The 288,358-nt window shown below is 37.4% G+C and overlaps 5 protein-coding genes and 1 long non-coding RNA gene across 12 annotated transcripts; 3 read left to right on the plus strand and 3 right to left on the minus strand.

The window, feature by feature from the left end:
- The first annotated feature begins 45,909 nt into the window (after window positions 1–45,909).
- EYS (EGF-like photoreceptor maintenance factor) lies at window positions 45,910–104,688 on the plus strand. The gene is made up of 9 exons (XM_088052627.1): window positions 45,910–45,950; window positions 50,294–50,466; window positions 62,941–63,123; window positions 68,304–68,470; window positions 68,662–68,806; window positions 75,488–75,662; window positions 82,987–83,159; window positions 93,051–93,212; window positions 102,947–104,688. The coding sequence occupies exons 1-9, from the start codon at window positions 45,910–45,912 to the stop codon at window positions 104,143–104,145; spliced, it is 2,418 nt and encodes an 805-aa protein (XP_087908753.1). The 3' UTR covers window positions 104,146–104,688.
- A 1,343-nt stretch (window positions 104,689–106,031) lies between these two features.
- PHF3 (PHD finger protein 3) lies at window positions 106,032–158,035 on the minus strand. 6 transcript variants are annotated; one of them, XM_014263446.2, is made up of 16 exons: window positions 157,904–158,003; window positions 138,482–138,598; window positions 137,774–137,935; window positions 134,807–136,616; window positions 124,044–124,368; window positions 122,848–123,025; window positions 121,175–121,325; window positions 120,914–121,070; window positions 119,748–119,864; window positions 117,170–117,301; window positions 116,590–116,722; window positions 115,937–116,129; window positions 114,124–114,271; window positions 112,906–112,995; window positions 111,469–111,664; window positions 106,032–110,315 (listed from the first exon to the last, which is right to left on the minus strand). In XM_014263446.2, exons 3-16 carry the CDS (start codon window positions 137,913–137,915, stop codon window positions 108,151–108,153), a joined length of 5,937 nt encoding a protein of 1,978 aa, XP_014118921.2. In that variant the 5' UTR covers window positions 137,916–137,935; window positions 138,482–138,598; window positions 157,904–158,003; the 3' UTR covers window positions 106,032–108,150. The 6 variants fall into 6 exon arrangements, with proteins under 6 accessions (XP_014118921.2, XP_005518181.2, XP_014118920.2 ...); XM_005518124.3 differs by lacking the exon at window positions 138,482–138,598 and adding an exon at window positions 147,308–147,576 and having other exon boundaries at window positions 157,904–157,985; XM_014263445.2 differs by lacking the exon at window positions 157,904–158,003 and adding an exon at window positions 147,308–147,421.
- Window positions 158,036–166,903: 8,868 nt separating this feature from the next.
- Window positions 166,904–173,564, minus strand: PTP4A1 (protein tyrosine phosphatase 4A1). The gene is made up of 5 exons (XM_005518123.2): window positions 173,424–173,564; window positions 171,746–171,838; window positions 171,258–171,388; window positions 169,598–169,672; window positions 166,904–168,514 (listed from the first exon to the last, which is right to left on the minus strand). Exons 1-5 carry the CDS (start codon window positions 173,526–173,528, stop codon window positions 168,397–168,399), a joined length of 522 nt encoding a protein of 173 aa, XP_005518180.1. The 5' UTR covers window positions 173,529–173,564; the 3' UTR covers window positions 166,904–168,396.
- Window positions 173,565–173,830: 266 nt separating this feature from the next.
- LOC148184695 (uncharacterized) lies at window positions 173,831–180,803 on the minus strand. Its single transcript, XM_088053146.1, has 2 exons — window positions 180,559–180,803; window positions 173,831–173,970 (listed from the first exon to the last, which is right to left on the minus strand). The coding sequence occupies exons 1-2, from the start codon at window positions 180,595–180,597 to the stop codon at window positions 173,875–173,877; spliced, it is 135 nt and encodes a 44-aa protein (XP_087909272.1). The 5' UTR covers window positions 180,598–180,803; the 3' UTR covers window positions 173,831–173,874.
- Window positions 180,804–210,672: 29,869 nt separating this feature from the next.
- LOC148184696 (uncharacterized) lies at window positions 210,673–234,222 on the plus strand. Its single transcript, XR_015772093.1, has 3 exons — window positions 210,673–210,794; window positions 213,481–213,586; window positions 234,137–234,222. It is a non-coding gene; the product is annotated as an uncharacterized LOC148184696 (long non-coding RNA).
- A 17,581-nt stretch (window positions 234,223–251,803) lies between these two features.
- Window positions 251,804–272,736, plus strand: LGSN (lengsin, lens protein with glutamine synthetase domain). 2 transcript variants are annotated; one of them, XM_005518122.2, is made up of 4 exons: window positions 251,804–251,833; window positions 258,734–259,730; window positions 269,776–269,954; window positions 271,537–272,736. In XM_005518122.2, the coding sequence occupies exons 1-4, from the start codon at window positions 251,804–251,806 to the stop codon at window positions 272,734–272,736; spliced, it is 2,406 nt and encodes an 801-aa protein (XP_005518179.1). The 2 variants fall into 2 exon arrangements, with proteins under 2 accessions (XP_005518179.1, XP_087909854.1); XM_088053728.1 differs by lacking the exon at window positions 251,804–251,833 and having other exon boundaries at window positions 258,650–259,730.
- The last annotated feature ends 15,622 nt before the right edge of the window (window positions 272,737–288,358 follow it).

The raw sequence follows: 288,358 nt of genomic DNA on the forward strand, positions 1-288,358 counted from the left end.
GATGTTATACTTTATTTGCTTGCATGAAAAGTGATATAAAATATAATGGCATTTATATTTATATATCCACACTGAATATATATTTTGTTGAAGCCAGAATTCCTTTGCAACCAACCAGCTCAATACTGGTACAAGACTATATGTGAACCTTTGTACAGACAGTTTGGATAGAAGGCACATAAGATGTCATTCTTCTGCCTAACAACTCCATATCTTACTTAGTCATGTACCCTCACACATCTTCATGGTGTGTTCCTGGGTGCAAATGTTCATCATCATGCTATGGAAACACTAGCAAGTGACTTTCTGGTTCACCTTCAGTATATGTGAAAAGGCATTGTCAAAGAACCTTTGAAAGTTAAGGTGCATCATGCTGAAAGAGGAGTCTGAAAGAGACATGAGTTAAAAGAACAAAGGATGATGGTTCAGTTGAATGATGGTTCAGTAGGAGCACAGTAACTTTTTAAGCCATAGCAACTTGATCATTAACTTAGGAACTCAGCATTTGGAAATACATTTATGTTTAGAAATTATAGAATTTGTGAAGTAGATGCCAAATTTTTAAAAAATTGTAGTTCACTTCAAGACAAATGCTGAAAAGAACAGTCTAAGGTTCTTTTGATATTCTGGACCACTCTGTGTTTCTTAAAATAAGAAGATCTTGAAAAAAATTTTGAGGGACTTCTCTGCCTTTCTTGATTGATGCAAACACACAAACACCAAACAGGTCTTTAATCGATAGGTCCCGTGTGACTAGAGCACAAATGAAAGCAAAGCAGTTTTATGAAAACACAATTTTCCTACCAGTCTGGTGAAAATGAGTGTGTACTTTGGAGTAATGAACCTGTTTTTTCTCTCTTGGTCTTTACTGTATCTCGCATTCTACTGCTTGGCCTGTCAGCTGCCATTATGGAATGCTGTTTCATTTGAATTTGTGTCCTGAATAATTCATGAGGATTGGATTTGTTTCCTGCCTTTCTGCTTTCCAACTGCTGGCCTGGGCCCTTTTCAGAAATGCTTTTGTTTTGAAATAGGTCACTTCTTTTCTGTCCAGAGGCGTCATGGAAGTCTGGGCATGTGCAAACCAGGGATAAGTGGCTTTGCAGTAGCACTGTTTTCATGATTTTCTACAACAGCCAACTTATTTTCAGGGATCACCTCCTCCAAACCCAAGAATGATTCATCTTAATAAGCAGGAAATCAACTGTCAGCAAGCCAGAATAGATTAATAAAATACTTCTGACAAAACTCAAACATTAAAAGGAGGTATACAAGAGATAGAAGCATGGCCAGGTGATCTGAGCAGAGTACAGACAAAAAATCCAGCTACATAGATATGGAACAAGCCAAAGCCCATCTGGAGATTAATCTGGCAGGGACGTGCAGGGCAAAACCAGAAGCTTGTACAAGAATACCAGCAGCAAGAGGAAGACCTAGGAAAATGTAGGCTTGATGCTGAATGGGGAAAAACTGGTGACAAAGGATTCAGGAAAGACTGAATTGCCTTCTTTGCCTTTTCTTTATTGATAACTGGGCTCCAGGAATCCTATTCATGTCCTGTAGGAGAAAGTCTGAAGAAAGGCAGATGAGCATCAGATTAGGGAACTTTTAAATCAACTGGACATATATCCAGGGGACCTGATGGGATTCACACGAGTGATTAGGGGACAATTTAATGTCATAGCAAGATTTTTGCCAAGTGTTTTAATTGCACTGCTTAGTGGCAAAAAGAAAATAAATGTATTTTTCATTGCATTTTATTCTTCAGGTGTTTGGCAGCTGATTAGTGGGTTTGTACTGAAAGATCATGAAGTATTACAAAGCAAATATCTCTGCCATGTTTTTTAAGGAAGACTGGCGTTTATCAATGCATATTGCTGGTGCAGTTTTTAAGAACCGTTTTTTACAGTTGTTCTTAAAATAAATTTACTTGCCTTTTCTCATCATCAGAGTACAAAACTACTAGTGTAGACTTCAGCCTATTAATTACAATGATTATGCAAAAGAAATTTATTTGAAAGGAAAAGAAAATTTTGTAATTTCAATAGAAGGTGGGGATTAGAATGTACCTAGTTTGCAGACACAAAGCTTCAGGATGCAGCTGACCCTGTGTTCTGGCCATTGGTTATATCAGGTGCTCCCCTAGGGCTTGTCAGGACAGGGATTGGGAGCAGGTGGGGCATCAGGACAGACCCAGCCTTTGGGCATTGGGAATATCCCTGATTATAGTGACATGCTGAGGCAGGACTGGGACATCAGTCCACTGGTGGGAGTCCAGGATCAAGCTCAGATAGGAGAACAAGGGCCATACACAGCCCTAAATTGTCTAGGCAGGGCAATGGTGACAGAAAAACAGAGCTTCAGCATGTGTAGTGGTGACTTGGGAAGGGAGACAATGTAACCCAAAATGTGCCCCAGTTCCTCTTTCTTATCGCCTGTTTGATACACTGAGCATGATGCCCATGGTTTGGGATCTCACTGGGGTCAGCTGGGGTCAGCTGTCCTGACTGTGTCACCTTCCAACTCCTTGTGCTGCCCCAGCCTCTGCGCTGGTGTGATGGGTGAGGAGCAGAAAGGCCTTGACTGTGTTATCCAGCCAGTGTTCAGTGAAGATGTAAAACACAACCCCGTGCCAGACAGCTATTGTGTACAATATTAACTTTATCCCAGCCAAAGCCTGCACAATAGAACAAAAAATATTGGTTTCAAGAGTATTTAAACATATGTTGCATCCGATGAATGCTTCAGTAGAAACCTAAACTTTTAATTTATACAGTCATTATGTATTAGATTAAAAACCAAAACAGTCTTCTGTGTAAATACTCTACTCCTTTAAAAAGCACTTTTTCAAATTCCCTAGCTCTTTTACTGCACTTATACTAATGTAGAATTCCAGAGATTTGTTAATTTCAAAGGGGAAAAAAATGACAACTATTCAGTAAATTTAAGAGTTTGATGCCACATAGTTCTGCAGATTTCAAAGCTCAAATCACACAAATTTCCAACACAAATTGGATGTGTTTGAAATAGGCATGGAAAGATTAACCTAGGAAGCTCTTAATATTCTGTGTGGCCCCCTGATCTTATAAGCCAGATGTTGCAAACCAAGCCTAGTGTTAATTAAAAAGATACATCTGTGTGTGGGAAATAAACTCACAAAATTACCTCACCAATGATTTGACAATTATGTCAGCCACTACACTAGTAGCAGTTGATTAATGCATTTGTTTTAAATTGTATAAAGACTCAAAAAATGTAAACAGACACAAACTTAGCTTTTATAGTGTAGAGTACAATCTCAAAGTTAATTGCTCCCACAAACAATCATGTTTGCAGTGTCTCACACTATTCTCACAGTGCTTATTCTTGCTGTTGTTATTCCCCATGTATCGATGCAGCAGATGGGTCCATTAATGTTAATCAATTAAACAAGACTGAAAAATCAAACTCAATTAGCAATAAATTTCAATAGAGAGACACTTATCTTCAGATTTCGACTGCCATGTATGCTGTAATGAACAAAAATATATGAGGAACTTAAATTTTCAATTTTCCTCTCCTGACAATGTAAGAGATACATTCCTAGACATGTAGGTCTCATTCAAATAGTACCTTTTTAGCTATAAATAGAAAAACACTAATTTTAAAACATACTTCAGAAATTGTCTGTTTTCTGCATTCTGGGAAATCATGCAATTCCCCTTAAGCCACTAAGAACAGATCACTAAATGTGCATTTCTATCCAAACTCTTTTCTAAAGTTCATCTGATAACACTTTGAATGTCTTTTAGAAAAAAAAAGCTCACGAGTTCAAGGTTAGGTTAGTTTGTAAGTCCAAGATATTTTATAAATTGTGTTGAACTTGGTTAAGTGATAGACAATCTTCTGATGTAGATGCTGAGGAGACCAGGTGAAGTGAATTAATAAATTTTGCGGTGTCCTTTTAGTACATCTCCTGAATATTAATTAAACAGTAGAATGAGTAATTACAAATGTGTATTTTTAGGGGAAAAAATAAAGAGCTTAAACTGTAGACCTTGGAAACACTAAAATGTTATTTTCAACATTTTTTACATCTCATTTCAAAGGCTAGTCCTGGTGATCCATTCCCAGCCATGTTCCAACAATGCATTTACGCTTGCTTGTGCCCATAAGCCAAAACTACATGTTATGGCAGGTTTCAGCTGAAGGTATTAATCTAAAGATAGGCTTGCATGAGTTTATTAATTCTTTTCTCACATGTCTAACACAGAGCTGCAGTCTGCTTCCAGCTTGCGAAATCTGCTTTTGTGTGTTTCTTGACCTAAAGATAGAATGGTTACCCTAGAATAAGTGTCCATTTTCAAACTAAGGAACACTGAAGCATTTCTCCAAAATTAGCAAGAGCATTGCAGGCTAAATTTTTAGAATTGCTCATGGATTTTCTCTTACTGCTTTAGATGTAGGTGTTTCTGAATAAGAAAGGCACCAGCTAGTCAAAAATATCAGAATTGATCATATATCAAGAAACTTTTTATAGATGAGTTTTGTAGACTAAGGACTCAGACCAACCTGTTATCTAGAATATCACTTCATTGTTTTTTTACAAATCTAAATCCTAGTTAGCATCACTAACATCCATATTAAGTTTAGAACTAATATTTTATGTTCCACTGTATTCAAGTTTTGCCGAAAGATAAACTAAAGGGATTAGTTGATTTCCAAATGAAGAAAATTTTCAGATGGGAGTGTTTTATTCTCACACCTTTTCAGAATTTGCAACAAATGCCCTTACACAGTGCTGATTTTTATAAAGATAACCTCTTTCCTTTCAAAGGGAAAGGAATTTTCCTCTCAATACCAAAGGTTCTCACATTTTACAACTCCAGAAACTGATGTTGCTGTGATGATGATTGATGATTATGCTGATTTATGCTTACACACACCATTATTTAGGAAGAGTACTTCGGGGACTTGATTTTTTGGGGTCCTGTTCTTCTAATGAGATTAAATATTATAGTGGGAGTTTGGTACTTATGAAAGAGATTCACAATTGGGAACCTATTGTTTTTCCGTTGCTTGCTTCAAATTTGATTTTGGAGAAGAAAAAAATTAATTTAAATTTATTTCCAAGCTGTTTTCTTTTTCTGGAAGAGAGATTGTTCATCCTTTTAGATTCCTCATGATCTTTGGAAAACTTAATGCCATTCTTATTAAGAAAAAGAAATCATACTTGAGGAGGATGAAAGATGGTTCCATAGTGGCCAAAAATCCTGTTGGATGTGTGTTTGTTGCATCATATTCCCATAAGAAAGTCAAACAAGCAAAAGAGAAAATTTAATTTTAAATTTTCCTAGCACTAAGAATTAACAGATAGAGAATTCATTTACCTAGAATGACCTTTCTAGTAGAAGGAATTAGTTTGGCTTAAGTTCCATACAAAAAACTCTGCACAATTTTATTTTGAATAAAATCTGCATTTCTCCTACATTATTTTTACTTAAATCAGAACAGAAAACTAAAATGTAATGCCTTCTAGCCCTTGAAGATTAGACAGTAAATTGTTCTAATCTACAGTTTTGTTAGGGTATCTGTTTCAAGACTTTTTGAACAAGGTGTGTTTAACTCAGCATCAGAAACAGATTCCCGTTTTATCAGATTTAATTTATTGGGCATTGTATTGCTCAGATTATAGTAGTATGAAGGAGAGACAAAGAAATTAAAGCCATGTTCCATTCCACTGACAGCATTAAGTGATGATGTTTTAGATTTTAAACAAAACATCTGTATGACCTCAAGAAATTTTATGATGATAATATATAGGGACATAGCAAAATATAAAATCATTAATTTTATTGGATATACTAGCATTGAGCATTTGTTCTTTTTAAATAAGCATTTTTAAAATATGGAGCTTCTTTACTAATGATTAAAATGAGGTACTCTCTTCAGAATTTGTGTGCTTCAGAACAGAATTTTATCTTAGAAATATTGTTGCAATAACAAATTCTGGCAATTGAAAAATAATCAAAATAACCAAGTTAGAAAATTGATATTCAGACCATAAAGCATTCTGCTTTTAATTTAGGCAGTATTGTGGTGATTCTATTAAAAATGTTTGTGGGAAAATCAATTTTTTATGCTCTCAGATCCACAGATTTAGTATTCGATTTGTGTGAAAAGTGGCACACTAAAAACAGTGCATGTAAGAACATCAAGCATCTAAAAGAAATAGGGCTTCAAATTCCTGACTCTTTAGATAATGTGCAAGCTGTGCACAGAATTTTTTACACATCATGGTATATATCATTCCTATTGAATTTTACTTAAATCAGAGAAGCTACCATTGCTAAAATTTTAGTGTGAGTGTTGAAATACCGGTAAATACCATTATTATCCCAGTCATCTCAGAATGTTTTTGACTGAATGCCTAGAAATTCTATGTAGCACTATTTCTGCGAATTGCAGCACAACCTAATCAGAATTTCTGATAGCTTTAATTCCAGAAGGGGTATCTACTTTAAGCTTTAAAATACAATATAGCAGCAAAAGTAATTGAACAGTTTTTCCAAGGCAAGTGAGATGTTTAAGCATAAATAGAAATACTCAAAACACTATTCATACAAATTTCCCCATTTGGAGGAGTAGTGTGCAGGTTTTTAGCAAGAATTTCATTTCACTACGAATCCTGACAAATAGCAGAGCTCAGACTGGTTGCTACAAGATTTATCCTGTTGTACATGTATGAAAAACTAGTAGTGTGTCATATTCATTGTACCAATGGTTTTCCAAAATTCCACACAGATAATCCTTTCAGTATATGTTTTTCTGAGGACCCAAGCTCAGAGAGTGGTGGTGATTGGGGTTACACCCATTTGTCAGCTGGTCACTAGTGAGATTCCCCAAGACTCAGTGTTGGGCCCAGTTTAATATCTGTATTGATGATCTGGAGGAGGGGCTCATGAGTACCCTCAGTAGATTCAGACAGCTTCAAGCTGGGTGGGAGTGTTGATCTGCTGAAGTCAGGAAGTCTGTGTGAAGGCACCTGGACAGGCTGGATCCGTGGGCTGAGGCAAACTGTGTGAGGTTCAATAACACCAAGAGTCAGGTCCTGCACTTGGGTCACAACACCTCCATGCAGAGCTCCAGACTTGGAGCAGAGTGGCTGGAAAGCTGCCCAGCAGAAAAGCCCTGGGCATGCTGGTCAACAGCAGCTGAACATGAGCCAGCGTGTGCCCAGGTGGCCAGGAAGGCAGTGGCATCCTGGCCTGTGTCAGCAGTAGTGTGGCCAGCAGGAGCAGGACCAGTGATTGTCCCCCTGTACTGGGCACTGGTGAGGCCACACCTCAAATCCTCTGTTGAGTTTTGAGCCCTCATTATAAGAAACACTCTGAGGTGCTGAAGTGTGTGCAGAGAAGGGCAGTGGAGGTGGAGTTGTCCAGCCTGGAGAAAATTAGTCTCAGTGGAGACCTTATCACTCTGTATCTACAACAACCTGAAAGCAGGTCATGACAAGGTGAGTGTTTCCCTCTTCTCCCAAGTAATAAATGACATAACTAGAGAAAATGGCCTCAGGTTGCAGCAGGAAAGATTTAGATTGGATATTAAGGGGAAAAAAATTAACCAAAAAGTTTATATATTGGAACACGCTGTCCAGGGAAGTGGCCAAACCACCAGATAATCTGCAATATCTGTAATACATGTCAGAACATTTTTTCCTTTGCCACTGACCTAACATACAAACCTACTTACCAGTTACAGATACTTCAAGTACAGAAAATTTCATAACGGAGTACCACTAGTGTGGTTGATGGAGGTTTACTGGGTTAGAACTTCATTGTTCTGAAACCTTGTTTGGGAGCTTATCATTGAAAGAAAACAGTGAAGCTTATCAGAGGTCACATAACAGAACAGGTTTCAATTATGCTTTAGAGAAACTTTCTTTGCCTTTGGCATCTTGTTAGATTCGAGGCACATGCTTAGTATTCAAACAGAATTTGTGAAGTCTCTATATGAAGTATCATCTTGATATAGAAGGCTATCATGACACTAGATTTAGTTTTGTACTTTATTTCTTTCTCAGAAAGAACTTATTTAAGTTTACCTTTTAGAAATATAAAAAATGGGATTTTTCTTTTTACAGGAAACTGGTTTTTTTTATTTAATAAAACTGGACAACTTTGTGATCATCTGCAAAGATAAATACAAATAGTGGTACCACGATAGTCATGAGAATTTCGTGCTCCAGTTGTATACATATGATGAATTTAGATTAGGTGTCCTTTAAATACCAAGCCTAGCTAAAAGACAGCCTTTAGGAAGCAGAAAGGCAGAAATAGAGGAGACATTCTGCCAAAAGATCCATAAGTGTCCAGCTGACTATTCAAAGGCAAAGGTAACCTCACTAGTACCTCACTTTTTTCTCATTGCCCAATGGAATGGGCCAATACCCGAGGTGCTTATACTGTTTTCCTCACAACTGGCTCCAGCTATATAGGATTATATATTAGTCTTGCATGTTGTGGAGATGGGACCTTTCTTTTTTTTTTTTTTTTTTTCTTTTTTTTTTTTTTTTTTACTAGGGAAGACCAATATATTGTTTTATTCTCAAAGCATCAAGAGATTTAAGAATTACCTGCTATATGTCCTGCTAGAAAATTAGTACATCCCTCTTCAGGAAAGACTGTCTTGGGAAAAAAAAAAGTATAAAACAACTGCCATTGAAGACTGGTTTTCTGAAATTTATATCTGAATATGAAATATGAAGGTAAAAGGACCCTGGAACCACAAAAATCCTTTTGTTCTTTACCAGGAGAACCCTCCGGTTACTTCACAGTAGAAAAGGTCAGAATAAGGCCTGGGTCATTAGTTTCCTCCATAATTAGTGGAGACATCTAGAATTGTTGTAGACTAATTGTAGAACAATACAAATCACTACACCACTCTACCTTGAAAGCTGTGATGATAATATGGGATATATATTTCATATATATGATGTCATATGAGCTTTTGGACATCCTACTCATGTCTGTACCTAGAACACTTCAATATGTTAATTTGTATAGTACTTTAATGGATACTTTACCTTTCTGTGTACACAAAAGAACACATATGTGCTAGCAGGTTTTCACATTCATAAATAGGTTGAATGGGTTGCAATAGAAATCAGATCAAGTTCTAAAAAATTCCAGTGGGAATGAGCACCTTAGGAATCCCACAAGGTGAAAATCCCAGATGGAAAACCAGTTAGTCAGAAGTTTTGTTTTAAATTGAAGCTGCCAGTCATAAGGGCAAGCACCGGCAAGCTGGCCCAGTCCAATGGGGTGTGATGGTGAGTAATTGCTCTGGAGAGACAGAAAACTCCTTTCGTACTGATCTGGTAGTGGGTCTGCACTGGTCAGATGGTGCCCTGTGACCATCTGGTCATCTGGCCAAGTTCAACCAGCTGCTGGGAATTGAGGAGGAGCTCAGCAACAAGGCTTGATTTGTTGGGAGGAACATTCAGGAACCCTCAAGTGAGCAAAGTGCAGATGAGCCACCCCTGTTCTGGTCCAGCAGTAGTCATCGACTTAGATCACAATTGTCACTGATCACTTAGATCACTCTTACTTATATTAAAGTTACATTAAAGTTTCTACATTCCCCAGCAAATTTCCTCAAGATAGCAGAGGGATGTGTAATCCTTTGGTTTCAGAAGCTCTGCTCATGACATCACTTTTCTGTTTCCAAACAGCCTTTGAAGCTACTAATAGGATGTGAAGTTTCATTATTAACCATCACGTTATGAGCTTTGCTGTAATCATGGGGCATTTCTGAAGTGTAAGATAAATATCTGTGTGAAAGCACAGATACAAACACATGTTGCTACAAATGCATTCGGATAAATTATATGCTGACTATAGCTGTGCTGTATGCACTGTTCTTTTCTCCAAAATTATCCTGTCTTCATTATACTTTTGGGTTTTACAGTATATTTTTGGTGAGGGTGCTAAGGGCATTTTTTTTATTTTGTATCTCACCCCAATTGCAAAGACAAGGACACTGAGAAAATAGGTAAAATCCCAAAAAGACACATGAACTGGAGTACATTTGGAGTGAATTCTATTAATGAAATGTAAATGAACAACATTTTTTCAGGATGTGTGAGTGATGTCCTGTAAATAAAATAACATTTTTCTATATTTCTCACTGACAATCTTAGAAATTAGAATCATAGAATCATTAAGGTTGGGAAAGACCTCCAAAATCATCTAGTCCAGCCTTTGACCAATCTCCACCTTGTTAACTAGATCATAGACATAAGTGCCATCTCCAGTTATTTCCTGAATACTGCCTGGGGTGGTGACTCTACCATTTCCCTGGGCTGTCTGTTCCAGTGCTTAACCACCCATTCAGTGAAGAAATTCTTCCTGATGCCCAACTTGAACCTCTCCTAACATAGCTTCAGGCCATTCCTCTCATCCTGTCACTTGGTACCCATGGGATGAGTCCCTCCTGACTACAGCCTCCTTTCAGGGAGCTGTAGGGAGCGATAAGGTCTCCTGAGACTCCATTTCTCTTGGATGAGCCACCTCAGCTACCACAGCTGCTCTTCCTTTGATTTAATCTCTAGACCAACTCTTCACCAGCTCAGTTGTCCTTCTCTGGACACACTCCACCACCTCATTGTCCTTCTTGTTTTGGGGGAAGGGCCCAGACCTGGACACAGCACTTGAGCTGGATGCCATTGGCCTTTTTGGCCACCTGGGCACACTGCTGGCTCCTATTCACAACTTTAACTTAATTATTTTTCTTCTGGATTATTCACATCATGGGGTCTGGAAAAGACAAAGGAAAATACGTGGAAATATGTTAGAGAATGGTATATCATCAATAACAGAGATGTTCAATCTAAACAAATTCTTCACAGTGAGGGGATCTGAGTTACAAATGGTTAGCATTTTGAGCACAAGTCTTAAAACATGAAGACTAGTATCTGTAGCCTAGATAATATCCCATATTATTCTTTTTTGCGGTAGAACATAATATATTAATATAGCATGATTGTATTTCAGTTGTCAAATTTTCCCAATAATTCATCCATTTTTCCATTCTGTAAACCATTTCCAGAAATAGGACATTATATTTCTAGGTTGGAAACTAAGCATGGTAGTTCATTAACCCAGATTTAAACACTTTCCTGGATACCTTCAGGGATCAATTATGGACATCATACCTTACCAAAATATTCAGAGATTGATTTAAATCCCAAAATTCATGCTAAGCTCATTTTCATCATGTTATCATTTTATGTAAGCCAGATTTTTTTTTCTTTTCATTCATTAGTATTCAGGATATTGTTACATGGATCAGAGTCACTACCTGGAAAAAAATACTAATGTAGTGGAGAGAATAAACTGTTTAGAAAAACCTGGGGTAAATTGAACTGAAAATCATTTGCAGTTAAGAACCATTAACAAGTAAATTGTGTATTGTAAAGGTGATTACCTTTTTTAAACTATTTTTAGCTTTTCCTCAAGTAGATCTCATGGAGAAATTAAAGTGAAAATTTGCCAAATGTTTGGAATCTTCTGCTCCTTCAGGCACACAGTCCATAAGGTGGTTTTACTCCGAATTTTATGATACATTTAGAGCTGATGACTTCATTAATTCTTTCTCCCCCCAGGTCATGCCTAATGCAACCCTATTCTCCTATTACAAAAAAAAATTTAAAAAACCAAAACAAAAAAAAAGCACAAAAAGAAACAAACAAAAAACCTCCCTGGTGAATAATACCAAACCTGTAAATTAGACAACGGGTCTAAATGCCACCACTCCCCAGCTTGGAAAATACACAGAAAAAGAGTTACAAACCATTTCCTTTTCCTGATGCTTTCTCTAGGTTCTTGATTCAGTCCATACAATTCTTATACTCTCATCTTCCCCAGGGTGAAATTTGATTCACTTAAACCATGGAAGCACAGCTGAAGTGGGACACAGGACGCAGTAAACAGCTCACTGCTTTGTCACTGTTTCAGGGATGATAGAGCAAGAATGCAGTACATAAACATGCATTTGGTTTCACAGTAAATTACAAGTATTCACTCATGTTTAAAATATTTCTGCACTCCTTGAGCTTCCCTGCTTTAAAGAACAATGAGTTAGACAAACTGCTTCACAGATATCTATTTAATTGTTTGGCATTAAAATTCTTTGAGTGGACAAACATTTTTAACATTGAAATATAACTTTAGTATGTATGGTTAAACTGCAATGAAAAAGACAAAGCAATCAGGAGTATATTTTATTAGCTTTACAAGTGTTGAAACTCAGCATCCAGATTTATAAGGTGGTAGTTACGCCAGCTCAAAATTCAAGGCTGAATTCTAATGTTGGTTTTCAGCACCAGCAAATGCTCTTTGGGTCCTGCTGTGTTTCACTTAACAGCAAGGACAAGTGAATTCCATCTGTAGGAGAGCATGTTTTACATAGCAGCTACTGCAGGGCAAGAGTCAATACTGAGATGGAGCAGGATTCAATATCTGGACACTATTTATGGACATTTGCTTGTTTGTGTTCAATCAGGTTTTTAAAGGTAGGGTGATGATTTAAGAGCAGATGTGGAGATATAACACTTAGTTTTAAAATGAGAGGATATTTGTTCTGTACTGTGATGGTAAAATGCTGTGATTTAATATGAACAAGATGGCATTTGTGGTTAGGAACTAATCTTGCTAGGTGCAGAATATGTAAAAGATGGTATTTGAAATGAACATATCTTGTTTTTTTTTTTGTCTGCCTACTAAGATATTTAAACCTCAGTTTGGATCAATTTTTCATGAGTAAATATTTGAGTAGCAGCAAAACCAATTGGGTATTATTATATCTTTATAATATGTATATAGGAGAAAATGCATTTATAAGGTGTATTCATAGGTAAATTGGTATACATGCATATATATTGATTTGATTTATCAGTATGTTTTTGCCCATATTTTTGTGTGGATTTTTTTAGTATGAATTGGGCAGTTCCTATTTCCTGGATGCTTAAGTTGACAAGCATTTTCTGTAAGCTAGCCTTGATAATATGTGTTTTTAGTGTCTTGGGGCAATATACATGTATTTCTCATATCCTTGACACTGATTGCATATGTATTCTATCAGGTTACACTGCAAAGTCACGTACATATGCAATTAGTTTTCCTTAGACCAGAGCACTGCAACCTGAACCACAAACCCAAAAAAAACAGAGCATCCCAAGGCCACACACCACAGAATGCTCCAACTTACAAAACTGAAATTGAATACAAAATGAGAAACGTTTTTTTTTTTGTGTCAAATCTCATATTTATGCTCTGGAGACATTTGATTATACAATTATAAGCTGTCCAAGACCCTGTGTATGCAAAATAATGCTTTTCTCAGAAAAACAACAAAAAAGACCAAACAAAAAAACCAAACCCCAACAAACAAGTCAACAAACAAAATCTTAACTAAATGGGTGCTTCAGGAAATTGCTTTTCTATGCCAGGAACATCCTGCAATCCTTGGCTGTGAAAAATCCTTATTATCCATATTTTGTTCTGCCGCCTCTTGAGTAAAACACTGCTCTGTGTCTCTGCGCTGGTTTTAGGCTTCCACCAGGCTGTGAGAGAGAAGAGCTGTGGGCTGCTGCCACCTACAGCTGGAGCGCCACTGGCTCCCCACCGGAGGAACAGAGCTGGCACTAAAGCCCCTCTGGACAAAAAGCAGTAGATCACAGACATGAGCTGAAGGAGGACTCTGCAGAGCTGGTAGTAATTGGGTTTTTCCAGCTCTTTACGACACTTAAATAAAACTAGGGGTACAGGGAAAGTAAATCCCCAAGTAGCATATTCAAGCAATTTGCTTCTCATAAAAGCATCTTCCTACTGGCAGTGGCTTGCAGAAATAAATTTCATAGAGAGGGGGAAAAAACCTCATCTTCTGACAAACCTTGTGTCAGTTAACATTTGGAACTCTCTTTTTACCAGAGAAAAAAAAAAAAAAGAAGATTGCACTCTTTTGGGATATATTTATTAACTGTGATTTGGTGTTGCAGATATTTTAAGATGCTTAGAATGTTGTCCCCTACAACTTCCATCCCTTGTCCCCTTGCATTTATATATCTCCAGTTGTTAAAAAAAAAAAAAAAAAAGAACACTCTAGATTAAGACCTCAGGAGAGCAGGAATAATAATGCCCAGCAGTGGTGTGCCATTTTCTGCGGCTGTTCCAACACTTTTTTTTCTGAGCTTCATTGCAGTATTTTTTTCAATAAGGAAAATACAGGATTGCTTCCATCTAAAGATTGTTTTGTTCTGTTTAACCTAGTAAATATTGGCATGACAAACTCTGTGTGCATGGGAGGGATGGGAAATTGTTGTTTGTTTCCATTCAAGTATAATATTGAAATTAAGCTTGACACCTGGTTTTCATTTTTGACAGTGGAATCAACATAAGAATAAATTGCAGGAACACATTATGTTATTAAAAAAATAAAATCAACGTATTCCAGCCATGCTTCATCCTCCAGCCTGCCTTTTGTTTGAGCTAACTTATGCCTGCAATCAACATTTCTTGAGAAAACTTACCTTTCTTCTAATAGGAATTATGCACTGCTATCTGATACTGATATCTGAGTCACGGAGGCTGATACTCTTTCAGGCAGCATCTACAATTATCTTTCTTGACAGCAGATGTTAAGAGCATATTCGTCTCCATCTAAATACTCTATTAGTTAATTGTTAGTAATTGTACAATTCAGTGTTTACATGTAAAGGAGTTTAATCTTCTGATGCAGGATTGGGATGTAACACTGCCAGTGGAAGAAGTAGAAAAACAGAATTTGGTTCTGGTTTTATATCTGAGGTTACACCATTTGAGAGTACAGAAATTTCCTTGCCTTGTGTGGAGCTACTCTGATTTATACTATTGAAATGAAAATCTAATCAAGCCCCACAGCTGGATGCATTGAATAATTTTTGTTCACCCAGAATAACTTTGGATTGTATTGATCTGCGTTATAGAACTGAACAGAAAACAACAGGAGGGAAATCTGAAAAACAGTGTCTCAATTAGAACCTAGTAAAAGTTCTTATGGTGATTGTTGCATTGCCATACTTGGCTTGATCATTGTCAGAAATTAATGAAGAACCTGCAGTCAGAATCATGCATAAAAATGTCTTGAACTTTTAAAGTGTTTTTTTATGGATAGAAGGTAAAGAGTTGGGGTAGAGGGGGATATCACCAAAACCACTGAAGTCCTGTTGATTAAAAATTTGTGCAAATTTAATTATTACTTTCAGAGAAGTATAGCCAGATAGAAGGTGAGACACAGGCTCATAAAACAAGAGAAGGAAAACAGAGCAATAAAATATGATTTGACTGCTAGGTTAATTCTCTGTAGGTCAGAAATTGCTGTGGTGTCACTAGCTTGCTGCTACCTGTATATGTGTCATACCAGTGGATGTCAACATAAAGTGAAGCCAGGAAAAAGAGAAATCCACTTGCCTCCCACTTCTGGAACAAAGAAAAGGGCAAAACCTGTTCTACCACTAGTGATGGCAGTCACAGTAAAATGTATGTGTTGCTGAGAATTCATCCTTTGTGAAAAAAAAGTCTTTTCATCATGAGATGACAGTGCAACCCTTACTATAGAGTGGTTAAGAGATCCATGCAGGCCTGATGAATAACAGCAGAGATAGGCTGTAAGCTATAAAGAAATATAAAACCACTTCTGTCACATTTGTCTTTCAATATTTGAGGCATTAACATGTATTTAATGTAGCTGAAGTACAATGCTTTGATGTGATACTTAGAGCCCACCGTTAGCTGAATACATACTAGCTCATGATTAAGCAATCCAACATTTTTGTGGCTCCAGCTTAAAATGGCTTCTGAATAAGTGCAGTGCAAAGAGGGCAGTTGCAAACAAACATTCTCAGGTATCCCTACTTAAAAATGAACACATAGAGAAGTATAAAATTGGCCTGTTTTCCCAATCTGACTTAATTATTTAATAATGATGATTAAATCAATATTATGTCCCAGTACCACATCAGTATGTACAAGAATCCAGCACCTCAAGGATATGTTACAGAGAGGAGACTTACTTGATTCAATTATTTATAATGATAGTGTGTCAATAATCCTGATTTTTTCATGAATTATTAACATTTTCCCTCCTCACTATCTTTCTGCTTTCTGGAAGGAGTTAATTATTACAAAGCTTTCGGCTATTACAGTGATCTTTAGCACAGAGAGATGATATAATGATAGCATTCCTGAAGTGTTACAACACTATTGCTAGAACAATTTTCCAATTAAAGCATTGAACTATAGGAAGCTAATTTCCTTCCCAATCTCCTTACTTGGGTAAAGAAATATATATTAACAAATTAAATGGGGTTTTTTTGGCTCAGTTTTATCCTACAGAAGTGACAGGGTCTTTTCTTTCATCTGTGAACATTTTACCTTTTCCTACAAGCAGTCACCATAGCTACTGGCAAATAGCATTATGTTTGCCTGATTCTCTCTGGTTTGACTACAGCTCTTTTTCAAGGAAAAAAAAAAAATAAAAAAGAAAAAGAATGTGGCTTGATTGTTTTCAGAGAACAGAAATCTTACGTAGTAACCAATTAGTTCTGTCTGAAAAGTCAGAGTCTCTGAAAAGGGAGGGCTCTCCTTTATTCTACAGAGAACATCACTGTGAACCTTTGCATCTGGTTTTAGACACCTGAATGCTTCAAAGATTTTCTCCCATTAAGTGTTTTCATCTGTGTTTGACTCAGCTGGAAACAAATTTGCCACAGTACAATATTAATAATTATTCAGATGTCAAAATTTGCAATTTTTTCTGTCTCCACCTATTTTCTCAATTTAGACAAACTTTAAGTTGTCTCAAACAGTAATTCAGATTGCTTCTTTTCAACCACTTCCTAGCTCCAAGTGGTGTGTAAAATTAGCTGGTACCTTCATTTTGACATACAGATTTTCCTAAATGCATAAGCACAACAATCTGTACATGTTCAGAATTATGTGGTGTAAGCTAGATGCAGGCTATACCGACAGTTCTATCTCCAAATGTTTACAGGTATTTTTCACAAAGAAAAGCTGCTTAATTGATCAGGTTTAAATTGGAATAGTAGTATCTACAGATTTATTAATGGTGTGTAATTACTGATTTATTAATGAAGAGTGACAGTAAGTGAACTAAGAATTCAGGATCAGTATCAGCAATGCCACTGGTAAACCACAGTACCAATCACTGCAGAATGTTAATGCACAGGGTGTGCACACCCAGCCCCTCACAGCCAGTGTGGATTTTGCAAATACCAAAAAGCGTGGGTCCACCACATGCAGGTCCTCCTGTGGAGATGTGGATGCTGAGCATGTAGTGACAGGACAAAGGGGAATGGCCTTAATCCTTAGTAGAGTATGTTTAGATTAAATATTAACTAAAAATCCTTTACTGTGAGACTGGTGAGGCCCTGAAACAGAGAAGTTGTGGATGTCCCACCCCTGAAAGTATTCAAGGCCAGGCTGGATGGAGCTCTGAGCGAGAGGTCCCAGCCCATGGCAGGAGGGTTGGAACTAAAAGTTCTTTAAGGTTCCACCCAGGTCATTCTATGATTCTAAATCCTTCTCTGGAAGTACTTTTCTGCCTATTTGACTGTCCAACATAGGTGAATAATTGGCTTGGTCTAGCTCCATAACTTGCAGACCACTCAGGTTAAGAAAGAGAATTCCCACCCTTTTAGATGGTGTAGTGAAGGAATCAATGTCTTAGCAGGTCATATGAATCGTAAAAAACATTATAAGCAAGGCATTTTGGTAATATTTGATTCAGTTTTGAAGTACTGTCTTGCTGATTGGAGAACTATTAAAAAAAAAAAACAACAAAAGATTGCACTTAGCAATCAATAGAGGAGCTGAAAAAATTGTTTATGGGCATTAAAATGAGTATGTACCAGATCAAGTTTTATGAACAAATTGGATCATCAGAGTCCATTGTTTAAAAATAATTTTGAAGGAGATTTTAAAAAAAGAACTCTGGAGCATCAAATATAGTGTAACAGTGTAATAAACTACCACAAGAAAGACCAGAGAAACATAGTCTGACATATCAAATTATATATGTGTAGCTGCAGAAAGCACACAGAAAATGATAATTTACCATTTTTAAGACAAACTGTAGCCAAATACTCTTGCATAAGCATTATTTGGCTATTTAAGGTATCTGTCATATTTGTTTTCCCAATTAGATACACACATAGATTTCCAAAAGAAATGTGTCACATAAACTTGCCCTTGTCTGGTATAAATTTCCAGTTCTAGATGAACTCATTCAAAACTCTGACAAGTAATGCTGGCAGTGCCTGTTCAAGCTGTCTGTTCCACTTCTGTGTTGGATGAAGGAGTATATACCTGCATCTCATCCCCCAGTTTGGAGTTTTAGTGTGAGCCAGCTGGATTTGTATTAAAGTACTGAGCTGTGAAGAGAAGGAACCGAACCATGGTTACTGTTCTGCACTACAGATTGTCCTGGGGTGGTGATGCCTCCAAGAGAGGATGGTACTGACACTCTGGGGTTGAGACTCCTGGCCAATTTGACTGATAATGAAGTATACAAAGGCCTGAGATTAGAGAAGTAGGACAGTAATTTACCTTCCCTTGTAGTTGTTGGGGTTTTTTTTGCTAGATTTAGTGAAGTTTTTAGTTAGGTCTTTTATTATTATTATGTTTTGTATAGCTATAGTATATCCCTTAAAATGTCTTCAGTTCTTTTAACTGTTACAATATAATTTGTGCTTTCTGACACATTTGCAGCAAGGAGATAATATTGACTGGTAATATTTGCTGTTAGTGAAACTCACTAATGTACCTCTGTCTTTCCTGAGACAGAGCAGTTCTAGTCACTCTTCTCTTGAGGAAATTAGTATAGCCAAAGGTTTAACCTTCTGATGATGCATCACATTTAATTCTTCTTTCAGACTTCAATAAATACAGTTCAGCATTGCATTTAGAAGCTGAGGTTTTGTGTCTGCTAAGAAATACTTCATCTACTCTGCTGGTTTTTCTCCTTTCTGACAATAACTTTTAATTATTTTCACATAAAATGTGAAGAAGTCATTTGTCATATGTGTATGGTCTGCTATTGTTTTATATAATGTGAAAGATGGAAAGCAGTAGATATGAAATTAAACACTGTTCTAATCTACATGTCTGGGGTGCTCCACTCCTGAGAGGAAGGGAGCACCCAAGATTTGTGAATGACTATGGTTGAAAAGGAGCAACAAATGCCAGAGGGGAAAAAAAAACCTTACAAAGTTTTATTAGTAAATAATTCACATCATGGAAATAGGCATAAGTTAGTCCCTTATCTTCTAGCAGTAATAGAAATAATTTTTTTTTTTTTTAAAGGGGAAAGACAGATACAGAGATAGAGCAAAGGATATCACTTGTCCTGGGTTCGATATCAATGCGGCCAACAAGATGTCCTGGGTCCAGGGGGTGCCACCAGGGCTTTTTATAGCTAAGTTTTCCCCACCCTGAGGCTACATTTCTCACATTCCATGCAACTGACTTATCATGCACACATTCTTCTGCTCCTTCCTGGAAATGGGTCAGAGGGCTTCAGAGGTTTCTGGTGGTCTCATCCCCCATTGACCTGTCTTGCCCACTTTTTGACCTCATTCCTGTTCTTGATCTCTACTGTGCTGTGCTTTTCTCCAGGAGCCCAAACAAGGATGCATGTCCCAGAAAACTGCTGCCCTACCTCCATATGGCCCTTTTTTCCAGCTGCATCCTTGTTCTTTCTTGCCCATTTGCACAGTATGTTCTTGCACAGTGTGTTCTAATAAACTTTTTCATTCTGAGCTGGGGAACGAGACTGCCAGACCCACACTAACAGTGTTCTGTTTGATAGCTGCTCACTCTTTTGGCTCATAAATTAAAATTAATGAGTGTTCCATCTCCTAAGTATAGGAGAGCACTGGATTTCAGAGGTCAGTGTATAATTGAAGAGAGCAATTTTTTTCTTTATTAGGTTGAAGTCCTTTCTTTTGCCATCTTTGTATATTTTGAAATATTCTGAGATATTTCTGCTCTTTTCCTTAAACCTGCTAACTGGTCATGACAAGTTGCTGTTGCTAAGTGTTGGGTAAATTGGTGGCCCGACGAATTGCTCACAATTACATTTCTTAACATGCTGCAGAGCCACTTCTCTATCTTTATTGCTAAACCTTACTGTTTTGTTAAGCAAAACCTAAACTTACCTTCATGGATTTTGTGTTTTGCAGTTAAGTTTTAGTACTTGATAATGGCAACACAACTGGACATTTCCATATAATTTCTCAGGAGCTGGAAGAATTTATTTCTGCATCCTTGGACATCCTTTCATATTTACATCTTAGTGGAATAGATTTATGAAATCAATAAAAGGTTGGGTAATTAATTTTGATTTTCATTAGTACATACTGACATCCCTTCAGTGGTTTGTTTCTTTTCTCAATTATCAGAACCCAAGCTATTTATCACATAGGATTTGTGACTTATTTTCAGGTGGTTTTGGTCCAAGTACACATGTACAGTGCCACTGCAAGGCACACCGATAAGATGGCATATTTCAGAAAATAGCTTTCTGAAGCTGAACTCTAAGCTGTTGAAATTCTGTGTGCAAATGGAAATGTATAGCCTGGGAATCACAAGATCATACAATGGAAGAGACCTTAAAGATCATCTAGTTCCAACCCACTGGCATGGGCAGGAATGTTATTCACTAGACCAGGTTATTCAGGGCCCAATCCAGCCTGGCCTTAAACACTTCCAGGGATGGGGTAACCACAGCCTCACTGGGCAACCTGTCTTCATGCTTCACCATCCTCTGAGTAAGGAATTTCTTCTTAACGTCTAATCTAAGCCTTCCCTCTTTCAGTTTAGAACCATTGCCCCTTGTCCTTGTCACTATTTGTCCATATAAAAAGACCCTCTCCCTCCTTTTCATAGCCCCCTTAATGTATGGGAAGGCCTCAGTGAGGTCTCCCCAAAGCTTTTTCTTCTCTAGCCTGAACAATCTCAACTCTCTCAGCCCGCCTCCTTAGGAGAAGGATTCTCCTCTGGTCATCTTTGTGGCCTCCTCTGGATCCACTCTAACAGGTCATGCATTTCTTGTTTTGAGGACCCAATTACCTCAGTAATCCTGAGGACAGAGGGGAGGAGGAGAATCCCCTGCCTTAACCAGCTGGCAACTCCTCTTCTGAAGCAGCCCACGATGCAGTTGGCCTTCTGGGCTGTGACTGTACACTTTGGCCCATGTCCAGTTTTTCATCCACGAGAACCCCTTCTCCACTGCTCTGTTCTGCATGCAGTTCTTCCCCCAGGCTGTACTCACGTCTGGAATTACCCTGACCCAGGTGTAGCACCTTGCACATGGCCTTGTTGACCTTCATGAGGTTCCCAGTTGTCACTGTCTGTGTCACTGATGAAGACACTGAAGAGCACCGGTCCCAAGACAGAGCCCTGAGGGACACCACTCCTCACCAGCCTCCACCTTGACAGAGAGCCATTGACCACAGCTCTGATTGTGGTCATCCAGGTCATCCATAGACTCTGGTTACGTCTATCTAGCTAGTCCCTTCCCACTAAACAGTCCATGCATCAAATCCATGTCTCTCTGATTTGAAGATGAAGATCATCTCAAAGACCTTACAGAAGTCTAAATAGATGGCATCTGCCAGTCTTCCCTTATCACCATCACTCTGCCATAGAAGGTCACCCAATTGGTCAGGCACTATTTGCCCTTAGCAAAGCCATCCTGGCTGCCTTCAGTCACCTCCTTGTGACTTTTTTCCATGCCAGGACTATTCTAAGTATTCTTGGAAACTATGGATACAACGGCTATAATGTTAAATAATTTCTGTCATTGTTTTGAAACATTAATGAGATTTTTTTTTTATATATAGTCATCGAGGATTCGTGGCACTGCATATAGTATACATCTATAAATAAGTAGAACAAGGTCAAACTTTAGCTTGGGACCCAAGGACAATAAACCAGAAAAGAAATAATAAAGTAAAAATGAAGTTGGACATTCAAGTTTTAACTGGCACATCTGACTTTATAGAGAGAAGTGCCATACCCTTTCTTTAAAAGCAGCAATATGATAAGAATAGTAATTTTTTGGCAGTTGCAGCTATGCAGTAAATGTCTTCCTGAGCTTATTGTGGAGAATATTTTTCCTTAAAAAGCCCAGAGGGAAAGACATATCATATAGCAGAAATATGTCAAGGAAGAATTATCTGGAAACTATTAGAAAGACTGAGCTGCAGTGCTCAAAGAGCAATGTTACAGAAAGAATACTTTTTCAAGCATGTTGGAAAATTTAAAAAGCTGAAAATGCTTAAAAAAACTTAGAATCTAATTAGTGAGAGGTAAGATAGACATGGGTTGTTGTCATATGCATTTGCATAAAAATAATTGGAAGTCATGTTACCAGCTGCAACATTTAAAAGAGCGTAGTGCTAAAACATGAAGGTTGAATCAGTTTCTCTGGGGCTGATGGGAGAAGATGCTGAAATATGACTAGCCAGCATAACAGGTAAGAAGGAAAGATCTAAGACAAATTATGATTAATTAGTGTAAAATATAAACTGAAGCCCTTGGAAAACTGGGATTTTGTTTCCTTCATAATTTAGAAACATTCTGAATATACTTCCTAAGACTAGCCAAGGCATTAAATGTTGGATGTACCTATACTATTCACTCTTACTTTGCCTTTACCAACTACAGCAAGAAAGGTTTCAAAATTTAGAACTGGTAAATGAAATGTTGCAAGGAATTATGCCATCAGTATATGTGTTTCACCAGTCAAGGTCAACGATCAGTTCTAGCAAAATCTTTCTAGACTGCTCAGTCTATGAAGTCACTAGGTCAAGTAAAGTCAAAATATTCCTTTAGCTTGGCTGAAAGTAGTCAAATGTTAACCCGAGGCTGAAAACACATTTTATTTTGTAGATGCCAGTTTATTAGTCCCTGCATAATGTAGTTGCATTCTTGAGGCTATTTCTTCTTCATGGCAACTTGCTTGAAATGTCTGTGGAACTACTAACAGACCATAGGAAAAACAGATTTTGATTGATGCAGTTTTCTGAATCAACTGGCTACTGCAAAAATAAATCAATATTATTAATTCACGATCTTCCAGTGCCCCAGAGGATTGTGTTGCAGGAGAGAAGCAGGATTAGAGTCTGAAATGGTCTGGGGAGGGTTATATAGTGGAGCCTTTTTATTCCTCTCAAAGGACTTGGAGCCAGTGGAAACAATTTCACATCGTTACTTGCACCACTGATAGTTGTGGCATTTTACCTGGTGTTCTGCTTGTTAATTACAGAAGAGAAGTGCCATTTTTGAGGGAGTATTTGATGGTGAGAAGAAACAAATAATGTGTATTCCGCTTGAGAAATCCTAACTAGAGGTTAATTGTAAGAGTAATTCTTGACAGTTCTTGGTGGAGAAAAGTGGCTGTTTTTTATCAATAGCTAATTTGTCTTGGAAGTATAAGTGTTTTGGCAAGCTGGGAATCAACTAATAACAGAAAGTTATTGCTTGACTCTCGGTCCTGCAGATTGAATTTTTTTACACTCTGCTGATCACTGCTTATTTATTTTTCTTTATTTTTCATTGGCTTTATTGTCTCAGAGTAGGGCTAAGCTGATACAGTGAAAATCAGATTAGAAACAGTTCATTCACTTCATCTGATTCAGTTTTCATTAAAATCCTTTAAATAATACATTAGTACACATTACATCTGACATACTTAAAGTTGTGACACTGATCCTGTTCTGACCTGCTCAACTTATGTGGACACTTGGTAATTCCATCATGCTTTAACTGAATGTATATTGGACTTCTGCTGCAACAATCATAAGTATTCTTAACGCTTTCTTGAGTTTTTATGAAGCCTGCATGCTACCAGTTTTGCTCTAAATGGTTTCCGCCTCAAGGATGATTATAAAGTCATTCCCAACAGCTTCCTTACAATTTATTTTTTATATTAGTAAAATAATTTTTCTTCAATTCAAGTCTATATACTTTCTTTCCAAGGAAGCCTCTAAAATATATGGAAAAAACTGACATTGCATTTTTAAAACTGCATTTATAAATGTGTTTACCTGAGCAGACATTGTGGCTTGCAATGCTACATCAGTAAAGGATCCTAACAAGTTCCAATAACCAAAAAGAGGAAGCAGAGGAGCAGAAAAACAATTGCCTTTTAGAAAGAGAAGTTGTAGGATAGTATGAGAGGTGCAGGTATTCTGTGGTCATGTTGTGTTTTGCAGGGAAACTGTCAAAACTCTCAAGCTATGTGACGCTGGTTTAGTGCTCAAATATGAAACCTCTTCAGAAAACCCAGGTGGCAAAGAATCATCATTGTTGATTCATCAAGGAACACTCATCTTGTTAAATCACTTCTGATTAAATATCTTTATCTGATGCTAAGAGACATGGCAATTTTGTTAAGAATGAGACCTTGGGCATGAGTCTAAGTTGCCTTAGTTGCTAAACTTTTAGAAATTTGCTATAAATTTGCTAGATTCAAAAATGCGTACAGCAGATTTACCCATGAGTAACCTGTATGAAAAACAAGAGGTTGTTGCAGTTCTGCTTGCACACCCAAATAAATTATCATTTCCTGACCAAATGTTCAGTTCTCATTCAACCACTACTTTTCCTTCTTTAAAAAAGCCACCCTTCAGTGGTAGAGAAATGGATTCTTTAAGGATATTTTTCAATTTGATTTATTATCTTCAGGAATTGTACTTTGGCATTCCATAGCTTAAGTCATGATGAGCTTCATACATTAGTAAGGCACTCATTCACTGTATTATACAGAATACAGTCAGAATACAATTTACAACCAAATTCATATCCCTACCTTGAGTTCTTAAAAGTGAAGCCTTAGTTTGTTTATTCAGTTGGAGTTTTTGTTGGGTTTTTTTGTGAATTAAAGGTATTAATTAAAGGAGTTAAAATGGAACCTTTGAGAAGTGTCATTTTTTGTATTGGAGCATTTTTTCCAAATAGAGAAAAACCTCTTAGTTAGATAAAACTTGTTGAAATCCTCTCTGTTGACTGTGTTTGATGAGTCACTTCTCTTTAGAGGTAGTAGTAAATTTATTTTTTTCTTTTGTAACTGGCTGTGATCCTCTTCCTTTGAGTATCAGCTGAAGGAAATAATTTTTTCTTTTTTCAAAATCCACAAATAATTTTTTACTATCATCTGCTGTGTTTAGTGATTCTGAATTCATGGAAGCCTTTGGCAGAAAAGGTAATCTTCATCTCTCCAGAGGAGATAGCAACTTCATCCATATAGACATAACAATATAGATAGATAGATAGATAGATAGATAGATAGATAGATAGATAGATAGAACATAAGATAGATAAGATAGATATAACACTTCAAAATAGGAAAATTCCACATGGAATTCTCTGTAAAAACTTTTATAGATTTCAGCTCTCATTGAAAAAACTAGATTTTTTGGAAAGAGAATTAAATAATGCCAGTTTGCACTGCACAAAATTAATGAAAATGAATCTTAATTAGAAGCCATTTAGAAAAAACATGGATGTGGGTTTGTGTGAGTCCTTGTTTCGACAGAAGTATCCTTTCAAATTGTTGAATTCAGCAAAAATTGCATCAGCAAGAAACTCCTTCTGGGAAAATAGAGGGAAGGAGAAATCAAGAAGAGCAAGCTCTGTTCATGGAACAAGGTACAGAAACTTCAGGAAAGGAACAGAGAACATAGGTCTTTATCCATGTGCATGGAAACAGAGATGCCAGAAGCCATCTGATTCTGTTCAGATTAGAACAGTTTTGTCTATATTGTAGGAAAGTTTTATCAACCTTTCTGAAAACAAAAATGGATAATCACTGTATTAAGGGTCAGAATATGTTGCTGGAAGATGCTACAATAAATAAATACAGGTTAAATTCCTCTTTGGAAATGAAAATTTACCCTCATTAACTAGATGGAAGTTTCAAACTTATGTTCTTTAGTATTAAAGAGTATGTGTAAGATCAGTTATTAATTTATACACACACTTGGACTGAGTTTTTTTCTTATTGTGTTGTTACTTTTTGACAGAATAATCATCAGGCTCTGTAATTTGAATTTACAGGTTAATTCAGATTTTATATGGTGGCCAAAAGAGAACACTTCAACATTGTTCTTGTGTTTCCACACATGATGAATTTGCTAATTTATACAAATTTTCAGCAAAGATTTATCATCTCTGATCCTGAAGTATTCAATATATTATTTAATGCCTGTTACAGTATATACTGAAGAAACTGAAATTCAGTAAGTCCCTGTCATGATCTTTAAACAGAGCCTTCTATTCTGTTTTCCCTATTCCTCTGCTCCTAAACAAAGCAACCCCTGTGGGAGAAGGGTATTCAGGAGAGCAAGCTGGGATGTAAACTGTGAGCTACTGAAAATGGTTCATTGTCTGTAGTACCATGATAGAAGGGAAGATATGAAGAGATAAAAATATAAAAATCCATATAAATAGCAAGTTCTCTGGTTTACACATTTGCATTAGTATTGCTTCCTTCTTAACCTTTATACTGTTTGTACGTTTCCTGCTTCCTTTAGTAGAGAAACATTTTTAAGGGACTCCCTCTTGTGAAATGACAATAATTATATTACTTGTTTTTTAAATTGTTGTAACTTTTTGCATCTCTTGATTAGGCAAGCAAGAAGCTTAGTGTATGTAATTAGCCTTAAAGGGAACCATGGCAATACAACAATACAACAGCTTTGAAATGTTTTTCAGAGTTTAATGTCATTACAGTTGTCCTCTTTATTATACCCAATATTCTGGCAACCATTTTAGAAAAGGTTCAGGTGGTACAGCTTTATGTAGGATTTTTTTGTTTGTGCTTCTTTAGGGAAGAGACCCACTTTAAATCAGATTGTACTGGTCAATCTATAAATCTTCTGAGGATCTTCTGTACGGCTGCATTTTGAAATCCTAATTATAGAAGCTCAAGTATATTGAAGAGGAGGCAACAGTACAATTTGAAAAAGAAAATCTTGTATTGGAATATGTACTCGCCATTTTCCTGTATTTAAATACAGAGTATCATTTTAACTGAAATATTTGCCCTAAAATGTTGAGATGACACAGTCATTTGTGCACCTGCAAACACCCCTGAGTTTGTTGCCTACCTTCTTTGCACTGAGCCACTCATTGACTCTGCATTTCAGCCCCTTTGAAAGGCAATTTTGAACATCTCAGTTTTGACATAATGCAATGGACAACTGGTTTAGGCATTGCAATACTTAATGGAAAGCACGAGCGAAAGAATGAAGGATTGTGCACTGGAATCATTCAGGCTGTCTGTATCACATCTCTGTGTGCCTTTACACTATGGATTTGTTCTCTTACTTTTTGCTGCCATCTAGTGCATCTTCTAGCCTACAGCCAAGCTAAACTGGAAATGCTTGTAAAAGGGGACACAGCATTCAAGTGTTGAAAGTTATCATTAAAAATGGAGAAAAAATAGCATATATTTTTTGTTACTGTAAAGATTTTCACCTGTGTAACATAGTTCTTTCTATGTGCTGAATAATCTCCTGGGCATTTTTCAGTTCTTTTGACCCTACATCATTTGCCTCATCTAAAGAATTTTTCAGTTCTTTGCAGTTTAGATTAATCTGTGATCTGTGCAATCTTTCAGGTGTTAGGTATACATTGATGAATATTCTTTAAATCTTCCTGTAGAATATAAAATAATATAACTTGAAGTATTTGATAAACCTAAAATGCTGGGAAAATGGAACATTCTGAAATTACAAGCATTCAGTTCAATAGCTGGGTGTTCAAGATTCTGAAAAACATACCTTGCTTGGCATTTGTTTGTAAGGCACAGCAAGTCTGAAAATTTGATTATTAATGCCAGTTAACCAACTGACAAGTAAGCATTTTCAGCATTGGAAATGCTCAAAATGCAGAGAATATCCTTCACTGCCCATTTGGCCTGAGCTAATGTTATTTCACCTGTGTAAGCAACTTCCATTTGATTGACTGCTGTAATTATTAATAGCTGAAATCTTTCTTGAAATTAAAGTGATTGTCTGTCAGGTTGCCAACGTTCTTGATTTTTCCTTATAGCTATCTTACTAAGGAGAGAAAGGAACAATAAAATATACTCTGAAATTATAATTTGCTTTGTATCACATTATTAGCTAAGGTGCTCCTGGTGCCACATTGCCCATAGAGGTGTGGAGTGCCCATCCCTGGAGATTACACAAAAGCCTTCTGGACACAGTCCTGGGGAAATGGCTGTAGGGGACCCTGAGCACAGGGGTTGGACCATCTGACCTATGGAGATTCCTTCCAACCTCAACCAATCTCTGATTTTGAACCTTTGAACAAAATCTGCTTCTGGTACAATATTTGTTCCTCTATATTTTAAGGAAACTGAATCTGACACGTGCATTTGTTAAGTGTATTATTCCGGTTTAGTAGCAGTCTAATAAATTTAGATATTTGATAATGGCTGGTACTTTTATTAAAGGATTTCATTAAGGTGCCTTTTTCATACTTAGAAAAAAATAATTCTGGAGATAAGCTTACTATGACTTAGTCACAAATGCCTGTGGATATTTCAGAAAAGTAACAAGTGTGGGGCAAAGGAAAATAGGATGAAGAGAATTGATTTTAACCTTGTTTGCTTGATATTGCTAAGCAAAAGTATTGCACTGCTTTTGAGTCCCCTGGTGACAGAAATATGTTTTACTATTAAGACAATGCCTGACTACTCCAGGAGTTAAGAGTCCTTCCTGGCAAACTGTGTGAACACTGATGTCAGCAATATCTTTATGCTGACTGAAAAGCAGACCCCTAAACTTGCAGATAGTCTCTGATTTCTACAAACACAGCTTTTGACATCTAAGGGTGTCCAAAGGACAATAAAATGTATGAGATTAGCACCACCCCTAAATCTTTCCCTTGATTTTATAATGTCTGAAATAGCATTCAGTAAGATAAACATGGTGGCTACTCCAGCTTTTTCTGGATGTTTGCAAATGAAGCAAAGAAATTTGAGAAGTGGGGCAGCAGGAAGTCCTTTATTCTTTAACAGCTTCTTATAATGCATTACAGATTGGTAGGAAAAACATAACACTAGTATGCTGCAAAATTATACTTCTTTGCATTAAGATCAGAGAAGAAGAGTGAAGTACCACAGTGTAGAAGAGAACATCTGAACACTAAGATGAAGAAAAAACAGACAATTTAAAATACAAAAGTGGCATAATTTTAACATCTCATGCATTATTAAATAGCCTATGATTTTGGTGTTACATTATATCTCTGCTATTTTAGGAATTGCATAAAAAGCAGTATTATTTCAATAAAGCTTTTATGCAACTGTATAAAATTGCAGTATATTACTGCAAATGTACAGAGCCTTATTGCAGTGAAGTACATTAAGATAATGCCAAACCAAGGGCATCATAATATATATAATAAATTCTGTATAGTAGTTCTGCTTTATCATATTAGCATAAGAGTATTATTTTATTTATATGACCATGGAGTTTACATTACAGGCAGTTGCCAGAATCATAAACATTGTAAATTGTCATTACATGATCCTGAAACCTGACTGATGAAGGCTCTTAATTGTGCTGCTTTGTACTTTGGCCTACTGCTGTGGATACCAAAGTCAGAAGCAGTCAGTTACACTCTAATGACAAATTGCAAAAGCACAAAACATTTGTAACATGCTGGGCAGACTTTCAGTTGCTAAATTCATTTATTCCACATTTCTATCTACAATGGAATTACCAGACTTGTTTAACTTTTCAAGCATTTAAGCATCAGGAGTTAATGTTGCAGGTCATGGTCTAGAGGTACAAATCCTTTTGGGATGTGGAAAAGATGCAAAAAAATTGCTCAGCAGTATGAACTGTATACAGGAATGTGTGGGTGAGGTATGTCACTCCTGCTTACACACGGATTTGATGAGTGGGCCAGCAGCGAGATATGAATCCCTGCATCTTTCCAGCCTACAGAGAAAGAAGCACACAAACTGTAAAAGCTACCAAGCTATTGACATATTCAGGCTTCTTGTTTATGTCATTGAGATCCCCATAACTGGGCAACTGCTCACATAGATCCATTACCATGGTGTTCAGACATTATATTGCCCAATCTGAATCTTTCTGTGTGCTGAATACCTGTAATAACAGGACCCAGCCCTCAACGCTTTCACAAAGCATTGCCTGAGTGATTATTAACCCATAATATTAACACACTTTCATGGACACATCACTTCAGATTCAGTGGGAAAGAGCCATGTTTGTTTTTTTTAAATCTGAAGAAGGAGAAAGAAAATGAAGGCTTAAAGATAATTAACAATTTTAAGAGGCTGTTACAAGATAGAATTGCTATAATGGCACATACCATCTCGCAGTTTTCTCAGAAGGAATTAAATGGGCATGGTACCAATAGTCTTCATGTGGACTCAACAGAAAAACTGGAGTGAAGTAGATAGAAGTCTGACATTTCCACACAAACTGCAGTGATTTTAGTTGACTTTACAGTCTTTCACATCTAATTTTATGCCACTTTTCAGAGTCTGAAAACTGACTTGTTAAACCAGTTTCTTCCAGCAGCATTTTTACTTTGAATTTCCCCAACTAAGACTTTTGAAAGATGAACTCTGGTATCATTTCAGTGGGTGACCATTTTTATTCCACTGGCTGGGTGTCAATCATTACTTGCAAGTTATTTTTATAGAGTTTTTGCTATCATCTGCATTCAGGATTTATGGTATTTTTCAATCAACTACCCTTGTGGGTTGTTTTTATTTTAAGTGACTGACAGCAATTCAAAAAGTAGTGGAAGAGAATTTTTTCCTAAGTTGTTTCATGCAGTATATGATCATGTATAGTCTTATATTCACCTGCATAGTTATTTTATAAGCTTTCATGTCTGCTTGTAATAGTGATACCTTTTGACTACTTATTGTCCTTTTTGTCCTTTCTGATCTGACCTAGATATCAGCAGTGGCTTGAAGCTGAAAGTCTCAGACTATTGGAGAGTTGCATTTGATTTTTTTGTAAGCAGGACTACCTTTTCTGTACCAGATTATTATTTTTTTAAAAAAAAAAAATACTCATAATAACTTCAGTTCCTATTTTTTTAGGGAAAAAAATATGTTTCTTCTGAAACAAGAGTTTATTGTGGCAAAAGAAGTAGACACATGAAAACTAGAAAAGCTTGTGCATGAACTTCAATAAAGGGAATACAGTTTTAAGGAAAAGTTTTCTGGGAATGTGGGAACATACTTAGAACTCAGGCAGGCTTGTAGAGAATGTTCTGAAGCTGTTATCACACCACTGGTGTTTGGCTAGTTTGGCTGGCATTAAGGCCATTTTCAGCAAGCTAATGAAAGGAAGTCACACATCCACTTGCATGAAAATACCTTTAATAAGTTTCCCTTACAAAACTTTAGGAATGCTACAATATTACTGGTTTTGCTTCTGAAAGCTTGCATTTATGAGCCTGGCTTCAAACATAAATACAAAAGTAATCATAGTAATTTTCTTAATTCAAAATAAAAAGAGTAATTTTGCATTCAGCAGTTTTCAGCTTTCATTGCAAACAGAAATCCTTCCCTGTTGAAAGACAATAAAATAGTGTTTTTCTCCAGCCACTACACTAAGATTCTGAAACTATGGCCAAGAAGTAAATGTTACTAAATGGAAGAAAAAGTATTTGTTCATTCCACTGAATCACACATGTTGGATGGCCTGTGAGCAAACAACAAAGTTGTTAAAACGGAATTTGTTTTCAATATGCAGTAAGGGCTCATCTGGATCGTAGTTCCACAGTGCTTCATCTTCTTAATGCACCCAGAAAAATGAAATTATACTAGTTTCACAGCTGAAGAGCCTTAGCATTGAGAAAAACCCTGTCATCCCTTAGGTGAAAAATTATTCAGATGCAAAGTCGTGTTTAGCCTATAACTTGAATTCCTTTACTACCAAAAATTTTCATGTGGTGTTTTCTTAACTCAAGCTGGCAGCGATAGCAGAGGGATCTCATCAGGTTGCTCTGCAGGTGGCATGTTGTAGTGAAGCTATTGCTGTCTTAATTTTCTCTTTTGTGGAAACATCTAAGAGAATTGCCCAAGGTTTGAAAATCTGGGCAAGAGCAAGTATTTTTACCCATACAGCTTGTAGTACATTCTAATCCTACTTTATCTTCTGCATCAATACTGCAAGACTTACCAGAAAGTGAACATTAATGAGTCTCAGAAGCCTTTATTCAAAAGGCAGATGACCAGCAGTCTTCTGATTTTTGGTAGTTATCATTCTTTGCTTTCTTAGCAGTTTTAAAAAGTAATTTTCTTTGGCAACTGCCCACCATAACAAATGACACATATCACAGTAATCAGAACAAGAGACTCTTCTATCTATAGAAAATTTTTAATACTGAATATATTGCTACTGACACTTTGAGACTAGACAGCAAAAATTCTGTGTTAGATATTATCAATTTTGTCTGCCTTGGCAGCTCTATTAGCTGATTTCTAAAAAAACATGACATGATAGATGGAAATGTGCATATACAAAATTCCAGGTGAATGTCATGTTTTCTTATCATCATTTTCAAGCTTAACTGATAATAATGTCTTCCTTAATATTCCAGAAATAACCAATGGCCCTTTACCATTACAGTATGCTTGTAACCTCATCATCTCTGCTCAGCAGCTCTTGAGATAAATTACTTTAATCTGCCTTGAATGGAAACACAATCAGAAACAGATATAATATTATTTTATTCACTATTTACTTCAAAGCATCTTAGAATATACTTAGCAGCTTTGTAAAATAGGCAGTTGGTGTAAAACACCATGATTTGGTCATCTTGATCTCCTTTAACCTTGTAGCCAATCAGACATGATTCAGCACAGTTCCTGAACTGACTTTCCTTGTGCCCTGTAAATTCTGCAGTCTTTGTGTCCATTATCAGTGATAAATTCTTCTCACCCACCCTTGTTAACCTCTCCCTAGGTCTGAGATAGTACTCAAACAAAAGCACCTTTATCTTATCTCAAGTTCCCATTGTGGTATCTTAACTTGCAGTCCAAGTTCCAGGTATCCAAAGACACAGAGGTAGAGGATAAGAAATATTTCATATATAAGCAGTGGAGTAATGCAACACAATGTAAATGTAAATGTTGACATAGATTTATAAAGTGATCAGATGTTCACATAAGAAAAAATATCTCTTAAAGACTGTGAAACACATCTGTCTCAAGATGTCCTTTTTTGCAGGTTATGAGATGATGAATGTTGTATTAAAACTACTTTCTTGTGAGATGTCCACTGTCAGAGACAGGGTAATAGCATCCCTTGATAGCATGCAGCCTGCCTCTCTTGTGGTCCTTTTTGTTCCTGGATTTCAAGGACTACACCAGGAAAAACATAAAAGTCTCCAAATATTTCCAGCCCAGGAGGGCTGCTCAGACCACCTCAGTGTCACTTCTGAGGATGTATCCACATCTCTGTGGGAATGCTCCTGGGGTTTGTACAGAATACAGGGGAGAGGGTTTTCTGCATTTGCCATCACAGAACCTGGGCAAGGAGTCTGCTGTGGACCAGCAGGAATGGATTCAGAGTATGAAAGCCCTTAGGGAAATGCAGCATTTCTACTCTCTGTTTCTTGATTAAATGTGTTGCAGCCTGGTTGTCATACAAATCTTGACCTGCTACTGAACTCACTTTGACAAATGTCTGTTGTTATCAAAATGCAGAAGAATTGCCGGAAGTTAATGTCCCTTGCAAAGTCCAGATTTTCCAGTCTTTGGGCCAGATCATTTGTCCTTGAGTAGCTAGCCAAATGCAAACTTCTGCAGAGTGTCTGTATTGCAGTTCCTGACACAGCAGCTCCCAGACACATTTGGAATTTATCATTTACTCGGTCAGGTGGGTTCACCCTGGCCAGCAGGTAATTCCCAGACCTGTTACTCATTTATTCACATCCAGAATGATGGGGGTAAATGGAAAGACAAAACCAAGAAAACAGGTATGTTGAAATAAAGACAGTTTAATAAATGAAGAGAAACAAAAGAAAGAACCAAAAAAAGCAAATATTTACTCCCAGCAGACCAATGTCCAGCCAGTCTCCAAACAACAGCTACTCTGGAAAGAGGAGCTCCCAGGTTTCACTGCTGAGCACACTCCCCTAGATTATGGGATCCCTTTGGCCAGTTCAGGTCAGCTGTCCTGACTGAATCCCTTCCCAACTTCTTGTCCCTTCCCAGCCTGCTCAGGGTGAGAAAACATAGAATCTTATGCTGTGCAAGCACTGCTTGCAGTAGATAAACATTGACACCTTAGCACTGTTTCAGTCTCAAATCCACAATACAACACCACACTTTCTGCTTTGCAGAAAATACACTTTTTCCAGTACAGCTAGCTGGAATAAATGTCGAGAGCCTGATGCTCTGATCTGTTACACCTCTTTTCACCTCTTTTATCTCTGCTTCTCATAATAGTGCAAAATCAGAAACATTGTCAATGTAGTAAAAGAAAAAAATGGTATGTGCTTCTGCTACCCTGTACTGTTTCAGGGGGGAAGACAAAGCCTGGTGTCACTGTGCTTGGCCACAGGTCAGTTCTTTGAAAAAAAATATTCCCTTTCAAGAATGCATGTCACGTAAGCTAAAAGGGAGTATAGCTTTGCCTGCCTGAAGGAAGGGTTCTGAATTTCTCTGGTGAGTTGATAAGACATGTCAAAAATGGCTCAGATAGATCACCAGTTCTTTTTCATATCTCATAGAGCAAAGTGTGTGTGATACTGCCTCATCAGCCACAACTTTTGCTGGGAGATCACTGGTTTTAGTCATAGGTAAGAGCACACCTCTGCATCCTGTGGGCTTCTGTGAACATTGAGTTAATTTCTTCTGGGACAGTGGGAAGGGATTTTTTTTTCTTGTTTCAAAATGGCTGTAATAAATAGTGCTTGGGGGCTTTCTCACAGGGTCTCTGGCGTGCATTCTCAAAGCTCTGCGGCTGCACTAAGACAGGTGGTAGGAATATGCTGAGGTTATAGCATATGACCTTCTTGTCTTCAGATGGCTGCATTTCCTGGCAGGCTGGAGTGCACGGTGACTACAGAGCAAAGTATTTGTTGAAATTATGATGAATGAGGGATGAAGCTTTTTAATAGCTTGGGTAGTAAGAGGATGATGCCTTTTCTCCAGGATACTTAACCTTCATAAAATAGGACATAATACTATTTCAGGCACTACCTGCAACTGTTTAAGAGTGAGAGAGTGCACATTAGTGGCCATCCCTGGCAGGTGGTGACGTAGGAGGAAGGTGTGATTAATCTACCTTTTGTGATCCTGTGTGATTTATGCTCATGATTCATAGATGAATTCATGGTTCTAGTGCTCTTTGCATCTTACTGAATCACATTGGCTTAGCTATGTATACAAAAAGATATTTGATAAATAACAAATAGAGTGTGAAAGGAGCTTCATAAAATCTGGTTTTCTTGTCTTCCCTAAAATTTGAGATTTATAGAATCCTGTGTAAAACAGATTAGCTTGCCTGTTTGGGGCATAACCGGACTACTTTGGAGACAAAGGTGACCTTTAGATATAGTAGACAAGTATACCGATATCTCTCTTGCTGTTTCATATATTTTATATATATATATTATCTATATTATATATATTCATATATTTAAAGCCGTGTCAACCATTTTTTATGTATCTTTCACTTATAACTTCTATTAGTACATCTTCAAGTATCCTTTGTTTACTAAAATCACTTCATATCTATTTTTTTCTGGTTTTATCATGTATTACAGATAATTCCACTGTGCATGAGCTAGTCTTTTACAGTAACAGTGTGATTGATGCCATGTATAGACAGTGTGCCGTATAGTACTGCTTTTAGCAATGAAAAACTTAACCTTCCTTAAAACATCTGAAGCTGAAGGTTTTCTCTCTGCACAAGTGATGCTGCCATAGCTACCACCTGTGGAGCTGAACAATTACATCAGCAGAAAATCTTGCCATAGAAACCCACGAGCAATGAATCACTTCATTCCTCCAGTACTGCAATTTCCAGTCTAACAGAAAGTGCTGGAACACAGGAAGCACATAAATGATACCTTGGCACAAACACTGCTTTAGATAATACTAAAAGACTTAGAATTATATTACACACAGAAAATACACTTAAGGGCAGCCATATGAGTTACAGGAATTTCTGCCAGAAATGATTTTGTGCACTGTAAAATCTTGTAGGACTCAAACCAGCAACTGCAACAAAAACTGTTCTTACACTGCTTTCTCCACAATTATCGTGCCGATTCAGTCCCAATGGAAATATTCTCTGTTTGGCTGCATTAGCAGAAACCTCTGCCAGAGATCTCCATCCCACAAACATCACTGTGAGATACTTTTTACTGCAGCTTGACAAATGAAAATATTATGAATATTAACATGTTTTAGAATGGTTCAGTTACTCATCTCTTTAACACCTTTAAAAAGAAATCACAGCATACGTACAATAGGAAAGTGAGATTTTAAAGGAATTTTCCCATCATGTAATAGCATATACTAGTTAACTCCAGTGTTGATCTTATGTTTGAAAGAGTTCAGCAGAAAATAGTAAACACTAATAAGTGTTTATAATCAACCATGGTTTACATCAGTTTTAGTGAAAGATACCTTATCTCACAGATGATACAATGTCAAACTGACCTATTTATATCAGTGGTTATGATATTCCACTACTATGTTGATCACATAGAAAATTTTCTAAGTGAATATTAAGAAAGTTAGGACTTTACACATTTAATTTAAGACATTTTAAAAGGAAGCAAATGAAAAACTATATTTGTTTCTGATGATATTATTTCTTTTACTGCTTTTGTATCACTAAATGCCCATCAATTTAGTACAGAAGGTATATATGGCAGAGTACATGCTATCTATCAATGATAGCTGTGCTTCAGTAGGAATTGCCACCTTCTAGCACCCTTTTCTTCAATATCCAATACACAAAAAAATGTATTTATCAGCTCTGCTGACAAATCTAATATTTCTTATTTTGATTTTGGAGTAGTTGGATTTGCATCACATCCTGATTTGTCACACAACAGTATATTTTTAATATTAACTTTTCAGAATTACATGACCTTGAGTAAAACAAGAACATTTTTTGTCTTTTTTTTTTTTTCCCAAAGAGAAGCAGCACATGCAGCAAAAAACTCAGCTGTTTTACCAGCTTCTGTAGCTCCTAAGTGGTTTCATAGAGATCATTGTCTGCATTAAAGCATTTGCCACTGTGCTAAAGATTATGATCCTCATGAAACCAGTCATCTGGTTCAGACAAGCTGAACATGCACACCGTGGTCTGGCCCTTCCACAAGTTAAACACTGTTATGTTGGAAACTCAGTTACAGGTGGGAGTTTCAAGAGAAACATTCTTTGATGTGAAGGTTATTCAGATGTAGTCGGACCTTGACCCCAGGAAACTACCTTCCAGTTCTGAATGTGCTAAAAAGGCTGTAGAAAGCCTCTGCACATCAGAAAATGGAATCAGTTAACAAAGAAAATATCTTCATTTTTGAGTTGTGTGATTCATTTGGATGGCACAGATGACACTTGTATTTTTAAATTTTACACTTGTAAAATAAAAATGCTACATAACTTCTATCAAGTTCTCAGGATTCTAGGGAAATTTATGGTACAAGTCTGAATTAACTTTTGAACTGCAGGCCCTGTTTTAGGTTAGCCTTTAAGTACCCAAGTGTCTTGGAAGCTTTTTGGGAGTATTTTTCACCATCTTTTTAGAAATTAAGAATGCTGAAGCCAGCAGTGGAAGCATGAAAGAGTCTGTTGTTCTGAACCAGGAGTAATCAGTATAATCAGAATAACTGGTATAATCTGCCCCTTTGGAGGCATACCTTTGGAGAGACATATAGCAGAAATTGGGAGAACTGGTACTCCAGGATTAGTTTTTGTCAATAGATCTTTAATATTAATATTAAAGCAAAGCAGTAGAAGTACAGAATGTAGAGAATGTAATTCCAGTTCACCTTCTTTCAACTGAGAATTTAAATTAAAATTCTGGTTTTAATTATGCCTATTTGTGTTACAGTGTGTGAAAAGGTGTAATTTTCAAGATCACCTGTTTTCAGTAGTGTGATGAACCTGAAAGCCTGGGAAAACTCCAAGCACCTACTCCAATTACTAAATCGTTCTTCAACCACAAGCAGATTGTTTCTTTCACAGCCTAAATGTGGTGTTGCTGCCCTGACTAGCTCTAAATGTGCATTTCACTTATAAGGGCGTTGATATCAATGAATAGGAAAGAATGGAAGGAAGAAATTCCTTCATTAATATTGCAGCCAATATGTCTTTGTAACATATTTGTTAGAAATTGTCTAAAGGAAGTAAGCAGAAAGAGTTAAAATGTACTCTTTCCTCTTTCCTCTGTGTTAGAGCTCTGTCTTCTCTTTCTTTCTTTTTCTTTCTTTCTTTCTTTTCTTTCTTTCTTTCTTTCTTTCTTTCTTTCTTTCTTTCTTTCTTTCTTTCTTTCTTTCTTTCTTTCTTTCTTTCTTTCTTTCTTTCTTTCTTTCTTTCTTTCTTTCTTTCTTTCTTTCTTTCTTTCTTTCTTTCTTTCTTTCTTTCTTTCTTTCTTTCTTTCTTTCTTTCTTTCTTTCTTTCTTTCTTTCTTTCTTTCTTTCTTTCTTTCTTTCTTTCATAAGGCACTTTTACTTCCTTTATGTGGTAACTTCAAAACAAATGTGACCACAAGGTATCACAGTTCATTCTGTGCTTGTTTCTATGGATACATAGTGGACATCCCTATAAAGCAAAATAAAGAGATAATGGTTGCAGAAAAGACACAACTAAGGTAGCTTTCATGAAGATAGAATGAGTAGTAATATCAATACATGCTGGTAAACTGAAAAAAAGCATTGTTTTCCTTGAAGAATTAGCAGTCAGAATGAAACAACCCATCGTGTTTAGTGCAGGTGGTAGCAGTGCTAATTAAAATAAAGTCAAAAATGTCTAATTCCACTTCCATGATCTCTTCATTCTGCTATGCAGACACAGACACATTGAAACATTATGGCAAAAATATGGATACACTTTTCAAATCACCATCCTTGGTACTGAGTCAGAAGTGTTTTTGTCAGAAGAGTACAGCATGTATTAGAGATTGAAGACCCACTCACTCCACCCAGCAGTGAAGAGCAGTATCTGTAAAATATTCAGATATTAGAATGAGAGAGTGTAATATCAGATTGTTACTAGCAAGTGCTCCAGTACTTCCATTTTACATGGACAGACATCATACTGATGCTCATTGGAAAATAAAAGGTGTTCAGAAGGTGTAAAGAAACTCATTTACCTTCAAAAGTTAATATTGTCACTGGCACTGCCTTTCTAAATTTTAGTTATAGATACTCTATATCCAGAAAACAACATGAAATCTTTTGTCTGCTTTATTGACAAAACTACTCTAAAATCCTCTATGATTAAATGCAGATTGTTACAAATGCTTTTCTAATCTTAATTTAGGTTATTTTAGTTATTCATTTATCATTTCAACTGTCTTATTTAAAAGAACTGCTTATTTTCATTCCCCAAAATCTACAGGGTTGGATAGCCAATAGAGCCAGACTGACAGAATAGCTTCCTGTTATTCTTCTACATAATGTAAAGAAATGGGTCAGCATCATGATAGCAAGAAAAACTGAGGTGTTTCTCTGAAGGGAATCTAGAAGCAAGTAACTGTACTGCTAATGAGGTCATGATGCAACTGTTTCCCTCTATTGTATATTCTCATGTAATTTACTTTTTCAAGACAATGATTTAGCTTTTGCTGCAAATAAGTCAGATGACTTGACTCATCTGACCTCTTGAGTACAAGCTAGAGAGAGACTAATCTCATAGCACTTAAAGATAGGTCTGTTTGAGAAAATGATACACAAATGGCCTTTTGTACCATTTATAAAGATCAGCTGCAAATCAGACTTCTGTTGCACTTTGGAACAGTTTCTCTGGGTCTGTCACCAACTGTGCTAATTCTCAGCAATGGGACAACTGTAACAGCAGTTGAACACTTGAAAAATGCCAACACTCAGTTTTATAGTATTTGATTTTACAGTTTTTAGGGCATTTTATATCCTTCATAAGTCATAGCCATCATCCAGGAATGTGTGAAATTCAGAGCTGAGGCAGCAATCAAAGTAGAAGGTCAACCTTCAAGACAGAACAACTCAAGCTATTGATAAAGAGCATATTGTAACAAAATTGAAAGCACACAGTGATTGCTAACTTTTCACTCCAGACAACATTTTCAGTAGTTCTAATACTCAGTGCTTCTTTGTCCTTCTCATGTTCAATTAGTTGTGCAAGCTTAAGCAATTACTATCCATAAAAGCTTTCTACACTCTCTTAGACATTACCTTTCATTTTAGTAGGAGGAAATGTGACAGAGGTCAAGGTTTGGTCCTTCATACACCCTTACTTTTCTAGCTGCTTTTTGTTTTCAGTTTTTTATTTACCTACTTTTGATGTCATTTAAAGAAATAGCTTAGATTGAATTAATTGTAAAAAATTTGTTTAGAGCCGTGGACAAATGGAATCTATGAAGTTTTCCTTGACCTCCCACACTTCAGTTAAATTTTAAACAAAAATCCTATGATGCAGGAATTTCTTGCTCCTTCTGAGAGCTGGTGATACTCCAGAGAAAGGATGAACTAGAAAACAGTGTTGAGGCTCTTTTCCTCTTTTATTCCCAACAGCACAAGAAAATATCTGAACTACATGGGGAAGAAAGTGAATCTCAAAGAGATAAGAGAGACAGACAGGGCATAAACACCCAGAAGCTTTAAGAGATGTTTTTTTTGAAACTAAAGAAAAACGCAATTTTGTTTTTGTGGGAAGTCTTTATACTACATTCAGCACAGGTCGCAGTGCCTGATGGAAGCCAATTTTTACTTGTCTTGTTCTAAGAAACACAGAGGTCTAGGATGCTTAGATTTTTTTTCCCCCCTCTGGAATTTAGCATCACACATTCCATGCTTAGTGTAATTAGATACGTCTCCAGTGATGAAACACCTCTTTTGGGCTGAGATAAGATTTAACTCTAGACTTTATGTACCAGTATGAGTACTGGTGATTCCTGAAAACCAGTGCTCTTCAAACATGACCTACCAATTTAGTCACATCGTGTAACTGATTATGTGCTATCCTGAAGGATGTAAAATACTATTATTTGGGAAATTCCCAGAGTCTTATTTAAATCTCTAAGATTTATCTCTGTTAGAGTTAAAGCTCTGGACAATCAAAGAAACTACAGATTGAAAAGGCAGAGAGATTCAAATTACCTTCTGAGGCAAAGAAATCACCTTGGTCATTGGTAAGGAAACTTACATTACCTAGTTTGCACCATCCAAGGAATTTTTGCTAATCTACCACCTTTTGTAAGCAATAAATCTGTAGAATATATGGCAAATACAATTGCTTGTGTCATTCATATATCACCTCAAGCTTCATGGTATAATATAATAAGGTCTAGATACAAGTGTTAATAGAAATTAACTTAGCCTACAACATTCTTACAATTTGATGTTTTAGAGGCTATAGTCTGATATGCTATATATATATATAATATTAATAACTATATAGATAGCTATTCATTTCATTTGAGATCAAAAAAAAGAGGTTGAAAAATATTTTCTGCTGACAAATGACTTTTAGTAGCTGGAATACTCTTTCAAAAAATGTGTTAAAGTCTGGGCAGGGTTCTGCAGCGCTATTTTTACTGATTAGATTGGTGGTCCATTTTTAATATGTTAACTACCATGACATGATACAAGTACATTTTTTAATATACATTAGTATATTTAATATAGAATCATATTCTCTGTGATGCACGGTCAGAAGAAACAAGGGGTTACATTTCACCACTGTGCAAACACAGATGCTACTCTGCAAATGCTTACTGCTTTGAAGCATGATTTGTAAGCAGGAATATTATTATTATTATTATTATTATTATTATTATTATTATCTTTTCTTAACTTAAAGAGTCAGGTAAAAAAAAACCCAAAATGCTCCCAAGGCCCATGGGTAGACAAGTAATAGAATTCAAGTATTAGAAACTATTTACAAGATATACAGGCAAAGTGGAGAGATACAACTCTCTCATTAAGGCTAAAATATTGTGAAAGCATGGCTCATAGTTATTACCTGACATGGAAAAGCATTATCCACAGGGACTTGCTCTTTCTAAGTTGTCCACCTCATGGCTCTGTTAGATGTTCAGAGGAAAAGCAGAGCACATGCCTGTGCACCGAATTTTGTGTTTTCATTAAGAAATGAACAAGCAACGTACAAAGGTTCTTTTGGCAATCACTGAGAAAAATAAGTTGAAGATTTAATGTGGAAAGATGAACCATCAAAGAGAGATTCTATTCACGTTTTCCTCCATGAAGTTCGTTCCTTCAGAATTTCTCTCTTGTGGTGTTTTTAGGATAGCTAGAAAAAGGAATAGCCAAAGTGAACGGTAAATGTTTTGTCAGTTCAAAGCAGCTGTGGTTTACCTGGTCACTTGTGATGTTTTCAACTTTTCATGGAGCCTTTAGTAATTGCTATTTTCATTCATAGCTTAGAATTCATTTTATATGTTTATAAACATAAATCCTTATCTGTAAATATTACACTCTGTTAGGTGCATGTAGTAAAATTATCTCAATTTTGTTGAGCTAGAAACAGAAATCTCAGAGACTGAGCTGAAACTAGGACATGAGGAGGTACCTAGGATTGAAGAGAAAGCTCTACATTTGAATTACCAGGAGGTATAAGAAATTAGTTGAACAGGGAAAATCACCATAGGAAGGTGATGATGCCCTGCAAATTCAAAGCTTAACTTACTCTTTAATGTGATCTCTAAAGAGATTTGTGTCTTCCAGCCTTGCAAATAGACCAGGCTTAAAAGAAAGTAATGATGAGCAACCCCTTGTGATTCAGAACATTTTTAAAACAGGAAAGGTAACAGGTGCTAAATAGACATGAAAGAGGTGCTGAGCCTCTGATTGTTAGAGTGGCATATCGGTAGAACTAGTGACAACACCATCAAGAATTGGGTAGGGAAGCTTCTTCCTGTAAGTTGAATTCAGAATGGAATAGTTTGCATCTATGAAAGTTCAAAATAATAAATAAATAACCCAAATAAAAAGTCTCTTTTAGAAACAGGAAAATGAATTAGTAAGAAACTAATATGGAGAGAAAAGTATAATAACCACCTGGATTTGCACTTTATTTTTTTCCTTTTTCCATATTAGACAGTTCTGGATTTAGAATATAGCCATTGTAGTTCAAAGTTATTATGTTGTGTATTTAAAGTAAATGCTGCTATTTTACAAACTATTAAAGATTTTGCTCTGTAATTTTGTTACCTGCCTCCTCATGATTACTCTAGCAAAGTGCAGCTGCTCTGAAATGAGGCTGAAATCTTGGGAAATACTGTCGTGTAGTTCTGCAACCTATAAATTTGCCTAAAATTGAAGTATTTAATGTTCTTGTGCTTAAAGATAGTTTTAAATTTCTAATAGAAATTAGTAATAGAATACAATGCAAGTTTAATGAAAGCAGTTCAACAAGCAGTATGGTGCAGAGCAGTGTTCAATGTCCCTGCTTTGGGTATGGTACTTCCAAGTCCTACAGCAAGTAGTAGAGATATTGAAACAAAGGCTGTTTAGAGCCCTAGGGACTGCTGGGAGCAATTGGAAATTTCTGTCATAAGGAATTATGGTAGATTTTTGAAGGACAAATGGAATTTAGGCTGCATACAATTTCAGTAAGATGTGGAGATCTGCCTTCATTCCTTATGCTGCTGAACACATTTATATCCTTCTCTGGACATGTTTCACATAATGCTAATTTTTTATTATCAAAATCATAGCCTTTCAACTTTAAAAAAAATAATTTTTATAAATACATTTAGCATATGTCAACATCTATTGACTATTTTTTACAGACAACACAAAGAAGGACAAAATGTAGATTTAACTGAAAAGACCAAGATTGGGGAAAGGACTAAAGTCAGAGCTAATTATAGCCCTTGCACTGGAACCAGCCTGACAGATCATTATTTTTCTTCCTAGATGTGGCCAGGGAATGGATTCCTGCCCAGATAGATTGTTTTTACCAACCCTTACTTGCTGTACTTTATCTGAGGGATCCTTAACCATCTGACATTAAGTGCTACACGTCTAGAAGTGCTTGATACCACAACTGTGCATCCTCTTGTGACAGGAACGGTCATAACTGACATGGTACCAGGCAAAACCTTTTATGCATCATGCATTTTAATGGATATGCATCTTTCATGTGATGATTATGGAATCCTGCATGTTGACCAAGTGAGTGGAAAATGGAGTCTAAAGAATGCTTATAAAAGATCCCAGAATAGGCTCCATGATCCTGAAAAGTTAGTACTGTAAGTTCAATTAGTACAGTGCAAAATAAATTAAAACCATCCTGAACTCCTGAAAATAATGGCATTTTTGAAGGTCTGAAATAGATAATCGGCCAATAAACAAGAGTTTCTCTTCCTCCATTATTTCCATAAATCAAATTCTCTCCTTCATAAATCACAGCTAAATCAAACTCCAGGAAAATTTCTACTGTTGAAGTATTGTTTAAAGAGTGTATTCTTGGTCAAGAAAACTCATATGCATAATGGTAGGCTAGAGCAGATGCTCTTTGCTGTCTGATTGGGATGGATAAAGCTTTAGTTGGGTCCTATAGATTAATTTTCAGCTAGAACAACAGTCTTTTTCTCCTATGTTGTCAAGAGGGAAGCAAGGTGTTGGAACTTTCTTGTCCCTCATGTTCTCCTTTTGAAGTGGGATTGTAACCTTTCCACTCCAATATTTTAATCTAAATAGAATAATTCAGAAGCATAATTGAAAAGTGAGGGCCTATTTAGTCTGCAATAGAACCAATATAACTCTAAATCTGCCCCAAAGAAAATTTTTAAGCCAAATAGTTCCTTTATGAGTGTACCTAACCAATCTCAAAACATTTTCCCTATAGTTTTCTAAATCAACTTAATGCACAGGTGATTTGGTCTTGGTTTAAAGAGAGCCTTTATATAAAGAAAAGCAGTGTAGAAAATTTTGGTGTGTTGAGCCTGGCTGGGCACCAGGTGCCCACCAGAGGTGCTCTCTCCTCCTCAGCCGAACAAGGGAGAGAAAATATAATGAAAGGCTCATGGGTAAGGCTGTCGTGGGCAAAACAGGCTTAACCTGGGAAAAAAATAATTTATTACCAATCTAATCAGGGTAGGGTAAAGAGAAATAAAACCCAATCTTAAATCACCTTCCCTTCACCCCTTCTTCCTGGCCTCAGCTTCATTCCCGAGAATACCTCCACCCCCACAGTGGCACAGGGGAGTGGGGGATGTGTGTTGCAGTCATTTCATCACAAGTCTCTGATGCTGCTTCCTCCTCAAAGGGAGGGCTCCTCACTCTTCTCCCGTTCCAGTGTGAGATTCCTCTTACAGGAAACAGTCCTTCATGGACTTCTTCAACCCATGGGCTGCAGTACTTCAGGAACTGCTCCAGTGTGTGTCCCAAGGCACAGGGCCACAAGTCCTGCCAACAAACCTGCTTCAGCATGGCTCCTCACTCCACAGGGCTGTGGTCCTGCCAGGATCCTGCTCCATCATGGGCTGCTGCCAGGGCATTTTTTCTGCTTCTTAACTACATTATCCCAGAGGCTTTGCAAACACTGCTGATGGACTTGGCCTTGGCCGGTGGCAGGTCCATCTCACAGCCACGGGCATCGGCACTATCGGACATGGGGGAAGCTTCTGGCAGCTTCCCACAAAAACCACTTCTGTAGGTCCCCACCACTACCAAAACCTGATCACACAAACCAAATACAACAATGCTTTCAGTGAAAGGAAAAGCAAATTAAAGTGACCTGATAGAACTTGAAGAATAATGCTTCCAGACAGGGCAAAAAATGATTCAAAACAGTAAAGATAACAAAAGCATTCAGAGCTAGACAAGACACTGTAATTGAGGAAACCTGAGTGAAAAGTACTAAAGCAGCATGAAAGCTGAGTTGATTTGGGGAGCTGTATAATAGAAGGAAAGATTGGCAGATATGTTATATACTGAAAAGCACCTACTGTGCACAAGGAAGAAATGCCTCATTTATATATTGTCCTTTGATACTTTTAAGATTATTGATGAGATAAGGTTATCCTTCTGGCTGCAGTGAGTTTCTGTGAATTTGTCTGTTACACAAAGTTTTCAAATGAAGACTGTAATTGCCTTTACATTATGCTGGTGTTTTCTGGAAAGAAATTTAATTAATCTTTGCATGAAGCATAATTCAACTTAAAGCTTAAACTGAAAAAGTATGATGGTCCTTTCATTTTCCAGTAATTTAAAACAAAAGAGTGCTAGGAAAACATAATAGTAAGAACTTGAAAATAAATTGAATTACATCTACTACTTATTGGCTGAAGGAGCTGTTCCCTCCAACTTCCATAGCTTTGTTACAGATAATATAATAAAAAGAACGTATGTCATTAAATATTGAACCCATTATGACACACAGTGCAACCATGGAACCATAGAATCATAGAATGCTTTGTGTTGGAAGGGATCTTAAACATCATGATTAAAGGGTGTTGAGTGTGCTTCCTTCCTGGGAAGGCCTCTTGCATAAAAGTACAGAGAGGGCATGTATAGTGCTTCCTTTGTACTCCCACTTTAGAGATGGAAAAAGCACAGGAAGATAGAAAATTATACTCCGCTTTGGGCAAACACAACACTGTGTCAGTAGACTACAGATGATGTCTGTGACACTATGTAAGGTGTTTTCTTTCAAAAACAGAATTTATTTAAGTCAAAGGAAGGGTTTTACAGCTGGTTAAATACAGCTGTGACTGGATTAATAATGTATTGCAATCCAGTCTCCTCTGTATTGTGCAATATTCAAAATAAATGAGTTACCACAATCTGTGTTGGCATCCAAAAGCTGTCAATCTTACAGATTTCATTAAATCAGGTCACTGATGTAACATTGATTCAAGAAGAGAAATTGTATTACTGAATTACCAATACAGTGTCAATACCATACAAATATTACTTGGTGACTTTCTTTCCGACATAATATCTAAACCAAAGATCAAAGGAATATTTTAACATGGGAAATAGTAATACAAAATATGTCCCTTACCATTTCAGAGGATTATAAGAATGTCAGGGAAAAGTTCATTTTCCCTACACCTTTTTTCCTTGTAAGCTTGGAGACATGAGGTGATGGTGCTCTAGAAATAGTCTTGTCTCACTCCTTTTCTATATTATTTCTGTCTTTTCTCCCATTTTCTCTAACTGTTTGTGTCTTTCTTCCTTCATATGATTCTGAATAGTTAGGGTTGTTTGTTTTTTTTTTCTCTCTGTTTCCTCCTGGAGTTTTTCAGTTCTCTAGTATAAAATCTGGAGGTTTTTTTGGTATGTAATGTATACCATGGCTGCATGATTTTCTTTTGATGGCTTATAAAATTGCATCCATATTAGTAGGTTAAGTAGTTCAATAGGTATATATTTGCAGGTCACAGCAATTAGTGCTGAGGACCTCATTATTCATGTTTCAAGAAGCTTTGACACACACTAGACCTAGTCTGGGTCTGAATGCTGAGTCCATACAGCTGAAGCAACCTGAGGTGTAAGACAATCTTCTGGTGCAGGTTCCTCAGAAAGAAATTCAATTCATATACTCTAGAGACACAATGTGGAAAAAGGCATTTCAACAGAGGACAGCCAGGAGATTTTCTGCAGAAGCATGCTCTGGATCTGAACTCAAACACTAATATGGTCATATAACACATTTCAGCAAAACACTCCAAATTTATATCCTGTTCTTCAGCTTCAAAATTCTGGTATTTTCCTTATTTTTCACTTTCTTCAGCCCATGTATGTAATTACCCTCTATATGTAATGTATATGTATATGTAATATGTTTTAATTGGAGTCATTCACAGGTGTACAGCACAGGCAAAAGATATCACTGTTCTGATTTTCTGCCCCCTTTCATTTGCTTCTTGCATTTATAAAGGGTGTCAGGCCACCATGAAATTGTGAAACCTACCTGGGAGAAGTTCTTGGTCATTTGAGCATTATGTGTTTCTTGCATTTGAGATTAATCCAGTAGAATATGGAAGATCTTGTCCTTCTCTTAACCTAGTACAGTTGCAGTGTGCTTTGAAAGATTGGAGCTTTGTATACTAATTCTTGTGAAATGGATGTGATCATTTTCTTTCTCTGTGGTTAGCTGTTACATTTTCAAGTTTGATAATATTTTGTAGAACTTTTTAAAAACTGTTTTCTTTGCCTTATCAGGCATCACTCTTCTTTGTTATTAGAATGTTACAGTATCAACAGTGAAATGTCATTACATTGCTCATTTTGTTAACCACAAACTGCTAGAAATTTGTTATGAAATCTGCTATTTTTAATCTTCTCCACAATAGCAAAAGACTACAAAAAGTTGTCTTTGGCCAATGTTGGCATATAGAGGTCATTGAAAGAATGTATGAATTATTTTTATTTAAAGGTGAAGACTAAAGTCTGTCTTATGGCAGTCAGCAGCAATGATCTACCTTTTCTTCCATAAACAAACTGAAATACATTTGAGAACTAAAAACCATCACCAACAATTGTAGATTTCCAGGAATAATTCATTTTATTAATTTTTTTTTTTTGATTAGCTGAACTGTATAACTTTGATATTCAAACCTCTGAAAGGAGGATTCTCAACACTGCACAAATGAAAGCAATCCAGCAGCTCATTTAGATTCCTCTCCTGCTGTCTGCAGCAGATCTATAAATAGAATAGGCTACACACAGAAATTTATTATTGCAGCTGATAGCAATTTTCTTTTGCAAAGGTGTCTGGAGGCATTATTCATGAGATTCATTTCGGCAGACTCTCAAGCTGAGATCCTCACTCCCCAGCTCCATGGGTGGTCAGTTTAGGAACACACTAATCAACTGCTATGAGCAAGGACTGTCACAAGACTTACTTATTTCCCTCTTTTAAAAAATACAGGTGGTCTTTCAGCTCCAGATTGCTTTCTTTAACCCGATTGCATGGATACTATGAGCAGATAATGAATTTTCAGAAATCATATTTGAAATCTGAAATTTTATCAGTGCTCATCCTAATGATTATGCTATTATTAGAAAAACCACAACAAGTGTGATTTGATACAACATGCACCATGTCTTCTGCATTCATACCCAGGGGTATGTGTGACCTTTCTGAGTAAAAGGCAGACATGTTTCTCTTCAATACTGAGGATGTACATGAATACTGAGCCATCACATGAACTGACTTATCTAGCTGTCATCTATTTATAGCCATAATATAAGGGGAAAATCAAATAAGACCTTTTGTGAAATTGTATTTATAATATGTGATAGATGGGAACATCTTGCACTCTTTTGTTTTCCTATTTGTTTTTGGTTTTCCTATCATTGCTTTGAATGCTATTAAAAAAATTGGCACAACCAGGATATGTACATTTCTTAACGTCGGTTTTGTCAGCCCTCAGGACTGATTACAACTTATTTTTATCCTTGCCTATTCTAATATTCTTTCTGTTACTAAGAACATAAATTATATGATAGCAGAGATATTACCTGTTTATTCTGTTTCAGGTTCAATATAGTCAATACTGCAAGTGTTCATATTTCAGGATTTTTTGCATCCTACTGTATACATACAAGCTGTATGTGGTATCTGAATATACAAATGATGTTTCCATTTGCAAAATAAACTAGTAACTTTCATTTTTTGTTCTCACATATTTTCATTTTGTCAGACATAATAGAAGACCTGTTTTTCTGCAGCAGTTATTTTGACTATGCTATGAAAGCAGCAGCACAAGCAACTACTGAGACATTGGAAAAGTCACATATCTCACCAGCAGAAGAAAGAAAAAATTAAAATATCAAATTAAACCCAAAAGAAACTGTCATCTCAAGTCACCAATAAGACATTCTGGCATGTCTAATGCCAGGAACATTACTAAACACAAAGAGATCCATTACAACCATAAGGGAGATGCCACAGATTTTCTCTAAGTGTTATTATGATTGTTTTGAGTTCATTTTGGCACTTAGACTTTCTTGTTTGTTTGTTTTTTTTAATTTAAATTTGTCAGTGATGAAGAAAATTGGTATTGTGAATGCCCTACACTCTACACTGGAAAACTCTGCCAGTTTGCAACTTGTGATGAAAATCCGTGTGGAAACGGTGCTACATGTTTTCCAAAGTCCAGGCAAGATGTTGTTTGCTTGTGTCCATATGGAAGGTCTGGCATTGTCTGCAGTGATGGTAAGAAACATTTTCTTCATGCATTTGTTGTAGTTTCTATCATTCATAGAAGCTGTGGTAAGAAACATGTCAAAATGTTTGAAGGTAAAACACTGAAAGTCTCCACCTCCCCACCTAAAAACATAGCCCAAAATCTAATCACAGGCAAAGAATGGCTAAGTTGATCAGCCTTCCCATGTGTAGTTTCGTAAAAGTTCCAGCCAGAGAAAGGTAGACAGAGGGAGAGTTTACTCAGAGAAGCTGGGAAATACCAGGTGGCATCTGATGTTTTCATAAATCACTTGGAGAAAAACCGAGAGATTCAAGTGAGAGCTCCTTTGGAGAAATTGATTTCTCCTGTAGTTTGATTTTTCCTCTGCTTAGAGAAGCATTACTTTGTACATTTTGCATATTAAAGCAGTGTATAAAGAATACTTTCTGGATTGTAAAAATACCACCATGTACCATAATTTGATTATTTTTCAGGTCAAAGAGAAGGACAATTTAAAATTTGATAAGTGCTTTGCTGTGAAACAGGAGACAGGATGAAGTGAAAATAATAAAACAAAGGAAATAGGTCACTTTGAGTAACATTGTTAGATGAAGGACTTTTATTCCTTGAGCATTGATTATAATGATTGTTCTAGGCCAGAAATTCCTTTGTGTGAATATCCAAAGTATTCTTTCCCCTAACAGTGAATGCAGCAAGAAGTAACGATTGAAAAACCTACATATAGATAATAATCACTGGTTCTGAGCTTATTTAGTGGTGCACATGAAGTGCCTTTTCAAATAAATATTAAGCAATTATCAGGCTGGGTTTTGTCCTATCGTATATATATTTAAGTCATATTTAAAAACTTTATTTCCAAAATTTTCAGTAGATGAACATTTATGTTTTATCTTTTTTCATCTAACTATGATACTTGATAGCAAACAGAAGAGGTGAGTATATGAAATATGTATGTTGATTTCTTGGTAACCTTTATTAGTTTACAGCAGCAATACACTGGTACTTCATTTGCTGCATCTCAACTCATCCAAGCTGCATTTCTTTGTTCTTTCTCAGTTCCACTGCACACTCTTTAAAATGAGGCTCCAGAGCTGATTCAAGATACTATATTCAAGGTGTGATAATGCCACTGCTTTATACAGTGGCGTTTGACATTTTTCTGCTTTACTCTCTGCCCTTACTTAACCAATTCTTCCATTCTGTTTTCTTTTATTAGTGCTCTGACATATTCATGAAAGTGCTTATTAAAATTTCCAACCCCTTTTCCTTTGAAAGCTGATGGTGGGGTCAGAGCCCACTATTCTGTATTGAAGGCTAGGACTGTTTGTGAAATCTACCCCAATTTACATCTGTCAACACTGAGTATCATCTAATGGGTTTTTTTTCCCCTGAAGTTGTTCAATGAACAATTCTGCAACTCTGTATTTAATTCTCTAAATTAAGAGACTAAATTGAGAGACTACATAAAAATTGAGAGCCTAAATTGAGAGAAAGTACAGAAATTCATTAATTTGATTGGGCTACAGAACTGGAGTCTTTGAAAGCACAGAAAGAATTAATTTTGATGAGTGGAAAGGGAGAACTGTCTGGATCATCACTATAAGCAAGCAAAACAGGAAAGAACACTCAGCTTTGAAGGATAGATTATAAATCTAAGGTAATTGGCTGACAACATAAGAAACTATTATTGAAATATGAAAAATTGTTTCATTGAACTGTATCTTAAAAATTTAGAAGGAAAAGAAATAAACTGAGCACAGACAGGAGTCTTAAAATGAGTTGCAAGAGGTCCCTTTATCACATTTTCTGAAACAAAGAAGGGAGAAAGAGACCCATGATGCAGTGGAGGCTGGATGTATCCTTATGGATAGCCCTAGCAGCATCAAAGCCATACTTTCGGGAGATATTTGAAGATAATGATAGATTGCCTAATTAAAATGTTAGAGCAATTTAAATTATTTTAGAAGCAGAAGGCAAACTTAATTGTTTAGTATGACAAAATGTGTGTCCCAGATAATAAATTTAATAGAAAGAAATGGTCCATAAAAATTAAGGCATAGAAGCACACATTTTAAATGAATGATAGACAATAATATTGTCTCTACTATTCAAATTATAACCTAATGCTTGCTACTTTCTGTCTGAAACACTGAAGAAAAGCTGTTTATCAAAACGTTTATCAAATAATTGTTGTTCTTCATCAACACAGAACAAGTGAGATGTCACAGTGATTATTTGATAAAAGGAATATGACTAACGTACCAAATAGAATTGCAGCTTCATGCCAGCTTGGCTGCTCCTACCAATAGAGATTGTTTGCAAAAGACAAAGTAAGGATAAATAAAGATGTGGACAGAACCATAAATGAGCCCACAGATACAGATCTTCCCCACGTCAGAGCTCCAGTTGCCTTCTGTTAAGGTCTGGAAGTCATACTAAGAACAGCAATGTATGCAAGGAAAAGCTATAATAAAACTATTGCCACTATTAAATGAAAAAGAAAAAAATAGAAAAATAAAACTAAAGAAAAACCAAGTAAGTTGCTTTACATGAGAAGTTAAAAATACATCATTTTAGGTGAAATGCATGACAGTCAAAAAATGAAGAAAAATTATAGGATGATTGTAAATATGACAAATGAAGCAAAAATGTAAGGACAGATAGTAACCTGTTAGACAATCCTATATAAATGTGGAACAATAGATAAGGTCTGGGACTAGCAAGGACTTTTCTTACATTTCTGAATAAGATGGAGCATACTACAGTCTAAGCAGGCTGGTAACAATGTCTCTGAGTTTATTTGTTATGCTAAGCTCATTTCAAACACCAATAAAAGCTTCCAAAAGCATGTCCATTTTTCCAAATATACATAACAAGATGCATTACCTCTCACTACACCTTTTTCTTGCTTTTATCACTAGATGACCACGTTATTTTGACTGCAAGTTGACCATTATACATTGAAATGTCTGTCAAGAACCTACACAGCCACGGCACAATGGGCCAAGGGGAGGGGGGATGATAATACAAAACAGAGGAGAGTATAGGCCACGTTGATCAGGTGGAGGACATGGCCAGAAAAGCCTTCTGATCTATTTACGTGTGGCTGGCCCTTTTTGTCTCTGTATCCCTCTATTTTTCACACTTATTCCTCCCCAAATCAACTAATTTCCTCTTTTAGACACCCATAAATCCTGTGCTATTCCAAAGTGCTCTTCACCTACATCCCATAACATGTCCCATACCCTATGGCAGTTACACCCCTCTGTCCAAAAGGTGATCCAGTGTTGACTCATCATGGGGTGTCTCACACCTTGACACCAGGGCTGAATGTATCCTGACAGCCCTGGGAGGGGTCTGGACAGGGTGTTCCTTCCTCTGAATCCTTAATTTGGGTCCTGTCTGCTGTTGTGCTCTGTGCCCCTCTGGGATTGTAGAGATGGACCTGAGATGGGCTGGTGGCTCCTGGGATAGGGGTGGGACTTGACTGTGGATTTTCAGAGTTAAATGCCTGTGTGGCTTCCAACTTGGCTGGAGGGTGGGCTGGAGAGGAGAACACTATCAATATGCAACACTTTGGAAAAGAGACTATGTCTACATGGGCAGATCAACTAATTCCCCCAAGAGGCTTTGCTTCTTTAAGCTGCAGATAAAGGAATCCATATAATTTGAACTGAGTCCAGTTATTGAGCTCTGGTTTTTCAGTAGATTTGTGTTAAACCAGCCAGCATTCAAGCCCTCAGTTTGATAAATTTCCTTTCTCATTTAAATTAGTAAAAAGTTGCTTTCATTTTGTTTTTTGCAATCTATAAATCTCCTCCAGTGTTTAGTATCACAGAGTAGATTAGAGTTGTTAAATTTCTACCATCTCTGTCACCAGCCTTTTTTTATTTTTTATTTTTTTTCCTAGCCTTGTTTACACTTCTATCTAAGCACAGAATGGAAGCCTTTCCTGGTCTGTACAGGAGATTGATACAGTGTAAAATATAAGATCAGTGTGTTTGAAATATCTGAGTGTAAGAGATTTTGATATGTAAGAGGCAGAAACCTTAAATAGTAAATCTCAGCATATCATTGTACTGCAGAATTGTAATGGCCTCCTAAATGCAAGTGAAGCAGGAATTGTTCATTCACCAGCACTGGAAATGTACACCTGGTGCTGTTGGTAATTACATGTTACATGAGAAATGGGGCTCTACTGGGAAGCTGCTGGGCATAACATGAGGCTTTTGTTAAGCCAAGAATCAAGAGCAAGCACTTTGTAAGTACAGACACAAATTTAAAGGGAGAAGGATTTCAAAGGTGTGTTCATTGCTAAAATGAGTAATTGTGCCATTTGCAGTGTTTTAGACCAAACTTCAGTGGTTTAGTTTCACATATGTTCACATGTGACAACATGAAGCAGAGTCTTAACTGTGACACTGTATTTAGTAAACAGACCCTGAAGAGGGTCATTCACAGCACACATTCATAGCAATCTGTAAAGGTTCTTTCTTGAAACATTTCTGAGCAACACTTATGGTAATGTTTCACAGTTCAAAGAATTCCAGCAGGTTTTTTGTGGGATGTATTCCCCCATGTATAAAATTAATTTCAAAGTGTTGAAGTGGGAATAGTCACTTGCTTCAAGCTCTGTAGAGTGAGAATCAGTCTGTGAGTGAATTGTTTCTGTGCAACTATGTTTGGCACACAATGTCACCTTCAGAGTTGTTTGGGTCTGCAGACTGAGTTGTGCAGTTCGGTGACAGCAGACGCCCAAAGGGAATTTCCTCAGCTAAAAAAATCTGCATTGCAAGGTCCCTGGTCAGTGATAAAAGACCTCTGGGAATGCTGATCAGGGTTGCTTTTCTTACAGTTTAAGAGAATTTATTTTCTGGGTCATTTTTTTTTACTGGGCCTTTATTTCCCCCACTCGTCCAACGTGAGGAATGTCATAAAAATTGTAAAAAACATATAAGCACACACACACTATTAATGTCACTGCTGCACTAGCAGTTTTTTGAGAATCACATTTTCATCTCTGAGGAGTGAAATCACTTTTATTATCTCAAATTTCAGTTCCCAAAGTATAACTCTGATGACTCCATGATTACTGATGCCACAAGACAGATAAAAGGAATCCGTAAGTCCTGGAGGTGCGGAGGGAAAGTCATACACCTGAATGACCCATTAAGTGGACCACTAGCTACTGATACAACAGTCTTCCAGACATCAGGAGTATTTTTCTACCACCTTGAACCCTCAGCTGGCACTGTACCACCCTGCAGTCCTAGCACCTTTTATCTTTTCCTCCTTGGAATTCCCAGAGTTTCCAGTGAGAAAAGAGGGTTTGCATGGCAAAGCTACCCTGCAGCCCACGGTTAAGACCATGGTGAGGCAGCTGTCCCCCTCCAGCCCATGGAGGCCCACAGTGGAGAAGATGTCCAGCTGCAGGCCATGGAGGATGCCAGGCTGTGACCCCATGGGAAGCCTGAGCTGCAGCAGGGTCTGGCAGGAGCCATGAAGAGAAGAGCCCACTCTGGAGCAGTTTGATGGCAGAATTTGTGACCCTGTGGGAAACCCTGTGGGAAACCCTGTGGGAAAAGCTGGGGGAAAAGCTGTGAAGAACTGTAGCCCATGGAAAGAAGTCATGTTGGAAAAATTCCTGGAGGACTGTCTCCCATGGGAGGGACCCCACACTGGAATGGGGGAAGAGTATGAATAATTCTTTCACTGAGGAGAAGGGAGTGGCAGAGACCTCATCCACAACCCCTATGCCCCATCACCCTGTGCCAGTCATGGGGGAGAAGGTAGAGAATTCAGAAGTGAAGTTAGGCCCAGGAAGAAAGGAAGGGAAGGGGCAAATATTTTAAGACTGGTTTTATTTCTCATTACCCTACTCTCATTTGATTGATAATTTTTCCCCAAGTCAAGCCTGTTTTGTCCATGACAGTAACTGACTGTCATGGGATGAGCACAGACAAGCCCTGCCTTAACCTCAGAATTCAGCAGAAGCTTAAATTTAAGGAATTATTCTGGCCCACAGGTTCTAATGATGACAAAACAGATTTATAAAAATGGATTGTTTATTAAACAGAGAAAAGATATGAAAGATCTTAATCAGAATTATTTACTACACAATATAAAACTAAAGAACTATTAGTAGATTACAGTGTAACATAAAACAGTGCACTATATCACGGGATATATCTATATTAAAGCTAGCAAAAAAAATAATATCAATTAGGAGTCGAGTGTTACTTACCATTGAAATGATGATAATGTGCACAAATTCCTTCACTTAATCCCTGGGGAGTAATTGTGAAGCATCCTACTCATGGGAGAGCCTCCACAGGAAAATGTGCAGCAGATTTCTGCTTTGTGCAAATTTGGTGTGACTTAATTATAAAGTGGGGTGCCTGTCAGTCAGAAATCTGGCTTATCTTCCCAGACCTTGCTTCAACATTAAGATGTTCATTGGCAGCTGGGATATGCCATGCCAGGGTTAACCCCATGGCACCAAAATAACTCACTACCAGACAGCTTGTCCTGCTTGAGTTACCTGACAGGTTAAGTAACAACAGATAAATCTGGGGAGGGATGGGATGCCCTGCTACACTGGTAAGTTATCTTTCCCTGTCCTTATCGCAAGCCATGTAAATTCATTCTATTTTCTCTGTCCATCTGAGGAGGGGAGTGACTTTGCTGCTTTGGTGGTCAACCACAGCTTGGAAGACTGTAAAGTACAATACTTGGTAGTGATTTCCATTCTTTTTTCAATATTGTCTTTACAAATAATTTGTCTTTGCAACAGCCCTGTCTATCACAGGGAAGACTGGCTTGAGAGCTGCTCAGATTAAAGGAATTTGAGATTGCTGGTCAACAGCAGCTGAACATGAACCAAGTGTGCCCAGGTGGCCAAGAAGTCTAGTGGCATCCTGACTGTGTCAGCAGTAGTGTGGCCAGCAGGACCTGGGCAGGGATTGTCCCCCCTGTACTGGGCACTGGTGAAGCCACACCTGGAGTGCTGTGTTCAGTTCTGGGCCCCTCACCAAAGAAGACATTGAGGGTCTGGAGTGTGTCCAGAGAAGGACAATGAAGTTACTGAAGGGTCTGGTAAACAGGTCCTATGAGGAGCAGCTGAAGGAAATGTGGTTATTTAGTCTGGAAAAGACTCTGGGAGAACCTCACTGCTCTCTTCAGCTACCTGAGTGAGGTGGGGGTCAGGCTCTTCTGACGTGTCTCAGGGGGAAGGACAAGAGGAAATGGCCATAAATTGCACCATGAAGATTCAGATTAGATATTACCAAAAATATATAATTGAAAGAATGGTTAGGCATTGGAATACCCTGTCCAGGAAGGTGATGGAGTCACCATCTCCAGAAGAGTTTGAGAGACATCTGGATGTGATGCCTAGGGGGTATGGTGATTATGGTAGTGCTAGGTTTTTGGCTCAACTAGATGATTGTGAGGGTATCTTCAAACCCTGATGATTCTGTAATTCTGTGATTCTGTGAAAAACGAGCAGGTCTTTAGGAGAACTCTATACTATTCATCCCACACTGTATATGGCTGCTGATATTGGAGCCAGATACTGAACTGGTAAGTGTTCACAGTCAATGCTAATATTTTAAAAGTGTTTAATCTGATTGCAGTTCTGTGGATTGAAGTCTTCATCTCTTTCTATCCCTTTAATCTGTCTTGGTTTTTGCAATGTATTTTAAAACTGTGATCCAAAATGTATTACCAGTCAATGCTGGTAAGAAACATTAATTTTAACTCATAACAGAAAATTCAAAGATAACAAAACCATTATTCTCTTTTTTCTTTGTCACTTTATTCTCTTCACTTTGTTAAGATTTTTTTCAAACTATAGTTGATTTTTTTTAACTCCCATTTTTTGTGCTCAGCTCTGATGAGATATACAATGTTAGGGAAGTAAGTAGTCAACCATATTGATACATTTATATAATGGGATCATTTGTCATTATTTGTTTGTGAGTCAATGGGACATATCATGCGTTATTACTTGTTCAATACCCGGGAAGGCAGAAAAGCAGAATGATGAATGACATAGAACTGGCAGAGAGACACAGGACAAGATCAAGGACAAAAAGTTGATAAAAGACTTCAGTACTTTGTCAGAGCAATGTGTATTTTAGTCACAGTGTTAATTTGGAGTGTGTGAGGAAGGCTCATAATCAAAGATGTTGGGACACATCTCAGTTCTTTACCACTTCAGACTGCGTACTGAAAGAGCAAGAGTAGAAATCAGTTTAGATGATGTCCAGACTGGAAAAGAAAAACAACCCAATGAGGTTAGCTGTGCCCTCTGCTAATTAAACCTGCCTCAAACATTTTACAAATACTGTTTAGAAGGACAAAATTTCAAGGAAAAGATTATTAAGTCTTGTCTCCATAGCTGTATAATGAAAAGGCAGAGAGTAATTAGTTTCACACAATTTTGCCAAACACTGTATTTTTCATACTGGGTTATTACACTTTTTTTTTTCAATATCTAAATTAAAAATATGCACGAGTATGGCAAACTAGTCTGCATTAAAATCGAACTAATGGTGGTCATGGCATGAGATGAATCTCAAACACTGATGCACATTTACTGATGACCTTTCACTTTTTTATGTGATTGGATAAAGATCTCTTGACAAACAATACTTGGTGTAGAGAAGAAACATAATTAAAAATGTGGTTTAAAATCTATAAGTGGAAGTTCAGAGACAGATAAAATATGGAATAGCTGTCAAGCTAGATAGATTGAGTTAGCCAGAAATATAAGCTTTTGACTCAGTACTAATTAACATTTCTAATGGCATTTTGCTCTCCAGAGACCAGCATAGGGAGGACTATTTGCAAACACTTCCTGCATGTGCCTACCTGCTAAGGATAGGGTGGTTAATTAGATACCGTATCTGACTTTTACCGGGTGTGAGAAACTTCTTCAGTACAGTGGAGAAAACTGGGAATAAGTAAACCAAAATAGTGTATAATGGTTTCCTTTAGAAGTGCCCATGGGACTCCTATTGCCTTAAAAAGTGTTATTCCCCTTGAGGATTACATGCCTGATGGATGTATAGCTCCATATGGTGCTCTTTGGATCCAAACACCATGTATGCACAGGGAAGGACCAGCCTGGAGGGAAGCAGGGCAGGGATATGGCAGCTGGTCAACAAGTGCAGATAACTTTGCAAGTCAACAGTAAATAAAGGCAGTCCAACCAGAGAATTTGAAATTTCCTACATATGTTTGTGGGTCTGAATTGCTCCTGTGGTGGAATGTGCCCTGCTTCCTGCTGGCCTCCTGATAAGCTATTGTTATGTAAGTCTTTGTTTTCCCAGATAGTAAGTTTAGCCCACTGTTAGTGATGTACTGGATTTTTACTGGATTAGTCTTATTTTTACTTGGGTAATTATATCACCGACTGTGTTGCTATCCTTGGATAAGTTGTTAATCACAAAACCTATTGGATGGTGCTGTCCATTGCCACCTGTGGAACCTAAGGAAGGCAGAGACGTCTTAAGCCCCTATAATGCTGATAAATTATGGAATGTACTTCATTGTCCCAAGAAAATGCACAGTTAAAACTGGATGAAAATATTATAAAGAGCTGAGAGGAGATGCTCAAGTAGTCAAAGATGGACAGTACTCAGGAAAATTGGTTCTTGTCAGATGTTTTGAGAATGGCTGTGCTCAGATATCCAGGAGCAAAGAATGTTTAGTTTGCTGTGTTCTGATATGGAGTTCAGAGATCAGTCTTCTGTTCTTCCATACTCTCCAGACTGTGCTCAATTTTGTGCATATTATTTAGTTTCCAAGTGTCCTGGGGTTACTAGTCTTTAAAATCAGGAAAAAAAGTGCTTCCTAGATTTCACAGAGAATGAGTTCAGACTTTCACAACATTTTAGCTTTTATGGCAATGAAGACGAGGGACAAAGAACATGCAGAATGAGAAGGGGAGTCAAGATACAGAGCAGAAAGACTTCAGCCCACCTATCTTTAGAAGTCTGAAATACTTTACTCTGACTTACAACCCAATGCTACCTTTTTACTTGGTGGGGTGAAATAAGAATTTTAAAATACTCTTCACTTGTCCTGTATAAGGAAGGTGTTTTATATGAAAACATCTCCTAAATTTGCTTGGTTTTTCTACTGACGTAAAGTGCAACATTAGGTGGTCAGCTGCTACACAGACATCTCTGCTTCAGATCATAGAATCATAGAATTATAGAATGCTTTGGCTTGAAAGGGACCTTAAAGGTCATTCTGTTCCAGCCTCCTGCCATGGGCAGGGGCACCTTCCACTAGACCAGGTTACTCAGAGCCCCATCCAGCCTGAGGAATCCATAGCCTCTCTGGTCAACCTGTTGCAGGGCCTCAACAACTTCACAGTAAAAAATTTCTTCCTAATATCTAATCTAAACTAACCCACTTCATCTTAAGGCCACTCCCTTTTGTCCTTACATGCCCTTGTGAAAAGTCCCTCTCCAGCTTTCCTGTAAGCCCTCTTTATGTACTGGAAGGCTGCTACAAGGTGTCTCCAGAGCTGTCTCTTCTCAGACTCTCCCACGTCTTCATAGGAGAGGTGTGACAGTCGTGTGATCAACTAAGTGACCTCTGCTGGACTTGTTCCAACAGGTCTGTGGCTTTCTTGCGTTGGAAGCCCTTTGTCAATCTTTAATCCAGCTTGATGTGTAACACTGGAGGGAGCAAGTAGAAAGGCAAGAAAATAACTCCACACTTAGAATGCTCCAAAGAGCCAGCTGAGACAATGGCATATCTCATCCTGGGGATAAAGAGTCATTCCTTGTTGGGAATAACTTGTCAGGAATAAACTCTTCTGTGATCTCTGCCAGCTAACCAAATTACCTGGTTCTGTGAAGGTCCATGAGAAATTTTTTTTTTCTCATTATAAATTGAAGCAGGAGAAGAAAAGAAATATAAAGGATTCCTTTATTTTAAAATCTTCTTGTCTCTTAAATATTTTGTTGTTTATTAAATAAATGAAAAGACACAAACTAAAAGGGGAAAAAAGAAAGAAAAAAAAGGAAAAATACTTTGCATCAAAGGATCTGTCTGTGTGTCATATTTTCCTGAGTTAACAAAAATCAGTCATGTTCAAGTTATCTAAGGCAGAATGGGAGGATTTAAACTAACATTATTTAAACATGGAGGAGTTGCATTTTTCCTCCAATGTAGTCCATGACTCACAGAGGTCTGAGGCTTGAGGTTGTGTTCAGTCAGACTCATTTCCAGTGTCCTTCTAATTAGGACAAAACCACCATTTCATATGGAAATTTCCTGGCTCCCATTTAAGATCAAGAGTAAGGCATAATGTGCCACGTGTGTGGAGTAGTGCTTAATAAATGGGACAGCACACTCTGTACTGCTGAAAACTCCCAAGCCTGTGCTAGAAAAGGTTTGCCATGCCCGTGTCTGCACCTTTTCTCAGATGGAGGTACCAAGGCAATGTCTGCCACATCAGTGCCAATATGGCAGGTTTCCCAGGCTGCAAATTTAGAAGCAGATTCCACACTCTAGAGGTGGTGATGACATTTTCACAATTACATGTTATTATTTCTCCCACCCTGTAAGCATTTAGGTGCTCAGAAGTACTTAGGCTAATATAGATTTACTTGAGGAGTATTATAAATCTTTACCATCATTCCCCCATCTGGTTTGTATTCCTTCCTCCCCCAACCCCTCATACTGCCTTCATTAATAAAGCTGTATCTAGTCATGTTTGGTGCCCAGGCTGGAGGTAACTGCTCGAATCTTTTAAATCTAGTCCCATATCCAGTATTTCAGGATTAGGCTGTCATTCCTGTTTCTCCTGTTTTCACTGAACCATATTGTCAATACAAGCATTATGTTATCTCTGAGCATCAGCTCCAGGAACTGGCTACAGCACTCTGGCTACTGAGTGCCAGCCCTAGGGGCCATGTGGGTACCTAGCACCAGCACTCTATTTTCTGTACAGACATGTATAAACTTGATTTTATTTGTAATTCATGTATTATATTCACTGTGTTGCAAATTCATACTTTTATGATGCTTCTCTTTCTTATTTCTTCTACTTGTGAAGAATTATTATTCTCTAACCTTGTACTCACTTTCACTCAAATGCCTGTCAGAGATGGCATTTCTTTTAACAGGAAAATTTCTTTCTGTATGTTCTTTTGTGTGAGTCTTGAGGAAATATTAGTGTACTTTTATTTGTAGCAATGTTACCTAGAATCCAGGAGATGGCAGTAGTTGCCAATAATTCATTTTTAAAATATGCCTATTTACAAAAGCTGAAAAATAAAGATATTTGTCCTCAGAGGAAAGCCAAACTATATATGCATGAGTGTAAAATACTACAAAATATCAAATTATTAGTTTTATTTATAAGCTTTTAAGTTCTAAACCAGACTAGGAAATAGAACTTGTAAATACATATGTTGAACATTTTGCTCTAACACTGAATTTATTCTTTCTTAATCCAGCTATAAATATTACTCAACCAAGTTTCAGTGGCACAGATGTCTTTGGCTATACCTCATTCCTAGCTTATTCTACAATCCCAAATATCACCTTCTACTATGAATTTCACTTGAAATTTCAGTTGGCAAACCACCACTCAGCTTTACAAGATAACCTGATTTTTTTCACTGGACAGAAGGGCCAAGGTAAGCTTTATCTGTATCACTTATCCTTACAAGCTTTCAAATACTTATTGGACAAGTAGGATAAAAATATGCACAGGTCTTTCCAGATTCTATTTAAGATATAATGTCATTAATGGGAAAATAATCTCTTCAAAACTGTATTGTTTTGTAAAGACGGAGTAATCAGTCATGTTGTATAAATGTTTCTATTTATTAAGGAGAAATATAATTGCTTCCAGAATTAAAGTCAACAGTTAATCTGAGGTAGTATATTTCTGAACACAATAAATGGAAACTAGAAGGTCAAGGTTCCCTTTTTTCAGTTTTTAACATCAATTTCATTATGGATCATTGAACTCTGTGTTGTTTGCATATAATAGGAGAACCTCAACCCTGAGATCTCTCAATGAAAACCAACCCAAGCTAGCTACAAGAAAATTGAGATACAGTCTGTAGCAAAGCTTTCAACTTGGTCTGATTAACACAGCTGAGAAGCAGGTTATGTGGATCTACTTAGAGTATTTGTACTAAGATTTTAACAATACTTAAGGTATTTCTCCACAGCACCCCTCTGTGGCAGGCTGCCTGGCATCACCATGGCATGGGTAATAGTACTTGTGTTCTGTCCATCTCAGCATTACTCTAAACAGAAGCCATAATACTAATTACTAAGCTGAGAAAAAATTTATATAATTTGATGCAGACATAAAGAAGTCATAGATACTTCATAGAAGTATCTATGTATGTCTATGTAATAGGTTATAAATAAGATATTTATATCTAATAAAAATTATTTTTCTCTTAATTGATTCTGCAATTGGAGCATGATCTAACTTTTTGGGTTTGGAGCTGTCCTATGGGATTGTTGAAGGCTAGGAGGGAGGTTGGGTGATGTGTCTAAACCCAGCACAGTAGGAGAGTGATTTAGGTATGCTAATACAAGTCTCTACTACTGCAGTAGATGTTTTACCATATCTGAAACATCACATGAGTTTTGCAGAATGACCCTTGACCTACAGGAACCCTATACTTATGCTGAACAGTATCAGAAAATTAATGCTTCAGAAGGATGAAGGAGGGGAAAAATTACTATTTGCTGTTTTAAGATACTGAGCTCCCAAAATACATTATTAAAAATCAATTTTGGGGAGGCATTATGCAATTACATATACATCAAACAAAACAATTGCAGTATATCACATGGGTAGAATATAGGGGATCCCTCATTTGCTATGTTAATACATTTGATATTTTCTTTCTAATAGAAAGGTCTTCCTTTCTATTAAATTTCTTTACTTAAATTTCTATACCCTGTGAGGCTTCTTCCCCTTTCTCCCAGTGGCAGACTTCCCAGGAGTCAGATTGTTAGTGTATTGCAATGCAAACTAAAACATTAGTGTAGAACAGCTCAGCAGTTTATCTGTGATATAATTAAGTCTGCTACTTTTCATTTGCAAAGATCCTGTCAAATTTGGCTCATGTAGCTCAGCCGATAAACTCCACTTTAGTGTGCTGTGAGACCCTAGTACTTAATCTATTGGCTTGATTACCCAAATTAGCCTAACACAAATTGGTATTAACCACTCTGAATGGATTTAAACTCGAAACTTAGCTCTGCTCCTATCTGTGTGGAAATCAGAATTTGCTAAGTTTTTCCCAAACTTCAGCAAGACATGGTCAAACCTGGTTGATCCTGCTAACTGAACTACATTCACATTATTTTAACTACATCCAGGTAGAAATCTCATCATGCCACATTTTATTCTTGTGAATAAAATTGTTAAATTGCCATTCACTTGCAGGCAGCTTTTCCTTTCACTCACTAATTATTAATTTCTGTGGATGGACAAAAATTGTCTTTCTTTTTTTGAGTAGCTGAGCAGAAACGGTGCACGGAGTTGAAATTACCTAAAACCTTTCCATCTAATCATTCAGAAAACAGCATTCAAAAGACAAAGTCTGCATCATTTAAATTTTATAAGAAGCTCTATTGTAATATGAACACAATGAAATCATTAGAACATTCTTTTTAACGACAAGAATGAACCACTACATTCAGACATGTTTCTACAGCCTTGGGAACTGAGTTTCAAACACCTATTTGAAACATTTCCAATTTTAGAAAATGTAACCAAACAAAAATTATACCAATTAAATCACTGTCTTTATTCATGATGGTGTAAATGCAAATATGAAATGTAAAACATCAATAGTATGAAATAATCTGATTCTTTTTCAGTTAAAATAATCAAAAGATAACACAAAAAAAAATTTGCTTAAATATAGGAGACACATTGAACTAAAATTTGTCTCCAAAAGGCCTGCCTGCAGGGTGTACCCTGTACTGTTAGAACTCATTGTAGAATGTAAGTCTTGGAATTGTATTTGGCTGAACTGAGTTTTAAAATAAAGTCTTACTGGTGTAATTTTTTATTAGTGAGAATACTAGCAGTCTGGGCAGTTGCCAGGCAGAAACCTGGCTCTTTATTACTTTGCATATCATTTGTGAGTGTGTGTGAACACTGTGGTACAGCAGTCAGGCATTTCTGCATCCCCATGTCAAAACATGGGTGGGCAACAGCGCACCTGCCAAGGGCAAGACTCAGCAAACACAGAACAGTGAGGTGATGGCAAATTCTGTTGGTAGTTTGCAATTTTCTCCTTTAATGGCTTTAAATGGCTGGGGAGACTGAGCACCCCACATTTTAATTATCAGAAAGCAGTTTCTTACCAAATGAATGTCACTTACTTCACATAGATGCTCTTGTGTTAACAATTTACTGAGCATTGAACAATAGCGCTCTCAACAGGACAACTGTGAGGTTTTCACTGCCAGTGATCTTCCAGTAAGGAAGTATTTTTTAATACTTAATTTGCATTTTCCCCTTTCTCCATTTCATCCCATTTCTTGTAGTTAATATTCTCTTGCAGGACCCCACCTGATTCCCCCCAGCGCTGTCTCTGCCCATAGCTAACCTCTTGTGAGTTATCATGAAATTCTGTCCCAATACATAGCTAAAGTTAAAAGCTGTCTCATTTATTCAGACTATTAACATGATTTTATTCTGCCCCAGTCCTGACAGAGTCCAAGGCTAGGCTGGATAAGACCTTGAGCAGTTTGATCTAGTCGATGTCATCCCTGCCTATGGCAGTGGGTGTTGGGACTAGATAATCTCTAGGGTTCCTTCCAACCTTTCAGCAATCTATGATTCTATGATTATCTTCACTATCAAGTCAATTTTGTACAATTTTGTACAGTGCTGACACTGTTGCACTTCTTTAATACACTTTAATTCTGAAAAAGCAACTTTAAAAATCAGAAACCCTTTTAAATAACAGTTTGTCTTTAATGTGTTTCCCCTAGTTTTTCCAAATAACATAGGTACATTATAGAAACTGCTGAAAATAGAAACTTTAGTAAAGGTTTTTTAAAAAGAATTGTTGCTTTCAGTTTGGAAGTCCTTCACTGGTAATGTGCCAATGTAAGAGAAAGCAAGGGGATTCCATTCAGTTATGAATAAACCATTAAAAAATCATTGCAATAAAAAATGAATAGTGTTTGTGTTCTATACAACTGAATGTAGCTGCACACTTTCTACAGAGGCAGTGGATTTACATTCTTGGGAATAAGGATTAACTTTTCTTTTTCTATAGATTCCTATTGCATCAGAATAGTAACTCTATAGGAAAAGAAACTTTTGTATAGAAAAGGCACAGTATACCGCTGATTCATTTCCAGAATATGAGATACGGGGAACATGGCAGTTTTGGCAGTGAAGCAGCTGTGTGCAGAGCTTCAGTGGGAGGACAATATAAGCAGCATTGTTTCCTGGGGAAAAGCCTACTTTATCTTTTGCAAACGAAGAAAATTTCCCATGCATTTGAGACAGGGCCATCAAAACACGCATTTGAAATGAGGGCCATCATGTGACACTGGAGGAACAAATAGGAAGAGACCTTCCCTGAAACCAATATAAAACAAGACAGCCTTATGAAAATAGAAGAAAATATAAAATAAAATGCAGTGTACGGGCATGAAATTGAGCACTGAATCGCTTGAATTCACAGAAGAGTTGTAAAAAATAAGTGGATGGTTTTGAATTTCAATTCAGGACATCCTAAGGCACAAATGAGAACATTCTTCACTTTCACCATTGTTTGTATCCTGGTTCTTTTACCATACACAAAGAAAGGTTGGGGTTGATAAAAAGAAACAAGTTGATCAGGTTTTCTCCAAACAATGGTGGTTCCTCTCTCACCTGCATGAGAAGAGAGATTGAATGTTCTTTAAAGATGTCAGTGTAAAAATGTGTTTATTCGGATGACCAGGAATAGGCCCAGGAATTTAACTCTTACTCCTGGGCTTTATGTCAGACTTAAAATCCTTCAAATGAGATTTTACACTATAGTCACTAAAAACACAAACAACGCTTATACATGCAGGCCTAAATGTAAAGAAATTAAATTATTTACTGCAAACTGGCAAATCAATCAGTTCTAACCTGAAAGTTAAGAAGGCTTAATGAATTAAAGCGCTTGGCTGACCAAAGAAATTCCAGAAATGAACATCCTAGAGCTGTCTTTATATCAGGGGCAGTGCAATAAAGTCTCCAGGTGCTATTGAGTCAAGGGCAGCTGAAGGAGTTTGATAGAAGCTGCTAGAGCTTCTTGAGAGCCATGTCCCTGTTACTCCCCTTGCCTCAGAGCAGCAGGTGCCCTCTGGTTTTATTCTGAGGCTCTTGAGGTACCTATAATGAAAGCTGAAAGCATCCTGGAACAGGATTAAGTCGGGGCCTAGTCTCATATGCAACTTGAAATTTCAGCGTTTTGGTTTTTTTAGATTGTAGAGGAAATGGAAAATTTATTCATGTTCCAGGGGGAAGGAACAGCAATGACTGCTAAATCCATCAAGATTGACAGGTTTTGTGGATATCACTCATTTAACTGTAGTATGAAAAAATCTTCCATCAAAAATCCTATAGACCTTTAAAATCTCTGCAGTTTCTCTTTTAAATCCACAAGAATACTGGAAATAATCTTACAAGTTAAACAGAGAATATTAGAAATATACAGTAAACTCATAAGCTTCCTGGCTAAAATTTTGCTAAACTGCTAATTTCTCAGTGGATTTGGAGTATATTTTACACACTGGTGTTCACTAAATCCTGGGATATGTAGTTATCCTTTTTTGCTCTTTTCAGGTCTGAATGGAGATGATTTCTTGGAGTTAGGCCTCCGTAATGGGAGAGTGGTATATAGCTACAATCTAGGTTCTGGCACAGCAACAATCATTAGCAAACCACTTGATCTGACACTCAGTGTTCATGTCATCCATCTTGGCAGAAATCTCCAGAAAGGCTGGCTGAAGGTAAAAAAATGTAATTCTGATAGAAGGATAGATTTTAGATGAAAGTGTTTTCTGTGTTTTTCCACATTTTACATGGAAAATTTAATATTTTTTTGTGTTTCCCTATAAATCTGGGAAGATTTTCTTCACTAGGAGTTCCTAAATAAAGGCAAATCTCTTTGTTGTAACAAGTATTAATGTTTCATTGAAAGGTGGATGATCAGAAGAATAAAACTGTCACTTCTCCTGGAAGGCTGGTTGGACTCAACGTCTTCAGTCAGTTTTATTTAGGAGGCTATCGTGAGTATACTCCAGAACTCCTACCAAAGGGACCCAGATTCAAGAATGGCTTTCAAGGTAAAGATCACACCATTTTCAATTCCTTGTAATACATACATCATATTGTATTTCTTTCATAGGCAACTGAAACAACCTCTGTCTTATCAGGAAAAAAACCACACCATCTCCTGGCTGAATTTCCTGTGGCTTTTTCATTACTTCACTATGATAACTAAGAAACATGATGCAAAGAGAAGTTTTGCTAAATAATTTTAATGTTTTCTCTTTCTGCTAAGATGGAAGTTTGCCACTGGAATGTTTGTCATGTAATCTCTTCTTATGTGTCCCTGTTCTACAGTATCATTTCAAAAGGACTCCCTTTCTCTGAAGTAATTTATATTCTTCTTCCACTGTGACTGGCAGTGCTAGTTTGGGTAATAGCTTTCATGCTGAGAACTTCTTTCTGAAAGTAATTTGATTTTTTTTTTCCTGTTATTATCATCTAGGTCTCGAGACAGGATTTAGCTAATGCCTTTTGCAAATATTTATCTAGCAGATAGTAATTTTTTCTTCAAAACTGATACTGAAACTTTATTAATCTGTTTTCAACTACTACCAGATCAACAATGAAGCAAAGGACTTGTTCATAGAACTTAATTTTTGTTTTTTACTCCGAAGAAACAATGTTCTTGATATTTGAAAGGTAAAATTTCAATTCATTTTAAGAACTGGAAAGCCTTTCAAATGAAAAGAAAATATTTTGCAATAGTAAAATACAGTTTGAGCTCTCAATTATGAAATTGAGGTATGTTATGAAATGCAGGCATAGCAGTAAAACTCACTTTCATACACTAAAACATTGCATTTCCATTAAGACCATGTAACTGCTTTATTTCCAGCCATTACCTCACTTTTTGTTCTTACACTGAAATTTCCTCAAATTCAATTTCATATTGTATAGTCAACTTCTCACTCAGAATGTCTCACTCATCTGTCTGTCTGTTCAGGAAGTATGGATTGTATAGTTATAGCTTTCATAGCCTCTTAGCATCTTGCAAATTGGCATATCATAAAACATAATGGCTGTGTGACTTTTTTAATAGGGTCAATATCTGTGAAGTAGTTTTGGCTTTTTTTCTAGATATGCTAATGTTAAGGATTACCAACAGCAATCTCCAGTGCTTTACTTTAAACACAAATATTCTGAATTTTCCAGGTTCCTTATGTTCCAAATGTATTGTAATGACCAAATTTCTACAAATCCACTATGAATAATCTTTTAAAAACCCCAATATTAATGCACTTTTAGTTACCATACTTTTTACTGATTTTTCACACTCTTTAAAAATAAGTATTTATGAAAAATTTTGGGAAATATAAACATATAAACACATAAACATTTTTCTCTTTGTCCCTATCATTTACAGTTTTAAGTCTATTATATTTTCTAATTAATCCCATGCTCCTGTTCCCAGCAGCAGCTTGTCTCTGCTCTCCAGAGCATAGTGATTTTCAAGGAATCTACACTTTCCTATGACCAATTTCCTCCAATGTTTTCTTACATAATCAGCATCTGATTTGTTCTTCTAGCTCAGAAATCTCCCCAGTTTCAGTTCTCAGGATCTTCAGAATCAGAAATAAACCTCCATAGATTTTTTTCCAGTGTGGGAACTGCAATACCACTAACAGAGAAGAAAATTTTGTACTATTTTACTTCAGCCAATCTGCAGCTGTAGGGATCTCACAGAAACTCTGGAAGTGACAGCCAAGATAAATTTATCTAGGACATAGCTGATTAAACCACTCAGACTTTTGGAACCCTGCTGTTGGCTCCTTTTAAAGACATGATTTATTAAAACAATTTTGCTTCTAATACCAGAGTGTATTTTGTAAGAAATCACTACTAGATGAAGAAACATTGAGACCAGCCTTACTGCTGCAGACTAAATGTCCCCAGTGTCAGTGTGCAATAATTTAGGATTTTTACTCTGTACAAGTACAGTTTCACACCATTTCCTCCCTGACCTGCCTGCGTTTAGCACTTGTTCATGTAATTTCCACAGAGGAGGAGGAAACTGAAAACAAATGTTTTTAATAAATTGTCATTTAATAATCAAAAGTTGTGGAATTTTTAATTTAGGAAATGTGTGAATGAGCACCTAGAGACTATTTTGAAAGGCTGAAGGATGTTTGATGGTACTGTAAGAAATTTTCATTCATCCCTATGAGAAGCTGAAGAAACTGGTAAAGGTAGAGCTCAGATGAAGCAGCCAAGTTTATGTGGACTTCGAGGGTCTTTGCACTTCATCTGAATTTGAGGTTCCTCAGGGGCTTACAGGAGCTTTTTTGTAAATGGGATGGTTTACTTAAATGTTCAGCTTTTTTCATTTCCTATAACAGTGTAATTAAGGGACCTTGAGAGTTTTCTGAGCATACTGCAGATGCTCTCAAAAGTCAAATGTGAGGTTTAGGTAGCTGAAAGTCTTGTGGCCAAAAAGACTCAGCCTGGCCATTAATGGACAATCTGAAATGGGAGTATAAAACCAACTGACTCACGTTCAAAGGTCTGTACAACTCAGCACTATGACTCACCTACACAAAATGAGACAGAGAATTATTTGGAAAAATTATTTGGAAAAAGCTGGAAGTTACAGCTGAATTTCCAGCCCTTCCATCTCTGAAAGAGACTGAAAGAGAGAAATCTGGTGTCAGGGACAAAAGAGGGAGAGTTCTGATGTTTCATGCTCTGTACTACCATGACTGCAGGATGCAGCCTCTAGCCATCAATGCAATTGATGGAGAGCCAGGGCTTGCATCTAGAAATAAGTGAGGAGCAGAGAAAGAGGAACAACTGATTGCTCCTGTGGTCCTGTTCCTAAGCAGGATGAAGCATGGCTTTAGAAGTAATCTGTTAGTTGACAGCAAATACTATTAGAAGGTGGAGTAAACAGGCTAAAGAGACTCTGACCACAAGGCTGAACTGTTGGAGAACCTCTTTCATGCTGAAAGAGCCACCTCTTCACATAAATTATTTTGCAAAGTAAATAAAATTGCAGGTACTGAAGTCACTTTTTAAAAATAGAGTAAACCCAGAACACAATTGAGTTCCGAACAGATACAAATACAGCCTTTCAGTCAAAGTTTAAGTTCATAAAAAGCTGGAGTACATTACAAGCCTGCCAGGGTTACAACTACTTATCATTATGTTTCTGCACCACCGATGTCAAAGAAGGAAAGTGAGTTCTGAACTAGCTTTTAGTCAGGGCTGTAGGATTCATACAGGCCCTCTTGGTGTTTGGGCCACAGCTTCAAGAAGTCCTGAGTAGCCACTGTCAGGGCCATCTTTTAGACCAACACCCCAACACCCCATTAGTCACAGACAGCAAAGAAAAACAGGGGAAAAACAAAGCATTTAAGGATAGGTAGGATTTAAGAAATCTGTAAATTCAGTACTGCATTCAGATAGAAAATATCTTATCAGTGTATCTATTTCTGTAAGTTCTCTTGATGCATTTTTAGTACATCTTGAAAATGCCTGCTTTGTGTACTTTTTTAGTCAAATTAGCACCATGTGCTTACAAGTGGGTAAGGGATCCTAGCAAAAAATTATGGGAAAAAAATCTTTGTGTGAAAAGGATATATTAGAAAAAAATAAAGAAAAAGTAAAGCTGAGCAGTGAAGTCATATATTTTATGATAATCCCTCAAATTTAGTTAATCTATTGTTAGTGGCTTTTTAGTGATTTATGAACTCTCCTTGACTGGGGTGAAAGCTATAACATAAACTGATGGTAAAAAAGGTCAGTATTAGAAAGGCCTAGGTGTGGTCTAAGAAGTCACAATTCAAAAGATTGCAAACAAAAAGATAGTATACCATCTGTGAGTGTAGAGTCTTGGTGTCTGATTTCAGTTTACTTGCATAAAACACTGATGTCAGAATCACGCCAAGTTTAACTCACAAAATCAGGAACTTCGAGTTCCTCTTGCAAACTTGGCTGTGTCAGGAAACCTCTCCATTATTCAGAATAGTTGGCAGTCTCTCATTAAAAGGGGCCCAGAACTGGCAGAGCGAAGGAAATTCAGGTCAGAAAGAAGGCACATTCATCAGCTGATCCTTCTGCAGAAGGCTGTACAATGCTTGCAACAACAGGCTCACATTGCTGCTCTGACTCATTAAATAAAAGGTCCAGTTGAACTTAGAAAGCTTGGCCAAAACACTCTTGTACCTATTACATGCTTTGTTTACCAGTGCCCAAGAACTGTTCCTAACCTAGATGGCACAGTTAAACTGCGGCTGGTACACTTAAACTGGTCATCACCACAAATGCCTGCTTATTTTCCATGATGACCTCAAAGTCCTTGGGGACTCACTGTGCTTTCCATTGTTTACGCAGAGCTCTGGGCTGCTTTTTCTTAGCACTCCAGCAAGACCCAGGAGAACAGAACATGCTTTATCTGCCACTGGTAAACAGATGAAACATTAGTTAGGGTTTACCAAGCATAAGGTGGCCTAAAAAAAACAACCCTGTAAAAAGCAAAGAAGCAATTAATACAAAGATTGTAAATAATCATCAAAATAGGTTATTTTTAAATTACTTATTGTGAATTTCTGAATTAACAGGTATGTGTTGATGTTCAACAGGTATGCTACAAAATGTGTGAAATATGGTAATAGCCTTACAAAAAAACCTTCAATAACACCATGAAACTGCAGTTAAAATAGTTATCTTGCTGTAGATATTACTTTAATTTGGACAAAAAAAATTATGTAACTATAAAAAGATCACATTGTATATTCATTGGGTCTTTCAGATGCAAGTCTTCTACTTTTCTGATTTCAGTGAATCATGCAAAAACTCATATTAAGTGATACTTTTAAAATCAGTGTAATCATTATGTGCAATCTCCACATAATATCCTCTCCCTGCTTCTAATATTAATCAGAGAGCCTCTGGTATGCGCTGCTGAATACCAATTCTTCTTGTGATTTTAGGCACTGTGGGAATTAACTACATCTCAGCTAAATTTTATAAATCAGGTTTAGAAAGGTCTGAGCATTTTCAAATACATTTATGTACTAGCTTAACTAACGTGGTTTAAAACCTAAATTTTAGTTTGAAATTGTATATATATTTATGTATAGGTCTGGATGACATATCAGAAATGCTTAAGGCTACCTTTAAATGTGACTATACATCACTTGGATGCTGGGGTATAATTTGAAAAGTCACTTGTGGATTTGATCAAAAAAAAAAATATATGTCATCATCTTCAGTTTTGCAGTATAGAGATAAGCACATGGATCCATAAACATGATCCAGAAGTAGTGGTGGCTTCAGCCTGACCCATAAGGCTGACCATCCTGTGACAACACCAGGAAGAGCAAAGACTCTCCAAAGGGGCAGTCCCCAGAAAGTTCACAGGATAAGCAGGAGCTGCTGGGAAGTAGCAAGTAGGGAACACCTCTGCTTCACTCTGAAGCTTAGCTCCTCCTTTCACTTGGGATACCAGTGTATTACGAAATTAAAGAAAATCAGAGCATAGATCCATGCACTGATACTTGATCATCTTTACAAATAAATTATTACAATATTCCCTGACAAATATTTGATCTGTGACAATTATTGTTTTCCTAAACAATTCTTTGATGTATTTAGGGACCTAGAATAATCTTTGGATCACTTCCCAGTGGTCATCTGCATGCAGCTGTACTGTTCTGGAAAGTAATAAAAGTTTGATAATAAAATTGTGACCATGCCAGGTCACTTATTATATTTTCTGAGGTCACAAATTATTTTCTGAGACTAAAGGCCTGAAGGAGCAGTCTACATTGACCTAAAATGCCAAGTGTGACATGATCTGCATGTACCAAGGACTGAAGCATTCACTTGAGAAGCGAAAAATTTGAGTCACTACCTGGGGGGGTCCTTTTCAGCCTATGGAAATTCAAGTCCACACTTCTTGCTTGAATTATATTATTTGGTGCTGTCTGGCTTCTATTATATTTTATATTAAGCAGATTTCTTGTTGTCTTTTCTTGTCCTTTTTCCTTCAGTTTTGGGGCTTTATTTGGTTAGCTGGTTGGTTGGCTGGTTGGTTGGTTGACTGGTTGGTTGGTTGGTTGGTGGGTTGGTTGGCTGGTTGGTTGGTTGGTTGGTTGGTTGGTTGGTTGGTTGGTTGGTTGGTTGGTTGGCTGGTTGGTTGGTTGGTTGGTTGGTTGGCTGGTTGGTTGGCTGGTTGGTTGGCTGGTTGGTTGGTTGGTTGGCTGGTTGGTTGGTTGGTTGGTTGGTTGGTTGGTTGGTTGGTTGGCTGGTTGGTTGGTTGGTTGGCTGGTTGGTTGGCTGGTTGGTTGGTTGGTTGGCTGGTTGGTTGGCTGGTTGGTTGGTTGATTTTTTGGTGCTTTATATTTTTGGAGGGATTTGTGACTGTTTTTATCTGATATAGACGCATTCCTGTAGGAGCATGAGTTGTAAACACAAAATTTTACCTAGTCACTGACTTTATACTCTGTCTATTCCTAAAGAAATTATTTATTTTGTTTTACCCACCATTAAACTAAGGGCTTCTGATCTTCTACTCATTTGTCTGAACAGAAAGTAGCTGGCCCACCTTTTTTTCCTGTAGATGGTATGGTTGCCCATTCACTGAAGATATTCTGGAGGAACCCATTCAATGAGGGGTTTTTTGTTGTTTGGTTTGTTTTGACTTTTGCTATCTGTTTTAATCTTAATTTCTTTCTTTGTGTCTTTCTACTTTTTAGGTTGCATTTTTGATGTTCAAGTTCGCACCAGCCTTAATCAAGGGTTTAAATCACCAGGAACTCCAGAAGGACACCCCAATTCTGGCCGCAGTGTTGGACAATGCAAAGATTCCCCATGCAGTTTAATAAAATGCAGAAATGGTGGCAAGTGCATAGAAACTGGCTCTACTGTTTAGTAAGTCTATATGTGTATATATATTTTAGACACAGTGTAGACTGTCTCTATACTAATAACTATGGTAATTTATTGTGTTCATAACAGAAGGAGGCAGAAGGAAAGAGAAAGAGAGAAAGAGAGAAAAAGAGAGAGAAAGAGAGAAAGAGAGAAAGAGAGAAAGAGAGAGAGAAAGAGAGAAAGAGAGAAAGAAAGAGAGAAAGAGAGAAAGAGAGAAAGAGAGAGAGAGAAAGAGAAAGAGGAAGGAAGGCAGGAAGGCAGGAAGGCAGGAAGGAAGGCAGGAAGGCAGGCAGGCAGGCAGGCAGGCAGGCAGGAAGGCAGGAAGGCAGGAAGGCAGGAAGGAAGGAAGGAAGGAAGGAAGGAAGGAAGGAAGGAAGGAAGGAAGGAAGGAAGGAAGGAAGGTTGGTTCATTCAGTTTGATAAATACATTAATATTAAAATAATGTTAGAACCATATGTGGGGAAATTTTTTAAGAAATTCCATGGGCTGGTTCTGCTCCACTAAAGTCACTGGTATCCAGACTTACTAGGAAATGCATGCGAAGAATTAGATGTGTGACCTTTTTTAAAAAATAAAAAAAAAACTGGTGAGTATCTAGGATAGCAGAGAAGTAGTAGTAAAGAGGATAGCTTGACAGTGTTAATGTCCAAATGTGGCTGATGGGGCCAAAATAGGTGACTTCTGTTTCCTGGGAATTAATATTTTCCATTAAAAAACCCCGTGAGGAGTAACTCTGCACTGACTGCCCAACATTAGAAAGTGCTGAGCCAGTTTAAATCCATAGTAGCTCAAAACATTGTTTGGTGTCTGTCAGTTCATCTCCAAGCTGCTCACTTGGCTGATCTACGGGATGAGAGGGCGTAGCCATGAGAATCTGCCCAAAAGATGAGTCTCAGATCTCTCAGAGTAGATGGAGCTAAGTGCCCAGGCTGTATGCACAGAAGGAGGAAGTACATTTGCAGCTCCAAATTGCTGTTGAGTGTCAACACTTCCATTGTAATAAATTTTGTTTTCAAACACTTTGTAACCCAGCTGTAAAATCTTTGCTGACAAGCATTTTTTATTTTAAAAGTATCTGCCAAGATTAATTATGCTTTCTTCCCCTTATGTGCTTTTGCATGTGTTCATTTATTTCCATATATTTGCATAATTTTTTTAAAATAAGAAAAGTGCTGATTTAAAACTTAAGATACTGACTGAAAACATTGCAGACAGCAAGACAGATTCAAATGAGAAAAAAGGCTTTGCACTGTGGAGCCTCTGTATGATGCTTCTTAAAACAACAAAAATCTGTCCTTCTGTGTGCTACAAAGAAAAACATTTGCATATTTGTTAAACTGAAAACAATCTACTAACTCTGCACTGGAGAGAGAATTTTATGGTAATTAATTGGTTTTGTTGCCTGTGACACAAATTTTCACCTGTAAAAAACTTGATACAAAAAAACCTGCTTCTAAAGCTAGTAAACTGTACTGATGTTTGGGAAACTGACCCCAAGATTAGCACACAGATTACTCCCCATTCCCCTTATGAATGTATTTTATTCTCTTAAATACAGTAATGAATGGAACCCATTAAAAACATAATTTGGAATTGCTTTCTGTTTGTTCCATTGCTGCATGTCACAACTCTTGCACTTTGCAGGGCCCTCCCAGAGCTATTAAAACCTTGACATTTGATCTTTCTGAGGAGCAAGAAAGGATAATGGTCATCTTTTTTCTTATGAGCATATTAGATGTGATACAAAGCCAGAATTTCAAGACAAAAGATCATAAATGCAGGCTGAAACATCCCACTCCCATCCACCCACCTAAATCCTTGCTTCAGCAATTTACTCAGCTGTGCTGTCACCTTCATGTCTGTAAGGTGAACCACCAGCAGCAGCATCTAGAGCACATTTTGGGAAGCAGGTGGCAGGCTAGAATGGCAGCTGGTGACAGGAAAACACAGCAAGCTTGGTATTATAGGGGAAATTCTTTTTCATCATTACAATTTGTATTCCAGATTAGTTTAGGGATTATTCTAAAATTTCTGGGGCATTGGGGGAAGGGGGGGAAGGGGGTGTGTAATGTGGTTTTTCTGGGGTTTGTTTATTTCTTTGCATTTAATTTATAGTGACCTACTACTGAATTCTATTCCTGTCCCCATATTTCAGGAGAGCTAGTATTCACACTCTAGGTGTATGTGCATGCATGTACAAGTAATGGTCACTTTTTTCTTTTTTTTTAATGGTCTCACAGAAAAAGTGAAACATTGCCAAAGGGGCATGGATGTAGCTCACCTATAATTTCTGTCAAAGTACAGTAGCTGTCAATACTGGCTCAATATATTTCCTCAGAGGGACTTCTATTTTCAAATCATCTGTGTTCCTTTGAAGACCAGAGTCCTTGAGGGAACTGGATTTGTGTTCAAATATTTTCTCTGCTGAAATGAGATCTCTCCAGAGGTTTTGGTTGCTGTTTGGAGCTATTTTTATATCTTGCTTTCACCACTCTGCCAGAAAGTGTGCAGTGCTGTTAAGCTGTAGATTCAGTTGCTATAGGGATAATGCTTTGATTTAAATAGAAACAGAAATATGCAGCATTAATCTTTATATTCTGGCCAGCAACAGAGCACAACTGCTGTGTTTTAACAAAAAAAAGGGGAAGTACTTGAATAATAAAATGAAGGATATAATTTTCAAGGGACAATAATATCCCCTATTATTTTATTTATGACAAAAAATAATAGAAAATAGAAAATTACATATAACAGCATTTTCTGTGAGGTATTATGAATACTTCTTGTTGGTGAAGTAAGAAAAAAGTACATCTTGTGTGCTGTTTGAACAGAACATCAGACAAAATGGAGAGGATTCAGTCTGTTAAATGTGAGCATGTAGTGTTAGTTTAGACACCCCTGGGTAGACATTTGGCCATCAGCTGCTGCTTCAGAAGAGTTTGGGACTTTAATAAGTTTTCTGTAATATCTCCAAGCCTCATGTGGATTTCTCAGTACTGTATAGCTTTCAAGGAGCAACAGCCACTCAGGTTTAGAAAATAAATCATGCCCCATATGTGTGGGGTGGCTCATAAAAGGAGCTTCTGTAGTCTCATTATTAGGCCAGATTCAATTAAAATAAATTTGCAGTGCAAGGACAGAATCAATATGTAACAGAAGGACATACTTTAATACTCTGTAAGGGAAAAGACATTTATCTGTTTAATCATCATGGTTTAAAACAATACAAGTTTCTGTTTTGGGAGTGAATTTACTATCTAAATTTTTTCATTTAATTTGTCTTATTTAGTAGGAAATGTCTGCAGCATTCCATGGTTCTCTTTGTTTAAATTCTGATTTAAAAGGTGATTCTCTTCCTGTCTTGTTTTCTTCCCAGTCCATCTTTACCTTCCAGCCTTAAGAAGTCTGGGTTTTGTTAATGCTCTAGTTTTCCACTGCATGAATTTAAAACCGTTCTTATTTAGAAATTTCCTTCCTTGTCCAGCATCTTTCTACTGCAAAACAAATTCAAAAACTGTATCCAGAAATCTCCAGTGGATTGGGCAGCTTGATGGGGCCAATACATGCCAATATGAATTTGAGATGTCCTGCACAATCTGAGATACTTACAGGATGTTGAGAAATGTTTCAGTTCCTCCTGGAGAAACGTTTGGAGGACAGACAAGATACTCTAGGGAGTTTCAGATGTTGCTAAACATCTGCCTAATCCCAGATGGTCTAGCTAATTTGATAAATTAATTAAGCTTCTGATATCCATTGAGTATGTGCCCATCTTACATATAGAATCCTAAATTCAGATCTGAAAACCTCCTTTTCTGGTATAAGATTGCTTGTTTGATTTGACATTACATCTGAATAACTATGGGAAATTCCATTTTTGTTAGCATTGAGAACATTGTTTTAATAACATATTTTCTATATTTACTGGAAGAAAGTTTTTTGTTTAATTTCGGATCTAAGTAATCTTTCCAATTCTTCACAAATCCTTTAGGATCTTTAGTTATTTCCCTATAAAGTTCAGTAAAAGCTTCCAGTTTCATCAAGATTTTATGTAGTAACACACAGACACACTTCTTACATATTTTATGTGTAAGATTACTTTTCATTACTTTTTTTAATGTTGCCTGAATTTTGATTAAAAATTTTGGGTTTTGGTTCATAATCAACAGTGACATATACTTGTCATCCTTGCTTATGCAGAGACTGTGTTATTTGTTTCAGAGCTAATTTTGCCTTTGGTAAGGGACTTTGAACCTGGATAAACCATTCCATGAATACTGCATGACACTTTTAAGCATTTTACAAGAAGCAAAAAAGAAAAAGCCATTAAATTAAAGCACTCTTGAGCTTCCTAAATGCAAATATTTCAGAACTTGTAATGGTACTTGAATTTCCAAAATTTAAAGTAAGTTTCATTTGCTTCCTGAACTGGCTGACTTTGCCCTGTACTTACTCTGAAGTGCATCCTATTAAGAATCCTTTGCAAAATAGGGTGATTCAAGATCATACAGTTTGTTTTCAGACACACTATCAAAGCTGTATTTGAAAGCCTTTCCATCCTTCCACACTTAAAAATATGCTTTAAAAAAGGAGAAAAAAAAAAAAAAAAGGCATTTTGGCAGTTACTCTTGAGGTACTAGTATCTCAAGTATAGGAGAATTAATATAATCTGTGTTTTTCAAAAAGTCTGAAAATAGGAAAATGTCTTGCAGCAACATTGTCTCCTAAGACACATAAACTTAGAGTGTCTCCAGGTGAGCTAAATGTGTAGGATCCTATTAGAGTAAATGGAGACCCAGGCCTTTCCAGTTGTCTAAACACTGGCATTCTAATGGCACAGGTCCTGGGATACTTTTCTGGTCTCCATAGGAGCACAAAAAAGGAGCACTCCAGAGGAGCTCAAGTCTTCTGCAGCTCTTCTCTCTTACCTGCTGGCTCACACATCTCTCAGACACACCATGGATCAGAAGGAAAATATCATTAACCTGCATGGAGGCAAATGAGTGCAAGACTTTATCATCAGGGTCATGCATGTGTTGGTTTGTGGGATGCATAGTGCTCCAGTTCCCATGACTGTCCTCTGGATCACCACTGATTGATTAGTAGATGAGCTCAGGCAGTTACTCAAGGGTCCCATTGCCTAAACTTGAGCATTCTGTCAGGTCTCTGTCAGAAACTTGTCTCCTTGGCCAGCAGCTGCCTCTCTCATATACCGCTAGGGCAGCTGGAAGCAACTGGGCACCTGATGTAACATAAAATTAACTGTGTAGATCTCAGAATGAGTCTCACCCCTTATACCTAAAGAAATACAACATCTGGATGATGCTCTTAGTCATACAATTTACTTCTAGGTAGTTCTGCAGGGAGCAGGGATTTGGACACAAAGATCTCTAGGAGTTCCTTCCAACTTGAGGTATTTTGTGATTCTAAATGGGTCTTTAAATCCCTGAGAGTCAAGTCACTAGTGCAAGCTATTGCTGGAAAAACAAGCAACCAAAATCAGGAAGATGCAGAGGAAACTAGTCCAGCATGGCATGCCACATGACGGAAAATATTTGAAACACTGCCTCTTTCTTTATCTCTGTAAAGATTAGTGAATCTTGGATCTAAATTTCTCAACACGAGTCCAACTTGCTTAGGTGTGTTAAATAGGCTTCATTTGTTGATACACCATTGCCACATGTTCAGCTCTGTGCAAACAATTTTCAATTAATTTAAAAACTTGACTTCTGTTAGGTCATCAAAGATACTAATTAAAAGAAATTTAAACAGACATACACAGACACCAGCCAGGGAAAGGGGAAGAACCCTCATGTATGATGCCCAAGAGCAGCAGCATCAGCTCCAGCAGTACTCCCTCTCAGCACAAGGAAGGGGCTGCTGTTTGCACTCAGGGAGTTAAATCACTTCCCTTCTCAGTAGCTTTCATGCATCAAAGCATAACATTTATAGCTGAGACAGAAAGCATTCTGATGTTGATTTTGATGAATTGAGGTGCTCTTGCTTTTGCAAGGTCCTGTCCTCTTTTCCCCTTCATTCCAAACAGCTGTTTATCACTCTGAAGAGTTGGTTGCCTGTGCTTTGTTTACATGTTGTCTGATCTGAAGGTGTGGTGAAACAGCAGTTTCACAGGCTCCTCATTATGTTTTATACAAAAACATTGGCCTTGTTAATGGAGGATTTGCAGCTCAGTCAATGCAAAGAAAAAAATCAAGAGTTTGCACAAAACAAAAATCAAAACAAACATGGACCAATCAAAACCCAATCAAAATGTATGAGTTTTCATTCTTAGCCTTGAGAGGAAAAACTTACAGGGAAAAATCCATAAGTGTTTTTATTCAGGGGAATAATATTTTAATCATAAAGTGATACAAAATGCTAGAATACAAATAAATCTAATATATATATTAGTATATATTTTATATATACTAATATCTTTAATTTTAACTCTTTAGTAAGGAGGGAATTTTACACATCAGTGTCAGGTGTATTCTGTATTTAATAATTTCTACAGAATTCATGTTAATTTTAAATTTATAGATTAGTGTGTCTTTTTTCGGTTTGTTCCTCAGCCTGGATGAAAGAAAGTCATAAAATGAAGCAGACAGTAACAAGTTCAGTGATTCAGTTGGTTTAGAAAATTTACTTTTGGTATGGATTTACTATCATAGATATATGAAACCCAGACTGCCATCTCTTTAAGGACCATATCCACTATCCTCTTTTCTGTCAAGTGCTTCAAGAAAGCTAAATCTGATATGCCAGTTATAAGAATTTAGAAAATTAACAATGACTAAAGGAAAGGCAGTTGCTGACAGACTCCTGTTAGTAGCTAAAATTTCTAATTGTTAGCAATTCCCTTATGCTGGTATTATTTTTATGACTTTGTTGCTGCTTACCTTTCCCTTTTAATGTCTGCATTAACTCTTCCTAGTTTATGAAGGCAGGGCCTTCTGGAGTTATTTGTAGAGCAAAACAAACATGCAAAAGCTCTAAGCCTCTTTTTTCTTTTTTTCTTTTTTTCTTTTTTTTTTTTCTTTTTTTCTTTTTTCTTTTTTTTTTTAATACCAGATGTTATTATTTAAACATTAATATTCAAAAGAAAATACTTCCTATTTTGTACATTTTTCTTTTACAATAAAATGAACATACAAAGAAGTTTAATGAGGAACTACTTGGTTACTACCCTTTTCTGTTAGCCATTTTGGATCAGGTTTTTAAATATAGGTATCCAAACTTGAAAATCTTCATTAGATTGCTACTGACATGTTGATTTCTTTTGATAATACTGTTGCATTCTTTCCTTTCACTTACCCTCCATAGCTGTGACTGCCTCACTGGATGGAAAGGTGCATTTTGCACAGAAACTGTGTCAGTGTGTGAACCTGAGCATGATCCTCCACATCTGTGTCAGCAAGGCAGTACCTGTGTGCCACTGCCTAATGGCTACACATGCCACTGTCCTCTTGGAACAACTGGTACCTACTGTGAACAAGGTATGTCAAATGCACAGTACATTGTACACACAACTACGTGATGTAAAACTACAGCATTTTGCTATGCATCAGTTAAATGTGACATAGAGACACAAAGAACAAAATAGATTTGAGAAAGTGATGCTCCTTTCTGTTGGAAAACGTAATTAAAAACAATGAATTGTTAGATATTACTTACTCTGCCTATTTTTAATGCCATTTTTTCCTTCCATTTTTTCAAATCATCCAACCAGATTCACAAGCATGATTTGTCAGGCACCAAGGAGACAGAAAGCATTGCAGAGCAGTATTATAGTGCTTAGTACAATTCCCAAGCTCACCATAATGAAGTATGATGGGAAATACACCTGAGATCACAGTAGTGGCACAGAAGAGGGAAGCATCTGGGACCTTATCCAATTTCTGCTGATTCTAATGGAGAGGTTCCTGTTGACTTCCCAGACTATTGGGTAGGGATGCACTGATAACAATGACAAAAGATGCAAACATCACTGTAAAAATCCACAAGTGATTATTCTTCCTGGCTTTCTTTCAACATGTCACCCTCAAAATATGTCCTCAGTCTGCAGGTTTTGCATTTCTTACCTTCATTCAATGGAATCCTTTACCTGTTTTCTTCTCTGAGAGATTGTGCAAATGAATATTCAACAATGTGGATACACAGGTGCTACAAGCTCAGGGATTTTTCCTGCAAGTGCCCAAATTGCCTCTGTGTGTAAGGAGGTGTTGTACAGTCCACACCCTCTATTCCACAGCTCTTGGATTCATGTTAGTTTTGTACAAGCTTATGTATTCCTGTTGAGAAACTTTCTGTACAACTTTTGGAGAACTCCAGTTACTGTTAAATAGCTGTCTTTCCAATATGCCTGTCAAGGTCCAGCCTTCCTTCTTGTGTGATCTTGAAGCACAAAACTGACAAGCTGAACCACATTTGACCTGATTTGCAGTGCTCACCCTATAGATGGATAGTTTTTAAATCCCATTACATGTGGAATTGGTAGGCTCAAATGAAAAAGAATATAGCTTCTGGAAAGTTACTGTTTAATTCCTTATTCTGTGCTTGCTTTATTGCCACTGCTGCAACAGCTGTTCAAGGCTCTTTATATGAACTTTTCAATTTTGAATTCTCATTTCAAGTGAGGTTTTCAAAAGTAATGCCATCTGGATTCAGGATACTGATCATCAGGACATGTGCTGTACACAAAGCAGGTAATTAATCAGGTAAACACTCCTGTGTTCTGGTTCCAGAATACATTTGGGTCTTCTTATCATGGCCACATTAACAATACAAAACTTATATGGGAATAAGAGAAAATTGTATTTCCTGCAGATTGTCTTTCTTGTAGTAATTCTTCATCTGGTAAACACATTAGAGGGTTCCTCTCTGTTTTATTTAAAAGCTTTCCTTTTATGAATAGGTACTATGGATCCTGACCAAACTCTGTGCCCTGTATTTCACCTTACTCTGTGGCAGAATAATGAATTATCATGAGATTTTTCAAAGAGCAGTTTGCACTTTTAGTGGATGGCAAATTGCTAAAAAACAGCTGCTTATCAAGATTGAATATCTCATCCCTGGATTAATGGTGGTTATTGGAGCCAAAAGAAAAAGAGACAGAGAGCGATGAAAAGCCCAAGGGACTGGGAGAAAACAAAGGGTAATTAAAGGATGAAGACTAATAAATGTACCAGAAAGAAGGAAAAAATTGTGAGAAGACAGAAGAGATTTATGAGGTTAAAAAAAGCACAGAGTAGAATAACAAAGGTAAGAACAAACAGGGGTTTACCAGATAATAGCAACTGGTAAAGACAGTACAACAGTATGGATTGCACAGGAGCAGGTCAGGTGAAGAGAGCAAATAGGGGTAGAACCACAATAACAAACAAGAGTACTCTGAACACAATTATTAAGGGTGATTAGGCATAAATCATCAATAGACAAGCACTAATTTTTTGGCAAACACTAAAAATGTTTGAGGTTCTTTATTAACTATGTATATGAGAGATGAAAGCATGTGAGCAGATAAGGATGATGCTGTTCTTAACTGTGATGGTCCTGTGATGCTTAGAGCACCAAGCTCAAGCCACCAAGGATGCAATGACTGTCAGCACAGAGATAGGGTGCATTATAGTTAAGCTTTAGATGTCAGAGCTCCACTAGCAAACTTTCAGCGGTTGGAAAACTAAGTTAGAACAAGACTAAACACAGGGAGAGAAAGAATATAGTTTCCATAGCACTTATGGTCTGAGACTCACAGGGTTTATTCGAATATCTCACAATGGCCTTTGCCAATATGTAAATTGAGCAATATTCTCAGGAGGTTGCAGAAAGTTGTGTGTTATTTCGAGTGTTTTAGAGAAAATAGAAGAAACCAACCCACTTGACAAAGAGAGGCTAGCAGTTCCAATTTCTCTGTGTTTCCTATAGGCTGTGCACAACCAATTCACATTCAGGAAGTAGTGAAGTGATATTTTGTAGTCTGAAATGCTGAGAGCAAATATTTCATTGTATATTTCAACCTGACAAAGCAAGTACGAGCACTTGCTTTTCTCAGAGAAAGATCAAGAGGTTTAGCAGGGAGACATCACCCTTGTGACTGACAAAAAGGAAGATGCCTGTGAAATTTAAGACCAGTTTTGGGAAGGTAAGCATCCATAATGAGCACTAGGAAAGAAGGACAGGGTTGTAAATTAGATCAGAATGGGCCCAAGAAATAAAGCCTTGTCATGGAAGGCAGAGTAATACGCTTGTTCAAGAATTTAAAACTCCACTTCTTGGGGGCACTGTGTTGTCCAAACCCATTAATACTCTTAAAACAAGTGTTAGGTTTCAAAAGGTAACACTGATGTAAACAAACAAAAATATTATTAACTTAGACTTCCAGAAACAAAAGTGATTGTAATGAAATGGGAAGGAAATGGAAGATTTATGGAAGAGTTCTTTTTACTTGGTGTTAACATTGCCATTTGGACTCAAACCACTTCTAAGACTGTGACACATGAAGCAGCAAATAATGCTGTTCCACTGCTTTGAAAAGGTCACAGCTGTGACAGAAACACAGCAAAGCCAGCCCAGCTCCTGAGGTGCATAAATGGCAACCAAACATTGCCATGATCTGGGCCAGTGTTAATTCTTAGTTAGCACCCCATAACCATAAGGATTAGGAATACGGGGAAGCAGTTTATCCAGGTTTTTTTTTTAAAGTACTTGTTTTCCAACACCAAAACATGATGTTAATAAAATCTTTTGGTCATTTGACTTAAAGTTTGCAACTGAAGCACCAGACAATTAATTTTCTTCCAACTTTTCTTCTGATTAAGAAGTGAAGCTTCAGCCTGCAGCAGCATAATAATTTAGTTATTTCAATAACATACAATATTCAAAACCAACAAGAGTTTCTAGTAATTTGTCTGGGGAGTCTCTTGCATGGCTTTGCATGCCAAATTCCACCTTATTCCATATGTGCCAATGAATAACTTTGTAATTAGATCTCTCAAAGGGTTTCTGAAGGGGGAGAAGTCTCTAAGGACCTGTTTTTTCCAGTTCCCCTGCAAGGATATAGTAGACCTGTTGGTTTCACTGTGATTATTACTGTGAGAAACCATGGCCAAGATCAAATGTCAAGGATGATTCCCCCTGAGAAAGAAGAAACAGTCTAATACCCTTTTGCAGCAGGTAGTTTGATTATACAGCACATTGTTACATATGTGAACACAATATCTTTTTTCATAAATAGTAATTATTAAGACATGTGAACATTAAAATTACAGATATTATCCATATTTACAGTCTGCAATTACATTGTAATCTCTAATAAATTCTATTTTAGCAGTTTATTCCTCTCATAAGAACTGTATGCCTGTGTGAGGCCAGTAATCCTGTCTCCAGCAATGGCCAACAATGGAGGTTTAGAGAAAAAATTAACACAGCAGCTATATAGAACATCTCCCTGAACCACTCTTTTAGCATCTAAACACTTATAGCTTACCTTTTTTTTTTTCCTAGCCATTTATCTTAATGGATTAAATCAAGTCTCTAATCTTGTCATAAACAGTATCACCAAAGGCTATGAAAAACTTGAACAAAAATAAATTTTAAGTCAATAAAGTTCCTCTGACATTCAATTCCACATTGAGATATATTTACACATAAGATAGAGTTTCTATAGGTACTGAGCATATTTATTTCCCAGATAATTTTGTAAGGAGTGAAGACCTACAATTTCAGATTAGTTAATTGTGAGATAACAGAGGCTGATAATGTTATTTAAGGGGAGAGCAATGTAATATTTGAAAGATTCTATAGATGGCACTCTTGGAGAACACTTGCCAGTGCTGAAAATAAACATGGTTTTCACCACAGTATTTCTGTGAATTTTAAATTATTCAGCAGTTTTCTTTAGCAGGAGTAGTTTGTGCCACATACATTCATAAAATCTATTATGATTATTTTTCTTGACTTCAAGGCATAACAGAATGCTACTGCCTTTTTCACAAAGAAACAAGTTAATAAATAGGTTTCTTAAATTGTATATTAGCCTGAATTCCATAGCTACAAATACTGCCTGTCAATGTACAACTCTGGAAGACCTGAAAGAAAATGTAAAGAGTTTTCATTGTTCTGTCCTTGGTTTAATGAGATACTTCTCAAGCAACAAAGCCATTTCCTTGATGAACAAAGGGTGAGCAACTTCCTTGGGCCATGTTTATTCAGCTCAAGTCAATTTCCTATATATTACTTCAATGTCAAATTCCATTATTCTTATATAAAAGTACAACAAATTTTTGAACACACCTGATAAACTGACAGAAAAAAAAACAAAACTTGACTTTTGAAATAATTTTTAATATAAATATTTTTTACTTTCTGCATAGTATAGAATGTTGACAGATTTTGACTACTATTGTAAGGTAAATTAATTCACATTATGATTCAGCTCAACTTTTACATGACAAGACACCTTAAATACGCAGTCAAACACGCATACATATATTTTGGGTTTACCTGAAAATGCAGTTAGACTTGCACAGTATATTTCATAGTTATCATTTGGAAACTTATGTTTAACCACAAGGACAATTTGTTATTGAGTCACAGTGACTATTGTCACTATTGTCTTTAGTAATTTAAACAAGGCCAATCCCATCAAGCTTTGTTTTCAGTGACATTTTTTTGAAAACTTGTGGCAACATGAGAAAATCTTTAAATAGTAGCCACAGGATTCATATTGCATAAGGATAAAATGTTCTGCCTCAATTTTACCTGAAAAGCAGTCTAAGCTTTCAGGTTTATCATTAACAGTCCAGCAAACTTAATATTCGTGGCAGGCACAAGGGAATATGCATTTGTAGTATTTATCTGTATAATTTAAAATGCCAAGTAGAATAAAATGAGTTACCTACTCAAATACATCATATATAAACCCAAGTGGAAGTCATGTATGATAAAATGAAGGAGATGATAATACCCTCCACACCAAGTCAGCCATGTCATAATGGGATGTGATGTCCCAATAAAAATTCAATCATCTACTTACCATTCCCTCCAGTCACCCAAGTGAGTAAGGACAAAATCCAGACAGCTAACTAGCACTTAACAGGATGCTCTATGAGCATGTCTGATATGCTGGAAATGTCCTTGCCACCTTACTTTGTGAAGGTGTTCAGAGTTAGTTAGTCAGTTAGTTAGTTAGTCAGTTAGCTAATGGTGGGAACTGGTTTTACAGGCAATGCACCTAGATTTAAGCATCTAAATGTGAGTTCAATATAGAAGTTTCTATTATGAGTTTGAAGCTTTGAGAGCATTTCTCAGCCCATAGGGATGGAGTTGGCATCTGGTCTCAAAGATGGCTTTGCTGAGGAGCCCAAGCAGGAGTTTCCTCCTGCATTGCTTCAGGAATAGCTTTAAATACCCCATGATCCTGTGCTGAACTACACTGTAGCAGCATCAAGATCCATGATCTGGACCCTGACTCACAGACTGATTTGCAGGCTGGACCTTAACACCTGCCTCATCACTGTGGGACTGATGTTTCACTTGCCCTAGCTCAGCTGTCAGGCATGGGAAGGCTTGATCAGGTTTTACCAAGTGAAAAAATAAGTCAGACATGGCTTTTTCTTCGTCGTTTGTTATTAAGTCCTCACTCCTTTGAGGATTCACATTTCCTCTCCCCTCTTGCTGGAAGCTGGAACAGATTGCCCAGAGAGGCTGCAGAGTCTCCATCACTGGAGATACTCAAGAACTGCTGGGACACAATCCTGTGCAATGGGCTCTGGGGTGACCCTGCTTGAGCAGGGAGGTTGGACCAGGTGATCCACTATGGGCCCTTCCAGCCATGCTGTGGTTCTGTGTGGCATCACCAGAAACTAGAATTCAGCCTAGAAAATGGAGTCATTAATCAGATACAGCACAGAAGTATTTGTTTAAATGCCTGTTGTAGTTGCAGTGCATCCCACGGTGCTAAGCGTTCTAGTGAGTAATGCAGTAGTTACACAGCAAAAGTCCTACCAATTTAGCTTATAGGATCAGCAAAGGCATCCATTTACTTCATTTGTTTTAGTGAAGAGTTTCTCAGGAGTAAGCACATGTAACGCAGGTGCTGTCTTGTGCAAGTTTAGCTGAATTTCTTACTTTCTTAGCTCAGGTGAAAAATAAAGTTTCCTGCCAAGAAAACAGCATTAGAATACTTCAGCCTCTGATGTGTTAGTTTTGCATATGCCTGCCATAAAAGAAAATTGAAAAGTTTAAATTGTCATATTCTTCACCTTAAAAGTTTGTCTGTCTATAGAAGCAATTTTGCAAAAATGAAATTTCATACTGCTCACCTCTGTGCACTGTGGTAGACTTGAATGCATTCTGTTTTGGGATATGGGTGCACATATGGGTTCCACGCACCTGTAAAGTCAGATTTTTTCCATGTATATAATCCATACTTGCAGGATCTACAGGCCATTTACAAGAAAATTATAAGTCATTCTAGTACTTCCTATAGTTACTCCTGCTACATTGTGGCAAAATATGTTACTTTCTGACACTTGTAAGATACATTTATTTGGAATAAGCCTACTTTTTAAGATAATGAAAATAAAATATTTGCATCTTAGAAGTTCCAGAATGAAGTATATTAAATAGAGTATTGTATTTGATATCTATAAATCAGGATAATACCTCCTTACTAAAAAACTCTGACATCTGTTGCTGAAGCTGTGGGTCTTGTTTTTAATACTCTATCTGTAATATGAAACCATGGACTTAATGCTTTCTCTGAGTGATACTATAAAATCACTTTTTATCCTTGTTCTCTTTCTCTGCTTCAAGACGTTTTATCATAGCAATCTTCCTTTCATATCCCTCCCAATGACAAGCAATATAGCATTTCAATCCTGGTGATTTTGCTCTTACTAGTCATTGTCCAGGCTTCCTCCATAAGCAGCAAAGAATTAACTACATTGATAGAGTGAAACTGAATCTGCCACAGAGACTTTCAGATACCTCATTATACATTTTGCCTAAGGTGACCTTTTAAGCAGCAGCATATTTTCATGTAAGATTGACCACTGTGGCACAGTTCATCCACATGTAAATCTCACTGTGCAAAAATCTGCTAAGAGGAGAATGACTTACAAATGATGCATGAAGAAAAAATGTCTATGTACTAAATAAATTATTGATTGCTTTTTAAATATGAGGACATCAGTATAGTGATTTTATCTTTAACTACTAATGGAGAGCCTTGTCTTACCTACTGAAAAAAAAATCCATATGGAATAACAAGTATTACTCTGTCTTTTGTACCTGGTAGTGTTAGTAAGTTTTAGTGACGTAAAGTATAGCACCAAATCTGTTTAGCAAGTTTTATCATCCAGGTTAATTGCTATTCTAAATACTTTTATTTCTGTGAACTTTTAAGTATAGATGCCAGGAATTTCATACTTTTGTCATTATGTTAACATATGACTACAGACACTTCTTAGCCTTGATAGGAATCATAACAGCTATTATGATACTTAGGATGGGAGTGATTTGAGAATACATACATAGATTGAGCAACAGCTCATCAAAAGCCTGATTCTGATCACTCAAGCATTTAATTAATCTGTTATAATTGATATTGCGGTGATTAAAACTTACTTTGAGACTGAGATTTTGCGCCATCAAATCCATGTACCTTTCTCAGAAATATTATCTGTAATCTACCAGGGGGAATTAATAAAAAGGTCAGCTGTGCATTTACTGCCCATTCAAGAGGTATCCCCAGGCCAAGTTATGCTGATAACAGGTGAGAGATCTGGATCCTCTATAGTGATGCATCTGCCTGCTGGACACTGTCCCCCAAGGGACACCTGGAACCCTGTTCTGAGGGAGCTGGTGGGACAGACAGACAAGTCACAAGAGCTTGCAGCATGCTGCCTGTATTCCAGCCTGATAACTGAGGCTCATCTGTGATAGGCAGTGCAAGGTGCAGCTGGGTGGTGAGTGAGTTCACCAGCAGATGTTGTGCAGAAAACTTGAGTGTGGAAAGATAGCAAAAGATATCTCAGAATGCACCTTAAGGATACCCTGAAGGTATATTTGACTGAGAGCAAGTTACTATAAAACAATGCCATTTGGAGCACCAAAATGAGGAAAGATGATGGTCTCTTAGGAGGGAAACAGCACAGCTTCAGCTGGGAAATGCAAAAGTGAGAAGGGAATACTGACAACTCAGGCATTTAATACTGCTGTTTAAATAGTAAAAATGGTTTATCACACACAGGTCTAAATACACCCTGCACCCTGCAGCTTCATTTATTCCAGCGAGCCCACAAATACAGTAAACTAACATCTACATGATCATGAATTAACTAATACCTAACATGATTAGAGAGATTATTTACAAGACCAAGTAGTTTCAGGACAAGGAGGAATGGCTTCAAGCTGAAAGAGACTAGGTTGAGATTAGATATTAGGAAAAAAAAAGTCTTTGAGACTGGTGAGGCCCTGGAACAGGTTGCCCAGAGACGCTGTGGATGCCCCATCCCTGAAAGTTCCCAAGACCAGGTTGGATGGAGCCCTGAGCAAGCTGATCTAGTGGAAGATGTCCCTGGCCATAGGAGGGGAGTTGGACCTAGATGATCTTTAAGGTCCCTTCCAAGGGTCCTTCTTTGATTCTATGATAATTATATCTCAAATATGCAGTGCTGTTACAGTGGGAAAACCTGGAAATTGTTTCGAGTCACATAAATATTATAGAAAAGTATAATTATTCATCAGTTGGCTGAAGGCAGTTGAACCAGCCTGATTTTGTAGTGGTACATGAACAATCAGCACTGAGAGAAGAGGTAAAACAGAATGATTGTGTATAGCTCAAAAGTGTATATTGTATCCTACCTGCAATTGTATGAGTATTCTCTTTCACTACAAGACATCTCAGTATGATTATCCTGAAAACAAATTTCAGCAACAATTAATGAACACTTCCCACTTAAAAGGTACATTCTTATGACATACAAAGTAGCTCATTACAAATCCTCCACTAGGATTTTTATCGGTAGGGTGAGAAAATAAATGTTTTGTTTTGACTCCTGCAACAGTAGTTTGCATTTCAATTTTTAAACAATGTGAAATTTACACTTATATTTACTTGAAAATGAATGCTAACAAGATCACATTTACTTTGTATTAGAGCTGCAGTCTTGATTGTTGAGGAAAATAAGGCACACAGAAGACAATGGCATCAATTTGCTAATATCTAAGTTTTATTTTGTATGTAGGTTATTTTTATTCTGTGAAAAGGGAAGAATTTGAAGTATTACATACAGCATTTAAGTACTATACAAAATAACTGGTTCCATTATAATGCAGTCCTCTCCAAATATCTTTCAGAAGACATTTCCTCTTGTATTTTCCAGATATTTCCATTAGTGATGCATCCTTCAGAAATAATGAATCATCATGGATGTCATTTGCACCCTTTTATATCCGGCATAAGACCCATATTAAACTGCAGTTCCAGCCTCTCTCTCCAGATGGTATCCTGTTCTACACTGCACAGCACCTGGGCACTCAGTCAGGTAAGGGGATTCCAGCCTGCTGCTAACATACAGCCAGGTACTTTTGTGAAAAAGAAAGGGACTACATTGGGGTGATTCAGGCATTCAGTCTGGGTAACTCATTGCCCATGGAATCATAGAACGTTAGGGGATTGGAAGGGACCTCTAGTCCAAGTCCCCTGCCATGGGCAAGGACACTTTCCACTAGACCAGGTTGATCAAGGCCTTATCCAGCCTGGCTTTGAACATTGCCAGGGATGGGGCATTCACTGCCTCCCTGGCAACCTCTTCCAGTGTCTCATCATCCTCACAGTAAAATATGTCTTCCTAATATCTAAAATTTCCTCTCTTTCAGTTTGTACCCACTACTCATTGTGCTGTAGTTCCCGACAAAGTCCCTCTCTGGCTTCCCTGTAGCCCCCTCCAGATGCTGGAAGGTTGCTGTAAGGTTCCCATACAGCCTTCTTTTCTCCAGGCTGAACAGCCCCAACTTTCTCAGCCTGCCATTGTTGGGGAGGTTCTCCAGTCCTCTTATCAACATTATGGCCTTCCTCTGGACTAGCTCAAATAATTCCATGTCCTCCTCATGCTGGAGACACAGGAATTGTATTGTACAGTTGACTTGAACTGTAAATAATCAAGTTCATAGGTAAAAAAACATGCAAAACCAAAGTTTTAGATAGTCCAAAGCCAGCAAATACTTAATGAACTTATTTAATGGTTTGGGAAAGCACTCCAGCTTTTTAGAACTACACTAAGATTCTCACTTTGGGGAGCCGGCCCAGTGTTTTAAATGACCAAAACCAAAGCAATATAAAAACTGATCAAATAAGTGAAAATGAACAGAGTAAATGAGGCTTCTCAGAAGTGTAGCTTTTTATTATATAATGTTGAAAAGTGTGCCAGTGCAGCACGTAAAACATGCAAGTTCTGCATTTCCCAGATATGCAGAGTGACAAATAAATCTAAATAAAATATTTATAGAAGTATTTTAAACTTTTCTAAGTTAACATTCCTAAAACTTCGTGTCAAGTAGACATACTTTGATGGTGTAAGTACATTCTAAAATTTAGTCTTTAAGGTGTACATTTTTTGTAATTACTTTATTAACATATTAAATTGCATTTAAATGGTGACTGCAGCTTTCGAAACAGAAGCATTATGTGGCATCCATAACATCACCTTAGAGCAAATTTTTCACTTGTATTGAGCAGTAAGTTATGCAAAAATGATGATTTATAGGACAAAAAAAATATTGATCATGTAGTTTTACATTCCTTTGTTCAAAGTCTAAAGCTCTAAGATATTTCAATAAACATACTCAGCCACAAATTCATGTAAACACCCATATGCCCAATGTACCAACACCTTACTGTGTACACAGATGTTTCAACAGGTTGATAAAGCATCATACACTGCTGACACCTCCTGTTTGCCTTATTCTAACTGCAACCACATACAGAGAAGCTTCAAAGAGAAATATATGGAGCATCTGTAATAAAAACACATGTATTAGCAGAAAAGCTCTGTTTTCTATAATGAATCTTTAATAGTTCTATCACTTACAGGCCAAATTCTGAATTCTGAGGTGAATTGTTCTCTCCTGCATAAACTAGAGCATTACATGGGCCATGAAAAATAGGAGAAAAAAAGGATCTCTCTCAAAAAGAATAGTCAGAGGTCATGGAAGCAGCTAGGATATAATGAAATTAAATAACTCTTTGGAAGCATCAAAGAGAGTGCTAAGTATGTTTAACTTGGGCCAGGAGTGGTGTAGTCTGAGCATGCCCTCATACTCTTGCCATTCCTGAGTGTTTAGTTTGCACAGGAAAGGATTTTTTCTTTCAATCACTTCCTAGAATCATAGCAATTCCTTTTCAAAATAAAATTCCTCTTATATAGAGGGATTTCTTTACAAATTTCTTGCTTCCACTTTCACTGTCCTTAAGTTTTGAAAGATTCAGGAAAAGCTAATCGCCTGGCTTTTTATTTTTGCCTTCATATAATCCTGTCAAATCCAGGCCAGAATTAGACTGATGAAAAACTCAGAAGTATTCTTAGCAGCCAGGAGATGAGATAAAGCTTTCTGTTGGGGATTAGTTTAGAAAGCACTTCAAATAAAGCTTCTTCTTCTAGACAGTTATGTAAGATTTAATAAATTAATTGCTGAAATCACAGGATTTTGTTTCTAAAATTCCTTTTTAATAGGAAATAATTAGTAATGTTTTTCCTCACTAGGCAATGCTTGTTTTTTAAAAGAAATGAGCTGATTATATAGCTAATTTAGCAATGATACTGAGTAGCACAGTTATGTATCAGTTTGGTTTGTCCTCCACATAAACCCCACACTGGGACTTTTCCTTCAGGGACATGTCCCACCAAATAATCCTCCCAACATTAAAAATAAAATCTCATCTTTAGTAGGTAAGGAAAAGCCATGAGACTTCTGTTGAAACATTTTCTTCTGACTTTGTTCTTTTCAAAGAACATGACAGAACTTTCTAGAAAGGGCAAGTCTCTCCTTACTTTGATCAACTGGTTCCAGCTTCTATTCCTCTAAAAATATCACTACTTCACATAGTACATACATTTAAACACCTCACAAACTGGCATAAAATGGAAAACATCCTGGGACTCTATTTGCATAATTTCCTATAATTGTCAGTCATCTATTTTGTTGCTTTGTCAACTATTTATGAATGTGCATCATGACTTTGTGTATGGTACTAACGATTTCTGCAGGCCCTCAGAAAGTAATTTCCAAAGTTTGACAAGATTTATGTGGCTAGCAATATTAATAACAAGTTGGGGGGGATAAAACCCAATCCAACAAGTACATTGACTTCAGAAACTTGAAGACAGAATGACAAGATTTTCTTCCCCTCTGACTGCTTGCTCTATCCACTGCTTCTGGGCAAGGTCTCTGCAAACACTATGGAACTCATGTAGAATCTAGCACACTGTTTGTAGAAGGCCAGCTCACTTCACATTTTCTCAAGGGCAGTGTGTCCTGTTTTTACCGATGAAGGCATAAGTCTCCTAATGATTAAACAGCCTTTAATTCAGACAGGGCTTGATGGATGCCCACCAAGTACTTGAACAATGTATATAATTCAGTCTGTTTACACAGCAACCACTCTATATACTTGGAGGCCTTAACACTCTGGGTAAAAGACAGTTTAAAAGAAGCCTTGCTTTTTTGTTGAGTCATAGCATTACTGAAGCTTTACATTTGCTAGCAAAGGTGGAACATGCCATAGACTGCCTGCATTATTCCAGAGTTGAGGCCAGAGTGATGGAAAGGTTTGCTCCCCAAAGAGATGAGAACAGTCATGCTAGGTGACTGAAGTCAGGTCAATAAACAGAATGGGATGACTTGTGCAAAACTTAGCACTCAACATTTGCAACAGCAGTTCTCTGTCTCTCTCCAGCCAGATTACGTTACCTACCTGGTCTGAAAAACCTAAAAACTGTAACTTTTGATATTTAAGGCATTTCAGTTTATAAATCTATAATGTGAAAATAAGAGAATGCCAGTTCAAGTGTGTGATGTCTGCATGATTTTCTAAAACACTGCTTATGATGAAAACTGAATCATGGAACTGGACTAAAATCTTCTGGAAATATTCAGAATTTCTTCATACCTAAAAGGCAGGAGTAGTATTTTCCTAATCAGAAATAAACTGCTCATTCACTCTTAAAACAAGAATGTGAGTGGTTAAGCCTTTTCTCTTTGCAGCCATATTTCCTTAGCTGACAGGGACGTAATTTCTGCTTTGTTACTAGTTTTGTAACAATTTGTATGGACTAAATCAGCAGTGTAGGAAGAAGAACAGCCAGTCAGCTGTGCGACCAAACAGACAACCCCACTGCCTTGAAATGTGTTGCACATTAAGTGTTATTGTTACCCATTTGACAGTGGCAAGCAAACCAAAAAAGTTTGGCAAATTGAGGCTGCTCAAGGAAGGTGGCTCCTTCCAGCTGCCAAAATGTGCCAGGGTGACAGCAGTGACTAAAGGAAGCACAGTAAGGTTAAAGAAGAAACACATTTTGGAAAGGTGAGGCTGAACACTCTAACCTACAAATAGGTAAGTGCCCACCCCATGTAGAATGGGCATCACTGTCTGCAGGGTTGCTCTGGATCCCAGCTATGCCCTTCCTGCTATGGGATGTTGCTCCAAACTGAAGCTGGACTCTTACCTATTGACACACTGATTTTTAACATGATTTGGGAAATATACAAGCTTGACTTGCCACCAGTTTTCAGTCTTGCATGAGCTGTGACATGGAACTCCACACATAGAGAAGAATATATTATAATAATCCATGGGTAGCTCCTTTAAGTGCACATTAGGGTCACTGGCTATGGTCACCCCTAGGTAAAGATCAACAACAACAGCTTACAACAACTGCAGCGAGCTCCTTTACCTTGTCAGCCAGCTGGTACCTAACTGCATACACACACTCAGGCGAGGCAAGGTTAAAAAACTTCAAGGAAGACAGTTTCAACCATGTTGACATATTACCAGCTAGCAATTAACAGCAGAAATTGCAGAGGGCGGGGGAAATGCTCGTCTCTTCTCTGTTCTTTGTTCCCTCATTTACCCTCTTCTAGTCCTTCCTCTTCTCCCCTGTTTTCTCTCCTTGGTCTTGGGCCTTATTCTGGCTAGTGGATAAGCTCAGGATGCATGTGAAGGATAACTGCTGGTCAGTCAGGCTTCCTCTCAGGTAGACACCACAGTGCATCACCTTTCTTGGCCACAAATTGTAGCCATTCATCTGGAGGCTGATAGAGCTATTTCAACCCCTTCTAGACATAAAAAAGTTCTGTTCCTGGAAGAATATATAAGAGGTGACAAGTCAGAAAGGCAGGAAGGAGCAGTGAGCAGATACCTCTTGGAGCTGTGATGGTTACAGGATGCATCAGGCCAATACAAGGCAGTAATACTGCTCGAGACACAGGCACTTCATTATGGTGGCTTAGCAAGGTCAGTTTGGAGTGAAGATGAGCACATAGCAGAACCTAGAGTAAGAGGTTCCACTATCTGGGAATGATTCCCATGGATGTTACTGATTATGAGGATGAAGGGCTCAGATGTTTGCTCTACCACCAAGATGGTGCCAATGATCAGTAACAACTTCCGAAAGAAATGGTGAAAGGAGAGTGGAGGAAATATTACTCAATACCACAGTGACAGAAACTGGCACTCTGGGCTCAAGCTGGAGGACAGAAGGGTGAGGTAAAACCAACAGAAGGCACAGAGTGCAAACATACATCCAGAAGTGCTCTCAGGGCTCCGAAACAAGTAAAGGAACTAAGACTGTCGATGTTCAATAACCAGGAAATCAAAGTGTAGGGCTCCAGGAACACTAAAGCTGCAAGAAGCTGCTGAAGCACTGAGCTCATCAAAGCCTCTGTCCCCAGCTTAGCATAGAGGCTTCTGCTCAGTAACAGGATGAGACAAAAGACAAGAAACACATGACTTAAAGGAATCTAGATCTTCAGTAGTTCCAGGAACTAATCAGTGAATGTTGAGCACCTTCAGAGACACTTGCATCTCTGTATCACAGAGACTACAGTATTAGGTAGCAAAAAAGTGAACACCACTGACTACAAGATTGCATCCACTACTACAAAAGTCACTTAAAAGTGTGTTCTTCAAGTTCCTTTGGTCATGCAAACTAGTGGAAAATCCTTAATTTGCAGTGGAGTGTAAGAAAAACCTCAGGTACTCTTTTAACAGGTAAGAAAGGCCTTGCCTTACACACACACACCAGAGCACAAGGGTAGACTTAAGTCACTGTGGAGAAGAGACAGAAATATTAAAAATACCATCCAGGATGCTGTCCCAGCTCATAGTGTGTCAGACTGGGACACTCGGACACTATGTTCAGGCCTCCTAGGAAATACATCTGTATTAGGAATATTTAGTAGTGTGGGCAGTAAATGCAGAAGTCTTTGCCCAACACAGCTGTGTAAAGAGAATATTACTTTTTTTTTCCTCTGGTGATGCTTCTGGCCTGAATAGAACATCTCCAAAGAGAGTGCAATTTTCCTAGCATGCATTTCCAACTGTACCAAATTTTGACAAATTATGATGTACCTGAGTTTTCTATGGTAACATAGAAACATGGAGAGTTGACACTGCTTGAACATGATCCTCTCTTAGAATGGGGGTATACAGACAAATCTGCAGGTCCAGATAAAGACTGAACATGAAAAGGCACTGTCACTATTTGGAAGAATTTAAAATTTGACTATGAGGCTGTAGCAAATTTGTTGAAGAGACTTACATACATACTCATAGTAGTAACAAGCTGAAAAATTTTGTGATGCACCCAGAATTCATCATAAATCATGTAAGATACTATTACAGATAATCCAGAACTCACAGTAGCAGTTGGATGTACTGTTAGGAGACTTTTCATTATCTCCCAGTTTTAGGAACTGACTGCTCAAGACACAGGGCTGACTAGCCTTCTGGGAATTCTGACATCCAATATGGGAGCAGATGAGACTTGTACACATAAGAAAAACATGAAAATAAGGAAAATTCACCCCTGCTTTGGAGTTCTGGTTTCTAATACAGAATAGAGACAATCCACTCCGAGACAGAGCAACTTTGACCTTCAGTCACTTGGTGAAAACCCTGAACTAGGATTTGCAGGTAGAAGTGCTGTTTTATCTCCAGAACAGGTTCTTCCTTAAGGCAATACCTGCTAAAAAATTCCCTTCCCTTGAGAAGAAAACAGTCTTTTAGCATTTGGGCAATAAAAAAAAATCACTGTTTTACTGAAACAGGGAATATGACAGGAGGCAGGAAGGTGCAACAGAACAGAACTGAATGTTGTTAATTTTGTTCAACGCCCAGGGTCTTGACATGTTGCAGTTTCAAGGCCCAGCTAAGCTACAACAGCCTACTTCTAAAGATTCAACCCTGCTGACACAGATTGCCTTACAGTTCCTTGCATCCAACAGGTTGGGCAAAGACTTGTATGCACAACAAAAGAACAACTGTGTGAGCGCCTGTCTCCGGAGTCTCTCTGCTTTTTTTGTGACACCAGTGATGGAGATCAATATCCCATATTAGATGAGATGTTCATCTAAAAAACCAGAAGCAAAGTTGTGTGTCCTGTGCCTAGATTGTATTTTCAAGAAAGCAGGGATCAGCCATACAGTCCAGTGTTGGAAAAACTAAAGATGTCATCTCTTTCATGCTTAACAAAAGTGAACTTCCTCAGAAAGGTCTCTGGCCACAAACTAAATGAGACAGGTCTGATCAACAATCAAACTGAAATAGTGAAAAACCACACGGTCTCCTATATAGAGACTCCTGAGAAGAGAAAATCAATGACAAGAATGCCATTTGTTTAAACTGGTGATACAATTCCTGTGATGACATCAGCCTGCACAGGCTCCAGCTGTGCAATCGGGTCCTCAGACAGGGCAGATTGAGATCCCTTGTTGGAAATATTACTGGGTTGCTAAACTGAAAATGATCAAAGACAAGCCCAGCATTTGCCTTCACTTTAAGAGGAAGTTTCTTGGACAGTGAATGCGCAGCACTTGCTATGACAGTCCTAAGATATTTTTAGCCAGTTGTCCCTAGTAGTACCTAGGATACTATAAACTTCATGGAGAAATACTGACTGCACCCTAGGATCAACTTTCAGATCCTAAAATTTATCTCAACACTCTGTTGTTCTTAACAACTAAAATGGCAAGTCATCTTGAACAGAGAGGGTCTAACCAGAGGAGTAAGAAAGCACTTCAAAAGCCTCAGGGAGAGGTGAAATTGGAAAGTGTAATATTTCTGTTCAAAAGTAGAATTACTCCAATTTGAAGTGAGACTTCAAATTGTGCCAGAACAGAGTACCCAGTGATAACCTCTTTACACTGGAGACAGCAGATTCAGTAATACAGATTTGTTTTTGAGGCAAGACTAAGATTCCAAAACAGATCATTGTCAAACGTGCAAAGCCACCAAAACCCTCCCCTGCAGGCCAGGAAGTCTTGGAGAACTGCCAGTTTCTCTGGGTCTTGATAACAGGTCAGATGCAACAGCAACCCTGGTCAGATGTTTTCCTCCTTCCAAGACAGCAAAATATGAGTACTTGTGCCCTTACACAAGTCTGCCTTTACACATCCAGGTAGGAGAGGGGATCAAAGGCTGCAAAGAGCTAGTTCAGAAACTTTTCTTCATGTTCCTTTCTTACCCTAGGATTGAGGGCCTGATAAAAGAAAGTAGATAAGCAGGTTATGTACATTGCTGAAACAAAGCAAGATGAGTGCATTCAAACTATGCACTGAGAAATCAAGCACACTTAAAGCCACATCACTAAGCAGGAGAAATCCCAAGTGAAGGAAATGATACTAATTTTCTGGAAAAAAAAAAAAGAAACAAGCAAGGTCCTTGAAAAGAATACTAAATACAGGGAAGCAAACCAGATCATCACAACTAGAACTAGCAAGCTAAAAGGAAGTGCTCTCTGCCATTATCGGAGTTGGAAGAGCTTTCTTCTTGTTCTTTCCAAGGGTATCTGGAACAGGGAAGGCGAGGCATGAAGTATGCACTCTACAGCCACTAATGCAACTGAAACATCTTCATCCTGCCTTAATGACAACCTGAACATCTCTTGAATAGGGAGGTATAATTTTAGCAACTTTCACAAGCCTCCAGTAAATAAAACCATTCAATTTCACTACAGGTAATGTAATTCAAGGATTAGAAATAATCAAAAATTAAACACACATGAAAGCAAACTTCATCATTCTACTGATAGGCCCACCCTTAGGAATGTTGAATCTTAAAGGAAACTGGACTGGTAACTATTAGGAAAATTTGCATTCAAATTTAACAAACATATTTACCAGTTTAATTGATAACAATCTGATGGCTATTATTTCCAAAAGTAAGATACAGAAGTTAAATTGCACAGGCAAACCTCAAAAAATTTGAGAACTTTAATTTTCAGACTTTTCTGCTGTCCTCTTCTGCTTTCTTGTCACCTTCACCTATTAGGCTCTATTGGTGCTCCTACAAACTTCTCCAGCTCCCATTTCCTAACCTTTTTCAGCTTTCCTTCTTCACGCCTGAAAGTAATTTGAAGTGGTACTCTCTCTCCTTTTACACTGTCTGTAAGGCCAGAAACACTGATAGTCCAAGAAGAGAGAACTCCCTTCTAATACTTCCTGTCGTGAAGGCCTCTGGAAGAACAGTGCAATAAAATACATATCTGTTCCTACAGCTGCCAGATTATTAAACTCAAAACGTGCCTGTTGTGAAAAGGAACCTTCAGGGAAAGCAGAGTATGTCTGGTGCAGACATAACTGTTTACATTGTTCATTTAGCTGACAAATCCATCAAGCTTTTATTTAACATACTGAAACTGAGTATTTCTGCCTTTTTAACTTGGCCAAAACTTTATTCTTTTCCATGGGAACACTGATTCACATTTCCTGGATGCCAGTCATCCTGTTTCCTCTTACCACAGTTATCTAGTCTCTGCACAAAAGCAGATCTTTTCAGAAGGCTGGGCTTTTTACTTTGAGGCAAATATGAGCTCAGTTTCCAAGAATGAAAAAAAAAAAAAAAAAGCGAAGAGCAGCTCATCAGGGAACACTTCATTTTGTGTGATTTAGATATAATGATAGCACAAGAAAATGCAAGCATGAAAGCATCAGAATCATTAATATGTTGTTCTTCAGTGCACCCCCTCTAAAAATTAAAACTATTTTATACTGTTTTTTACAGGTGACTTTCTATGTATATCATTAGTAAATGGATTTACGCAGTTACGCTACAACCTTGGAGACAGAACAGTCATCCTACAGACCCTTCAGAAGGTTCATGCAAATGGAAATACATGGCATTCACTCAGTGCAGGAAGAGTCGGAAATGAAGGCTACCTGGACCTGGATGGCATCAACGTTACTCGAAAAGCTAGTCCTGGAATGAACGCACTAGACACACACACAGATTTTTTTGTTGGAGGGGTATCCTCCTTAAACCTTGTTAATCCAATGGCAATAGAAAATGAACCCACAGGTTTTACTGGTTGTATTCGAGAAATTGTTATAAACAACAAGGAACTGAATCTTACCGTGACTGACCCCAAAGGTGGAGCCAACATTGGTGACTGTGATGGAACAGATTGTGGTTACACTGTGTGCAAAAATAATGGAACATGTCAAGTTGAAAACACAGGCTTTTCTTGTTCTTGCCCACGAGAGTGGACAGGGACCATGTGTGAACAATCTATTCACTGTTCACAAAACCAGTGTGGGTCTCATGCACTCTGTATTCCTCAACCTTCTTCATTTTCATATACCTGTGCATGTGCACTAGGCTGGACAGGTAAATACTGCTATAACAAAATCGAATTTTATATAGCCGAGTTTGTCGGTAACTCCTACATTAAATACACAGATCCTCTGTATGGAAAAAGAGACCTCGAGTATAGCCGCCTTTCTTTAAATTTTACTACCAATCAAACTGAAGGCTTAATAGCATGGATGGGAAAAAGTGAAGATGAAGATAACGACTTCCTTGCCATTGGTCTTGCCAATGGAACTTTGAAAGTTGTGATTAATCTTGGAGAAAGAATCTCTGTTCCTCTAATGCATAGCAAATATTTCACCTGTTCTGATGGAAGATGGCATTTCGTTACTGTAGTTCAAAACCAAACTTGTATTAAGGTTTATCTTGATGAGGAACTAATCCTTTTTGAAGATATTGACCCACAAAGGAAATACACTGCTTTAAACTATGGTGGCATTTGTTACTTTGGTGGGTTTGAAATTGGCAGGGAAGTCAATATAGTCACTACAGGGCTTTTTCAGAAGGAATTCATTGGTAAAGTTAAAGATGTTGTGCTCTTCCAAGATTCTAAAAAGATTCAGCTAATGAAAGCAGAAGGATACAACATTCATGATGGAAATTCTGGAAATTAATTGAGATCACTGTCCAAGACTCTTTTAAAAAGGATAAAATTCCTTTTCCTCCTGCTTATTGTGTTAGCTGGCAGTGTATAACTCAGCAACCAACATAGGAAAGTGCTTAAAAAGTAGTACGGAACAAATCTATGTGAAGTACTAATAGCATATACATATAAAATATGATCAACTGTTTTCCTCCTAGAATTATTTATATATTCTCTTTAGAATTTACTTTAAAATAATGGGAAAGTCTGCAGGGATTTGTTTTTCTTTATTGCGCTGGAGATAGCTTTGTAAACAAAGAGGTAGTGATTAACTTATAAAGCCAACTATCATTCAAATGTTTGCTGCTTTATGAGAACAGACAACTATTACCGGTTTCTCCAACTCTTGAATTTTATTAGAATGTTTACTTATTAAGGTCAAATCTAAAAACTGAAATTGGTGGGGGAAGAAAAGGTGTTCTTGAGGCAAAAAAGCACATTTATTGTAATGAGAATTTTGAAAAATATAACAGTTATAATTATTTGTTAAGCCCACAAAGACTCTAATTAGGTAATGAAGTTGTTCTCTCTCCTGATTCTGAGACTGCATATATATATATATATATATATATATATATATATATATAAGAGGGTAGAATTCAAGCCTCTCTTAAGTCTGTTAAAATATTACACTTAAAGAATGATTTTAAGAGTAAAAGAACTATTTAGAGAGAGAAAACAGGCCTCCTGGTTTTCTCCAGCAGAGGTATCCCCTATGTGACTACATGAAAACTTTTGGCTTTAATGGTTTGTAACTGGAATGTGGCAGTCTGCCTACAAGTAACTTTTATTCTTAAGACCTTAGAATGTCCAAGAACTGCTCAACCTTACCTATACCTTTCTGGTTTATATGTCTTTAAATGACACTTCAAAATTTTATGAGAACAGAGGTACTGGTCATAGTAAACCAAATTTCTGCAAATATATTTTTCATTAATTGATAATCTCAAAAGTAAATAGAGCTGTTCATAAATAAATACAAAAAAATCAATTCCTTCTCATGAAGCTGTGTTATATTCTGCTTTAGGAAGCAATAAAAAAAATAATTCAAATGCTATTTAATATGCTTACACAGTGTATGATGGCATCTACATTTCTCATTTGATTGCTGGCTTACTATAGAAGTAAAATTATTAAATAAAAATAATAATGATTGATTCCTATATTTTCCTTTTTTACTTTAATATTGCTCAAAAGCACGCTACAAACCATCATCTCCTTACATGGAAATTCTCTGAATGCAAGTCTTCAGCAGGTATCTGTCAGAAACAAGTAACTATTTTGGGGCGGAGAGGGAAGTGAGGATGGGGCGTTTGTTATGGAGCAAAGGCCATAAGCACCTAAAACTAGGTGACACACATTTGCTTTCACATCACCATATTTAGCATGTAGCAATGAAAGCACTGTCAAGTCAGTTACAGGTGACTTAAAGGTAACTAAAGCACATGGGAGCTACCCCAAGATATTTTATTAAGCATCTGAAAACATCTTTGTGAGGTTCATTCTATCTTCTTCAGCTGCTCTGAGCCCTCAAGTGATCAGCCCGATGCAACAGAGCTTCTGCAACTCTTCCCAAAAGACAGCTCATGAAGCCCACCTGGCATTTGAGCTGTCCCCAAATTCTTCTCTTCCAGTTTCTCTAAGTAGGGCCTTTTATGGCCTTCATGAGATTTTGGAGAAGGGAGCATATTTAAGGTTTATCCTGTTCTCTCTGGGGCTTCTGGTGTACTGCCAGTTCCTCAGCAGTCCACACTGCCTTTTGTGATCTGAGCCGTGATTCAGTGTAAAACAAGGAACAAGTAATCCGAGCACTTCCAGCTAACACAAATGTTGGAAGGAGAGTGACTGAAGGCAATGGAGAAGTAAAATCCTTTATTCCTGTAGTAGCAGGATTTATTCCCATTACACTAACTCACATCCTAGGAACAAATCCTGGAGACTTTTGCTCTTTGTTAATTTAAACACTTAACAAAACTCTCCCTCTCAAGAGCTGTTTTACTGTGGCTCTCTTCAGGTTTTACATACACAAGGCAGGTGGCAAAGCACTCAGCAAACTTGAAAAATGTTTACATATTCATTTAAACAAATTATTTCTGGTAGTTCTGGCAGAAAGCATTCCCATCCCTTCTGTTCAGGCAGTTGCAATTTTCACTGCTTCCAGTTTATTTTCAAAGCAGAGATGGATGCACATGTGAGAGGCAGATCACCAGTGACCTTGGAGTAGACTGCTTTTGAATGGATCAAAAGAAAATCTTCATATGCAGAGCTGTCAATTTAAAACTTACTCCAAAAATGAGAACAATGCATTTCTGTGCCAACAGAACTCAGTGTAAATATTTAAACAACAAAATACATGTATAATACTACCAGATATAATACCAACAGCATTACTGCTATACAAACCATGGAATTAATTTGGAAAAGACTAGTTTTTTTTTAAAGATGTTTGAATATCGCTTTTAGTTACTGAGGATTTTTTTTTTTAATTTGTCTTCTCAACGATGAGCCTAAGAAACACCACTTAATAACTATTCAGTGCAAGATTTTTAATTTTAGCCAATTTGATCATGAAGTTACTTGCAAGGTATACAAGTAAAAATTTACCTTAAAATGTATTCATAATTAAAACTAACAATTAGGATGTGGTTAAATTGGGAAGACTTTTCTGGAAAGAAGAGGCTTTTCTACAGCAAAGTGCAAAATGCTCTGTCAGCAGCATAGTAAGGCTGTGTACTCAAAGTGGAAAAACAAAACACTGAAAACCAGAACAATAAACCTCAGTTTTTCTTTATATGGTGGAATATTTTTGTTGTTTCTGACAGACTCAACAAGATGCCCAGTGTATTTTAATAAGAGTACGTGATTTTGTTTTCACATTTTCATGTTGTTTGGCATTGGTGGATGGTAGACCACAAAATACCAAGTTATCAGAAGTCCCAAGGGTACAAACACTTCTGCCCTTCTCTCCCCTCTTTGCTCTCCAAATCTCAAAACAAACCGAGCTATGAAGTGTACAACAAATGTGGCATTCTGTGACTCAGCCTTCTATATTCATTTAGCCTACAGTTTCACAGCTATGAAATCAAACACACACAGTATGTGAGAAAGTTTTTCATTTTAGAATCAAAATATCCCTTAAAATATTTACATTTTACAGTAAAAAGGATAGCAAAACACAAAGTAATGTACAAGCTTAGGTATTCAAGTTTTTGAAGCATGGAAAATGGTGGGAGAAATGAATTTACTACTACAAATAATTTTTGACAATTTAGGTTAGAAATGCTTTCTTATTAAAACAAGTGCAGTTTAAAGCAGTAACATTCGAGCAGCTCAGCCTTCCAATTTCTGGTCACAGACTGCTTCAGATGCTTAGGAAAAACTTGAAATATATTATAATGAACTATATTTGAGCTTTTTATTGTACTACTGAATAATTTTATTTTAAAAAATCCAAACTCTTCACACCACCGAGCATATTACATTTTGTTGTAATATGTGGATTCTGAGGCTTTGCTGCAGTCTTTAAAAACAGTGCAATTTAAAAACAAGGTTATTGTATGAAAACCATCTTTAAAATTATCAGAGCATCTTAAAACAGAAGAGAGCACAAATTACCAAAGGCAGCAACTATATTGCAGACTTAACTAAAGCCAACTTCCTCAGCTAAGAAAATTCCTAAGCCTTTATTGCATTTTAATAAAAGAAATCTTTAAAATTTTGAATATACAGCAATGTAAAATTTTTAAAAATATTAAACTCCTACTTCTAGCGATAGTTGGTATAATGAAAAAAAGGATGAGTATTGGTACATTGAATGGTACCAAAACACAGACTTGTTTCTGCAAAACACCAACACAGAATAAAAAAACGATGGCACAATCCTAGCAGGCTCTCTTTTTTTTTTGTCATACAAAGTTTTACGACATTACTCTAACAGTTTATTTAAATAAGATTTGAAAAGACTGCCTGCATCTTTTTACCTTTTGCTTTTAGTTCTGTCACTGTGGTCCCTATGTCTCTCTCTGTTCTTTTCACTTTCTCGTTCTCTATGCTTGTCTTTGCTTTTCTCCCTCTCCTTATCTTTTTCATGAGCCTGTTCATCAATTTTAGGCTTCTCTGTCTTTTTTTCTGGATTTCTAGTCTCTCTGGGGCTTTTTCCATCAGCAGCTCTATCACTGTGTGGAGATCGCACTCTTTCTTTGTCTCTCTGTCCTTCCTCTCTACTCTTCCGCTCTCTCTCTTTTTCCTGGTTTCTGTCTCTGCGCCTGTTTCTTTCAGAATCTTGATCCCAGTATTTTTCACTGCTCCACTCTTTTTCATGTCTGTCTTTTTTTTGGTGATGGGTTTCACTGTAAAGTCTTTGACGATCATTTTTTCCTCTACTGAAGCCTCTCTCCAAATGCTGCTCTTCTCTGCCCCAAGGATCACTGTGGTGTCTTTCTGGTCTCCTACTGTCTTTACTCTGAAAAAAATTTTCTGGTCCCAAAAATCTTGATTGTTTGTGAGCCACTGGTAGCCCTTGTGCAATGGGTCCACCATACTGTGGTGGCTGACCTGATAAATGAGCTACTGGTGGCCATGGCATCATTGGGTTTTGAGGAAAACCAAAGCCAGGAGGAGGAAGAAGCGGAGGTGGTAAATGAGGAGGAAATCCAAACATAGGGTTGTTTTGTGGAGGGAAGTTATGAGGTGCGGGAGCCTGAAACTGAAATCCAGGTGGATTAGATTTAGAATGCTGAAAATTCTGTTGTGGAGATCCAACAGATGAGAAGCTGCCACTTGCAATAGGGCTTGGGACTTTAGAAATAAATTCAGAACGAGAAGAGTTTTCAGTTTCAAAATGAGATGAAGTTACAGCTGGTCCTCTTCTAAATGAGTTTACTGTTTCAATGTTTTGCATCAATGCATCTTCCTGTGAGTGTTTGGTATCTTCTGCTTGTGATGCAACTGTGTTATCTGCCTTAGCTGCAGCTGAACTGAACTGTGTCTCATTGGTTTGTGACTCACTTTTATATAGGTTTAAGCCACCTTCTCCAGAATGTTGTTTATTCTCTGGTTCTCCTTGATCATTTCCTGAAGCATTTTGCCGGTCTTCGTTTCTGCTAGCATCATCCTTGTTTTCTGAAATATTAGTCTGCTGGCTTCGTCCAGCTGCCTGTCGTGGGTCTCTTTTAAGATTAATAAATGGTGGTGATTTAGAGGTATTAGCAGTAGTACCTTCAGCAGAGCCTACATTAACATTGTTCTCATTGGGTTTTTTCCCTGAATTTGATGAGGAAGAAAAGCTGGAATTTGTGCTCCTTCTAACTTCCTGTGCAACACTATCCTTGTCCAGTAACTGTTGCTTTGGGTCATTTTCTTTACTTTCTTCAGTTTCCTTATTCTGTGACTGAGCAGATAAATTTGCTAAATATGCCTCTGTGGAAACATCTGGAGGTTTTCCCTTAAGACTCAGCCCTATCAAAGAACCAGCACTTCTTGCAGAACTTGAGGTCCCTGCTGCATCCACAGTTACAGCAGCATTAGCGGATTCTTGAGGATCATCTAAACCAGTCTTTGCTTCACTAACTTCAGCAGTTACATCAGCAACATCCATGGTTTCTTCTTTCAAGGTTGTCTGTTCATTTAATAATGGTATGCTTTCACTAGGACCTGCTTCTGACTTGCTGTGCTCATACACCTGCCCTGTCGTACCCAACAGGCTTTGAAGAATATCATCTACTGGCAATGGTTTATTTGCTAGCTCCAGAGTAGAAGGCTGATTTTCCCATCCAACCAGGACTCCAGGAAGAAACCTGAGTGGCTTTGGTGGTTCATGTTTGGTACTTTCCACCAATGGTTCAACAGCTGCTGGAGCATCATCTGTATTAGACTGCTGTGATTTATTTCTCTGCTTGTGTAGCACAGTTGTGAAGGAATTAAAAAAATTATTTTCCTCTTCTTCTTCTAGTGCCAAATCATGATGTGAGACTTCAGTTTTGCTTGGCTTGCTTTTCTTCTCTGGTGGCAAGCTACTCAAGGTACTTTCAGCAGCTTCATCTGCAAAACTACTGGTAACACTTGAAACAGCAGTAATCTGCCTCTTCATTTTCTGGCGAATTATCAATCCCAGTAATAAGTTTGGTCGATGTATTTCAATCCCTGTACAAAATTGCAACAGCAATTTATCATCTCTTTATATTTTGGTTAATGCAATAATTTATACAAAAATAACCCTCATATACTTACAAAGTACCAGCAAAAGTACTAATCTTACGATATTTAAAATTGTTCTGCTTGTCATGTTAAACATTGACTATACTTAAAATAATAAAAAAATATGTATTTCCAGTATTAAAATTATGACTTCAAGCACTGCAAACTGAAATTGTTTCAAGTACATTATAACTTCCAAAGAGATAATTTAAGACAATTATATACGACATCTAATCTCATTAGAAACAGCACAGACGTTAAAACATCATCTTAGTCTAACACAGCTACAACATAGTAGCAGTGGTAGCAAAGTATAATTGGGAAAAAAAAAAAAAAAAGTAAACAGAACACTTGCAAACAAAAAGTCTCCTCATCAATTCAAAGATTTACCAGAAGCAAATTTCAGAAATGTTTCCCTCTTTGCAGGAAAGGAACTGTGTTTCAAGGCATACTATTACCCACCTCTTCAATATCTATTTCGTTCTGTGTAACAGCAAAAAAATGAGTTGTAGCTCATTGTCTCTTCATTTTGGCCCTGCCTATCTCAAAAAGGAAGATTACCCACAAATTTTTATGACCAAGATAAATTGATGCAAAGTAACCCAGGTGTATACAGAACAACTGAGAGCCATTTCAATATCTTTTCTTCCTTGCCCAACTATGTTTTAAACTTTCAGTGAATTTTTTATAAGGAACTTTGGAATACTTGAGAAAAAATATTAGTCCATTTCAAATAATGAAAAATAGTATTTTAAATTGAGAGTATCAATTTGGAACTCATGCCTTCTACCATAGTCCACTTGTGTGACTCAGTTTACTGACACTGAAACCTACAAAGCCACCTGTGTTAGAGAAAGAAGGTAGCAGATATAAAATAAGGTTGTACACACTAATCTTTTCATCTTCGAAGTATCAGAATAATCTAGTAAGGGGAAATTAATGTATTTTCAAGGAAACTGATATAATAAAACTATGGAAAACTCATTACATATTTGAATAAAATAGCATTTTTAAATTTTATTTCCTCTTATATTTCTGTTGTCAACTTCTTGAAGTAGTGTTATGATAATAAAAATTCCAAATTCCAAGCTGTACTTACCAGGCCCATCAAAAGGCACAAGGTGATGAGGGACTTTATCTGAGGAACCTAAAGGGATGAGGTACAAGTCTTTCACTTGCTTCATATTATTGGCCGCTACACCGTAACGTTTTCTACTGCTGAAATAGGCAAACAACAGTGCATAGGAGATCTGATCCTCTTCAGTTACTGGGGTAAAGCGAACCACACAGATCTCCTGTTTACAAGAAGAGAGGGAAAATATGGTCAAGAATATTTTTCTGTGATGTTATTTTTTTTACTGACTGCTCTTTACTTAAAAGAACAGTGCTGAGGAGAAAAACCTACACCACAGTGGCAGAGAACAGAAGAGACAGAAGGAGCAGAAACATGGCCAAAAATAAATCAGAACTAGATAAAACAAATAGAAAGCATTTAGTATGAAAAAAATAATTGAAGTGCATGACAAAAACGCCAGTATTTTAACAGCCAGCTAAATATCAAGTTTTAGAGAAGCTTGCCAGCTTCCAATCAATTATTCCACTCCCTACCCTTAACATCACTAGAAGGCTGTATTTTGTAGTATGTTGTGTCCAAAATATCCATTAATAATCATGAAGACCAGTATTCAGATGCCAGAATTATGCCCAAAGCCCAGTTCAGGAGTTGATGCTGGAGCTGATGTTGTTTAATGGCTTAATGAACAGCCTGGAAGATTGGACAGAAGATCCTCTGCAAAACTGAGATGGCATCTAAACAGGGGCAGTGGTGGACATGCTGAAGCGTTGGTGGCCATTCAGAGGGACCTCACCAGGCTGAAATAACAGGCTGACCTTTGTCAATGCAAAATCTTGCCCTTTGAGCTGGTGTAACCCAGCACCAGGGTGGCTGGGGGACTGACTGGCTGGAAAACAGCCTGGCATAAAATGATGTGGGGATCCTGGTGGACAAGCCCAGCATGAACTGGTGATGCATCCATGCCAAGAAGGCCAACTGCAATCTGGATGTCAGAATTAAAGCAGTCAGCTCACCAAGGGAAATGGCTATTTCTTTCTATCCAGCACTTGTGAGACACCACCTGGAAAAGACTTTCAAGTTTTGGGCTCCCCAGCACAAGGACAAGAGGCACTCAGTGGGACAAGTCCAGCAAAGAGTCACTGAGATGGTTTTGCCCAATGTAACACTACTGAAAATGAAAGTGTAACACTTGAGAGGGGTACATTTGAGTGGTATCCAAACATTCTTGGTGAGTTACTGTGTCAAAGAAAGACAGGTATTCTCAAACAGCAGATGACAGTTTAAGGTTAGGTAGGAAGAAAATAAATGCCACCAGTTGCCACCCATCCCATTCAATATAACCATGAGATATTCCTAAAGTTCATAAATTTTGCAAATGTTTCAGAGAGAAAAAAAACTCGTATCTTTAGGATGACTAAGATGCATATTAAACAGCAAGTCTTTACTAGGTAGAGTTCTTACCTTGGTCCCTGAAGCTTTGATTTTTTCTACATAATCCCAGACAGTGTGGGGAGATATCCTGCCACCTACTTGAATACTATCAGGTAAATCCTATGAGAAAGGACAACAGAAATGTGAATCCAAATAAATCTTGTGGTATGTCCTTCATCCAGTACAATAAATTTGTATAATATTCTGTCATAAATTCATAAATTCAAAACATACTTAGTTCTTTTATTTTTTAAATTGTAATTTAAAAATATCAGTAGAAGTTACAACAGAAGAAAAAAATTACATTTTGTACATTTAAGATTTTGAGTGCAAAGTTAATGATACATACTAAATTAGTTATCATTCAATTCTGTTCATCTATACCTTGCCAAAACTATCCTTTCTGGTAACATTAACTGCAAACACCTGTACTGTGCTCTGGGAACACTCAAGCTATTTGTCAGATCACACCACAATGAGATGTCCACACCTAAGTTTCTAATCAAGTTTCAAAATCTTCACCATGAGGGAAAAACAACCTACATGTCCATGTATATACAGACGTAAAGATGATAGTATCTTCTTGGATACTGAGTTCACTGCTCCCAAACAAAATAAACAGACTTTCAGAATTTTATTTTTTTTTTAAAATAAAGCAGAAGAGTTTTGAAAACGGCATCAAACTCATATAACAATCCTTTAGTATTAAGAATTACTGCATGGCCTGCACTTCCCTGAAGATGTACAGCAAAGTAAAGACAATCTTATAAGACCTAAGTTCTTTTAATAACAAAGCTGATGCATCCTGTGTAGCTATCAAGAAGGAAAACTGAGCCTTATAAGCTCTCTGATCTTTATTTTGTCACATGAAGACAACTATTATAAGCAGTCACTTGCTCTTCCTGTCTCTCAGACACAGAACAGAATGTTATATGAACTTTTTTTTCAGGGACAATTTAGTCACTAGGCAAGGTTAGGACCAGAATTGCCATCAGATAGGCAAAAAACAAAAAAATAAACTCCATTATGCACGTTTCTGTTATAGACAGGAAGATGAACCAGAGGTTCATGTAATGAATAATGCCTTACAAATATAGACCTTAACCTACATCCTCCCACAAATACTTTATTCTTTACAAAGATCATACGTCACTGTTGTCCATCATTATACTAATATTATCCTACAAGGCAAGTAAGTTGGTAAAATTAATAAATGAATTGTTTATTCTTTTCAATAAATATAAATACCTCTGTTAAATACTCAAAGGAGCCAGAAACAGGATAAGCCTTAATAACAAATTTTGCTACTGAAGGCATATTGATAAAGCCCTTCCAGATGAAATTCAGGCGTGCCAGAAACAGACTTTCACATTCCACAGTACCGGGTGTTTCTGACCTAAAAAAAGGACAAACAAAAACCCACTTGGTTTACAACATGAGGTATCATGCAAGACAGTGTAAATAATGATTTTTGTTTATCACAGGAATGTAGATAAACCAAGAATTTTCTTTTTCAGTTAAGCATATTGGAGGGTCAACAAAAAAAAATACATGGTTGTCCGTCTTGCTGGCAGACAACCATGTTTCTCATCTTCTAGTGGAACAGCTCTATGGTACACAAAAGACAGTCAGATAACCAGCACATTAGTTCACCAGACAATATTTTTTAAAAACAGAGAAGTTGTTTAATCTGAGAATTATCAAATGCTACTACTGAAGAGGACACAAACACATACGGGTGCAGCAGAGTCAGAAAGATGTTCCCCTGCCACAGGTAAAAGATGACAACACACTGCCTGCTGGCTTATACTGCTTTCCTAATGCCTACATTTTGTGCCACCACTGTCTGTCCACTACCTGAATGCCTGTATCACCCTACTCTGTCCTTGTCCCACAAGCTGGCTCTTCATGTTTTCTCACCCATGCATAACTTCCACACCTTCTGTGAGTGCCTCCTCCCAATTCCACCTGTACAAAACTGGTTTTCCTCCCTTTGAAAAAAAGCCTCAGTTTTGTCAACGAAGAAGCTGAAAAAATTAATGGGATGACTTAAATAATTTCACAGGAGACTGTTTCTCAACCTGAGAGTTGCCTTATGAGAAGGATTACACATTTCAACTTTTCCCAATATGTTGCTATCAAAATACTCTAGGCGTGCTTATTAGCAGTTTTAAGCTGCCCCGTAGTACCAGATGTTATGCTATTACAGTATAATGTTTATTAATGTATATTACAGTATAATGTTTACTTCTGTCTACACTGGAAATTCCCTTGAACTGGCTGTAAGCTATTCAAAAACCAAAGTTCGCTATCCTTGGTAAAAGATCACACTGTCCTGATAAAGGCAAAATTTCAGCATGAATTCTGGTCAATTCTTAATAATTGGGAGCTGATGTTTTTCTAGAAAAGTCTCCCTCAAACCAGAAAGAAACAGCCTCATAAACTGCAATTTCCTTTTTAGTGAGTAGCAGAGTGTGGAAGAAAATGAAGAGAGAGCTGACAGCAAATACAGCAAAACATCAAACAAGCTGCTGTTACCAGCTGTTTCTAGAAAAACGCTACTTTGGAATTTTAAACTAGCCTGTTTTATCAGTGTAAATGCTCTGTTTAGAGCAATCTCAAATTCCCTGAATTTATATATACGCATATACGAAGACACACTCATTTAAATGCAGCACTATACATACTACATGCCTTAACAGCAAAAGACAATATGAAATTTATATACTGATTTTTTGTACTATGAACTCTTTTTAAACCTTGCTGCACCAGAAAACGTTGGCTTTTTGGGAAAAGTCAAAAGAAAAAAAAGTCAAAAAGAAAAAGTTTTCTTTTCAAAAGAAAACTATGTGGTAATTAGAAGTTTGCAATCACACCAATATATGTAGTATATTTATGTATATAAATGAACACAATTTACACCAGCAGAGAGCTCCATTCTAAAAACGTGTACCCAAATGGATTAATGAAACGCCATTAAAAAAGTAGCTTTAGATATAATAGCTTAACAAGATTAACAATCTCTTTCATTTAAAAATACTGTTTCTACAGCTTATATTACTTTGGGAGAGGAGTGAATGACTTGGATGAGTCTTGCTTATCATCTTCCAGTAATTCTGAAGCTAAAATACTTGACGTGGAGGAGAGTGCGTCCGCGATGCTCTCTGCTTCATTGTCTGACTGCTTCCGTGCAACCCCAACAGACACTTTCACCTTCTTCCCAGACAGATCATCAGTAGGTGGTGCCATTCGGCCTGCAGAAAAGGAAGCACAATGGGTTTCATCTTTTATTAAACAAAAAAAGGACTTCCTCTGAACACAAAGACGACACACCAAAAACACTACATATTGCCACTGAAGTGGGATAGATTATATGCTATATAAATTAATACATTGTATATGTTTATACAGTACTAAACATAAATATCCTATGCAGTGGCATAGGACAAAGAAATGAGGAACCAACAGTAGTATGTACATCCACCATAGGGATTTCACTCTCTGGAGCTGTTTTTTTAAAAGAACACAAGTTTATGCCAGTAGAGAATCTGTTTAATAGTCTCTTTTGTAAATTATGAAGTAAAACATTCCTTCCACAAACTAAGTAAAAACTCATATTTATTTAAATTCTAGAGGTATATTGACCTCAGTATATTTATGACTGAAAATTATAGAAGCGCAATCTATTTGTTTTCATGTGCTTTCCCAAATTACCTATGCAGATTTTGCAGTTTAGATCAAAGAGATGATTTTTATGTTGACTTGTGGTGTCCGGAGATGCAGACTCATTTATTTCTTTATCCTTTTCAGCTTCTTCTGACCTCTCAAACAACTTTGTATTAGGTTCCTAAGAAAAGTCAAACACATTTCAGTTACGCTTTTTTTATCCCTGTTAATATTCCTAATATGGATTAAAAGTTTTACAGTGTTTTCCTCCCTTCAGACATAAAGCTCTTCCTTCAGCTGCAAATTCTATCACAAAATCTTCAAATTCATTACAATAATTAATTCATATTCTCAAATATCTTCAGGTACCATTTATAATATTTTCTAATTTCTACTTTCTATTTTCTACTACTGCCAGAATTCATCATACAGTCGCAGACAGAACATAGAAGCAAAGAAACTAACAAAATTACCAGGCCAAGAGGTCAATAAAGATAAAAGAAAAATTAAACTCAAACCAGCCCTAACAGATAATTATAGACCTGAACAACAATACCATAAACTAAACACTTCACAACCATATTGCCTATGAACTAAATACACTGTAGTGTCATGCTTTCTTTTCTACCTGAATTTCCATTACTTCCTCTTGTTCTTTCATTGGTGTCTCACTTTCAATTTCTATTTCTCCTTTGTGAGTAATTTTTGTGATAGGTCTTCTTTCAACCTCCCTCTGCTCTTTCTCAATCATTTCAATTGTCTGTGAAAACAAGAAGTTATATGTAATTATTTCCATACAGTAAAATTTGGAAATCCAGAAATATACGAGGTAACGGTATTGCAATTAGGAAACGCTCTAGGAAGAAAAGTAATACATTCTTATTTTGGAAGTGTCAAGGAGTTCCATAAAGCAAACATGCAAGCAGCCTAACTTCTCCTACAATGTAGCAGCAAGTTACGAGGCATGCATTTAAATAAGTTATAGAGCAAACTTTCAACACTAAATTAAAACACCAGTAATTCCAATTTCCCAAGAGCTAAAGAAAACATATATCCCTTCTTTTCCCATAATAATAGGGATGATGTAGGATATAAATATATGCAAATTTGTATCATTTTTCAACAGTTGTTTTTAGTACACAAACTAATACTTCACCTCAAAAAAAAATTTGAAAGTATTTTTAAAAGTAATGGAGATGCTAAATTCCAATAGCACTGCTGCTTTGCTTTCTTGCAATAAAATATAAACCATTATTTCTAATACTGCCTCTTAAAGCACACCCCCATTTCTTACACCAGGAAGTGGCTGTGTTGGCTGTACCAAAGATCTCAAGCCTGATTTACTAAGGAAATAAGGATTCTGTGATTGCTTTATCTGTCTGAAAAATACTAACATACTTTCAAACATCCTGGGGAAATAAAAAAAAAATAAATTAGTAAGTAGCAGTCTCAATGCCTTGCTTAAATACTAACATGAAAAATACAGTCAAGTGATATATTGCTATTTATTTTACAAGTTTCTAGAAATTTTGAAGCATTTCTCTGAAATAATTAGGTCCCTTCAGCAATTTTTTAAGCAGCATACACTTTTTTGGGAAGATATTTCTCATAGCAATAGAATATTATTTTGCATCGTCTGTTTTCAGAATTTCACTGATGTTTATAAAAATATGTTGCATTCCACAGCCTCAGGATCACGTCCAGAGAAGCTACAGTTACCAGGAACCAGCATGGGACACCAACAAGACGGGTTTCTGCTCAGGAAACCATTTATTCAGCATGGGAACAAACTCAAATCCAGAGACAGAGAGCCCCAAACAGAGGCAGGGTGATGGCTTTTGAGGGACAGAACCAGGGTCAGGGACCACTAGGAACACAGCAAGGGAGAAACCCAAAGGGCTCAAACACAATCAGAACTCCTGGGCTGCCCCCCATGAGGGGTCTGGGTGGGGCAACTCCTCCAGGGCTCACAGGGCCCAGTCCCAAAGTAGAAGTTCAGAATTCACACTAGCTGGGCCTTACAGCCACACCTCCACTTCAACAATGCTTATCTGAAACTAAATCTTTGCCTCCCTGAGGCACCTCACAACAAAACACAGGAAAAAACTTCCACTACAAAAGATGGGTGTTGGGTACATACAGAATAAACTAACTTTTCATTCTTTACAGGCCCTTGAAGCAACTCAACATAATCAACAAGTGTTTTTCCACAGAAAGTAGCAAAAAGTTATCATGATTCATAAACAGGTCTAGCCACAACGTGCAATGACAAGGAAAAAACATAGGAATTATTACTACTGCAAAGCACATTGCAGTCTCCAAAACAGCATCCCATTCTACTAAATTAGGTATTACCAAATATTTGTTCTTAGCACACAGATGAATTTACACTACCCAAACATTGTGCTTTTAGGTTCCATGATGTGGAATATAAATACCAATTATCCTGTCAATGTAAATTCAGATTTTGTAAACTAGAAAATTTTTTATGGCCATTTCCAAGCAGTTGCAGTTATCATCAGACTAAATGCAGTCAGACTAATAAATGGAACAATGTCTAACAAAAAGGAATTTATTATAAAAATAATTCAGGTCCTCTTATTCCTGTTTCTCCTTCTAAACTGTCAGCACAGTATACAGAGTGACTCTGTTTTGAGAAGTCATGCTCAAATGAACCTATTAAACTTCCTACACTTTCATGGGTTTTTTTTTGCTGTTTCTTTTTTTTGTTGTTCCTTTAGGCTGCTTTTCCAACTGGCGTATCAGGTTTTCAGCTCTGGATTTACTTCTTGGGGACTGATTTGCAACACTTCAGCAGTAAGTTAGAAACAACACCAGTCTGCTCTGGTTTGGTTTGTCCAAATAGATCTCTCTCCCTCTTTAAAAACGTTGGTGTTTATAAAGCTCCAGCAACAGCTTTAAAATCTTGTGGAAAAACAAGGGCAAAGAAGCCTTCACTCTTGAGACGGGAAGAGCAAGCAGCAACAAAGTTGCAAGGCAAAGGAAAGTACATTGACTCCTCCCCTCAGAAACTGACTACACTCCTTTCACTTCTGTCCTAACAACATCTTCGGGTTTTGAGTACTCAATTAATTATAGACGTGCTCCTGCTTAGCCGCAGCATCTGTTCTGCATACACTTAACCTGCAAACAGAAGTTCACATGTTTAGGCTGTCAGATAAACAATGTAAACTGAAAAATCTCACATGTCTGTTTTCTCTCTGTCTCCATGCAGCCAGTTCTTTGGAAGCCAGCTCTTCTGGGCTCATTTTTATTAGATGATCTGGAGTAACCTCTCCTTTCAGTACTTTCTTAAATAATATCTAGAAGAAAGAAGAAAAGTAACTATTGCTATCAAGAAAAAAATAGCTTGCAGCAGGGAAAAAATCAGATAAGTAACATACAACATGCTCTGTACAGCTAAATGGAATATGTGGGTTTGTAACTATCCCCACTGCAGGAAGCATTACTAGATTTTGTAACATAAAAAGCTTAATTCCAGAGCTCCTTTTATTCTACATAACAATATATAACAATACATAACAATATATGATCAAACGTATAATTAACTGCTGTTTCAAAGGAGAAAGAGTTTATGTCCACTGCAGCAGTAACACAGTTTACTGTGTTAGTGTTCTTCTTTTTAAAGGTGTAAATCTGCTGCATCATACAACAAAGAGAAGAAAGTATCAGACAGGATAGCTGTGCTTTTGAATAATTAAGTCCTAGGCTAAAAAAAGACAACCAACTACCTTAGCAGGATGAGCAAAGAGAAAACAGAAGTTAACTCTTAGACAAAAGTTAAGATAGAAGTTCTTATAATTTACAGTTGGCTAACTGTAATGGCAAAATACTATAAACAAAGCAACTTGATCAGAATAAATGATAAAGAACAAAAGACAGAAGCTGAGGAGATAATGATGTTAAATAATGGGCTCATAGAAAGCAGAACTGAGAGTGAAGACCAAGCTTAAGAAATTTGGGTGTGAAAAAGCACAGTGAGGAGATCCTGAACAGATAAACAGTAGGCGTAGTAAACAGCGAAGAATTATGTGGAGGACAGGAATATCTAAATAACAAATCAGTGGTAAAGAGAAAGACAAACTAGGCAGGCCATATCTATTACAGTTTGAAACCAAAACAAAAAAACGGTACACTGGGAGCAAGGAGTTGGAGAATTAATGACAGGGAAGAAAACAGGACACTGAGTGCCCAAAGAACAAGAAATATCAAAAAAAAAAAGGAAAATGGAAAAAAACCCAAACAGGTTTTACTGCAGGAGGATTGATAATGTTTCTATATTGAAGACTGTTCCTTTAATCTACAGCAAATCAAGGATTTCTGCAAAGGACAACAGACAAATCCCACATACATTATTTTTAGGATCTTTCAGATTGAACATTAAACTTCTGTATTTGTTCTTATACTTCGCATCAGTGTCTCGAAAAAAAGAAAACAGCTCTCTTTCAATCCTTGTGGCAACTTTTGCTGCTCTCTCCTCTGGAATCTTTAAACTGGAGTCTGTCAATCTGTAAGAGAACACAATGGCAAAAATTACAAAATGCATCCAAATCATCAACAGTTTAAGTATTTATAAATACAAATTAATAATTTTTTTTTAATATATCTTTACCTTTTCATAAGAATTTCCTTAAGAGATTGCTTAACACTTTGTCTTATCTGATCAGCAGAAGGTTTGGAAGCTGTCACAGCTGGCAGGTGTGTTGCACTATTGGATCCTTTCTCATTTTTCTTTTTCTTAACTTCTTGTTTCTCGTGCATACCTATCAAAACTCACAGTTAAAAATTGTAAAATACTCAAGTAGGTATATTTATAAACTTTTGCTGCCGATGGAACTACTTTAATGAAATTTTATTTTTAAACTCCTAAGAGCTGATCCTCAAGAAGCAGGAGCTGACTCCCAGGATGGATGGTTTGTGTTTGGTTGGGTACTTTTATTTTTTTTTGGTTTGGATTTTATGTTACTTAGATTAATCCAGAATAAAAACTTCCTTAGCAGAAACAGGGGATTTGCCCCTTTATTTGAAGTATTTTCTTCTACACCAAATCAAGATAACCAGTGCTCATTAGCTTGATTTTAAGTATAATTTTTGACTCTGAATTTTTGGAACAGCGTAGATTCATTTTTCAATGAATAAACTGAGAAACAGAATACTATGAAGCACATATAAGCATAATAAGCTTCACTTTAAAATACCATTTTACATTCAACTTAGCACTTCTGCATCTGTTAGCCATCAAAATTACTTCAATCATAATAATCTCATCTTCTGATTCAGTTAACACTCAAGGTCATGATAAGGTTTGTGTCATAAATAATACAAATAATGAATAAGTCTAATCAAACAAAATTGATAAAGAAAAATTATTAATTTTCAGAAAGTCAACTGAAAGCTTATTTGTGTCAGCATGTGAACATGTCACTAATTTTGAGCAGAACCCTTCAATTTAGGAAAGCAATGGGAAATAAGTAATATTATTTTTTCCATTTTATACTCAGAAAAAAAGGAACAAATTGAAGACTGATAAAGATTTCTAGAATGTATCAGCATTGGCAAAAGACCAGAAGAGCTAATTTATATACTTTTAGACAAAAATTCAAAGCTTGAATTTCAGAGTAAAAGACTCACACAGCTCTCACACAGTATCTCACTAGCTTTGCTGCTGAGATTTCAGTTCCAAATGACAACTTCACATTACAATGAACTTAGAAGAAAAATGCTTCCTGGAAGGGAGCTGGGGAGAGGACAGAGATTGCTGGGAGGGTAAATAAGTCCCTTCAACCTTTCAAATGAAATTTAGATGAAAATCTGATGACTCAGCAAGCAATATAATGTTCCCCTTTGAAAAGAGTTGATAAAATTGTCAATTTGTCAATTATTATCAAAAAATATCAGTAAGTCAAAATGTAATTTATACAGCAATTAAACCAGTTTTATGTATATAAAGCATTTAATTGTATTTTATGAAAGAGTGTTTTAAAGTCTCATACAATGTTAAACGAAGTTTAATACAGAGATATGTACTTTTTCTCATACTTTTGATTATGTGAGCATCCTCTACTATTGAAACAGGAAACACACATCTACCTACTAAATAAAACTGAAAAAGAAAGGAGAAATAAAGACCATAAATGCTATGGGAACAAACAGCTTTTCAGATGATCATCATCACGTTCACTATGGAACGTGATTTGAAAAACTGATGCAGTAAAGAAAGGCCATCATCCTTCACTGTACATAGGTGTGAACTGCAGCATGGATGATATCTCCAAACCTTGGTACCTGATTTCGTGGACCTTTCCACTGTACTAAGGGATTCTTTACTTATTTTTTCATTTTTATCTTCAGGAGACCGCCGAGGAATTGCAGCAGTTTGCGATCCTTTCCGAGCAGGAACATGCTGCCCCTTTTTAGTATCTGAGTCTCTGGACTCTGGTAAATTCTTGCCATCCCCAGATTCCTGAAAACAACATTTACACATGTTAGCAGGCTACTGAATGCTACAATCAACCTCCACGTAATTACCACATATTTTTCCCATTTTTTCATTTTTACACTGTACAATGTATACCCTAGATGTACGTGCCACCATACAATTTTCTAAAGAATTACTGAACAATATCCCAAATTACTACCAAGCATTGTTTAACAATCTCTTTTAAATGCTGGCTCAAGATACAGCACAGACAAATACCATTTAAGCTCTGTGTTGACAACCACTAAGTTTGCAGTTATTTTAAAAAGTCAGGGATACCAATGAACATCCCTTAACCAGTTTTAGCCACAAAGGTCAAATGTTTAGAAAGCGCATGTAAACTAAAATTAAAAAGAACAGCTTACATTCCAGAATTTCAGTACTACTACTCAGAGATAAGACAGGATTACTGATGTTAATGAATACAACATTATATACTAACAGACTGCAGAACTGCCTCAATAATCTTTATAAATTGTGCTTTGTTAGTAAAATTAAATATAAAAATTAGGAAAGCCCCAAAGCAGTAGACATTTTTTCCTACATACAATCTGAAAAAAAACAAATCAAAACTAAAATACTTTCATTGTATTGTTTCAAACTGTTTTGAAGCTTATAATACATAGCAAATTGACAGATGTCCTTTAATATGTTTAGAAATCTGAAAGAAAAATACACTAGGTTCTTCACCATTTCTTTGCACAGCGGTATGTGAAGGTTTATATACACATAAAGGAGTAGGACTTGGATGATCTTTATATGTCCCTTCCAACTTGGGATGTTCTACATACATGACATGCACATATCCCTGCTCAATATAAGAACAGTTTAACTAGCAATACCCTCCTGAAAGAGTCAAGCCAGTTAGAAAATGAAGTAACTTCACAAATAATTTAAATTAGATTCAAAAAAATGTCTGAAACATGGTCTACTAACTGGCAACGGGACAGGCAGAAACCTTCTAACCCCAGTACTCAAGAGAACTTAAAACATTAGGACTCACTCGTCTGAAGATTTTGACTTTGTGCTTCCCAGTGTCCTCTGTTTGCTTTGCTTTTTCAGTCGTCGTATTTAGATTACAAGTAGGTGTTTGCTTTGATACCCCCAGTTTTTCACCCTCAATTGTTTTTTCTTCTTTATGCTCAACTTTCATTTGAGTATCTGGTACATTTTGATCAAAACACTCCATTTTTTTGTCCTCTTCAGCACAGCATTTCACACATACATACTCTTTATCTTCTTCACCCATCTGCTGTGCTTGAGAAAGGCTCAGTCCAACACAATCACCATGAAACCAATCATCACATCTACCACAACCTACCATAAACCTGAAAACAAAGCAAGATGTAAGTCAGTGAAAACCGTGAAAGACGACTATGAAAGAAGATACAGCACCTTCAGCAGGATATACCGTAATTGTTTTGATTTTTGCATCTCAGTCATTTGTTCTTACCTAGTGAGTGATATTTTCTGGTACTTTACATCCATCTCCAGCCTTACGACATGGTATGATATTCCTGAGAAGTATTTTTTTTGACTTTTTGCTTTTTAAAGTAGTCCAAGAGACTATCAAAACCTCACGGTGTTTGTGTAACTTGGTCCTAAATCCTACCAAACTTCTTTTGAGACTACTATCAATGTCCTTATGAATGTTAAAAAACAAAACCAAAAACCCAGCAACTCTCAGTAACAGTAAACTTGTTTGAAAAGACTTGAAAATTTTCTTCCAAGATTTTATCCTTACTTTTCTACAAATATAATTGTCATCATTCATCACAAACACATCAGCAGCTGAAATCTTCCACAGCAGCATGTCTTTAAATGTTTTGACAAACACAATGGGTATATCAACCTATTCTGAATTAGTTGGTATTTAACATGTCATTCCTTAGACCATTATTACTAATTTATTTATAGGAAATTGCTTTCCATTCTCTCTCAGGTGAGTATGGGGGCAGAAGCTTGGTTTCTGGAACCACCTGTTCAGCTTGCAGTGACTCTTTTAAATAAGGTATGCACTTTTGCACTACTCAGCTATTTTATTCAGAGCTAATAGTTATTTAAAGGCTGTTTCAAACACTAAAATTATTATCTTTTAAAGGACATCCTCCAACTCATGAGTCACTTAACTGCATCGTTTTAAAAGCAGAATCAACTTTAGCTACAAACAGTATTTTCAAGCATTGTAAAGACCACCTGGTCTTAAATAAAAACATAATTTCTCACTATTTTGTGGAAGGATCTTGAAAACTTCATCAGGTATCATGAATACCTAATTGCACTCAGAGGTACAATTTCCAGTGCAAGTATTTGGGAATGATATGGAATTTTGAAGTTCCACAGGCTAAAAACCAACTACTTCAGGAAACTTACATGGTAGGAATTACTTTTTACACATAATGAACCTGGCACCAAGGAATAGCTTTCAAATGATGTAGGATGATCTCTTGTAAAATCCACTTACATTCTCTTTCCCCTTTTATATTTTTCATGGGGGGAGGGGGGGGGAGGGGGTTGTCTGTTGGGTTTTGTGTGTTTTTTTTAGTCTGTTGGGGTTTTATTGTTCAATTTTTCTTTCTTTTCGTTTTGTTTTATTCTTACATAAACTGTATTCAAGATGTGTACTTTAACATATAGCTTGGACAAAGAAAATCCAGAAAGACTGCAAGTGTATTAAAGAAAGCAGAAATTCTTTGTTAATACTGAAAAATTACTTACTGAATTCCTAGGTTTTGAATTTCATAGAAGACGACAGACTTGCCTTCCAAAGTAATTCCTAACTTACATACGTCCCCACTCAGGCTAGGATCTGCTATATGCTGACTTACCTACCTGGCAGAACCATATAAACATTACAGATGTGCTTAGAGCAACCCTCATTCTCCAGAACTGTAAATAAGTGTTCCAGGTGGTTTGATGAAGGTATTGTATTCAAAAACTACTGTTACCTCAAAGAGATGAAAACTCTTAGTAACAGCAGACATTTGAAACAAGAGAAGAGAAGGAAAAACTACATCAGGATTACAATTCTGCTGAAGAAAATATTATTTTGATGCAAAATGAGTCTGAGAAGTTCTGGAGGTCCATCAGATTGAGAAAAAGCCTATGATGATGTTTGTTAGATTTGAATAAAGTGTTTTTTAAACTAGTTTGGGAACAAAAATATTTCCTCATTTTGAATTTTCTTTTTCTGAGCTGCAAGTACATTAATGGTGTTTGTTGTCACTAGCAAACAATATCTGCCCATCTACTTCTTAATTTTAATTAGGAAGGCAGAGGTTCCTTCATGGTTTGTCTGTATCTCAATCTTTTCAGATTCATGTTCCAGCAAATTCCAAAATCAAGCAAGGTAATGTTAGGGCACAATTACTTCTGATGGTCTCAGCAGAGTAATACCACAGCATTTATAAACACAACAGAAAAACAAGAAAGAAGTGACAGGACTACTACACAAAGCTCACTGCTCCATTCTGAGAGCCTAGAGCCAAACATGCACGGGCAGGAAATATAAGGTGAGTGCCTATTTCATAACTGCAAGGGTCCACAGCAAGTGCTATACAGAGAACACATCTTGTACCACTGTAAGAAAATACTACTATAGCTCTGGGAACACAAACTGGTTATAAAAATTCCCCATGTAAGATTTTCTGCAAAAGCTGAAATAAAGTAAAATCACACAGTCAAAGCATCATGCTTAAAGGGTGTTTTGGTGTCCTAAGGAATTAATGCCTGTTGTTAAAAAATAAACAGAAACCAAGAATACACCATCATGAAGCCACAATTGCTATTAATTGAATTTTTATTAAAATGTATGTATTTTTTTCCTCAGTTTGTAAATTCAGGCATTGGAGACTAATTTTTATAAGAGGAAGATGGATCACAGCATTCAGTGACCAAAACAAAATTCTGATTCATATTTAGAATGAAAAGATTAAACCAAAATACACAAGATGCTGCACACCTTTACTGACAGCACATGGAATTTTTCAGCTTAGCTCACACATATTAAGGGGAGTAATAGAGATGGTGTGTAAGTAAGGCACCAGGATATGTATCCAGTTTTAAATCTTTATTTTCAGGTCTATCAAATAAATAATAAATTTTTTAAAGTAAAAAAACCCTACAATGAATTCAGCTCAGAAAAGATCATTCTTCACTAAGACTACACACCGAGAGAGAGATGCCATTCAAGCAAACTGCTGAAGATGGAAGATTCATTTGGTTTCATTCCAGTCTTCACAACAAGGTTTCAGTTACACTATATTTTAACACACACAACAAAACTTCAAAATTCAGGATTCAGAACCCAAGACTACAAAAAGAATCAGGAAATGTCCATGATGCCTGTTCTATAAAACAGAATGTGTTGTTTACAATTGTTTCATTTGAACCTAGTTATACGACATGGTAATAAAAATACTGGTGCTGCCTAAAAAATTCACTGTTTCTACTAATTGTATTTTTTTCCACACTAGTCAAATGCAAGACTGCAACTTTTGAGGCTGGCAGAGAACATACTGATTTTGATACCAGTAATGTAGATATGCCTTTTTACCGTAAGGCCATTTCTACATCTGTTTCTCTTATCTGCACACAAAACAACTATGATTTGTAGCAGTTATGATTAGGTAATGGACAATGTCCAAACTAAATAGGGGAGTCAAGAAAAACTGAAGCCTTGTTTGAAGGCTCAAGGATGTCCTTTTGCACAGTTGTTATTTTTGACTGAAGCAGTTCTGGTATCTTGGACTAGTAAAACATCAAAATTTTCTGACTGCAGATTGCTTCAAATTTGAAGTGCAGGACTTTTACCCATGTTGTAAGGCTGGACTGGAAGATGTAAAGCTGAAAGAGAAAGAAAAATGTGTTTTAAAATATTAAATCATGCCACATTCAATGGAAGACTTGTTTTCACTGGACTTTAATATAAGAAAAATTTCTAGAAACTGACAGACAACAGCAGACAGTACTATAGCTCATTGGGACTTTTGCATAGAGCATGCTACTGTTTCATTCCTTTAAAGAATCTCTATGGTAGACCACATACCAGCATGAAAAGAGACACCTTAAAATCAGAAAGTAATAGATGAAAAAGAAACAGAATAATTAATGCAAACCTGCCACAATCTCTCTGATGATTGAAGACTTCCCTTGGTGTATTTATTTGTAGTAAATTAAATTAATTTTTTAGATGAAAAACTCAGGCTTGGACAATTTATTTTCTCAATATATGGACCATATTTTAAAATTACCTTCATATATTCAAGTTATGTAACAGCAGCAAGTTTCCAGAGAAAATAATTACTATAAAATGGGCAGAAGCCACCTTAGTCATAAAACAGCTTTTCATTGTAAAGCTATACTTGAGTAAAACAAAATAAAAATCAGCTGTCAAGTGTTATTCAGTGTGGGACATTAATTAATAATATAAGTTGTACTGCTACAGAAAATCATTTAATTTCAAAACAATTGCTTCTCTTTAATCTCTCATTTGTCATACACAGCAAATGGGAAAAATACCACAACAGGACGCAGATCTTAACCAAAAAAAATCTCAAACCAGCAAAAAACCCAAACCAAACTATTCAAAATAACACCCTAGCCCTGAACTCACCTAAGAGGAGTAAACCCACTGTTGACTTTATAGAGACTTCAGTATTTAAAGCAAGTCCCCCATCTGCACTTCATCCCTTAATGCACTGTTCACCAATCTACCACAGATCTGTTGTAAACTTGCACTAACATGTCACCTGTTCCTCTGCTGCACTGATGCTACAGTCCAGCCAATGTTAGAGCAGGGACAAGATATTCATGGCATGGCAGCTTTAGCAGAGAGTATGTTCTAGATCAGTTAAGTAGTATGGTTTGATACAAAGCTCAAACGAAATATGGCCTGTCCAAAATAAATCTGCACTACCTTGTAAGCACACAGAGAAAATAGCAGCTCCACTTGCTTCCTTTTTGACAAAGTCTAACACAAGTGGAATGATTTTTCAAGTTCTGATCTTCTAGAAAAAAAAAATCCACAAACCTATCTCAAAAAACACACAGCAAACTTATTCCCTAAGTACTAAATTTCAATAACCCATATTTTATTACATATGTTTCTTCTCTTTCTTAAAGACATAATTTTCTTTGCCATTCATATCACAGGAATCCCTCCAAAAAGGAAGCAGCAAGAAGACAAACAACCCTATGTCTTTTGAATTCAAGATAAATTCATGAAACATGCCAAACAGCAAAGCCAAAACCACTAAACTTCCCCACAACCCGGAAAAAAAAATGAATACATTTCCTAATATTAATTACAAATCTGCACTAAAAATTATGTGTATATATATACATATACATAATCATTAAGGAAAGCTCCATTAACACCGGATTCTACATATGCTGCAGGATAAGCATCACATGCTTTATAAATTGTATTTATAAGCACCTTGTATTTATGCTTATCTTTTATAAAACTATTTTAGACAACTTATGGTATCCATTTGCTTGATTCCTTAATGCCACTGGTATTAATAATAATCCTGCCAATACTGCAGCATAGTAACATAATCCATATAAAATCTACAAATACTATTACATAACCATAAATAAAAATCACAGTTGAGTCTTCTCATTCGCTAATTATACATTATAATGTTGTTTTGTTTATAGTGTCATTCAGTTCTTCTATAGCTGTGGGTGGAAAAGCACGATAGCTTTTCATGTTGCAAGGCTTTTCACAGAGGAAGAAAGCAGCAACAGAGGCAGAAAATTTAAAAGCATCATCCATTACTGCAAACTGATGACATCTTGCATAATCTGCTACTTAACATACTCATAGCATCTAATGAACGTTTACTAGGACTCAGGCACCATCATTATTTTAATTACTGTTCCTTATGAAGAATGTTCTCACAACAAATTGTTTGTTGTTTACTATCCACTGGTGCCAGGCATCACCACCCTAAAAAAAATACGCATGTGTAATTCAAGGATGGCTGTAAGCTTGGAGACTTAAAACTCCTTTCTCAAGCACTCTCTTTTGTATTGGCCGTGCAAATTGTATGATAACCTGGATCCACTACAATTTACTGACATTTAGCACTATTTTTAAAATACAAATCTTTACTATGGGTAAAAATGGTTTGCAGTTTGCATCCATCAGTCAAAGTACTTTCTGTACTACAGCTATAAAGGAACTTTTTAGAAATTATATGTAAGCAAGAGATCAATGTGCCTTTGGTAAATCAACCTCAGTACTTTCCATTTAATTACATTTTACAGCATTACTAACTTTTCCTCCATATTAAGGCATAGTTAATAAAACAGAAATGTTGAGAGAAAGGAATATCCTAAGTAAAATCTACTCCTGTATCACTTAATTTTTCTGTGAGGTCGGAGGTCAAGCTGGATTATCAAAGCCCAAGCAACAAAAAGAAAAACCAGAACCAAAGAAAAAAAAAAGTAGAAGAAAAAAGAAAAAAAAAACAACAAAAAAAACCACTAAACCACCACAAAACAGCACTAGAGAATCATCAAACTTCCACAGCCTACTATAAAAAAAAAAAATCTTACTTGGAACTGTTGAAATCAAGAGGAAGTCACCAAATTAAAGTTACAAACTTGCTCTGTGGTAATGCTTTCTAGAAAATTTGCTTAGAAACAGAGTATCTCAAGTTGCCTGCTATGAATTATTCATCCAAAATTAATCAAACTTCTTGTTAAAGAAAACAGACTACAGACAAGGGAGACAATCTAAAAAATGTCTGTTAGGTTTTATCTATTTGTACAAGCAAGGAACCAGTTCAGCCCTCCAGCCTGCAGAGAATTTGAACATCTACAGTGAAAATCAGAGAAATCTTACATTAGCAGATTTCTCAATGTCTCCAGAGCTACCATCTTCATTTAGCACTATGCCAAGAAATTACATATTATTTTTAAAATTCAACTATCTTTAACAACTTTTAATCTGTCTTCCAGAAGAGTAACTAGTATTTGTGACAAAGCATTTTCAGCATCATTTGGATATATTAGGAATTTGAGTAGTAACTTCAGTCTAACATTTTGAAAAAATATGGATATTTTTCATATCCATACACATACATACTTTTCATCTATAGATAGATAAATGAAAATTTTAGCATATGATTTATCTTATTAACTGATTAGAATACATCTGAGAGCAATATGGAAACAAGCTGGCAACATCAAACATATTCAAAGTAATTGTATACTATGAGTAGCAATTCAAACGTTGCAGTGACAAAACACCCTTTCAGAGGTGCTGAAAATTACAAAAAGTAAATTGTCATTTGACTTGTGCAGAAACACAAGGCTTAGTTTGCATAGGAATGAGCAATTCTTTTTAGTCATGTAGCAAAGATACATCACAATACGTCAAGTAAACAGGCTGAGTCCTATAGCCAAACACTGACAACCCATTGAGTAAAGAAAATATATATATAAAACAGCTATGATGGTTACAGCTTATAAACTTCAAGACACATGGAAAAGAGAGCATGAAGTCATTGTTCAAAGATCAGGTGCCCAATGATCTATTAAGAGAAAGCAAGCAAGCACTGTCTCTTACAAAGCAAGATGTTATCACTTGCAAGCTTTTTTGATCTTGCAGATCTCATGTTTATAAAACAGAATTGCTCCTCTTCCAGACAAACCCACTGTATCTGCAGTACAAAGTAAGCATACTTTGACTTTGCATGTGGCCAGCAAATTACTGCATGCAGCCCTAAAGATATAAATTTACTCCGTTTGTCACGTGCTGATCTGAAATAATACTGAAATAACATCCTTTTACTGTTGTTGTAGCAGGCAGAGCAAAATTACTCTGGATCTGTGTAAGGCCTATGTAAGCATTACCCTTTGGGAATTCTGTACACAAAGAAAGCTGATGCCACAATTTCCACACATTACCTTCAACCTGAATCAATTCTCCAAGCTTGGTATTACAATAACAACAAGTTAGTGGCTTTACATTTATTACAGGAAATACACAAACGTTCAAGTGACTACTACTCTGAATCTTGAATTTTAAATATGTTACTTTAACATGACATCCTGCAAAGTTCTTGGTAAATATTAAAAAATTATTTCCCAGTTTGGGGCTGCAACCTCATTTTAACTTCTTTTCCTACAAGCAATTTGTACCACAGCATTGAATAAAATTTGACAAAATTGAAATAACCACATAGCAAGATATAAACACAAACGTTTCAGATCTTAGCTTTGCCATTGACATTTCTTGAACACACAGTCTTTTGACAGTATTTGTGTCTTACACTTTCTCATTTTCTCTTATACAATGAACAGAGAAAAAAGGGTAAGAGTGACCACCTAGGTGGTTTCAGAAGGGAAACAAAAATTCCTTGAAAAGTAGTCCAAACAGTGAATTAAAATCCCCTTTTCATTACAGTAAATGTTGACTGTTTTGATGGGCTTCCAAGAGACATAATTTAAATTTATCATCTTATATTTCTTCTCTTTTGCACTGTACTAGAAGTATTTTCTTTTTCTTGCACTAATAATTAAATTAGGAAAAAATGCCAAGGCACTGGAGATACAAATTTTGCTTCCTCTTGTATCTTAATGATAGCAACTGAATCTGCAAGGTTTAAGTTATTTATAGTATAAAACTACAAAGTAAAATAATCTAAACAAATGAAAACTTTATTACTTAGACTAGTAACAATAAAAGCTCATGCACTGACATGCATGATCGAATTTTGTTAGGCATGAAGCTCAATACTGCAAGCTTCCTTATTCCACTTTGTGTCTTAGTCACATTCTAATTTTCTATAAAAATTCTGTGTTTATGTGCTAAGAATCTTTCTACATTTAGCAAATCTGACTATCTTCTGCTGAAAGTCTTGGTTGTAGCAACAGTTTTGCAATGCAGATGTAAAAAATAACACAATTCCAACACAAAAACCCTAAAACACTGAAGACTGACATTCCAAAACTGACGATACCCGTAATTACCATCTGTGGCAACTCATGGGTTGTCCCAGTCCAATCTCAGCTGGTGATTCACACACTATATTATTCTTCTGGCAGCAGTAAGAACAGGCAATGCAAAACTGGGTTTGTTGAACTTAATCCTGTATTGCTGTGTATCCCTGTATCTTCTGTAATGCTACTTGGACTTTATAAACTAAAATAATTAGATTTAACTGAGTAACTGCCACATCTTCCCACACTGGTTAGATCCATTTAGTAATAAAAGTCAAGACTTTCTGAACTCTAACAAGACATTAAAAAAAAAAAAAAAAAAAAAAAATAGAATGTTTAAAATACTAGCAAAAATATAAAGAATATAGCACAAGTTCAAGTCCAAGCTGCATTTTTAACAGCTGTCAAGTAGTTTAAATTCCAAATATCATATTTTGCTTAAAAATATCTATAGAACCACTTTTGTATCCAGAAAGCAGCCTTTTGGGATGTAAACAACTCACTGAAATACAGGCTACTCACAGTTCTACTGTCATGGTAATGCCTAAGATGACAAAAACTAAGGAAATGCAATCTGCTTAAAATTAAACACTCTTACAAAGACACAAATGATAAGCCTTAAAAATAAAAGGAATTTTTTTAAAAAATAAAACCACATGGAACTAAATTTGAGCACCCCTTCAATCAAGTAATCCTCAGCAACCAGGCAGAGCAAACCTCTTATTAATTCTTTTAGTAGGCCACAATGATGCGGTTACTATAGCTGTACAGTAAATGAATTTTCATGTATTTGTTTTTCAAATATGATACAATGACTCAATAAAGCTCAGAAGGTCTTCTTAGATACAAACGAAAGACAAAAAAAACCCCTCAGGTGCCAAAGGTAATTGTTCCATATTTCACTCTGATGTATGGAGTTGTAGAGCACAGGCACTAAAAATGACTATTAAAATTTTCTCTCACATAAGCTAATCACAAATATCTTCAATTTGACATTAAAAAACCAAAAAGTAGGCTAGCAAGTAGAGCAGCAACAAAAAATACTTCACTATTAAAACACAGTAAGTGTAATAAAAGAATTCTTAGTCTTGGACTGATAGATCATTAGTGAAACCCAATGGTCTTTTTCAGCTCACTGTGTAGAATAATGTTTTGCCACAAAGTGATATTATCAACTTCATATGCAACCTCATTATTAAGTTTAAAGGCAATTTCAGATATGCCCACATGGAAATTCTGTGGGGTTCTTTCATGTTCTTTCTCGCCTCCCCACCAACTACTTAATTACTATTACATGAAAGAAATCTCACTGCAGTGATTACACAAAGTGAAAAAAAAATCTCTGTATCTCTACTATTAGAATTGGACCTGTACCAGATGGAAGTCACATGTAAATAACTATTCGGTTTTTTTGGTTGATGGTGATCCTTCCACTTAAGAGGTCTCTGGAAAGAAGGAAATGACAACCTGGAACACAGATATCTAAATTCTGTCTATGAAAAAAAAGTCAAGTTTAAAGTGCATAATTAAACAGCATAGTAAGAATTACACATTAATCAAAATATGTACTCATAAAATAAAACATTTCTATTCTAACTTTTGGGCCAAACTAGTTTCTAATGCTCTGTTTAAATGACAAAAAAAAAAGTGTATGAGTGCAAAGGAAATTAACTGGATGTATAACATACAGACTTGTATTGCAAGACTAGGACCGTGTTTTGGCATGAGCAGCCTGAAACATTTGGTGGAAAGAAAAAAATTATCTTCCAAGACCGGTAATAAATTCCTAAGAAACACTGCCACACACACCTGTTGCCATGTGGCTTTTTGCAAAAGCCACACTGCTTGCTGGGCACCCAAATATGTTTGCTTTCGCTAGCAGAGGTATGTTCCAAGCCCTCTTTTTTAACAGTTGAAATGTTATCTGGAATGAACAAGGGAGGTTCATCAAGTGAAAGACTTTTGCTGCTTCTTCTCTGGCGAGGTTGGAGACTCTTATCATTTCTTTTTGACTTGTTTTTTTCTTTATCATCCTCCTTCAGATGTTCTACAACAGAGGGATCTTTAGTCTCTGCCTCTTCCTTTGTGGAGCTATTTGCTTTTAGCCCAGTTGCAAGTTGGTGTTTGCTGGATTGCTTTTGAGCAGGATGTGAAACATGGCCTGACAAGGAATGCACAGAGTGGTGGGTATCTTTAGAACAGCTTTGATGAGTAGGAGATTTCTCACTTGCTTTTTGAGCTGATGACTTCTGGGCTTGCCCAGAAGCCTGGACCCGGGGTATTTTCTTCAGCTTTGTGTTGGTCTGTTTTTTTACAGTCACTCCTGAAACACTACTTTTCACTTTCAAACCCAGATCACATTGTTTCTTCCTAATTTTAACTGGATTACTTGGATGCTGATGACTCTCTTGCTCATCTGCATTTCGCTTCAGACTTGCTGAAGAGGGACTGTGAAGGCTTGAAACAGCCACACCAGCTCTCGTTCTTGACCGTGTCATTTCTTGTTGTACTGTACCTGATTTCTGTCGAGTACCTGCAGCCAGATTTTGTTTATTCTGTACTACAGATTTACTATGCCGGGGCCTAATGTTCTTTTCACATTTTATTGAAATACCAATTTGTTTCTCATCATCCTGAAATTTTGATGCCTCTGGACCTTCTGCTTTTGTACTGCTGATCTGCTGCTGTACATTTTGGCTTGATTGGTCAACAACAGTGCTTTCTAAAATGCTGTTTCCTGGGTCAACAGAAGTAAACTCTTTGCTTTTCAAGTCTTTACTATCACAGTCTGTACTGTCCAATAGTTTCTCAGATGGAGTTTCAGTTTTCTCCATTTCCTTGTCATCACCTCCAGCTTCTGTTACACATTCCTTTACTGACGAAGTATTTTCATCAAGAGTTTCCACATTGTGGGAACCTGAACTGCAATCAACCCCCTCTTTCACAGAGCTGGACAAATTTGAATGGGTCTCACAAATTTCATCTGTATTCATGCAAGCACTAGATGAATCATTATCTTTTCCAGTTATTTCAATTTGATTATGTTCTTCTTTTTTCTCTGATTCCTCTGTTTTATTATCAGTTTTTTCTTCTGAAGAATTTTCTAAGCCCATTGAATCAATCACATCACTTGCTTGATTTTTAACTGGAATCATTTCAGTATCTGCAGATACTGAACAAACTGATTCAGCATTCTCAGAGTCAGTCTTCATTGCAACCTCTACTATTTCCTTTGTTTCCTCAGGAGAAGGGGAACAGGGTTCTGTTACATTAGCACAACTTAACTCTTGGGATGTCTCTTCAACTTTTGACTGCTCAGGGGTTTCAGATTTTATTTCTTTCACATCCTCAGGACCAGGCAGGCATTTTGTATTATTTTGGGATGCTGTTGCTGCTGTTCCTTCCACCTGTCCTGATCGCCTTGTACTACGTCTAACCTCCCTTGGCTGCTCTGTTTTCAAGTGTGCAGCAACATCCATCTCTTTAACTGGACTCCTCTCTTGTTTCTGTCCATTTTTTGGAGCAGATCCACTTTTTACAGATGATTTCTTGGTATTAGAAGGAGGAGCAACATTCGAACGCTTGGCTAGCGTGCTCTGCCGCAGACTCCGTACTGGTTCTAGGAAGGGAAAAAGAAATCTCTTAGCTAATCTGCTTCCCTCTTTTCGCAACTACAAGATTTACCTAGAATAAAAGTGACTTACCCCAATTTAGCTTACTGGATACAAAGAGAACTTAAGCTTAGTTGTTTACTAAACTTAAAAACTTCCCCAAAACCAAATTACTTGCGTTTCAATTTTACACTGACATAGTTTGGATGTAAAATCCCATTATTCTAAAGGCTATGGAATTTCTGAGTAGTACATACAGAACACAAGCGATGATAGAAACACAATCAAAACTAACTCCACTTTTTTACCTCTCAGCCTTTTCTCCTCAAACAAAAATTGCACAAGCTAAATTGTGATTAGAAATATAACTAAAGTTTAAAATCTTTTAGAGAACAATCTACAAATCTGAGATCCAGTCACATTCTCACCTGATGACAACTTTTGTATTTTCTAAACAAATAACCATTCCAGTGCCTTTCTAAACAGCATAATCACAAGCTTTGTGCCACAGGCTCTTATTTAAATTCTGATCTCCATATTAAGTAATTTTATCTTTTTAACTCAACCTGCTCTATAGGGGAAAAACGCAGAGCAGTAAATAACTACAGTTCAACATGTTAGAAACCCTGCACTATTATAGTTTATTATAAATTATAGTATATTATTATACTATTATATTTTATTATAAATTAGCTAACAAAGAATTTAAATATTTAAATAAAATATTAAGAAACTATAGATATTTTGATTAAACACTTTCTGACTGCAATTACTATAACCTAATTTAAAATAAAAAGAGAATATATAAATAAAAATAGAATCAAAACTTTAATTGGAAATAGAGACATGCTAACCTAATATTCCAATGCTGTTTTGCACCTCCATCATGCTTTTGTTGGTGAAGAACTACTTTATTAACCTTATGTAGGTAAAAGGATCAAAATCTCAAAAATTAGTTTAATGACCATAAGCAAGACACTAAATATTTATAAAAGAGGAATTCTAATTGACTCATACCCTATGGATGCCAGCTTCTAGCTGCAGTGTATAATAAAGGAAGCTTCTATATTGGAATTCACACAACCAAGTTGAATTTATAAATGTTGGAGGTGGGATTTTAAAGACTTGATTTACTTCAAATGTGCAAACACACAATTATGATCACCTTGTGCCATTAAACGTGGTGATTTCCTCGGTGATGTGACTGATGCTTCCTCAGCACGGCTTCTCAAATTCCTATTAGGTAAAGCAAGCTCATCGTCATCAATGGTGTCATTACCACTCTCTTTAACTCCTTCTTCATCCATAGTATCATCAAGACCAATAACTGGAAAAAACAAACAAGAAAGAGCCTAAAACTTAAAATGATCACCAACTGTTGCAGCTATAATGCTGAGCAAGATAGGGGAAGAGACATTAAAAAATAAATAAATTGGCCATCTAAAATCAAACAAAAGAGGAAAAATATGAAGAAATGAAGGACAGAAAATTCCCATGTGAGACAGTTTCAGTGCAGAAGAAGCTATCATCCACAGCTTAAAACTTCTGTAGATAGTCCCCATAGCGTTTTTGTGGAGTCACATTTTTATTGGGGTTTTTTGCCACAAAAAGGTCCCCAGTCTTAAGAGGATCAGCTGCCCCTCACTGTCCCTTCCCACCTAAGATAAAGGTAAACAGCAGAAAGAGCTGATCCAGAAGTGTAGAGTATAAAAATCACAGTTTTCTCACAGGACAGCATTTTAAAACTCTCAGCCCCACCCATATCACATATCTGCATCTGTAATGCCTTTCTGGAAGACCTTTAAGCACAGCAAGCACTTAACCTCCCAGGACAAGGAACACTGTCTTTGGTGAACTCCTCTCCTCCACTAACCTGAGAAAGATTCCAGAGGTCGCTCCTGAAAACAGGTTTCCTAAGAGGCAGTCAGGTCACTACACCAGCCATTCTCCTCAATTGCTCTAATTTTGGTTCTTGCAGTGGTAGTCTCTCCTATTTAAAGATCCTATGTGTGATTAATGAATTCCGGTCCCCATGGGATGCAAAATTTGTGACATCAAGCCAAACAGCCAAGTGACTTTACAAAATATGTAGGAAGGTCTAACAAATAAAAGAGAGGCTCCAAACAATCAAGTATGCCTGTTTTTCACTATTAAATACACCATCCTTGAAGCATTTTAAGATAAACTCACATGACATACATAAGGTATCTAAAAATTTCTATGAAATGCTTACTTAAAAATTATATAAATTAACTTATTATTGTGATATTGATCACAAAAGTCAAAAAAACAAGAAGTTAAATTAAAAATTGTTAGAATTTTTAGACCAGCTCAGAAAATCTCTCAACTCCTTGTCCTTCTCAAGTCTGAAATTACTGCAACTTAAAAAAACCAATGCCCTTGTGAAGACACTACAATAACAAGAATACTTTTAAAATAACAAAAATTGGAAATCGTAAAACAGTGCTGAATCCAAAGACAGATGGTAACCAAATCTATCAATCTGCAATCACCTGCCATGAAGAATTAAAAAAATAAAGTAACCAAGCAACACGTTAGAAGTTCAAATATTAGAATTTTTTTTTATCAGTCTCTTAAGGAAGGCTGATCATAGCACCAGGCAATCAGCATTCTGAACCTCTGTAATCAGACGGCTGCCAGGAGCTGAAAGCTATGACTTTGTTAAGCTAACAATTTATGGTCATTAATTTTATTTTAACCACAACTTTTAGTTACTGCATTGTACACATCAATTACAAGGAAAAGTGTTTGTGGAAATTCCTGTCCACCTCCACTCTCCAATCCACAGAGCCACCTTTACATCTGTGTATGTTTACAAACATACAGATATCACACACAAGGTGCACGAGGCTGATAAACTTGGTCTTACTCCACTCAAGTGTGTTCCTTAATCACTTATGTGCTACAAGCTACATACTGGGCACAATGGCAAAAAAATTACATTGTAACTGCCCTATTAGACATTATCTTCCCAGTCAATATTTAATACTGGCCATTGTCTAAGATGGAAACCTGAATGAGACGGACCCTCACCCTAACTCCAGCTGCCCATTCTCGTGTTCTCAAGGGTTATATCCTCCCAGCAGCTCTGCTTTGGTATTTGTGTTTTCATAGTGTTCCTGCAAAACACGAAACTGGCTTTTGGGAAGAGACTGTGACAAAACTTCTCCACTTCTGTTCCTTATGTACAGAACTAAATTACTAAGCTATTGAAGACAACATGAAAAATAAAGACTACTAGGACAGCTTCTGAAACAACTCTGGAGCACATTAAAGGGCTGACATTAGTCTTGGGCTTTACAATGTTCTTGGTCAAGTTAAGGAATTTATACACCCTCCTTTATTAATAACAAGAGACACATTCAGTCTATTATTGACAGTTTGAAATATTAGAATTACAGTATTTTCATACTTACAAGAAAGACTCTGTGCTGTAGGTTTAATTTTACAGAGGAACTGAAGCACAGAATCTTGCTAATTTCAAACCTGAGCTACAACTCAGCTAGTAAAGACAGCCTCATGAGGCCCCTGATGAGGAGCATCCACACAGACCCTGCTGGGAAGAGAAAAACTGACAGAACAGCAATAGATACAAAAAGGACTAGGAAAGTAAATTATGAAGGAGAAGTGGAGGTAAAGAAATAACCCTAGGAAAGGTAAACCAACAAAAGCAAAATAAAGAACAAAGAAGTAGAGATGATCTTAGTAACAAGTATCTAAAGATTATCTCAGCAATAAGTATAGAAATGAGAAAAATGAAATAGGGAAAAAAAAAAGGAATAAATAAAGAAAAAACTTCTCTGAATAGGAGGAGTTGCACACCAGTGTACAACTGAACAGACTGCAAATAAGAAAATTATGTGTCACATTCAACATATTCATACCAGAAAAGGCACTAGGGACCTTCATCTTTCTTCATCTTATTTTGAGTTTCTCCATTATTTGTAAAGTATCTAAATTTCCAAACTTCTGGACTATACTGCTGATTCACATTTATGTATGTTATACCATAATAGGACAACATAGAGTAAAAAACAGTCTATTTGCAAATTTAAAGCAACATTTTCCCAATGCTAAAACAAAAGCATGACTATTTTTTAATTCTTTAGCAATGCAAAACTGAAGAAAACAAGTCTTACTTTCTGGTGAAAGAGCAAGTAAAGAGAAGAAAACATCCCTAAATACATCAGCAAAAACTATGACATTTATAAATCTTTAATTTTATTAACATAAGACTTTCCTCAATTATTTTCAGCCAGAACTAAGACAGAAAGACTCAGGTTTTTGACACACTGACCAAGGTAAAAATACCAAGTTTATTTCTACCAAGTGTAGAAATAAATTTCTTTTCTGTAGATGTTAGCCCTGAATTTCTTTTGCTTAGGTAACCACACCAAACAGAACATCCCTGCTGTTCAGCTTTGCACTGCTGTAAAATGCTATGTCCAACTGAATCACATTAATGGCAGGAATGTGCAAATCCACAGCAGATTCCATATAAGCATCACAGATTATATGGAAATGGTTGAATATTTTAAAATTTCTATGTTATACATTAATAACTACATAAAGATGTAACATTATGCTTCAATGAAAATAGTTTAGTCTAAAGCAGTAACTACCATGTCTAGGTAAGCCTTCAGAAGAGCTAATAAACTCCAGTGAAGCAACCAAACATACAGAGATAGTAATATTTTGTCAGTAAGTCTCAAGATCAAAAATGAGGATGGTATACTTTCTATGAAAAACCTTTTTTCTACTGACATTTGTGATGCATATGTTAAAGAAACAAGATTAGAAATACTTTCTGTTAAAAGAAGATATATTTTCAAGAGAAATTACGTGACTGATGACGTAACTTACTTAAGGAAACATCAAACTCCAACTGTTTTACAAGTTCACCTGTAGCCCATTGAACTGAGAATTTGTCTGCAAGTTGGGTTGACTGACCGGTGCAAGAAAAGAATCACAGTAAGTAACATGAAATATTAACTGAACATTTGCTCCCATTCCCCATTAATATCTGTGTTGTAGAGAGGTAATTGTATAGTCTTTAGAATAAAGACATATGAAAATCAGCTAAGATTAATAAACTTAATACAGCATGTATCTTGACAGAGGACTGCATTCCCATATTATTAAAAAGATGGAGCTACATCACAAGCCTCCTGAATTGTAGTTCTTTAGTGACACAAGCCTCTTACATTGGAAATAAGAAACAGAAAAACACAAATTTCAACAAAGTAAAAACACCACACCAAACCAAGCCCTTTAATGTAAATTAATTGATTTTATTAAGAAGAGATTCTTCATGTATTTACCAATCAGAGAGCTAATCTAAATTGCTTTGCAAATCTTAGTACAGATACAACCTCTCTCTACCCATGAAACTGATGCAAAGGCATAAATAACTAAATACTTCAGAAGGACCTAAGCTGGCGAATACAGGGAGTTTGCCACCTACAAACAGAAAAAGGTGCAAAATAAATATTCTCCAGGTTCTCAACACCAATACAGTAAATTTAAATTTTATCCAGAAAAGTTACTACCTTGGTCATAAAATATTGTGTAGCTGTTCATATGGACAGCTTGGAAGAAGGAAGGCATAAAGAGGTAAGAAAACTGAGAGAAACAGCTGTAGACCAAATTTTGAAATCTCAAAGCTACATTCAAAATTACTTCATATGTAGGAGGAAAAATACTTGTACATTTGGCTTTAGTGAAAAGAGCCTGAAATGCCTAACACAGACAGATATCACACCAGCCAAAGAAAAGCATTATTTGTAGTTAGAAAAACTGGTTTGGCTTCAAAAATTCAGTAGGCGATCATGATTTTAGCAGAGGTAATGCTGCTTTTAACAATACTCATGAAAACACAGACTAAAACTAGAAAAAGCAGACTGCACTCAAGGGAAACATTTTCCCAGCAGCAATCCTGAGGGACAGGGGAAAAAAAGGCAATTAAAAAGATGTCCTCAACACATTTTGTACACTCTTACAGCATCAATCTTCTTCATCATTTATGCTAAGTACCCGATTCGATAAACATACCCATAAACTAAATTAGTTAAAAGCTTGATTTTAATATGAAATCTAAAAATGTCTCCAGATTATATGCAATTAAAATTCCATTCCCTGTATTATAACAAATCAAACTATCCCAGTAAATGACATTCTGAAAAGTTACATAGTTCGTGATAGCTAAAAATTACCAATTTAGTCCAAATGCTAAGTTATTTAGCTCACTGGCATTTGACCAGTATCACCTGGTATGCTCACAGGTGGATAAGTTTCCAGCATGTCTTCCAGCAAGAACAGAACAAAACATAAATCACTAGGGTACCATTCAAAGTTGAAATAAATGTGTTGCTCTTAAAAGAGTTGTCATATTCTAAACTTCAGTTTCCACTTCTTGTGAATGAATTGCTCAATAAGGTAAAAAAATCAACACAACCCCAAAAAGCATGCTTCCACACCCACTCACACCACTCAAACATTTAAGATGGCCAAGAGCTGTTCTACACAATATAATTTTTACATTGGTCATGCACAGCTTGTAAGAACAGCCACCTGATCAAATTGATGAAAAGAAGCAGAGAGGCACCTAAAACATGAATTGGGACACTTCTGACGGCTTCAAGAATTTGTATTTCATTTATTTCTCAAAAATTTAATTTTGTCAAATTCTGTCCTTTAACTGGCAAGGAGAGCAGTTATATCAATTTCTACTATCGACACATGGTCCTTCTGCTTATACCTACTTCAGGACAGGAAGAGCTCTCCATAACTGCTAAGCTCCTATGAGCTGCAGTGAATAAGATGTGGATAGTTTGTACCTTGATTCACAGAGTTAACAAAACTTCTAAACTGTGCTGTAGGACCAGCATTCTCCTCAGTCTAGCTCCATAAACCAGCAACCTAACTACATCTTTATAGTTTAGCAGTCACCCTTCACATACATATTCTAAAAGGATTTCAGCAAAATTTGACCTCTACCCTATCAAGTTTGTGAGAGTCATAGGCTTATGTTTACCTTTGCTCAAAGCCATAGCCAGGATCACCCACAAAGAATCTTGTTCTCTTCTCTAAATACGTAATTATTCAATCAAAGCTAAAAAGGTAACCCCATTCATTCTATTACTCTAACCTCGTTCTGTTACTCAGTGGCAATTATAGAGCAAGTTCAGCAAGTTTGGTCTGTTCTGTCTTTGGTCTCTGCTGGTCTTTGACCAACAGTGTCATCTAACTAAAGAAATTATCTAAATCCAGCAATCTGGATTGAGGCCAAGAGATAAACATAAATCTGCTTTATTGGTACTGATATAGTTCTGCCTGTCAATAGATAGGCAACAAACATCCATTGTCATAGTCCTTCTATTTGTCATGTACCAGTACTGCTGACTGAGACTCTTGGTACCAGAAAGACATGGACCTGGTGAAGTGAGTCCAGAGGAGGCCACAAAAATGACTGGCGGGCTGGAGCACATGTCTGTTGAAGAAAGCCTGGGAGAGCTGGGGTTGTTTGGTCTGGAAAAGAACCAGACACCTCATTGCAGCCTTTTAATACTTAAAAGGGGCTTATAAGAAAAATGTGAACAGACTTTTTAGTATGGCCTATAGCGACAGGAGACAAGGGTAATGATTTTAAACTGAGAGAGGGTAGCTTCAGATTGGATGTAAGGAAGAACTCTTTTATTATGAGAATGGTGAAACACTGGAAGAGGTTGCCCAGAGAGGTGGTAGATGCCCCATCCCTGAAAACCTTCAAGGTCAGGTTGAACATGTCCATTGCAGAGGGGCTGGACTAGATGACCTTTAGAGGTCATCCCTTGCATACCACATCATTCTCTGATTCTATGCTACTGTTCTCCCCAGGAGATGTTATAATTCAACTTACAAAACCTGTGTTTTCTGGATAGATGTCTCTATGTGTTTCTTATAGGCACGCACTAGAACTGTTTAAAAGACATACAATCAATTGCTACCAGTATCCATCACACACAGTCAGGTAACAGGTAACTCACTATAAAAAGAGCTTAGTATTGACAAAAAGCTTAGTTCTTGATGAATGACGTGCAATGTAAACCCTAAACCTCAGCAAAATATGTTGATGAGTAACAACTTTGGATCAGGCCAGTAAAAACTCCCAACAAAAACTGATGTCCAGGAAGCAGTAAGAAAAAGAGCAGAAAACAAACCCACACTCAAAACCAACTTAAGAGCAAGAGAGAATGGGGTTCTGAAAACAAAAACACATGATCTCCAAAATAAAGCAGAGAAAACGTCTCAATCTTGAGAAACAAGGCATGTGGGTAAGAAGCAGGCCTGAATCAAGCCCTTCTCATATACTCCTGTTCACGTAAGAAATTTCACACTTACACGGTTGGGTTGAAGGCATATAAAGATAGCATCTTGTTTGTGCATAGGTTTTCTACTCCTGAATTCAGTTCACATCTGCTTTCAAAGAAGTATTAGTGAACCATGCCTTCTGCTCCTCCATTTTATCTAGAAGATATGATTACTGTTTTAGCTACAACACCAGTCCTCAGTTTAAGTATTACTACCTTTATCTCTTCAGCTTGCTCACAGCAATCAAATAAGCTGTAGCACGAAATCTGCAGCACTTCTAAAGTTCTACAAAACAGAATACATTCCAGTTATTCAAGAAGCATCAAATATGATAAATCTGTCCTTTGCTGGTCCTGTGAATTAATTTCCATGAGCACTTTGCTCCTTTTCATAAACTGTTTAATAGTCTAGGCATGGGTTATGCAAAATACAGAATACATTTAAGCAAGTTTTGTCAGGAGAGTTATGCTTTTTTACCTTTCAGACAAATTGAAGTTGGTGAACAGATAAGCTTCCACCTAAACCAAGAAAAATAGCTTTTGCATGACTTAATTCCTATGAAGGGTATTACTATCTTCAATAACCACATTCTTACCAGCAGACTACATCAGCGGTGTTAGATCACCAACAGCATCAGACAAATAAAATAAATCACAACTATATGAACTTCCAAGGAAAAAAGACAAGCAAAGAAACTGTACTTCAAACTGATGCTCATTATTCTTAACTAAAAAATTGTAAACACATACTGCAGTCCTACCATGTCAGAATAAGGACAGTTCTTATCAAGACCTACAGAGAACAAGCAACAACAAGAACATTTCATGTTCCTTCAGACACCTACATTAACTCCAAATTACACATTTTAATTTCTTTACTGGAATGTAGCTCTATTGGTGCTTTCAGATTTAAAAACAAAACATTAAATTCATAAACTCAGCATAAATCAAATTAGCTTTGAATGCCTTAGTCTTCTGACAGCCTGAAATAGTAGCTGCCAAGTAAATGTATTTGCTCACTTATTTTTAAGGACCTTGAAACTAATTGTGATTATTTAAGTACTAATAGTATTAATTATTGCACTACTTTCAGGAGAAATATGTGCCAGGAAGCACCTGAAAGTTTCTTTGTACCTTCCAAAATATCCAGCTGTACCCTATGAGTCAATTAAAAAATTTTAAATGCAGTACAGGTTTACTGGAGGATGCACAGGATGCGATCTAACAAAAGAGTTTGCAAGAGAGGTGGAATGTGGTTTAGTTTTGTACATTTTAAGGCCTTATGCATATTAAGAGGGATACAATTTTTATTTGGCAGGTTACAGACAAAAATGCGTAAGAATACAGACTATTGCAAGAGGAAACAAAAGCATTAAGGATGGCCTCAAAAATGTTCTTCTGAAGCAGGAAAAAAGCACCAAATATCTTGTTTTGGCTTGATAGCTTTTTCATTGCCTTAATCAACATAAACTTTGATTTACAGTTTTCCATGATGTAATGCCACCTAATTTAGTGAAGGTGAAAATTTAGTCTGTTAATAACAGTAAAAGGTCCCCAGTTCTTTATGATTAGGAAATCATAAAGATTTTCAGAAACAGTTCATAAAACTTGCTCAAAAAAAAATTAAACATTGATATAATAATGCAACTGCATTAATCTATAACACTTCTCAATAATGAAGCTAAAAAATTATGTTTTTTAAACTTCCAGTCAAATAAAGAAACTGCTAAGAATAGAGTATATTTTTGTCTCTTGCATGAAATTCAGTGTAATAGTGCAATAATTTCTGAGATTATTTTTATTTAAAAGTTTGCTGTAAATTGTTTCCAAATCAAGTATTCCAAACAATAAAAAAAAATAATTTTATTATCATTCCAGGGTCTTGAAGCCAACCAAAGCAAAACATCCAGAATCAGCTCAGTACCAGACAACCTAGCACTAACAGAGTAACACTGAGGTCAGAGCTGTAATTTGTACAACTCTCCTGCTCCTACTGCTAATCCAGAAATACAGTATTTTTTTAAGCCAACCAGTGACTTCAGTGATCAGGCACAGTATCTACACTAAACAAATCTTGACTTTCATTCGGAGCAATTGACAGACAAAGCCTAGGCTATTTTTGATTCACAGAAGGAGCTATCCTCTATTGTTACACTACAAAATTAAGAAGACCTGCACATAGTTTACATGCCAGGCATGTATGAAGTGCATCGAAAAAGGGCAGCAAGGTGACAGAAATCCCAACTTATTATTTCTATGTTATGAAAAAGGGCTGGTACTAGAGTGAAATTGTATTTTAAACTGTAATCTTAAAAAATTGTAAGATTTACCTGTAGAACAAGGCATCTGGAAATTGGGGTCATTGCTATCCAAAACAGGCAAACAGAACTGGGCACTTGCAGATCCTAGCATAGGATCCTTATCGCTGAGCATGTTCTTCAGCGAATCCTCTAAGACATTTTGACTTGTACTAAAATCCTCACAGACTTCATTCTCCAGGTTGGATTCTAGAAATAGGGCATCATCTAAGTGTTCAGTAGGAATTAAATGGTTAAATGTATCAACTATATCCATGAAGACTCCTGTGTGTCTTTCAGCCCTATAGAAAGACAAGAAAAATACCATAAGAAAATAAGCTACAAATTGTAAAACACCTAAGACACCAGCAAACTTTTTAGCTGTTGTGTTTTATAAAGAATGCTTAAGGTACTTCAGAATTATAAAAAATAATTTAAAAGCTGATTATGGCTTAGTATGGCCCATTGCACAACTAAAAATCAATTCCCTAATTATTTTTAAAAGAAATTCCATGCTAATCTCCTCTATCAGCATCTGAGTGCTGACACTTCTACAGAGTGTCTATATAACAAAGATAACTAAACAACTCCTTTCTAAAATTTGTTTAAACCTTAACTAACCCAAGGGGGTAGGACACCAGAGGAGGAGGATATCAAGAACAAGTGCACCTGGAGATAGCAGCACTGTGATCATAACTCTTCTTTTTTTAAATGTAAAAATGTGAGGTCAGCTTCCACTAACATCAATGGAGCTGAGAAGGTTCCAGAGCCTGCCATACTAGTAATACGTACTACTGAGAAGAACTATATTTCTGTTCAAAGAGCAACTAATGAGTACTTCAAGGTTTTATTGCTATTATTTTTCACCAGTCAATACAATTACAGAAATTTTTTATGAAAATCTGACCTCAATGAAGTACATGAGAATTCTGAGCTGGCATCAAAAGGAGGAGCCTTTTAAAACTAGTTTTGAAGAATTTTAGGTGAACTTCTAGAAGTTTACCTAAGGAATTGTAAATAAAGATGGCAACTGCATCTTAGAAGGAATTCTTTATTTTCTAGGTCTTCTTTGCAATGCAGCAGAAGTATAACTAAGGAAACAAAGACTTAACTAATAAGTATGTATAACTAAATAACAAAATGGAAAAAAGTCAGCAACACACTTGTTCAGAAGTTTTGCTTTAGCATATACTCAAAGTGGAGAAAGATAACTATAATAATAAATATGATCAGACAGATAAGGAAAATGGAGCACTGCAGTACTGCCTGGCTTAATTAGGCACACAGGATAGTCTGAAAGGCCAGTTTTCGGCACACAAAGCTGTTAAAGCTTTTGGAAACAGCAAAAGGACACAAATATTTTCCTGCTCCTTCCTTCATCATCCTGCTCCCACATGAGACAATTATTTTTTTTAGAATGAACACACTAATTAAAGGAAAATGACAAATGAGAATTGGAGTTTGCAGTGCTTGAATTACTTTCTAGATGGCTATTCCAGCAACCTGCCACTAAATAAATCCAGTACTTACTCATGCTCAACAGAACATTAAGTGTGCTTCCTTAGACACATTAATGGGGCATTTCTGTTTTAGCAATCAACTGGGAATATCCTAGCCAGATATATGTAAGGGCTCTGCTATCATTTCAACCCTATTTATGCCATTATTTTCTTTCATAAATTTACAAAATCTACAGGTTTAAGACAGAGTTTCATTTTGTTTGGGTGGGGCTTCTTAGGGCCTTGTTTTTTGAGTTTCTTTTATTTTGTTGTTTTTCTTTTTTTGGTGTTTTTTTTTTTTGGTGGGTTTTTTTTGTTGTTGGTTTGGTTTTTTGGTGGCGTTTTGTTGGATTTTGGGTTGTTGGGGTTTCATTTTCAAACAGCAAGTCTTTCTTCCGTATCCCATAGGACAGCTCAGAAGAAAGAAATAGCCAGGGGTATGGCACTGTGCCTCTGCAGAGCATGATATCTTTCCAATTTCTACATTAACCACAAAAAGCAGTCTAATACACAAGATCCTACCGACCAAGCAGCCAGAAGAAAGGAAATCACCAAATCACGTGCATTTAGTAAAGAGGCATGAGACTTTAGCAGCAAGTCATAACTTGAAAGCTCACTCACCAAAAAAATGGACTGCTTTTATCAAGCAATGCAGTGCATCTACATATACATCATACCAACTAGCACCTATAGCAGCCAACATTGTTTCTGAAATTACAAATCTGGCAACAAATGAAGAAGCAAACTATTGGAATAAGTACTATGCTGCACTGTATAATCAGTTTTTATTACTGTACCAAGTAGTTACAACAGTCTGATACTACGTAGGATAAACTACCAGAGAGGCAGTGGCTCCAAGTAAGAAATTAAAAATGCCCCAATACATTACTTTAAAGCACCTTCCAGTAATGACAGGCTTTTTTCACGTCAGCATCACATGAGCACAAGAGTAATAGCCACAGGATAAAATTATGATGAACCTTGACATAAACAGGTGTCAATGACACTGCAATAGAACACCTATACATTGTGAGAATGCAAGAAATCTTCTGCATCCAACATCAGAAAGTGGCAGAGGCTTTGAAAACACTTACAATAACATATCCCAAGCTTTTTTCTGAATAGGAGAACATTTATATATTTGTTACTCAACTATTGTTGTGCCCAAAGCAGTGATGACCACTTCATAAAAAGTTAAGAAGAAAAGCTTGAGAAGAATATTAGCTCTTGCTACAAAAATCCCTGACAGAAATTAACTTTGTCTTTAGTGATGTGATGAAGAAAAATATTACCTACACTTTTGTAAGACTACCATACAGCCATTCAGAACACTAAAAGCACTGGGAACTGTTAAAGCAACTCTATATGCAGTGGCCACAGACTCCTTCAATGAGCCCTAAGTAGCTAGTAGAGAAAATTCAACAGGAATTTTACTGAAAGCTTTATTTCTGGAGCATAAGTCTATGATCAAGTATAATTTCTACCCAAATTCTGCATCAAAAAAGTCAGGGGCGTGCATAAAAATACTACTACCACAAAATCTAATCTTAAATAATTTGTTCTACCATTTTTAGAACAGAAAGTTTATGCCAGCAAAACAAATCAAAATTTTGCTTTACCTAGTTCAAAAAACTGCTCTGTGATTCTTTTTGTAATTTGTACAAGCTATTTAAAAATACTAACATTACTAGATTAACTATCATAAGAAGTGTAGAATCTGTGGGACTGAGGATGAAAGATAAACTTCTTTAGCTAGACAGCTGTTAGAAACAGTTGCTGCAAGAAAAAAAAAATCTTGCCCTGCACAATGCCTCAAGTGTATGAATTTTGAATGGCTTATTTTGCATTTGAAACACTTTGAACATCAGGAAAAATAGCCAGAGGTACAGGTAAAATCACAGTTAAGATTTTCATGCTCACTTACTTCCAAAGATAATCCTAACCCCTCAAAGGAAGAATGCATTACTCCACTGGAACACAGCTGTGTCCTCCACTTGAACCCTAGTGGCCAGTGCCTCAGCAAGGCTCTCAGCAGATGCGCACATACCAAGCGTACTCCCATCGCACAGTAATTCACAAGCGCTTTCCCAATGGGGAGCTAATCAGAAGCAACAGAATATGAAAAGTATTATGCAGGCAGAACCAGTGAGGAGTGCTCATAAATGAGGCAAAGGAGCAAGTCCCAGCCAGGCTCAGTGAAACTTCTCCCGCCCCACTGGCTCCTGGAGCATCAGGGCATGTACTGAGACTGTTACAGCACAGCAGCATACTGTGGGTGTGTCTAGATAAAAGAAGAGCTCACCATCAAGAAAATATTGAAATATAGAGAGCATTCTCCTCAGTTCACTAAATACATTTCTCTTACACTTTTGAAAATTTTGTTTTGATCAGCCTCTCCACTGCAAAAACAGAAGCAACAAACACAGAAGTAACATTGCAACAACTACAAAGTAACTCACCATCTATGTCATTAAGTGATCCAACACTATGAACAGCTCTGTTAAAAAGCACTACTGTCAAATATAACGCCCAGAATTTTCCCCACATTATGTTTACTGTAAAATTTCTTCATGCTCTCAACATCGTTTCCTTTCACAGTCTGTCTTTCAGTTTAAAAAAAGAAATTCTTCCACTGCTGAATTACTTTATTAAGCCAAGTATGCTATAATATTGCCTCCAATCCCAACAAATGTGGTATGAAATAAACATGCTGTAGGATCTGCCACAGCAGATTTTTATGTTCTCCCCATTTACCATATTTTCATTACATCTTCCACAGTTCTATATGACTTTCTAAAATTAAAAGGTAAATAGCCAGAATGATCACTTGCTGAGAAAAGAAACTGAGATCTCAAACAAGCGTATCCTTCCAAACTAATCTTGGAAGGGAAGAAAGACTAGAAACTGGACAAGAAATATAGTACATCTTTAAGCTTTTTCACTGCTTAGTTTGTCTATGAAAGAGGCAAAGAATTACTTCAGTTCCTGTTGTATTACTTTCTTAATCACAACAGAGAAAAGTAATTTAGTGGAGATACTCAACTTCATCTGCACGTTTCTACGATCTTATCTAAAATGCATCTCAGGCAGGGGCAATCACTATTTGTATTTACCACCAAGCACTCTGCATGTTTCTTAGCTGGTGGGCAGTCCAAGCACACTGTTGGTTGCATTTTAAATAGTCTCCCTTAAACATCAGCATGTGAAAGTGTTTCATTTTTCAACTACATACTTGGATATATGTTAGACACATTTGTCTTGGTATTTTTTTCTTTCTTTTCCTTTACATTCATTTTGTTAATTTCTTACACTACTCCCACATCATTTATTTTACTAACCAAATGTTAGGTTTCCCTGTAATTAGTCTCTTTCCTTCCCTCTCTGCCCAGGGGGTGAATTTAATAGATCAGTTTACCTTTCTAAGTTGACTTCCATACTTTAGCTTATATTTTAAAGTTAGTAATATAAGATAAAAACTTCTGTATGTTTAATGATTGTCAATTTAAAAATAAATCTGTTTTATGAAAGTCCTCAGCAGATGGACTTCAAAAAAATAAAACGTTTCTAGGAATGAATTTAACCTAAAAACAATTGTTTCCTAAAAGGAACAAAAAGAGGCAAAAATCTGAGGGAACATAACAAAGGAAAAAAATACCCAACCTAATGCTTATTTAGGATATTCAAAATCCTAGATGTTGAATAGCCTATCTACTTTACTGACCTGCCTGAATAAGTGACTCTGAAACTGCTGAAGATAACACAGCAATGCTACAATTCCTTCCATTTCACTGAAGTACCTTTCTGAATAGTGTCTGTCACTTCCAATTCACTGAATCTGTCTAGTGCTTTTAAAAGCTTTTGTACATCTAGTTATTGACTGGACTACATCGGAGACACTGCAATGTTCAAAATATAAGACTTGGTCTCTGGACCTTGTGTTTATGCACACCAAACAACCAACAGAAAGCACTTGTAACTGTAACAAACTCCATTAAAAAGATACATATTATATTTATTTCTTCAAGTAGTAAACTCTGGTAGGAGAATAAACAAAAGGAACAAGTTATTTGGATGACTATCACCTTAGATGTCAAAACAAATGGGAGAAGCTGACCCAGCGCTATTACAGGAGAATTAGTAAGTAACAATAACTGACAAAAACTCTTCATTAAAAGAGACAAACCGCATCTTAATTGGCATGCAATTAGGTAATAACACAAACAGCTTAAAAAATATAAATCCCCTGCTCATGCTGTGTGGCAACTACTGTCCCTAAAAGGGCCACTCAATGTATGAAATGTCTATCTTTTTTCATTGGAGCTGTGATGTCAGACCACCCCACAGGCTCATTTATACCTTGACATTTAAAACCCACCTACCAAACAATGTTACTTCAAAACCGTGATGAAGGTTTCACTGCCATTCTCTTCCTTCCTCCTACAAAAAACTTTAAAGTTTCAGCTTGCAAGTACCTGATTGAAAATTAACGCTAAGTTGCCATGTATCCATGTTGCCATGCTTTAAGCACTGGAAGCTGCATGCATTATGTTCATGGATATTACAGCACCAAAAGCCAGAAGAGAAACACACATCTTCTGTAGCTAGAGATTTTACCCACTAGTGTTCACAATCCAAATACATCATGGGATTAAAGAGAAAATCAATACCAGACAGTGCATCAGAGGCAGTGTCAGTAAGAAGACATCAACTTGACAACTTTTTGGTGAGTTTACAACTCTCACACCAATGCACCTTCTACTCTGGTTCATATTGGCTCAAATCCCATCATCTAGGGCAGTCTTCAAGAATTAAATTAACTCAAAAATATTTTTGTCAACAAGCAATGTGATTTACAAGCATATGAATGGACATCTAGCCACAAAAACGTGTTCAGAACTGTTAAAAGAAGATTCCAGTGTCCCTTCTCAAAAAATGCAGATACAACACTTGTATAGAATATGGTTTACTGAGCTTTAGTCTTTAAGCTTCATCAAATTTGACCTTCCTCCTTTACTTATCTCCCAAAAAGCAGGACACTGGCAAAAACCTGCCTAACAGGAACCAAATAAACTAAATAGGTTTATCTGAATCATCAATATTGCTGTAAAGGAGAGCCAGGTACACTCACTGACAAACTTGTATGCCGAAACATCAACCCATTAGGTATCCATACGCCACCTGTTCCCTTATGTAAATCCCCTACTTATTATTTACTAATTTAATACCTCATTTAAAATTTAAGATCCAGCTTTTAGTGGCATCAAAACAAAGCCCTGCTAAAGACCAAAAAACAAGAAATGTAAATCTGAGCATTTTGTTAATTGTTAAGAAGCTCTTCTATATTATTTCTGTGTTTACCTCACTCTGAAGTCTTCAGACACCAACTGACACAAACCCCTTGCTACTAAAATCTCTATAGACATGATAAAAAATAATCACCACCCAAAATCTATCTAGATTCTAAAGTTATGTGCAGCTCCCCTCAGTGACAGAGCAGATATCTTACTACTTGCTATCATGGTATTTAAGAGAGCATACAGCTCAAGATACTTGCTTTATTAAACCTTCAATATTCAAAACTCATTCACCAGCCATAACTGTACATCAGTGTGTACCTCAGTAAACAGAAAGGAAAAGTAAATTTAAAACAAAGGATTAGAAGACAAATAAATACAGAAATAACAGAGAAACATTTTCTTAATCATACAATATCAAACTGTATAATTTAAAATCATCTTAACAGTTATGTTCTGAGCTGTATAAGCTCTCCTAAAAAAATACCTCTCTCACCCTCACTTTATAACTCGAAGAGGCACATGGTGCTGCACTAAAACTGGCGTTATGTCAAAAAATATCTTCACCATGTGAAATGCGGAGTATGTAAATGTAAAATGCAAAGTTTTTATACTGTGAAACATTAAGTACTCTGTTTTTCTTTACTCGACTGTCATACTGTAAATGCACACACACACCTACAATGAATACTCCTGAATGCCACAAAAAATTAGGCATAACCAAAGATCACACATAATTTTATTAATCTCTCCATTGCTGTATATACTTTGGGAATTCATAAGCTCACTACCAAGAGACATTTCACTGAAAAGAAAAATATGAGGAGAGATAATTCCATCACTCCTGCTATTCTCTTGAACTCTTCCACCATCAGGTTTCTCAATACTTGTTTCAAGTATTTTCAGCTAGAACAGAGTATAAAATGCTAAACTGTGTAACAGGTTACCCTGATTATTTGTCAGTCACCCAAAAGAATATTTTCATTTGCAATACCTTTTGAATTTGTCAGTGTCTCTCTCATAATGATTCATTCGGAAACACCTATTAGAATTAGGGTTTGCTTGTTGAGATTTTTACTAGCAATAGTTAAAAGCTTAATGGCTAAGCCTTGTGAAGTTTTTCATAGAAATATGCCATCCATCATGTAGCTATATTGACACCACTCAGAAGGATGTGACAAGCTGCCTGTACTTTTCACTTTCTGCCTCTATAAAATGAACTCTCATACCCAAATTCAGTGAACTTTATCATTGCTACTTCATAGTATTACCTTCCAAATACGGCCTTACCATAAAAAAAAGCTTCTAATTTAATATGGCTCTCCCCTTAAAACTTGGATTTAACAATATTCAGGTTGACCAGAAAAAATTAATGGAAAAATTAGAATAACAACCAAAAAAATTAATCAGCTCAACTCTTAGTACAACACAAGTGATAGAGATCAAGCCTCTTTTTAAGAGAGAGGTTGCAGAAATACAGTAGGCAAGAATTTTTAGAGTTTCTGTTTTCCTTAAAGCACCTTACCACTGTGTTGAATTACTTCAGCTAACTGTGTTGAATTAAATCCAGCCAACATGGTTTGCAGTTTGTAGGTGCCCTTTCAGTTTGCAAATGTAAAACTCTCTTAGGTTGCAATGCAAGATGTAACCAAAAATGTAATCTATTACCAGCTGTTAAAACCAGATGTAGCAGTGCTCTTTATCTCTTCCATGACCCATCCTCCCTCCAGGGGGATATCTTCTTTTAATGGACCACAGAGTCCCAGTGCATGGCTGATAAAATTACATCATTCCATTGGGAGATGCTCCACCCAGGGGGAGGAGCCAAGCATTCCTACCTGGATACAATCTGATGCTTGGAACACTGCAGTCAACCTTCCTCCACTGTCCATTCCCAGAGGACAAACAGACTGTTCTACACCACCACAGAACCTGCAGAGGAAAACTACACCATTCTACTGGATCACTGCTTCAACAGAGCCACATCGGTCAATGCAGGACTGCAGTCACCACTTAATCAGACTGCTACAACACCCTGACCAACAGGGTGTCGGGTTATATTCTGTCAGTGGTTTTTGTACTACTGCATTTTATTTTAATTTTCCTATTAAGTTGTAGATTTTTTTTTTATTTACACATATTAGTAAAGAACTGTTATTCGTACTCCCACATCTTTGCCTAAGAGCCCCTTAATTTCAAAATTATAATAATTCAGAGAGGGGATTCACATTTTCCATTTCAAGGAAGCCTCCTGCCTTCCTCAGCAGACACCTTTCTTTTCAAACCAACACAAAAATGCACATAAAAACTGAATGATTAACAGGTAACAATAACTGAAAAAAAACGTTGGTGTTCAGAACTCCATATTTAGATTCAAAATCTTTAAAGATACTATAGAAATTAAAAGCAGAAAGTAGTTGATACAGAAAAAAGATGAGTTTCATTGCAAGATATGCACTAAGTAAACACCAGTGGAATTATTCCAAGAAATAAAACCCCACGTTTTCAAGGGCTCTCTTACATTGTGTCCCAAATCATAACAGATTAATTTATTAAGCAAAACCATGAATTAATGGTGTTAAAGAGATGCCATATGTTTACCAACATTACATTTAATCCTAAAATATTTCTGCTACTTAGTGATGCTAGCATCATTTTGATAAAAGCAAATGTACAAAAATTATATAATGAATTAACAACTACATAAAAGACACCACGACTACAATTTGTATGGTATAGCTTCTGTCATCCCCCATTCCTGTCTTTCCTCATCGGTTTTTTACCCTTCATTCTGTAGGCTATTTTTAGTAACTTAAAGTATGCCACAGAGTTCTTCATCCAAATACTCCCCACACGGCTCTAACAGGTCTCCCTTGTGCACACCAAACAGAAAGAACACTCGCATCACATGAACGACAGCTCTTCTAGAGCCTGAGAGTTGTTATTTGCATTCCGGTAGCAAGCAATAAACGCAGTCTCAGAAAGAGCACCTCATCCCAGATTAGGATCTGGAAATACCACCAGGCCACTGAATCCCACAGCGCTGCTGATGACATTTTCTCCCACACTTCCTACAGTGGGTACTATACACAGGATTTGAACACAGAAATTGTTGGTGATGCTAAGTTTAAGAGACGGGAGGAGGCGCCCAGAACAGGTCAGGCCAAGAGCAAGAACAGCAGGATCTAAACTGATAATTCTCTGGTTTGTATGGGACAACAAGGCATCGACGGCTCGAGGGGTGAGAAAAGAAACGTAGAAGGATCAAAATGTAGCAACTGCAGGGCAGGGGAGGCGGTGTGGGAGTGCTCTCAGAAGCAACACGACTCCGGGCAAGGAGTCTGCGGCAGGGTCCCGCACGGACACGGGGCGGGAGCGGCCGCCGCAGGCAGCGAGGCCGGGGCCGGAGCGCCATGTCAGGTGGCCGGGCGAGGAGCCCGGGCCCAGCCGGCCCGGGGCCCGCGGGTCGCAGCCTCCACAACAACCGCGCCGGCGCCGCGGGGCCGCACCCGGGCAGAGCGGGGCGGCCGGGGAGCGTCCCGGGGAGCGCCCCCGGGGCCCGCGGCCGCAGCGCAGGCCGCCTGCGCCCAAGAGCCGGTGGCGGCGCCGCCCCCGCGCACAGCCCGTGCTGCGGCCCCGCGGCGGAAGCAGCCGCGTCCCGCCGGGCCGTCCCTCGCCACCCGGCCAGGCCTGGCCAGCACAGGCCGCGGCTCTGCCGCCGCAGGCCCGGCCCGGCCCTGCCCGGCCCGGAGAAGGCTGGGGGACGCCGCGCAGCGCAGCGGGGTTCTCCACCCCCGCTCCTGCCCTGGTCGCTGCTGCCGCCCGCAGTAACTCACCCGCTCCGCCGCCCAGCGCTGCCCCGCGGCCGCGGGGGAAGAGACGCGGCGGCCGCACCAAAGGGAGGGAGGGAGGCGCGCGCAGCTCCGCGGGGGCGCGCGCGCACGGGCCGCCCCCGCCCAGGTGGTCGCGCCCGGCTCGGCCCGGCCCGGTGGCGGCCGCGTGCCCGCTGCCCCGCCGGTGCGCGCCCCCGCGGCGTCCGGCGCGCCGGGCCCGGCCGCTCACGTGACGGCGCAGTTGGAGGGACGGGATGGGGGGGGGGGGGGGCGCGCGCGCGGCGCAGGCGCCGGGCGGGAGGGGCCGGGGGCGGGGCAGAACGGCGGGACCCCGGGCCGGGCCGGGAGTGAAGTGTGCCGGCCGCCCCGGCCCGGAGAGGTCCCCTCAGCGGAACCAGCCCTCGTGGCTGAGCCGAGGTGTTCTGGGTACCCTCGCGGGGGCCGGAACACCGAGAGGCGCTCGGTAGCCACCGCGGGCCCGGCCGTGCGCCTGACGGGCCTGGCTGGGCCTACGGGAGGGTGGATGGAGGGCGGCCGGGAGGCTCCGCGGGTTTTTCCCGTAAGACCTTGGCTGAGGACACACGTGGTGTGACTGGTGCGTGTGTAATGATGTGGCCTTTTGTCTTCGGAGAGCAGCTGCCACCCCCCTCCTCGGTGCAGCCGGCGTTACACAACCTGCTCGTTAATCTCCTGTGCACCGGCGGCCCCGGGCAGATTCCTGCAGCTCTCGATGTGCCAGGCTCTTGGCTTCCTACATATTGGACAGAAAAGTCTCCGCAGTCGGTCGCTCCTGGGCAGACATGTCTTCATGCTGCCTGTTGGTGCAGGCGCGTGTTCGCCTTCTCTTTTCCTGGTAACATGTGCACTGCGGGACCTATGGCGCACATTCACACGAATCGACACCTAAGGGGCTGTCATCGTGACAGCCTAAATTGGTAATTGTTTCTCTGGTTTGTATGGGACACACGATGTGCGTTTGTCGGGACGTCAGAACCTGGAGTAATTTGGTCTTCACGTAATGTTATCAAAGAGCAGGACTGTCTTTCCTAATCTGTGTTACAGCATTAGCTGAATGCAGCATTTGTTACGCTGCTTTCAGTTATGACGGCTGGCATAAAGTGCAGTGCAGGCTGGTTCTTGCATACAACAAGTTTCAACACCTCTAAAAGAGAAACTGATTTTTAGAATTATAGATTTTTAGAATTTCTAAAAATAAAATTAGGAATTATATATTACTGTATTAACGCTGCCTTTACATACTCCTAGTATTTTGTAATGAAATACAAACATGATGTAACGACAAAAAATTTGATTGTGTTTCCTTTAGTTTCCTTTTTTTCAATTCTGTTTTGAGTCTTTGAGATTGTATTCTCCAGGGTTTTCTGTGGTGCCATGAAAGCTGCAATACATTAAATGCTTCTTTTGCTACCATCACACTAAGAGAGGAAGCATTAAACTGAAGGCATGGTAATACGGCAACATTACAGGCACTACACAAGGTATTTGCAACAAAACAGTTTTGAAGTGAAGCAGTTTTTAACCTATTCAACATTTTTTTCTCCCTGCCCTTCCAAAGTTACAGTTTTGCACATTACTGCAAGTTGGTTTTCTCCAGTTTTCTTCCTGTACTTTCCCAGTTTCAGAAGGTGTCTCTCATTTCCAAAGCAATCATCTTTAAAAAAAAAACAAACCCTGAATTCTTATGGCACAGAACTGAGCTACTGGGCTAGTTGCACTAATTTCTTCAAAGGCTTTTTAGGTACAGAACTTCCAACAAGGTGCTAACCCTCTGAAATACTGTTGATATTATACAAAGAAATGAAATTACTTTCTGAAGCAAAATTCAGTTAAACACAATTCGCATTGCACAAATTTTCCAACATTCAGCCTTTTTGATTTCATTTCTTTTGACACAAACAGCAAGCAAAGCATTGCTGGTAATCTGATCACTGTTCATTGCTCTATTCGTTTTTTTTGCTTTGCCCTGTCAAAAGTCATGTAACTCCAGTGACCCATCTCAGTTGAACAGAGTATGCGCAGTTTTCTTTTGCCATGGCCATACTGTGCCGCTCCCTTTATGTAATGAACTTGACCATCTGTAGCACCTGTGTTGCTGTTTAGCATAAAAAAAAAGAGCAATAGCAAATTTCAAAGGTATTACAGAGGCCTTTGTATACAGTGACACACCGGGTATACACAATTGCAACTGCACCATCTGGTATCTTTCCTAGCAATACTTTTGTCATGTTGTCCCTTTACACTTGAGCTACTTGGTAGTAGTTTAGATCTTGCAAGTTGCTTCCACTGGAAAGGAACCTATTTATTTTCAGTCTCCTAGTGCCCTGAACACTAGAAAAAACAACAGAAGGCAGTTTCTTTGCCTATAGTTCCAAGTCTCTCTTTAGCCACAATCCTTCCCAAGAGGTTCATGAATTATATTCCTTATAGTATCCATATTTTTTGTTCTAAATTGAATTTTTGAAAATACTCTATATGCACTCAGATTATGATCACACTGGTCTTAAACATGGCTTGCTTTTGAGTGTTAATTACTAGTTCTTTAGTTGTCAAAATGTGGAAAGGAGATAGATTGCTCCATATGCTTATCTGGATAAAGAATGTATTGGGTATGGTGGTGGACAAACAGGTTTTCTCCCGTGCTGTAGGGCAGTACTTGCTACTGTCTAAAAGCTGCAATATGTTACAGCAGTAGGCCATTAACTATTCAAACAATGTCTCACAGGAACATCTTTCTTTTGTCTGCAAGATATTTGATTTAAATTATTTTAAAACCCAAGTGCTGTATTTAACTTAAAATGTCATATAAAGCAGAGTTAGACTTCTGAAATAAATTGAAGTGTAAGTACTACAGCACCAGTTGCATTTATCTGCCAAATTTACAATATTGAACAAGCTCATTTTTTTCTGATTAATATTTTCTGAAAGAGTCAGAAATACTAACTACATTGGTACCCCTTCATAATTAGGTAACTGCTTTTCATCCCACACTTGCCACGATTTTTCCCAGGATGAACAGCAGACACTCTGGTCACAGTACCTGGGATTTGCCAATATTACTAGTTCAGAAGGCGCCATAGTTAGCTCATTTGAAGTCTTTTGTAATTTATTGTGAATTATATCTTTAGCAGAATTTAAAACTGTTAGTTCCTCAGATCTATTTCTTGTATAATAAGAACTGACTTTTTCAAATGCAGAACAGTAACAGCCAATAATCTAAATTTTCCTAGTCATATAATGGAAATCCACATATTTTGATTAAGAATATCTGATTTGACACTATTTCCCCATTAATTTCCCACCTTTCTTTGCTTTAATTAGTACAGAAACAGTAACGTGCCCCCTTACCCACTTTTCACCAAATTTATGACATGATCATTCTCTTTCCCCAGAAAAAGACTCACTAGCAGCTGCTGGTTGTTGCATCAAACAGAAATTACATGTCCTACTCTAGAAAGCAGCAGAAGAACATTCAGTTCCACAGGTGGAAGGGACTGAGGCTTTTAAAATTAACCATACAGCTGGATGGACAACAGCAGAACCTTGCTAGGTTCTGAAGACAAAGGATGTTTAGCCATTGATTTTATGACTATGGGTAGATTTTTGTAGAGAGGTAAAAGGTGTAGAAGCTACAAGCTATTAAGAATTATCCAATGGATTACACAGGTTCAAGACTAAAAAAAGGCATTTTATCTCCGAAAATGTCAGAATTGCATTTATATGCAGACATTGGTGTAAAAAAGGAAAAAAAAATGCTTAAATGAAGTTTTTTAGTGCTAGAGGAAAACAAACTTTGATAGCCAGCACAAAATATGCCTTTGAGATTTACATCCCAAACTAATTTGGGCGGTTGTCTATGGACCTGCTGCTGGTTACAAATTCGCTGAATACCTGAGATTTCACTACAGTACTATTTACCTTAATTTTTATCTACTGTAAAGGCAATCATATGGTAGTCTGTGTCCAGTTCCCCAGTACATGAAAATATTGACAGATTAGAATGAACCCTGGTGGAGGGTCACTGAGGTTATTAGAGGCTTGGAGCACAGAGTGTATTGTGCTTCGTCACCCTTGTGATGAGACTGAGGAGGGAAATTTCCTCTGTCTTAGTGACCTAGCAGATGAATGTAGAGAGGAAGAGACAGAGTGTCTTGGAGGTCACAGTGAAAAAATGTGAGAGACAGGGAAATTGTATCTGGCAAGATTCTGAATAGCTCCTAAAGGAAGAGTTTTCAGCTGGGGGGCAGATATTGGGAGAGAGCTGTTGTCTCTATTCTTGAACATACTAAAAGCTTGACTAGATAGGATCCTAAATAACCTGATTTAATTGTGAAGTTATGCCTGCTTTGAGAACAGGGTATAACAAGATCACTTTCTAATGTTTCATCCAATCTAAATTACTCTATATTCTAAAGGGCACAACTAGGGGATTTCCTTCAAAAATATCCCAATGCTTCAACCCAATAATACATGATAATTCTCTCAAATTCTCTTCCTGGACTTGGCTCAGAACCTTTTCCAAGGCAAAGGGGTTGCCATGTAATAGAACTTACTGAGACCCAACTTCAGAGTAGTATAAATACTCTAGTTGTGCTGAAAGACAATTGAGATAGGAATGTAAACATCAAATGGTGTTGAACTATACTTAATTTTTTTCCAGTGAAGAAAATCAGGTAGCAATTAACAAAGTCCAGAAAGGAGTTTTGATGAGAAGTAGACAAGTGAAATAGAAATGACCAAGAATTTCTGGACAGGGAAAACAGGAACAAAATAAGAAAGTCAAGAAATTGGGAGGTAAAGACTCCCAATGTATGAAATAAACCTTATGCAGCAAAGGGCTAACTCAAGATTAGGCAACTGAATGAAATCTGAGAATGGGAAAAGTAAAAGAGGTTGTGATTTAACACAAATATGAGGAAGTTTGCATGCTCTCTATAAGGATAACCTCCTTAACAACACAAAGTGATTGAGTATTATAAAATTGTCTCACTGATTATAGATTAAATAGGAAACAGCAAGTGTCTGCATAGAAAAGTCTGCCCATTAGCAAAAATAAAGTCATAGTGCAGAAATCCTCCATGTAGGGTGGCCTGAGGTAGCATCTGAGAGCATCAGAGATATATGGCTCCCATCAGGTACCTCCTCCATAGCATCCTGCAAGAACTCACAGCAGGCAGGGAGAAATAAGAATCTTGCTGTGTAAAACCATGGAGAGGAGAGTAGGGTAGCCCATCCCTGGGATAGACAGGGGATGTGTTTCTGTGGAAAACCTATATGAAGTGTAAAGGTATGAGTGTACTTGCAGTATGAGGGAACCCCATGGTTTTGCACATCTCCTATGCTCCTCCTGTCTTTATATGCTTTTACTATGATGAACTGAAAGTTGTCAAAAAGTTGAATTGAAATTTTAAAGGCAAGTTCAGGGTTTGCATGCCCTACCTAAAGACACAGATTTACTGGGAAATTGAAGAAAGCGAACTAAGATATGTGTAGCTTCCTACTAGCACTGTAGAAGTGCATGGCAATGCAGAGCAGCACTGTCCTGCTCAGATCCTATTGTAACTATGCTCCTATGAATGAGGAAAAGGAGTTCATCACCTTCAGCTCTTGCTCCTCTAAAGTCCAAACAATTCAAGTTCTGTCACCTTCAGAACAAGCATCAGTGAAGCCTGATGAATAAAGTATGTGCAAATTTTTAAGGATAAGAATCAGCTACTGCTGTTACTTCGCCAATAAAGTGAGATTAAGACTCCAGCCCACTAGAAAATACCCATTCCATACGTTTAGGTTTGGTTACAGACACAGGTTACATGTAGTATTGAGACTGAATGTCTTCTATTATATGAGTATTTCTGTCTTGAGTGTGCCTATGTATCTAAACAGTGGTATTTGATTTTCTTCAGCTATCTTTCTAAGAGTTCTCATTTGAATCAGAAATTGAAGCAGGCAACTTGATCTTTTGGCACTATCCCAATCGTTTCTTGTCAGACCACTATTTAAACACTATTACTTCACAAAGAGGCTTTCCACCGATAAGGAACTTGTGTTGTTATTGAGATAATCATCAATGCATTAGGACAGTATGTATCAAAATTAACGGCTGTCATGTGGGCGACCACCAAGACAAAAATAATGCCACTTGTTGTGGTTACGTGTAGCATAAACCCATATCAAAAAGAAAAAAATCGGGTTATAATTGTCAATGGTTTTTACACATTAAGAGCAGGGTATATGGAGAGAAATACTTTACCTGACACTTTGAACTATTGTACTTAAAGAAGTTAGGTGAAATTTAATCTACCTGTAGATACCAATACTGCAAACTGATTTTGCCATCCCATGCTCCCTTTACAGAATATGCTCTCTTCTGTAGAGAGCTCTTCATCTAACTTATTTTAGGTATCTCTTAGCATAAAGATCTGAGACATATGCAAAATTCCTTTCATCAAGAAATCTGTATTTCTTCAGTTAAGTTTCTCCCCACTATTAATAAACCCCACCAAATTTCAGCCTGATTTTAAGAGCTGAATTCAACTTGTGAAGTATAACTGAATTTTTTTTTTCCCAGTGGGATTACACAAATACATACAAAAAGATAATGGTAATGTTCTTGGAACAACAGTATCTCTGGTTTGATAACTTTCCCAATACTGACAGAAAGTGTTTACTTATTAATGACACAGCAAAATCCCAGTAAATCTAAGATAGTGTTTTGAGTACTATCACTCAGTAATTATTTAAATCATGCTGCACATAAAAAAAAATAAACAAAAACCAAAAGAAACACCAGTGTTATTATTGCTTCAATCAAGCACTCAGAAGCTTAAAAACAAAGTAAGGTCATCTATGAACCTTCAGTCTGGCCCTCTCAAATACATTTGTTTAATGACTGATGTTTTTCCCCTATCTCATTTGTAAGGATAAACAATGCTCTCACATAAATGAGCAGTGCTTTACTACTTTTCTTACTGCCAAAGATCTTAAATCTAACCGTGGATTCATCCTCAATACCAAATTACACATTTTCTCATTATTTCTTCTGCAATAATGCAGATGGGTCTGACTACTTCAGAAATTATTGCTTATCTCAGAACAGCCCCACTAATGTAAGGACTGGAATGGATTTTTATACACTGAGAACTGAAGACACAGAGATTAGAAGTATTAATTAGTTTTGAGTACAGTCTGAAGTGGTTCAAGACTGTTCAGAAACAGAGTTCTACATAATTTCATAAATATAAGTACAGTATTTACAGACTTAAGTTGAAACTGACCGCTCAGCACTTCTGAGAACCAGATTCAAGAAAACTACATTCAATTTTACACCTAATTTTATACCTAATAATCAGTAGCAAAGTATCTTGTTTGACTACCTGTCCTCCAAATTTTTAAGGGACCACATGACAGAACAAATACAGGGAATTCATCAGTTTTCTGCTGCACTAATTGCAAACTCTTGCCCCATTTCCTGTGAACATTTCTGCTACATGCTAAGGAATCCTGTAAATACTACCATCATTTACAAGCCATATTACATAAGCCATTAAGTCCACAGCCCAAACCAGTCTAGCAGGGTACAGCAATGTACTACATTCCTCTTGAGAGGGCAGTTACACACTCATTCTAAGCATCCAAAATTAAGTGTTACATTAAAGCCTGTCTTCCATGCCAGGCTTTAGCCTTAAGATACAGTAATCCTGTTTAAGCATTTCTTCACTTGAATTTGTAAATATGTGTATGTATATATCTATATATATACACACACATATTACATGGAATTTCATTCAACTTGTTTTATGAAGTTCCATCTACTATCTTCACAATTTAAGTATTGTTGAAAACTACCAGAATTGTTACTAGAGAGGAAGATTTTCTGTTCCTTAGTCATGTCTAAACAGGGAAAGAGTTCAGAAGTTGACTTTTTGCTTCCAACAGACACACATTCAGGCAAATTTTTTCTTGTTTAATGAAATCAACTGAAGTCAATCGCAGTCTTAAGTTTCTAGAGTTCCATGAACCAAGCTTCCATCACTAACATATTAGACCTCTTAACTGAAACACAACTTCCTTACCCATGATGAATTCTGTAAAGACAGAACAGAATCTGATCTACATACAGAAATTGCATTAATTTTAAGTAAAAAAATTCCAGGCATTTTACTTGTAGTTGTTTTACAGACTTCTCCTAATTTAATGGGCAATCAAATCAGGATTTTTAAGTTGAATTGGGTACTGATCTCTGATAAACCATCATTTACATCAATCAGCCCAGGATAATGAAGTTACAGAATTTATGAAGATTTTGTCTTTGTCATCGTTCCTATGATCTAGTCCATCTTGACAACAGAAATATCAGTGACTTTGGTTGTCATTCCACAAGATCTCATTTCTTCAGTCAAATGAAGCTGTATTCCATTAAACAGAATGCCTTTTAAACCATGTTCAGCTACCAAAGCAAAGATGATCCTACGTTTATTTTATTAAAGATTTTGCTATATTATTTTAGGAATTTTTAAATCATAGTGCTCTTTATAAATGAGGCTGTAACTTCTCCAAAGCAATCCTTCAGAAATCTCATTGACTGATACTACAATCCCTCCACACTGTTTAGAAGAGATGTATTAGCCAAAGTTTTACTGTACGCAGATATGAACATCAATCACCTCAGCTGGCTACTAAGAACATCTTCCAGTTCTCATCAGGAAATTTAGTCACAGCTCTGGAAACTCACATAACGGGTCTTTGTTCACACAATTTTTGGAACATCTTCTTTGTACATAGCTTCAGTCTTGACAATGAAGAACTCTATCATACTATTTTTACCTGAATTGGTGATGATTCAAGTGTTCTCGAATCTTTACTGATACATACCCTTTCTGCTTTAGCACAAAAACAGCTTCAAGAACACTACGTAAGTGACCTGTTTTAGTATGGGGGCAGCAAGTCACAAGTAAGCTACATGAAAAAATACTGTACTTTCTACCATTAATTTTTGTCCACATTTATTTATGATTAAAACAAACAGCAAACATTACAGCAAAGGGGACATTCAGGCCCAGATTTTTTAAAAAAAGAAGAAAACAGATGCCTGACTAGATTCTGAATTTAGGCACCTAGAGATTGCTGACAAAGTACACAAAAGTAAGTGAAAGTGATGAGCATTTCAGCAAACTTCGTAAGTGCATTTCAGTATTTATTTAGATGTTTTAAGCTCTCGCACTAGATTTTACAAGCTGGTGAACACTGGCAAAAGTATTTCTCCCACAGAACTATAACCACACATTCCCAAGACAGTATAAATATATGGTTGAACTAACATTAATACACATCACCATTTTATCAATTACATAATAAAACAAATTATCAAGTATCCAAATATTAAGTTACGCAGCTTTAAAGGCATACAAAATATTACAGAGGTCTGCCCAAGTCATAGCAGAAACTCAAGGAGGAAAAACGAAAAGAAAAGAAAAAGATCACACTTTCAACAAAGCAATAGTTGGTAAACAACTCTCAATAGGTACAGTAAAAGAAAACTACAAGATTTTTCAGAAATTTTCTGATTAAGAATTTTTAGCTACAATAACAAAGCATTTCTACCTTTTAAAAAAATATTTACTAAAGTAAAGGGCATATTCTATACTTCCTGCACAAGACAAAGGCAACATTTTACTAGAAATATTAAATAGCCCCTCCCAACCTTTTCAGGCCCTCTGTTAAGTTGCACATGAAGTGCCAACATTAATTTTACTGTAAGGCTTTTTGTCTGGAGACATTAAAGACTTGTGTGCTTCTGTACAATTTAAAAGATCTTCTACATGAATAACCAGAGTAATGACTTGCAATATGGAAAGGTTCAGGTAACAGAAAAGTACAGATGCAGGGGTAAAAAGTTGCTGTAATTCATAGTATTAAAAAGACAGACTGTGCAAATCCTGACAATTCTAGTGCGATTGTGGGAGACAAAACATACAGTGAGCAGGCAAGACTACTTTAGAGGCCATATTCTTCAATATTGAAATGACTGTAGAAAAAAAGATAGTAAGGTCCAGATAAGCTGGTAGTTCTCACATCATCAGAACTATGTTCATTTTAAGGAAAAACATGTAGCTGATATGCTGGGTATTTTGGCACCTAATCTCTCTACAGATTGATTTATTTTAGTACCCCAATTTTTAGTAGTTAAAACTAGGTCAGTAAGACTCAATGGCATGATTAAAGGATATTTGATCTGATAATTAATGAACAAGGAGACAGCTCAGAAACAGGGTACAGCAAAAACATTTACTGGGTCTCCAAATAGACATATTTAGCTAAACATACAAGTTGCATTTCTATTGAGCCTTTAGCCTAATAAATACTCCTAAGGAAGCTTCCTTTACTACTAAAAAATACCAGACTGATGTTCTTGGCATACAGTCCGCTTAATTCTAGTTTCCATCCTTTATTCCCAAAGAAGTACTATAGGCTGTTGAGCTTTACTGAATACAACAATTATTTCGGTGACCATTGGAGTCTTTAAAGCGCAGACGCATCTTGGGGCGGTATTTCTCCAAGTACAGAAGTTGCTTGCTGTTAAAAGCTCCACGCCGCTTCCTGGATGGAAAAAAACAGATTTGAAATGGAACATTAGTCTACTGCCCAGTGAAATAATATCACCAACTAGAGAAAAATATTTTTAGGTCACTTAAAAAAGCCACCTTCAAGTCAAGACAGTAACCAAAGTAGGGATAATCGCAAGTTAAGTGCCAGGAAAGAGGGTGGTAGCTTCCTTTCACAAATACATCACCGGACCACATGCTCAAAGGGGTACATAGCATTTTGGACAGTGTTCTAGCCTATGGCAAGCACAAGACAGAGATTTTACATTAAGCTCTTTAGAAGAAACTTCAAAAGGAAGCTATAGAGCAGATGAAAGATGGTCTTTTTAAGAGCTGAAGTTATTTATTCTCTTAAAATAATTATGAAGAATATGGTAATAATAAGAAAGTACATAAACATTTGAAGTCCCCATAATAAGATGCTGAACAGAAATTGAGCTTTGTTTTCTCAAACTGTATGTGAAATAAAATGTACATGTTGGCTGACTGTTTTGAGTATGTATCTGGCTTCCTATTCCTCATTTCATATACAACACTACAAGATGAATTTAATTCTTCAAAGGCCTGGCAATTATGCAAGAAGTATTTTGTCATTGTTTATAATGGATGCAGCTTCTTTTAACTATAGCTGAAACCTGAGACATTAAAACACTGAGGCTAAAACTGTGCTCATCCAACTAACATACATTGATTAAAAAATTCAAGGAAATATTTGCCTTCAGTAGACCATCAAAAAAGACAAAGGTATTCTGCCTTTCATATGTAAATAAATAAAGAGAACTCTGCAAATCTAACTGAAAGCTAGGGGCTTTGTTAATGGGTGTTCTGAGTTTTTCTTAAATCTCCCGAAGTAATTATGTACAGATTCTAGTTTCAACAGAAAAGCGCCAATTCCACTGGTCCAAGTCCTACAACACTGACTGTCTGCTGTACAATTTCAGGTGTACTAAATTAAATACCTTACAAAAAAAAAAAAAAGCATCCAAGACAAGAATAACATTGGGAATTTCCTTCAGTGCCCAAGGTTGTATCAACATACTGAATCTTGGGACCAGCTACATGTTAGCATCACACTTACTGTCTTATGAACTGCACTGCATCTTCATACTTCATTCCACATTCTATCAGTGCAAGAGCAACTAAGACTGGAGCTCTGGTTCAAAAAAAAAGTCAGTTTAGTTTGTGTCAAATCATACTCAGAAAAACAATTTACTTTGTTTATTGCATATATGATGTTTCTTCTCTGGGAAAGCAGAAAAGGCAGAAGGCATTTCTACATTCACCGAGACATAATATCACCTGGTTTTAAAGTAGCCATTCTCATTAAATAGGGGTTTAAATTAACTCTGGTCAACCTTAGCGTCATTCATCTGACTTGAGATACAGGAGAGGACAACAGAAATAAAATGCAAGTGATCTTTAACCATTTGTTTCAAATCAATTGATTCTGAGGAAGAGTTGCATATGGGTTTTTATTCTCCAAAATGAATCATCATTAGAAGCAGTCAGGATGTCAAAGCAGAAATCAGAAGAGGGGCTGAGTTCAGTAAGAACCGACAAATCCTAGAAATAGTGTCACAAGTTGTGGGAACAGATGCAATCCACAGACTGCTGCACTCCCCTGAGGATTTCCTCATTTGCCATGGTGTTCCTCCTCTGACAGAATCAATTTTCAGTTACAAAAGCTTGACTTAAATCAAACTCAAATACATTAGCAATTTATGACTCAAGAAAACAAACAAACACAAGACAAAACCTCACACCACACAGCAGCAGCAGATTTGCACATATAGTAGTAGCTTTAAGTGGTTTTGTATGTCCAGGGATTTAAAAGAAAACTTACAGGATAGAAAGCTAGGACTGTCTTTTCAACTAATTAACTGTCCTGTTTTGAGGAAAAACTAACCAGTATCATTCTAAGCAGCAGAAGAGGACTTGTTTTGGTAACATTCATCACTACAATGAACTTTGTTATGTGTGAAGCCATAATGCAATGGATAAGCCAGGCTTATGGACAACAAGGCCAAGAAACCTCCATTTTATATTGGACATGCTGAAATCCATGGCTAGAATATAGCAACTCCTTTTTGAACAGATCCAGTTCCCAGGTAGACTAGAATAGCAAAAAAAACATTTTCTCACAACTGTTGGAACTCTATTCAAGATCATAGCAGCAGACAGAAGGAACAGGGCTAAGAGAAGAGTATTTAGTATTATGCCTAAAAATTTTTGTGCCACTTAGAAATGAGACAGACAGCTTTGGGACTTTGGAAAACACTTTTCATCCCCCAGACAGGTGATGGATGAAAGCTGGTCTTCATGTGCCAGAACCACCCATTTGTTTGTGGTTAATAGTTACAATGTCCTTGGTTCAAGGAGACTGACAATACCGCTGAAACGGAGATGGAGAGAAAGCAGGCAAGTGCTAAAAACCCAAATCCATTAGGGAAAAACAGACAAAAAAATCTCAATGGAGCACTCATCAATATACTCGGTACAAGAATATACTTGTTAACTTAATTCTGTAGACTTTATGAGAGCTGTGACCAAAGCATCATTTCTTGACCTAAAGATCTTTAATAAATACATACAACAGTTTCCTGCCACCTTAACTACTTTTAAGCATAAGATCATCCCTGGGTACATGACTCTTTTACATTTGCCTCAAGCTTCTGCACTAGATCTTAACAAGTCTGACCAGGAATGACTGTTCAACAAACCTTTAAAACTTCACCCACCTTCCAAGACCAGCAACACAGTGTACAGCAATACAACAACCAGGTTCTTCACGAAATTTAACTTTAAGGAGGTTTAGCCAATCATCAACAATCTGGTTGGATGGTGGAGCACCGTCATCAAAGGGCCAGTCCTAGAACACAAGATGACAAACACAAAGACAATTCTTGTAAGCTGTATACATAGGCAAAAAAAGGAGGAGACACAATGGATAAAGAGCTGACAGCTGAGGAAACCACTCAAACCTACAATTTTCTAATAGTCTAATTTTAGCAGTATTACAAATACACTCCTCTCTATCAGAGTTTTCATTGATCACATGACTTAGCTCAAAACTGTCCTGACAAGAACAGATGTCTCCACATCTTTTTTCTCCGCCAGTTGCTAGAATACACTTGAAGTTAATAAGATGGTGTCAAATAATCTTCTTTTGGGGGAAGGAGGTAGAGGGAAATGCGTTAGTATTGAACTCTGTTTCTACACTACTTACCAAAACTTGAATGCCTTCTTTTTCCACCGGAGCAGTGTCATAAGTAGCTTCACACACTCTTACCACTGTGGTAACACCATATTTCTTAAGTTCCTAGAGAGTGAAAAAAAAAAAAAAAAAATGCTGAAAGAGTAAACTAACTTCACTTACCATTTAATTTTTTCAATAAGCTAACTTAGTAATTAATTCCAAAATTTTCAGTAGCAAAACTCATGCAAATGCTTGCCATCCTGCAAAGACACAGAAAGCTGAAATGACTGAAAAAGAACGAACTTCTTTTCAGCTGAAAGCTGAAAAGAAAACTTGTGTGCTAACACCAGATACTTTAGGCTTTTCTGCAAATATAGTATGTGCAGATTAAGTTTTGTTATGTTGGATCAGATTTTTTTCTTTTAAAATCAGATCCTGATAAATAATGATTAATCAAGTAGTCTATCTCCAAAAGATCACTCATTTTAAAGGAACAGGAAGCTTCCTGGTTTGCAAAGCTACATACCTCACTAAAAGTATTCTGAGCAAAGTTCAAATCTTCCCCCCCCCCACTTAAAACAACAGGGTTGTTAGACCATTTACTCTTAAGAGTTACAAGCACAGGCCAATAAATTATTCCAGTTCCAGAGTTGTCATGACTAGATTTAGCTTCCCATTTTGCTATTATACTACATAAAAAAAAAAAAAAAAAAAGCAATCCCTCTTCATTCTCCCTGCAACAAATATTATTCACACTGCAACTGTCATGGTAACAACTGAAGCATAACCTAAGCACACCTGATCTACTTGTGAGAGTATAAAGGCAAGCAAGAGTTATCTTGCTCTATTTCCTGTAAATAATCCTGCACTGAATGCAGAATTGAGCCATAGTGCACCTAAAATCTCACTAAGGAGGGACTTAGCAAACTTGGACCTTCCCACGAAGTAGCTCTGCAAGGAACTTATTAGCATACACACACACTTTATCCAACCATGCAATTCATAGTTCCAACATGGTTTAGATGATAAATTCAGTACTAGCAATATATTCCAAGCCACTGGCTTTAGTCGGTAGCATGTATCAAAGCACTTAAAAGTAGCTTCAGCAACTCTGGGTGCAGAGTAAGCCTCTTGCCACAAATTTCACTCAAGTAGACGCTATGACACAGAGGATCCTCTTAAGCTACACTAAAACCATGATCTGCTAATAGTGAAGGAAGCTAGACGGTGAAAGCGTATTGCAATCCTGTACTAGAACCTAAGGTTCTGACCCACAATATGTATCACCATGCAGGAAGTACAAGGAAATGTTACACCACTTCAGCCCAATCTGAACGTGAGCCCTGACCACTAAGAGATGTTTGTATTGTTCTACACATAACTCTGCTAGATAATTCCTGTTTTCAGACCTAAACAATGTACTTAATGTACCATGTAGTAGACAGTATAATTATTACTTCTCTCTCAGAATTACATTTGTGTAGGCCTGAGTATATGTGATTTGTCTGCAGATTTGCAGATATCTGCAGATTTGTCTGCAGATCTTCAAAGCACAGCACCAGTATTTGAAAAGAAAAATCAATATACAGTCTCAGTACCTCCTCATATGGCTTTTACAGCAGTTATCAGCTAGTAAAGGAAAAATAGCATGCTGTTCAGGGATTAAAAAATACATCAGTAAGAATTCTGTACCTCTATAGGTTCTTACCTCTATAAATTTGTTTAAGGTTGCATTGGTTGGATTATGTGTGATCAGGAATCTCATGTTCTTGTAGGTGATTTCCACAGGAGCTGGGCGGTTCATTCGGGCCATATTGATTTAGTTAAACATGCAACAAGATTATGAAAGGATTAAAAAAAATTCTAATACAGAAGTGATGTAGAGAAACCGAAGTCTACTTCACTATACTCCACGTGAAATTCTCAGTGCTTGGAAGAATGAAGTTGGGAGCAATGGGAAATGAAATGAACCTCCTAACAAGAAGCAGCAATTCTTCAATCCAGTAATACTGAGGCAAAAGAAAGGCAGTGCACTGAGGTTTACCCCATCCAGGTCTGAATTCCGTTGTTAAATGCTCTGCCAATTTCAATCAACTTCTTATCCTGGTCAACCACTCTTAGGGGGGCTTCTTGGTGGAGTAGTAATGGATTTCTACAGTTCACTTGTCTGCATAGAGGTCGTGCTGTGCCTGGCAGTAGTCTCCACTGCCCTTCAGAAACTCCATAAATGTGTGACCAAGAACACCACAGAACTGCTGTAAAGAGAGGGGGGACAAAAAGCATAATGAGTACAGGTGAAACAAGGTTATAAGACATCAAGCTTTATAAAATGAAAAAAATAAAAACACAGCAACTAAGCAGTTTCACAAGGTTTATTTTTTACCCCAAGAATTAGTTTTCTGTAACAATCCTGTTACCTTTCTTAGCATAAATTGCTAGAAAATAAATACTTTTTCTTATTACAAAGTTTCCATGTAGGGTTTTTGCAACACCAAATCAGGTAATGTATTAAAACACAGACTTCAGCTGTGCTAAACACGGCAACAAGTTGTAAGAACCCCAGCATTTATGAAGAGAATAGTTTTTCCAGGACACCCATACAACTGCCTTCTCCATTTTAAATTGAGAGACATCACAATATCTACTAAAGTTACAGAGAAAAATGAGTATAAATCCACCTGACTCAAACAGGAGGCCTTGAAAGCAAATCCAGTCTTTGTGGCCTAACAATACAATGGGAGCTTTTGAACAGAGGCTTTTGAGGCACAGATTTGTAACTAAGAAAGATTTCACATGCTAAAGGCTGAAGACCAATGGCAACCTTCATATGCTTTAACATAGAAGTCTTTTTACACCATGACTTCATTAATATACTGAGAAAGCAGTAATGGTCTAGGCTAAAACCTTACATAGGCAAGTTTATTGAACAGGTCATTCCTGTCCAGTGGTATGCTGCTTAGCTATAGTTAAATTTATATATATATATAATTGCAAGAAATGACCAGGAATTAAGATAGCAAATGAACCGCTCCAAGTTGTGTATTTATTTGTAGATGTTGCAAATGAACCACCCATACATGCTTTTGCACACCAGAAAACCCTTACAGCAGATGCGTTAAGTTTCCAGTGCCCAGATACTCTACCAGTATTACTGCTTGTACCTGTCTAGAGAACAGGAGGGAAGAAGAGGGGAGTTGTTTTCCAAAAGAGAGGTACAAGTTGAACCACATGTCCACTAAACATACTTAGGTATTAGAGAGAAACATAATCAATCCTACAAATACTTAGCAGAAAAAAGTAATTATGTTGATAAGTCAACCTATTTTCATGTTTTCAGACAGCTTCCTGGTAAGAGTTTTAACGTGCATGTTAAGACAGAGGTATGACTTGTAAAAAACAAACAAAACAAAGATACACACAATAAAACCCCAACCTGCTAACAAAAACGAGGTAAGTTAACAGAAAGAAACTGAGACGACAATTTCACATCCACTTTGCTGCCACTCCAGAGATACTACCACCACCTGGCAGCAATGCAGACCTATAGGATTAAGTTTGCCAGCTACTTGTAAAAAAACCTACTTCAGTATTTACCTTTAAGAACTTGAGAGAGAGCAAGAACTCTAAATATAATAGGCGTGGAAAAGGAGTAAGAAGGATCCTCTTAAGTCAAAGGTGTCAACAGAGTAACAGGAACCAGAAGAATTCAGACTCGGAAGAACTCCAAGAATCATCATCTGACTCACCACCCATGCCCTAGCAAGGTGGCAGGTGTGCACTTAAAGCCTCCTAGGACCACATCTAGGGAACAGCTAAAATAGCAACTGAAAAAAAGAACTGAAGGTAACTTATTTAAAGCCACTTTCAATTAGTTTAAGAAGCAGAAGAGCAAAAAGGGACAGGAGAGCTTTAAGCAGATATAGCTGCACAAGGTCTCATGCTGCTTTTTGCACTGCACCGGCAGATTTCATGTCTATCTCTTCTTGAGACTGCTAAGAATCACATACAGACCCATGCCCTGTTAAAGGATGAGGGAGTGAAGGCTGTCAGAAATACAAATGCATGCAAGTAAGGTTGAGCACACACAATGAAGTCACTAGGATGAAAACCTTTCAATTGGCAAAACAGAGATTTTAGGGAGAAAAGAACATTTAACATGTCGCGATACCAGGGCAGGTAGGAAGAAAGAAGTAACCAGGTTTCATCCAGTCTTCTAGGCAGGCTGTCCTTAGTCTGCAACTAGGGAGTTCTCAAGATACCAGACAAACCAGTAAACACTGAAAAGGGCAGGCAGCAAACAATTAGTTAAGTAAAAATCTTTCTTTTTTAGTGCAGATTGCTGATGACATTTTAGAAACTGGGTGCACACTTCAAATTCTTATACAAAGCAGAAGCAAGTATATTATGCAATGTTATGTTTGAGTTACATGTGTCATTAACCCTTACAAAGGAATTCACTTTGTTAATTACTGGTTTAACAGTCAGTATTAAACACATCAGAACCTTAGTAATTCACACATCTAAGGACTTAACCAAGCATGTATTTAAGCCTCACTGTTTGCTTTGGCAACTACAGAGAACCAAAGCTCACATTTCCTTTGATGTGAATGCCATCACTTCTCACCAATACTAGCAGGGAAGTTTCACAGACAGACCAACTCCTTTAGGCAGCAACACACTGTACTATCCCAAGACAGCTTTGCCAACCTAGCTTCATTCTGTTCTGGGAGTCAAGTAAAAATTAAAGGTAAGCAGTAAATGGACATGCTGTTTCTGTTTCTGCAGTTAAGCCAGAGTACAAGGCTTCACTCACTTTCAGCAAAAAGACCTGGAAGATGAGAAATCAGCTATGAAAATAGCGTTGTAGTAGCGATGACCTCAGGCTTTGAGGGAACTCAAATGGTGTAATGAGCTTTCAAACGGCCTGGAAATACATCTTTAAAAATAATTTATTTTGTCTCATATAGTTTTGGTAGGTAAGCTATCAAAACAGTCAATACAGTGCATGAAAGCAAGAAGTTGCATAACCGAAATTCAAACATGTAGTGTTGAAGGCAAAGGTTCTTTAACAGAGTAACAGCAACTCATCACTTGTACCATCAAGTTGCGTACCCCAGCATGTTCTTTTCAATTTACATATATATTTTCCTTGAGGAAATTTAACACTGAAGGATTTTTTGAAAAAGTAGCAATTTCCATCCCAACAGAAAGCCCAACATTTAGACCATAAGAGCCATCAAAATAAACTTGAAAAACAAAACTAGGGTTAATATGCCAGGACAACTTACTGAGAGAAGGTAACCTGTCCATTATAGCTGCATTAATTATGATTGTATGACCTACTACAATTCAAGCTAGGATAAGTTAGAGAATAGTCTGTTCAAGCAGAAGGAAGGCATCTTGAAAAGGAAGGCTTTGATTCATGCCCTTCTCAGGGACAGAAAGGTGAAGTACCTGTCATCACTGACAAGCAGATTCACGTGGCTGTTTATTTGGGGTTTGAAACAATCACTCATGTCTGACAAAAATGGTTTACGAAAGTAATCTATTAGTTCTTTAGTGACATGGGGAAAGCAGAGAGATGCACGGTTATTTCACACTGTTGACGGTCTGGTTCACAACTCAGTAACTTCTTGAAAAGCATGCAAACAAAAGCACTTGTAAGCACAGTTATATGACACTTTACATTCAGAAGATATGCAAGATGGTTCATGGTTGCTCAATCCACCTGCTCATAGACCAAAAATATATACCCAGATCCAATTATGTGGTCTCACATTCTCCTAAGTCAAGACCTGACACACAGTCACCTACTGAAACCACAGGACTAAAACTCGAAAACTAAAATAAACTAAGTTTCACAACTATATGAGAACACCTGCAAGGAAGTTCATTGTTCTAACTTACTACCCAACAAAAAGATACTGAATGACAAATACCTCCAACTTCCTCTTACAATTCAAGGCCTCAGTAGCAACTGCCAAAGCAGACAGGGAAGAGTGGAAGGGTAAGGGGTACAAACTGCAAAGCCATTACGCAAGGTAGAGGCACACCTTTATAAAGCTACTCTTGACAAGATGTACCTCCTATCTACTGGGCACATAAATGCCTGTCCCCATGATATCCACAGCTATAACACTGTCCATTTTAGACCATGGAAAGCAACCCATTGCCTATGAAAATACATTCATATCTCTCCAATGGGAAGGGAGAATCTAAAGGTTTATCATAAATTTGTTGTGACATGCTCTGTGCCAGAAGGATATTCTTGTGGTTCAAGTATGCAGTGAAGGGGGAAGAAAAAATTATCTCAAAACTTCCTGAATAACAAGTCAATGCAACTTTTAGAGATGATGAAACCAAGGCCATGTGATCGGGTTCTAAGTTCTGCTTGGACCACAAAAACAGCATGCAAAGAAACCTTAAGTGGTATTGGAAAAAACTAGACATCACAGAAACCAATCCATCCCCTTGTCTAGCACTTCCTCCTGAGTTTCTAAAAGGAATCTCCAAGTGACTGAACACTGTCACTTCAATAGCAAACTACATAAATCCTGTCATTTTATTAAATAACTATTCCATTATGTTTTAAGCAATAACATAAGAAACATAGCATGTACAGCAATAAATGTCTACATGTATTTCATCAAGTTCAATTAACCTATGAATGCCTAACAGAAAGTTGCAACTGAGAAGAAAGCAGTAAAGACTTTCATTTAACAGAAGTATTTCTTCCATTGATCCAGTAGAGTGAGTTTTAATTTTTAGAAGAAGGTGACAATCTGTTGCTTATTGTTCAGTAATACCCTTATCTGGGTCTTCTGGTTAATGTTTAAAACAAGTGATTGCTTACAGTCAGCCTACACACTGGGACAGATCCGGCATTCTTATGTGGTGTGTATTTTGTCAGAACATGAAACTTTCACTCAATAGAAGTTATTAGATAGGGCTAACTTCTATTTATTTACTGTCTTACTGACATTTAGTTTCAGTAAGACAATGACATCCTGTTGCCTTGGCTCTTACTATATCTGTCAAGCATTTTTATTTCTCATTCTCATATTTCCTCTCACGCCTGTGCAATTTTTGTATTACCTCTTCCACATTTTCCCCATGAAACAACTCTGTTTCTGTAAAACAATTTCAAAACCCTTTGCTGTTCCATTGCTGGAATAATATGATCTGACATTTAGGTGTAATCTTCAGGTTTCTTGATTTGGCAGTTTTATGAGATTAAAAAGAGACAGAATTCATACTTCTGAGTCACTGCTTCTGAAAGACTCACCAAATGCAGGGAGACATATTGGAAAGTTGTCTGTAGCAGAAATAAGAAACACCATATTACTGGACCTTCATGCCACCAAACCTGTACAATTGTCAGCTCATAATACTTGCGATGTGCATAGCTGGCTACCACTAAGCAAACAATCCTGCTTCTATGGTCATAGATGACTTGATTTTGTTAATTCTTTGTCATTCTTGCTTCCCTACTTTTGGAGAGCACACTACCACCAGCAAGCCGTGCATTGTTTGATTTTTTCCTGCTTAAATACACACTGTGCTCTGTAGTCACAGATGTTACACAGCACAAGGCACCGAGATTACTAGGTGAGTTAAAAAAGGAAAACGAAGCAAAAACTGGCAAGTGAAACCTTCTGAAGCTGAACTGTGATCCACCTCCAGAGGGAAGTGCCTTCCTTGAAAGGACAGATGGCAAGGTCTTGAAAGCAGTTTCGGACAAAATTAAGATACTTCACTGTATTCGTGAGCTTTTGAGGCTTAAGGCAGATTGTTACAGAAACATCCGCTTCAACATGAATTTAATGACTCGTCTGCGGACTTTTCCTGCCGAACAATGCCGACTACACACCCGAGTTCGGGCATACCCCACCTCTACTGCATAGAGCTCATTTTGGAAAGGACTCACGTCCTCGCTCGCAGCCGGCACTAACTCCCCGCCCGAGTACGGCGGAGACAAAGCAGCCGCCCGGCCGCCTTTGCCCCGGCCGCAGCCGCGCACGTGGGGCCGCGGCGGGGGGCGAGCGCTGGCCGCGGCAGCCAAGCCTGGGAGCCAAGCCTGACAACCAGCCGCCCACGGGCAAGTCCTGGCTTGCCCGGGCAGCCCCGGGCTACCGCCGCCCCGCAACCGCGGGGTGCCGCGCTCGCGGCCTGCCTGTCCCAATCTCTCCCCGGCACGGAGTCACTGTCCCGCCCGGGACAGCGCCCCGCGGGCCAGGCCGGGCCGTCGCCCCGACTGCGGCGGTCACGGGTTCGCATCACGCCTCGATCAGGCTCCCGACGCGGAGCCATCTTGTCCCCCGGAGCCGCCGCCCGGCTCGGCTTCCCCCCCGCAGGGGGCTCCCGGCACGGCCCAGGGCGCGGAGCCACGGCAGCGGAGGCGCTGCCCTTCCTGGCGGGCGGCCCGGCCTGGCCCGGCAGACTCCGCCGCAAAGAGCCTCGTAGGGAGAAGGCCAGGCCGGCGGGCGGGGCAAGCGGCAGCCGAGCTCACAAAGCGGCTTTGTGCCCGAGTCGGGCCGCCCAGGAACCGCGGAGAGGTCGCCACCTCCTCCTTTCTCGGTGAAGGGAAGAGGAGCGCCAGCAGGCGGGGGCAGGAGAGGAGCACCGGGGGGGAGGGAGGCCGAGCCGTGCCGCAGCCGAGCGGGCTCGGCTCCCCAGCGGCCCGCCCGACGGGAGCCGCAGCCCGGCGCTTCGAGAAGGCGCCCGCAGCCGGCGCGGCCCGGGCGACAGAACAAAGAGACAACATGGAGGAGACAGGGTAGAGGGCGAGGAGAGGCTCGGTAGCCGAGGGGCCAGGGCGGGGGGCGCGGGCGGGCGGCACTCACAGGAATATGGTTACTCATTGAAGACTGTAGCCTGATCATACAGCCGGGGTGCGGGCGCCACCGCCGGGGGCAGGAGGAGCAGAACCAGGAGGAGGAAGAGGAGGAGGCGCTGGAGGCCGCGGAGCTGCCGGCGGGGGTTCGGCGGCGGCGGCAGCGCGGGGAAGGACCATACAGCGGCTGCAGCGGGCGGGCGGCTCTGCGGGCGGCGCCGGGCGGACGCGGCTGCACCAGGAGCGACTCTCGGCGCCGCCTCCCGCACGAGCGTCCTGGGGCCCGCCCCTTACGCCACTGACGGGCGTCGCGTCCACTCAATCAACGGTGCCATCGACGAGTCCGGGGCGGGCGCGAGGCCTCGGGGGGCGGGGCGGAGGCGGGGCGGGCGGGCGCGAGAGGCGGGGGCGGCCGGCGGGAACCGGTTCGTGAATGGGGCCGGCGCGGGTAGCGCCCCTCGGGGCCGCGCCGGGACACCCCGCGCGCGCCCCGCCCGCCCGCCCGCGCCGGTGGCTTCGCCGGGAAGCGCCTGGCGCGAGCTCCGGCTCCCCCGGGACGGAGGGTTCCAGACTGTTCCCTGCGCCGCCGGTACGGGCCGGCCGGCTGGCGCTGCGCAGCCCTGTGCCCGCCGTGGTGGGGCGAGGCGGCAGAGCCGCTTCCACGCGGGTCGTAAGACACGGGATGGCGCAGCGGCGGCCCCGCGCGGGCTTAATCCGTCGGCCCCCTTCGCCCGCGGGCTGCAAAACCGCTCTGGCGACTTTAATTCCGACAGGAAGGTTTTAGGGCGTTCTGCCCGCAGATTACCCTGTGTCCTTTAAGTCGAGATGAAAACCATGATTCTGGTGTTGCAGATGGGAGCTCAGCCCAGTAGGCCAGAAGCGGTGCGAGAAACAACAGGGCTCGCTCAGCCTGGTGCTCCCTCCCGCTCCAGGGAAAGTCTCCCAGGGCACAGGGCTTGCCTGAGGAGCTGCAGCCGGCGGTGGGAAGCGCCCATGGTGCCTCAGGGATAGCGGCATGGCCGGCGATCCCTGGCTGGACACCGGCAACCGGGGAAACACCTCAATGTGGGTCACTGCCAGCTTTGTGAAATAACAGCCTATTTTTAGCTTGAAATCGTCTGGAATTGTTCTAGTTGTATTTAGCTAGTTAAGTCTTTCTGCGTGATATTTTATTACTGCTATACGGATTACAAGAGCTTGCAGAAGTTGGTTTTGATATAAAAAATAAACAGCCCCAATCTGAGTGTCTTCAAGTTAGTATCGCTCTATACAAAGGCATGGCTGGTTTGTGATTTCGCCCAAATGTCCTGGGTTTATAGAACCAGCCATGGTTTTGTCCAGACGGGGTTTTCATGGTATCTGACACATGAGAGATGTGCTATTCAGAACATGTCTAAACTATCTTTTGCTCCACGTGGCTTCAGGGGGCCATAAGCTAATTTCTAACCAGGAGCTATGTCTCTGCTAGGATAATGTACTTAGCTTCTCAGGGCTATAAATAGATCTGGGCTGTATTTATTTACATCGTGTTATGTATTTACTGACTTAGAGCACGTGTCTGGTCATCTCGCAGCTGTTTCCACTTCTCCATATAAAACTTCTTGGAAACGTGATCAGAATGCTATAAAATAAGATGATCCCAAGGTTGATGTCTGCTTGGAATATTGTTTACTTTTTGGTGGTTGTAATGATAGGAAGGTTTCGGGAAAAAAAGAAATAAAGTCAACGTAACTTCTATCAGTAGTAAAGTTTGATGAACTTGCTCTGATCACAGAGTTCTGTGATTAAACAGCCTTGCTTTAGTCCGTGCTATTTGGTTTTTGTGTTTGAGGTTTTTTCCTCCAACAGTGCAAGGTTTTGTTTACTGCTTCATTGCACAATAAACTGATCAGGATTTTAAAATCAAATTACTTTCTGCTGCAACATCTTTTGAGTGCTCTAGCACAGTAGTTTACACTGAAAGTAAGTCTGGCAGTTTCTCTGAAATTGTATACCCAAAGAAGAAAGGATTTAGCTCTGAAAACTTCTGGTCTAAAAGGTTTCTTTCTTTTTGAGTAAAGAATGCCTGGATCGTTTTAACGATATAATAATAATTTTTATTAGATTGACCCTATCTGGTCCCCCTAGTTGTGAATAGTTATATCATACTAGTTGTCACTTACTGTGCAGTTCCTGTATGTTATGGTCTGAGATGGCAAGAGATGCTTGGAGATTACAAGAGTCTCCTATTTCATATAATATAGGGCAGAATCAGACGTATGTGTACGGGAGAGGGAGACAAGTGGATAGTTACAAGGTGCCAGTTTGTGAACTGATGAAACAAAGTGATTTGAGGAAACAGAAAGAGATGAGACTCCAAAGGAACTTTAAATATAAGAAAGAAATAAATGCTTGAAAGGAGAAATATATGGGGTATTATCAGAAGAGATTGATACTACCAGTACAATGTGATCATCACCATTTTGTGGTATTAGGAAGAGTAATACAACTTTTATCATAAGAGGCTGTATAATATTATATATATATATATAAAATGGGAAAAAGCTTGAACACATTTTTCAAGCAGTGGGAATGAAAAACAAAATGTGGGCATGGACTCAATGTCCTTACCCAGCTGATTATTCTCAAGAGTTTTTGAAAGTCTTAATGGGCATTTGTGCAGTAAAACAGTCAATTTAAAGTATACCAAAGTTTCAGAAATCCAAATGGTGAGTTATGCCTTATGATTGGTTTATTTTCTTCTAAGAATAATGAAAAAAAAATCCCTATTGACACTCTTTATGTAAAAGTGTAAATATTTTATATGCTTTGCTTGCCATTTTTTTAAAGGGGAATCTTAACATAATTAGGGAAAAGTTTTTTAATTCTGATCATCTTTTTCTACCTTTCTGTACTTATAAAAGTCCCATTATATAATTTTTCAGTCAGAGGGACCAGAACAGGAAGTAGTTTTCAACACTAAGAGCATGTATCACTTTAAAGTAGTTCTAATTTATTGCTACTCTATATGTTCTTTTTTTGTGAATGCTACTTCTATGGATTCATGAAAGTTAAACTTTTAAATATTACCCTTATGTTTTAAATATGTGTCTTTATATAACAGCATATATGAATATTACTCAAAGACTAAATAAAAGTACTGGTTTATTAATATCCTTGTCTTTTGCAGACACTTAACTTCTTTAGCCCCTCTAGAAATCAGTACTAGTGTTTGTCTGGGTCTTCTGTAACAACATTAGGGCAAACAATTATATACTAGAAAGAAATGTGAGAATCTGAATTTGTTCATTTGGCCATAGTTTCATTGCTTCTATATGGACCGATCCTATTTTAAATTCTAGTGGAATTGGGGATTTCAGATAGGTCTCAATGTTATGTCTATTACTAGTCTATTTGTATAGAATTAATGTATACAATTAAGGTTCTACTGTTAGAGCTCTGACCTGCTGATATCTACTGTAGCCTTTTGTGTGGAGGTTTCTGAAGGCTGTGCTAATGCCACTGTGTAAAAAATCTGAAGTGAGTTGACTATCACTGGGTCAGACTGTCACCTAACAGAAAACTCATACATGACTAAGCAGATTAAAACAAAAAATAATTAAAGGGAAAGAATGTAATTAATGCAAATCAATGTAGTTCTAGGGAAAACAGCTATTGCCAAGAAAGCTGACTTAATGCTTTGATAAGATTACAAGATTGGCATAAAAGTAACTGCATAGCTGTAACACTAAATGTTCATGTTTTCAAACAGTTTTATCAAAGGAGTTTAATCAAAGATCAGTCTAAAAACAAGTGTGACTGATGCAAAGATTGATGAATACCAAGTAGCAATGATGCCAGCATAGTTCTTTAGAGTAATCTAGGCTTTTTTAGTAGCTTGTGTACGCTCAAAAATATGCTTTAGTATCAAAAAGTCATACATCTAGAATAAGGAACACAAGCAAGATTTTTAAGTTTTCAAGAACACTTTTGTTACTCTTAAGGCAGTATAGGGATTATAATGGACAAGTCCCAGGGCAGTGCTTTGGTAACAATAAAAACCATCATTCTGTGATCTTTAGATATCTAATGTAAAATTGTGAGGTGTAGAGGTTTTGTTTTTTTAATAGCATCAGTACTAACTACTGAATTACCATGTACAGATCTGTTGACCACAGACCTTTCCTGATTTTCTGATATATGTAAAACCCCAGCCAATTAATCTGGAGTCTGTGTGTGGCCTTTTTCATGTGCCCTGTTATCTACTCCTTTGTTGATACTTATTGCTCCACCTCTTAGCCCTTTTTTGCCTCCCTCTTTAGGTTAGGTTCAGTGCTGTGGGGTCTCTTGGATTCTGCAATCTTCTGGTGAACAGGGTAATGGAGTGGAAGGGACTGCAGGGCACTGTCAATGTTTTTGTGTTTTGTGTTTGAGAGTGGTAGGTCCACAGCCATGTCATGGAAGAGAAAGTGATTTATTTTTGAGAATGCAAATCTGCAGAAAATGTTCAAAGACTGGAAATAGTGAGACATATAAAGGACTCTTCCTTTAAACTCAAGGATATGAAGTGATATAAGGTGAAAATATAGGCCTCTAAAAGTATCTTAATTTGAAGAGTGTTATAAACAGGCAAAAACAATTAAAAAAGGAAATGAGGCAGGTGATTTAAAAGAAGATAAGCCCGTTTATTAAAACCACAGAAAAAGCTGAGGGTGAGGCCCCAGGGTAAGCCCAGAGCCTACTTGGCAAGTCAGAGAGTTACTTGTAGCGAACTGCGTGCCACACACAGGGCGTTTCCTAGGATAGAAGCTCCTCAGAAAGACCATGGTGCTGAGCTCCCTGGTGGTTTTAAAGTCTCTCCCTTCGTTGGATTGGTGCATTTTCCAATCCACCATCTGATTGGTCCAAATTCAGTAATTTGATTGGTCCTTAGGTTTGTGCACACTCCACCAATCATTCCTCCAGGGTGTTGAATGATTGATTGTCTCTTCTACCAATAGTTGTCCTCGGTGCAGATGTCACTCCTGGAGGTCATATTCTGCAGTGTTCTCAACCCTGAGCCACCCCCAACTCCATCTGACTGCACACACACCAGCCTCCAGACCCCTCCCATTTCCCTTATAATCCCCCAAGAACCTGAACTGCCCAACAACAAATACCAACCATCAACTAGAAACATTTTACATCAAACAACTACCAACTCATAACCCAATGTTAACAATTAATCAACATGTTCCAACTATTTTCTCGATTTGTCACCTTACAAATTTATCAATTTGTTGTAATTATTACATATTTATAACAAAGAGTTAAGTAGATTGGTTTGTAAATGTATGACAAATTCACTTGGTCTGAAGTTACTGAAGATACAAGTTACTGGCTTCAGTACAGGAATTACTGAGTGAAATTTCATATGCTGTGATGTGCAGGAGTTCATAAACTGTAAAATACAGTTTTTTACACTTTGAAGTGTGAATTTAGCAGGAAAAGAAGACTATTAGTAAAAAATGCTTTACTCCAGGTTTTTTGAGTTAGTTCAAACTTTATGGTATTTTTATTTCAGTGGAGCTGTAGAATTTCTTATATTGTGTCTTAACTGGAAATTCTGCTTTTAATGTTTCCAAAGTTTAATAGCATTATCGATTTAACTGAGTGCCTCTCTTTAATTTTCCACTGATTGTAATTTTGTTGTGTGTATAAAAGCCCTCTAATCTACTGAGTTTCTTGCTGTTGTCAGTTCTTACTATGTCAGCTTCATTTCTGCAACTTGGTCTCATTCTTTCTCCCCTCTAGCATGATTTCCTCTTTATTTTCTGATGGATGTCTTCGGTCAAAATCTTTCTTCAAGCTTCTTTCTTTTCTTCGGTTCTTCAAAAAGTCTTGTGATTGTTAAACATTAGTTCATTTCTCTCCTACGTCCCAAGTTTCCATCAACAGCATGGTCAGGCAGTTCTGTTTCCAGGGCCTGAGCCTGCATGGTGAGAGCACACATGGAGCCTTCTGCTGCTATCTGCAGCTACCTGCTGGCAGATAGCACCTAAGGAACACAGTTCTGATGCGACACTGGGGGAACAGACCTCAGCTAGAGGGGAACCTTTCTGCTGTAGACATTTCTGTGTTGGTGTACTAGAAGAAGGATACAGGATTTTTAGCGTAGTAAATCTATTTGTGATGTTCTAGTACACTAGCAAAACTGAAGGACCTTGCTGTGAATTCTTCATATTTGTTTGGCATCCTTGGCCATGCATATTTATAAAAAAATACTCTGAATTCATTATGAGGATTTAACACAGACCTTTTTACCATTCATATAAATGAGCACTTCATATACAAAGTGTGGTGTGCTAAAGGTCTCTGGTTTTGTTGTCTTGGGCTAGATCTTGTCTATATGCTTTTGTGATAATGACAATTATTTTCCATTCTCAGCTCCAAAACTGGTTTCTGTAGTTTGCAGATAAGGTCAATTTAGTTTCTTTCTGGAACCCTGATTTTATGTATTGGCCCTGGACTGGTCAGAGGGATTAGAACACTACTGCTGAGAGTTCACAAATGCAACCAAAGTGAAGCCCTTTTTCAGTTGTTTCTTGAAAAAAATTGTTGAATTTCTCATATTGCTTCTGTCTGTTCAATAAAATAATTGTCTCCATAATGCCCAGTTTGTACTAAAACTGTGAAGATGTGGTTTTTCATGACTGAAGAAATGATGATCTTTTATAGGTACATGCTGTAATAGTCACTTGGCAAGTTTAACATCCATAATTGGCCCTTAGGCAACGTATAGTCTGAGTAGATGGTATTTAAGTATTGCAGAAGTAATTATAAAGATGAATAATTTCAGAAAATATTTGCGCAATATTGCTTACAAGTAAGTTTTCTGCTCTTAGGCTCTTTTACAACATATCTGCTTGTTTATTCCTATTGAAATAAAGCCCATACACTAGGAAAACTGGACATTTTTGATTTGATTAATTTAATTAGGTTTTGTCCAAACACTTTTTGGAACAGTCCAATGGTTTGACATTCTGGATATATCACAGCATTTATCTCAGGAAGCTGTTTGAACTGACAGCCTGGGAATATTTTCTCAAGTATGTTATTGGCAAATCATAGCCCTGTCACAGGGATGACAAATAGGGCCTTTGGTGCTAATAGTGCTTTCCATATTTACTATTACTTTTTAGGAAATTTTGGTATAAGGATACTATACAGCTGCTATTAAAAGACTTCATTTTTTTCTTGTGCTAGAGTTTTTCAACAATGCTACCCATGAAAACTGCTAAACTGGTACTCTTAACAGTAATACCAAATATGTTAATGGCAATTACAAGAGCATACAGCAGTTACAAAGACTTGTAGTTTTTCCTTTTTGAAAAGTTTATCTGGATATGTGTGAAAATTCATTTATATTTTTGTTTCTAAAATGTAAACCACAGATTTTATTGTCTTGCATTATTAGTGCTGCAACCAGAAATGAACTGCAATCTCTTTGCTCAGTCTGTTCAGATTACTGCAGCTATCAGTCACTGCCTTTTCAGCATCCTCTTCACACTGCTCCTGATTTTTTCCCCTCTGTTGCTAGGGAGGAATGCTCATTGATTTTTCTGTGGGTTTAGTTGCTGTTGTTTTGCAGCAAAATAAATTTTCTTTTCTCAATAAATTGTTTGCACATCCACTCTTTAAACTCGCTATATTCTTTTGTCAGCTGGTATATTGTACTGTCACTAGACTCAAAGTTTATCTTGTCATTTATTGTTGGAATCCCATTATTGTTAAAAATCATTGCCTTTAATTTTATGTATGAGAATTTAATTAAAAATTGAAAAATATAAGCCGAAGTTGGTAATTGTCTATTGCAATTCTATCCAATGCTCAAATATGACCTTATACCATTAAATGGGAAAATTATTATACAAGAAGGAAATTTAGAACATGTCATAGAAAATATAAATTATAAATTTAATTATAAGTTATAAATAAATATAAATTATATTTTATTATCTATTCATGTCCTGTTCTTGTTTCTGTGATTAGTGAACATTTCTCTTTTGTATAGTATTATAATTGTCAATGTATTAGAAAAGAGATATACCTGTGTTCAATTTAACAGGAAAAACAAATTACTTGGAAACCAAAATATGGGTAATCTTGTGATCTAAAGCTCTCTAGTATTTAACTAGTATTAGTCTAAGTTAAGAAAATTACACGTGTTTAAAAGTTAGGATGGAAACTGTAAGCTGTAAGAAAAAGATAAGTAATTCTCCAAATGTCCTAAAACAATGTAGTGGCTTTTGAATTTAGATTTAAACGAGAAAGCATCTGAGAACTGTCAGACTCTGTGATCTAGTGCTGGAATTCTTTAGTATTCCTAATTTCTTTTGCCTTTTGCTTGAGTAAACTGGTTCAGCAGATCAAAAATATGTTAGGTCTTTGTAGTAAAACAATACTTTTATTTTGTCTTAGAGCAAGTACACTGTGTCTTGCTATCAATAAACATGTACTTTTTGTGACATAAATGACATTCCAATGGTACTCCAAATTCTAGGCTATTTTGCTTCCAATCTGCCAGATGACCTGTACCAGACTTTGCTATGTGTGTGATTACATTGTTTTTCCCCAGGGCTTGCACAGTCAGAATATTACTTTGGTCAGCAGACTGTTGGTCAAAATAATACATTCCAAAGTGATGGTAGGGAGCAGTACCCCACTGAAAATGTAACTGAATACACTGTAGTTTGTGCAAATTTCGTTATGCAGAGCTGCCTCTTTTGTGCCCCTAGTGCCATGCACCTTTCTAAATTTTCCAAACTAGTATTCTTGAACCTGCCATTGAGTCCAAAACTGTATATTGCTGTTTTATATTCCTGCAGTTCACATACTCATAAGTGCTCCCAGCACTACCAATGTAGACATATGCATTTCAGTAATAATCCTGTTCTCTGAATCTACTACTTTAACATGTTTCTGATGCCACATAGATATTTTTTTTTTTTTAATAATGAGAGTTATCATCTCCCTACCAAGAAAATTTGTTTCTACAATTTGTTTCTACATCTGTTTAGATGCAAAATTCTGGAGCCTCTGCAACTATTCCCTACCTGTGTTTAAATGTAGAATTGTGCAATTCCTGCCTGAAACACCAGCGTATACTTGAGGATAGAGTAACAATTCCAGCAGCTTCAATGGCCACCCAGTTTGTCAAGAAAATATTATGATGGTAATTTCTTTTTGCATTCTGGTACTGTTCAAAAGACATGAAACATTGCGTGGATGTCAGCATCATAACATAAACAGTTAGAATTGGGACAGCATGTTTAATGTGTCTGTGATTCAAGTGGGGAATAGTTAGAGCTATCAGGGCCAGAAGTACCTCAGGTGTATGTGGTGGCAAGTTAAAATAACCACTGTCCTTAGAGCCATAAATGAAAAATAATCTGATTGATTTGTTCCTAGAGACACACCACTCAGAAGGGCAGTACGTAAGCTGGGATGTCATCATAACCATTGCAGTAAGCAAGTGCACCATTGTGTACTCAGGATGGTTTGTGGAATTGTAGATAGCTGGTGCTAGTTTGGTTCAAGGTTGCCTGAGTAGATGTGAAAATACTCTGTTGTGTGATACACCCCACTGTGGATAATTGTATGTAGTGAAACTGGTGTCCTTAAAGCTGACCTTTGGAAGGGAGGGAAAAGGAGTAGACACATATGGAGCTAAGTATTTAGTCTTACTAAATAGGCCTTAACAAGTATTTCAGATTAACAATATTTGCAATGATAGAGAAAAATGAAGAACTCTCCAAGCTGCCACTTGTGGAGCCACTATTTTATGTGCAGTCTGTGTCAGATATGGAAAGATTTCATATATATTAAAATATAATATATATATATTTATATCAAAAGAAACCTGATGCAGAGGCCTCCTAGTTATTAGAAGAAAATTCTTAGGATGCAGACAAGAGTAATGTAAAACTGATGATTTTTTTCTGCAGTATTTTAGGATAACTGAGGACATTTAGAAGCAGACTCACATTTTCACTACAAAAAATATACTTTTAAAACAAACCAGACTTCAAAATTTACAGAAATAGTTCATGTAGCTTGTAATTTTATTAGAAATCCTGGTATTTAAATAAACTCCATTGTAGAAAACACAATAACCTTCCATATGCATTTCAAGATCTAATTATACTTAATCATTTTCAAGCGAGCAAGAAGCAGTCTGGAGACATTTTCAAATGTCTAGGCAGTGAGCTTTACAGACACTGTTCCTAAGGATTAACACTACAAACTTTGGAGACAGCCTCTGGAAACAAGCTTATTATGCTGCTCAGTGGATGCTCTGCTGTCTTTGTTGTTAGGCTCATAAGGGCAGATGTCATCCATACATTCTCTGAAGCCTCTCATCCTGTTAGTGATCCAGTAAGCCTTGACTTGAACAGAAGCTTTCAGAACCAAGCACTGCTTGTACAAGATAAAGGCTACCAATTTCTCTCCAATTTGAATGAAATACCTGCAAGGTAGTGCAGGAATCTTGACTTTTTTTTCTTAAGGTATCATTATGAATAAAACTGATCATAAATACTTTTCCACTGCTCATATTTTGGAGAGCTTTTTTCCTATACTATTTCCCAATTTCTATGTAATTTTACTATCCTTTTTTAGGGAAGAGCAATATCCTGTTTAGTCTTCTTTCAGTAAGTACCCTGAAGTATTTAGTCAGATTTTAGTCTGTTTTATTCAGGCACAATCTAACATATGATATTAATTTTGGAAGCAACTGTGACTTCATCTCTGATCAAACAGTTAAGCAAAAAGTATATTTTGCCTTTAGAAGGTGCCCTTTAGTTTAAAGAATACTTTTCAAAATTATCTATATTATTTTAGAGCATAAGTCATGTTTTCCAAGGGAATAGTCACTTGGGGATGCTCAACTTTAGACAGTTCCAGCATAAGGGAATTCACACCCTTAATTACATGTTACAGATTCCTGTTCAAAACATGAGAAGGACTAGGAAACTAAAAATGGAATCAGTAGGAGTCAGCATGGCTCACTGAAAGATACAGCAGACAAAAACTTAATAAAGGAATAAAACTTAAATTAGCTTGGCCAACTCTTAGAGGATGAAGCTCTTTTTAGACAGGCTGCAGTCAAAAGGAGGGGAAAAATAGGCAAACATGGGGATAAAATTCTTGAATATAATCACAAAATTAATATTTTTTAAAGAGAAAGACATTTTTAAAAGATACTATGGTTTCTAAGAAAATATTTCTGAAAATATTTCTAAAAATATTGAATAGTTACAGAAAAAAGGAAGAGATATCAATACAGCCTGCAGGTGAAAAAAATTATCAGCGAAGTAAATGACTGCTCCTGTCAGTTGATAAACACTTTTCAGGCTAACACTATGAGGATAACACTGCTTTAACATACTTAATTTTTTAAATTATCTATTTATCCATCATAGTGATGAAAAAAAAGGTCCTAAAGCTTCCTGCTTACAGTTTTCTTGTTCACACACTGCTTCAGTCAAATCCATTCATTCTCTAGAAACTAAAGCAGCATGCGTTCTTCACTGATAAAATTATGAATTCTCTTAGCTGCTTTTGTGTACTGCTTACTCTGACTTGCAGTACGAGATCTGTTTTTTTAAGGATTTTCACTTTCTTTGTGTTTGGTAACACTTCCTTCTGCTTTTTGTCTGTTGGCATTATAGGTACCAGCAATATTGTTTTCTTTATCTTATTTGCTGCAAGACTGCATATTTAGTTTTTATTTATTCCTGTCATCTGAAGCCTGTGTCTTGTGCACCCAGATACCTCAGTCTTCTTTAAAACATTCTTCAAGGATTACAGATTTCAACCTCAGAAAATGTATTTCTCTATTCCCCCCTGCTGAATTATCAGGACTATAGTTTTACATTTAGTCTTAGGGATCAGTTAGTCTTCTCCCTTATGTTCTATATTTCTTCTGTATCGTCTTTACAAAATTCCCCTGACCTGATCTATCCTTTCCAGTTTACATATTTGTATCCCTATGGTCTCTCTTCTGTCATGTTATTAGTAGGAAAAAATGATGTAAAATCATTTGTTGTCATCAAAGTAACTGCCATTGCTTTACCAGAGAGTGACCTACAGGGAAACCCATTAATTTGCATAATATAAGTTATAACGCAAAACAGGAAACCAAATGATAAAAAACCCTAGGAGAAGTAAATTAATGAATTGGTATTTACACAAATTCAGACATTTAAATAAAGCTAGATCAAAATCACTTCCCTTCAAGTGGAAAAATAGACTAAATGAAGTTGGGCTGCACCTCATGTAGAAACCTACCATAGCAGGAGACATCCAGCTCCCTTTTGTCACAATCAATTAGGTGTCAAATGTGAGAGAGTGGTCTAGGCTTTTTCTGTAGTTCAGAGAGCAAGAGAAGTCCTTCTAGAGTCTGATAAATCCTGTTCTGACATAAGTCTTAAAGATGGGACAAATTGCTCTTTGGCAGTATTTATCATAACTGTAGAAAAAGAATGAGCAATTAGAGTAAGGATCTATATTTCAAACTGGTCACATGACGTAACCTGAATCTTATCAGTCTAGAGTGGCATGGACTCTTCTTACCAATGGCTCTATTATATCTCCTATCCAAGAAAAGTACCCCATCAGTGTCTAAAACCATCTGATGTGTCCAGCTCGGTTCTGAGCTGTGTCTGTTCCCATACTCTGACTGATGTTTTGAGTTGTCCTGTGTAATAGGTTAATTTTTTTGTTATCCTTTCCTTGAGAAGATTTTGAAACCATAAAGAACAGAATCTGTAATCATAATTTCATTTCATTTTTTGCAGCATTAAAAGGTTAATTTGACCTAAAATGATATATATTCTTCTAAGGAAAGAAAAAAAAATCAAATAAATAAAGGGCCTCACATGGTTTCCAAATACAGCTATGTCCCTGTATTGTCCTAATACTGCAGGGTCAGTGCACTTGAAAGGAGTACAAGACCTTAAATTTAATCCTCTTGTCCATCTTCTGGGGTTTGAGTCTGCATCTCTCAGGAGACTCAATTCTCAGACTGCACCATGTCTTCAGTACATAATCTCCAACAAGATATAAAAACCTTTGCTGAAACACATACGCCAACCTGTGAATTGTCTACTTTCCTACTCTTTCAATCTTTGACTCATTAGTTACTTAAGTTTTATAATCATAATAGAGCAGTATCATCAGTGGTCCAGTACACGAACTGCCCCATCACAAATTCTGTTCTGAATCCTAGCAGTATCTTATTATCCTGAGTAGGAAGTTACATCAGTTTGTTTATGGATAATGATTTAAACAGAAGTCTCAAACACTCCAGGAAAGTGCATTAGTAACAAGTAATTTATTTCTAATATGTGGATTTAAAAAGGCAAGGCGGTCTAATATATTTCAAATGTATTTTTAGTAATCTGGCATAAGACTGAACACTAAAAGTCTAGCAGCAAAATGAATATCAATTTAGAAGGGACAAAACCCTCAGCTGTAGGGTTACGGAAGCTCTGCTGTGAATTGACTTGAACTATAGACATAATGTTAGTTAGAGTGAAACAAAAAGGAGTTTAGGTTCTGTTTAATGCCTTCTGTTGGGGGCATTCTGACAAATTGAATCCTTTTTTTCCTCTGCTTATCTAAACTGTTCAATAGCTCAGTCCTTAAATATGCTTTTAAAAATATGATTTCAACCATACACAGCGTTGAAATGAAAGAATTCAGAAATGATTTTAGACAGAGTTTACATTTTTTAATTTGAAATACAGACCTTAGGAAGCACCATTTTCCACACATTTTGATGCCTCTAATAAATTATGTTTGTTGATTATCAAAGTCTGACATCTCCCTGTAATTTGGGAGTTCTATAATCCAAAATTATGTAAGTAATCATTTTTTCTTCTCACTCGACAAAGTATGTGATAATTTCTATCTTTGTATTAAGGCCTTTGTAAATTGGAATTACAATTTTTAAAAAGCTTAATTGACTATTAATAGTTAAATAGTTGTTTTTGTTTACTTTTTGTCAAAGTTTTTCTTCTGAACTAAAGAATGTAAAGGAAGACTTTGCTAATGCCCAGCTTCCTGTTGGTAACACTTAGTCATCTGGTTAAAAGCAGAGGCATGCAGCATAAGTGCCTTGGTTTTAAGTAAATATTCCCCTAAAGGTAAAAACTGATCTTTTAAAATGTATTTACTAATTTAGTTAAATATTACTAATATAGTATCTGCAATTCTGTTGTTTATGCATCTCAGTATGGCATGTTTTTTTCACAATGGTAAGACAGTGTTGATTCACTTTAGTTTATGAACCCCTGTGACTTGCAGGTTCTTTTATGAGGAAATTTTGCCAAGTCATCTTGTAGTTGCACTTTTAGTAAACTCTAAACAGAATAATACTTTGCATTTGTCTGCTTCTTTTTCTTTTTTTTTCTTCTTGATCTATCCTTCAATTTATTCAAGCATCCAAATTCTGATTCTGCCTTTCAATCTGCTTCTATACGCTCCAAAGCCTAACATAAAGTCCAACCGTAATAAATTACTCTTTTATTTGATAATTTACTTATTCACATTATTGAGTAACATGGGGTAGAAAGAAAATTTCTGTGGTTCTATACTCAATCATCTCTCCCTTTGGACAATGAACTGTTAATTTTATTTTAAAAAAAAATAATAGTTGAAATGGTTTCCTAGATGTTTTTGCATCTATTTTCTTTCAGTTTCATCAAAATATTTTTATGCAATTGCTTCTAATAAAGTCATATGGAAGTACCAAAAAACTTTTTGTAAGCTAATACATACGATCTTTGTCTGGTTTAGAAGGAGATTAAATTGGATTAAAGCCAGAGACTCTCTAAAAAAACTTTTAGGCAATCCCTTAAAGGCATTCATATTGTTTGCTTATTTAATGCAGTATTTTTCTGAGAATTGCAGTTGGCTGACCGGTTTGTAAATTCCTAATTATCTCTATTTGTCCTTTTTAATATTTAGATATTCTTTCTGGAACCTTATTAGAATTTCTAGAATTCTTTCTGGTACCTTATTTACCACTTACAGTTAGCATGTCAATTAGGAAATTCTCTAGAAAATAGAAAATACATTTTTGGGGCTGAAGGCAAATATTAAACTGGAGACATTCCCTCCTTTAGCAGAGTGTTAACATCAAGGCAGTTATGCAGGAGCCATATCATTGCAGTGTAGAAGGAAAAGAATAAATATAGCTCCAGCATACTCTCAAGCAGGGATTAATGACTGTGGATCATGAAGGGGCAGGAATGCCTGTCTAGCATGTTGTCTGGCATGACACACAACATTTCTGGACAGGATGGATTTCAGACGTGTCACTATCCTAGGGTTTTTTATTGTCTGGGTAGCAGGGTATCATGTTGTGTTGTCACTCTAAGTCACTTACATACTGCTATGTGCTGTATATGTCATGTGGTTTCCAAACCCTCTGTTTTGAAAGTTACTCCTGGGACCAACTGTTTGAATATTTTTATTTTTTTTCCAGAACTTCTTTGAAAAAAGGATGCAATGAGATTTTAAGTTAAGGATGTCCGCTTGAAAATACCAGGGACAGGGAGGGCACAGGAGCCCTCCCTTTTTATTGGAAAAACAGGTACTATTCAGCCTTAAGAGCAGACCCGGTAGATGCTATATTGAATTTCTGGGGGAAGAACTGGCTGACTATAGGTTTACTGGATTTTTTGTGAGGTTGATAGCATCTCTGTGAAAAAATAAAAGCCAAGGAGTACATGTGTAGGGCAGTTCCCTTGTGAGGGGAAACTTACCACTTTAAAAGTCCCCAAAGCTCTCAGTACACTGATTGGCAGAATTCCAGCATTTTTCTGTTGGGATTTTTAATATCATTTCGTCCTATACAAATTGCTCTTTGTCCCACAAGTCTTGGCCAGACAAAGTCCAATTTGATAACGCCTTTCCTCAGGCAGCCCAGACGACATGGGCTGTGTGCCAATGCCTGTAGCTGGTAGCTCCTGTTTGTACTCCTGCTGCCACTGGGGCCATTGGGTACCTCCTAATTGCTGCAGTGACATTATGTACTCCTTTGCCCTCATCCCATCAAATGTTCATTTCCTGTCTTTGTGCAGGTCAGAAATGTTGCCTGAAGAATCATGAAGGAATGGTAGTATGGAGAAAAAATAAGGAAAATTATTTTTCATTTCAGCTGGTCTATGATCAACCTATCATTAATGGACACCAATTTATTGATGCAAAATCCTGAAGAAGAGGAAAAGGACATAGCTCGTTTATAAAGCACACAGGACACTGAAGTGCTTTGACTCTGGTCATTGCAGCAGTACAAACAGCAATTAGACCCCTGGAAAAAGGTAGGTTGTTTCCAACTGCTGGTTCCTTTCATGTTGTTTGCAACCTGTTTTTGCACAAAGCACCACAGCTATTTATAAACCGCAAGTGGGAGCTGAGAATAGGAAGAGCTTTGTGTTTATGGGATGACAGTGTCAGGAGAGCAATACTTTAGCTAAATTGAGATGGCCTCTACAGACTCCTGTTTCTATGATTGTAATGCTGTTGGTATTTTGGGGACTGATGTCTCACAGACACAGGCTCAGCTTCATGTAATTTATGTCTTCTTACATATAAAAATAAACAAAGTTATGTTGAGAAGTAAAGCTGTCTTCTTTTTTTTTTTTTTTTTTTCCATGATGAGTAAAGCTTTTTGGCCTCTAATTTTAACTCTATGAAATTGGTTGATAGGCCATTTACCAGAGAGGACCAGAAGGTGGTTGCTACAATACTGAGTTATTTTAAGAAGAAGGTAGGGACATGGGTGAAATGGTTAGATGCATTAAGGGGGAAAAAACAGGTCTTCCAAAAAACTTGCACTGGTAGAAAATTCACTGCAGTCCTAACAGGTCTGCATATGCTTGCAAATGACCATCTCAGATATTATTTTTCTGTTTCTCCTTTCTTTTGTTGTAGGTTAAAAAAGATACTGCACAAAGGAGTGGAGAACCTAAAATTTTCAGTCTTATTTGCTCTTTGCAAAGGGAGATATCATTCCCAAACTTCATAGAAGAAAATTATTAGAAAAATCTTCTCTAGCCTATTTGCCACTAAGAGCTATGGTGTTTAGCTTAGAGAAATTTGACCTGGACTTATTTCCTGGCAAATACTGACTTGAAAGAAGAAAAAAAAAAACCAAAGAAACCCAAACCCAAACCAAAACCAACAAAAAACCCAACCCCCAAACCCCGCTTTTTTCGTATGTGTTGGATGCACTGGGATAAAATGCTGTCAAAATAGTTGACAGAAGCAGATTGACATAGCATCAGTTTGGGCTCCTACCAAACTATTAGATTCTATTACTAGAACAGACAACTGCAACCCACTTTTGCTAAAAAGATGTTACAGAACAGTATTTAAAAGATATAATTTTATGTTTTCTACAGAAAAAGCTTTTTGATTCAGTGAAAACTCCTCGTATTTGGCAAGATACTTTTCTCCCATTCTGAACATTGCAACAACATATCACCTCAACCTGCTTTATTCCCTTCTTAAAATGATGGAAAAAGGTGTTTGCAGTTTTGATGTGCAAACTTTTTGGACAGTAATTAAAATCAGTGCATTACTGCTCATGGTTAAAATACCTTTTAAACCTGCTGTTCATACTCATTTAACACAGGTGTCTTCAGAGGCAATGAGGAGTGAGTCAGCACCAGAGTAATTACTGTTTTTAACTCTTCCATGGTTATGACTAGGAAATATAGCTAAGAAAATAGTCGTTTCTCAATTTATGCAAAATGCCATTTAAGAATAATGCAACTTACGCTGCACTTGTAAAATGTAAAACAAGTACAGATAACTCCTTATTAATAATTGACAGTCACCTTTCATCACTGTCTAGTGACTTGGAGATCTGAGATGAGAAAGGCAAAGGGAGATGTTCAATTCAGCTATGCTGACAAGAGAAATAGTGAAAAAGTAGCGTAAAAACATAAAGTTAAACAAAAAACGGGTAAATTTCCTTTTTGATATCCATGAGGATTAAGCAAACTTGTACTCTCTTATAATTACAAAACAATCCAATGATGTTGCTATCTGCTAATTGCAAGGAAATCATACAAGTTAACAAATACTGATATTCCCAAAGACCTAGTTTTGTTCCAATATGTATTTAAAGAAAAAATATTTTATTTGTTAATATTGCTAATATTTCATTAATAGTGGAATAGTCTATTTTAATTAGAAGGTTAGCAAATTTCCTGAGATTTTTTTTAATCCCTGAGATTGTACTAGAAGAAACAACTGTTTATGTGTGTAAAAATGTTGTGTTGAAACTAACCTTCTTACTTCTTTTGTAAAAGGAAATCAAGTCACTTATTGAACATTCTAAAGCTACAAATGCAGAGACCATTCAAAAAGCTCAGCAATTTTTTGCATGTATTTATATTCTTTACCTGCTGAAATTCTAATGTAGGTGAGCAATCTGTAGCAAAGACCTCCTGAACTTTTGTTAGTGGCTGGAAAAGCCTGGAATCCAGCTATAACTGCTCTTCCAACCAATGTCCATAATCAAATGAAAGTCTTAGTACTGGCCTTTGGGACACTGAAATGAGGTACTGACAGCTTGTGAACTTCTTGCCCAAGTTAGCTTCAAGTTATGCTTCACATACCAGTGCTTGTATGTGTGTTGTTTTTCTCTTCCTTACATGTAAGATCTCTAAGCTCCTAGATAAGGCTGAATCATTTTTATGCTGAGGGAGAAGAAAATACTAATATATTTTAAGACCAGCATAATTTTAATAAATCACTGAGTAACTGAAAGAATAGACTATCCATGCTATGTCCCTGAATCAATTTTGAAGACTCAAGGGAAACTGTGCAATAAAGGTTTTCTCTTGAGGTCAGAGCTTTGGGAGAGCTCTGGGGAGGTCAATCTATTCCTTTATTTTAAAGAGACAGGACTTTGGTGTTTCAGTCCGTAGGATGTAAATAGAAAATTATTATAAAATAAAGAAGAAGAATGGGGATAAACTCTTAGAAGAATATGAATAAACTCTTAGGGAGTCTGTTTCTGAAGTTCATGTTAGAAGTACGTTCTTTAAGTATTTGTTACTCCATGAGCTGAGTTTGTCCAGTGCTGTTGTCATTTATTCTCACTTACACTCCTTCTTGTTAATTCTGTACCTTATTAAGGGAGTTTCTCATTAATTGAAGTCATAAGATGGCAGCTATTTAGAGTTGCAAACATTTTTACATTTTTGGCATTGACAGAATCATGATCATTATTTAGACATCAAATAGAATAAGGTAAAGGAGGAACAATTTTTGGATAATATTCTGACAAAATGAAACCATTTGTATCTTTGGAGGAAGGTTTGGAAAAGTACAGGCAGATTAGAAATGTGATCAAGTCAGGTCTGCAACAGCACATCTGGCTGGTTGGTATTTACAGGGAGTTCATAGAGAACAATGCTGCTGGCAGGGTCCCGTTATTTTTCAATATATTTTTAAAGTTATTTTTGTCTTTTGGGGATTTTGATGAAGCATTTAGAAGGAAATAAAACAGAACATTTTTTGTTTTGATGTTTGAAATGTGATGCAAACCCTCTTCCAACTGTAATGTGAATGGTCTCTATGTGTTTTGTAGGAAAGTTTAAAACATTGCCATTATTGATATAACATGGGAACCACAATGCAGTGCACAGTCAAATGAATTTTAACTTCTTGCAAGTTTAGGCTGTAATGTTTAAAAGCTGTTCTTTTTTTGTGGTGTTTTATTTGTTCCCTAGAAGCTTACTATGTAAGTAATTACTTACTATGTAAGTAATGCCTACTACACGTGTATTTGAATGCAATCTTAACATGTGATGTGTGACCTTCATTATGGATAAATTTGCAGCATGAAAGTAAATCTATTGAAGAAAAAACATTATTTTTCTTGGAGAAGTTCCAGTAAATAAAACAAGTTCAGTCTGCATCTTACTCATACTTAATTGCTTAGAATAGTTTCTTTGTACACAGGACTCTGCTTGTGTCAGGGATTTTGGAATATTTCTAACATACAGGATTCATCAAAAGTTTTAGCTTCTCTTCATGTTTTTGATCTTTATGTTTACTAAAATATGGATAGTATTCCAGGCTTAACTTTTGTATAGTACGCTAAAGGTTGCAGTTATCCTTTTATATTATTTTCTCTTCATGTTTTTAGTATGTCTCTAATTTAACACTGAGAGAAAGGACTTTTGCTTTGTAAAAGTGATTTGCTATAGCGAACTTCTCCTGTATCTATTTTAATCTTTGTTGATCTGGATTTATACTGACCTCTCTTAGAGAAATTATTTTATCTAACCTGTTTTTTTTTTTTTGGGTTTTTTTTTTTTTTTCATTAGGATTTAAATGATTGTTTCAGCTAGATCCCTGTGTGGTTTTTTTTATTTTGTTCGTTTGATTGTTGGAGGTTCTTTGTGTGTATGTTTCCTCTTCAGGATTATTTCTGTTTTAGTTTTGTTGTGTTGCTGTTTTCTTGGTGACCTACTTGTTGTCATTATGTCCAGACTCAGTCTTTTTGGCTATGCACTTTTTAAAAGGCTGTTTCTAGAAATCTGCCTGCTTTAACAGCATACAAATAAAACAACGGTTCAGATCTTCTTCTGACAATGTGCAAAATTTGCCACAGCATCTCTTACTTTTGGTGTTTCTCTGGTATTAAAGTGGATATATAGTTTTCTATTAACTCTAAGATATTGAATACTGCAGTTTCTAGTGTATTCCAACTCTAGCTGAAGCATCAATCTGTGACCTTCCTTGGACAATGTACTTGTAAATATGACACTTTCTTGTGAGGTTAATCTAATCCTTTATTAATGGAGAGCCACCCTTGTACAAGTAAGCCACTGACAAAACAAAGTTGAAAATATATTCCTGCTATTCCCATTCACATTCCTGCTAACTCCATTTGCATCTCTAGATTTAACATCGACATATTTATATGTCTGATTTTAACTGGCAACAGTTAAAAATACTATAAAGTCTGAGGAAATGTAGCACAGACAAAAATTTCTAACCTTCAAAGTCAAGTGATGCAAAAATAAACTGAGCAGTAAAAATGTCCTTTAGAGGTGAAATGGCAAGAAATGATAAATTGCTACGTGTTCTGCCGTTCATTTATGTGATTTCATAGCCTGTAGTGAGAGTGAATCCTTTCTTCATTAGGGTATTGATAATTTATTTTTCCTGATGTTCAGCAACTGAAAGATTAGGTTACAGAACAGTAAGAGACATTACCTCTTCAGTGTCTCTTTAGCTCACACAGGAGTTGCAAACATGCAAGGCAGGTCATACAGTGAGTAAGACTGTAAATGCAAAATAGTCTCAGTAGTGATTAATAACAATTACAAGGAAAAACAGTTTTGGCACTCAGAAATAAGTACTTTTCTATCCAGAGTCTGTAAAATTTGACATTAACTACAGACTTATAGTGCTGCAGAAGCAAAATCCATTGCTTTAAAGACTACAGGCATATGTACAAACATAAAAATGTGAGTAAGGTTGAGAAGCCAAGCACTAAAAGTTTGTAAGTGCCAAAATGAAAAATGCATCTACAGTCTTTATTTGGCATCCCAGTGCTTATGCATTATGACACAGAAGCACATATTTAAAATATTACCTAATTCATTACAGCTGACAGTGCATACTATTGAAATTCTTATCTGAATAATTTCCTTTATCACAGATTTTTCTATGAGATGTATCACTTGCATCTGGAAACTCTACAAAATTTATTGATTTATTGCTTTATGCCATGTGAAACAATGGAATATTTTATCCTTATCTGATTTGAAGGAAGCTGAAGTATGGACAGGTTAAGGTCAAAGGCATCCATTAATTTCATGTATCTAACCAAGAAGACTGGGGCCTCATTTTTCAAATAAGGTAGTATTTTTAGTAAGCCATATGTCTAGAGCAGAGGTTCCTCTAACAACTGTTACAATATGAGGGCTTAATACTTGCAGTTTTCACTTCTTGTCCCAGGCAGAACAGCAGAGATAGCCAGGAAAATGAGAAAATTTCTAAATGTGCACGTGTTAACTCATTCATTCTGTGAATACAGTGTAGAAACAGGTTACTCATGACTAAAAGTCTTGTATAGCTTTAATGTGTTCAGTGTGTATGGAATTTCTAAGGTTTTGACTTCTCTTTCACAGGTCTCTCTGGGTATGTGTCAGTGGCACTTTACATTTTGTAATGTGGCTATTTAAGATGGTATTTCACAGGGACAATGACAGGTTCAGCTTTTAAATGTCCATATTTTGCTCAAGTTCGAAACCATAGCATAAAGTGAGGAAGAGGGGAAGACATGAAGAGTGAGATGGAGCTAAAGAAGAAAGAATTGGCAAGAAAATATCTCAGATTTTTTATTATTATTATGTAGAAAACAATCTGGATTTCCTTATTTCCTTCTTGCAAATAACCAAATTATTATTGCTAATTTTTTTCTGTAAGTTTTCAGACTCAGACAGATTTCCAGTATGAAAACTGTCATCCTAAACAACTGGTGTTGGGCAAGTTAAAATTATATAATCCAACTTCTACTGGAAAGTATTGGCTATTATCTCAGCCAGCTACCCTCCCTGTAATACTAAGGGCTTCATTCTGCCTCAAATTACCCAGTACAAGTCCAAAATATTTGCATTTCTGCAAAAGAACATCAGTGCAAAAGCGATAGCAAATAATAAAAAATAATGTCAAATTAAAAAAAAATATAATTTCTGAAAACAAGAGATCTGAATTAAGCCATAGAGAATGAGGATCACAAAATATCTCTGTTCTCCATCGCATTTGTTTCCTATTCCATTTAACTAATTTCCTAGAGAAGTTGCAAAATAGGATTCATGTTACTAAGGCAGTTGCACTGTTGCAAGAGAGGAGCAGTAGCATTCACAGGTTTTTTTACATTATAACAGGAACTTTAAACGGAAAGACATTGAAAAATCCAGTTTACTATGGCTGAAATAGTCCTCAGATGTGTTTTCAGAAATCTTCAGCAGAATTTAATAGTATAATGAATTTCTAGCAGGCTAATTATTTCTAGTGATCACATTTGAGTTCTTGAAATTTAAAGGGTTGTTTCAACAGAATTTCACTGGGAAAAAAGAAATCCTCTTTTTTTCTTTTCGCTCTCCATAAAAATGAAAATGATCTCAAAATATATTGGCAAATGGGATTGTTTTCCATATCATCTCAATAATTAACTTTCCAGTGGAGTTACGAAGTACAGTAGCTACTGCAGTTCATCTTTATTAACTGAGGCATGACTGGTAAATTCACTTCTGCTACACTCCATGAGCTGTTGTTTAATAATATGTGTGTCAAATGTCAGTTCTGCTGTTCTTCTTGGGATTCTTCCAACAAGAGAATACATATTATGTCTGTGTTATCACTGGCATTTTCTTAAGCCATCCTCCAATTTGCTTGCCCAAGACCCACAGAGGATTGAGAAAAACATCACAGGAAGTTTTCTAAACTAGTACATGAGTAGTGTTAAATAAACAATTCATAAGTTCATCATAAAACTTCATCATAAGTTAAGATAAGGTGAAAATGCCAGTTCAACCAACTTTTCCATAAAAATAGCTTTTACTGCCCAGGAGAAGGAGTAGTGCTGCTCTGTAACAACCATGAATGCAGCAAAGCTTTGTTGGGAAGAGGAGCTCTCTTTGGATTTCCAAACTCAGTGGTATTCTGGTTCCTTTCTGAATTACACACTGCTGATTTCTCATTCTCCTTTATATAACTGTCTGACATATAACCATTCTAAATGTGCTGTCAAAGGCTTTAAAATAGAAGATACAACATTTAGAAAAATTTTGTTCTTTCCACAAAAAGATATGATTGTCTGTCTCAAATTGACTTTGGGAATTGATTTCAAGGATCATACATTCATAATGTTTTCACATAGAAAATTAAGTGCCCTTCAAATATGCTATGTTTTAAGAAATGTCATGGGTTTAATTAGATGTCTTTATTTATGATTTCAATATCCTCGGTCTGTCATGGTAGGACACTAGAAATACCGGGACTGAATCCATAACTCTGCAGGACAAGTTCCACTGAAAGCACATCAAATTTACCAACAGCAAAACTGTTCCAAATTTGGTAAAATATTGACATCTTGATATTCATACCTTTATCTTCTTTTCAAAAAGAAATAATACACTGCCATATGGCCTGCACAGAAAAAGAAGACTCAAACACATTAATTTACAGGTAGAAATTAATAATAATTCTATTTTATGGGAATAAATGCTGAAATCAATCATAAACCATTTGCTTTTTGTAAGTAAAAGTTCAGTCATTTGGGGCCTTCGTGTGCTTTTCATGACAGATTTCCATTTTAGATTCATAGTCTTAATAATAATAGAATATAATAGAATTAATATAATAGAAATTATAATATGTACACACAGATATGTATACCCATCCCATCCTTCCATATGGGTGTATGTCTATTTATTGTGTACATATAACCAGATGTTTTGATACGTATTCTGAAGTGCATAACACTGTTTAGTGAACTACAAAAACGAAGTGAAATACTGTATGATTCTTTGTCACTGATTTTTTAGATTGTATGACTGTATTCAACTTTTAAAAGTCCTTCCTTGCACCATCAGAGTACTGTGTTTCTTAAATATGAGTAAAACCATAAAGAAATAGTGTAAGTTAAATTGTTATTTTTCTTCAAGAAGAAAAAAAAGGAAAGCTAAAAGATAAGGTTGTGAAGATATCGCTGGGAAAGAGAACAGGAAGAGGAAAAAAAGAGGAATGAGAAATTTTAGTCCTGTAAGGCATTGAGTAAAAATAAAGATCTGGGCTAGGTTAAAAGAAGAAAAAAAATATGAGAGGAAGTTAAAATCATCCGTCCTGAACTCATTCTGTCAGTCAGAGTTAGGAAATACCACCTTCAGAAATCTGAATGCACTTTATCCATTGATTTGCCAATCACAGAAGAATTTCATTACATGGATTTATTACATGGAAAGTCTTATTCACACCATTGTAGGAGTAACTGAGTGAGGATTATAGAAGCAGGAGGCTTATTTGGGAATACAATTTCAGGAGGACTTTAATGAGATAAAAAATAGAATGAGTAAAATAGAAAAGACAAACTAAATAGAGCAAAATAAGAAAACTAAAACAAGAGGAAGAGAATCTTGCACTAAAGTATTTTCTATATCAACACAGACTGTCACGTTTGCTGTTTCCTGGAACTAGTTTTTGTACAAAATGATCAGTTGATGCCCATGAGTAACAAGTGCTGGATACTCTAATTCTTCTTTAGATAATGAAAATTATCTTGATACCTGGGAGTCAGATGGGTTGTGTGACTGACTCACAGTCATGGCATGACTTACTTGACCTACCTTACTCCTTGTTTGGAGCATTAAAGTGAGCAACAGACAAACACCTTCAAGCTTGAATGCTCTCTTAAGTCCTAAAACTAAAATTAAACCTGAAATAAATAACCAGGGGCAGTCTACCCTGGCGGAATTAACACTTCTGAGCAGCTTCCTTCAAAGAAGGTACTTCTTTTACTGTGTGCATGGTTTCTGAGAATTTACACTTGAAAATGTTGGCTTCATTCCTCAGAATATTTCTGTGCCATCTGCAAATTTTCCACCCCCTTATTTTGCATTGTCCATCTGTTTAGTTTAAGCATTTCCTCATAGGTCCTGAACACAGTGTGTTGTCCTAGAAAGTGAGGTGAACAACTATTCATGTGTTGGACTCAGAGCCTTGCAATTTTAAGGTGTGGCTTTTCCCCACAGTCCCTGCAAGGTGGGCACTAATGTCTGCTACCAAAAGGTGCTTAATGCAAAAGTCATTCACTCAGGTAGAGGCAACTTCTTCAACTTTGCACAGACAAAATCCTGCAATTCATGTACTGTGTGAACTGCCACTGACCTGCATCTGCCACCTTGCACTGGATAATGCTGCATTGCTTGGGGACCTACACTGAAAACCACCTCCTGCAGGATTGCCAAACCAGGCATCTTTTCAGCTGTCTTTTCTTAAGGAACCCATTGAAAGGATACTTTTGTTAAGGGACCAATTTAGAGGATGCTTTCATACCATTTCCAATTAATGATACAAAGAATTTTACAGTACATGGTAGTGGATATATTAATTCCCTCAAAAAAGCAATGTTGGGTTTTTTTCCCGCATACGTGGGAGGCAAAAAAAAAAAAAATCATTCTAATATATCAAGATATGGAGCAGTCTTCCCCTTTTCTGTGAGAGTACCTTAATCAACAGTATATGGGTTAGGGTTAGGAGAGAAAAAGGCACATTGGAACAGTATCAGGCTATCAAATAATTATTTATTCAATAATTATTTGTTCAAAAAGAAAAGAGAACAGAGCAGTTTTAAACTGGGTTTTAAGGGAGTTAGGTTGAGATTTCAGTTTTAGTATATTGTATATTTTATATTTTTCAATTTGAAAAGTAAGACTTTGAGCTTGGAAAAATGGAACAAACCAGTAAAATCAGTTTATGGAGGATAAAAGCTACAATTTAAAAAAAAATCATCTATTTCAAAAATCACAGTAGGCAGATATTGAACATTAATAGATACTCATGTATCAAAGCAGAGAAAGAATCATTTCAAACTTTAGGCTAAGGAGAATTCTTCTTGAGGAAATTTTGCATGGTGACTTTTGGCATTTTTGGCAAAATTAAACAGCAACAGGGTAAGCCAAATCTGTTTCTGTAATCAAGAAAGAAAAGAGATTCATGTTCTGCCATTTGTCTTCCATTTTCCATAGACTTTTTTACATCATACCTCTCCTGACAGACATGAAAAAAGAATTATAGGACTTCAAAATTTGTGTGTGCATTACACCACAGTCAGGATATATGTGGTCTAGGGGAACTCATTCTGTATCATTTCTAGAGTGCATTTCCCTTGTACTTTGACATCTGCTTCAGGGCTGTAAATGGAAAGAAATAAAACCTTACTAAAATTGTGCAGAAATACCCAAGACTGTAGCACTATAATCAGCAAAGAAGGTGCAGAATCATAGAATGGTTAGGGTTAGAAGGGACCTTGAAAAATCACCTAGTTCCAACCCTTCTTCAGTGACATCTTTAACCAGACTAGGTTGCTCAGAGCCCCATCCATATTCAGCTTTGTCAAAGGTGCGTGGATGGAAGGATGCCAAGCTTTTTGGAAAACTCCACAGGTTTCAGCTGCAGTTAAAGGAATGAGAAGGGGTGCTTCTTCAGCAGGAAGCATTCTCATTTCTCCTGCACTGCCAGTGCAGAGTTCTTTCCCTGGCTTCATAACATAGCCTCTGTGAGAGAGCAGAGAAGATAGCTCTTCCTGAAGCTCTCTGAAGTGACCCAGATCAAGGCAAGCATAAATACAATCAAAATTAAGTTTTGGAGGGTCCTTGCATGTAACACCAAGAAGAATAATCATAACTTGAGAACGGGCTGAATGGCAGGTCCCTGAGGGCTGTAATCAGTGGCACAGGGTCTAGCTGGGTGCAATTCTGTGCCACATGCTTTAGGATGACCCTTAGGACCAGGTGATCCACAATGGTTCCTTCCGACCTGACCCATTCTGTGATTTTGGCTTCATTCTGAAATCAACTACTGTTTAAGATGGGTAAATGAGATTTAAAAAGCAACATTTTGCAACCTACAAGACTTGTTAAAATTTATCTACATACTGAACTATATGAGATTTTGGACTGTACAATAAACACCACAGACAAAGAAACAAGTTAAGGTACAGCACAAGTATAGCAAGAACTGGCTAATAAAACCCCAGCCTCTTGATTTCTACTTTCTGTGTACACTCACAGCTGTATAGTCATAGTGAGCTTACAAGCAAGAATAGCATGAAAGAAATGGAGATTTAATCACATTCATTTGAAAATGGAAGTATTTTATTTAGCACTGAAACTATTGCCAGCCAAATGCAGATGAGTTTACTTTATCATTAGATATGAATGTTGCTATGTGACTAAACAAAATATTTCAGATATCATTGTTGTCAGAACTTTCAAGAACAAGAATTTATTCTCACTATATAAAGTAAAATGAAATATGATCTGTTTCAATGGAAATACCTGAACATTTTTCCATGGCATGTTATCTCTGAAAAATGGGAAATATATGTGAGTTAAACAGGAAATAATTGCTCCAGATATACTGAATTTCACATTGCATAATCTGTACATTGTTAATCTTTCAAGAAGTATTAACCCAGTATTAACATTAACCCTCTTGTGCTAAACATAAATAACACCAGAGAACTAGAACAGTTATGAATATATCAATTTTTAAATGTATGAAAAAATTTTACTACACAAAATGAAACATGAATTCAAGAAATATATAATTTAAGCATAAATTAAGAATACTTAATGCTGTTATTTGGACAAAGTAATAAAAAATGCCAATTGTCTACATTGTAAAATGGAGGGACATTAATAAAAAAACATTGCTAAATTGTGATTTAGAGATGTGAAGAACGATAATATCTAGAAAAAGACGTGTGAAAGACAGTGATACTGGGCTAGATATTAAGAGCCTTCAACTTAGATTTTTCATATTTAGATGCATATAGATGCTCATGGCCCCATTATCATCAATGGAACTCTAATCAACACAGTTGGAGTCGAAAGAGTAATTTAGTTCACCTCAAAACAAATATTAAGTCTATGACCTTATTAGCAAATAAAACAGTTCCATAGCTTAAATACCTGTAAAAGTTTAATTTAGGTGTTTGATGTCATAATGCGGTCACGTCCTTTTTCTCCTCAGCTTTGTGGGAAATTTATGGAGAGAACTACTTTTAAGAACTTAGAGAAAATTATTTAAACCCCCCTAATTTCAGTCAACGCTGGGTTTTCATTCACTCATACATAAAAGCAGAAATGTCTTTGTCTAACTGGTCTAACAAGGATCATCTGTGGTTTATGTCAATGGGAAAGGATATGGTTGTTGATTCCTCACTACTTCTCTTGCTTTGTTACCTACTGGTGATATCAAATGGGTTTTTGGACTGCTGCTCAATACCATTTCAAAACCAAACATTATTTCAGGATGATTCTACCGTTTCAGAATTTAATTTCTCTTTTCATATTTCTTAGACAATGGGTTGCCCATTGTATGTTTCCTCATTTGAGGCATCTCTAAGCTTACAGTCTGCCTTGCTTTTTGAACAGGAATGATATACACAACACGATGTTATATTTATTGCCATTCTTCTGTTATCAGACAACAGACCTTCTGATCTTGGCAAAAGCACATTCCTCAGTCACTCTCAGTTTGGTTGCTGTCAGTTTTGCTTTTTGCCATCAACACAAGACTTTCTTTTAGTTCTTGCTTTATTGTTTCTTACAGAAACATAGAATAGTTTCAGTTTGAAGAGACCTTTCAAGGCCATCTACTCCAACCCCCCTGCAGGGACTTTTTAAACTAGGTCAGGTTGCTCAGAGCCTTGTCCAATCTGCCCTTGAACACTTCCAGGGATGGGGGAAGTATTCAAGAACAGATTAGATGGGGCTCTGAATGCTGTGTTGCCGACTTCTCTGGGCAACACAGTTAGTTAGTCAACATAGTTTGCTAGTCAGGGAAAAGGCTCTCAAACTGCTGTATTAGAATAGATATAAAAGCAAAAGCTCTTTCTCAGATTATACTTTGCAAGAAGTGGTAACAAAAATTGATCTTGTGTTCTATTAACACAAGGCAGTCTGTTTTTTCCATCTGGTGAAATTTGAATATGAATTTATAAAATTCACAGGTTTGAGAACATAGGGTTTATTTGATTTTAGACGTAGATATGAAGTTTAATGATAAGAGCAGTTATGCTTTATCGTGCAGAACCAGATTATCTGGTAGAGCAGATTAGGACCCATTCAATATGTACTTGCAAGGTCAGGTCATGAATGGTCACTGCTTGCACTGGAAGAATAATCTATTATGATTTTGTGCTAGTTTATCTTGTGTATTTCATGCAATAATTCTTGTTTTGTGTCTAAGTCTGTCTCAGTCAAAAACAACACACTAATCTTCTATTCACTTCCCACTGCAACATCCAGCACTTCTCTTTTATGCTTTTTGCTTCAGAGCTCAGCTGCTGCCCCAGAAATAGCTTGCCCTGGAACCAGGTGTAGCAACTGCTTCTATCTGACTTCCCACCTGGGCTGGAGTGAGAGCATAAACACTGCACTGGAAGGACTTTTGCATGTAAGTACTGATGTGTGCCCAGCCTCTGAATCATTTCTGAGCTCAGTGGGACACTAAGAGCATGGAAATTGTGCAGTCCAGTCCTACTGGCTGGCTGGGGCATGCTAACTTCATCACCACCTGTGTTAGTCCCACCCTCATTCCACTCAATTTTCAAGTTTTTAAAGAGAAAAATGTGTGTTAGTTATGCTGTAATGATTGTGAATTGATGCAGTTTTAAATGAGGATGGTGACATTCCCATGTATCACATGCTCAAGAAGAGTGACTGCTAGAAATTTTTTACCTGAGCCTCTGTTAGGTATTGGAGAATTAGTTTCATTTCCTGCCATGCTCTGCTGTGAGATCAGGAGTGTCTTTCTCCTTGGTATCCTGGAGTACCTAAGGCCATGGTGAACCCTAGAACAGCAAGGGAGGCAAGTGGCCTGGTAAGAACATGACAACACTCATTTGCTTAATCCAAGAGAAGACCAGATTCATTTGTCTAATAGTGCATCAAAACATGATACTACAAGGACAGACAAGTACCCAGGCATGAAATAGCATAATCTGGAATATAGTGTCACTGGAAGAGCAAAGCTTTGCAAAGTGTGCATACCATGCATTACTATGATTGGTAACAGGTTTCTTTCTGCTAGATGTCCTTCTGCAAGGAGGAGGTTATTATTTCCTGGAGATTAACTGATTCTTCTTGGGGAGAAAAATTTGAAGAGAGGATAGGATAGGTCAGGTGGAAGAGAGTGATGATTTGTTTGAACAAGCTTCGTGCCTGCACATGAAGGAAAGGCTGTGTTCAATCTGTGAAATCAGTCATTGATTGCCTGTAATGTGACAGGGACATTGATATATGCGATATATGTGGTCTTTGTACAGACAGGCCACAGTTCCAGAAACAAAATGGATTCTGGGCAGGACTTCATAGTGATAGCTTCATAATTATATCTCTTAAGGCACAATGGATTTTAAATCCAACCCGCAAGATGTCCCTGTTTGCAGAACACCCAGAGCCCAGTTGTGTGCCCATAAAATGGAAAACAGTTAGAAGCTAAAGCACATACAGTTTGATATCCTTGCATACTCACGGAGGAGAAATGAGTACTGCCCACCTGGGCTAGCTGTAGAGCTCTCTATGGACTCTAGAGTTAATTTTCCTTGGTTTCAGCTGTAGCAAATAGCCTTACACATTAGGGGATGGTTGTGTGCTCTTCAGAAAAGCCATTAAAAATTCCAGAAACAAGGTCACCATCCCCAAAAAGGATGAAGGCATTTTCATATAATCTGGAAGATTCTGTTGGGTTTGCTGCAAACCTTTAAAATGCCCTTTCTTTCCTCATGTCATGGAGTGTTCGTGGTAGTCCTTCAAAGAAAGTGTGAGGCAAACAGCCAAAGTCAGTAACAGCTTCAAACATTCATTTAATCCTCCTCTGCGCTCGGGGTTTTAGACTTAAGAGCACTGAGTTAGTAGCCTGAATACAGCTTTAATATCTCACAGGGGATGCAGATAAAAGGAATCAGTCTAAGTGTGTAATTCCATTAGACTGGCCCTGTAACTCAGAGCATATGCTATTCAGGTCTCAAGGAACTGTTGTGGTATGCCTGATCCCGTAGTCACTAGGCAAAGAACTTGTTAAGAGAAAGATGTTTAGGTGAGGTTTCAGCATCTGAAAGAGACCAAAGTGCAGTTATATCTTGCTTTATTTACTATCTGCTCAGGATATAAGGTTACATTTATCAGAAAGCATTTATTAGCAGTTTATCAAAATGTTTGGTATAGAAGTATTTAATGTCTAATAAGGTCTGACATTTCCAACGTGTTGTGATTGCAAAAAACTCAGTGTTAAAAACCTAACAGGAAAAATAATGGAAGGATGGTTGCCTTACTCCTTTGCTTAGGGACTGGAAACAGTGGTTGCAAAGAGTTTGAATAAGTAATTACTACATAGCAAAGACAATAAAGTGTAGCCAAAGTACAAGCAGAAACACTTCCATGGTATTTGCAAGATTAAATGGTTTATTTGTGTGCCTCTCAAGGCGTAGAAGACACAGAAGAAATACAAAACTGATGAACAGCTTATTCCAGACTAATGGGGAAGGTTCAAGACAGAAGTATGATGGAAAGTGATGTGTTCATATCCTATGTGTTCATATCCTTAGAGAGAATAACAAATAGGATTGAAACATGTTACTTCCTATTTTATAGATGTAACAGCCTACCAAAAATGCGCAAAACAAAATTAACCCCTTTTGCAGATGCACTTCAGTTCTAAGTAACAAGTAAAAGCAAAACTAGAAAAAACAACTGAATTAAGAAAATATGTTCAAAACATTTAGTGGTACGCTGGCCTTGCAACTTTGTGCAAAGTAAGCAGTTATCTCCTGAGAGGGCAGAAATGGATAGCTGGAGTGAAAACAATCCATTTCTTTGAGTGCCAAAATGTTAAGTGCCATTTGAGTCAATCTAAACCTCAGAAATCTATCAATGTGCAAACACTACAAATGAAAACATTATTTTCACTCATTTGTTTGCTTTTGTTGTGAGAAAGCTGTAATTTTAAAAGATTTAATTTGTAGTCTGTCTGATTGTGTGGCAGGCTATTGAATTTAAGTATCATTAGGTTAGAATTTGCCCTGCTGAACTGGTAAATGCAGTCATTTATAGACAATGAGCTGCTTGCTGCTGTCTTTCAGATGCTGATCACCATGAAATCTAACCCCCATGCCATGTCTGTGCAAGCAGTTCCTGCCATTCTCCCACTGATGCCTATTCTTCTGGACCTCAGATTTCATTTGAGCAGTAAGTAAGGATTTGACATTGTTGACAAATTTACAGCTATCTGGTGCCTGAATTACAATGACACTGTGCAGTAAGCACAAACTGGCAGAAAGAATCTCAGTCACATTTCAGACTATCTGGAATTTAACAGTCATCAAGAGATTGTCTCTTCCCAATATATTTAGCAACAAAAACTAGCTAAACTATTATTAAAAATCCTTATTTGTTCTATTCTGATGGAACCTTGTAGGTATGGATTTGTCAGTGTTGAAACCATCTAAACTTGGTCCAACTAAAATCCTTTCTGTGTCTGTATCTGGTTTATTATCTGTGTTATCTGAACAGCTAGTGATGGTTTCTGCAGAGCACAGTACACCTCAGAATCCACATGTCCTGCAGTCTGCCTGTCTTCCAAGCACGACTAGTTAACAACATTGATGAAAAACTATTATATGCCACAAAATAATTATCATATTTAAATTTCTCATAATAGTCAAGGAGGAAGCACACTCTAATGAAAATGATGCAGAAAATAAGAGTTACATAGCTTAGAAAAAAATAAGTTGTTTGTTATTAGCAAGAAGTCTCAGTAGTACTGTCTTTTCTGAACTAGTAATGTGGCCTTACCTTGAGTATTGTGTGCAGTTTTGGTTGCTGCAATATAGAAAAGATGTTAAACTCTTAGAGAGTATCCAAAGGTGTTGACCACTGACAGGACCCAAGGGAATGGCTTGAAGTTGTGTCAGGAAAGATTTAAGTCAGACACTAGAAAAAGATTATTCACTCAGAGTGTGGTTGGACACTGGAACAGGCTCCCCAGGGAAGTGATTACAGCACCAAGCTCGACAGAGTTACAGAAATGTTTGGACAATGCTCTCAGGCACACTGTGTGACTCTTGGGGATGGTGCTCTGCAGGGCCAGGAGTTGGACTCAGTGATCCTTGTGGGTCTCTTCTATCCAATATTCTGTGATTCTGTTCTATGATTGGTTTTCAACAGTTTCTAAATCCTTCACTGTATTTAGGAGGCATCTTATAAACTAAGCATTAGTACTAAAGATGTGAAAGAATCTCTGCTTCTTTTACATTTTCCTGCCTACCCTATTGCCTTCCTTTCATTCAACATTCCCTTGCTAATCAACAGCACAATGCTTTCCTATCTGTTAGGAAAATACATGTGAAAAGAATAGGCAAAACTCCAGCCTCATCGCTGAAAGTCATGAAGTCTACTAACATGGGCTCCATTTTATTCCCTCCACTAATACCTCTCTTATCACTTGCTATGCTCTAGATTGGAGCTCTTCCTTGGAAAGGAGAAATGGTCTGAAATTTTCATTCCCTACACTACTTAAAATTAGACAAGGGTCTGAAAACTGGTTAGGTGCAGGGAATAATCCTGAATAGTATCAATAGTTTTTGGAAAATTACTCTTCTGTTACATTTTTGAGGGTTTACAGAAGCTCATCCTAGGAACTTGTGTACAAGATTGCCAGCACCAGACTTACACACAAGGCTGTCAGAGCAGGCCTTGTGATGCACCCCAATCCATGTGTCTTCATCCATGAAGAGGGCTGAAGTATACTGAACTAATGGGCTTTTCATTCAGAGTTTTATTTGTGAGTATGGTTTTTGGATGGAATAATCTCATTTCTGGGTATCAGACTTACCCTATCATACAAATCAGCATCAAATGACAAAAGCTTCTACTCACTGCCAGAGTTGAGACAACAGCAATTTCATCACTAGTTTGCAACCACTATCCAATCACTATCCAGCCACTAATAGAAAGTCTAACCATTACTTTTTTTAAAAAAATATGCTCATTTTAGAATATGAGTGAAGTTCATACTTTCAACAAAAAATGAGTTGAATTCTTGTGTTGAAGTATAAGAACAACTTTGTTAGGTCTGTCTAGCTTACTGATCTGTCTCTGATAGTGGCTACTAGTAGATATTTTGAGGAAGACAAGGACATAATTATTTTTTCCCATAGTTATAATTTTCACCAGAATGAAGCTTTGGGATTTTCAGAATGGAGATCTTGCGTTAATTCATCCATTAATTTTGTCTAATTGCGTTTTGAGCTTATGTATATTTCTGGCATCCACAGCATCCTATAGCAATGAGTATTACAGTTTTATTATTTGCCACATGAAACAGATACTTCCTTTTGTTCTGAACCAGTTGCCTGGTAATTTCATTGTGTTCCACCTTGTCTTTATGTTATGGGAAACAATCAATAGTTTTTTCCTATTCACCCTCTCTATGCCTTTAACAGTTTCTGTATACTTCTCTCTAGTTTCATAATTTTTTTTCTTTCATAATTCTCACCAATTTCCCCATTTTTTCCCCTATAAATCTTAGTTTATTTAATTACAAATCTCCAATTATTTTCTGATTTTACTGCGTCTCTTTGGGGTAGGATCATGGTACCTTGTTTACATTTGATTCTTTACTGGTTTCATAATAGTTCTTGATATTCTATTTTCGGCTTTGGTAATTTCTTAACATTGAAAATATGTTTTCAGAGAACTTTACGTAAGATCTGCTTCCAGGATCACCTTCCTCATGGTCATTTGAAGTCTAGTATTTATAAGTTTTAATTTGTCACCTTATGATTTGTTCCTCTTCACAATGATAGGTATGGATTTGCTTTCATGAATGATGAATTTTATTTGACCCTCTATCACGCATATACGGGGGCATATAAGACTATTCTGCAGCTTGTCCTTGTCATTTCCATGCTGATTCTTCTCATTTTGTTCCATCTTGAGGCTTTTTTCCTTCACTTTTTATTTTTTAACCAGGTCATTTAAGAATATGTTTAATATCATGTCTAAACACAGATACCTGAGGGACTATCCTGGCACCTTCCTTCTTTGTGAAAAATCTGCCATTTCTTTCTAGTATTAGTTGATCTTTGACCAGTTACCATGAGAGTAATTTCCTTCTTCCTCTCTTGACACTGAACTTTTTTAAAAGAGCCTCTGTGACAGAATATTTTCAAAAGCTTCTTAAAAATCTAAATTCATTGAGGAGATTAAATACTGATTCATTGAGATAATTATTGTTCATGATAATAGAAATAATTTATAGTTCTAGATTGAGGGTAGAATTCAGCCATGCTTACACTTCTAAAAAGTCCTAACTTGTCACCAGCCAGACTCTATCATGAAGAAAAGCTCTATCATGGAAACTCAATCATGAGAAACTCTATCATGAAGAAAAGCTCAAGGAAGTTTTGAGTATCTCCAAGAAATGTGTTCAGCTGATCACCTGTCTGTGGTTCAGTGGGCTAAGCAACCCTGTAGGTGATTAATATGGGAGGATGAAAGATGGGAAATGTATTTTCTAAAATCATGATTCAGATAGGAATTGTCTAGAGATTTACAGTAACTGCCAATTTAGAGGACTTGGCTGTCACTGTAACTAACTGTGCAAAAACAGCATGCTTAATTCACACCAGGAAAAAATTTTGGAAACCTGTAAGTATTCACATATATTGTTCTCTCAGAAAAGCATCCAGAAGTTTTTACAGTGGAATATTTTCTAACCCAATTACATGCATAAGCAGCTCAGCAGTTCAGTCTGCAATAGTTTGAAACTAAAACTGAGTAACTTTTGCCCTTGTACTTGTTACTGATATTTTTGGAGTATATAAGCTGACTTTAGCAATACCTGTTTTCTTAAATATCATCTGACATCCATGACTGCTGGCCTGGACTCTGTAGAGCTATGCCTTTGACCTCCTTATATTTATTTCTGGGACCAGTAAATCCCAAGATTTAAACTACACTTTATCCTCCTCCTGCCACAAGTAACTATAACACAGCCTAAGGTATTAAGGATCCAAAAGTCTTAATTTGCCTGGATTTTTCCTCCTGCTGTGAGAAGCAGTGCTGTAAGCTCCCTGCCCTTCAGTCAGGTACAGATGCTATGGATGGATCAGACCCACTTAGCCTGTGGATGATTTGTGGGAATAAGGCCAACACATATAGGAGCACAAGAGCAGAAAGTAAGTAAAGGTCCCAACAAAAACAGTCAGAATTTTTCCTTTACAGATTTCAGGGAATTAATTTTTATTAGCTATTTTGTTCCTATTCTTTATAATAATTGTTATCTTTTAAGTTATTGTAGGGCTGATGCTACACTATGTCTAAAAGATGTGCAAATCCCAGGAAAGGATAATTCCTATCTGTTCTGTTGCAGTCTGCTTTCAGGCAACTGTGGACAGTGGTATAAGCAACAAATTATTCTACTCATGCTTTTTCTGGAAACAAAGCATTTGGAGAATGAAAGCAGACCATTTCACTGGGCTGTGAAGATGGAAGACAATAGAGAACTTTACCCCATAGAGTAATAATCAGGTTGTGTGCTGGGAGAAGGGTGACCTGAATTTTGAAGTGCTTCTGTGATGAATGTTGATATTAGAGCATTATAGGTAATATATGGAAAACACCTCTGGAAAAGTGTCAGTGCTTAGAGCTCTGGTTGCTCTCTTGTTTGCCCAAAAGAGTGTTTAAGCCTACTTTGTTATATTCCCTCATGGGTTTGTGTTTTGTGACCAAATGACTATGTTCTTCTGTGTACAATGACAACTAGAGCAAAAATGATGGAAACTACCCTTTTTATCAAGTTAGCCCATTGTTTGGTGCTTAAGGTACAATCCAAAATTATTTGTGTTTAAATTTCCTCAAGTAGTGGAGGGTGCTGAGGTTGTACCTCTACCTTGCTAAAAGAAATGTGGCATCAAATTGATGTTCATGCATAAAATTTAAAGGGTAGATTTGTGTCCTCAGTTTTCATTTATTTTAAATATAAGGCTCACTGCCTAGTTTTTAAAAATGTGGCTTTAAAAACAAGCCATCCATGGGTAGGCCTTAGCTTTTTGTCTCTAGGGATAGATTAACTTAACTGCTGAGGTAAGAAAGGAATCAAATCTCCAAAAAAGAGACCCGACTGCCTTTTTTTTAAAAAGAACAAGTGGTTCCTTTTGGCTGACCTTATAGAACTGCTTTTTAGCATACATTGGGGTTGGGGGTGATTTAATTTTCTCTACTTCTACATTTTTCTATAGACTATTCACAAATTAAAGGTATCTAGTAGAGCAAATATTTACCGGGGTGATCAGATACTTAAACAGGACACTTATGTTTATCTTCTGAAAATGTTAAAGGTTTGTGACAAATATATATTTCCTTCCCCAAGTTTACAGATATGTAGCATTTGAGAGTATCTCAGAGATATCTGTGATCCCAGTTTATCTCAGAAGAGCAGGGTATTTCCTGTAAAACTCACATTCCTTGGAAATAGCAGACCTTTATACATTTTTCATTATTGCAAGACACTACCACAGCCAGTCAGCAGTGGGGACATTGAGTAATGCCAGGTCAGATCCTAGGGCAATCAAGAAACTATTTTTGTTTTAAGTGCAGTGCCAGGAATTCTTATTACTAGAAAATGTTTGATAGAAAAGAAACAAAACAATAATTGTGTGAGTTGAATTTTACACTGAGCTGTGTAAAAGCTGAGCTGTGAACTGTGTAACACAGTGTTCCAGAAATACCACTGAAGATAAACATCCAAAGAGGGTTTCTGACAACTAGGTATGATTCTCAACTGAAGAATTAAACCAAAATGATGCAGGTTCATTTTGCTGCCTTTTAACATACAATTTGACTTCCTTTGTCTTTCCTTCTCCATTTTCCCCCACAACATACTGTATTTAATGTGCTGTATTTATTATAGTGCCTTGTGCTAAGTTTAAAGAACATCTGCTGAGGTAAAAAATGGCTTTCTGTTTTATACTTCCACAGCACCAGCAGCATAGAACTTAACTGAAACATCTATACAGGATAGATAATAATAGTTTAATACATGGCAAGATAAGAAATTATGTACAGTGTTGATATATATATCTAGTACTAAGATATGGAATAGACATTTAGAAGGTCTTCAAGACAGATGAAATGTAATATCAGATACAACTTTCTCTTATCAAACTTGTAAGATGTTTTTGATAACACTGATACTGGTATAGCCCTGGGATTGAATTTTTTTACTTGTAGGAAAGCTGCAATAAAGAGTGACTTGTAGTAAGTGTTGCTGCTGCTTCATCATGAGACATGTCAGGGCCCTGAGAGCATGAATTGACTTTAATGGCTCTGATGAGCCTTCCCTGGGACCCTCAACCTTTTTCCCAGGGACCCCTGCCATTTATTTCTCCTGAGCCTGAGCTGTGGAGTAGCCATGCCTGTGTCCTGGATGCACCTTAGACCTCTGCTGTAGGTGGCTGGTGTCCTGGATGGACCCGCAGACGCCTGTCTGAGCCTGTCCTTTGCTCCTGGCTGAGCCCCCTGGGTGGTCCCTGGGGCTGGTACACCTCGTGCTGTCTGTGGCTGTTGAGGATCCCTGCTCCCACAGGGCTGTGTCCTACTGATGGGGTGCTCCCTGTGCTGGGGCCATCCCGGGCTCCCAGCTCACCTCTCTGTGTTGGCTGTGTCTCATTGCACCTGAACATCGGTTTTGTGTCTGTTTGTAGCTGGGATGGGTAATTTCAAGGGGAAATTTTTGCCAGAATCGAAAAAAAGACAAATAAATAAATAAATAAATAAATAAATAAATAAATTAGTCCTGCAGAGATGATAGTCTTTTGATAGTTAAAAATAAAAAAAATAAAAAAATAGTGGGCATGTTTTATTCACAGAATGCTTAAATGCCACTTTTTATTGACTAATTCTTTGCTTTGCATAATCTAATACTGTCATGTTGAAACGTTAGATGAAAAAAAAAGAAAATAAATTTCCATCTGAAAGGAAAAATAGTAATAAAAAGTGTAATAAATGAGCCAAGCAGTGTTCTGCAGAGCTTGGTGTATGCTGCCCAGGGATGTGGCTATGGCAGAAGCATTTATAAGCAGTTCAGTATTCAGGTCTGGATGATAATGAAAGCTGCTTTAAAGTAATTTCTTTGACCACAAGAAACAGTGGTGTTTCTTCAGCACTGTTTTGCTTTTCTCTAATCCTTTTCTGCATCAGTAACTGTGGCTGCTCTGCTCTGCCATAAACCCTGGAGTGCACCGTGCCTGATGGGTCATGTGTGTGCAGGTGACTTAGAAAGTGATAACCCCAACTTTGCACCACCATTTAATTCCTGGAAGTTCCTTGTACCATGTACTGTCACAGCCCATGAATATGACCACATGTGGTCCCATTTGCTTTAATAAACCAAGAAAAAATATTTAGAAAACTTACAGCAATGAGAGATGATTGTTTAAGAGGAAAAAAAAAAGAGTTTTCTTTACTGAAAGGTACTCAAAACACATTCCAATACAAATCTTTTGCCTGTGGAAAACTCAGACTCTTTGGATAAGGAAGATAAATTACATGAAAGGCATAAATCAGGCTGTGGGAAAATACCTCTTCTGAAGCTCTTAATAGCCCCAAATGTGATATTTACTTCTCTATGACTTGGCTGCCAAAACACTTTTGCATTAAATTTCTAATCTACTTTCAGACAAAACTGACAAGATAGCCCATAACAGAGGTGATACCAGCCCAAACACCTTTGCCTGAAGTCAAGGGGATTGCTCACAGGTTTCACCAGCAGCCTCCTACAGACTGACTGACAGACACACAGACAGACCACCAGCCTGGGACTGCCAATGTTTTCAACTATCTAACAAAAGATCACTGCTGTCTAATTTGTTAGATTTGTAATGTTGCCTTTTCACTGTGGCGTACTTTGTGATCTAAACTACAATATGTATGTTTCAGATGTGGTGTAACATAGTGGAATACAAATGTACTTTCCTGTGATCCCTAGCAAATTAGGTGGTGATGAGTAATCTGTGCTTTCAGACTCTCACTAAGAACAGTTCTGAATTTACAGTTTAACAGATGTTTCAAGCAGAAAAAATCTACATCAAAGTAGAATCTTAAACAATAGTTATCTTGAAATTTGATTGAAGTAAATTTTAACTGCCAGTTGCTCATCCTCCAGATTTCTCAATATCACATCTCTGGTGAAATGTATGAACCTGACTCCTAATTTAAGATGGCTAGATGGAGAATGAATATTTTTACCTCCTTTTTCCTTATTTGTATATGAATACTTGATATGTATAAATACATATCAAATGCTTTTACACACAAAACTAGAATATTTGCTTGTCTTTATTGTGTTCCACTCACGTTTATAATGAATAAAATATCAGGACAGATATCAAATCTTCCCTACATTTCACCAATGAAAATTTAATCTGATTTATCTCCTACGGCAGGATTTGGATAGACTGGGTCAATGTACCAGGATGAACAGTATGAGGTACAATAAGACCAAGTGCTGGGTTCTGCACTTGTGTCAAAACAACCCCAGGCAGCACTACAGACTGGGGACAGAGTGGCTGGAAGGCTGCCCAGCAGAAAAGCCATGGGGGTGCTGGTCAACAGCACCTGAAACATGATCCAGTGTGTGCCCAGGTGGCCAAAAAGGCCACTGACATCTATCAGTAATAGAGTGGCCAGCAGGACCAGAGAAAAGATTGTCCCTCTGTTCTTGGCCCCAGCATTGGTGAGGTCACACCTCAAGTGCTGTATCCAGTTCTGGGCCTCTCACTGCAAGGAAGACACTGAGGGCCTGGCGTGTGTCCAGAGAAAAGCAAAGGAGCACAAGTCCTATGAGAAGCAACTGAGGGAGCTGGGGTTGTTTAGCTTGGAGGAAAGGAGGCTCAGCAGAGACCTTTCTGTTCTCTACAACTGCCTGAGAGGAGGTTGTAGCCAGGTGGGGGGCAGCCTCTTCTCCCAGGCAGCCAGCGACAGGACGATAGAAAATGGACCCAAGCTCTGCCAGGGGACTTCAGGTTGGCCATCAGGAAGAATTTCTTCATTGAGGGTTGTCTTAGGTTACAGCGTAAGGTGTACCCAAAAGTATGTGTTCTATCACCATCTTCATAAGCTGTTAAAACCAGGTGTGGCAGTGTTCTTTATCTCTCCCATGACCCATCCTCCCTCCAGAGGAATATCTTCTGTTAATGGGCCACTGAGGCTCACTGCATGACTGATAAAATTACATCATCCCATTGTGAGATGCTCCACCCAGGGGGAGGAGCCAAGCATTCCTACCTCAGATTCTATCTGAGACTTCAAACACCACAAGCGGCATTTCTTCACTGAATTCCCAGAGGACAAGAGCTCCATAACCCCCACTGGACCTTTAGAAGATCAAACCCTTCTACAGGATCATTGCTTCAACAAAACTACATCTGTCACTCCAGGAGGACTGCAGTCACCACTTAATTGGACTGCTACCAACACCCTGACCAACAGGGTGTCAGGTTGTGTTCTGACTTGATCAGTGTTTCTGTATTATTGCATTTATTTTAATTTTCCTACTAAATTGTATTTCTCACTTGGGATCTCCCACTGCTTTTCTTTCAAACTGGTACAAGGGTGACCACAAATGTTGGAACAGACTACCCAGGGAGGCAGACACCATGGGGTGCTCAAGAAATACCTGGACAAAACACTTAGTGCGGTGTTTGAGTTGAAAAGGTGATTCTTGACCAAAGGTCAGACTTGATGATCTTGGTGGTCTTTTCCAACTTTAATGATTCTATAATTTTAAGATTTTATGATTTCTTAAAAATTCTTCCTTCAGTTAAGTTACATTAACACTTTATGTTGATAGAAGGTATCATACAACAATTTCATTTGCAGTCCTACAGATGTCAAAGATGGAATGCCCATATTACCATGGGCAGGTAATATTTGTGATGATGGAGTAGTATTATTTTTAATATAGACTATACTATAGAATACAATAGAAGTTGAAAGTGAATTACACAGACAAAAAGAATTCTGAAAGTTAGCTGACCCTTAGGCAGCTAATTCTTGTAAGGGATAATCTTTGACTTGGCTTTTGGGTTTCTTTGACATTTCACATAGAAAGGAAATATCTCACCAGAGCTAAGTAAGTCAGATGACATTCCTACAAGATGCCATTCACCTTCCTGGCAAGGTCAGCAACCTATACAAACAAAGCTTCCAAAAATAAGCTACAAAATTCTAATCAATCAACAGAGCAGGCAAATTTTTTCTAAGTTTTTTTCCTTGTAGTCTAATTGAGAATTGATTGGTGTTTGAGACTATTTTCCAGTGGACAGAAAAGACCACTCTTGATTTGTTGCCACATCATACTGTTGCTAAATATCTTAGATGGGAGGTTGTTACTTTGCCACTATTGTAGACTCATCACTGAGGAGCCAAGCTCTGCCAATTTTCCATTGTGTTTGTTATGTGAGCCAGAGTTGCTTTTACCTCTGAAGAAAAGTTGGTTTTCCTAAGAACTAAAAACTATTTTCAGCAAGATGGCCCAGCCTAGTCATCTGTACTACACTTTGTTCTGAGGGGACTCATTGCAGGCAGGTTCTTCGCCTTGGAGCTTCCCAGCCCTGAGCTGGATTTGAATACCTGCCTTTGTTCAACAGCTAGGGAGTTAAAGCACTTGCCCAAGAAATGCAAGACCTTGGACATCACCTTTGTTCTGGGAGATGATGAAACCACATCTTCCTTGTCTTACAGTCTGGGGAAGCACCAGGCTGGCAGATGATCAACAGTGCAGCTGAAGCTGGATAACTGCACCAAAAAGACTGCAAAAAATTAATGGACCCAGGTAGACAAAAACTCATGTAAAATAAGACAATGTGTATTCCCAATGCTGTTTGTGCTTTCTATCCCATGTCCCTTAAATGGGTATTGCAGAGCTCAGATTAGGAACTAGGAATACACTGTCTCAAAAAGGCTGCAGACATATGTGCCCTTGTGTTTGCTCTCCCAGGCCACTGCACACTGTAAGGCACCAAATGTGGGCAGACTTGGCATAGAAAAGGCCTGAGGGTCCTGTGTATGTCCTGTCTGTAATACTTCTTGCAGGTGAGGGAATCTCAGTAGCACGAGAGGTCACTTCTGGTCCAGGCACGTTCAGCCCCAAAATCCAGATTATAGGTGGGTGGCATGGATTTTGGCTACCCTGACTCTAGTGTGCTTGAATTTGTCCATGAGCTGTTGTATTTCACAAACTATCTGGCATAGTGTTGGACAACACTGAAGGTCATGGGGAAAATGTTATGAAAATAGATGTTAATAATGCAGTTTATTACAGATATTGGCCTATTAAATTGAAGGACATTAAGTAGTGAAATTAATTATTAAGAAAAACAGACAATTCCAGGCATTCTCTTGGGAAGAAATGTGTGTTGTGCTCAGCCACAAGCTCAGTAGGGGTGAAATAGGATCCATTTAACGCAGTTTGAAATGTAAAAGCACTCACTTGAACACATTGTATGAACTGTATGTCCTGACACTGTGTTCGAAAATAAATATTGCAGAGATGTACAAGAAACACACAAACAACTTTATCCCCTGTGGGAATATTCAGCACCTTTTGTGTAAAGAACTAGTTTTATCACCTCAGAAAATTCTTCTAAAGCTAGTCACAGTTGTACTGATATTGTGTTTGTCCTCATTAGCAAGCTAAGAGATGCTTCTCCTTAGCATTCAGAACCAACTCCAACACTTCTGTGAATAGATAATAATGAAGAGAAGATGTGAGAAAGAAGCTTTCCATCCTTTAAGAGATAGTTTAGATAGGAAGAGATTAATAGCTGTCACTGCAGAATCTGAACCAAGAATCAGTCTTCAAAACCTTCCCATGTGATAATGATACAAAGAAGTCAAAACCAGTTTATAATAAAATAAAACAATCTCAGAATCCTCAATTATGTATTTTTTTTATAGGTTTGGCTTTTTGTTTGTCAAAAATAAATGATATTTATACAACTGCATGTGCTGAAGCAATTCTGCATAAATGGTGATTTTTTTGAATCCTCCCTAATAACTGGAAAATTCTGTCTGATTTCCACTACTTTAACAAAGTGGTAAATATTTAAAAAATAATTAAGCCCCAAGATTTATGCAAATAAATTAACAGTTAATGGAGAGGAAGTCTGTTAATTGAAGTCTGTAACAGGAATGTATACTTTATTAGAATGTTCATGAAAAAGGAGCCTGAAGCTTGGAACGAAAAACTTCATTTGGGCAGCACAGTTTGTGAAAAACAATATTTCCTGTGCCTTGTCTGGCCAAAGCCAAACAAGTCCAAGGCATAGATTTATAAGGAAAACAGGTTTTATCACCTTCAATGTTCAGAAATATAATATTTTACTTAGTAAATAATTTATTCCTTCATTTTTTTACAACCTGATGTGACTCTGCTTTTGTCTGGGTTGGGGAGCAAAAATTCAGTAACACTATGAGAAAGGCCGGGACATTTCTGAGCCAGTCTAAAGCAGAAAGTCTGGGCAGTCACATGAAAATAAATTTGTGATGCAATTTGTAGTCCAGCAATTAAATCAAACAGGTTTTGATAATATGTCCATTATAGTATGTTTTGCTCTGGTCTTTCTCTGGGTTGTTTTTAGATTACTGTTACCTTAATATAAAATATATTAATCTTAATTATCTAGTCTAAAACTTTTCACAGTCCATGATGCATCATTTACAATGAAAGCCCCCATTGCTGGGACTTCAGCTTCTTACAGCTCTGATTGAGGAAAAGCCTTTTCCTGATTGCTAAATCAGAATCTCTGCAAACTGTGCAAGTATGTGTGAGAGTGCAAGGACACTGTACAGATGTGCGTATACATTTAGGCTTCATGAAGCAAAATCTATTAAGCTACTTACAAATGCTTTAGTCCAAGGACGTTGACATCACTGAAGCTGAGCCACAAGATTGATCAAAATGTTGTTTATGACTGTGTCAGTATTGTGCATGTACAGCTGAGTCAAAAATTATTTTTTTCTTTTCTCTGTTTTTCTATGATGTACAATAAATCAAATTTTCTAAATGGTTTCAGCAAACAAATGGTATCCTCAGTAGCTACCATTTAAGCTTGAGAATTTTTTCAGTGGGATTTCCTAAAAGGCTTCACAGGAAAAAAGGTTCATTGTTTGAAACCAAATTCAACTTTTGGTTAAGACTGATCAAAATAGTTTATACAGATTTTAATAAGCTTTTTGCTCACACTGTGTATTATTTGGCTTAGTGATCACAGCTGAAAAGCATGATTTTAATAAAGAAGTTGAATAAGCAGATTAAAGTAAGTCACAGGGCCTGTCTCATTCCAATAGTAAACAAAGTAAACTACTTTAATTAAGGCAAGATAGGAAATAGCATGTGTTTTATCATTGTTTGCTTTGCTTATTCCTTTCCATTCATATTTAAAATAGCCAGCATATCACAGATGATAAGAGAGATTACTTTTTATTAAGCAGCTGATCTCCTTGATATGTTTTTTTTTGCAATTTCTTCTGATGAAGTGAGACAAGCTGTTGCTGTAAACTAACTCTAATCAAAATCCCTCAAACACCTAGGAATCAATAATTTGTTTACAAGACCCTATCAGGAATGACTGAGCTAATTACTTTGAGTACACCACTTGTGCAAGGACAAATCCACGCTCCTGTAAATGCCTATGCTAACTACAGGTTGATTTTATTGACTCAAGTATTCAGCATTAGGGGAAAGAAGTGGTAGGAAAGAGACTGGTTAATACCAGTACCGCAGGTGATGTGTGCAATGAGGCACATAAGCATAGGCTTGGAACTGGGAGGGAATTTTGCTCAGGGTGTAGTGGCCACACACTGCAAAGGATTTTGGAGGTTTTCTGGCTTTGCTAAAATCATGCGCGTGTATTTACACAATCACATTCCTGCAAGAGCTGAAAGGAAGGTGCTTGGTGACCTTGTCTGCTCTTTGTCCTGCTGCTGTGGCCTCCAGGATGCTGCTCTTTCTGAGCTGCCTTTGCTAATTGGAATCCACCAACGTGTGAAAGATGGGAGAGCATTAGCTGTGGACACATGATTACTTTGATATTAATCAAGCAATCATACCTTCCAACCAAACACCAATGCCAGACTGCTGGGGAAGGGACAGCCAATCTCACTGGGCAATTTATATGTAAAGGAACTCTACTGCTTTTCTTGTAGCATTTTAAGCTTCAGAGTATTTCCCTAATGAAGGATTTCAAAACGTGACCCTTGGCCAGGGATCTGGTTCTGTCACTAATGCTGCAGCTCAAAATGTTTGAAAGTGAGTGACCATGCCCCATCACTGGAAGTGTTCAAAGCCAGACTGGATGGGGCTTCCATTAACCTGGTCCAGTGGAAGTTGTCCGTGCCCATGGCAGGGCACATGGAACTACATGGCCCTTAGGGTGTCTTCCAATCCAAAGTATTCTGTGATTCACAGAACCTAGAGTTCTCAGAGCCTTCATACAGAGCAAACACCAGGTCCCAGTGAAGTAAGTTCTATTAAATTGAATCTCGTCATTACAACAACATTTATGGAGAGACAGTGTTGCATTGTAACACATTAATTATTATTTATTTTTTTAAAGTGTTTTTCCAGATGAATGACTAATCTCGGAGGCCCGCGGGCCGCCGGGGATGCAGGTATCCACGGTTACCTTCGTTGCCTAGCGACACCTCCTTACGTTGCTGAGCGAGCGCCTGCTCTTGCCGCTCCTGCTCGGTGCAGCCCCAGCCTGCTGCCACCCCAGGCCGGCTCCCTCGACATAGGAGAAGTTGCTCTGCAGTCCAGATTAGAATTAGAGTTGGTGGTTTTATATGAAAAAAAAAAGAAAGAGAGAGAGGGCCAGAGAAAGACTTTAGTCTCTCTAACAGCAACAAAAAACCAGTTGTGGCTCCAGGCAGGATCTGAGTCAGTGTGTTGATGTAAATCCTCAGTTGTGCTGTAAGACACAACTTTGCACAAAAGTTCATTTAGGGCAGGATTTAAGGGTATTGATTCATTTCTCAGCCAGACCTAGACCAAGTACTAATAAACTACGGTTTGGCTCCTTTACCGGGTGAAATGAAGCATAGCTTCATTAAAACAAAAAAGGTAGTATTTATGTCATTTCAGAAACAGAAGATGCATTTATCTTATAAATGAGATTTAAAAATACAGTTATGAAAAGGCTATGAGTCAGATTCTCCCAATTATGTCAATTTAAGCTGAGTTAATTGCAAATTTGGAACAATAAATTTTACTGGACCTGGTTATGAAGGTCTTCTCAAATGCTGCTGGTTTATGCATGCCATGACTCACCAGCATCCAGTCATGGTATACAGAGGTCTGCAATTGATGTCACAGCCTTGGGCTCTGCTTTTCAGAGCATTTTCTCAGAACAATGACTTGCAAGTACTTTTCACCTGAGCACTCAGGATGGTATTTGTGGTCTAGCTGGATTGCTTACACAAACAAGAGAACAAATTGCTTATGTAAGTCAGGCACTTCTGGTGCAGTCTTGTCTGTAAATAGGGATGCCCTTGTCTTCCTCCTCAGCCTCCCCCGCTGCAGCACTCAACTGCCTTGCTGTAGAAACAGATAAAAGAAAAACTTTTCTGAGCTTACAGTCCTGAGTTTGCCCTTCCAAGCAGTGTTCTGCTGAACAAGAGCTCCTTTAGGAGGTTGCTTTCTGGAGTATTGATCTGTTTTTGGCCTCTGGTACATTCAGGGGTGCAGTCTAATTAATGTGCTTTTGCAGTAAATCCTTGAAAGCACCATTGTTTTCTGATTAATTCCTGCTCATGACTTCCTTGAGGTAAGTGCCATGGGAGGTGTCTCTTACTCTAAATCTACCAGACCAATAAATTCAGTCATCTGTATTGCTAGATCATTAACTTGCCCCTGGTTTGGGCTGGATCAGCTCAGACTCCTCCCAGCAGTTCTGGGGCACTGCTTGGGAGTTAGTTCAGTACAGACACCATTCCCTCTAGGCAGTTTGAAAGCAATCTACAATGCTTTGGAGACAAAGAGCAGTCACTAGTGCTCATATTCTGGATATTTTGTTCTACACAGTTTCAGTATAAAAAAAGTTCTGGGCATGTCTAATCTTCTGTGAAGTAGTGTAGTGCTTTAACTGGTTTATTACATCATTTACCTGCCACCTCTTCAGCAGGTTCGGCCTGATCATGTTTGCAGAAATACAGACAAGTACAGGATTCTCATTGTGCTACGTTTACCGAGATCCACTCAGGAAAACGGAAACCTGCAAGAAATGCATTTGGAGTGCAGATGGTAGTGGTTAGGATGCAGGTGTTTTTCAACCAATGTCACGGGGAATAAGAAAGTTTCAGTGTGTTTTCCCATGTTTATGGATATGCTAGGCTAGAAAGTACCACATGGATTCCCTGAATGATGCTCATCTATGTTTATCTGTCAATTCTAGTGTTGTAATTGGATTGTTAGCAATAGGGCTAGGGCTTGTGAAGCATGTAGCAATTAGGGTTATAATTCAATAGTCCTAAGAAGCTCTACAGTTTATTGAGTAAGGATAGCCATGGTCTTAGCAAAGCAAGGGGCCGATGCTGCCAAGTATGACGCTGGTGTCCTTGTACAGTCAGAAAAGAAGGGACTTCTTGCTCATTTGGAATGTTCTTCAGAATCTTTGTAATAAGTGCATTTCTCCTTTATTTCTATGCCTTTCTCAGAGTGCATTGAAATTTTCATTGGTATTATTTTTATTTTGCATTGTAAGTACAACTCGCAACTAAGCTCAAATTACACCCTTCCTTTCTTTTAATCTGTATATCCTATCTCTTAGGCTTATCATTAAAGTTGTAACTTTCCTTACTACATCTTCTTCTTTGTAAAACACTTCCTGACTGAATGTAATTTGTTTTTCTGTATTAATTTAGGCTAATAATTCCCCTTGCCTCATTTGCAGCCCATATAATGATGCAACTTCCCCTTGTTTTGTTCCCAGATAAGTATTGCCACAGTACTTTTATAAAATGATGTAGGACTCTGTTTACAAAAGAGTGCTTCTGTGGTATCTTACTGCTTTCACAGGAAGCTTAACAGCTTGCAGAACAGTAAGTGGCAAATGTTTAATGCAACATTATGCCAACTTGAGGACAAACTGTTCCTCTCAGGAATGTTTTCAGGCTTAAATGAGAGGAAAATCCCCCTTGCAGAATGTGAATTCTTGGAGGCGGCAGGGAGTGACTGCCACTTCTTTGCCTTGCCAGCAGCTCTAATTCTCAAGCACCTTCCAAGGCTTTTTTAGATCAGCTGTAGTGTACGCTTAGCAGCAAGTAGTGATAAAGCTGTGACTAGCTTTTCTGTGGAGCAAAGATTCTTCTTTCATGGAGGAGGCAATAAGTCTTCCAGTCTGTCTCAGACAGAAAACGTTGGCTTTTGCACACAGATGCTGGAAAGGTGCTGAGGGGAGAGACATGAGGGCATGGCAAAGCTATCACTATGAGTAAGCAAAGACTAACAGTGTAGTTGCAAAAACTGTGAGACAGAACAATTCCAGTTTAAACAGTGATGAGTCAGACTGAAATATGTGGAAGTTCAGGCTTGGATGCAAGTCATCCATTGAGAAGATAAGTGGATATTACTGAACTAAAAGTAGTTTGACTAAAGAGTGAAAGGAGTTGTATTTCACAGAATTAGGTTGGAAAAGACCTCCAAGATCGTGGCATCCAAACTTTGGTCAAACACCACCTTATCAACTAGGCTTTGGCACTGAGTACCATGTCCAGTTATTTTGTGAACACCTCCAGAGATGTTCACTCCACCATCACCTCCCTGGCCAGCCCATTCCATTGTTTAACAACCCCTTCCATGAAACAATTCCTCTTGATGTCCAGTCTGAACCTCCCCTGATGGAGTTTGAGGCCTTTTCCTCTTATCCTGTCACTGGTTGCCTGAGAGATGGGACCAACCCCTAGCTAGCTACAACTTCCTTTCAGGGAGTGGTAGAGAGCTATATGGTCACCCTTGAGCCTCCTTTTTTTCAGGCTGAACACCCCCAGCTCCCTCAGCTGCTCCTCACAGGACTCGTGCCCCAGACCCTTCCCCAGCTCCGCTGCCCTTCCCTGGACTCGCTCCAGCCCCTCAGTGTCTTTCTCACAGTGAGGGGCCCAGAACTGGACACAGCACTCCAGGTGTGGCCTCAGCAGTGCCCAGTACAGGGGGACAATCACTGGTCCTGGTCCTGCTGGCCACACTACTGCTGACACAGGGCAGGATGCCACTGCCTTCCTGGCCACCTGGGCACACGCTGGCTCATGTTCAGCTGCTGTTGACCAGCACCCCTGGGTCCTTTTCCACTGGGCCCCTTTCCAAGCACTTTGTCCCCAGACTGTAGTGCTGCCTGGGGTTATTGTAGCCAAAGTGTAGGACCTGGCACTTATTGAACCTCATACTGTTGGCCTCAGCCCATCTATCCATCTTGCCCAGATTTAATATATTTTAATAGATTTTAACATTCTCTGTGTTAATCCTCCCAAGAAATAAACCAGCAAGTGGTCTCTGCCCATCATCACTATTTTTAATCTCTAGACCTCAACTTCAAGTCAAAATATTCCACTGGATTTCTTTGGGTCCTGGATCCTGGATTCTTTGAAGGAGGGAATTGTGTGGTCATTATCTACAAGTAATCCAGGATTTCCAGGTGGGTGCCTGGGCTGATGGATCCAGGATTTCCCAATGGGTGGTATACTGAAATCTGAAGTCACAGAAAATGTGTTGTATGCTTTCTACTTTATAGCTAGTCTTTAGGGTAAGGCACCACTTTGGGTGCCCTAAAGATGACAGGGTACTGAACAGATGCTGTGAATTTACTGTAGGGAAGGTAGATAGATCTGCAACTCATGTCTCCTAAAGTCCCAACAGAGCCTGATGACTTTCTAAATTTCAGACCTGGATGTCCCAGTCCTCCACCCCAGAAATACAGTCTAATAAGGGGGGAAGAGAGGAAAAGAATTAAAACCCTGTCAGACAAAATCTGTCTTCTTATAAAGAAATGCCATTCTTCACTTTAGTATAAGATGTTTCTAGTAAATCATGGGAAACATCATTTGTCCAGGAAGTTTTCTACAAGACAAAGGGAAATAACACCTAGATTACAAGGCATCTGAAGATATAGTTAGAATTCATTACGTAGTAAACCTTTATATCATGATGAAGGGAATTGTCATGTTTCATTGTTTTTCATGAAAAAAAATTTCAAATGAACATCCATATTTTAGAGAACTTGTGTTTGTTGAAAAGCTGTTTAAACAAAATTTCTCTCTCATATGTGTGCATAGGCTTCAGCTATGTCTGATCAAGGGGGAAGAAGCATTTCCTCTGAGGACCCACAGCACAGTCTGGGGTGCTGCTGGTGTGGAGAGGGACCACATTCAGGACCAGGCACCTGGGTTGCCTTCAGGTGGAGGCTGGGAGGAGCTGAGGTGTTCCCAGGTTTCATCTGGCTAAAGATTTAGATAGGGTCAGCATGTGCTTTCAGACCTGCTCACTGGAATGTGTTCCGCAGCTTAATCAGCCGGAAAGCACCACTTGGTGACTTGGCCATGACCTGCAAACTTCGTAGGCAAATTACCTTTGCAAACCACCAGCAGATTTTCTAAAGAAGGTACATTGACCAGAGACAGGCCAAGAAGATTAATTTACATGACAATAAAAACATGTAGAAACAGGTAGTTCAGTGCTCCAAAATTTTTGCCTTTCCAAAGAACTCAATATATTTGGGAGTGGGTGGGGGAGGAGGAGAGGGGTGTTGCCATAAAAAAGAACTATTTTTCAGCACTAATTTTAAATTCTATCTTCAAAACTGACAGGAAAAATTGTTAGGCAAGTGAATTTCAGAGGGTCAGTATAAGAAGAAGTTGTAGATTTTTTCAAAAATTATTTTAGCTATTTTAGTTTTCCAAGCACATAGAAGCAAAGTACTTCTATGAATTCCTGTGGGGAAGAAGGCACTAACTAGAAGATCCTCTTTTATACCCCTGAAACGTGGCTTGGAGGCATGGAGTTTGGCAAGCTTTTGAGGAATTATTTGGAAAGTCCAAAATATACTTTAAATCATGTGGAAATTCTTTACATGGAAATCCTTTACATGAAAATTCTTTACATGGAAATTAGTAGAGAAAAGGGAAATAGAATGAATGATTAAATGTTTGCTTTATAGGTAGGAGAATGTACTGATCAATGTAAAGAAGACACTATTTTGTGACATATGGTCCATTTTTTCATGGGAATTTCAACCAAAATTAATAGGGTTTATTTAAGATGATTAAGTTATGCCTGTGTTGAGGGATAGGAAACATCATAAGAAGGATACATGATGTGGTTTGTATTTCCCCTTACATCCTTGACAGCAGTCAGTCTGTATTTATAAAAAGGAGACTACACTAGAAAATTTTTAAAAAAATGGATTCAAGGCCTTGATTATGAGAAAGCAAAGATTAAAGTGACAGTAGCTTTGATTACAGTGCTATGCTTCTGTAAATTAAGTCTGAAGCTTCATTAGGCACAAAAAAGATGGAGGCATTTTCATAATGTTTTTTAAGCTAACAATATGATTTATTCTCATAGATAATTAATTAAAAAAATTCTTTCTTTATGGCAGTTTTGCAATGGCTGCAACAACTTGTGCAACAAAATGTGGACAAGCATGTTAGTAATTTTTTTTTTCCCTTTGGTATCTTCTACAACAGGATTCCATTCCTGAGCCCTAGATTCACTTTCACATGACATTAAAACTTCAAAGCAGGACTGCAGGAAACAACAATTTTCTGAAGGCAGCAAAGGTCAGTAAGTTTTTGTGCTCTGCTGGTTTTTCCTCAGCTTTATTAGAAAGACTTGAATTTCACCTCCTGGCACACAGCTATTTCCTATATAATTCCTAAAATTACCATAAGTATGTGTGTTACAAAAGTATTTTTTATGACAGTTTACTGCAATATCACATACACCTTTATGATGATCATGGAAAAATAGTTAATTTGTGTTATAGTATTATAGTAGATAGCAGATATTTTGTTGCCCTTCAAACATAAAAGTCATTACAGTAATGCAAAAAAATGGTGGCATTTTGATTAATTCTCAAATAATAAAAATCCTGCTTTCATGCATATGTTTATTTTCATATAAGTAAAAATGAGAGCCATAATAAAAACAAAATAACCCTGTAACTCCACCATAAAGAGAGAAAGTTTTTCTCAAGAAGTGTTTCCACAAAGCAACAGAGGTTGTCTGAAAGAGTCATACTCAGTGTACAGCAGTGAATTTAATAAAGAAAAACAAAAGCAATTATTACTTGCCATTTCTGGAACAGATTAGTTAGAGGTGCCTTGTGTGCAGTAGGTTCCCTGTCCCATAAACCAATACAGTAATGAGATAGTATAGGCAATCTATATCAAACCAATTCTTATAAAACTTCTGATTTTAGTGGAGAAAATGGCATTTCAGTAGATTTTGGAATGGAAGATTGCCATAAGAATCTACAGTGTTGTCATTTAAATTTTGCTATTGCAGCTATTTATTATCTTCAGGCACAGGATATCTGGTGCGAGCCATAACAAAGTCTCAGGGCTGTACACTGAAAAATCTGATTTCCTAAGTATTTGTAGAAGAATTTCATACAAAAGCCCATCAAGCAGAAGTTTGCATCATAATAAAACTTTGTAAGTCTCAAATATTTCCCATGTTCCCATATGGTAGCATTGAATCTCCTTGATTGATTAACTACCTTCACAGGTTAATGACATCTAAGAAAGCTTTGTTTTTCTTCACAATCCTAGAGTATTTGGTTTCTTTTATTATTATTCTTTAGGTTTAGTTATGAGACTGCAAAGAGAAGCCAAAATGAAGAACATCTGCCTGAATGCAGCCAAACACACTGTCCTGGGGTGACTGCAGCAAACCCAGAAGCACAGGCTGAAGGTATGTACCCACAAAAATAGAAGTAGCCATGACCGCTGAGTCACACAGTTTTATGAAGTGCAAACCTGAGATCTGGATTGCATTATCCATAGACTAGAGCACAATGAATAACTTCCTCAGGTCAGTGCAAAAAATCTTACCAGTTTTTTGATCAGTGGTGAGTTGGAAAAGATGCTTTTAAACAGGCATAAAACACAAAAAAACAAGTATCAAAATTTCTTGCTTTGCCAAGAAAAAAAGAAAAAAAAAAAGTATTTCTAATACTTGGAGACATGTACTGGCAGGGACAAAAACATAGTATTCTTCAGGGAGGTCATCCCACCACTAAAATTCATTCTAATTGTAAAGAAAGGAGCTGATACAGGGTAAGTAAGCAAAATGACCAACAGTTTATTCTCTTAAAATTCATATGGAAGTTAAAGTACACTGAGAAGGGAATTTTGTTTCATTTGTTCTTTGCAATTGCCTGGTAACATTTTCACATAATGCAGGTTGACACTTGGAAGTAGAATTAGTAGGAGGATTGATTTTGCTCCCTTGAAGAACATATTGGCTTTTCAGTGAAATACTGAATGCTTCAGGTGTGAGCTTGACCTCATCAATTTTCAGCCTCAAACTTTTATGTTTAAAACGATGGGGATTTTATGTTGAACATTACTTTCATGTCTTGCAAGAACTGCAGCTCAGCTGTTTATATCCCTTTTCTTTTTTAATAATTTTCAGTGCAAATGCAACATCCCACATGAAAAATTATCATATTTAAGTGTTTAGTAGAAACAGCTTTAGTCTGGAAACAGACCCAACAACCAACCAACCATTGAAACTTTTCACAGGTCACTGCGTTGTTCAAGCCTGGGGATGCCCAAAAAGCAAAAAGTGCCTCTGCTAGCCACCTGCAAAGCTGTGGTAAAAGATGCTCAGAATTCAGCTAATTTTGATGTTATCTGTTCATAAAAATGCATATGTAATAAAAACCAAACCTGTGAAAAATATAGTTGAGGATGAAAGATCAAGCTGCACAGAAGCTAGGGATCACCACAACCAAGAGTTGCCTCTGAGACCTTAATCTAACTACCATGGGAGTTAATTTTTTGCATGAAATGTTACAGGCAAAAAAATGGTGAAGAATAGGATATGATTGCTTACTTAAAGACTGTATTGAAATACACTTGCACAAGGAACAGAATAAAGGTTGCCAGGAAATAATTTATCTGATGTTTCCTGTCTTCCAGTGTCAGACCTCAGTTCTTCAGCCTGCATTCCCCAATGGATGGTTACACATCAGCTGCAGTCCCATAGTTGTATGACTGAAATAGTAAATGACAGCAAAAAACTTGCAACCTAAGTGATATTATATTCACATTTTAGTATTTTAGTTAGTCACTTTATTGGTTTGAAAAAGTGACTGAAGTATTTTATTCTGTCACAGTTTAAGAACCTCTGTCACATTTAAGCCCTCTTGTTTTTCACATCACTGATGTCAAAGCTTGATGTAGGTGACCTTTGGACAATAAGGATCTGTTATTTTTGGTGGCAATATTAGTCCGGGTGCTAATGCTTAGATGCCCTGATGAAGGAGAAAGAGTTACAAGGAGTGGTTCTTCTATGGAATAAATCTGTGCTCTGTGTGGCACTTCTTGATTAAGGATGGATAGCTGTGGCCTCATTTCAAAGCATGGGTGGAGAGATTTGCTCATTTTAGCACGTGTTTTTAATTTCTATTCACTGGAGCTGGGAGGTTCTTGAGCCCACTGCGTGGTTATGCCAGGAAGTGTGGCTCTGCTCTGGTGCTGAAGGCAGGCTGTTCTTTGGGTGCAGTGGGATCTGTTTCTCAGTCCTAGGCATGTAAAATGCCCAGGCCTGTAGGGTATGGCTCAGCTCCCTTTCTCAACAATCCAGTGATGACACCTACATTAACATATTTGGGTGCTAGTTGTTTTAGTACTGCCAAATATCAAAGGTTTGGTGGAAAGATGCTGCCATAAGAATTTCTATGAAGAGATGCAATACTGTTTTGTAAGAGCTGTGGAGCCAAAGCCAGCAGCTGTATCTCACCATTGAAACAATCACAGAGAGGTTACTGAAATAACTAAGAAAATTTATCAGAAAAAGAACATCTTGGAACTAGCGCTATTTCCCTAAGTTCTTTTAAAGATGCTCTGGTGCAGTCATAAAAATGACTCCTCAACTCTCCATATGGACAATGAGTCATTCTAATGTCAAATGCCCAAAGCCTGAGGAAATTGCAGGTTTGTTGTTGCTGAGTCATAGTGGCATGTACATCTTGCTAGCTTCAGCTGGCATACAGGAAAGACTGATATACACCTCTTCTCAAATCTTTTCTTGTTCCTCAGGCTGTTGGGAGCATTGTGGTCTACTTGGGAGTTGTCCTAGAGAATAATGTGAGGAATGCCGTCAAGTAATGCTTATTTCCTGGTTGCTTCTTGAGCTACTAATTAAAATGGAATGCTAAATGGAGCATAAATGAATATTATATAGAATGGGTCACTAATGACCTTTTACACTAGTCTGTTACTTCTACTGAAAGATCATTTTCCCTGCTGCAATAACGGAAGGGGTAGCAGCAGGGTGAGAACTCTGTGTGTCTATTACATATGGTGTGAGCAGCACCACTCGCTATGCACCAATGAAAACAGCCTCCATTTCCATTATACAATACTGATTTTAATTGTTTATACCTTTCTGGAGCACCAAGTTTAAGCCAAAATGTTTCATATCTTTCCTGTGCCTCTGGCTGAATTCCAGAATATTTCAGCCAAATAATTCAGCTCCTTCAATAAATGAGCCTAGGAAAAAAAGTACCATTTTGCTCATGTTAATACTTTGAGGTCTATTCTGTAAAGTTCTCTAGCACCACCCTGCAGGTATTTTAAGTCTGGCAGAGAGGTAGCTCTCATGTCAAAAATAAGCCTTCCTGGAATGCCCATGATAGGTTAGCAAAAGCCCTGTATGTTCTCTATCTCAAAACTGCACGGCCCCAAGTATCTTGCAGCCCAGGTGGTGGTGCCAGGACACTAGGTGAAAGACTGCAGGATGGGATGAGACATGGTACAAAGGTCTGAGAAGAATGCATGACTTTCCAGCTTTGCTCTTGCAGCTGCAAAAACTATATATGCTAGGGGCTTTGTGAGCCTCGCTATGTTTTTACATTGATGATACATTTGACTTTCATATGAACAGTGTTAACTTTGCTGTCTCTCCTAAAGGTATTTTCATCAATGCTTCCTTGTGGTGTAATCAAACCTTGGAAAGTCAGCTGACATCTGGCATCAGTGCTATTGCTCTCCTTTTGGATTTGTTCTTAATATGTAGGGATACTGGAAAGGTATACAGGCAAAGCTGTTGGCAGACCTTGCACCATTGGCCAACTAACCTGGTTTCATCCAAATTGCACTGCTCTTACAGTTGCAGCACAGTGTTGGGTTAGGTGCAGCACACGGGTTCTCAGAGAGAAGTGCCGTCCGATGGTAACTTTCTGGAGCACTGCAGAGAACATCTCTGGCAGCTTAATACCAGCAATTGGTACTGCTCACACTTTGGCTTCTTTAAACCAGCTAGGCAGCTGGCTTGCAAAGGAAGCTAACGCCATTAGTGCCGCTTTTTCAGCAATGCCAACAGATGTTAAATCGGTGCAACATGCAACACTGCAAAACAAGGCAGCCATTGATTTCTTGCTGCTGGCTCAACGCCAAGGGTGCGAAGATTTTGATGGCATGTGCTGCATGAACTTAAGTGACCATTCAAAGTCCATTCATAAGAGTGTCAGTAATCTCAAGCAGCTCACTAAACTGCTACTGCAACGCCATGAAGGTGATTTCTGGGGTGAGGCGTCTTCATGGCGTGACAACCTCAGCTTCGTGGCATGGCCTAAACACTTAGTAATGTATAGCATAGGTATCCCTCATATGTTCCTAATGATTGCATCCACTGTATTTTATCTTGTGTGCAAGAAATGATCAGTATTAGTCTTAATAAGATAATGGCTTTGCCAGCACAGATAGTTTTAGCTGTGCAATGCATAAACAAAGAAGGGGGAATTGTTACCTATAGGTAAGGCTTTATGAACGGAAGGCGTTGTAACGTGGCTCTGGCCTGTTACTTAGGCTATGTAGAAGGGAACTATGGGAGAGAGACTCAGCTGGAACAGGGGTAGAGAGACATGAGAGACGTGAGAGATGTGAGAGATGTCCTGCGTGACTGCGCATGTCCACGTTGTGGTGTAGGGTAGTTGGTTGACTTGGGCTTGTTGTGCTTTAAAACTCTGTAAACTGATAACTAGATAACTGCTTAAAAAGCCTAGGTTTCTGGCAATAAAGAGCACTCTTTTTCACCTGCCTGGGGTCTCTATGTCACTCATTGCTGTAACACCTTTATTCCTGCCTGTGAATATCCTCCCAATTTTTTTGGAGTCATGATGATTATGTCAATTGCAATTCATACAGGTTCAGGAAAGTTGTGAGAAAGTTGTAGCTATAAGATTTTTAGATATCTTCTGCAAAAATTTTTCAAACTTCATTGTTACTTAAGCTTTACCCTTGGCTGATCAGGTGTATCACTTGTACTTTTCTCACAGAGTAAATAAGCTTCTGTCACTGACTTTGGCGGGAACTCAGAAAACCTTTCCATGCCTTGGAAACCCTATACTGGCTTTCTGTGCCTAGAAGGGGAGCCAAAATAGAGTAGTGTTTATCTGAGAAAAAGAAGGAAGTGCAGAGCACTTCTGTCCATGCAGTTTGCCTTGGAGTCTTTACTGCAATGCAGGTCAGGCTCCTCTTTGCTGTTTTTGTAATGACTTTTGCCTCAGTATTGGGCTTTAGGTGTCTTTCGTTTTGTTCCTTCTCACCCATAGAATTTTCCCCTCCTTGTCATCTGTGGGCCCCACACCCTCTGTCCTCCACCCCTATCCTGCTGGGACATGCTGCCATGCCAACCACTGCCACAGAGCTGCTGATACACCTCATCCACCAGCCCAGGATCTCAGCTCATCCCTGCTGATACACCTCATCCACCAGCCCAGGATCTCAGCTCATCCCTGCTGATACACCTCATCCACCAGCCCAGGATCTCAGCTCATCCCTGCTGATACACCTCATCCACCAGCCCAGGATCTCAGCTCATCCCTGCTGTTTCCAGCCGACTGTTCCTCAGAGCCCTGCAGGAGCACTGGGACTGCCCGCCCGAGGGGTTTGTGAAAACAAAGCCTCTCCTCCATCCCTCTCAGCCGAGAAAGCTGTCACGGGGTCCCTGGTTCTGTTTTCTTGCTAATGCTGTAGTTATTGTTGTTTGTTTGCCTGGTTATACTAGTAAAGAACTGTTATTCCTGTCCCCAGATCTCTGCCTGAAAGCCCTTTGATTTCAAAATCATAATTATTCTGAGGGAGGGGGTTTATATTTTTCATTCCAAGGGAGGTTCCTGCCCTCCCTAGCAGACACCTGTCTTTCAAACCAAGACAGTCAGGCTCCTACTTCTAGAGTTCTTAGGTTCAACTAGATCAACCTGCTATATGGATCACTGGAAAAAAAATTGTCCTCTAAATTACATTGAATCAGTAGCAAAGAAGTGGGGATTTGGCATCCCCTCATCTAAGCAGATAGTCTTTCCTGATTACCTCTCTGTTTGGAAGATCAGGAACTTGTTGAAAATGAAAGTATTTACCAAAAGTATTCATTCATGATTAGAAATATCTACAGGGTAAAGGGAGTTATTTATGAGTGGAAATTTGAACCAGTGGACTGGATATGGGAAAGAAAACTTGCCTATGGCACTGCAAGTAATCTGCTTGGAGAAGATATGTTAGGTGTAACCTGATAAGGCAGGGAGGAAAATCAGTCAAAAATTACATCTACACTGTGTCTTTATTTAACAACCTATGCCAATTTTGTTTAGCTTATTACAAAAAGCTTACAGAAATTTAAAATGTGCTAAGTGATGACCTCTGGACTATGACACAGAGGGGCAAGTCCCTCACTGCTCTTATCAGAATTGCAGGAAATGATCTGGCAACCAAATTCTTTCAAAGGGCCATGGCAGAGCTCATAGGAGCAACACATTTGATAGCCTCCTATATGCCATACCATCTTCTCCTTCATGCACACTGGACTGTTGGTCTAAATATAAATCAGTACATAAATGCAGCCAAGAACAGCTCTTGAATCCTCAGGCTGATTGGAACTGCTTGACTCATGCTCTTGTGTCTAATAGCTTGTGCCTTCCAAAATGGGTTTGACATATTTAAACCATTTATTAGAAATGGTCTCTGGCCTGTTCTGAGCCCTGAATGCCACCTGGCACATAAACATATACAAAACACAGTCCACTATGGGCAAGGAAGGATGATGGGCCACGAGTGCACTACTAGAGGGCCTCCCAATCTGATTTGGGTGTGCTTTCAATCCATTCATCTGTTGTGCACATGGAAGTTTCCATACCATTGTTGGAACACCTGTTACAGTTTAAATCATCATTATTTAAAAGATTAAAAGAATAGTAATGACAATATATAAATGTATTTTTATGGCCTTGATGCAGTGGTCTTTCAGTGTTTAGGGTAGGAACACTAAATGTGTGTATCAGAAGGCATCAGAGGCAGCACACTCAGACTTACTTTGTCCAGTTCCTACCTCCAGTAGTTAATGAGTATTTCATTCAGTGGCTCAGCCTCAAGGATGTTTGCTTGGAGCACTACAACAAATGATAAATGACATCTGTGAAATCCACTTCTATTACCTGGCTCAAGTAAATGTGCAAAATTGCAGCAAGAAGAAACACTCACTATATTCCCTACTGCAGTATGTATGTGCTGCTGTATGTATTGACTGCTTTTAACTGACACGGTTGGTTTTTTATAGTCAAGCCTCTTTTTCACAGCTGCAGATACAGTCCCAGTAACATAACCTATGGAACAAGCCTCTGATTTTTTTCCTCTGCCTTCTAAGTATGGACTGTATTATTACCCCAATAAGTGTGTAAGAAATACAGAGGTTTGTGGGAGTAAATCTGTTTTCCAGGACTACTGTGGTTTGCTCTATTGAAAGCATATCCAGATTACTTGTAACTTATATAAATGCCATGCATTAGTCAGCTACCTGTTGCCATTCTCCAATTGACTGAAAATCCCATTATATCTGCTCTGTAAATTATCTTACAAACAGTAGGAACTCAGAAAAGCACTTTAGAGTGATCTGGTAACCCTTTGTGCCTAAAAGTATTTTTCAGCAAGATTTTGCTGAACATCTTTGCAAAACACTTTAACAGTGACACCAATATATTTTTTTAGAGCAATAGAAAATGCATACTCAATTACTTTGCAATACTTTATAGTTTTTATCACTGTTATTTGAGACAAGTTCTTGGTTTTGTTTTTAATGAATATATCAGTCATCCTTAATTCAACTCTCAAGCAGCAATATGCACTAGAAAACAGTGTGTGTGTCCTGTAATCAGTCCAGTCTTACTTAGTACTGAAATACTATGATAGTTTTAATAATAACTTTGTGGCAAGGTATTTAGGGCCTTCCATACTTTTTACCTAAATCATCTACCCAAAGTCATAACTTTGAATTGTCATTGCTTTTTTGTGTTGATATAAACACAGAGTGGAGGGATATTCATCACAGGCTGTTTGGGACATCTGTCTCTGTGATCTTGGTAAATGGCATGAGTTCACACTGCGGTGAACTTGTCATCAGAGGATCATCAGCAATAGGAGCAGTAACATACGTGGATGAAAATTTCAAATAGCATTTATTTGCCTTTATAAATTTTATTCTAGCTACTCAGGCCATGACAAAGGTTACTTAAGCTGATTTAATGAGTTCCTAGTATGTTAACCTAGAGATGGAGCAATGAAACAAAAAGTCACTTCTCTTTTGAGGTTCTAAAATATTTAGGCAGTTCACACCCACCTGTTTCTATCTGATGAACTGTGTGTAGTTTTCCAAATTTGGTAAAACTAAACATTGAGGGTTTAAGTTAAGCTCTTACAAGAATTCTCCTCATTATCAGGAGCCCTAGTGTCATGAGTCTTGTAAGAATTTCTTTCTAACGAGATTTTCAGCTGTGATGGCAAGTTAACAGCACGGAAACAGGACTGCAGCCAGCTGGAACACTGTTACAGAGGGTTGAAATACATCAAAGAGAAAGCATTTAGCAGATATGGGTTTGAGAATGTATGAAGGGTTTGTTTTAAATTTTTTTTTCCCTTAAGAGACAGTAAACATTCTTACTTATTTCCATTTGTTTTGGGACACCACCTAGAGACACTGGATATCCATGCCTAAGTCCATGACCAGATTTTTTAGAAATTCCTCCATTGATAAGTAAAGAATGAAAAGATCCTGGCAAACTATTGTAACCCACTTAAATGGCTTGAATAATAAGGGAGTTTTAGCTATTATTTTTCTAGGAACAGAACCTGTTTGGAGATGAAGAGTGAGTTGTGGACTTCTTAATAAGCCTGTTACAGAGCAAGGTTTATGGGTAAACCATCAACATTCCTACTTTCCTGCTAGCTGTTCCTTGCACCTTTTCTTCAGCAATGGAGATTTCTTTTAGAGGAAAATTGAGTACTCTTTCTTGTCTAAATAATGCCAGATGTTCCTATTAGTTGCAATTCAAGCATCAACTTTATCAAGATATTTCATACTTGAATTAATTAACATAATTTCAGAATTAATGTTTTTAAGCTTTTGTACGTAAACAATAAATCTGTGAGGATGGTGCCACCTAATGTAACTAGAAAATATGACAGCTACTTTTTTTTGATGCTGTTAAACTACCAGCAGGGTAATTGAAAGATTAGGAGTTTAGTACTCTCTTATCCCTTGTATTTTCTCTCACACTAGCTTGCTTTCAAGGCTTCCTTGAAAACATTATAGAAATATATATTACAAATGAAAGCAGAGATTCTTAATTTTACCCCACTGCATCTATTCTATGCATATAGGATTCTATGAATTCTAATATGAATCTGAATTATAAGAGAATTCAAAACCTGGCTGTGAGAAAGGGTAGATAAGAAAACAACTTCAACATAAAGTATATACTTTTTACCAAGGCAGAGATTAAACCTGTTTCTCTCTCTGTCTAGAAGAATCTTTCACTAGTGATAGAGATTTAAGCTTATACTTCTTTTCTTTATATGACCCAATGATTTTTTCATCAGTTTGTATCAAGTAGAACAATTTTAACAAGGAGGACTAAGCACCTTTTTCACCTATTCATTTAGCAACAGTAGTTGTTAGATAGAATAGAATAGAATAGAATAGAATAGAATAGAATAGAATAGAATAGAATAGAATAGAATAGAATAGAACAGAACAAAACAGAACAGAACAGAATGGTTCTAGCTGGAAGTGATGTACAATGCAGCTAGTCCAACTGCCTGACTACTTCAGGACAGACCAAAAGCTGTAGGATATTATTAAGGCCATTGCCCAAATGCCTTTTAAACACTGACAGTCTAGGGATATGGACCACCTCCTTAGGAAACTTGTTCAGTGCTTGATTCTGTCTTGGCAAAGAAATGCTCCCTACTTTTGAGTTTGAACCTCAGCCGGTACAGCTTTGAATCACTAAGCATTTGAACATGGTTATTAAGGGCATCAGTGAAGGGGGCAGAATTGCATATCTAAATCCATTCAGGCACAATCTGATTTTAAACCATATCTGTTGTACCCTAGATAGCTATACTTTATTGAATGAAAGAAAAGTATATGCTCTATGAGTGAACATAAATAATCTACTAAGGAAAAAAGGAATATGAATACAAGTAAACCAGAACATCCCGTGCATGCAGACAACATAAAGGATAATTTACTTTCAGAATGGACTTTACAGAGGAAATAAAAATAAAGAATACTGAAGCTATGGTGCAATAGCACAAATACATTAAAATATCTAGGTAATTAGGCTAATAAAGTTTGTGTCAAGTTTTAATCATCAGAAGTATTTAAGTTTAGAGTAAGCATAACATGCATTGCAGAATTCCTCTTCAGCTATAGTGCTAAAAATTATTGCAAAGAGAACTTTAAAGATAATTTCCTCTGGACTTGTTTTAAGATTCCAGATGTTACCTGAGAAAGACCCTAAAGTTAGTGGATATAAAGTTTTTTACAAGCTGGTATATTATGTGGGCAAATATGCTTTTTTTGTTTGTTTGATTTCTTTGATTTTGCCAATTTATAAGGGTAAATTAAAGTAGCAGATACTTTTAATTTATCATTATTTACCTCATACTTATAAATATGTACTTTTTAGACATATAATTGGAAAATTTGGGATTGGAGAATGAATGGCATTTAATATTGCTGGTATACTCAGAGTACATGCTAAATTTCATCATTTTCACACAGTACTTTTAGTGATTTGCATAATTGTGTAAGTAATAAACCAGTGATAGTTCCTCTGAAAAAATACTTGACAAGTCATCTACCACGCATGGTATGTTTGCACACTGCAGAGAGGTTGGTTCAGTCTGATCCTGTTGTACTTGAGGGATGTTTCTCCTTTTGCTTTTTCTTTCTAATGTGATTTTCAACTGTGATGGCAAGTTAACAGCATGGAAACAGGGCTGCAGCCAGCTGGAACACTGTTACAAAGGGCTGAAATACATCAAAGAGAAAACATTTAGCAGAAATATGTTTAAGAATATATGAAGGATTTGTTTTTCACTTTTTTTCCTCTTAAGAGACAGTAAGCATTCTTACTTATTTCCATTTGTTTTGGGACACCACCTAGAGACACTGGATATCCATGCCTAAGTCCATGCCTTGCCTTGGAGCACCTCTCACTGTAGTGTTAATGCACTTTTATGGCAGCTGGCAACCTTCTTTAAAGTGAGACAATTCGATAGCTATGTGGAGGCACATCTGAACTCCCTTTTTAAGTCCAAGCAAAAGGCCAAATCTATTAAGTGGCATTTTTCTCCTCATTTTCCAGCAAGCAAGTTTAATCTTGGAAAAATTGAAGTGATTGAGGCATGATGGACATCTTGCTGTGTTTACCTGGAGGGTCTGCAAGCCATGTGAACAAAGGGCATGAGATGCCACGAATTTTCTCCAACCTTCTGCTAAAATGGGGTTGGTAAGCATAGCATCAAATGGCTCTTGAAGTTTTTACTCTTGAGTGTATATGGGAAAAAAATAATCTTTGGAAGGTGGTGGCAAGTAAGAGAGGGCAACAAGAGTCAAATGATGATGCACTGGTCACGGTCCATGCTGACAACTAACTGTAACCATCTAACCTTCTTCCAGCATGGATCATGGCCTCCCAAACTAGTGTGGTTCCAGATTAAATCATGGAGACTTTACACAGAGTGCAAAGATCTGTAGTTACAGAACTTCAGCCAATGACACTGCTGCATTGAGGTGTCAAGGGCTCTTACATCTGCCAGGGATTTGCAAGGTGTATTGAGGTGGAAAATCCCAGCTGCCACAGATGGTTTCAGGGCTTCAGTTATGCAACTTTTGCAGTGCAGCTTCTTGCAGTTCACCTCAGGGACCATGCCATAGTGAGACAGAATTACATGGGTACTGTAAAACTGGAATAATGGTACTAATGCTCACCTGTCGTAATTTGCAGAATTAGAATGTCAAGCACTGCCTGGATTTACTGTAATCCATATTAATTGCCAGTTGCAGTCTGCAGGGCCAGGTGCAGCCACAAGGCTCACTGGAAGGAGTGCCTGGTGCCCTGCTTTCTGGAGCACCTCTCTAGACCTCATCACTGGTCGTGTTTCCACATGGGGTGATGAGCTCTGAGTAGGGCCACACTGCAAGGCAGCCTTCCCATCTGGTACTGAGCTGGAAGAGGCACAGGAAAGAGGAAACAGTTCTCTAGCTGCTGCATGGCTCTATGGCTGCTCACCCAGTCCAGCAACTGCACTGTGGCAAAGCATGACTGCCAGGGAAGTGAGTGAATATTGACACCAAAGAGGTGAGGAGGGAGAAGGAAGATGTATTGGGTAGAACTCAGGGCACAGGAATTCTTGTTCTAGTCATGGCCTTATTTTGGCTCCAATTCAATGCAAGCACCATTCGTGCCTACCTTTTGAGAATGCAGGAAGAGAAAACCATATGAGGAAAATTTAAAAGGGCACCTAGGAGAAACATAGCTACAGTAATTGAGATGGATCAATGCAAATCTAAGGTCTAATAATCTCTTTTACTGGATGGCAATATGGAATTTAATTAGTTGAAATATTTTGTAAATCTTGATGCTGAATAATGTAACAGCTGTGAAAAAAAGCAAAGAAAAAGACCCTGTGATAGAAGCTACAGTGATGATGTAATCATGGCAAGGCACAGGTAAAAGAAGAAATATATCCTGTTGGTGAAGGAACATATTAGGTAAGATTTTCTTGAAAGGATTCCAATGTTCTAATTTCTCATTTGGCTTTCTGATACCAGCCTTTAGGTATTAGTACAGAATTTTATAAGTTTATGATGGTGTGGGACAGACTTAGTGAACACCTGCTTTTGTCATCCATGTAATTGCCAGCCTTGGAACTGGAGAGCTCAAGGGTCTTTGTCATAAAAAATGTTCCTGCGATAGGTCTGGCAAAACACATTGTAACCTGTGTGTCCCCACAGTACTGTGTAGTTTTGATGGTAATTGGTACTACTCAGCTGGCACCAGTTTGGAAATTTCCACATGCTATAAGAATACTTAAAAGGCTTTTTATTCTGAAGGTTTCTGAAATGGGAGAAAGCATTTTTTAGCAACAGAATGTAACTTGAACGTGTTAGGAGAAAAAAATGACTTCCTGGTGGATGTTCCAAAGACTGATTCTTTGCTGTTTAAAATGAAATTAATTCAGAGTATATAGAAGTTTTCCCCCTTGGAGAACCAAATTAAAAGGGAGGAGAGTACAAGCAGTGAAAATTTCAACTTTTAAATTTTTTTTGGAAAATACATGAAAAAACACCCTTTTGTAAGTAGCTGGAATCAGTCGTGTTGAGCCACGATGACAGTGAAGCCTGTCTGAAGGTTCCCATCAACTCACCAGCAGATCATTCCCCTGAGCTGGCAGTTATTTGCCACAGTAGCTGTCACCAGAGAAGCTGGTTCTTTTTTTTTTAGCTGCTGAAGGGCTAGTAATAGGATAATGAGCAGTTTGCACTTTCTCATTAGCATTTATTCATCACAGACAGTGCATGCAAAGTGTCTGTAACTAAAGTATTAAGTAACCACGTTGTGATATTTGTTCTGTGTTATATTTTTGAAGTGTCTAGACTTTTTTATTGGTATTTGATAAATTGTGGTTGAAGCCTTGCATATTTAAATTAAATAATTATACAAACTCATGGGATCACTTTTACATTGTAAAATAAAGGGATTATTTTGTGTAAATCTTTGTTTCTCCTCCAGAAAGCACCTTTTTGAGCTATTCTTCTCAGGATCCCTTTCTTGTGATATGAAAATGTTAGTCTGCACTGTACATGCCCTTGAGGAATTTGGTTTACTTTTAATGATAAAAACTGTTTTGTAGTCAATACACCTGGAAAAAGAACATTCTTAGTATAATTATGCTAATGCCAAATTAAAACCATCTCAAGGCCTCTTAGCAAGGAGAATGAACTTTGCTACACCTACCTGAAGGGTTTTAGGACTGGAAAAGGTTCTTCTGTAATGAAGTAGAAAAGGAGGAAGAGTTGAAAGATGGGACAATCATTTCAGGACAAGCCTAAGAGGCAGGTCTGCTCCAACCCATACCGTCTATCTGCCAGGAAACAAGGGGTGGATGAGCATGGCTGGCTGTTCCTCACAGCTGTGTTTCTGATCAAGCAGTAAACATTACTCCATACATTTTGGCCCTTTCTCATTGTCCAATGCTAAAGTGGGTCTTCAGAAATTTGAAATTCACCACTTATAATCTATCTCATGTAGAATTCAATGATAAACATAAGATAAATGTAAGATAAACATGATTCCATTAATTTTATCTCTCCTTCTCTCTATTGTCAGAATACTTCTCCCTCTTATGATGTCTTCCTCTGGAGGTTTTTTTTTTTTGTAAAGACTGTAGAGAGCTTTTTTTAGGAAGAATATTCCCATATCCACTTGAAAGCAGATTTTTACAAAAGCTTATTTAGAGAAACTGCTTTTCTGAATTTATATATAAAAACCATTTTTTATAAACCCCTGGATTTTTCTCATGAGTACAGTAGATTTATCTTGATTTATCTTATTTCCCAAAGGTGGGAAGATGATGAGTGTTACTGACCAAACAATGCTCTTTGCAGTAATCCGTGTGTTGTGGTAGATCTGAATGGAGCTTCCATCAGTTTCTGGATCTGATTCTCAGATTTTCCAGTCAGCACAGTTTTTCTGAAACCAGCAGTGTCTTGCAGGCAGATCTGACAGAGAACACCCTCCTTCTCCTCTTTCACTCTATCCACACAGCAAAACAAAACAACATTTCTTTAAGAGGACCTAATAAATACTTGAGATGAAAATAGTTGATTCTTCCAGCATAATGAAAAGATTGTTTCTTGCTAATGATGTTTGCAGGATTGGTGCCTCAACTATACTGTTTAAAGCAGAGGTTGCTCTTTCTTGTCTTTATGATCTATTCAGCAGAGCAGAATAAAACAGAATGTGAAGTGTGCTAGAGATGTTTTGTACTTGCAAGAATGTAATGAAGTTAATTAAAAAATATTTAAATTAATCAGATGTACAATCATATAATAATTTATTTTGGATAGCATCTGTGGTAGTTATCAGGCTTGATCTGCCACTTAAATCAGAGACAACTCTGAACTTGTCTCAGTTTACTCGGGGCATTTTGCAATCAAATTCTGAATACCTCCAAGAATGGATATCCCACAGCCTGTCTGGGCAACCTGTGCCAGTGTTTGACTACTGTTGTTATGAGGAATATTTTTCTTGCTCTGAAAAATTCGATTTTTAACCTGAAGTGCGTCTTTTTTAAATTAAGAACTGAGGTTGTTCCTGCTTGCATTCAAAATGGTAAAAATTGGAAGCCAGAAGAATTGCTGCTGTCTGGCCTCTGCCTCTCAGACAATTTGGTGTGAGTAGTTCTGCTCAGAAGTGTCTTGACATAATTCATCGTAAGAGGCTCACAAGCAACTCTTCCATGGCAAACTGTAGGTCTGTGACAGCTGTGCATTGCCTAGAAAAGGAACCATGCAATTGTTCTTACTGTTGTATGACGGCAGTCTGAGGCAAACATCTTTGAAAGAACTATTCTAAACACAAAATTCTGAGTTCCATGCTATCTGTCTTGTGGGAGCCTGGTCCTGTTGAATGGTCTGGGTCTCTTGGTGATTTTTTTTAATGTCTGGGTGACAAAACATCAAGACTTATAAGTAAGCCTATTTCTTGAATACTAGCAAACTGCCAGTTGTTGCCTACTCTAGGCTGTGACAAGTGGGGCAGTTCAGAATGGGGTAGTCACAGAAACTGATGGAGTCACAAATGTAGGATCTCTGGCCTACAAGAAAAGGAAGGATTTTCAGAATCCCAGTTTGGATCTTGGGCACTTATATTTATGCACTAGACTGGTGATGCCCAAGATATTTGGGAATTATAGTTTGTTTTCTGCTTTTTTTTTTGTTTGTTTTTTTATTAATATTAAAGTAATGACAAACCTGGGTTTTCACATAACTAAATGCCAATCTGAACATCATGTTTACTTTAATTTATTGAGTGACAGGTTGTCAGGTAGGGTTGCTGTAAGCACAACAATATGACCATCCTTTAATTTTATGTCATCCAAAGGAACTTGAATTAATGAAATGTCAGTTAAAAGCAGTCCTTTGAATACATATTAAACATGAAAAATAATAAAATAAAAAGACAGAAAAGCTTAACTGTCTAATCTTTGAAATATTTTTAGATATCTAATGCAAAAAACGACCCCTCTCCAATACAACCAGATGCATCACTATTAATTTACAATATGCAAGCCAGAATAACTGGCTGGTGCTGCATGTTGTTCTTGCAGTGTACTGTGCCTTTCAAATCCCTGTTCATGTGCAGCAAAAACATACTGCTGTTATAATGCCCAGTATAGGTTTTACCTCTAAGGAGCCTAACAATAGCTTCTATTCCAGAATAGAAATGGCTTGTTACATGACAAAAGCCTTTTGTGAGAAGAAAAGTTGAGCAAACCAGTTTTATGCTCAGCTGTCTTTGTTTCCAGGCAGGCAGCTAATAATGTGTGTTTGTCAGTTTACTACTTCCGCGCTGTTCCAGAAAGCAGTGCTCTTGGGCATGACTCGTTGAGGTTGCCCTTCATGGTTCATCATCTGAGTGGCCTTCTGGGAAAAGAACTTTACAGCAATTCTGTTTGAACTAACCTTCATTGTGTCTGTGCCTATAAATATGGGATATCTTTCTACTAGATTTTTACTAGGCCATTTCTTATGGTGACCTGAACTAGAATGAAGTGGACATGAACAAAAAGGAAGATCTTACTCAGCAGGTAAGAGACTGATCATGAATGAATTCTGAGCAGATATAAGGTATGAAATACTTGCATCTACCTCAAGATTTCAAATGGGTGTGGTGTACCTTTTGAATTATGTGCAAGGCTCTTCATGCATGTTGAACATGGTCTGATCCTGAAGGAAATGAAGGTCAAATAAAGAGGCTTCTTGTTTAAGCTGAAAACACTCCATTTGTTTTAGAAAGCAAGGGTGAGATTTTGACTTCCAATTAGTTTCATTTATAGCTTTATCAAATGTAACAGAAATAGATATCTTAAATCTGATCCTATTAATGTTATTGGGGAAACATATTGGCTTTGACTTCATTAATGTAAATTAAAGCACTACAGTCTATGCATCAGGAGCTGACCCGGGTTAGAAAGTGACACTCTCGAGTGAGGCTGCTGACCCAAATGGAAATGCTTTGTTTCTATACATGTGCATTTTAAAACAGATTCTGGACCTGATTTCATGCTTTTGTGGTCCCAAACCACTGTGAAGGAAAGATCAGCTTGTTAATTTTGAGAGTCTGCCTTATTTAGGGATTTTCTTTTTTAACTGTGCAGGTAGCATAGTCAAGGAGAAGTAATTGCAAATAATCTTGTTACAAGGACAACTCTGTTGCTTTGAAGCAGCAAGATAATCAACAACCTTGAGAAGCTTGTCTGGTAATTGCATATGTAGTGTGAGGGCTTTGACTGGGTGTAACAGACAAAGGCAGATGTTAGATGTGAAATTAAATAGCACAATATTGTGAGCTAACCTCACTCCATTCATTTTCACATGAAGGATATTAGTAATCTTGAGAATATTTAAAAGTTTCAAAGAAGAAAGGAGACTTTTTCTGCTCCTCATGTTGCCACACATCTCCCTTGACCTATGACAAGTTTGTGCTTCAACTTCTCCAACTGCGAAATAATGAGATGTACCTAACATTTATGCCACTTTCACATCCTTCACAATGAGGTTTTCACAGCATTAAATCACTCTCAAAGAGCCACTTTATCAGACAAGGTTACTGAGGGAGAAATTAGTCACAGCAATATCTTGACAAAGTATGTGATCCTCATAGTTTCTTGCTTACAAACAGCCAGTGTCTGTTTATCGTCACGTGCCTTGTTTTAGCATTGCACCCAAGAGCTAAAACCTCTCTCTGTGCTTGGAGACACTCCCTGGAAATATCTGTGTTGTCCTCAGTACAGCTCCATGGCAAGATTCTGTCCTGGTTCAAATCTTTGTAGCTCCAGTGACTCCAGTGAAGCTTCATTAATTCCCAGCAGTAGATAATTTGTTCTTGCATCCTCTGCTCCTTCGCTGCCTGGTTGCTGGGGAAGCAGCAGGGCAATGCTTTCTGCCTGCCAGGGAAAGGGGCAGGGAAAGCACTTGGACACAGAACTACTTGCTTTATGGGTGTTCTTGTGTGAGATCTTAAGCAGCATCTCCTGCTGACTTGGCTTCAAGTGTTTGAAATTCATTACTACACAAAAAGATTAAATAAACTTGATGTACCAACCTGGGAGAGCTGTAAAGTGCAACCTGGTAACAGCCAGACTGGGACAGAAAAAGTTCCTCAGCATTTAGAATATGACAGTATTTGAAACTCTGAAAAACTTACTATTGAATTAGAACTGGAAAAAAGTTCAAACAATGTGAATAATGTCCCATGTCAGCATGGCCTGAACAACATTTTTACACTTTTTTAGACTAATTTCAGTTTTTCATTCAGTGAAAAATTCATTCATTCAATTTCAGTGTTTTATATGATTTAAAAAAAAAATAAAATCAAACCTAAATGAAGCAATTAACTTTTCATAAATAAAATATTCATCCAACCAAAACATGTATATTTTTGATTTTCATTTTAGTTTCCCATGTTTTTCTACTTCTTGGGCTTACCAGATTTTGCCATTTAGATGTTCTTTGCAAAAATAGTCTTTCATTCTTAAGAAGTCTATAGCACCAACTCAAAAAGATCATCACAATTTGACTTCTTAACAAGCAGTTAATGAAATTAAATGAAAAATGAGAATGTGACTTAGCTGCTATTGTATTTTGTTGGAAGCTTTCATCACTTTTTAGGTAGTCAGTACGAGGAACATTGAGTTATTTTGTTGATTAGGCATACTAAAGCTCCTGCTAGAGTTTCATCTTGCCTCTTTCACCTTTTCCTTTGATAGAAATCCTTCTGAAGCTATTCATCTGCAGTTACTCAGAGCTCCTTTTAAACTAACTGTTTCTCTCTTTTTTTTCCCCCTTTTAAATGTTTTACTGACAATTTCTTTTTCTCATTTCCATATCTCTTTTTGTCAATATGTTTCTGAGAGAGGTTTATACAATACAATAGTTTTTGCAGTCTTGCCTGAAGTCATGACACAAACAAAAAGTAGGAGAGAAATGGAAAGTTCCCTCTGCAGCATCTGAATTTGCCACATAGAACACTGCAGATATATTTTCAGTCCCCTATATATCATTTTAAGGCAAAAGTTCAAGAATTGCCCTGGATTTTCACCTGTTTCACACACCACAAACCTCAGTATTTGTTATTCCTCCCAAAGGCAACACTTTACATTTCCAATGCTCTCAACTTGGCAGGTTTACAGATGAACTCCCTTTTGGCAATGCTGTAGTTCATGATATAGTTAATGCACCACTCCAGAGCTGTACAAACCCCCAAAATGAACACAAACTGATTAAGAAAAATTGCTTTAGATTTATATTTTCTATGTTACCACAAGATATATAATTTCCCTCAGATGTAGAATCCTGGTGGCATGCCAGAAATGGCACTTAGTTTGGTTAAGTAGAGCAAGAAATTTCATCTGCACAAGGCTGAAATATTTGCCTGCTGCTACTGTCCTCTATTCTCTCCTCTTCCTACCTGCATGATGCCTTAACATGCTGCTGTAAAGCTTAAGTGTAGGCCTTACCTGTTGATAGTCAGAGACATCCAGACTGTTGTGTACTCAGGGTCCCACAGCAGGCACGTAGAGAGGATGAGTAAAGCTGTTATTTATGAGTTGAGATTATCCAGAAAAGGAAATGAAGTGTGATCCAGCCTGCTCTTCCTGCCTCTTGTGGGACTTGCAATGGTCCACCTCTACCTGAAGCCTCACCAGGTGCAAACTCCAGTGCAGAGGGGACCGATGTATCAACACAAATTGCAGCCCTGGCACAAGTAGACCTAACAGAAATCAGAACTTGGGGAAGTACCAATAAATATCAATGAAAATTAACATCTGGTAAAACTTTAGAAAGAAAAATTGAAATCTCAGCTCTGTTACTTAATGTGGCCCACACTGTTTATATTCTGGAGCTGATCCTTCTGGCAGGAATATTTGAATAGCTGACCAAGCGTTCACTTTGTAACACAGAGAAGCAAATTTCAGAGCTGCCAAGACCTCTAACTTAAGGTGCGAGCAAATATTTGAAAATCAGCAAACAAAAATTTATTGATACTGAAACAAATGTTGGGTAAAAGAACTTTAGAGTAGCCTATTTCCTAATACTGTTGATGCAGAGCCACAAAAAATGTAGGAACATTCAGGAAGGAAATTAAATGTAGTCAGAATTTTTGCTGTATTAATGCCATGACTGTTTTGCTTTCCTTTCAGCACAGCACAACACATGGTTCAATTAAGTTAAGTAGTGATTTCTAGCCAACTCACTTGTACTGTATCTCCTTCAAGGCACTATTTCTTTTAACCATCTCCATCTTCTCTAGAAAAAAAAATAATTCCTTTCAAGAAATAAAAATTTAAACAGATAATTAATAAGTCTTATTCCTGGGTGGTCTTCACTCTGTACCCATGTACTAAGCTTTTTCTGAAGGGAGACATCACATAAACTACTAGACAAGTCTAAATCTGTGTTATATCTCATGCACATGACTGTCTTTAATATGAAGAGATGTTGTAGTGGTACCTTAGATTAGAACAACAATTAGAATACAAACAGAAATATTTATTTCACTGCAGAAAATATTGTGAATAAGATGAAATGAAATGAAAATTAAAATGAAAATGAAAAATTATTTTCTTCTAAATGGAAGTCCATAATGTCCAAGTTTATTTAGAAATTAAGCGTCATTTTCCTGCAAAAAATCACAATGTGCATTTTGCTGAGGACCTAAAGTAATGTGTAGGTTGTTCTATGTATAATTGTAAGAGTTTTGTTTATTTGAAAGTAAAAATGATCACTGTTTTTAAGAGTAATGGGTACAGTATTTCTTTTGGGTCTAAAATCAAACTGCTGTACCATAGCCTAATTCTTCATGGAAAATAAACCCTTTGCAAACTGCTGTAGACACATGAGTTATTAGAGGTCTGTTGCAAAAGAACATTTCCATTTACAAACTTGCAAGTGATCAGTCCTTATCCTGATCATGTCTATTCAGAAGGAATTTGTTTTGTAAGGATTATAATGTAGGACTGGTACCTTGTGTTCATTAAATCCTTTAGAATGACTATTTATATGAATAAGTAGTTTTCTGACATTTTGCTGCTGACATATGAACAATCCTTTGGTTTGCCTGAATCAGTAAAGGCATTAAAAAAAATTATGAGCTCAACTTTCCTTCAGTGGTTTTGCTGAACATTTTTTAGAGATCTATAATATGGATAACAGGCAAAAATTTGGTCTAATTTAAAAATTTTCAGTAGCTATCAGCATACATTATAAAGCAGAAATGCATATGGTGTTATGATTATGTTACTGGTTTTGAGTCACTCAAGGAGACAAAAGAATTCTGAAAACCCCATAAATTGTAAATTAAGATATTCTGATGATGGTAGCTTCTGCCACAAAATATATTGAAGCAAATATTTTTCATAAATTAATTAATAATTTCTTTATTACTATAGCCTTCATAGCTGGAACTCATCTCTACTTTGTCTCAAAAATAGTGCTATATGTTTAGAAATTTAATATGATGAATCTTTTATTTTAAGACTTGTCTTTTTCCATTTGGCAGACCCCAGTTCCTCCACCCCTACTGTTTCTCCCCCAACTTCATTCCCTTTTTGTATTACTAAGGAAAGTATTAAAATTATAATTCTGAATTATAATCTGCTTTTGTCCACTTTGCTTTTCAAAAAAGTTGTTTTTTATGTTTCTCTTTCATAATGATACAGAGCTGTAAGAAATTCTGCATGAGTGAATGTGCAGGGATATCAGCAAACACCTAGATTTTATGGGGTATTATAGGTGTGTTATGGGAATAAACAAAGTCCTTGGATGAAGAAATGGGTTTGTTAAACATGGAGTGCTAAAACTGGAGTAGGAAGGGACTTTTGTTGTGAATGCACCAGTGGCTGTGTTTGATGGGCATCACAGGCATGTCTCTGCCAGAATATGTGTGTGGGAGTTATGGGTTTGTCCTCCCCACAGAGCTGCTGGCCAGCTGCCTGCCACTCCAGCAGCAGTGTCCCAGGGAGCTCCAAAGTAGCTGTGCACACAGCCTGTCATGGAAATTTGGGGCAGGCAGGAGAGAGGGAGGAAACATTCCTGTGAGCTCTTCATTAGGAGGGAAGCCATAAACCTCTTTGACTACAAAATGATGGAGAATAGCATGGTGAGAAATAGTGAAAAAAGAGAGGAATGATGAAGAAAAAGGGAAGTTGTTAATGAACTTCATGTGGACCACGTAGCTGCTTCATTTAATATGCACATTGGATGCTGCTGCCTTTCCTTCTACGTGCTTTTGTCTGCCAACATAAATCACTTTTGCCTTACCCAGACTGGCATTCACTTTGCTTTTGTGCAGATCCCTTCCTCTGGAAATTCAGAAATTGGAGAGAGTGCAGACTATTCCTTTGTGGAAAAGGTAAAGAATGGTCTCATTCAGAGGATATCCCTTGATTTCCCAGTGTTTTTACAGGTTCTAATTCTAGCCCAACCCAAGCAAACATAGGAGTGATCCTATCTCTTAAATCCATACTTGAGTAGGTGTTCATTAGTAATATAACAGTTTGTGATTGGCTATACAGTGATTTTGAGTGAACCAAGTTAGGGAGTCTTTTTTTAAGACATTGTGAGAGGAAGAATTCAATCACTATCTTGATAATTAATCACAATATTGACATCAGTGCTATTTTTTTATTTTGAAAGTGTCTGGTTTTGATTTCCTATCTCTTTCCCTGTCACCGTCAAATTAATCACACCTGAACTAGGATCAGGATACTTAGGAGAGATGATGATCCAGATGCTTTATATGTTTGGGGATAATGCAAGCACATTAATTTTTGTAGCTCTGTTTTGCACTTTTCCTGCAGGTTTACATACATTTTAAAATCTGCTCCCACCACTACAATATAAACTATATCAGTGCCATATATAAAGGTAAACATCAGGTTCTTTCTTTCCTATTTAAACATCCAAATATGAGTTTTTTCCTTTTGAACACTGTTTTGAAAGTTCAGTTATTTGTCCAAAATATGTCCTGAAATTAATTTAAAAGCTGCTTATTTTCAGGTTTCAATCCTCACACTCATAAGAATTTCCAGTGTTCTGTGTTTCAGGGCTATAAATTTCCTTTATAAATACAAATACTTTTAATATGACCAGGAAGATTCTTAATTGTAAGTACTAAAGTACACTTTTTCAACTTTAAAGGACATATGTTTGGCAAATTATGTCACGCAATGTACTATTTCTTATAATCTACTAAATCTGCCTAAGAGCAGTATTATGAAAGTGTTTTCTCCAATTTTGTTCTAAAACATAGGAAAAATAATTCTGTGAGATATTTTAAAGGTCAAAATAAGTGTTCACAGAGACTTCCATCATCAAGAAGTAGTGGAAGTACTACAAGGTAAATGCAGCAGGTGGTAGTGCTCCATTTCTACGTTCTGTGTCATTCATACATGTTGTTTGGTTGTGTATTTTATTGCTGGTTACAGAACACATCTGAAAGTGACAATGATGAAGTTGATGGCAACAATATATGTGGTTTCAGAAAGAAAAAGGGAATCAAAGGTCCTACAAAGTATGTTCCTCCTCTAGAAAATGAGAAGATGGAGCTGTCCCACACCTCAAAAATCCCAGATCCTTGTCCCCTTAAAGGACCCACTGGCTGCTCAGAACTGCCATCAGAGCAGTGTCTCCAAAACCCCACTACCTGTCCTCCAGTACAAAAGGACAGAGGAAGTCATGACAACTCCAGTTCTGGCAGTGATGGTAAAGAAGACAGGTGTGGAGAAACACGAGAAACCCGGGAATATGCTGATACTGGGAAAAGAATATTAGGAAAAATGTGTGAGGAAACAGACACAGCGGCTCAGATGAAGCTGCCCACGGCTGTGCAGCCTGCAAGGGGTGCAGAGAAAGGTGTCTGCATGGAGGCAGTGCAGAGGGAGAAGGACAGTGAGCAGGCTGGGGGTAAACCAGAACAACGGGGTGGGATGGAAGAAAAAATTATCAAGTTTCATGTGACAAAGATGGGCTCCCTGGGAAGCGCTGCATCCATGCCAGGGAGCCATACTGCCGAGTCCTTCAAGGGGGCACCTGGCATTTCTAAACGAAGTCTACAAGAGCTGAAAAACCTGCTGAGTGAAGGTCGTCTGCCCTCTCATGGGCCCAATTTCTGTGGCAAGGCAGGTGGCACTTTTGCTCAGAAAAATCTGAAACCCCAGGAGAAAGCAGCTGACAAGCAGGGCCGGCCCTTTGACACTTTTAGTCCCCATTTTGGCAAAGAAAAGCAGAAGTATCTCAGCTTCCACAAGGAAGGAGTGGGGCAGCAGAGCAAAACCGCCCTGGTCCTCAGCTCTGCCGGCTCTGACCAGCAGCACCCAGTGGGAAGCGATGTGGATCACCTTATTCTGGGACTACCTGCAGCTCCTACTCCCACAGAAAGCTCAGCTCCTGAGGTTCAGTTTGACTCTTCCGCAGGCCTCGACGGTAAGGATTCTTAAACATCACCTGCTCTCCTCTTAAAGAAAATGCTCCTGTTGTTCTGTGGCGTTTTGCTAAACTGTGAACTTAAGTCAGAGCTAGTGCATGAGAGAACTGGCACCTGTGGTTTCTGTGTGATCAGGATGGATTGGATATTGCACTCTACATCTATGCTGCTTTTTTTTTCTTTTTAAAAAACAAGGCATTTATAAAGCCCAACTGCCTGCCAAAAACTTTCACGCACAAGTGCTCCTGTCTTTTTCACTAAAACTGAAATATTTCCTCATTTAAACTGAGTGCAGGCAGCATTTCCAAAAATTCTGCTAGACACTGCAAAGCTCTGGTGGCATCTGTGCTTCTTAAAATTTCCTTTTTTAAAAATATTTCCAGCAGTAGAAATTGCTCCCGTGTAGGGATGATGTTTTCTATTATTTATCTTGTGAGAGAACTGGAATGCAAAAACATATTTTATAAATTATATGAGAAGAAAAGCAAATGAGGCAGAGAGGATTTCCACTTATTTTCATGCTGCTCAATAAGTCCATTATGGGAGTGTTTATGGAGACAATTAATTGCTACTAATAGGCTGTGATTTCTTTTTAAAAGCTTCTGGGCTAGCTGGATCAACAAACTGAAAACTATTATTAGCTGTGATAATGTAATGGGCTTGAACAGTTTGTTCTGTTTCCAGAAGCACAAAAACACCATTTTGTCAGTTGTATGAATATGAGATTAATACATTTCCATGAGCATCCGCCTGAGATCACATTATAATCTTTCCAGGACAAATATCTTTCCTTTTGACCTATCTTACTGATACAAGAAATATGAAGCTCTTCATTGATAAAATATTTTATCCATCATTAACTACATAAAATACCCCAAAATAATAACAACTAAATGTTTACAATAATATTAATATATCCTGCTTTTTTCAGGTTCCCTGACAGATGGATAGAAACCCTGCTATAGATACTCTGAAACAGACAATTTGAACATGTTGTTAGTTGCTGCAGGACTTCTTGGTAGACATTTTGTATTACCTGTTTTGAACAAGTCTGAAAAATATATCCATGAACAGTATCAGTGTTTACTCAAGACACTGCATGAGAAATACAAAGCTTGGAAAAGATACTTCACACTTGAACCATTCATTTTCTATTCATGTCTATTAGAATAATTATATTATTTCTCAGCCTACACTTGATGCTGTTCCCTTTCTAGACTACATTGTTTTTCACATTGATAAAGGCTAGCAAAATTCATTATCAAAATTTTATCACTACTGTGTTATCATTGTCTGCAAAACCAGCAAGTATGTTTTAAAACATAAGACTAATTATTCTTTGTCATAGCACCACTTACAAGGTAGAGGGAACTGATGAGATTAATTGTAGATTCCACAGGGAGATTTCAACCCAGTTGTAGCCACTCAACATGAAGTAGTTAATCCAAGCTTATTACCTAGTCCATAGAGACAGGCATTTTGTCTTCAAAGTGGTATTAGGGGTGGATGAAAAATTGATCACTGAATGTGGGTGTATATTTCTACTCAGTGGGGAAGAAGTCCTGTGATGATTAGGTTAGGTCATTTTTCTAACTCTGAGATGCCTAAAGCTACCTGGGATTAATCCTACCCTGTAAGACTGCTGGTAGTGATAGCAGAAAGAGACTTACAGATGAGAATTAACTATGAGGGGAGCTGTGAGAAAACTCTTTTGTCTCATCAGAAAAGTATTCAATATCAAACATTTTGGAATCTCATGGGGTTTGGATTCCATTTAGCTTTGACCGAACAAGTTGTAGGGCTCACTGCATTTCAACGAGTAAACGGAATGCACAGAAATAGTTTCTACTTAATCGGAACTTGATGTGCTCAAAATTTAATTTTCATTGGATACATTCAGTAACTTGAATGAAGAAAAGAAAGTTTTACATAAAATTCTGCACTGTTTAATGAGCCTTTGTAAAAACAGTATTTAATTGCTGCCTGTAGTAATTTATTGATTGATAAGATCAAGTCCTAAATATTTTCATTTTTTTGAATAAAACATTATGTTAAATATTTCAGTTACCAAATTGCCTGAAGTCTTGGATCTAAGGATATCTTAACACTGAATAGATCTGAAATACAATCTCCAATAATTTGCAAGTTTTCAAATATTTAAACTTGCTCAAATCAGAAAACTTTGTCCAAAATATTTGGAAAAATTACAAGAGGTTATATTTCAGGTCCACTCAGTGTTGAGATATGGCCAAAACAGGAATATACTTTATTGTTATAAAAGGACACACTTAAGAGACAATCTCTAGAGATCAGCAGTAGAAGGTTAAAACATGTAGCTGAGCATCAGTGATTCAGAGGATTTATATACAGTCATGTTAGTTACATGGCTAACATCTCTCTAAAATGATAAATCCATGTATTTTTTCCAAAATTCTGGTTGGACAATGTGGAAATATTACTGCATGTGCATTTTGTCCATTTCTTGTCAGATCTTTTGTAAAATAAGTGCTTGGGCATGGGAAAAAATAATAGAAAAAAAGCAGATGTCAGATTTTTGGATTAGTAAGAAAAATGGTACTTGAACAATGTCAGAGAAACTGAAGATGAAGCTAAAGCTAAAACTCAATCTAAAGTGCTTTTCCACGGGAAGACAGAAACTAACACATGCAGCTAATTAGATGAATATACTGACAGCACTAACTCGAATTTAGGAATTTTATTTGCCAAAGTGTCTATATCTGATAATGATGTGCATTTCTGCAAGTTGGTCTGTAGTCATCAATTACCAGGTGCTTCTTAAGCCACTAAGTGCCTGCAGTCTTGGGAGACAAAGAGGGAGGATTCCAGTCAATAAAGAATTAGAAAAAGAATAAGGGTAAATGATGTGTGTAGTATTAAATAACCATTCATAGTAAGTATATGCACACAGGATGAATTCATATATGTGCTATATGAGTAGTGTATATAGCACAAAAGGTAAGTGTATATTGACCTGTCTGAACTGAAATCTTACCACATGCTGCTCTGCATGTTACTAAATTAGAATATTAATATTATAGCAGTCAGAGAGGAGGCCAAAGGCAGTAAGTTCATTCAAGCAATGTGAAGCACCCAAGGATCATGATACCCCACACTCTTGGTGTATCATCCCCTCTGACACTGGGATGTGGGCTGCCAGAGCCAGGGACTGCAGGTGGCTTCAGCAGCCACATGCACTGCATATGGGCAGAAGGATCAGCTGAGCCTGGTGACACCACACAGGCTGGGGAGAAATCACTTTTCTGGACCTTAGCAAACAGCATCACCCCCAGGCAGCTACCAAAAGTAGGTCCTCTCAACAGGACTCATATTCTTGAGTATATGTCAAGTATATGGCCCTGTAAATATGAGCAACATGAGACCAGGAACTGCTTGATAGAGAGGAAATTTTCTGAAGAAAATATGTTTCAGCTATGGCTGCAGGCACCAGTGGCTACCTAGTGACTGTTGAAATTTCAAGCGCACAAGAAAGTCTGAATGTTCCAGGAATCACATGCTGACACCAAACACTAAATTCCTTTGTTAACTTGGCTTTTTAAAGAAAAATATATCAAGAAGACACTAACAGGCCATATTTCATACTTAAAAGTGGATTTTATCAGGCCTACAAGAAATCTTGTTTTCTTCTACAGTATTAACCTCACGTTCTTACGCTTGACTTGTTCAAAGCTCTTATTGTTAATAATGAGGCACTAACAAATGATGCTACCTCATATTTACGGGCAGAATTTTGAATCCTTCAGCAAAGGAAAAGCCTAGGCTTTTCTCTCCATTGACATACAAAAATTTGCTCACAAATTCTGAACCAAATTTCAACTTCCCATGTAGTTTCACTGTCCTCTGTGCTCTCCTGGAGGAGACATGTCTGCCCCCATTGATTTTGCTCAGTAAATCTAGTCAGTCACAAGGAAATAGAAATGGAGACTCCTTGGGAGCTGTAAGTGGACAGTGCATAAACTGGATATAAGAGGTCACTTCACAGTCACTGCCTGTGCTGTAATTCCTGCAACATAACAGTGTCTTACTTTGGGACTTAGGACTGTCTTTTTCACTTGGTACCCTTTTCCACTTCGTATTTTACACAATCTGTGCCATTCTTGAAGCTCTCCTAAACATTCTTGAAGCTCTCCTAAAGTGAAGAACCAAAGACATACTGTTCCTTCATGTTCTTTCCTCATACCTTATCTGTGGTTCCACAACATTTTTCTTTCCTCTATGTTTTGAACTGAGCTGGAGCATAGCAGGGCTGAAGCTCAGCTCCTTTACAAACCTTCTTGGTTGCCCTTATTTTCTGTTTGAAAAACCCATCTTTTTTGTCTTTTTCTTTCCTTTTCTTTCTGAACTAAGCTATATAAAACTCAGCTTTTTTTTTTTTTTTTTTTAACCTAACAAATTTTAGTCCTTTATCTTCCATACTAATAGCTGAAATCTTCCTCCTCTGTGACTCTGTATGGTTTAATCTATATAAAAGAAAAATGCTCAGACAGGACTTCATCCAGTCTTTCTGATCTATTTTGTCCTCTCTCAGCTGAGATTTACCTCATCTGTCTCTGGTATTTGTCATAAGCTAGTCATTGCATGACTCTGTGTGAGAAAGAGGTGTATTCAGATTGTAATTATTCCCACCCACTGGAGATACTTACTTTACATAACAGTTAAAGGTTACAAAAATTGTTAGATTGGACCTAAGTGAAATGCATTCTCTTGTTGTGTCTGCCAGCTGCCTCTCGTTCTACAACATGTTCATGAAATGTTTAGTCCTTACCTTCAATACTGTACAAAGTCTCTTTCCTAGTTAACCTTGTTCCAATTAAACGTAGTGCTGTCTCATTCTGGAATTATTCAAAGCCAGGTTGGATGGAGATTTGAACAACTTAGTCTAGTGGAAGGTGTCCTTTCCTTTCCTGTGGCATAGGCACAGGAACTAAGGTTTCTTTCAATCCAAACTGTTCTATGAGTCTCTTGATTTTTTTTTAAAATTAGGACAAATATTTTTAGTCCAGAAGGGACTTCCCAGTTTGCAACAGTGAATGCCTTGGCTCACACAACTTTGCTCAGTGATTCTTTCCCTAAATCCAAATTTTCTGCCTGATTTTGAAGAAATATAGGCCAGTGTAGTTTCATCTTATTTAGGATTATCAGTTAGGTAATTCTTTTGAGTATTAAACAACTTAAATTTCTTTCAGACACCTGTATATTTTGTTTTCAAATCTTTTAAATTTTGTACACAACCATGATAATTTTCTCATTCACTACAGACAAGCCATTTTTATAAAATATCGTGGAATGTAGAAAAATATAGGTTATTTATTTTATCTTTCATTTATTAAGAGATGAAAATGTACTTTGCATTTGACTCTTAAAGATGTATCTTCTCTGAGAAGCTGTGGCATGTTGTCATACACTTTGGAAAGAATAATTAATGGCTGATTGAAGCTATATGTCAGTCTCTAAATTAGCTATAGAACTCAAGAAAGAGTTAAGCTTCTCCATGGTCATGCCAGTAAAAAGCCTGCTTTGCAATTAAGTTTAAAAGAGAAAACAGTCCTTCATGAGACAAAGAAATTAATAGAAAAAAATGAATTAAAAGTTTCACTGTCAAACAGATCAGGGCAATATTTTTACTGTCTCCAATCCTTTGTGAGTTTCTAGTATGTTTTCATATTTATCCCCCTGTTAAGAGTCTTATAGGTGAGTTAAAATATAAGGTAGGAAACAAATTTTTATGTACTTTGCTGCAGAAATCAAATCAGTGAACAGTTTTGTCAAAACTTTTTTTAGGTGAGAAGGAAAAGGAAATTGCATATTTTTCCAACTGAAGATGCTTCTGGTCACTATTCACATCAATACACCATTCAAATGCAACTCATATCAATTTACTATGTCAAAAAAACCAGACGTGAATAGAAAATAGCAATGAAATCAAATGTAGGAAAAGCTGTCAAAAAAGGTTTGAGAAGTAAAGGTGGTTAATGTTTGAAGGCAAAAGTGAGAACAGTAAATAACATTCTGTGCAAAACAAGCAAACTGTCTGTTCTTAAATATACAAAGAACAACAGACACATTTAAACAGGTTGTCAAAGGAATTTTCATAGGATTTAGAAGAGTGCAGTTGTGTGATTACCCTGTGGGATTCATTGCTAGTGAATACCATCAACACAAGGTATCTGTTTTTGCAAAGGGGGTAAATAATTGATTTTCAGAGCACACCATGTTAGGTTTCTAACATAGTAACCTCTTCCAGAACTGAGAAACTGTTTACTTTAGCTGTTGTGTGGTTTAACAAGGGACTACAGGGAAGGGTGCCCTTGAACAAGTTAAAAATGAGAGATTGATCTGAGATGTACATTTTCTTCTGTTTTGGCACTTTTCTGTTGCTGAGCAGGGAAAGCTGATGTCAGCTATTTGTCCCAGCTGCTCTTATCAATCTGGATGATTTCAATATTAATAATCTAAGAATGGCACCACTCTTCTGCTGTAAATATTAATTATTATTATTATTATTAGTAGTAGTAGTAGTAATATTTTTAGTTTTGTGTGATTAATGTTTTAAATATGTGAAGATAGTTTGTATTTGTAGCTATTTTGTACTAATTACAGTAGAAATAAGAATATTACCAATTGTTTCTCAGTGGTAATTTAAATGGGAGATGCAGACAGTACCATAGACAAATAAACATTAGGTTCTTTTCTGTGTCCTACCAAACTGATGTAGATATTTAATGATCTGCTTAAAGAAAGATGGCCAGTCTGGATTTCTATATTTGATTTTTAAAATGAAAATCTGAACAAAAAACTGAGAATCTCATTGAAGTTGCATGTTTATTTAAGGGGATTTTCTGAAAAGTAAGATGCTCTTATTTCTAGACACCCAGAAACCTAGAGAAAAAGCTATACTCATGAACAGAATCCTCCCTTAGAAGAATGTAAAACTTTTAGACGGTGATTCTAAAACAGCTAGGCCTGTCAAATATTCATTATCTACTTCACCTCTAGTAACTAATGCTCTGAATAATGACTATATGAACTGAGTAAAGACAGAGTACTCAGTTCCCTACTGTACCTTTCCAAACCTTAATAATTATTGGCATCATGGGTGTAGTTTGACAGTGATTTATGTGGCTACCAACAAAATATATTTTGGGTCCTATGCAGTGGAAAAATTAGCAGTTAGTAGTTATGCACTAAATATTACTTAAGAAATAAATCCCCTCTCATATTTCCAAAATCAATCAGAGGTGACATTTTTATCTATATTACAATTTACAGAAATATTATTTCAATGAGAAAGTTAATCTGCAAATGATATAAAAGATGAACTCTAAAAAGTATGTGAAGGCTGCATGACTGTTTCTGTTGACTCTAAAAGATTTTGGGAAAAGGCTCTTGTAGATGAATAAGTGTCCTTTGACTAGCAGGGTGTGTATGCACTGGTATATAGAGTAATTCCAGGCTAATACTAGACAAATATATAAAATTCATTCTCATAATTTAAAAAGATATATTTTTGATCATAAAAGACCAACTGGAGAAGACGAATTCTTGTTTCTTTAGTTATTAATTTTTGCTTTCTTAGAGTTCTATTGAAGCATTTTATGTTTATGAATTTTCTGTTAATGTTTGTTCACATAATGGAATTATGTGTTTATTTAAATAACTTTAGCTCAAAGACACACACATATACAATATTAATATAAAATTTATATGACATTTGGAAAATCACCTGTCATTGTTTAAATTAAGTATATTTGTAGCTATATTTTTAAACTGAATTTATGCATCAATAACATGAATGCACGTAACAGCTGTGTTTTTCTTAGATACTGATTTATATAATCTATCTCTCAGGAATACTGTTTAAAAGAATTAATTGGATCAGAATTAAAGTTGCTTTTTTTTCATGGTTCATATATTTTTGTCTGAAAAATATTTGTTCAGTAGATGAAAATTTAACAGAAAACATTTCAGGACATTTTAAGAAATACTTGCAAAATTTACTTCAAAAGTTGACTGATGTCAAGGGTTGTCAGCCAAGCCTTACTTTGAACAATACAAAGACATAAAAATCTCAGTGTGACAGATGGTTGACAGGAAGTGTTTACCATATTTTCCAAGAAAATTAAACATGTATAAAATAAAACATTGACCACTGCTTTAAAGGTAAAAGCTTCAGATTTCTGTCCCTGGTGTTAAAAAACTTCTCTTGATATAAGCTTTAGGAAGATTTTCAGAGCCTTTTGAAGTTCTATTAATCTATTGAACAGCCACAGTTTATACCTGTTAATAAACTTCTAAATAATGGTTATGTTCATAAAAAAGTCAAATCTGGTAAATGCCATAAACCAAAATGTTGTAGAACAATATTACAGGATGACTGAAGTGGTATTCAAATAATTTACTTGGTGGTATAGGCAAGACAAGGCCAGTCCTCCCTGCTCGCTCTTGTATTTTGGCAGCATCTGTAACAGAGTGAGTGTTACACAAAACATTCAAACAGGGCTTCCTTATTTAATGCTCATTTTTTAAAGGGCATGTTGCCACAGTGTTTATAGAAGACTTCGGGGGGGAAAAAAGCTATTTTCATAAGGAAGTTGGAGCTGAAAGAGACCAAAGAGAAAGATGTCATGATATCACGAGGAGAAGTGAATGAGGCAAAATTATTTTCTTTCTATTCAATTTTTACTCTGTTCTCCTATTTACTTAAATTTTGTGCTTTCAGCTGCCATTCCTCACTGAGCATTGTTATTACTTATCTTTTTCTTGCTTGGCTGACCAAAAGTATCCTCCTTGCCACCAAAGCTGGAGGATGCTCTAGTAATACTCAAAGATTCTGAGCAGTCTGTGACTACAGATGGATTTGTGGCCCTCTCAGGGAATTATCTGACAGTCTTGTGCTGGGCCAGCTGGTGAGCCTTCTCACAGCCCTGCAACTGGAAGTCCTACTTCCCCTGAAGGAGACAAGCTGTATTTGTGCCTGCTGGCTACTGCTAGAGGAGATCTGCTCTAGTTTGGGTAATTTGCGACTGGAGGGATTAGGATTGCTCCCACCAGCCTTCAGAGTGCCTCGGCATGAATCTTTAAACTTTGATTTGAAGGTTGGTGGTGAATGGTTGGTGTTGTGTATTTGAAACATCTGCAAAAATTCATCTGCACACATCTTCAAGAAGAATGAAGGACTTTTCTCCCTGAAATGTGAAAATAAATATATTTTTCCCAGTTTTTTGCCTGTTAATAAAAAATTTTATTCTTGGTTGTTTTAGTTTATTGTACTAAGTGGAAATTAATGCCTTATGTAGTTTAACTTGAATAAAAAAATACATAGATACTCAAAAGAAAAGCAGGCTGAGAGATTCAGGTTGGTGAAAGGAAGTTACTGTGCCCTTCTCTGTTCTCCATTGTTGGAGTTATACTCAGGTGTTACTGCCTTCATGTCAAGGAGTTTATTAGAGTCCTACAGCTTCTGCCATACAGTTGATAAGACATCTCCATAATAGGAAATGCACAAATGCATAAACTTCCCTTAAAAGTCACTGCCTGTGCTGGAGAAGGTGGCAATCCTCCTCAAGAGACCTTGAGAAAGGTTTAGTAGAAGACAAGTGCCCTTTCTATTATGTCTCTGTATCAACGCACTTTACAAAGCCATTGAAGAAACAGCACCTGCATTCTGTCAGTTTTCAGTGGGAAATAGGTATCCTGTTACTGATTTTACTCCTAAAAACACTCAACAAACCTCAAACAAATAAGTTCCTGGATTTATCATGTGTTTTCTTATTAACTTGAAAACAAGCTTAAATTATGGACAATTCAAAAAATTAAGGAATTTTATACAGGATGTCAGGGAAAAATAAGTGTGTTTATTTTCAAAACTCTTTCATCATCCGTATCTTTTTCTCATTTCTGTTTTTACACCATGCCACAATTTTCTACTATTGAACTTCTTAGGAAAACAACCTTATTCCAGCATTGGTTATTTTGTTTGACATGAACATTCCTCTTCACTTCTAGCATTCAACAGAGATCCTGATGCAAACGGCCTCAGAAACACAGCTCTCCTTTACCTGTTCTCTCATATTGAATTTATAAAGCAGCAGATGGCCAGGGACAACGTGCAGTTTGTCAGGTTTGAATCAATAGACCTCCATGGTGTGTCAAGATCAAAGAATGTTCCTTCTCGATTTTTTCAAGTAAGTTTTTTGTTTTCTAGTTGTACATTTTTGTGTTTTCATGCCTCCATCCTTAAATTATATTTTTTTTTAAACAGTTGCAGGCAGCAACTCCAACTTAGAACAAATTATCTGTTCCCTCCCCTTGCTCATGTTCCCAAAGAATCTAGACTACTTTCCTCATCGCAATCATTTATTCCTTTTTTCCTCCCAATTAGATAAGGCTAATAATTTCAGTTCTTTGAAGTTCTAATAATCTTTTCCCTCAGAAATATCTTTTCAGATTTAACACATTATAAATATTTTAGTTTTCTGAACATCTCTAAATTGCAAAATAGAAAGGAGTAAACCCTGAAAGAAATAAAATGAAAATAAAATCATTTTAGTTATGAGAAATTTCATATTTATCATTAAGATATGAAAATATCATGGAGTTGCACAAGGACTTAACGGCAATATTTGCCATAGTAATGATTCAGGAAATAAAAATCAAGTTGGGAAGCAGGATAAATTAGGTAGCAGTGTTCAAGGAGGGAGAGGTACTGCTATGGGGTAGTCACCTTTGACACCTTTTTCAGTGGCAAATGGACAGCTTAGACATTTTGGAGCAGAGTTCACCAGAGTGTGCAGTTTTGATTATGGGTATCATCATTGATACTGTTGACCACCACGTGCTTAAAAGAAGATTTCATTCGTTTGTTCATTCATTCATTCATTCATTCATATTAAGAGAAGCCACCATATGCAGTTTCCATCTGGATATGCAAAACTGGCTGTTTTCAGCTCTGAGCTTGCCCCTTTCTGGGCTTGTTCTGTCTCCTCTGCTCACACAAATGGAAATTTTTTCCCTTAGAAGAGCAAAGGTAAGATGTAAATATGAGCCAAATTCCACTTGATAGAACTTGGCCTAATTGCAGCTTTCATCAGAAAAATGTTTGATCATAAGGTTGTAAAGGTGGTTAATTGAAGGTAGATGATCCCTCCTTGGGGTCTTACCCGCATTTCATTTTCATCAGTTGAAGATTTCTGTTCAAATGGAGAAGAAAGTATAATTATGAGATTTTCTTACCTGGAAGTGCTTCCCTGCGTTTTACCCCAAACTCTTTAAGTCTAGAAAGTGAGACTTTTCTGTTAAATGTTGCATCTGAAAAACAGTATTTAAAGAGAAGTAACAGTCTGAATTGAACCGATATGAGTCTTGTGTGGTCACTTGGGTCTGTGTAAATAAAATGGTCAGAGGGTATATATAGACCACCTATAGATAAAAGTCTGACTTTCAAAGTGTGCACTTAACTGGTGATACCCATAATTACATAAACACCATGCATAAAATTGTTGAACAATTTTTTTGTCCTTTATGGAAATTGAAAAAATGATCATTGGTGTCATAGTTTCCATACCAGTCTTGCAGAACACTGTTCTGCCTTATAAAGACACAGTAATTGGCTCTTACCCTTCACATCAGGGTCAGTGCATTTTAGTGTTCTTTTATGAAAATATCATTGTTCTACCTGAGAATCTGATTTTTACATCTTTCATATACATAAAAATACCAATGAGCTCTTTTCTGGTTCGGTAATATGTCATTCTGCTCTGTGTTTAGGAGAAAGCAATTCATGGTATTGCCATGCCCAGAAGTTACCTTGAACTGACTCTGAATCCTAAAGATAATGAATTAGATTACATAAATGCAACCAATTTCAATTGTGACATAATTCTGAACCCTGATTTATCAACGTTTCGAATACTCCCCTGGACTGAGCAGACTGCAAGAGTGATATGTGATTCCTTCACTGTGCTGGGCACCCCACTAATGACCTCCCCAAGGCACATTGCCAAGAAACAGCTGAGCCAGCTTCAGGACAATGGTTTTTCTTTGCACTCTGCGTTCACTTATGAATTTTGTATTTATGGCATTACTGAGGTTGTAAATTCAAAGACAATATCCTTTCCTGCAGCCACAATACTAAATAACCATGACCAGACTTTCATTCAGGAGCTCATTGAAGGAATGTATTATGCTGGTGCCAACATTGAAAGCTTTTCTTCTTCCAGTGGGCCTGGGCAGATGGAGATCACTTTTCATCCAGGGTTTGGCCTAGATGCAGCTGACAGTGCCTTCACGTTTAGAACAGGCCTTAAAGAGGTGGCTAAGAAGTACAACTACGTGGCTAGCTTTTTCTCAGAATCAGGATTCTACAATTCCGGGGCTCTATCACACAGCCTGTGGGATCTCAATGGCCAGAAGAATTTGTTTTCTGCCGGTTATGGAGTTGAGGAGCTCTCAGAGCTTGGAAAAAATTGGTTGTCAGGTCTCTTGGCACACACAGCAGCTATTAGCTGCTTGATGGCTCCTACCACCAGTTGCCGCAAGTCTTATTCTAGATACAGCAAAGAATCGAAAGAGACTGTAAATGCAAGATGGGCATATAATGATAACAGCTGTGCCTTTAATGTCAAATGTCATGGTGGAAAAGGCACTTACATAGAGAATAAATTAAGTTCTGCTGCAGCAAACCCATACCTGGTCCTTGCTGCTACCATTGCTGCAGGTCTGGATGGAGTAAAGAGAGGACTCAGCTATGATGATATGCTTGAAGAAGAAAATCACACTGGTGATCTGAAACATTTGTCGATCCCTCTGAAACTAGAGGATGCTCTGGTTGCACTTGAGGAAGATTCATGCATTAAGGAAGCATTAGGCGAAACTTTTATCCGATACTTTGTTGCTATGAAACATTATGAGTTAGAAACCGAAGAAATGGATAGTGAAAGGAATAAATGCCTGGGATATTTTATTTAGAAGGAGCACTCTTCTGTAGTGGTGCTGTGTAAATGCATATAGTGAATGGCTAAGATTTTTGAAATTCGTACATATATTTAGAAATTTAATGCTTTGGGATTTTCCCCCCTCCTTTGTATAGTAAATTGTAATTACATTTAATTGTCCATGTACATTCATGGCAGCACAAAGCTGATGTATTCATATAATATAACATTAATAACATTAATTACAATAACAATATCAGGCTTTATTGCAATTAGCAATAACATTAACAGGCTTTTAAAAAAAGGTGGGGTTTTTTTGGGCAGATCTGCTGGTGAAAAGAAGAAAAGAGAAGGTGAAATGGAGAAGAGCAACTACGCAACTGTAACAGGAGTATTTAAGCTGCAGAAAAGTGGGCGTGATGGGGACAGTGATGAGGGGTGGGGTTCAGAACTGGGGAAGGCAGGGAATTTTGTGTTCAGCTTGGTTATGAGATTTGTTCCAGACTATTCAGTAACTGATGGGTTGCTAAACCAAAAGAATAAGAGTTTGATTTAAAACATAAGCTAGAACAATGAACATTGTAGAGAGAGGGGCAAAGGACTGAGGCTGTAGAACTTGAGAGGCAGGAATCTTAATGGACATAAAAAAGGCAGGATGCATTATATAATAATCTATATATCATGAATTCTGCTACTTCATATAGTTTTCAAGAATTATAGTTAATAAAGATACTAAAAAAATCAAATGGTGACTTGAAGAGGGAATAATTCATAGAAAGTCAGCAGTGCCAGGCCACTGTGTAGTAAAAAATGATCTGGTTTTAGATCTGTTTTGATGGTTAATGGGTTAATTCAGATTTAAATGGCAAATGAGGAAAAAAAGGGAAAAAGGCCAGAAAATTTAGAGCTTAAACTGTGCTTTGTTTGGAAACTTGATTTTATCAAGCATGAAGAAGATAACTGAGAGGAGAGGAGCAGAAAGAGTAGGTTGAAACCAGAATGAAAGAGGTTGAAATAGAAAGACAAAAAACACAATCCCAAAATTAGAAATGGCAGCTGGTATAAAGAAAAATAACTTTTTTAGGAATAGCAGGAGGTGGGGTTTAGATTTGTTCTTTATTCTTGTTGCTGCTGTCATCCTTTATTATTAAAGATAATTTGTTTCATACACCACCTCCACATTAACAGTGATTTTTGGTGTTCTTTATCTTGTCACAATATTTTGATCTGTGTGTAGGAATTTGTGAATGGAAGAGTTTGGTCATCAGTGGAGTAAAAACAAGATTCAGTCAATGCCTCTGTCAGCTTGCAGAATTAGGAAGGTGTGAACAGCAATCTGCTGCTGGTCTATTGATGGATCTTCCATTCTTCCGCTACAAAGCATTGTACTTGAAATGTAGCACCTGGTATGCTAAAGCTTTTTGTGTGATTCCAAAGAACTAATTTTATACTTGGGTAGGAAGAGGAAATAAAAAAATTAAACATGTTGAATTCCCTTGTTTCAGTCTATGATTTGATTCTCTCTCTTATTCACATGATACATTTTTGAATGCCCAATTTTGGGGGTATATAGGGTGCTATTTTTCTTTGCTACAGGCTAATTTGAATTGGCCAGGTCTAGCCTTGCATTTAAGCAGAACTTCCCATTCTGAAAAATGTTCTTGTCTTTTGCTGCCCAAGCACTTCTTCAGAGGCTCTGGAAATTTATCTTCTCTCTTTCTGGTTACTTACCATTTTCACAAGCTGTTGGCAGAAGACATACATAAAAATTATTCCCTTGCTCCAAGAACTTACTTACCATACTTAATATTTAGTCCCAGCAGTCACACAGATTAATAGCTATTCATTGGTGTGGGTTTATAAGACATGTTTTCATTTGTCTTGGGTTTATAATTATCTGACACTGTATACATTTGCTTTTAAAAAGATAATATATAATGAACTTCTATAACTGTATTAAATAAACATGACATTTATTATATACACTACAATTTATTGTCCATATCTTTTCTTTTCACAACATTGACAGAACAACATCATACCTAAACCTCCTGCTGTATATGTATAGATTGACAGAAAGTTATAATTTATAAATAAAATATAATATAAATAAAAAACCTCAGATGTCTAGAACTGATGTTCTACAAGTTATGAACAGTTATAGCAAGATAAGGTAAACCAATAAAATAAATCTACAGGTATTTTCTAAGTAGTCCTCAATGACTCATACTCTGACGGGACACTGACCATATGATTAAATGGATATGATTAAATGGAAACATTTCATGTTTCCAAAATTAATGTTTTTTGGTTTTTTTTTTAACTAGAATGTTCACAGATGGAGCCTGAAGCTAGTGGGTCCCAAATTTTGGTCATTTTTCAACACCTTTTCCTTAATATATTCTATATGATAAAAATAAAGTAACTCCAGTTCTGTGGGAAAGCATAAAAACATTTATTTCAACAAGAGCATTTATTAATTTTAAAGTTGCATGTATCCTCAGCTAAGTTTTCTTGCACACTCCTTAGAAAGACAACAAGAAAAAGTTAATTACTTCACTCTGCTCATCTGAAATTAGTTATTATTGTTATTGTAGACTGTTGTATTGTTAACATTTCATCTTCAAGTGTTGCCTGAAGATACTCTTCACTCATACAAGTCTGAGGTCAATATCTAGAGCGTTGTAAGTTAGATAATATAAATATGTGCAGTGTTAAATATAAGGTGTCTGTAAATTTTCAAACACTCCTGATGATTTCTCAGGGTCATAAAATCATAGAACAATAGAATGGTTTGAGTTAAAAGGAATCTTAATAGTCATCTGGTTCCAAACCCCTTGCCATGGGCAGGGACACTTTCCACCAGAACAGGTTTTCTTGGAGCCCAAATCAACCTAGACTTGAACTCTTCCAGGGTGGGACCTCCAGGAAAAATATATGTACTTGAATAAGAGCAAATGCAGGATACTATACTGAGACAGGGACGTGAAGATCCTCAGTTTGTGGTTGTTCAGAGAGGAGTCTGGGTTGTGTTCATTTCACAGCTCAGCAGTTATATAGAAGAGGCAGATCAGGAAATATTAACAAGAACAAAAACCTGATCATTTTTGTCAATTAAATTCTTCTCAGGATTTGATAATAAGGTGACAGGCTTCAAAAAAATGCAGATTTATTGGAGAAAATCCTGGGCACCAAAGTGAAGACATCTAAGTAGGACCTGTTTACAAGGAATAACTGAATTGTTGTGTATGCTGATGGTTTTTAGGCATGTAAGAGAGGTAGCTAAGGAGCAGAATGTTATCTTTTCTTTCTATCTGTTGCAGTTAGAACATAGCAGCAGGCTTTTTTTCATGGAAGGTTTGGATTATACAGTCTGGAATATGTCAGAGTGTTAAAGAGAATGAAACTGGAACCAGGTAGATGTCTGTGGAAAGTGCCAGTGTTTTGATAAGGGACTCCAAAGTGTAATTTATGTTGTACTAAGATCATGATGCATGGTACCTTTATAATGCTTAAAAGTATAATAGAATGGCTCATTTTCTTTGTTTGCTGGGCCTCATGTTGCTGTCTGATCATTGAACAGACTGCTAGACCATCTATTTTAGAACATAAAAATTAGCCAAATCACTATTTTTAATGGGAGAAATCTATCCATGATGAGTGTATGCAGAAGAAAACATACCAGAAGATACAGACTAGCAAAGCAGTCAGAAAAACGTGTACAGCTACAGTTAGACATATCATGTAATGGAACACTAGGGACACAGTGAAAATGTAGTGAAGCACTATAATATCATTGCTCAGGTAAATTTTATGTTGAATGTATGCAATGAGAAATGAAGACACCTCATACCCATCATGACTTAATCTGTTTTGTGATGTAGGATCAGAAAAACAATACAAAATCTTCACACCCCTACATATAGTAGCTTATTTTCAATTTGGAAATGCCATGCTTCTAACCAGGCTTCAGTTTTCATGAGATATGAAAAGATTTGGAATTTGTTAGCTAACATGTCTCCAGCATGCCAAAATGATGATGCCGTGTATGTAAGTAAATATTCAAATTTTATTCTTTCAGGCTCCAGCCAGAGGGCAGCAGTGCACTGTGTAGTGTTCCTCTGGGATCTCAAGCTATCCTGCTGCGCTGAAAAACACATTAAAATACACCGATGTATTTTATATATGCACCTACAGTTTTCTTTAAAAGCTAGTGTGGAACCTGAAAGCTAATGCATATCTTTTTCATTGGTTAACTAAGCTTAATTATCTGTTGAATATGCATGGCCTTTTCAAGAAAGGACCACAGATGCAAAAGGTATTTTTCATTCTTGGTAACAGAATTTAAATCTTAGTCTGGTCAAAGACTTGTATCTATATTCATGTGTGTGTGTATTCGTGTGTGTATCATCTTTGGGTGTACCGTCTTTAATAACATTGCAACAAAAGTGCAAGTCATTTAATGGCAGTATTCCATTTTTGTAATTTAATGTAAGCCACTACTGAAATTTCTTTCATGTTTCCATTTTAGTTAAATACTTTGAGAGGTCTGCTTGCTTACAGGGACTTCCATTTTACCTATACTATTGTGTCCTTTTTCCCATCTGCTGGAGGAAAAATCATAAATGCATAGTGAATGAACACAACCTAGATATACCTATTCCAACCACCTTTCTATTTCTGAGCAGAAACATAACTTCACCCAGAATCTGAATTATTGAAATTGAGATACATATCCTAGATATCTGTCAGCATGTGGGACAGCCATTTTTTTGGTGGTTCTGGCTACATATATCTTTATGGCTTTGCTCTGTCAATCTGCTACCAAACCCCACATTTTTCAATATTGAATTTCTTCACAAAGTTGCAGTATTCAAGTCTTAGCAATCCTTTTCCTCCAACTCTTTCTTTGCAACACCTTCATGATTTTTTTGTTTAGTTTGGTTCTTTTTAACTAAAGAGCTCAATTATGTTCAAAATTCTTCAAACACGTGAAATAAAAATTGATCTTGCAAGGTTCTTGCAGAGCATTGATTAAGCTGCTCTGAAGTTCTGCTGTTGTAACACATTTGAATACACCATCTGTGGAAAACATGCCAATGCAGTCCCAGGGCATGGCAGTAAAGGAAGTAAAGAGAGAAACTATTTGCAAGCAACTTCACTAAATGTGTTAGTCTTGAGCAATTGGAGAAAGATGTGAAGAAGGGAACTGAGCAGGTGAGAGTGCTTTGTGCAAGCTCTAATTCATCACCTGAGAAAGAAAGACAAGCTCCTGGATGAAGAATGACTGGTTGAAGGGGAGAAATCACTTGGATGAGTTTGCAACTACAGAGCAATCTTTTTTTATTGAAGGTATACAATAATGATTGTTCCATTTAATCTGTAATTTCGGAGTGCTTTTTGATTTCTTTGCTGACACTAAGCTCTCATCATAACAACATCCACAAATGGAGCCTTCTACCATCTCACACTGACTATGATGTTCCATCCTGGTAGCGTTATGTCCTTAGTTTCTTGCTCTTTTTTGTTTTTGTTGCTTTGTTTTGGGTTTCTTGTTTTGCTGTCACCACTTACAGAATTGCAGCTGATACTGACACTGTGTTGTGCCTCTTCCATGTACACTCTAAATGGGCTTTCTGTAGAATATTAAATTGAATTCAAAGCTATTGGGTTCAACTCACCCCAGAGAATTATAGGCACTTTATTGGCACACTTCAGTTAGGAGCTTAGCTCCCATGCACCTCTGGCTGCTTATTGAAAGTGATAAAAATTACCAAAGGGCAAAAAAACACAAACCAACATCCTTTTCTATACTGTATTAATTCTCAAAGTTAGGGCTGAGGACAAGGTTACTGAAATCTGCTTTCTTAGACATTGTACAAAAGTGTACTGTGTCTGGTTGGAATGGAGTAGATTTCCTTCAAAGGAGCCCACGTGGTGCTGTGTTTTGGATTTGTAGAAGAGTGTTGGTAACACATCAGTGTGTTAGCTACTGCTGAGCAGGCTTTACACAGAATCAAGGTTTTCTCTTTCTCACTCTGCATTTACAGCAAGTGGGCTAGGGTAGACAATAAACTGGAAGGGGACAGAGCTGCAACAGCTGGCCCAAACTGACGAAAGTGATAGCATATACAATATAATATGCTCCACAATAAATCCAGAAGCCTTTTCAAAGTAACCATGGCTTGGAGACTGGCTGGACACTGATCTGCTTGTGGGAGGTGGTGAGTGATTGTCTTTACATCTCTTTATTGCTGAACACTTAGGGCAGTGCTCTTAAGGATATACATACAGATAGATATACATATACGTAGACATACAGAACTGTTTAGACTCTAATTTTGGTGTGTTGAGGATTGAAAGGGGAAAGGGATCATTCATGCAGATGTACTGGCATCAATAAAACCAGAAGAATGAGAAAGAAAAGCTGATGCTGATTGTGGATAAGCAAAAGAAAACAGAGATCATAAGGCTGCTTCAGGCAAAAGGCTTAATTTTTCATCCAATAAATACTTGGCATATGACCCATCAACAGAGAAGTGGTTGTGAAGGACATCTCTAGAGGCAGTTCCCAAGTGGAAGTTGTTTTGGAGATAGCTAACAAAGCTGCTTTGTAAACTGCTAATGTATCATGGTTAGTATGTTGATGGGGCTTCCCCACTCAGAGCATGTTTTTGACTTTGAAGTACACATGACTGAGAGTGTCAAATAATGTCATTGCACTGAGACATCAAATGTTACTTAAAGAAGCCACATAGACACCAGGGGTTATTCAATTAGTTATTGTTTTCTCTGGAGTTGCCATACATTTAAGTGATGAATTAATCTGACATTTTAAGGAAGGTCTCATTCTAAGCACTCTAAGCTCTGGAAGAGTCACTGCATGCTGTGATGCTGATGTGTGATTTCTCCTAACTCATCAAAGAGCCAAAAAGGACTGGTACTACAATGGCATCCAGCAGATAGCAGCTTTCCATCTGCTCAGCTGCTGCTGCAGCTCAGTACTGCTGGATCTGAGAAGCCTGAAGATCCTTGCTGTGTCCCATGAGTGTTACAGTTGAAATGCTCCTGTCATCCCCTTGCCTCTGTGCTTGACTCCAGACATGACGATATAACCTATCATTTGGATCAGGGCTCAGCCTAACTTTCAGTGTCCACTGATCTAGCCATTGTTTATTGCTTTCTTTTGAGGGAATAAAATGGATCAATATATTTCTTAAATCTAGAAACTGTACAGGTCATTTCTGGGAGCCCATGGTAAGAATTTTGGATGCCAGCAACATCTTTGTGCTGTCATTTTGCTTTTTGTACCATTAAAACCAAATGCTCAGTGCTGATTTCAGAAAGAGCTGTGTGGGATGACAAAGGAAATGCCAGTGTCATTTGCTATAATTTTCATTAATTCTTGAGATACCACAGATTACCAGTGGATTGCTTTTGTGGATCTGGGTTACTTGCTCAGATGAAAATACATGGTTGAAAAGTCTGCACTACCCACCTTGCAATTTTGATGAACAGAAATGGATGTTACTGCCACCTCTTATTCTGATAGCAGGGAGAGAGATATTTCCATTTTACCTGTCAGAACCAACCATGCAGCTCATACTGCTCGTATGAGATCACTCTCCATTTATGTATTGCATTATGCACCTTCACAAATGACAGCTTGCAAAACAAAATCTGTTTTGTCTTGTTGGAACCAGTTGATTAATCACACAGTATCTTCCTTGTATTTTGCCTGCAATTTATAACCACAAATCTTGGAAAAAGACAGGGGCCAATCATTGTTCTCTGATAGCAGAGGATGTGTCCCTCTGAGTGCACTGTGTGAGCTGGAAAGCTGTTGCTTCATAAAGTCCATGACCTCATGGAAATGACACTGAAAGAGGTATTGAAATATGGGCTTTGTCAAAGCTGATCCCAAAGACAAATTCTTCTAACATTTTCTGTCTTTCCTCAGAGTGGCACTTCCTGCTGATCAAAGACTAGACACAAAATTTATTTGTGTGAGCACCAGCATCTGTATGTTATGTCACAAAATTCTTCTATATGCACAGAAACACAGGGAAGTAACGGTACGTGGAGGGGAATCCAAATAATACCTGGCACTGGGACCTCCTAGGACTATCCAGGTTTCATCAACTCACCATGAGCTGATCTCCACAGTTCCAGAGGAGCAGAGAGACCTGTGGCATTTGGGAACACAAATTAAGGACTCAGAGGAAGGGCCAGTCCTCCTGGGCCCCTCTCAGGACTGTTCCAGGAGTCTGTGTGAGGTGTATATGTGTGTTCTTTGAGTGTGTGCCTAGTGGGTGTGTCTGCTCAGCCTCTCTTGGGCCACTGGATCCAGCACAGTACAGCTTCCCCACACATCATACACATGATTTGTTTCAAAAGTAGGATTAGACAGATTCTTATGGAGCCATAGACAGGATAAGCACTTCAGAGCAAAATAGATGTAAGAAAAGTCTATATAGTTTGCTTCAGTTTTATAACATATTATTTAAAGGGCAAGGAATATGCAGATAATCAAATTTGAATTTGACCAGGAAACTCCAAACATCACACATACAAGTTGGTGGTCAAATATTGGCACCATCTTAATTTTGTCTCATCCAGTAGATGATTATCCCAGCAGTTTTGTGCAAACTGCCACCTTGTCAATCCAGCAAATTTCAGAATATAGCACACACTTCCTGAAGCAATGAAATGTTTCCCAAAAGATCCACTGAAATTTGTTTCCAAGATGAAAGATCTAATGGAAATACTGTTGGGTAACTTGCTGTTTTTATGGATCAGATTTCAGCGTCCAAGGGAGCAGACTCAGGTATTTGATGGCATTCACACTTGTATCCAGATTAATTTTCTGGTGGTTACAAGTATAGTGCCAAGAGCTGTAATCATGGAAGAGGCTTTTATTTTAAAGATTCTTTACTAATAGAAGAAAAATTAGTCCCAGGTTTAACTCTGCAAGGTTTCTTGTTGACTTGCAAAACTTAAAGTACTGCTGAATCTTTTTTTTTTAGTAAAACCAAATTATTCAAGTGAGATTGTTTAGAACAAAACCATAAAAACATTTTTTTCCTAGAACAGTATTACAAGTGGAGATGGGAACATGAAGAAATGGATAATTAAGCAGAATAGTACTAAGCCTAAAAAAATAATAAAATGGAATTTCCACCTCCTAAGATAGGAAAAACTTCAAGAATATTTTTATTCTCATTAATTTCCTTCTGATTTGCTGTATCCTGGTCTTGGAAAGATGAAAAATAAAAGGTATTTTCTTCTGTCTGGATTGCTGTGTCTTAAACATACTTTTTTTCTCCCATGCAAGAATAGAACTTTTCAATATTTATATATTCTCTAATACCAATCAAAATCAGTGCTATTAATTATCACAATTATAACTAATTATTCTGTTACAGATTATGTAAAATTAAAAGGTTTTTAAATATCCTCTTTTCATCACTCTTGTGTGTCATTTCTGCTGTTAAGAGCTGTTCTGACAACTAACTGTATAACAACTGACATTTTTTATCTTCGTGCAGCATTTTTGCTGAGTTACTGCATAGACATTCCTCTACAGCATGCAGACAGAGATATCTTTTAGTCCTGACTGACACAAATATTGTTTTGTTTTAAGAAATCCACATTTTTTTTACCTCTCATAGTGTAGACATCATCTATTTGTATTTAATTCTAAGACCAGTTTGAACTGACACTATGATTAAGAAAAAAAAATATTCTTACAGAAAACAAATCTCACCTCCAGTGGGATACATGTAATCTTATTTATATTAGTGCAATGACCCCAGATAATGACAACATCTTTTAACCTGTTTGAACTCATCTGTTGCCTTGTAAAATTTTACATTTTTAAATACAGAAGTGGAAAAATCCCACCCACTCTGCTTTTTCAAAATCAATACATCATTTGATGAGTAAATAATAATGAAAGGAATTATTAGCTTTAAGAAGACTTTTTCTAACTCATCTTGGATTTTAAAGATGATTCCTGAAATAATAAGCTACAGTTTCAGCTCTTTGCATATCAGACCTCATACTGCATAATGCAGGGCCAATATTTCTTCAGAGCTTTTTCTTTCAAAATCCTCCCTTGAATGACTTAATTTTGCATAACACTACCCCAAGAAATGGGAAGATTCCTTAGTATGTGGAGTCTTGCCCCTTGTTTTACTTACCCTCATTTTAAATCAGTTTAAATCCACCAGCATGAGTAGAGCTTCTCTGTACTTGCACCATAACAATGACAGAATTTAACTCAACGCTTCAGCCCTGAATTTGATTCTTATGTGTGGCCTACTTAGTTGTTTTCTTCTACACAGCAACCTGAAGCTATACAGAGTAGTCTCCTGCAAGTGATGGCACTCAGGAAGGACAGGCTTTGGCACATGCACTCATCTTTTGTGCTCTTGCACCCTTGAGGGGAAGCCCAGGGTCTTCAAAACCAGCACTGAACAAATACCATCTGTAGTCTAAGAAAGTGTTACTGACACAGTGGTCTTGTCAGAGGTGTGATGAAGAGTGATTTTTGTGCTTGCTAGCAGAGTAGATTACATTTTTCCCATTAAGAGGTAAGTGATTATAAGTCACGACTCATTTATATGTTTGTGCTTACAAGAATTAACAGGACAGGAGTCTTTGTTCCCCAATCATCCAGAATGGGAAAAGAGTATAACATGTTTTGGATCTTTACTGGCTGTGGATGCTCAGGTTTCCATCCCTTCACACAAGCTGAGGTGAAGCAGGATGGCAGGAAGCCAGTGTGCATCACTGTAATGGTAATGGTTTAGAACTGAAGGTGGGTCAAAATGCATTAGACATAAAGAAGTTTTTTACAATGAGGCTGGTGCAACATTGGAACAGGTTTGCAAGAGAAGTTGTACGTGTCCCATCCCTAGAAAAATTCAGTCATGTTGGACAGGGCTCTGAGCAACCTCATCTAGTTGAAGATGTCCCTGTTCATTGAGGGGGGTTGGACTAGATGACCTTTAGGGGTCTGTTCCCACCCAAACCAATCTATGATCAGTATTCATCCCATTAAAGGACAACACAGGGTGTGGCCTAGGTCCTGGTACCCAGAAGATCTCTTGCAATTAGCAGTTTAGACATGCCCTGAAGACACATATGTGCCTGAGGCACACTGGCAGCTGTTCCTTCAGTAGCAAAACCATCTGTCTTAGAGAGAAGGTAGAATCGGGTATGCTAGTTCTTCCATATATAGTGCAACTCAGAAGTGTGCCAATAAAATATATCAACTTCCACATGTATACTGAGTGTTAAAAAGAGAGTTTATTTCCTTTTTTTCCCCTTTCTCACTGCTGAGTTGTTCCTGTTCAATGCAAGGGATTCAGTCCCTACCATTCGCTGATGCCCTTCATTTAGCGTGTTTTTGAGAGGGACTGCTTGCCTGGTCTCCCTTTGGCAGGCTGCTTTTGCTGATTTGTTGTTACTGCCCTCTTGGGATGGCCCAGGCTCCAGTCATGAATTCTGCCTTCCCCAGCTGTGCTCTGACTAGGTGAAAGAGGAAGGGCTTATATCTTCAGCTATGCCGCAGATATATTGCCTCTGTCTAAACTGTACATATTGCCTCACTGGCTGCAGCACTCCTGAGCGTGTAACTGATTTCCCCTGTTTGCCTGGGCACTTTGTACTGCTCTGCATGACTCATTACTTGTGTTGTGGGACTGCCTGCAGCAGCAGTCTACAAATCAGGAATTACAACTGGAAGCAGAGTGATAGTAAGAGATATAAGGGAGTGTTGTAGGAAATGCAGTTATTTTTTACTGTATTTGCAGTTGTGTGTCTGCAGGCAAGCAAGAAGAGAGTTTGCAGTCACAAACAATTTGGGAATGAAGCCCATGGTCTTTAGTAATGACTGAATCCTAATAGGCAAGGCGCAACAGAGATAGCACTTGGAGGCAGGAATATATGGCTTACAATCTATGTAGCTATTTATACAATTTAAAAAGGTGGGGGTGAAATGATATCCCTTCAGCAATATAATGAATAGTCATATAAAAGTCCAAGAAATAAATGTTGAAAATGCTTCATCTGAAGACCAGAAGCATTTCAACTCCCTGGGAGTTTTCTGGTGAGTATTTTCAAAATGTGCAAATAAAATGAGTCTATATGGGCCTATTTTAGCTTGAACCTCCATTTGGGAGGCTGATACATTGCAAACTGTTACATAGCAGTGTTTCAGTATATCAGAGAAATGCCTAATATGTATCTAAACATTGTTCTCGGCTACTTCATGCTGTCAACAAAAGGACTCAGGATTTGTAGAGGCTTTTACATTTCTTTTTTTCCCCCTAATCATAAAGAAATAATCTGACTGGTTCATTCCTTTTTTTCAAAGGGTTGTCATGATGTAGTTACAATTCAATTAAGTGGCATTCTATGTAGAATAAATTACTGTTATATACCTATATTTAGACATTTCAGTTTTTTGCAAAACCTCACCAAGGGACAAAAAAGTCTTAGAAATTTTGAAAATTTTCATCAAAGTACATTAAGGTGTCCAGTTGTACAATCCTTCCTCCTGTTGTAGATTTTTGAGTGTGAAGTCATTGAATTGCAAAATGGTGATAATAGTCCTATTTTCATTCCAGCTTTTAATTTAGCTAATTGCTTATGTAATATCAGCTGTGTAATTTTTGATTTAGGAAACAAGCTAAATCAAGAAGATCTGAATGTGTGTACAATATTAATGGGACAGATCAATATTAGTATTTATTAAAAATATCACCATATCTTGTAATTTATTATTTCAGTGCACCAAAAGACCTCAGAAATGTTCTCAGTCCCAGCACAATAATGTCTTAATTGTAGTACATTATTTTCTGAGCAACCCCTCCTCCCAAGACAGTGATGTGCTCTCACCAGACCTGCATTGTCTTCAGCTTCAGGCAAAAACAGTAATTAATGATAAGACTTGAGTGTTGTAGAGCTGAGCACTAAACAAGACTGCCTCTTCTCATCTTTGCCAGTTGCTTGCTCTCTGATCCTCAGCAATTATTCAGTCAGATTGCAGGTAAAATTACGTGTTATGAAAACTATGATGTGTACGTCTACTGTGTCAAAATAGATTAACTCAATTAAAAGCTGCACTTCCATAGGACTCTCAAGATCTTTGGTCTAAACAAAGGTCTGCTAAAGCTAATTAAGGACATTAAGGTGAAATTTGCTTTACAGGAACCATTATCTCTACTAGAAGAGCTTTCAAAGTGTCTATGCTTTGAAAAATGCTAGGAAAAAGTTTTAAAAAGTATTGATTTACAGGTAGGTCCATGCTAGAATCTTTTTGTGTTATGGTGATGCTAGCTGCAGATTATCAGCGGAGGAGAAGGAATATCTTTGTAAGAAAGACTGTGATAAAAATAATGACATATATTCTTACTAAATAAAATTTGTCTATTTTTATAAAGCTGTGTCAGTTCATCTAAAAAAATTACTGTATAAACTAAAAAAGTCAGAACAGTACAGTTTTCTGTATTTGTTGTTGTAAATCTTAATGGAAACACAATTATCACGGGGAAAGAAAGATTTTTGCCAGTGCATTTTTGTTGGCTAGAGTGAAGGTGGATAGGTTACATGTTACATTGCCTTAAGGTGTGTTTAAATTCGGATTGTTTCTTCCTAATATATTTGTTTTTCTAATCTACCTAAGCCAGTGTTCTGTCATTTCCTTTCAGTTCGCTTTTACTTTTCTGACATTCTCCTGATTTATTTAGATTTGTGTAATTTTGATTGCAGTTATGATTCTGCTACTTTTACAGCGCTTGTCCTTTGCTGAAATCGCCATACATCAAGAAGTTGATCGCCTCTCGAACTGCAGGATGGAAAGACTTTCTGTGCAAAAGTTAAAAGAAGTTAGTTAAAATGTTTCAACAGATACAATGCTCTGGCAGTGAAGAAAGTTTCAGCTATAGAGAGATTTACTGATCAAAAGGAAAAGGCAAACATTGTTCAGAGTTAAATGAGACTTCTTGGATGAGAAATACTTATTTCTCACTTCAATAAGCGAGTTGGCAGCTACATTCAGCACAAGCATAAATTTCCTGTAGGCCTTAAAACACAGTTCATATGGCAAACATCTCATCAGTTCATTTGGGAGACCCTAAATGCACATACATTTGTGCAATGTGTGATGATAACGAGGCACTGTAATCGAGCTTTTACATCCTTCAGTCTGGCAAATACCTTGTTGAGAAATGAGTGAGCCTACTTGCTCAGTGACTATAGAGGGGACCTCCCATGGAATCTCACTGAACTACTCTTGTTTTTGTGAAGGAACCTGAAAATCAGTTTCAACCCAATCCTCAAATTTAATGAAAAAACGTGATTTTTACCTTGTGGTTTTAGGGGATCCCCTTTAAAGTTTTTCTTCCTCATGCCAGGCCTTTGGGCACCAGTTGAGTTCATGGCGAGGGCTGCACAATATTCCCAATTTGGCAACCTCCATGCAGGTCTTCCTTCTCGCACAAGGTTTTGCAGGAAGGAGTAGGTGGAAGTTTGAGCTGGATTTAAATTTAAGTTTCAAGAGGGAACACTGTCATTAGCTAATAGTTGTGTGAACATTTTTGTCTTCTGTTGTCTTTCATCAAAATAGGTATATATATATATATATATATATATATATAACAATTAAGACAAAAATGCCGTATTAAATTGCGTTAAGAAAAGTTAAAAAATATTATTTATTATATTTGTGTTATAGTCATTATGATTTTTATGCAAGACTGTGTATAAAGGAGACAAGCAGTGTCTTTGTAAACAAAGTATTCATAATAAAAAACTCATAATGCAAGAAAAAAGAAGGGAAAAAAAGAGGAAAATAATACTTTTTGATGAGGATCTAGTTTGGTCCAAAACATAAAATTTATTGTTGAGCTCCAGAGAACTTCTGTGATTTTTGCTTTTTGTCCAATAATATCAGTTGCCTAATAAAATATTATCTTTTTCTATAACACCATCACAAAGTTTTTGTGCAAGAGGAGCAAACCAAAAGTATTATAAAATAATCCAGCCGTTTTTGCTATTGCATAAATCAATTTATAGACAGCATAGCTACACTAAAAGTGAAAGTAGAAGGTGTTGGTATTGCATGAAAACATTCAGCAAAAGCATTAAGCAGTGTTTGCACAGCAAGCAGAAGAATCTGCTTTCCATCCACTAGATAGAGCTAGGGGACTTGGAGTGTGCGTTCAAGGCTCGGCAAGACACGCCTGTGGCTTCTGCCAGGAGGCTTGGTGCTCCCTGCACTGCTCTGGAAATGTAAACAAACACATTTACACACCTGGGTGGCTCCCTCTGTGTGAAAGCTCATTTTATATCATGTGTTGAATGACATGTTGGGGACAGTGAAAGAAAAAGTAGTATTTTCCTTTTATCCTTTTAAATTTATTTGTTTGAAGGATACAGCTTATATATGCTGCCTTTCTTTATACTAGCAGGGTATTACGGCTTCAAATCTTACATCAGACATACTTTCCTTGCTTTAACCTGAAAAAATAACTAGAAAGAGGTAATTTAACCATTGAAAAACACATTTTTTGAAATTTAACGTCTCTTATTTTTAAACCTTGTTGCTTCATCAGTAAGCAAGTGTTTTTCACAAATGTGAAACTAAA

Source organism: Pseudopodoces humilis, chromosome 3 (assembly GCF_049639895.1).
Source record: "Pseudopodoces humilis isolate 2021_Gansu_Grassland_sample_001 chromosome 3, ASM4963989v1, whole genome shotgun sequence".
Lineage (NCBI taxonomy): Eukaryota > Metazoa > Chordata > Aves > Passeriformes > Paridae > Pseudopodoces > Pseudopodoces humilis.

What these genes read in the sequence shown, in the direction of transcription:
- EYS (XM_088052627.1), top strand. Translation starts at nt 45,910, where the DNA reads ATGGGGGAAGCTTCTGGCAGCTTCCCACAAAAACCACTTCT. An exon ending in TTCCCACAAAAACCACTTCT is followed by an intron (nt 45,951 to 50,293) that starts GTAGGTCCCCAC and finishes TAAATTTGTCAG; the next exon opens with TGATGAAGAAAATTGGTATT. An exon ending in TGGTACCTACTGTGAACAAG is followed by an intron (nt 83,160 to 93,050) that starts GTATGTCAAATG and finishes TGTATTTTCCAG; the next exon opens with ATATTTCCATTAGTGATGCA.
- PHF3 (XM_005518124.3), bottom strand. Translation starts at nt 147,551, where the DNA reads ATGGATATAGTTGATACATTTAACCATTTAATTCCTACTGAACACTTA. An exon ending in CCAGATGCCTTGTTCTACAG is followed by an intron (nt 137,936 to 147,307) that starts GTAAATCTTACA and finishes TGTTTTTTCCAG; the next exon opens with TTATTGGTCTTGATGATACT. An exon ending in TGAAAGATCCTAAAAATAAT is followed by an intron (nt 119,865 to 120,913) that starts GTATGTGGGATT and finishes TCTTTCTTCTAG; the next exon opens with ATATTATTTAAGAAAGTACT.
- PTP4A1 (XM_005518123.2), bottom strand. Translation starts at nt 173,528, where the DNA reads ATGGCCCGAATGAACCGCCCAGCTCCTGTGGAAATCACCTACAAGAAC. An exon ending in AAGAAGGCATTCAAGTTTTG is followed by an intron (nt 171,389 to 171,745) that starts GTAAGTAGTGTA and finishes CTTGTGTTCTAG; the next exon opens with GACTGGCCCTTTGATGACGG. An exon ending in TGTGTTGCTGGTCTTGGAAG is followed by an intron (nt 169,673 to 171,257) that starts GTGGGTGAAGTT and finishes TTTTTGAACCAG; the next exon opens with AGCTCCAGTCTTAGTTGCTC.
- LOC148184695 (XM_088053146.1), bottom strand. Translation starts at nt 180,597, where the DNA reads ATGATCAGGCTACAGTCTTCAATGAGTAACCATATTCCT. An exon ending in CAATGAGTAACCATATTCCT is followed by an intron (nt 173,971 to 180,558) that starts GTGAGTGCCGCC and finishes CTCTCTTTACAG; the next exon opens with CAGTTCTGTGGTGTTCTTGG.
- LGSN (XM_088053728.1), top strand. Translation starts at nt 258,650, where the DNA reads ATGCAGCAGGTGGTAGTGCTCCATTTCTACGTTCTGTGTCATTCATAC. An exon ending in CTCTTCCGCAGGCCTCGACG is followed by an intron (nt 259,731 to 269,775) that starts GTAAGGATTCTT and finishes CTTCACTTCTAG; the next exon opens with CATTCAACAGAGATCCTGAT. An exon ending in TTCCTTCTCGATTTTTTCAA is followed by an intron (nt 269,955 to 271,536) that starts GTAAGTTTTTTG and finishes CTCTGTGTTTAG; the next exon opens with GAGAAAGCAATTCATGGTAT.